The sequence below is a fragment of the Anser brachyrhynchus genome, assembly GCF_964034855.1.
Source record: "Anser brachyrhynchus genome assembly, chromosome: 2".
NCBI lineage: Eukaryota > Metazoa > Chordata > Aves > Anseriformes > Anatidae > Anser > Anser brachyrhynchus.
In genome coordinates, this window is record NC_137695.1 from 131,459,799 (window position 1) to 131,673,986 (window position 214,188).

The 214,188-nt window shown below is 41.4% G+C and overlaps 3 protein-coding genes and 2 long non-coding RNA genes across 7 annotated transcripts; 3 read left to right on the forward strand and 2 right to left on the reverse strand.

Annotated features, from left to right (window-relative positions):
* Positions 1-18,208: 18,208 nt before the first annotated feature.
* On the reverse strand, positions 18,209-127,209 carry PAG1 (phosphoprotein membrane anchor with glycosphingolipid microdomains 1). Of its 2 annotated transcripts, XM_080578990.1 has the most exons (9): positions 127,128-127,209; positions 101,222-101,281; positions 63,399-63,463; positions 39,061-39,272; positions 36,872-36,923; positions 36,246-36,342; positions 33,534-34,132; positions 28,142-28,201; positions 18,209-26,572 (listed from the first exon to the last, which is right to left on the reverse strand). In XM_080578990.1, the coding sequence occupies exons 4-9, from the start codon at positions 39,183-39,185 to the stop codon at positions 26,222-26,224; spliced, it is 1,284 nt and encodes a 427-aa protein (XP_080435116.1). In that variant the 5' UTR covers positions 39,186-39,272; positions 63,399-63,463; positions 101,222-101,281; positions 127,128-127,209; the 3' UTR covers positions 18,209-26,221. The 2 variants fall into 2 exon arrangements, with proteins under 2 accessions (XP_080435116.1, XP_080435117.1); XM_080578991.1 differs by lacking the exons at positions 63,399-63,463; positions 101,222-101,281; positions 127,128-127,209 and adding an exon at positions 46,698-46,802.
* Positions 127,210-133,632: 6,423 nt separating this feature from the next.
* On the forward strand, positions 133,633-139,211 carry LOC308189247. 2 transcript variants are annotated; one of them, XR_013946200.1, is made up of 5 exons: positions 133,633-133,759; positions 133,865-134,104; positions 134,178-134,330; positions 136,691-136,784; positions 138,803-139,211. It is a non-coding gene; the product is annotated as an uncharacterized lncRNA (long non-coding RNA). The 2 variants fall into 2 exon arrangements; XR_013946201.1 differs by lacking the exons at positions 136,691-136,784; positions 138,803-139,211 and having other exon boundaries at positions 134,178-135,619.
* A 32,558-nt stretch (positions 139,212-171,769) lies between these two features.
* Positions 171,770-174,629, forward strand: MRPL53 (mitochondrial ribosomal protein L53). The gene is made up of 3 exons (XM_080579450.1): positions 171,770-171,962; positions 172,406-172,518; positions 174,176-174,629. The coding sequence occupies exons 1-3, from the start codon at positions 171,874-171,876 to the stop codon at positions 174,298-174,300; spliced, it is 327 nt and encodes a 108-aa protein (XP_080435576.1). The 5' UTR covers positions 171,770-171,873; the 3' UTR covers positions 174,301-174,629.
* Positions 174,630-184,910: 10,281 nt separating this feature from the next.
* LOC308189423 (fatty acid-binding protein 5) lies at positions 184,911-189,971 on the forward strand. Its single transcript, XM_080579449.1, has 4 exons — positions 184,911-185,083; positions 187,685-187,857; positions 188,823-188,927; positions 189,069-189,971. Exons 1-4 carry the CDS (start codon positions 185,008-185,010, stop codon positions 189,117-189,119), a joined length of 405 nt encoding a protein of 134 aa, XP_080435575.1. The 5' UTR covers positions 184,911-185,007; the 3' UTR covers positions 189,120-189,971.
* Positions 189,972-199,894: 9,923 nt separating this feature from the next.
* Positions 199,895-206,490, reverse strand: LOC308190182. The gene is made up of 3 exons (XR_013946978.1): positions 202,195-206,490; positions 200,089-200,303; positions 199,895-199,979 (listed from the first exon to the last, which is right to left on the reverse strand). It is a non-coding gene; the product is annotated as an uncharacterized lncRNA (long non-coding RNA).
* Positions 206,491-214,188: the final 7,698 nt, after the last annotated feature.

Consider the following 214,188-nt stretch of genomic DNA (forward strand, 5'->3'; position numbering starts at 1 on the left):
GGTGGAACTTCCCATGTAAGTTAAATTAAACATATGTTAAAAAATTGCAAGACTGGCATGCCAACTTCCCCTTTCTCAGTGAAGTGTCAAAGAACTCAGCTTGACTCTTAAGAGTCAAGACTGAATTTGCAGAGGTAGCAATTACAAAGAAAATAACTAGCTGTTCCTTTCAAAATGAACAAATTAGATCAAGCACTCGGGAAAACATAAATATAACAGGACCACATAAAACAGTACTTACAGACTCACTTTTTACATGGAAACTCCACCGTAAATGTTGTGGAATCAAGGAAAAGAATTATATAGCTGTCAGTCAATGTCAGCAATAAAAACATTTCATCCAATAAATTAAGCAACGGATACAATTTTATTTTGATCATACTGCTACCTATCTTATGATAGCATAATTTTATTTGCGTAAATTCTCAATCTTGGAAATGAATGCTCTCTGCTTGGAAAACAGCACTCCAGATTTCTGGCTTGCATTACCACGCTGACATTAACCCCAAAGGCTCTTTAAGTAAATTCTATAGTAATTAGAAGTTAAGGGAAACACCAGCTAGCCAGATAACTTGGGGATCACCCAAACCATGAAAATTTTGTGAATTTATTAACTGAAAGCCAGGACACCAGTTTGAGGGTTGGAGCCACGCTCCACGGTGTACGTGTTCCCAATTCGCAGTGGGTACACAGGGCTCATCAAGACCCGTGTTTGCTGTGTGTTTCAGGGAAGTTCCCTGATGGAGGTTTCTCTGGAGGTGCTCCTGGGGAGTCTTCCGAAAACCTGACAGCTTGGACGGCCCGTTTTCCCCGAACTAAAACCAAACCGAAACTAACCCTGGAAAAGCCACCTCTGAGTCGCTTCTTTCCTCCTCCCCCGCCCCCTTTTGGAAACAAGCCGCCCCATTCCCCTAGGGAAATCCGCCCGACCTCTTCCTGCCTCTCCCTCCCTGCTCTCCTCCAGGAAAATAAAATAAATAAATAAAGCCACAAAACACCCCGGAGCTGGACAGGCACAACGCCGTCTCGCTCGGCAGCAGACTTCTCCCCGCCTCTCTCCGTCACACACCCGGGGACGAGCTGAGGCGGGCAGCGGCGCCACCGGTCTCCACAGGCTCCCCGCGCCCACCGGCCCCTCGCTCCAATGCCCCCGGCTGCGTGAGGGCCCGACCGGCTCCCTCGGTCCCGTCCCCGTGCTCCCGGCCGCCATCCCGCTCGGCTTTTCCCTCGGCTTCCTCCTCCCGCCGCCGCCGCCATGCGCGGCCCCCTCAGCCAGCTCCGCCATTCCCGCCCGCCGCGCGCGCGGCCCGTTGGCGGCCGTTGCGCGGCAACGCGGAGGGGCGGAGGGGGGGAAAATGGCGGCCGGCCGGCGCCCCTGGCGCTGAGGGGAGCCCCCGTCCATAAGCCTCCCGTTTGAAATAAGCGGTTTTATAACTCGTAAATAAACATCTCAAAGCCCCCGTTAGCAAATTAGTATTGCGTAAGACTTTCAGCTCCCTTTTAAAAAAAATATCCAAGTAGGGCATTTGTAACCTTCGTCTGTGGTGAAAATAAATAAGATTTGGAAACTTGAAATAAGTAAACAGTCGGCAATCGGCAAATGCATGCAAAGACCAAAACTTTGCTCAGTCGCATCTCATCGTTTTCAAGCTAAAATTTGACCAGCTGGAAACCGCAGTTTATGAGCTGAGTTAGATCGGGACAGTTTGTACTCCCTCAGTTACATATTTTACAGACGTAATACCAATGTAAGCGTGTAACATTAAACAGGCTGTGGGTTTGGGGCAGAATACACTTCCTGAGCTCGCAGTGCAGTCAAGGCTGCGACTTGCAGCTGTGGCGAGCTCAGTTCCTAAACTGCAGCAGCCCTCCCCAGGAAACAGCGAACATTTTTACATTTCACGTCCTAAATCTCATTTATTGCTCTGCCTGGTGGCTGGGGCTTTGGTTTCATTTTGAGAGGGAAGATCTGTTAAAATGAAAAAAAAAATAATAATAATTTTGAAGTATTTTAAGTATTTTCTTGCTATTGCTTTTTCAAGAGTAATGTTCTGGCTGGAATTATTATCTTTTAATTATTTTTTGTTGTTGTTTATAATTGGCTGAATTTTGTTTAGAGCCACCAGAGTGATTCTCTTTTGCTGGCTCCCTTTGGTAGCGGTGTGTTATATCTTAATCAGCGATTTGTGTGAGCAAGAAGGAAACCTTGCGGGTACAGAAAGTGTTATTAGATACAAAGGGTTCTTTTTCGGTTGTGTACAGAACAAACTTATTTGTGTATAAACATTTTTTTATATATTTTTTTTAGAATATGAATGAGCTGCTACTCCAGGCTTTGTTGTGGGAGGAACAGAGCAGCGGGGTGGGAGGTCGGGGCGGAAGGAAGAGGAGAGCCCAGGGAGAAGCCACCCGAGTAACCCTGGAGGCTTCCCTCCTCTTGGTGTTAAAGCTGCTTGGTCAGAACGTGCTAAAACAATGCAAGGCTGGTGTAGATGGCAAAATAATGAGTTTTGCTTGAGCTACAATTTATTGAAGCATCTACTGCCTTGGCTGAGTTAGTCATTTGGAAGGTGTTACTTAGATAAACAGTCTCAAAGCAGAAAACAAAGGCAGGGCGAAGCGGCTCAATAAAACAACATAGAGAAGGAGCAACACAAAATAGCAGAGGACGGCTGTAGGCACAGAGGAAGGACAGCGAAAGAGGAGTGAGGGGCAGGCGGGGTCAAGTAGTAGGAATGAAGGAGTAGCCCCAGGGCATGGAATGAAAGCAGAGATGATGAAACTGATAATTTTGTTTCTAATATTTATTCCTTCATATAACTTTCCCTGGAACACAACTCTTTTTCACAGGGAGTTTACTGGGATAAAGAAGTAGGTGATCAAATGAACATTACACACCTCTAAAAGCGGCTTGTGATAATTACCCATGACACATGTAAGTGTCCTGAAGATGTCTGATGCAGCTTCTGATAACAACTTGGATCACTTTCTTTCTGTGTCTCTATGTCTGTGGTCACGTTGCCCCTTCTGCCTTCAGAAGTTCAGTTGGCTGCAAACCCAGACTTAAAAGACGTGGGACCTAGATTACCACTTTCTTACAGGAGCAGGAAGTTCATCTTGCAGAACAACTGACTCTATTTTTAAAGAAGAATTAACCTCTTCTACCACAAAGCATTAGGTGAGCAGCCTGTCACACAAACCATTATTTGAGTATTTTAAGTTTAATAACTAAAGTGTAGCACAGTTATTTCAAAAAGATTAGTTAACCAACACCATCTATCCCTACTAGTTATCTGCAACTAGATTACAGAGAATGATACTCCGTTTGCACATGCATTTTGCAAACTTACTCCTCTGTTGTATTCTTTATTTTGCAAATTGCAGACATTGAGATGAAGGGTCTATAATTTCCTAGCTTGCCTTTCTCTTGGAACACTGGTGCTGCACTGGCACGCATCCACTTTGCTGTAACTTCATTTGAATACAGCAAATTCTTTATTATGATTAACAAAGGGTTGCTCTCTGGTCTGCTTTGAATCTCAGTCTGCTCATGGAGATTAGTAGGTTTTGAGCAATGCCAACTCACTAAATATCTCCGCTTCACTGATCTCGAAGACGTTTGTGACAATGGATTTAGTAGTCGTTTTCATGCATGTTCTTGCCTTTGAATGGATAATACCTTGGTTGTTCTGATTTCCATTGCTGTTTGATTCTCTGTCCCATTCAAAAGGGTTTTAATTCAAAACTCTTTCTTCGTATGTTGCTTCTTTGAAATACATAAACACATTTGTTCATGTTTTTAATCCTTGAATGCAGCCTTCTTTCACCTCTTTGATTTTCTTTTAGGTGAATACATTGCAAATGTCTGTGTATTCCCTACCTCTTCTGGGTAGAAACAAATAAAACTTTCTCTCCCTAGGAGAGACTTACAGAGATTGTTCTTTGACTGAACAGAAAAAGGCAAGTAGTTTTAAAGTAGGGAGATCCCAGTTACATGTCCTGCTGTAGCTCTGTCTCCCGTTTCACTACAAAAATTAGAGAATGGGTTACGGTAAAACCTTAGGAGCTAACAGATCAGCTACCTCCTTTATTTTTTTATATCAATTTCTCCATTAACCTCTTCAGCTTTTGGTAGCCAACATACAGACTTCATTGAGCTCTTCAGTCTGAAGTATTTGCGACAAGTATGCTCTCTCAACTTGGATCATTTCTCTTCAAATCATATTTTCAGTATTGTTTTTTGTAAAGTTTTCTCTCAGTTCCACTGCAACATAAAGTAATCTTCTTCCTGTCCCTGATATGTGGAAGAACATTTTCTGAGTTACTCAGAGAGATACTGGAAGTAGATGGGAATTTATTTATGATGATGTAATCACAAGTACATGCGGAGTACTTTAGGGTACATCCACCATCTTAACTTCTAATTTTTTAATTAAAGTCATGGGCATGAGCCACAGTGTATGTTGCTACTTACAGAGGCTTTCTTTTATACTTCTAGTCCCTAGTCTTCTCCAGGGACTCTGACAACCAAAACATTTGTGTGTTAAAGCCCTTTTGTTCCCAGATTTAAGATTTTTTTTTCTTTCTGAAATGAAGATACTTAATAGGTAAAGTGCTCCTGTGTAGTAAGAACTCAATGGTTCTGGATAGCTTACATGTAAAAATAGACCAATGACCAGCAAATTCATCCCTGTCTTAAAATACTCATCGCAAAGCAGTCATGCATGTAAGGTTTTCTAATGGGTAGTGATGGTATGATATGGTGGTCTAGTTAGGAAAACGTCTTCCATTTGTGTATCTCCCTTCTTCCAGCTGGAGCAGGGCATCACCGTTATTATCCTCTCCTACATCATGAGGATGTGTTCATTTAGAGGATTCCCTCATGGAAACAGGACCTTATGTTGCTTATTTATTTCAGTGAGCAGAACTAGGCAGTAATACAGAAGTAGAACCAGGAGTTGAGCTTTTTTGAAGAGGAAATATTTGCAATTTGAGGTTTATTTTCATTAATGTTAGTAAGAAATACCATGTGATATTTTAAACAATATCTTATATTGAGTTTTATGACATTAATTCTGTCAACTCATTGAACACAACCCTGTGTAATAAAACAGGATCCTGGCATGAAAACCTTTAAATTTTCCCCAGAGAAAGGTCATCAGCCTCCTCCCCTTTCACAAAAAAAAATCATAAGAGAAGGTGCATTATTTTATCTCAAAGTATTAGAGAAAATTTTAAACCCTTCAAAAATACTAAGTTAGATCCCTGGAAACAAGCAGACCTCTGAAGCCTTGGGTTGCTGCCAGGTTGAACTGTTGACTTCTCTTTTAAATGCTGCAGGAGAACAGCAATTAATCTCCAAAGCCTGGTTTGGTTTCAGAAAATGGATGAGCACGGTGAATTCTGTATTAAACTAAAGAAATTTACTAGACTAACTTTCTCAGAAAAATAAAAGCAAAAGAGTTCAGAGCTCTCAGTTCACAGAAAATGGGAAAAGAAAAAAAAAAAACCACCTTCGTGGTGGTTTTCTCTACAGGGAAGTTGTTCCCAGTTCAGGATCTGGCTGTTTTACTCCCAGTTCATTCAGAGCAAAGGATATCGCTTATTCATACTATTTCAGAGTTTTGCTTTTTCGAGGCAAATCTTTGATGATCTGTCCTACTCGATATCTTTACCTGCATTCCAAAGGCCTATGCTGTCTCAGGTACAATTTCCCACTGCTTTACGTAGCAAATCAGTAAGGATGCCTGGTCCTGTACATAACACCCACACTGACATCATCAGCACAAAACCAAAGGAGGTGGTATAAAAACTCTGCAAAAAAACTATGCAGGCAACGTGCTGCTCTCACAGCAATAAGCCACAAAAAATGTGTTTATTGGCTGCAGCCTGCCTGGGAGAATTGCTGTCACTTCTCTCCACTCTGAGAGCCAGATCAGCCTGAGCTGCGAGCCACTGATCACTTCCACCTGGTGCTCATGATTTTGGGCAGGAAAGATATCATAGCCTTGGGTGGTGAAATCTAGGGCCAGGTTTCATTAAAGACAGTGTCTGAATTGCTACCCAGCAATGTGAGGTCTCCCCGGCATCAGTACTTGTCCAGGGATGTACTCAGTCTTGCTCAGTCAGGGATTTATAAACATTTTATTATAAAGTGTTGGGAAACTGGCCTTTGTGTCTGGATTTAAATTCACGTGTGCTTTTCTCCCCAGTTTCCCTGCAGCATAACCCTGGGCTTTGTTACTCAGGTAGCCATCTCCAGCTCTTCCTACCGGACCCAGTGTTTCCACATATTTGTTCTGGGCTGTGCTGCACTGGGATCACATCACCTTACAGACTTATGTAGCTTCCAGTATGAGTCACATTGTACCTAAAACATCTTTGAGTCATTAGCATTTCCAGCTGAGGTAAAAAAAATAAATAAATACACACCTATAATCCTTGAGTTCTGACTTTGTTCCAGCTGCCTTGATGATATTCTGGTATGCTGACCTGACCTAAAAACAGCAGCAATGGCGGGAGATACTATTATTTTGGTGCATTTGTTCCCTCGAAACATAATTAAGCTATAAATTGTGTGTGCAGATGTGCACCAAAAGAGGCTGTGCCTGTTGCAATTTTTCCATCGATCGAACTTGAATTCCATACAGAGTTACAATCAGGCAAGAGGCTTCCAGTGCATGCACAGAACATTTTCCTAAAAACACTGAACTTTAAAACCAGCCCATGAAACTTGGTAGCACTAGATGAAGGCAGAAGGATTATAACTGAATCTGCCCAAAATTCTCAGTGTTGATAAAAAGAGCAAGAAGATTGAATAAAAGATTTTCCAGTTTGCCTGTCAGCAATTAGGAGGAACAGGAGATAATGAGGAAGAAATGAATGGCATTATTTTGGGGCAGACTTAAAAAAAATAGTGCATGGTTCATCACAGGACTAATATTGTATAATGATTGATGATTCTGTAATCAGAGCCCACATGGAGGGAAACAGGCTGTAAATTAAATGATGGAGTATTTCATAAATGGCTTGGAATTGTAATGCAATGATCAGGAGTTTACAGAGAAAGATTTTTATGCCCCTTTCTTAGCAAGCTGCAGCCTTTCTAACAGAAATAATTAGGGTTCTGACAATGTATTCATTTGAATTAAGGATCGAGTTTGACAATAAAAAATAGCCTATAATCTGCATGTCACATGCAGCTTTCTACTGACATACAACCTCATGGTCTAGTGCACCGGCATTCATTGCAAATTAGTTTCAGTTTTACTGCGTTCTTCAACCACACCAAGTGTAAGTACCTGGAGGAATAAAATTCTTTTACTATATCACTGCTAGTTAGGTAGCTCTTACTACTGAAAAACTGGAAAGTGACTCAGTGACAGACTTTCAGAATCAGTGTCTCACTGTGATTAGAAATTTCCCTTTTTTAGACTTAGTAGTAAAGACGGAGGAGGAGGAGGAGGAATCTATTCTCTTTCCCCTTTGAAATCCTCAGGTTGGCAAGCCAATTGGCAAGCCAATGGCTTCCTCGAGCAATTCACCACAGTTCCTTTCTGGAAAGCTTCCTCGTCTCTAGAAGCAAAACGTTCCCTTTATCTTTGCACAGGAGTGGAAAAGTGAATATGGAAAGTAAATTACAGCATGTATTTGGGGAGACAGGTAGGATCCTGGTTAGGAAACTGGACTAATATGAGCAAACATTCACCAAAGAGTCTGAGACGATTTCAACTCAACAAAACACTGGTTTTTCATAGCAGGATTTGGGAAGCATGTAGTAAACAAAGGATGAGGCCACATGCTAAGCAGCAAGGAAAAAGAATAAAATAGTGACTAGCTGCTCATTAAGTGAGTATTGTCCATTCTGTGCACTGGGTGAAACAAAGAGCTAGTGGAAAAAGACAGCACGTTCCAGCACCTTCCAGGACCTATTTGATGTAGAGAAAAATGGCTCTCAAGAGATGGTCCTAGTCAAGGGATGATGGCATGCTGGCAAGTACTAGAGCGGTGGTGGTGGGCAGAGAGCAAGATCATCCAGTAATTTGTGTATCCACTTCAAAAACTCTGCTTGGTCTTATACTCCTCTTTTGAAGCAAGGAGACAAAGTTCTTCAGTGCAGCTCACTGAGTTATTGAGCCCCAACTTCTCTGTGCTTTTGAAGCCCAAACTCTGTCAACACATCAGAGCTAACAATGCAGAATCCAAGTGGCACCTGCAGAACTGCTCTCTAGAGCTGCAGTCGAGGAGCAGCTACAAAACAGCAGCTCAAGATCTACATGAAGCGCTCTGTTCAGCTCCTGGGACCCACCTGTGGGATATTTGGGAGCTCTCCTATCACCAACAGCAACTGGTTTACTGATGTGTGTGCCGTTAGCCCAGGCAAATTATTTTCTTCTGTTCCTGCGTTGTCCCCACTGTTCTGTGGGACTGGGAAACCTTGTAGAAGTGCCACAGTTACATTTTTTTCCCTTTTGGCCTTCAGCCAATGGTTCTCAAAACCTGTTTTCCTTGCAGAAATGGTATCTGATGAAAGGGCACTGTGTAGGACTGGGCTGGTGGAAGTGCCTGATATGTGTGTGGTGGATTGCATAGTTGGGAAAGGCTGCGATGCTGTGCTGTGCCCACTTACTGAGCCATCTCAGAGGATGAGGGAACTGGCAACAAGAGCACTCCCCATCACTTCACTCTTTGCTTGTTTCTTCAGTCAATCCCTGTCCCCATAAGACAATGTATTGCTTCATAATCTCCTAGGAAAGTTCAATAACATAAAGTCAGCAAGCCATTCTCTTATGACCATAGGGCTCTCCCAGGCGTGCGTCAAGGGAGCTTGGTAGGCTGTTTGTAGGGAACATGACAGTAGGATGGAACAAAGCACTTCTCTCCACTGTTAGCTCCCAGATGTGGCCAGCAGGGCATGGCTGCCCCAGAAAGCAACATTTTCAGCTACTGCAATCAAAAAAGTCTCTTCCAGCCCTGAAATCAGCAGTGGCAGAGCAGCTGTGACCACAGTGAGCTCCACAGAGCTGGAGTGAAATATGGGTAACAACCAGAGCCCACCCAACAACCCTGAAATCAGAGAAATCTTTTCAATTACAGATTGACATAAACAAGACAATCCTTTAACGCTGAATCTAAGTCGGTACTGAAGCCTTTGAATCCAACCTGAAACTTGTCACGTTTCATGCTCTCATGATGGTGTTAGAGCTAGAGACAACTTCTGAGGGATGTTGAGCCAACACTTTTCACACATGTTCAGTTTGTTTATGCTGTGGCTTGTTTCTTTCTTTCCTTTTTTTTTTAAACTTTGGCTACAAAATCATGCTTCATGGAAGAAAAGCCTGGCAATGCAAGGAAAATTGTTGTAAACAACTAGAGTGAGCGCTCCAGCCTGTGTACAATAGACATGCTAGAACTCAAAATAGCACCACAGAGGACAAAAAAAAAAAAAAAAGTCTTAACAAACAATAAGAACATTGTTTGTTTTCAAGAAACACTGAGCATTGTTTTCAGTTTCTACATTAAGACCATCTCCAAAAAAAGCCTTTGTTACTGCCCAAACTAAATTCAAGTAGGGAAGCATACTTACTTCACTTATGAATTTACCTCCAAAAACCTAGTGGTGTGAATGCAAGAAGTGAGCATTTGTTCAAGACCAAGAGCCTCATCCTCTCCCTTTCCTTTGTCTCCCTGTTTTGCCAGGTATGAGAATAGCAGCTTTAATGAGCAGCAATAGAAACAAAGTTTCTGAGAGAAACCGAGCTCGAAACTGAGAGCTTTTGGCAGCAGTCCCCTTCCCCCTCTTTTTGAGATCCTTAACGCATGCCAAAGCTTTCCTCTTAACACTTGCCAGGGCTATTGAGTACTGAAGTCAGTGTTCTGAACTTAAAACTCTGAGACGTGTGTGGAGGGTGCTCGCTGCCCGGCATATCTGCCAGAACCCAGCAAGACTGAAATTTTAATCATAGATTCAGCTTTGGAATCCTAGAAATGAGAATGAATCCTGCCCATGTTCTGTCTCCCTTCCACTTCCCTCTCCTCCCAGCTCTTCCATCCCATCAGGCACAAACAACAGTTTCTTGTATCCTGCGGTACCCACCTTCTTCCCATTTGGGACAGGAGCCTTGGCAGTCTTTCTGGATGGCTGTGCTGGTCCAAAATTTTCCCTGGGACTCATGCTTTCTTTTATGCTTGTTGGAGTGAGGAGTACATCGCTTGCAGCACGAATATTGCTTACAATAAAACGGACAGGACCAGATGCTGGTTGTTCACTAGCGTCTTATTTTTAAACACAAAGTTGTACAGATGTGTGCAATATAAACACAAAGTACACTAAAGCTGTCCAAACTGATGGACTCCGGGAATTCCCCTTATTTTATCCTTTTTTTTTTTTTTTTTTTTTTTTTTACAGGAATTGTTCATCAGGTATAAAAATGATTTGGAGGTGTTACTAACAGCATAACAGCAAGCTTTTTATTTTTGTCTCAATTTGGAATACAATTCATGAGTTAAACATTAAGCTACCAACCCAGTGCATGAGGAAGGCTACATGAAGACCCCAAAACCTACCTGACAAGGAGAATACCACCTTCAGGGGTACGTTGAGAAAAAGCATCCTGTGTCCTGAACCCTTCAGAGACCAGTGATGGATTCAGAGATGACCTTGCTACGGGCTTTCAGCTGTCTAGGAATGCTGGAACACAAAGAGAGACTTCTTCTGGAGGACTCTTTGACCGAGAACAAAACACATGACCTGTGATTTAACACAGGATTTAACCAGAAAATGTCCCTCCTTCCCTGAATGTGCCCACTGTGGCTGTTTGTCTTGATGCTGAACTACCTGACATTGAATTGCATTCAGTGAACTCAGAGCATGGCTACTGGATTGGTGCCCTCAGGATAGGATCCGTCTAGTTTCTGGGTTCCAATGGCACCTACCTAATTAAATGAGGCACCTAATTACTTGCATTAGATTACAGCTGGGGATGGTCCAGTTGGCGTGTAAAGCAAGTGCTTTTAGTGGACTTGCAGGCCGTATAGGGGAATATCTAGTGAATTTATGTATTTTTTAGAGCTAACCAAGCAGCTGCTAAACAGCAGTAGGTCTGGAATGCACTTCCAAAATTTGGGTGATTTTTGACATGTGAATCTTTCTTTGGCTGTAGCGCCAAGTCTGATGTGTCCCAAATCTACCAAACTGGAACTCTCAAGCCAAGAACAGGAACTGCTAAGTTAGCAGCCCCACTCAGTGTATGTGCATTAATAAATAAATAAAATCAAGCAGATGTAGGGAAATTCTGGCTGAAGAAAATTCCACTTGCTCATTTACCTGCCTCAAAGTACGCTCTCTGTGAACAGTCCGTACAGAAGTAGCAAGAAGCCCCATGTGGTATGATAGCCTTCTCATTCTTTTTCCTTTGTTGAAAAGGTACTTTACAGAGGAACGGGTGAGTTAATTTCATCATGAATTAACTGCACTTCAGATGGCATTATTTGACTTACCTGGCTTTCAGTGCTACAACTTTCATCTTCCTGCAGTATGAAAATTGCGTACCCATCGCTGGAGACCAGTCCCTCAATGTGCAGTTTCTGTTGTTACTTCTGAAACACTAGTGAGAAATCTGGACTGCACTTAAATCAGTGGGGGATGTCCTGGCATCCAGATCTGTCCAGTTCTTGAGCCAGATCTTTACCTCAAAGGGGTTCAAACGCACCACTAAACAGTTCTGAATGCAGTGTAATGTGTTACACAGCACTTTATGTTTCTCAATATCTTGCAATGGAGATGACACATGCTGTAAAGCATTAGGTTTATGTGGTTTTGCCAAGAGGGCAAGGGTGCGCAGAGGCATTAATGGAAAGGCTGTGTGCTCACCGTATGGGTGTATTCATGGTTGCTTGCTCTCTGGATGAGTTCATCCTTGCCTTCTCCAGAAGAGAGTATGTGCCAAGCATTTCTTCAGGCTAAGTTTTTCACATTACAAATGGTAGTTGGCATTATCTCACCCAACACACAGGTTTCAAGACGCAAGCTGTCAGAACAAACTGGAGTGGTTTGTGTCTGGAAGATGAGCACCAGGAAGTATCTGTCTGTTATGGTTTGGTCCCTGAACACGGCTGACAAACCCTTAATCTCAGCATTCCCTACTGACTGCCTCAAGTGGTTGTTCTCAGTTCATTGCCTGTTTGAAACTCCTCTGAAGGCATCTTTAGTGGTGCTGTTACTGGTATGGAGGACTCGGACTCTTAATTATTATTCTCTGTTAGGCATCTAGGGCTCTAAGATCCTCACTAGTATCCTCCATGCATGTTAAAGCATTTATTCTTGCAAGCAAATGAAAATTTGCTGGGCTCAGGTTCAAAAAAACAAACGAACAAACAAACAAAAAAACAGAATTTGTGTTTTCACTTTTTTTTTTAGTTTAATCTAAAATTACTTAATTTGTTAAGAACGTATCTGTACAGCTCCCTCAGGCACCAGGATAATCACGTATGTTTTAGGTTTGCCATATCTGTGGCTGCGAGGCGCAGGATAACCCCCAGGCCACCTCCCCTCATGAATGGTATTTGCATTGCCGTAGCACCTCATGGCGTTGTTGCCTCCAGCTCACACATTTCCAGTGTGCTTCCAAACTGTCCTCTTCCATGAACCACACTGAACTGACCACAAACTGGGGAGCTTTTGCCCCGTTTTCACACAAACTTACATTTTCTGACAGCTCTCACTGTAGGCCATTGCTTGGACTATTCAAAGTGGAACAGTGTGCAAGAAAAGCTTTGAAAGGGGAAGTTGCATGATATGAAGCCTGCAGTTCTCTGGCTTCTCCCCGCCCCGTTGATTGACACACGCACCCAGACACACACAAATAAAACAAAACCACCTAATTATCTCCTTTATGTGCAGTAACTACCTAGTTTGTGGCCAAACCACAGTGCTGGTGCAGACACACAGTAACTCCTGCTGCACAGGCCTGCTTGGCTCCGAGGAGGCTCATTAGCTGGGGCTTGGTGCTGGCCGTGCAGGGCTGGAGCAGCTCGGGGAGCATTGCACCCTGTGCCAGGGCCAACAGAAAGCTCCGCTAGCATGGGCTGCAAAAACAGCCTGCGGTGGAGCTAGGGGGATCCCCAGACACCAGATCCATTGGAGGACAGCCAGGAGGTCCTAACTGGGATTTGGAAACTGTTGACAAAATAGTATTTCTGTCTAGAATATCATAAGCATCCTATTACAATGAATAACAGAAAATTGACTTTACTCCCACTATTCTCTTCCTGCTCATCTGCCCGATGAGTATTTTAGTTGGAAATTACCAAGGACAGGACCCTTGTCTTCTTCCCTTTCCATTTACTACTCCTTACACTGACCCGTACAGACATGTCACAGGCATGTGGCAATTGCCTTCTTTCAGTCAGGTACCAAACCTTTAAGTGTGATCTAGGTTGCAAAATCTGGAGGGAGAGAAACCTCAGATTTACAGCTACCTTCACATGCTTCATACAGCTTTTGGGCTATTTTTATGCTCATAACTCACTGAGTCACTTTTTATGGGGAAAAAAGAAAAAAGAAAAAAACACCAAAAAACTGATTATGCAATTAAAGACAAAGCCACTGAAAATAAGGTCACAATATTACTTTTCCACAAGAATCCTCTGATTTGGTGAACAAAGTGGCTGAATGGGATCTGCTTGAAAGAGTCCCATGGGATAAGGCCCTGGAGGGAAGAGGGTCCACGGAAGCTGGTTGATATTCAAGGATCACCTCCTCCAAGTTCAAGAGTGATGCATGCCAAGCAGCAAGAAGTCAGGCAAAAATGCCAGAGGCCTACATGGATGGACAAGGAGCTCGTGGCAAATCTCAGAAAAACACGAAAAAAAAAAAAGCCTACAGAAGACAGAAGCATGGCCAGGTAACCTGGGAGGAATACTGAGACACTGTCTGTACATGAAGAGACAAAGTTAGGAAAGCCAAAGCCCGACTGAAATTGAATCTGGTGAAGCAGTCAAGGGCAACAGGAATGGCTTCTCCAAGTTTAATTAGGGAAAATGTGGGCCTGCTGCTGAAGGTGGCAGGGGCCCTGGTGACACAGGACATGGCAAGGGCTGACATGCCGAATGCCTTCTTTGCTCAGTCTTTAACAGTAAGACTGGCCTTCAGAAGTCCAAGGACCTGGAGACAGGCTCTTTTTATTTTGCAGTTTGCTGCTAAAAAAGGCTGCAGGTGAGAGAGGAAAAAGACCTCCAGCTGCTAGTTGAAGTGCTGGCCTTTGAGTATGTACCAGAGAAAAGTTGGTTCTCTGCTGCTCGATTTGAAGTACAAGCTAGAAACTTTAGGTTCAGATATTTTTTTGCAAGCTCCCATCATCTCCCCAAAAAAATAAAGAAGGAAAACAGTGACTTTTAGTATATGGCTTTTGTAGCTCAGCCAAACCCTTACGGAATTTGTGTGACAAATGAAAAATACAATGTTAGCCTTAGGGTTGTGTCCTTGCCAAATTTCAAAGATTAACTACATAAATGTGAAGCATGTATGTGTGGCTCAAAGCAAGTCACACAAGCCTTCACATAATAGAAATAGTCAAGCTGTCTAAATATACAGATTGCTGCCAGATTTTCCTTAATTTTTCCTCGTCTTGTGGCAAACTGTAATCCTTAATAATAATGGTTGTTATAATGGTATTAATTATTTTATCCTAATAGTTCTGAATTACTTTAACTGGTGATGTGATTTACATTCCATGCCAGTCACATCTGTAAATGCACAGCTCCTGACTACTTTGGTCAATGAGCTCTTTAGCAGGGACTATTTCAGAAGTGTTTGCCATGGCTCTAATATTCTTCCTAGCATCACGACAGACACGGGGTTCCCAATTTCTGTCTAAGCTAGCAGCTCTCTGTTCTTGCTTATCAGTCCTTCCACAAAAACTGCACAGAGATTCCAGTTGTGTGAGTTATGTTAAGGGTCAATCTCATTTATGTAATAACCAGCCAAGAAGAAGTAGTGATAAAGTACCTTGTCAGCTAGAGTGCTAGGAAGAACAGCCATTCATGAAAGATCATGTCCCTGCAATTTTTGGCTTTTGAAACGAATCTGTCAGATGTGTTTTATACAAAATAATGTCAAGCCACTCTTTAGCTCTGGCGCTTTCTAGTTCAACACAGTGTTATGCTCCAGGAACACAGGGTGAACTGTGAGTGTTTGAGTGAATACGTACCCAATTAAAAGCAAATTGACAGTCACAGTTCACAGGGAATAATTCTATTTTAAACACCAGGTGTCACTGCAGCATACTCCTGACTGCATACCAAGCTCCTGTTTGGTTAAAGCTTGGCTTTCAAGCACTATCAAAGACGAGAGGAGAACAAAGATGCTCCTACTTTTTTTTCCCCAAGTGCCTGCATGCAGCTACATGGTTAGACAGAATCTGGGCAAATCATTCAATATTTCAACCAGCCACATTTGTAGTTCTACACAGTAGTCTTCAAAGCCGAAGCTAGCCATTGTAATATAACTATTTTATCGCTAAGAGCAACTGTTTGGAATTAATATGTATATATATATATGTGTGTGTGTGTGTGTATCTGTGATACAGTTCTCTTGATGAGAATAATGTATGCGTTTCTTAGAATAGCCTGTATTGGGTAATGTTCAGGAAGTTAGTTCATTAATAAATTGTATCAAGTTATGTATTTTGCAGCTTTTCTGGTTCGTGAACAAATGTTGACTAAAAGGCAATCTATTAAACTACCAGTTACTGAATAATTTTGCATGTTTTCCTTATTTTTACAAGTCTTCTATTTGACATATAAGCATATTTCTTTCAATACTAAAATACCTTTACACAGATTAAAGAGATACTATTTGTCTGCGTGAGTGCAATTTTGCAGGCTCCTAGCTCAGTGTAACTAATCCGTGGCTGCACTGTGAATTTTCCAGGAACCTGTTCATCAGTAATAGCTTGGTATTAAATGGGTAACGCTGCTTTTCCCTCATCTGTATTTAAAGATAATGAGGGGGAAAGGTGCAACTCATGGAGAATGTGAGTCCCAGCAGGCTATGCACCACTTCATCCTCATGCTCTAGCGTACAAAGAAGCCTTGCTCCAGTGAAATGCTTCAAAGATGACATTTCCTTGTGTTATTTAGGTGCAGAATACAGGCTTGTGTTATGTATTCAGCTGTGGTCCTAGTTCAGCTGCCTCTGAAATGTTTCAGTGTGTTCACAAAGGAGAGTCTTGCCACTGACAGAGCAGTGCTGCAAATGGCTGGGGAACGTTACCTGGAGAGCACCTTTAGCAAAGCAAAAGGAAACAAATTCTATGACAATTTCTGAAAATAACCCATAAAGCTAGTAATTTCAGCTTTTTCTTTAAAAATGCCGAAAGCTGCACAACTTTTAAAGGCTCAAGACCAATATTTTTACCTGCATTAAGGAGCACAGTGCCGCTATATTCATAGGAGTTCCAGCTTTAGTCTGCAGTCAATTTAAAATTTGTGCAGTGCATCTTGAATGTTGACAGGATTGTGGCTTTGGGGGGAATAAGGTGCTATATAACATAAAGAAGACTTAAAAGTTCATTTCAGATAATGAAATCAGCACAAAATGCCTGGAACAAATACAATTCTGTCAAATAATGCAGATTTTAGGACATACAAAAGCAAGTGTCTACAAGGACTAAATAAAACATTTGTTAAGAAAAACAAACAAACAGAAAGGAGGCACAAATTGAAAAAAAAGGACAAAGCTTCTTTATTGTGTTTTATTCTTTCTGTCTGGCTACTGAATTTATATAGCATTTTCAATCCACTGAATTTTTGCAGGATTTTTAAATTAAACTAATTTCATTGCAATGTACCATTTCTCATTTGACATCATTTACAAGGATTTCCATTAAATTCAAAAGTTATTTGCAAATATATTAACTGGAGAAAATGGCAAAGCCTATTTCAAAAGCTTTCAGAGAATACAGTACAGAATCTTAGTATTTTTTTCCCCATATAAACAAGTAAATATTAGGATACTACTGTACATAAATAAAAACTGTATTTTATATTATTGACTTATGTTCTTACTTTTAGATAACTGCCTCATACATTTAAGTAACATTTTCTTTTCCTTTTTTTTTTTCTTTTGCCCTGACATATTTACATAAAACTTGTCTACATTTACAGTAAATAACCATAATTACCTACTGTGCTTTCAGCAGCCAAAAGCTGAATTGGCTAGAAACATCAGATGAAGATTCTTAGAATAATGGTATGACTAAATTACATCAACTTGTGTATATTACTACAAAATGTTGAAAGGAATTTCATGGCATTTATCAATTTAAAAAATGCAACTTAGTCTTGGATCTGAGCTGCACTAACTGTAGTATAAGCCCTGCAATTACAGCCAAGCTACAATTTATGGAGCATACATTCTGCAAAACTACAGTATTTTGGTGTCTACAGTGCTGTTAATAAAACCATATTGATTTCAAAAAGGTAGCAAGCCAAATAACCAATCGTGTAGCAAATAAGCCTCAGCAGTGCCAGCTTGGAAGTCTGCATGCACTGACTCCAGGTTTATATATTACAGTCATTTCTCTGAACTGCTCTCGCTACCTACAGATCTTAACTGCACAGTTCTTTTAACTGTATCCGCTCCGAGACAGCCAGAGACAGTTCTAATCCTCTCTTTTCAGAAGATCATGCTGGTTAGAGGATGTTTTGAAGTTCTTCAGTGACCAGAAAATCAAATAGTTGTCCAAAAAACAGAATTTGTTGCTAAAACGTTACTTAGGAGAACATTGCTAGAAAACTGTTTTTACTGATAAACATTTTTTCCATTATAAAACAACGGTTAACATAAATGAAAGTGTCTGTAATTACAAATACTTATCCACTATGTTCTAAGTAGGCAATGTTCCATGCATACAGCAATTTTGTGCTGAAGCTCCTACAGCACCCAATTTAAAGTGAATCCTACTGAGGCAGGAGTTTAATAACAGCTATTGGAGATAATTATCCATATACCAGACTCTGTATTGTTTGTTTTTCCTATGGAAGTCATATCAATCCACTAGCATAAAAGAAAGAAAATTCACTTCACTGAAAATACAAACAAAAATACGTTAGCACCAAACCAAACATGTCCTAAACTTTTAGGGTCTAATCCTGCACTCTTATCTCATGCAAATTATTACTTTTAAATAAAATAACCCAGTTTTGATTTTGATTTTTTTTTTTTTTTTTGCTAAAAAACCTCTGTGGAAGTCCAAATCTGCACGTGAATGATGGTACTTACATTAGCGCACCCACCTTCGCCCATTTGGGGTTTATCATAGAGCAAAAGCATGTACTTATAATTTATTCTCCTTTCATTTACGGTGCTACAGAGGCTTGATAAAAGATCAGGAAACCTACATGACAGTGGGGCAAAGAGGGCTTGACCCTTCCTCTCTGGGCTAAGGGAATACTGAGAAGAGTAAACAGTTCCACCCATCTCTTGTGCAATTCTCTGCTCCTCGTCCCTTGACTGCAATCTCCTCTACAATAAACACCTTTATGACTAGGTAGTCTGTGAGATGGGTGAAGCACAAATGAAACTTAGCTACTTTTCCTCTGACCTCTCTTTTCCTAGTTGCTGCAGTAGGCTGTACCTGGCCTGCCATGACAGTACATGCTCCTCTCTGGGCTGGCAGCTGACTCTTGGCACACCTCAGTCTAGCAACACCAGAGCTCAAGGGGTTGGGACTGGGAAGCCAAGGGCCATTCCTAAGTTGTCGTCGCCACAGAGCTGAGACAGGCCCTGAACGAAGGTGGTCCATGTGGAGCCATGAGTGACCCAGATGCTCATTTCAGGTCTGAAATAGCCGCACAGGTAGGACGTTCGGAGGAGACTGGTTACGTGACCATTCTCAAGCAGCCTCAGAGATAAAGACCAAGTTTAGTATCCTCTTCAATGTGAAAAAGGGGGTTCTTGTGCTCTTAAGCATTTTTTACTAATGTAAAAAACAACATCAACAACAAAAAAACCCCAAACAGTTCATCTCTTACTGTGCATCTTTCCATGTCAGCTGAGTGTTTCCAAGCTATGGAACTTTTTGCCTTGAGAGAAAGTGAAGATCTCCACAGAAGTCTGCAAGACAGGATCTGATTTCCCCCAAATGTGTGACTTCAGAGCACAAGTCCAGGCTTCTAAACCCTGTTCAGAACTCTTAAGTGATGCAGTTTCTGTGCCCGCTGGACAGTGGCCAGGTGCTGTATTTCATCAAGGACAAAAAAGAGAACCAAGACGGTGATGGCTGAGCGTGACAGGGAGGAGCAGTTACATAAATAAGAGGATAGTCCAAATCCAACCTATGCTGAAAGTTAAAACATGAACATCTCTTCATAGACATTAGGAAGTCAAAACACCAGTGGTGCCTTTTTTTTCCTTTTTTTTTTTTTCCCATAAGTAATAAGATTCATAAGGCTTTAAAGCAATACAAGATTAAAATCACAAAGTTGGTAACATTGTCTTGTAGTGAAAGGGAGGCATCTTGAAAGCTAAACCAAAGCATTTTAAAGTCATGTTTTACATACTTTGTAAATCTAAGCAGGTTGTTGCATTATCTTAAATTATGAGAAACAACACAGCTGCCTTCTAAACTGAACAAAGATCTCATTTTATATTTTCAGTAACAAACGTTCTAGTTAAAATTATACAATTGAATTTGCAGAGACAGAAAACTTGCCAGACTGTTATTATAACAATAAAAGAACACAACAAATGAAAGACAAATTTAGAAATGTGTATGGCAAGAGAGTATCACATACAGTAGACAAGTTGCTGTGCAGTAACAGTGAGCATCTTCACCTTTATGGAGACATCTTTACTTTTAGGCACTTTGCTGTCGTGGTTGTAGTGACTGTCCTTCTGTCCAGTTTGAGACAGAAGATGTCCAGAAAACAAACCCCACAGCTCAAAAAATCAGAACTAAGCTTTGTGTTGCCTATAGATTGGGCAGGTCAATGGATACATAATACAAAGATACTCCATGCATTTGCTATGCAAATTGTGGTGCCTGAGTTAGCCGTATGAGCAGGTCCAACCAAGTGTAGAGCATGGAGATGTTCTAGTGATTCTGCCTACAGCATCCCATCATTTAGAGTTAGGTTAAATATATCTACATTGTGTAGACCCTCTCTTGCTGACCTATGACTTACACGTAAAGTAAATTTAATCAACGGGAACCTTATGTCACAATAAGCTTTCAGCTTTCTGTTGTCCATACGAAAAGAACAGTGTCTGCTGTATGTGATGTCCTAATGCACTACTGAAAAATTATTACCTGGGCAACTAATTTGTTTAACACCTTTTGTTGAGGATATATGAATGCTGAGTATGGGATCTTTCATATTGACCCAACCACACAGGGTTCTCCTTCCTTGGAGAAAAGGAACCTAGTGCTTTTATCTCTGTGATGCTTCACCCATAGTACTTGTTCTCAGCATAATCCTCAACACATTGATATCCAGCTAGCTAGCAAGGGATATAAAAATACTCTTTTTTTTTTTTTTTTCTTCTTTTAAGGCTGAGATCTGCTCAGGCAATGTCTTCAGCCATGATCATCCCAAAAGACAGATACAAATGAACTTCAGCACCAGGGTATGAAATCATATTAACAGCAATTATGCTTCCTGCTCCAAGGAAGAGATTTGCCCTTGAGAGTCTTCAGCATGCCACCCCAGGAGCTGCCATCAGGTTGAGCATCTTTTGCGTTCGCCCAGTTCTCAACAGACTACACACACCAAGTTGCTTGTGAGGCACATACAAGCCTTATTCAGGCATGTTCCAACCTAAATAAATAACACTCATCTGAAATAACTGCTAATTAACCAAATATCCTCTTTGGAATTTGGCCCAATTTAAAACGTTTGTTGCAGAAATAGATTTCTTACAGTCATCTTGCGAACAAATGCATATACACAATTGGAGACAGAAGAACGTCCTTGAGGAGCCAAGTGTCTAGCTGCTCTCAAGCCAATGCACTTGGCCTCAATGGCTGCTTCTGAACGCTGTCGCCCAACCCAGGCTTGTTACACGTGATGGCTCCGTTCTGGCTCTTTGTAGGGTGAAGAAGAAACAGGGAAGCCCTGTCAGACTTTTGCAGTCAGAGCATCACAGTTAACGCTCAGTTCTGTGAAGCAGAAAATGCTAGAGAGAACACTTTATGTCACAACTTTACATGTCAGCTTTCAGAAAGCACATTGAAACCATTTATCCAGCATCTTATAAAAGCACCATTGAAAGGTTGAACAGAGAGCACCGTGTACACAGAATTTTGATCAAGACAACCGAGAGGAGCTGTTCAGGGAGCCATGGAGAAGTACACAGCCCAGAAGAATCCCCACAAGATGGATTCCTCGGAGGCACAATACGCGAGGGCTTGGAGAACAAGGCAGCTGACCCTCAGCCAGTCGCTATTGTGGGACAGCCCAGCTTTGGGTGACTGATGCATCTGAATCCCAGCACCCACTCCTCTTTTGCCATTCCCCTCATCCCCCACCCCGTGCAGCCTGCTACGTGTAAGCAAGCCTGTAATTGGTACTAATACAAAGGCTGAAGCTACCAATTGTTCACAGCTGACATGGACACAGACCACCACCTCCCTGAATGCTCACTGTTGAAAAACACAGGTTCTTCAAAAGAAGATTGATCATGCTTATTGCAAAGCTTAGTTATCGTAGCTACAGTACTGGGCTTTCTAGAGGAACTTTGTGAGAGACTATTGCTAAACTGAGGCTAATTGAGGTCCAGTATGTTTGATGTGTCTTTATAAAGCTGCTACCAACTGTTTCCAAAGCTGTTTCCCCCACAGATAAATGGGGGGAACACTCTTTCTAGTTTTGTGTCAAACAAACAGTATGGAAAAAAGAGTATGGAAGTACTAACTACTTAGTAAAAAAGGCACTATAGCTGACCTAACTGTGGTAACTAGGTACATGCCTGTGTACAGACATCCTTAAAATTTATTTTGCTCTGTGACTGAGCAAGAAATTCTGAGCTTGTCATGGTAGAAAGGGACACTACTGGCTTCAAGATGTGGCTAGAAATCCCATGGGAGATGGATTCAGGGAAGTGATGTCCAAACTGCATTTCCTATTTCTACCAGTTCCCAGAAGGGAATCAGAAAAGACCTTTTCAATAGTGTAGTTACAGAGATGTTGCAGCTGTCCTTGGCTTTACTATGGCAATTTGAAGTGCGATCTTCTTATACAGTTGTGCTAACAAATGGAGGTAAAGAAATAAGTCTGTGAAGTTGCCCCAGAAAAGATCATCAGGTAACAAATAATTTATTCTGGATGTTGACATTTTATTTACGGGTGTGGTGAAAGAGAAACAAATAGCAGTGATGAGACAAGTAGAAGAGACTCCCCTTTCTCTATAGCAAAAATAATGTATTTGGAGATTGCTACTGGGAAAATATTTCCAGTGTATTAGTGAAAAGGAAGCATTGGCAACAGTCGTAAAAGAACAGATCTTACTTCTGGAAAGAGGGAACTAAAACAGAAGCTTACTTTTTTTTTTGTCAAGTGATGCTAATTACTCATTTAAGAACCTTGGACTGAATTCTAAAATATTCTTCTATAGCATTAGACTACATAGTGGAGATTGTAGGGGAGTTATCACACTGCCCCCTTCACGTGTCCTTGTTCAGGAGGGCAATTCCTTTTTTTTGGCTCCCACGAGCCCAGCGTCAGGAGGTCTCAGAGGGTGAGGGCAGGTGCTAACATCGCAAGCAGCAATCCGGAATCGGAACGCCTTCCCCACCAGGCTGAGGGTCTGGTGGGCTGGAAGCAGATCCCTGCTGCGATGACTTCAGAGAAGACTGTCACGGTCAAAGCCCCTGAATGTGGCAAGGGACAGAGTGGGGATGGCAGCTTGCACTAAACACTCTGTAATAAATACTGGCTGCATTACTGTGTCATCTGTCAAGAGGTGGAGGTGGAGAGCTTGAGGAGATGCAGATAAAGCACACATCTCCACCTCGTGACTGACAGAGGGGTAGAAGGAAAAGGTTAAGCTCCTGTTTGTAACGTCCGAGATCAATTCACATAAGAAGGAAATAAAACACTGATTTCAGACCCTGTCCACCACTCAAGAATTGTCTTTGCTACAGCAGCTGCTCTGCAGAGGTTGTGAGCAGCCCGAGAGCGGCAGAAATGGGAAGGAACGTGCCAGCACCGTGGCACTGCAGGCTGCACACCAGCGCCCGGTGCCAGGCCGTGTGAGGCAGACTGAGACAGCAACAATAAAAAGACGGGGAGAGGGATTTCACTGTGAAAAAGGGAAGTCTGAGGTCCCAACAGGGATCAGAAAGAAAGAAAGGAGCTGAGTCTGACATCCCTTCCTCCAGTCCAGCACTCCTGGTTCTGCTCCGAAAGACAGCAAAGTGCAACCAGGCAGCCCTTCTTCTTCCTTTGGCTCCCTGATCTTGGCGTCTTTTAGAGTGATGCTTGATTTTCTTCTTTTGCAGCTTAAAATTTTGCAATCTGGAGTTCAATGTTTTTCTTTGCTATCATGAACTGCTATTATTTTTTGATTTTTAAACTGATCTTGAAATTGCATCTGGTGAACCTGACAAACCTCATGTTGCTACTGTTTCTCCATAAGCAGTCATCCATGTAACGAGTAAGACAGCCCTTAAGGGATAACTGCATCCTGAGATGTGTTTGGGAACCTCAGGAGTTGTGTATGTCTCCCACTGAGCTGCAGGAGTCAGACTGAGGACGACATACATAAACAAGTACACCTGAGCACGGAGCAGGCAGCAAGCACACAGTTAAACCTCCAGAAATTCTCCAGACTCAGCACAGAAGATCTTGTGATACGTGAGGCATTTTATCTTTGGCCTTAAACAGCATGAAGTAGAAGGAGAGAACAGTCAAAGGTGAACTTCATGAATTCACATTCGAGGGAACGCTGCAAGGGGAGGAAGACCAAAGTCAGCTATAAAAAGCACTGCAGTGAAGTGGAAGAAAAGTCTTTGCTGCAGCCGTGAAAGCATGGCAGCACGGTCAAGATAGCTGCAGACTGGTCTGTCTGAGCTGCTTTTCCTCGCAGGAAGAGAGCCCCAGCTCAAGTGTGCTCCACGGCCGCGCGAGGTCAGGCTCCACAAAGCTTCGGTCACTCTGTGGGCAGTTTGCAGGCGAGCACTGCTCCTCAGAGCCATGCTCCTTACAGGCTATGCCCATAAACCAGTACACTTCTTTCAGTTGTAGGTATTTCTAACAAATGTGTGTACCCAGGACTGTGTTTGCCCTATACAGTACCAAGTACCGTTGTGTGCTGGCCAGTGATCTGAGAAGGACTCAATCTGATATACCAAACCTCAGCACCAACTGAGCTGAAGCAAACCCATTCTGGGCTGCTACGCAATGAGCCAATCTCAGTTTACGTACTGTTTTTGCATTAACTACTCTTCAAGCACATGCCAGTATTATGTATGTGAATGTTATCTGAATGCTACCAAGTTTGGACCGTAGTTTATCCTTGTTTACAAATCACGTGTATGCGTGTATGCATAGGGACACATGCACAGATGTACACATCAGTGCGTACAAAGGCATATAATGAAATGCCTGTTCTCTACTGTTGGACTGTTCTTGTATTATTGTAGTATTCATCATTGCACTATTCTTGAAGAAAACAAGAGTATCAGTCCAGTACCTGCTTATTTCATCTACGTACTGTACTTTGTTTTCACCAGTAACAGAATAACATGGTATCTTTGGAAAGACAGTGGCTTTCAAACTGCTTGTCGGAGCCCCAGGAAGTTTGTGGTCTCCCTCAGCTATGACTCTCCTGCTTCTTTTGGCAGAGGAACAAGGATGACCAGTGGCAATCCCAGAAGAAATCCACTCTCTCTTCTGCCTCTTTTTTGCCTTTTTCTTTTACACAGACTCCATTATTTTAAGCTTAAAAACAGCAAGGCATGGTCCACATCCCTGTTTAAGAAGATTAAAAAAAAATATAGGAATTGTTCATTTACATACATCTAAAATAGGAAAAAGGTGTAAAGGAAAAACAAATAAAACCCAAGGAAAGAATGGGATTCCTCTGTTTACATAAAGCAGTAAGGTAATCTACAAAAACTTCAAAGATTAAAAATATGTTGTAAAAATGAAAAATATCATCCACTCAACACAATACAGAAGTTTTCCTATATAATACAATAGATAAACATATTAAAATACTTTAAGTCTTTAAAAAGGGCAAAATTCTTTAAAAGATGACTCAACACTATTATGGTTAGACTAAACATTATGCCAACACATTCATTTGTACAACTTCTTGCAACATGACAGTTGTCTACTGTGTGTATGTGTAGGTACATGTGTGCACACAGGAGGAACACAGTGAGACCACTAAGAGTGTCACTTGTCATTTAAAAGCAGTTTTTCACAAATAATTAAATGAAAAACCCTACAAATACCAGTACACATCTCAAAATACTGCAAGTCACATTCTACAGCCCCAACATTAAAAAAAAAAAAAAAAGGAAAGAAAGAAAGAAAGAAAAAAGCCTACAGAATTAATTCAAGTACATTTGGGGTATGTCCCTTGTGAAGTGAAGTAACTGTTATTTGCACTTTAGTTGTAATGACAGTGGAAAGGACACACTGATATCCTGCCTCCATCTCAACCCCACCTGGCTGCAAGGACTCACAGTCCCAGCAGGCTGACTTACAGCACGCTCCCAAAGACACAGAGGTTAGCACACCTTCCCCAGCCCTGCAAAGTCAGTCTGAGGAGAGGCGTGACGGTCTGTGAGTTGCTCCACGAAGTGGATGCCTGAACTCGAATGAAGAACGATTCTTGAAAAATACGTTGAAGAAAATGACATAAAATAATATTCTAAAATGAAAAGCTAGCTTTGTGTAAAGGCAGTCTTTTTGGTATGGGATCCTATCAGGACGACAAACACAGCACTCCTTCCCAAATTCTGGCCATCTTGGAACTAACAATAAAAAGGTAACAATAAAAAATAAGTTTTCCTGTGAGCCTCCATCCACCACCCAGAACAACCCCATGGATATCACACCCAGGCTGAAGCATGCATGGCTTCTTCACAACTTGTATTCTGTACTTAGCTTTGTTCCTCAAAATAAGAAGCGATTCCCTCTTCTTGTCTCGCATGTTCCTTTGAAAACACCAGCAGATAAGATAAAGGCTGAAATCTGGCTGCCAGAGTAGTTAAAGTCTGGTGACATCCCTGTGGTGCTGCAAATCCCCTATGCTCTCATAGTCATTCTCTCCCGAAAGAGCAGTGTGGTTTGTGCTAGGCACAGACAAGGTCCTGTCTTCTTCTTGGCTCACTGCCTGGATAGCTTCATAGTCAGGCTCCAGCTCCCCGTTGGGTCTGTCTGCTGACTGAGGCACAGTGGTAGTACTGAGGGTGTTTTCAAAGTCCTTCACGCTTGCATAGAGGCCACTGCAAACAGACGGGGACCTCTGAGATGCGATTTCTTGAATACAGGTGTAAGGAGAATCCAGTGCCTTGATGGCCTGTCCTGGCTTGCTCACTGAAGAATACATGGCTGAGATCTAGGAAAAGGAGACACCCGCTGAGTGTTTAAGCATGGCATAAAGCTTGGGTGCCAGTTTGTCCCCCTCCCACCACCAGTATACTGAAAGACAGGACCTTCCAATAAATACATATCCTTTCTTACAAAATTGCTTTTCTTGCATGCATTTATAAATTTATTATTTCCTTCAAAAAAGAATGATGACATTTAGAAAAGTAAAAGTTACTTGAATATAAATCCCTGCAGGCAAATCAGATCCAGGACTGGCTTTGTGAGCAGGAGCTCTTGCAAGCTTTGCTATGGTACTGGAGCCAACTTGGGGTGAATGAGACAGGTATCAAAGGGATGATCAGGTTTAGCTGCTGGAATGCAAAAGGATGCTGCCTGACCTTTGCTCTTTCATTTTAATGGTAGCAGCAACCCTCCAGCTTTTACAGACACTGCAATAGGACAGCAGTTATTTGTTGGTTTTATAGGTGCAACCAAGGAGGGACCAAGACGTGAAGAGAACATTAAAAAACAGGAGGAAAATCAGAAAACAGCAAATAGTCAGTGCTGGCCTTGATATGCAAGGTCTGTTCCTTTGGCTAGCCTGTACCTGAGCTGCACCTCAGTCACTGCCTATCAGAACTGAAGACCAGAGATTGGTTGCTGCAAACACAAGAAGGAGCAGGAATTTCTCTCCTTCTGGCTCCACGTGGGGTGGGGTAGAACAGCGAACCCTCAACAATGGTAGAAAAACCTCCCCAAAAGTAAATTTCTAATGGCACAAATCATATAAGCAGTATTCTATAAAAGCACTCAGAGGAGGTGGTATGCCCAAACCACTGCACAAGGGTGGCCCTTCATGAAGAGGTGAAGGAGAAGCCCACGTCCATGTGTCCCTGCTCTCCTGGCTGGTGCCCAGTGCATCCTGACTCCCTCTGTCAGTCCATGTGCATAACTTCCCTCTCGTGGGCCACAAGGCTGAAATTCTTTGCTTTGCTTCTCTGGTACCTACCATCGTAACTGCCATACAGCTCCTCTGCTATGTTTAAAGTCTTTCCCAAGCATGCAAGACCTCCATGGATTTTTATCAAATTGTACAGAAGCACTGGATATGGTCACAAGCAACCTTATTTCTGTTTCACTTTTCTATCTCTGTTTCAATCTCCTCAATTTCTTTGACTAACAAACATTTGAAAGGACAGTTTATGTTCCAGTGTTTTCATTGTGCTTCAGAGACCCGTACACTTCGAATCGGAAAGGCAGGGCACATTTCAAACCTCTTAAGCAGAACTTGGCAACCAAACCAAGGAGCTGCCCTAATGATCAGCTAATTGTGGTCTCTCGTTATTTTTAGACACCTTTTTTAAGCCTATTGGCCTGACAAAGCCATATGCTAGAATACTTCTATTCAGAAATTTATAAATACGTCTATTTCACAAATATGACAGTGCAAACTCTGTACAGAAAAACTTCAGCTTTCATTTTCCCTTCAGACAATTTTCACCTTTCTTAGATCCTGCTTAATCATGCAGAGCTTATGCTAATTTCTGCCTGAAAAAAGGTCTCTAGCTAGTTATTGAATTTCATGCAAGAAACCTACCTCGTCTTCTGTAAGAGATGGATCTTCCTCCCGAGACTTGTAAGACATCGAACTATGCCTCTGTAAAAAAGGAAGAAAGAAAGAAAAAAAAAAGGCTCATTACCAGTCAACAGCATGGAACCTACAATAAAACCCTCACATTACAATCAATACATTGTATTTTATGGTCATTTGCTCACTAGTTCCACTTTATGGAGCTAATATCCAGCGTACATCTCTGGAGATAACAGCCCTGAGGTTAGTAGAGCTTTTTAATGTATCTGCTCTTGTGCTGACCTAAAAGGGGCAAAAATAATGTAATGGTTAAAACAAACTCTGCTGCACTCTATCCCTGCCTTTAAACTTCCAATGAAGTAAAAAAAGTGTCTGCAGAGGCTTTTGAACAATTAAAAGTGAGGTGCTGTGAAACACTAGCCGGCCTTCTGCTTGATCTTCAGATACAATCCTAGATTACAAAAGAACTGCACTGAACTGGAGCCTTCCTTACGATTACTGTCCTTCCTTCAGTGGGCTCTGGAAGCTCTGCAAGGCAGCTACATTCTCCTCCACCACGAAACATAGCAACTACTCAGAGGTGCACTCACAACCTTCAAAGCCACGCATATGGAAATGACCCACTTCAATGCACCCTGAGAGGGGAACCTAAATTGTCAAAGCATTTGTCTGGATCCGGTTCATGTGCCAAAGTTACTAAAGGATGGAGGGCTTGGTTTCATGTCAAGTCTAACGTCAAGCATGCAAAGCATAAGGCAAAGCGTATGGATCATGAAACTTTGGGGAAAACCATTTTACCATTACAAAGAATGTCTTAGGATCAGCAAGTTTGCCAATGACACCAAGCTGTGTGGCATGACTGACATGCTGGAGGGAAGGGATGCCATTCAGAGGGACCTGGGCAGGCTCCAGAGGTGGGCCTGTGCGAACCTCATGAGGTTCAACAAGGCCAAGTGCAAGGTCCTGCATCTGGGCTGGGACAATCCCAAGCACAAATACAGGCTGGGTGGAGAATGGATTGAGAGCAGCCCTGAGGAGAAGGACCTGGGGGTGTTGGTGGATGAGAAGCTCAACATGAGCTGTCAATGTGTGCTTGCAGCCCAGAAAGCCAACTGCATCCTGGGCTGCATCAAAAGCAGCATGGCCAGGAGGGCGAGGGAGGTGACTGTCCTCCTCTGCTCTGCTCTTGTGAGGCCTCACTTGGAGCCCTGCGTTCAGCTCTGGGGCTCCCAGCACAAGAAGGATGTGGGGCTGTTAGAATGAGTCCAGTTGAGGGCCATGAGGATGTTCAGAGGGTGGAGCACCTCTCCTATGAAGACAGGCTGAGGGAGTTGGGGTTGTTCAGCCTGGAGATGAGAAGACTCTGGGCAGACCTTACAGCGGCCTACCAGTGCCTAGAGGGGGCCTGCAGGAAAGCTGGGGAGGGACTCTGTGTCAGGGGCTGTAGTGATAGGACAAGGGGGAATGGCTTTAAACTAGAGATATCAGGAAGAAATCCTTCACTCAGAGGGTGGTGAGGCCCTGGCACAGGCTGCCCAGAAGCTGTGGATGCCCCATCCCTGGAAGTGCTCAAGGCCAGGCTGGATGGGGCTTTGGGCAACCCGGTCTAGTGGTAAGTGTTCCTGCCCATGGCAGTGGGTTTGGAAATAGGTGGTCTTTAAGTTCCCTCCCAACCCAAACCATTCTGTGATTCTGTGACTTTTATGGCAATCAGAACCCTGGCTACCTCACAGCAGATGTGCAAGTCCTCCCCACCAGGGCAAGCAGACTTTACTGAACTCCTGCTCCACATTTTGGAGTTTTCTGCAAATTTTCCATTTAAAATATTTCAGACCTCCTCCAGTACAGACCAAGATGGAGAAGTAGAGCTATTTTTAGCAGAGCCAATTAAATATTGCTTCCAGAAACATATGAGATACACAAGAGACTCGTTACAACAGATTCCTTCCTACTTTCACTTTTCTTGGTGGTTTAATTCTGGAAAATTCCAAAATTCAGGCTCCCCATGCGGCTCTGAGGAAGACTCTGACCCAAAGCACTCTGAAGTCTGCTCCTGGTGGGGCTTCCTTCTGGCCTAACATCTCTCTTACTTCTGTCTCACTGGCTGGAGAATGTACTCTTTAACCTGTGGTTTGCTTACTCACCAAATAAAAAAAAGAAGTTCAAATGCATTTTGGCATAGCCCTTTATTGAATCTGCTATACTACAGGTGCTCAGTTTATTTGTTCTTGTTTGCAGGATACATTTTGTCTTGAGGAGTAAGTTACTAGTGTCAACTTTGGCCATTAAAACAAATATGTGCTAGAAAAAATCTGCAGTGATGTAATTTTCTCTAATCGGTATGTTTGTGAGCACCATGTGTCAGGATCCCTTCTATCGTTTCCCAATCCAGTATTGAGAAACACCCCCGAGTGCTAACAGACCTGTTCTTGTTTCCCTGGTACGGAGCATTCTTCTAAATGTGGAACCTGTGACACATTGATTTTGAAGGATACAGAAGAAAATACTTGCTCCTAAACATCTTGTACTTAGCAATTTTATTAATTACGTTTGAAGCCTCAACACAAACAGAACATGTCCTTATTTTCTTTCCACTTTCCTTTTGTTCCTCAACAGCACTGGAGTTTTTGCTCGTTGGCTTGGCTGTCGCTCCTGACTCAGGCACCAGAACAAGAACACCATTCTCCTCTGGTGCATTTGCAAGAGGTGCTTTGCCCGTCCTCAGGCTGTGCAAGTCTGAAACCAGATGGGCAGCAGCCAAATGTACACACAGAGAGCATTTCTACCAGTGTTCCCGGGTTTGCTCACTCTGGAAAGGCCTGGGTGAAAAAGAGGATCTGTACCACCTTTTCTGCTTAAAAAAGAACTAAAGAAAAAGTATTTTGCCTCTCCAGTTTTATTAGAAGAACTACACCCAAGTTTTTCCAGCTCACAAAGGCCTGTAAGAGGCCTTGTGCTATTAAATTCACCTTTCTTCACCAAAACCTTCCAAAGGCATTTTCTGGGTCACGGTCAATAACCAACTTGGATAACAAATTTGCACCTGTTCGTGACATGTCTGGCCCCTGAAGCAATCCATTATCCCTGCACCAACTGCCTGGCAGTGCTGCAGTGGGGAATGCTGACCAGGCAACGTGCTTCTTCTGCATCCAGCAGGCATTACCCGGGGGCACACCTCTGCTGGTAATGAAACAGTGCCGGGCACAACCAGTGGCACCAGAACTGCTCTTCATGCTGTTAAATTCTGGAGCAGGCTCTGGTTTGGCCAACCTTGCTCCTTCCCAAACATGACAGGAAGCAAGAAGAGATGCCTATGGAGTCTGTTTAAATAAAGAGTTACAAATATAAAATACATTTCCATAAACATCTTGTTCTTGGTTGCCACGTCTGAAAAAACAGGCATTGCTGTGCATTGTGTGAAGAAGCAGAATAGAGGGAAAAATTATCATCACCACAACAGAAAAACAATCCCACAACCACCTCCACGTACAATGCTGACAATAATGACATTTATATATTCAATCAATTACCATTTCCAACTCTGCTGCAGCTGTAGCTCTCAAGGACAGGACAGGCACACGCCTCGATGCATAATGCATGTACCTAGCAGAGGACTTTGGAACGAGCTGATGCTGCCGAGGCTTAACTCAGGATGACTTTAGCTCTGAATAAATTTTAATTAGACAACACCTTTTTTTTTTTCCTGGCACTTAGGGGACTGCATGTGTCATTTCTTGATTAATCCTTCAAAACCTGAACCATTTTAATCAATTCCCAGTCCTTGCAGTCACTGACATTGTATACACGGTGTGCTGGGGAGCTATTGAGCAGCAAACGCATTTCCTTTGTATCAGTGATGGGGAAATACAATGATTTTCTGGAAGTCTTTTCACACCTGGTAGGGAAAATGTCATTAGTACTGAAAGCTGTTTCTCTAAAAGATTAATTAGAAATTACATGTGGCCTGAATTTGGGGGGAGGGAAGGGTTGATGGATTATTATCGACAGACATATCTTAATTTTCTACCTAACAAGCTCATTATTTTTAAGAATGTGCACTGAGGAGCCTGGATAAACAATTTTTAGATTTTGAGTAGCCTTCCCTTTGTTCATATTGATTCTCTAGAGCTTTATAAATTATATGGTTAATCAGTTATTTAACAAGGTATTTTTCTACCCTCTGCCTGGATTACTGAAGTACTTCAAACAAGAGAACAAACAGAAGCAAGTAACAATACCTCAGCTTTCCTATGATTTTTCAGGTAAATATTTACATTAAAATGTTGCAACACACCTGAAGATTTTTGGAAATTTTTGTCAATACATAATATTATTTCACAACTCAGACTCCAAAGTTATATTAACCTGTTAAAATCACAGTCCTTTCCTTCACAATTACAAATTATTTCAACTAGTTCTGAAAAATGTGAACTCAACAATTTGTGACAACTCTGTGCAATGATTCAAAAGTATTCTTGCAATTAATTCTGGTGAAAAACTAAGACTAGTAAAACAGCTTGTTGAAAATGTTATCACTCTGTTTTTCAAGGATTTCACCACTAATTTGTCCTTAGGCTGGGAGAAAGAATAAGCTGTTGAGAAAACATAACTTTTGGCTGTGATTTCACCAGGTAGAAGTTCATTACTCTGTTCATGTGTGACAAACAGAATTCAACAAGTATAAAATCTACAGGTTGATAAAGTCTTTGCAGCTCTTATGGCTGGCTTAATGGAGATATTTAGTTTAGTACTTATTATTTTGTGATCCTTTTTATGTGGGAATTGCTGAATATCAGCTACAAGACCAAAAGCAGATCTTATGTTTTAAAAGTCTACTATTGCAATCCCTCTCCCTCTTTTTCTGTCCCTATTATCTCCTACAGAGGGTGACCAGATAAGGCTTTGAGCAGTTAAGTTGAAGTGGCCCAACAGAAGAGGCACGTCTAAAGCTAAGGCATCTACCAAAAATGTCTCACTCTTTGTTCCACTAATTCAGGTTTTACTAGAAAAAAAACAAGGGCGAGATTTTGAACAATATGTGGTTGTTAACAAAAGCAGTGGATACCTATTGTAATTGCTCCTATGAGTATAATATCATTAAATAAAGAAGCAGAGGCTTCTTATGTAATTTTCGGATAATGTTTGAGAAAAGCTTTAAGAACAGCATGCTGCAAGGATCCTACACATAGGTTCCAACAATATGAATACATGCTTTTACTAAAGAGTAATGCTGTACCATGCATTTTCCTATTTCTATGTTTTACAGTCTTGCAACAATTTGAGTGTTTATTTTTTTTTTCTGTTTCTTGCCATTTTTTTGTTATTCAAAAAATATTCCTCTGCCCTGTGTGTTCTGCAGTGATTATCTGTCTGTTTGACAAGGACAAGTAGTATTTACCTTCTCTGGTTCACTTGCTCCTTCTGTTCCTTCTCCTTCTTCCACTTCTTTTTCTTGCACGTTCTCATTTTCATCAAGAAGTTTCATGGGTACTGGAGGGGGAAGCTCATCTTCTACATCTGGTGTGTTGTCAAGAGGGCTTTCTGAATTAGCGCTTTGGCGACTTTTTTTATTTCGGTCTACAGATGCGTATTCTGCCGATTCAATTCTGCACTCAGGATTCTGATCCTGACCTTCAGATACCATCAGTGAAGCTGCTGACTTTCTGTTGCAGCTTCTTTCCATGTTGGCTGCTGCTCCAACATCTTTGATTTCCTTCACAGTTTCATACAAGCAGTCTTCAACTATGTTCTCTTGAGAGGAGCTGTCTTTTAAGACTTCGTAAGGCCCTTCCATTCCAAGACCTTGATCATTTTCTGCATTCCTAGCTGAGATGATGGTTTCCATGGTATTGTTAGGGGGAATACTGGGTAGTTCCCGGCTCTGGTGACATTTTATGGATTTTCCAAGACTGTCTTGTGGATCTAGCAGATCAGAGACAGATGTTTGTACTTCTTCATAAGGCTGGATACAGGCAGTTGTACTGTCCTCTGAGAGCACTAGAGAAAATTATAAAGAAGTATTTAAAACAACCACATGACTAAGAAAGCTGAATACAATTCGGTATTCTCTACGTTACTCCGTTTCTGTGTCTTATTAAAACGAATAAATGACAGTAATTCCTGGAAATGTCCAGTAGTCATCATGTTTTCAGTTTAGAAAAAGCTTTCTGTTACAGAGCTTTCTGCACTCCACTGTTAAAATGTCATTCTGACAACATCTTAAATGCTTTGTGCACCCCCAAATCACTTTACAGAGCAACAGTATTCACAATAAGAACAGGTTGGGTGGGTAGGTGCAGGCAGGCACTTAGGTTCAGCTGGCTTGTACTCTATTACGTTGAATGCTTACAGACTGTTCAGTAGTTTCAGATGGGGAATGCTGCTGGGAAGCCTCAAACCAATTACATGTGAAATATCTTGTGAGGTTTTCCTCTTTCCACTTCCTTATCCTTTGTAATCAAAAAAGAAGGCTGTCCTGCTTTTTCCCTGCCCAGCCCTCACCTTGTTCAACATGCTGGACAAACTCTCCTCTGAATCACACCTTGCCCAACCTTGTTAAGTCAGCCTCACTGCACGCTGCACCAGGAGGTCCTTACTGGAAGGCTGTGCCGTGCTTCTCCTAGTCTCACACCACATAATGTAGGTTGACAACCTACTAACAAGCCAGCCATATGCACAAAAGAGAAGATTAGACTTCAGAAAGTAGTGTTAGGCAGAACATGTTATTTTAAGTTGCAGAAGTGGACCACGTGTCACTGTCACAAAGAGGGTATCAGGGACTGAAATTTAGGGGACCTTTCATCTTACAGTGCACACGTGTGACATTTACCTGCATTCAGGGATGTGTATGTGGGTACATACAAGCATGTTTCAGTTAGTAAATGATATGTTACTTTATGAGACACCATTTCTTTCAAAAATCACTTCTGGACAGCTTTACAGTACAGTTCCTATGGTATTCTCTTGGAATAATCTACCTATTCTTCCATTTCCTTTAGTGTGTTTGACATCATGACACCAAGTGCTGCTGAAGCAATCCGTGCCACTGATTTGGTGGTTGTCACGTGTATTTCTTTACCCTGGGCACTGGACATGCAGACTCACACAACAGCTCCCCTAGGAGCTGTAACCTGACAGAAAAACACAGGTTGGAATTTCAGGCATGGGATGGTAATCATTGTCTGAATGGGAACGTGAGGAGAAGAAAGGGAAAACATCTTTCTCCATTCGCTTGCCTCCTGCATACACCTGGGGCGGAAAAAGTCACATTCAGGGTGTTCTGTTCACTCCCCAGGATGCCTGCAGACTTCCTGAGGAACATCAGGACCAGCCTGAGAAAGCTGGAACATGTTTTCCCTTTCTGGCCTTGGCCCTCAGGGACTTCTGTGCTCTGCAAAGGGCTTGGCGTAGACAGGCAGCCACCAACAAAACTCTGGCAGGTTGGTCAAAAGAAAAAATAATATGTTTGGTGCTGCTCCCATAGCCCTGCCCCTGCTTGAAAGGCTTGCAGAAGCAGCAAAATAACTATTAACAAAAAGGATATTTAAAGCGTGAAATAAGAAATTAAAGCAAATTGTTTCCTCTTATGTGAAAGGGTTGCTATGCAAATTGTAAGCCGAGTAGTATCTGACAGTCTGAAAACTGTCTGATAGTTGACAGCATGCCTTTCAGTAGCAGCTTCTGACAGCTGAATGTGTGGTGACTGGTGGCAAGCAGCAATGCTTCCCCCTTCCAGGGGGCTTTTCCCTGCGCACTGAGTCACTCGGAGATGTAAGCGTACCCAAACGCAACAAGTCAGTGTACAGGAGCTGCGACAAACTGCAAAAGGAAAGTTTAGAAATTCCTTTGGTTACTTGTCCCTGAGGGGTAAAGATTTAATAGCTTGACCACCAGCTTCACAGTGAGGTTGGAGGGGAGCTGGAAGGAGGGGACGCAGTCCCCAGTGCCACAGCGAGCAGTCGGCTCCCAGCAGCGCTGAACCCAGAGCACGTTTTATTTTTAGGTGCAGCTGAGCAAAATATTTTCCAGTGATACTTGACTTTCAATGTATGTGAATCACTTTGAGTGCTCAGCAGAGCAAAGACTGAGAAAAAAAGGAAGTGTTGCTCACCCTCGCCATTGCTGAGCGCCCCGTTCTGCTCGCTGCTGGGGGGCGGCTCCGTGGCCGAGCTCGTGATGGAGTGGCTGAACACCTCCTTCTCGGAAGGCTGCAACACAAAGCAGTGGGATTTAATCAACACGTGGTCAGAACACACGTTTGCATGAACAGATGCACAATGAATTTCATTCTCATCTCAGGAGAGACTCTGACTCGCATGTATCACTGGCAGGAGGGTAAAATCATGCTGATTATACTCAAACAGTTATTTATGTGTTTACAGACGTTAAAACAAACAAATGCAAGTATGTCCAGGGTGACCTCCCTTCCAGACTTTATGGTAATAGAAATTACCACAGCTTTAACCAGTGAGAAGACAGCAGCTGAAAAATGGGTAAACTGTACTTGTGCTGCAACCCAAATGAAAGAAAAAGCAGGAGATATGGAGTGACAACAAAAAGTGCAAATTATTGAGATCATCAGAAGTTGTCCTCCTCTTCCTATTCTGAAACTTTTAAAATTTCCTGTGTTTAACAATCTCTAAGCTCCTGATCTGTTTTCCAACCTGCAGTATTTTGCAAGGGGCCTTATGCAAACCAACCCCGAGAAGACACAAGCTGCCAGAAATAAACACTTACCACGTTCATCAGATTTTCATGATCTCCATTCTGATGTTTGGACTTCTTTTCCCTTAATGAAGAGGCAACATAAAATGTTACTACAGATTACACTATTCCACAAATGCCAATCATTAATAGCTTTTACACACCCGCAGGGAGCAGAACTGTGATTCACCACAATATTACAAATCCCATAATTGAAAATTATTATGGGGACAGGTAAGGTTTCTGTGTAAGGTCACCAGCAAGATAGGGTGGTGCTGAACATATCTGAAGAGGTACAGCAAACACAGACAACCTTTTTTCTTGTTTAATGTAAGATCACATGAAGAAGCAGAAGACACTCACAAAGTTCATCTTACTTCCACTTAGGATACTAGTTATAATTAACAATAACCATGAGCAGTTCAAGAAGGCCTACAAATTACATAGCAGCTGAGGCTTTTCAAGATGAATGCTGCTTCAATGGTACTTCACAGGACTCCCAGTATGGACTGAATTTCCCATTTGTACCATTTTGGAAATACAGCTCTTATTCTGGCAGGTGTCCTCACTCTCCAGGCAGGTGTCTTCGAGGCAGGACAGACACCTGTATGATCCCACCCTTTGGAGAGGCTGAACTCAGAGTCAGCAGTGTTTGTGACTCAGCCCCTTGCAGGTCCCTTGGTTTTTAGCTCCCTTCTCTCTGTGAAGGCCTGACACATCAGATCTACCACTGTGGGGTGAGTGCAGGCTGCCCAGCTCCCTCTCAGCAAGGCTGAGCTTCAATGTTTTGAAGGGGCCTTGAAATTTGAATGAACAAAGTCAGTAGAAGTGCCCATACTTGTGAAATCTCTTGTGGAGAAGAAGATAAGGATAAGGTGTAAGTACAAGCCATTTATTAATAGCACTGTCTGATTCTTAATCATTTTGGTCTGGATCAATTCCCTGGTCTCCAGGAACAGCCAAAGCAAAGCTGAAATACATAGAAATCATTTTCCTTTCCTTTTCACCTATACTTTTCTGTCCTGTTAGCCCACCTCTTTTTCTTGATTGATAACATGTTACAGAAACTTTTACTTCCAGATCTTTCTGCAGAAATGCCTGTTCTCTCAGAAAGCCTGGCGAGACCAACAGCCCAAATGCTGAGTTAGGCAGTCAGAACTCCACGTGTGTGCTGGAGGGAGGAAGGCATCCCCGGGAGGAGGGCAACCCACAGAAAGACCGAGGGGCTGACAGCAGCTGCTGCTTTACCTGCTCCAGCTCACTGCACCGCACGCTAAACCAGAGGTGTAGGAACACAGCCGATGCCTTTTCCTCAGCAGGGACCAGCACTAACATGCTGCTCCTGTCCTGCAAACCCCTGGGGACGGCTGGATCTTAGCAGAAGACCTCTGCTGGTCTGGCTCTCCCTCCCAGATGACGCCAAGTTGTGCAGCCCTTCCTCTCCCTCTTCCCTGCTCAGAGCAGCTCTCCTTCACGGTTTGCAAAGAAGCGTTGCCACATGTGCAGTTTTTCAGGGAGTGAAAGCAAAATTCTTCTGCTTTTATTTCACTATGAGACATTTCCCACTCCTCCAGCTAGTTATAAAGCATCATTTAATACTAGCGCTGGTGTAAAGAAACTATTCAGAACAGATTATTGTCTTTAAAAATGTTTTTAGCTAGTTTTTGTGTGTGTGTGTCTATGTGTGTGTGATCTACTACTCAGAAGAATGTACAGAGCCAAGCTATGCCAAAGGGATCCAGCAGTGAGGCACAGGATGGATGGTGCTAGAGCAGAGCTGGCACTGCCACGCCGCATGGCATTGCCATCAATGTCCAAGAAAGCACTCAGCAAGCACTACAGCATTATTCCTTCACACCAAAAATAAATTCTGAGATTATTCCTCTACAGCAGAAGAAACAGTATGAACTGTTTAAATTCAGGTTTGCTCTGAAAACAGATGTGCTGTCAGGCCTGAGATCCCAAATAAATTACCCTGAGGGTAAAAAGCTATCGTAAGCCAACCCACAGACACGCCTGTGGATGCAGAAGGCAGGGTAGTGTGAATTAACTTATCCCTCTGAAAACACAGAATGACTACTTTGCATTAACTTACTACAATGTGGTAATTTATTTCTGTGCATAAGTCCTCAGTATTTCTTGCTAACTAGTTACTCGGGAAGCTAATCCACGCAGTACTTGACTTGAGAAGTATTACCGCTTCCTAAGCTCCCAAGCCATACCTGTTGCAGCTGGAGCAGAGGAAGATGAGGAAGGTGAGGAATAGGAGTGTTGTCACAGCTGCCAGGCTTCCCCACAGGATGATGTGGACCCGTCCACTGCTGAAGAAGCCACCGTCTGGTCCCATGATACTAGCAGGAGCTGGTGTCACTTGGGGATGGAGAGGTTACTCCTTGGAGAAGGCTGGCATCTGTGCTGAACGCAGCTTCTGTTTCTGCAGAAAGAAGAACATCTTTGGAAGTTAGCACAGATTTTGAAGATAATGAATCTGACAACTCCAAATCTGACAGGAGAGGTTTTCAAAACCAGATCTTACAAAAAAACAGTTTTGACTGCAAGACAGCCAGCCAAAGATATTTTCAGATACGTTTCTGATGGTGACATAGAACAAACTTTGTCAAGTATTAACACAAGCTGTTATGTATCTACAATCTCAACATGAATAAAATGTAGCACAACATCTCCATACTCATGAGAAAGTTTATAAATCCATTTCAGGGACCAGAGTAGTCTATTTTGCAATGATATTTTTTAATTTCATTGAAAAGCGAGCTTTGAAAAACAACTTCTGCAAAGTTAACAAGGCAGAATTGCAGCAGGACTTTACCTCCTTCCCTTGTCTCCTGCCTGCGTGGGATTTGGTGTTTCAAGCACAATGATAAGTAAGTTAGATAAGATTTTAAAAGGAATACTGCAAAAATCTTTCTCACACTGGATCAGATCTAATCTTTTAATCTATTTCTATGTGAAATACTTTTTTTTCTTAATAGTTGGTCTGAAGAGTAGTAATGTGAGTAGTAATATTGAACTCTTTTTTTTTTTCCTTTTCTCCAACTAAATAGAAGCCTAAGATAACAACTAATGAGAAAAATAGACGTGATGTTTTTTTAGAACTTGAATAAACACAACTTTTGCTACAGCACAGCAGCCCCTGCAGACACTTCGTGGTTAACAGCATTTACGATCCATAAATTTTGTTATTCAATATGTTCTAAACGTTTGTACATATTGTTAATATAACATACTGTCGACATATGGCAAAATTAAAAAAAAAAAAAGAAAAAAGGAATTTTTCATTCTGCACAGCTGAAGATATCTATTTCTCCATAATTTAGAAATAAGTAATACAAGGTCAATTTGCAGACTTTCAGCTTTACTTTGGGATTGATAAACTCTCAGGTAGAATACCTGATGGTCAAGAAAGGAGTAGTTATCTTATGGGAATAAAAAAAGCATCCCAAACTTAAGATTGAATAATGTCTAAGATTGACATGAATTACTTGAAAATTCTCAGTTACATTTCTGATGGTGACATAAAACAAACCTTGTCAAATATTAATAGAAAATATATTTTAGTTGTATGCATATATTTGGTTTATGCAAGTTTACGCATATGAAATACGTATGTACAAATGTATATATATATTTTTTTACAGTGGCAGAATCACACTTTTTAATAACAAGTTCAATTCGGTACCAACATCATATCTGTATCAAAAACCACTATGTTGCCATTTTGTTACTAAAATATTATGAGAAAAAAGTTTAATTTCTAGAAAAATGCCAGTCACATCAAAGGAAATCTGTTGAGTCAGCAGAATAAACAATAACCGAGTTATTTTACTACGTAGAAAGTAATGTTCCTGTTCCTGTGTCAAGTGGGTTCATTAATTTCTACCATGCAGGATCAGACTTCCGGACACCTTCTAAAAGGAGCCAATTCTTACCAATTTATCCATGTTGAAAACAAATTTTAAGTTATTAATGACATTGCAATAGCTTGAAGAGGTGAGAAACAAACACAGAATTTATTACTTTTTCTGAGTCATTCTAGCCATGTCCAATTTACCCTGGTTTACATTTGTTGTGGGGAACAGAGAATATAAAGAATAATGTGAAAAAGACCAAAAGATGAAGTTTATGAAAGAATAAAGAAGTTGCTGGTCCTAGAAAGACAGGCTTCAAAGTGTAGCTGAGTATTTCTAGTTTGGCCAACTAACTGGAAAGTCAGATAATTTGTAACTTTTCAAAACCCATAAACACAAAGGACGGGGAGGGAGCAGCAGGTGTCACATGCGTTGTCCAAGTGCAGGATATGTTTTACTGGTAGTTTTGAGCATCAGTAAGTGCCCAACAGCTGCTACAGCACAGAACTCGGTGAGGGCAACTGCCTTGGACCAGCACCCAGGGTGGATTTTGCTGACATGCTGAGCCATCTGCTTCTGTGGTTATTTTGTTAAGAGCTTGGAAAAGTAAACATTTAAAAACAATGGAAGACTGCTCTAAAAGGTGATACATATTGCAGATGTCAATCTGGTGCAGTCCTACCTCATCCCTCTTCTAAAGCAAAACTCAGGTTATGGCCACACCGAGTCATAGCCACATCACTGACTGCAGAATGGAGAGACATTAAGAGAATCAGGAATCAGATTTCGTTGGGAGAATCTTGGTGTAATGCCCCAAAAGACCTCTCAGGTTAGGTGCACGGGAATGGATTCCTGTAGAGATGATGGGCTGTCCTTACTTAGAAAGTACCACAAAGCATACCGCACCAGATCCCTTAACTGGCTCCAAACCTTTGGTAGGGGTTTTGAAAAGAGAATACTTGCTTTTCAACTTTTTTTTTTTTTTAAATGAATTTTCAAATACTTTTTCAGACTTGTTAAAATATTTTTAAATTATTATAAAACAGTTTTTACTTTCATTTTTTTTTTCATCCTTTTGCCTTTTAAACATACTAATACTCTTTCTTCCTTGGGAAGAAGGACAAAAATGGAAAGGGAAGAAAATAAAAACTGAATAAGAGTTTTTTTTCAGCATTTTTTTTTTTAGTTTTCTCAATAAATAAGTATATAAATATAGAGAACACAAATGAGAAAAAAAATCCTTTTTTTTTTTTCAAATATTAGGCAAAAAAGGTTAATAAGAATAGGGATTTCAAAGCACGTTTCTGAAAACAAACACATGGTTATTTGTTTTTTTGGAGCAGACATAAAGTTGTCTTGAATGATATTTACTCTGAAGAGCAATACTGTTCTCCTCTCAAAAGACTAAGTGATATGCCAAAAGCTAACACAGCAGGAAAAGTTACTCTACATATAAGGCTGCTGGTCTTTAAATACATACAATATTGAGCTAAGGAAAGCTAAGGATGCTTGGTGTAAAGACGCACAGAAAAGTTGCATCCCTTGAAAACTTCAGCCAGTTAGGAAGTTGTGTGATGAGCAGAAGCTTTTTAAGCTGAGCTTAAAAAAGGAGTGAGATCACAGAGAGAGCCAAGGGAGAGAGATGTGTGAGTGCCAAGAAGCGCAAGACTGAAGCCAGAAATGAGAAACCCCACCTGGCAGAAGCCAAATGGAGGAAAGGAAATGACCAAGGACAGAATCTGTGCTTGTTCTGCAGTGAAAGGCCAAGAATGCAGACACCAAAGCTTTGACTGTAAATTGAGAGAAAAAGGTCAGAAATGGTCAAGTGCTGCGGCACTTCTAGTTCCTGGAGGAGTTTGGCATCTGTGCAAAAGGACCTGGAAGCTGCTCAACAGTTCTGCTTTAAGTACAGAACAGCAACAAGTAAATATAAATATAATGTAAACAAAGCATGCCTATATTCACCCTGTGTTGGAGAGAGCACCCTTCTCAGGCGGTGCCATCAGAGGACTCATTCCTACTGTTCAATGCCTCCCAAACTATGAGGATAAAACAGGTCATTTTCATTCAGGCAGGTGCATTTGACACAGGGGCTCTTCTGGAAGCTGGACAAGCACCCACCAGCTACCATGACCAGCCTGGGACAGAAACCTGACAGAGAGGACATTAAAAATACAATGGACTCATCTGCTTCCACTTGGGGAATGCCTGGGAACTAAAAGGTATGGTTAATATAATGGGTTTTGGAGCTGCTTCAGAAGCTAGTTTTAGACAGAAACTTACTTGCAATCATGACTACGGGACAACAAGCAGCTAATGTCAAAAATCTCTTAGACGCCTGAAATGGTTAACTACTGCTTTTACAATAAAAAGTTATATCGTGCTGCCCTCTGGTGAAGCTTTCTGTTAGGGGAAAGGTATTTGTGCCTGCTGTCCTCACGGCTACGGCTCCTGTGATGGTGCTTCAGGGGTGAACAAAACCCTGCTGCTAAGGATGCAGCTTTCACAGAGTCTGTCATCCGCCTGGCTCGAAAAAATATCCTGCTACCACCCTTGAAAGACTGCGAGACTTGAATAGCTTAACCTTGCGGGGAGACACCACTGGGACAGAATAATGGTCAGCTGAACATTTTTTTTTTCAGAATGTGAAGATCTCTGAAGATGAAGATTTCTTTAGCTGCACTCTTTCCAGAAAAAAAGCAAGGGTATCTTTCTTCAGAAATCTCAAGTTACTGTTGACACTAAATTCTATAAAAAGGAATAATAAAGACAGACTTGGGATGCCTGGATAAGAAAAGTTATTTCATCTAGGGCAAAGTGCCAATGATGGCTTGTGCTCAGATTTCAAAATCATTATCAGTTCAGAAAACTAATTCTTACATTATATTGAATAGAATTTCTCCTCCTTGTTGGAACTTTCTCTTGCTTTTTAGACATCAATATTTACCATTAGTGGAATCTATATGACAAATAACACTCATAGCCATTTCTTCAAAATTGCATTTAAATGCACAATTATGTTTGTGGTTTCAGAAAGACAGATATTTCACTACATGACCTACACTTTTACTGTGAATAATGTGTTATTTTTCCTTACAAGTTCTGTAGGGATAAAGCACAGCTCGGGCATTTCAGAGTGAGGACAGAAGGGTACAAGGTGCAAGCAATTTGAGTGTGAGATATACAAAAGAGCGTGGGAAGGCTGCAATTTTTGGGAGTGCGTAGAGTGAGAACTTCAGCTCATGAGGGAGCTGCTGCAAAAGCCTGGATCGAGACCTGAACTCCTTTAAAGCCTGGGGATGGCCAGACCCTGTGCATGCAGACCCGGTGGCCTGGGAGGCACGTCAGGAGATGGCGGCACGTCCCCGTGCCCGCTGCCAGGGCTGAGGCTCTCTATGGGCACTTCTCCCACCAACCATCCCCTCGGTGTCCTATCAGTGCTTCTGGGCTTTACAACCATTTCATTCACGTCCTGTTACAAACCACGTTAGGCCCATGTTTCCATCACTTTCCATGGGGAAATGGGTGGGAAAAGCCGATGGCTCCGCGTTTCTGGTTTCCTTAATGAATTATAGATAGAGCCTAGGCAAGGGAAGAAATTGTTCTGACAACTGAATGACTTTGGATGTGAGAACCCAAACGTGAGAGGACAGGAGAGAAGCCGGGACGGCTCAGGGCTCACAGCTCTCTTTCAGACCAGAGCTGTCAGACCAGGAGCTTCGTGGGTCTGCCCTCTGTGCTGAGCTTCCCTCTCAGGCTGCAAGGCCTCCTCGCACTCTCTTCTCCTGCCTGCTCCTCCCATATCCAGTACCTCCGGTTACTGTGATAGCACTGCTAAACTGTAAAACAGGTTAGTCATATCATCTGGGTTGGAAGATCCCCTCCACCCTACTAGTGCAGACCTGGGAGGGACTGGGGAGAGTGGGGAAGAGGGCCTTGCAGGTGCGAGTAACATCATGGATGTAGCTCCCTTTATCCTTTAGTGCTGTCTGGAAGTGGCTCCTCGGTGTTTCCTTTCTGCAGCTTGCCACAGCTGGTGGACTCCTGATAGCAAAACTTCACACAATGCCCAAATTTTGGGATGCCATCAGGGCTGCATCTGTCCCTGTACGGGCAAAATAATCAGGCCAAACTTTTCACTGGTATCTCCTGCTGCAGATTCTGGCTTGGAGTCTGTCTGCAGAAGGCAGTGAGAGTTGTGCTCAAGATCACATCCACAGTATTAAATTAAACATGCATGGGATAATTGTCAGGCATTGGAGCCAATCAGCATGGCACAGTCTGTGTCCATAAGGTTAAATTTACTTCTTCCCCATAAAATGGTGGTCGTCCACCAACCTGCCCACCAGGAGTGGTCCCTGAGCTAACTCCTGAGCTGTGTTTGGTATCAGTTTGGGAAAGAGCCATTTGACTGCAGGCAAAAGTACACCTCTGGCTGCTCTAACTTGTTAATTACTGATCCTTCCTATCTCAGACCAAGAATCTGAATATAATGGGTCCTTTTGACCTCATGCCCCTGTGATAGAAATCCATCTCTCAGCACTCCTCCACCACAGGATGTGCCCACCTTTCTACCCAGCCCAGCTCTTCTCATTAGCTTCCAGCTCCTGTCTGTCTCCTCAGTATCTACTTCTGTTTGCTGCCTGAGGCAACCACCTCAGTTACAAGTGACAAAAACAATGCTAAGATAGCAATGAACATGCATGGGTACCTAATAAAGTAAGTACAAAGATGTGGAAATGTTATCAAAAAGAGAAAGTTCAGATAACTCACAGGCATTTCTACATTAAAATAGATGACACCACAGAACAGCCTGAATACACAAACATTATCCTTGTTTTAAATTGGTGCTAGGTACTTAAGAGTAATTGCACACTATTAAATGCTTCCAGAGACAACAGGCGACAGGACTGCTGTCTACACTGAGGTCCTGCCTGCAGAAACTCTCCTTACACCACCGTGCTACCAGAATCAAGACTGTGAGGCTTCTGCAAATGCGCTGTAGAAAAGTTGTATGACCGATCTGTGCTAGTTTTTCTGCACCTGTCTTATGGTGTTTCAGCTTCTAGTTGATTATATGTAGAGCCAGTACTGAACTATGCAAACGTTAAGACCAAGATCACGTTTTCCAGTGTCTAACCCATTTCGCTTTTGGGGTTGCTGAACACTAAATCAGAACAAATCCTTCCCTATGACAGATTAACGCTGTCCTAGTGCAGTTGCATTTTGAGCTACTTGGCTTGGCAGCACCCTTGTAACTGAAACAGTTGAAGACAAAAAGACACGTCCTATTGCAAGCAGTCGGGAACTGCTACAGCAGACCAGATGTGCACATAATTAAGGGCTGGTCCTGAAAGCCTGATGCTGGAAAGAATTACTGACATGGACTACAGCGCTGCTGTAGGCTGTCAGACAAGTCTTTCTGAGGCTGTGCATGCCGTAAGCCTTCAAAATAGCTCATGTTTCTGCTCTGTGAAACAGCAGAATGATGAGGTCCTGATTTAATCCCCCACTGTATCTACTTTTAAAGAAATCACTGCTAGCTTATCAAAGATCTCTGTGTACTCTATAACGCAAAAACAGACCCCAGAAAAACCGAGCAGTCCCAAACTACCAGTCACTTTTAACCCCCTTTAAGCATTAACATCCCCTGAAGAGAAACCAAGCCTCTCTGAAACCATCTATCTGTGGCATCACAGAAATCATTTTAAAAGGCCTGTGTCTCAGTAAATGCTGACCTACACTGCCACCTGCACTCAACTCACCCATGCCATGTCAGACCTTGTCACCTCAAGGTCAACATATTCAAAGTTGAACTGACTTCTACATTTTGCTCTCTATTCCTATTAGAATTATAGCAATTCACAAACTCAGAGCCATCACCAAATATCTTTTCTTTCCTTACATATTGCTCTCAATTCCATGACCTCCAGGCACAGACCATCATAAAATCTCCCTTCTGCCACTTCCAATTCTCCATCAGAAACTTGTACCTCTGCCTCAGGTGTATTCCAGCTTGAGCAATATCACGCCGTGCTTCCTCGCTTCCCTCTGCCTGGCCTTCCTTCTTCTGCTCGCTTCTTCACAGCCTGCCTCCCCTCTGAAGCTCCCGTTTCCCAACCCTCCCTATGCTCCCAGTGGTCCTAATTGCACACAAGCCTGCATCGTAGGCATTTCCTCCTCCTCAGAAAGACATTCTGGAAAGCGGGAAAAATCAAGGCAGTTATATGAACAATTAAGCACATGAATTCAAGAGCTTGCTTCAAGTCAGCAGAATAGTTCCTATAAAAATGGTGAAGAAGTTTAGAAAAGAAGAGATTTTATTATTCAGAAAACAAGAACAAGGTTTTCTAGCAGACTGTAAAACTGGATTTTCAAAGGAGGGTGAGCATAATTGCATGTGAACGTGACGATGTCCCAGCAAAGCAGAGCCTGCAACCAGGGGTTAATAAATGTGCATAATTACACACCTAACTTGTCACGTAGCTAGCACTGTTATTTGCCACGTCCACAGGGTCTTTCTGTGTATAAGCCATACGCTCACAAATCTCTGCTGAATGTATCTGACGCTATAAATCAGGTCCTACACAAACGTTATTTCAAACTAACAGCCTAGAGCTCACAAATTCATGCCAGGGTGGGTGACAACATTACCCCTGTGTCACTGATAAGAGAACTACCCGTTACCGGCCCTGCAAACCCCCAGCACAAGCTGGGACAAACCAGCGCTGAGGACAGAGCTTTCAAGCACAGAGCCCTGGCAGCTGCTGGGGAAGAAACTGATAATGAAGCCTCTGTGAAACAGCTCGCAGGAACTCCACTGCATATTTTCTCCAGGCTTTAGCAGCCAAGTAATGACTGCCTTGAATGCTCCAGCAGAAAAGCTTTATCTGATGAGTGACCATGCCAAAGACTACAGCTTAATTGTAGCATATTATTCTCTTTCCCACACCCCCACACTATCCCATATTGCTTTCTGGCTGCAGTGAGGTAATTAGACCACGATTACTGCATACTTTAGAGCATATAGAAATGAAAGCTGTCTTTGTGGAGTTTTTTCCAGCTCTGACACTATTATTCCTGATAGCTTTGCTTTTCCGGGAACTAGATGTTATTTCTTATTAAACACAGCCTGTTTATAATTGCACTTTGCTGGTTATAATTCTACCATGCCAAGTGCCCTTTTAGCCTTTGCAGTGCAACAACATTCTGTGTGAAGTGGTTCAAGCAGCCCTTTTGCAAACTCAGGTAATAATAATGGAAATGGAATTAACTCAGAAAGTAGGCACACACAGAGACTGCCTCTGCGATCTGACCTAAAAGACCTCTAAACTCCATGGCAGTCTTATCCATTTTTCAAACTGATGTCTCAGTCAGGCCCAGGAAACACAATGGGGAGACAGTACTTTTCCAGAGGCTACCTCCAACTTCCAAAAGACCCCGAACTTTTAAAGATATGGAAGCTCGCAAAGTATGCAGTAGCAAAACACAATGCTCTGATTGTCTGTGATGAAATGCTGCTACAGAAGTGGGATGCTTTTTAAAGAAAGACTACTTCATAAGGGTGGATTTCAACTTGTGTGTTTGAATCTCTAAAACCAGGCTTCTGCTCACTCAGACACTATCTAAAGGATCCGAGCTGAGAGGTCTCACCTCTGTACTTATCACAGGAGAACATTAGATGTCTTTCAATGACTAGATACTTAACTTTTACATTGGTAAAAATTTAGTACATATAATGAGATTAATTATACCTAAGCCGAGAAACTTTAAAAATGCCTCGTATCAAAATGTCTGGGTATGAGGGCCTTTTAATGCGTCTTGAGTGAGATCCCCCCAAAATAAAGCACACCAAAATCATTCCAGTTTTGAAAAACCTAAACAAAATATTTTTTAAACTAAAAAGCCCACATTACTGAGTGCCAACACTAGCATATAGTTTAAAACTTGGAAAGAAAGGAGTGTTCCAGGGAAGCCAAGGGGAAGTCCACAGAGGTAAAGCACAAATTCCGTAAGAAGGGCTTGTTATGTTTAAGATTAAATAATCTCAAAGAAAAAGGAATTAGTGAGAATTGAGCTGTGTAATATTCTGCAATATTGGAAGTAGCAGTCAGTCATTTAGCTTAGTGATAGACAAATTTAAAGAAAAAAAGTGTTCACATTGTCGTGCATTTCGTAAAGTTGAAGATCTACTTCAGGTTCGAATTTCTTGTTCTTCACTCCATTCAGTAAAGTGATTTTTCAACTTAGCATTTGCATTTCATTAGAAATGCCAGCTTTTCTCTTAATTATTCAGCGCACATATGCAAGACCTTCTGCATTGCTACAGATCCTGAAGAGCTTATGTTTTATCTAGATAAGGCCAATGCAGCACACTAGAGAATCTTTGTGTGAATAACTTCTTTTTCCTGAAAAAAAGCCCAAGACAGAGAAGGATTAGATGGCTGTTGAAGAGACCTTTGGCAGAGATGAGAACTGATCCCAGATACCTGGTGTCCCCAGCCAGTGCCATATTTACATCATCTTTCTTTCCTCCCTCAGGTTGGAAACACAGGTCTCCTGCTGTTGTACCATTTCATTGCAATTTCTCTCCAAGATGGGCACAGTGATATCATTCTGTTGCTCCAACTGGAAATAGGTAATGGGTGGGGAAAGAACTGGGGCAAATGCAAACAATGACTTGCCTGTGATATTCCAGCATATCCTGTGGCATCCCCTCCACACCAAGGCACACACAGCATCCCATTTGCCAGCCAGAGCAGCGTGGGGTAATGAGATAAAACCAATCAAACTAATTCCTTCCCCAACACTCGCTTGCTGGCATTTTTTTCTCCAGCTTTCCTGCTGTGAAGAGTAAAATATAAAACTCTGGACTTGATCCCAATGGACTGAGGCAATAAAAGCTAATCTGCAATCCTATGGGAATGATCCATGAGCAGGGTTCCCTCCACGCACACCCAAACCCCTCACTCCCTCCACAGCAAATACGATTATAAGATCTAATGAGCTGCAACTAATGCAATTCTGAACGTCTTCAGAGCTAATGAAAAACAGGTCTTCTCCTTTGAGGTTTAATTGAGATGTTTGGTTCATACACTATCGAAAAGAATCACCCCATAAAGCTAGGCATGAATACTGCACTTGTGTATCCAGCAAAGACAGTTTACATTTTTCATCTCTTTCTCCTGATGGCTGGATATTTGATGGAGATCTGTGCAGGAAAATATCTGTGACAGGAAATGGACTTCATGAAAGAAAACTTCTCATGTCATTTCAAGGAAGATCTCTAGTCTGAATGTTATCTATTAACCACCACTTTGCACTATGAACTTGGAATAAACAGAGCATTTCCTCAACAAGAATAACTCATAATCCCTAATAAAAATACACCTCTTGCTTCTGAAGAAAGAATCAGAAGACAGAATTGGGCCTGTACCTTGTAAACTTCAATTTGCTCATTCACAATCAACTGACTAAAAAAAAATATCCTTTTTTTTCCCCCCTTTCCTCTAGTCTGCTCTTTCTGCTGCCTGTTGGCATCAATTTTTCTGCAATTTAAGAATCACTGATGCTGTGAGACTTCCCCTGCCTCTGTGCTTTCCCCTGTTACTATCATTAGCACAACTTTAGCAGGAAGACCTACGATATGTGTAGCACTGCAGAGATAAAGATAAGTACATCAATCCCACTGCACAAAGTTTTACCACTACTTTGAGCGAAGAACTGCCAAAGCATTATGACAGACAAGCAATTGCTGGTAGGCGAGACATGCGGAGCATCACATCACTTCCCACAATCAATAACCGCCTGCCTTTTCTTCTTCCATTTTTCGGTTTTGTGTTGACCCAATCGTTACTTTTTTCCCCCAAAGAAATTGGTCTTGTTAAGGCTTTGAGGGCAAAGAACAATACGGGAATTTGATGAAAACCGAGATCGGATACAGGATAACTGTTCTCCAGGGAGAGGAGAGAAAGTCAAAACAGAGCTGGCAAGAAGAAGAATAGTCTTACTCCGGTGATATACGAGGGGAAAAGCAGCTTGAAAGGTGTGTATGGCTGGCCAGCAGTATCCACCTCTTATTTAGAGCCTTTCAGCTGTGCAGGTGTGACCACGGCACGAACACACACAGGTGCAGCTCTACCTGCATCCACCTGCACACATGCCACAAAGGCAGCCGCTGCCTCTGCTCCCACACAACCAGGAAACGACTTCACCAAGCAGTGTTTCATCTGCTTTATCCTTGTTCTGTGCCATGCTCAGGCCTTCTGTAATGCCCCCCTGAATGTGGCTAATTTTAATGGATAATCTAACACTAATGGTGAACAAACGTCTTTCCATCCTTTTCCATTGCTTAGGGAGAAAATTTTATTGTAAAGTAATCAGATTCTGCAAATGGAAAACAGTTTAATGGGACAGTTTTGAAAAGAAAGCGTTCACCGATCAAGAGGGTGACCGCTAGTTATTGAAAGCTGAAACACTTACAGGTTAACTTGATGGCAGCAACAGTAAATTAATTTTTGCTTTTGTTGAAAGATTTTCTTGACTACGACGAACATCTGGCTAACTGCCTGAAAAGCAGAGGTCGTGCAGCTCTCTATTTTCTTCGATGCAGTATTTAGTTGGTGTGCTACTTTCAGAAAAACAACCGTGACATCCTTTTAGAGAGCCCTTTTTGGATTTTCAGCTGACAAGTAACACATGACCATAGACCTTAGTTTGGAGTAGTTGCTACACTACTTGCCTTTCTATTTCAATGAGTTATTCAACCAACAAGAGAAACACAAGCCTAAGTTTGGCTGAAAGAAAGCAAAAACAACAGAAAGACTCCACTCACTTTATCCCAGTTTCACAAGCCTAAAAATAGCAGAAGGGAGCTAATGGATTTTATGTGGACAAGAATGAGAACCCAGACTGGTGAGGGGGAATTTATTCTTAGAAAAATCCCTCATTCTGGAATCGTTACACACAAGCATGTGCTGACCCAAATAGATCATGGCTCCTATCATTCCCTAGTGCATTCAAACAGATAAAATGCTGATGTGCACCAAAAATGTTTTGGGAAAACAGCAAGCAAAATCTGCATGGAAACTGCCAGAAAAAGAAAAAGCACAGCAGCTGGTACACAAATGCTAACAGGCAAAGACAGCACTGCTGGCAAACACAGGTGAAGTGAAAGCAAGGAAAAGACTAAATGATGATGAAAAATTCAAAGGTCTGCCCGAATGGGTGGAGAAAATAAGCCAGTTACCATGGAATACGTACTGCTGTCTCGGAAAGATAGCCATTTGAGCCGCTTCAGGATGCCCAATTTATTCCAGTATGCTGGTGCTGCCTAGCCTCAGGGACACTGGCTTTCCCCTGATGCAGCTTTCTGGCTTGGCTTGGCAGACACTTTAGTGGAGATGGACAACTTGATGCAGGAACGGCAGGGGATGGTTGCCCTTCTGGCACGGCAGCTGGAAGCCAGGCGACATAGCCTACAGCATTTAAAGCAGCTTTCTGTGCCCTGCCTCTAGGCAGATGAAGCCTGCCTCTCGATACCTGCCTTGGGGTGACCTCCATCGCTCTGCAGCCTCTGCTGACAGCACTGGCTCGTGGCACACGCAGAGGCTTCAGGCGCTACTGAGAACTCCCCGTGACACCCACAGCACCTGGATGCGGCTGGCAGAGATGGCACAGGACCTACAGGGAATGCTCGTGCTTCCCAAATAGTGATTAGAGACATGGAAAAACATCCCAGGGCATCCCAAATGCTTCTGGGTGGGCAGCTGAGGGAGGGCTTGGTCTCTGCTACAGTGAGGCTAGAAGGTGCCTGCAGGCACTTCCCAAAATTTGGGAGTCTTAATTTGCAGTTGAATATCATACCAGTATACGTAAGTGTTAAACAGATACATTTTCCTCTATAATCATTTCTTACAGAAGTGCTGAATACTATTAGCACTAAATCCTTGTTAGAAAGCAATAAGGATTTATGTAGGGATGAAACATTTCAATCCAGTATCAAAAGAACTATTTTCTGCAAGCAGAACAATGCCAGAGCATCACAGTCCTTCCAGCTGGCAAAACCAAAAGGGAATAACCAGATTTTCCAAAATGTTCAGTACCACAGACCCTATAATGTTTAATTATCTGATGATGTTTAGGACTCAGAGTAGAGAAGAGAAGAAGCAAATAAAACCACATGAATCTGGCCATCATCTGAATATTTAAGACCCATCTGCGGAGTATCAATGCGTGTGCCCATACCAACATTATGTTAAACATCCCCATGCAGCTACAGAATACGTGTGTAAGCACAGGACTAACAGCTGTTAAAAGAATTCAGAAACAAAACAAAACAATACAAAGCAAGAACCAAAACACATTCTTTTCCCTTTGTGAACCTTTTAAAATGAAGTATTCATTTCCCTGCAATTTTTCCTCACTAAAATTTTATGTTACTGTAAAGAGATAGGTATGCAGGGAACTTCTGGCCCAATTGTGTTCTCATATAAAAGCTGAAAACAGGAAGTGGTGCCATCTCTGGAAGTAAGTGCAACTGCAGGTTTCTTTTTATTTAAAGCACCATTAACATAAGTATCCACATGCTAAAATATTAAAACTGCAATAGAGGCTATTATTCGCTCAACCAATTTACATCAAAATAAAATAAATAATAAACCTTTTTATTATTCAATTAGAGAGACCAGAAAAAAAAAAACAATGTTACAAGAAAAAGCAGACACCTTAGAAAATAATACAAAAGTATTCCTGCTGCAACTGAGGTCTCAGGAATTTCAAAATTTTAAGTCAAGTCATGGAGTTATTTTGTAGGCTGTTCTGCCTTTGTCTTCATTACCGGTGTGCTACTATGAAAAAAATATCCAGATACCCTGTGGTTAGTGCTAAGCATTAGTTACTATCTTGTGAAAGCAAGTTGAAACTTAAATGTCAGCCTTCAGTGTAAGTCTGCTGAGATTTAGTCTCTTCCCAGAGTAAATCTATTATACCTCAGTAAATAGATAGGATATAAATAAAGTAGGAGCTCGGCAGAGTTTAAAATAGGAATTGCCACTGTATTAACAGGCTTATGGGCAATGTTACTTAGAAGTATTTGTTTTAAAGTCTCAGCAGGCTCGTCCTGATGCCTATGGTGTAAAGCCATCTGCTGAACAGACAGAATCGATCTCTGAGTGTGTCCTGCTTGGTTTGTAAATTTACCTACTGTGACTAAGTACATAACTCATTATTAAAAACAGTCAGACCTGATCTTTCCTGAGGGTAAACTAATGCTTCTCATCATCCTTTTGAAAAAAAAAAGCATGCAGGAGATAAGGAATAGGTAAGGCATTTAAATGAGACATTATTTGAAAGGTTTACTACCATGGCCTGACTCAACATGCAAATGTGGACTCCCAATCAACTTTGCAAGAGAATTATAATTCATAATTGGCATTTCTAAAGCATTTTCACAAAGCTGTGTAAATATTGACTAATTAGCCACACAAGAAGCCTGTGGGGTAGGTGAGTAAGTACACCAACCCTCTTCCGTATCTGAGCAATTTACTGGCCTCTCCTGCAGAGGGGACTGAGCAGGTGGGGAGGTTTCCAACCCCATACCCTTTGCCAGCCCACGTTGCTCTGACTTCTGATGTGTCACCTGCTCCTCTGCTCTGAAGATTGGATGAGATCAGCTCTATTTTAGCAGAGCTCTGAAAATAGTGGGCAAACCTCAGTTCATCATCCAGAAGTCCCATTCAAAAAACACCTTGTTATTCAAATGTCAAAATAAAACCTGAGGACTTGATCTAACTACATACATTATTTACCTGATGATGGTCACCTGTTCTACTTGAGGAATACTCAAACAATGTAGTGCACAATTATGGCCTACTCCCAGAAACAAAGTATGAGTAGGATACTTTTAACTAAATTTTAGAAATAGACCTCTACATGTGTGTACTAAGACACTCCTTTACTTAAAAATCAGTGAACTCTTCCTCAGCAAGGTTCAATAAGACCACATGCAAAGTCCTGCAAATGGGTCGGAGCAGTCCCTAGTACACGTATAGGCTGGGCGGTGAGAGGATTAAGAGCAGTACTGCAGAGAAGTACCTGGGACTACCAGTGGACGAAAGGCTCGACGTGAGCTGTCAATGTGTGCTTGCAGCCTGGAAAGCCAACCGCATCCTGGGCTGCATCAAAAGCAGCATGGCCAGCAGGGCGAGGGAGGGGATTCTCCCCCTCTGCTTCCCTCGTGAGACCCCCACCTGGAGTGCTGCATTCAGTGCTGTGGTCCGCAACATAAAAAAAGACCAGGACCTATTAGAACGGATCCAGAGGAAGGCCACAAAGATGATCAGAGGGCTGGAGCACCTCTCCTATGAAGAAATGCTGAGACCTGTGTTTGTTTAGCCTAGAGAAGGGAAAGGGGCCTACAGGAAAGCTGGAGAGGGGCTCTTTGTCAGCGAGTGTAGTGACAGGACAAGGAGTAATTGCTTTAAAATAAGAGGAAGTAGGTTTAGATTAGATATAAGGACAAAATTCTTTACTGTGAGGGTAGTGAGATAGGTTGCCCAGAGGGGCTGTAGATGTCCCATCCCCGAAGTGTGGCCTTGAGGCCAGGCTGGGACAACCTGGTCTAGTGGGAGGTGTCCTGGCCCATGGCAGGGGTGTTGGAACTAAACTGTCCCTTCCAACCTAAGCTATCCTATGACTCTAACCACCATGTACCCTCAATGAAGAGTGAAGGAAGTGTGGAAGTCCTGTTGGAGCCTCCAAGAGGCCTTACCCTTCATCATGTAATAAAACACTGAAGTCAAAGTTAATGTCATTAGCCTAGAAGAAGGGTCTAAAAACAGACTGAAGATCCTTGGAGGCCACATCATTGAGAAAGCCACTGAAGACTGCTTCCATCAAATCCAGCTCTTCAAATTAATTGCCCCTTAAGAAAGGAATAATTATTCACTAGTGTCTCAAGTTTTCTGGTTTAAAAGATCAAGCGCTAATGATGCCTTTGTTCCAGAGTTTTGTTAATAATTGCCATGTTCAGGGGTGACAAACAGGTATTTTCCAAACAATAGCATTATCACAAGCTTACAATGTATACAACGTACACAATACGACTCATTTTTGTTTGGTGTAATCCTGCTTTGTCTACTGAAGCTATTGGTTATATGTTGTGTCTCATTTCAGCTACAATCTCTTTAGGACAAAGATTGTGACCCTGTGATTTTGTAAAGCCTCATTCACAGTTAAAATAACATATAAATTAAGTAAATAAGAAGAAATCAAACTGCAGGAATTTATTCTCCTTATATCAGGAATTCATAAGTGAGGATGAAAATATTTTTAAATGGATTTTATTATGATAATATCTTCCAGAGATCTGGTTATCTTCTGTTGTTTAGATACTGGGAAATGCCTTTGAATTTAAGTGTGGCAACAATCTAGGTAAAAATAGTAACAGGGAAAAGCAAATTAAGCTGTTGACTGGTTGAGTACTAAATCCAGTGTTATTCCACTCTGAAGCTCATTCTTCAGCCTGGTTCATGTGTAACTGCTGGTAAAATACCAACATGTTAATGCTTTTTAACTGTGGCCTTAGTTATCTACTCTGAGCAAGGCTAGACAAAACAAGCAGTAGAAATAGAGCAGAACTGGATGCCCTAGTGAACAAATTTCTTCAAGAAACCCCCAAGCCAAAGGAGTACAGATTAAGTGACTCAATATGATAAAAGGGCAAAAAGGGCCTCTGTACTCAGAAGGTTTATACTGACAGGAAGAACGGAGAAGCACTGCAATGAAAATTACAAACATTTTCTACAAAGTTTGGCTCCCTTTCTTTTTAAGCCCGAATAACTGGTGGATCATGTCAATGAAAGAAGGCACTCCAGGCCACTTGCCCCTGCTCTCACGCCGCCCCTCAGCTTATGCCACCTGAAAGGTGTGTGAGATGACCTGCCGTGGGCCCGGGCTAACTCCTGAGGGCTGGTGGCTTTGGCACAGACACATTCCCCAAGCCAGGCTGTTCCATGGCTGCTCAGTGGCTTGGGCCACTGTGGGGCCAGGAGCCTGGCTACAGCCGGAAACGTGCCATCAGTAGTAATATGGTAGAGTGATAAGCCAAGGCTTATCTCCGATGACGTTCCATATGACATGCTTTTTTTGTGCACGCATCTTTATGCTCTTCAGGACTTTGAGAGAGAAAAAAAAATAAATCAGTTTTTATCTCTGTATAGAAATACGCTCATGAAAACAAGTGTTCAGCCTGCTCTGAGGCTTTGACGAGTAGCTCAAAGGACCTCAGGAGACTGTCGAGCTCTCGCACCTGCAGCTGGAGAGTAGTGAAAAGACACAGATACTTTGGTCTTTAAGAATAAAGCATGAAGACTAGGTAAGTGCCTCTTTTCATGTACACTAGTGTTCACCTACAGCATGTAAAATGCAGCAATACTGGTAAAATGAGCTGATAAATTACCCTAGGTAGCCTTCTGCCCCTAGAGACCAGCAACTTCACACACCTGTAAGGCTCCCCATGCCCACAGCATGTAATAATGGATTCCCCATCCTTCAAACCAGTAGGCCTAACAGGACACTTCAAACTCATCATTTTTCTCATCATGCCTTTCTTTTTGCTTAACACTAAAACTTGTAAAGGGAACAGCACGTGACATCAACTCTGTGCAATAGGTTGGAAAATTCACCCATTTGCACAGCGTTAATAATGTCCTAAAATGGGCATTCACCCTCGAAAGGCATTAGCATGTAACAGCAGCTGCTCGTCCTCTGAGCACAGATGAATGTTGGAAAGAGGTGCTGAGAGGCTTTGTCCTAGAATTACATGTCACTATTTAAAATGTGATGTGAGGAAATTATTTTAATTGCCTATACCAGTCTGGGACTGAAATGGTCCTGCTCGCTAGCTTGGTAGGAGAGGTGCAAACTTTTTTCTGTAGTCAGAGTGTTGTTTGAGAAGAACACGTACATACCTGAAAGTCTGGAAAGCCTCACCATGAAATATATAGCCCCAATAACACAGCTTTGTAAAATACTGGCTACTAATGATAGTGTTTAACCATGTCTCACATATGAAGATCTGATTTCTTGCAAGCATTAGTAATAAAAGAACACAAACTGTTATTTCTGAGATAAATGTTCCAGTTCAAATGTCACAGAGCACATTAAAGGCATTCACAGTTGATTCTGGGATTTAAAGAGGGGGAAAAGAAAAGACACTGCCATAGGAAGGTTGGTGGTGATCACAGTGCTAATGACCACGAGAGAAAGATGAGATTTTTTTAAGCATCATTATCTAGTGGCCTTGAGTGCTAATCAAAACAAGGACTATAATGCCTACTTTAATGGGGTTTGTATCAGTAATGTTCCTAAATGGAATAAACTACATTAAACCCAGACAAGCTATGAAGAGAGATAAATGGCAAAACAATACACCGAAAAACTAAAGATTCTTTTAATCTGCTATTAACTGAGTTACCATCCATGGCATTCACAGTTAAATGCAGTTTTACAATCCATTTGTTGAATTGGACAACTAAAACAGAAATGTTGCTGTTCTCCTGCTTAGAACAACAGATTAAATAAGGCCCAAATTAACCTCCAGAACTGCTGGTTTGGTGAATACCGTAACATAACAGACTGCGTATCTACCATTTTACTTGTTTAAAATTAAGGAAAACAGCTCGCCTGGAGTTTTTTCCTGAAGTAAATAGAGGGAATTTTCCCTCACCTAGGTAGTCCTACAGATCAGCTGAGCTTCAGCACATGGCAGGGAGGATGCTCCAGCAGATTGAGGACCTCACACACTCCCCTAAAGGCCACTGCCAGCCCCTGCAGCTCCAATGCAGCAAGTATAGACACAAACGGACCTCAGCAGGCTTTGGATCACCCTCTGAATGTTTATGGCAAGGGACACTGAATGCCAGGAACTGATGATGAATGCATCACCATTTACCTCCTCCTTCTCGTGCCTTTGGCCTTGCTCATCTCTCCTCTGCATATGCGGGCCCAACACATAGCCACGCTCACTTTCTTGACCTTGATATCCTGGAAGATGAGTTACATTTGAACCCCTCAATGGGGATTTAATGGGTTTTCTACTGTATCTACTTTGCTGTACCGCTTACACTGAGTTGGGAGGATCCTCAACAGCTGAGAAGGAATGCAGACTATAAGATTTTTATCAGATGTATTCTTGCCAGAAGAGGTGACAATTTACAGGTAAAATGACAGTCAAGGCATAGAGGTGTTGACACTTTTATGTTCATTTAGAGGCAAGACTGAATTGATGCTGAAGGTCCAGTGTTGGGAAGATGGATTAGCTCTTTGTCCATGCTGTACACAAAATATAGGATCATGCACCTTATCTTGATGAAGTTTTCAATAAGGATCTTTAAAAACTGGAGCTGTATCTTAGAAAACATATAATTTATTCTATAATAAATTGGTTCACCCCAGTATTCCAGAGGAAAAAAAAAATCCTATGGTTTGTATTGCTTTTGTAAAATGGTTGCTCTCCTGCACTCAAGGGACTGTGAAAGGTCAGTGGTGTTGAATATACATGATTTATAAAGTACTCTCGGATGAGAGGTGCTGTGTAAATGTAAAATATTATTAGAGCATACTCTGCTTAATTGACATACACTGAAAAGGAATTGGCTGCGCCACAAGAGCAGAGCTAAGAAACTAATTTAGTCTGATGACAGTGGCTTGTCTACAGCTAGTGACAGTCTACGGCAGCTTAAATATAACTTCATCTCACAGACAGACTTACCTAATGCTGAAAGTTATTGCTGTTCACCCGGACCAGGTCATACGCAGATTTAAATTTGAAGACTGTGCTCCATCCAGTCTTTCCATTAGAAATGACTAGGTAGGCAAAGATCAGAGACTACTCCGCACCACAGTGTGGCTTCTGCGGTGTGGCAGCTCCCGTGCGGCCCAGCCACCCTCCCTAGAAATGCCACCTTGCAAAAGCCAGTTCTCAGGTGTATGCCAGAGATGCTTGGGATGCCATGGTCCTCACGTGCCTCAGAAATGTAGCCTCAGATGGCACTTTCAGACTCAAAATACACATCTTATTTATCCCTGGATTTCATGGAGGCTACCAAGTTCCACCTAGAGATTTGATCCTTGAGATTTGTTCACTTACTTCTATATCCAAAAAGGCTTCCTAAAAACACAGTCTCATAACTGAGTGAGAGTGAGCTGGACAGGACTAGCAGTCCCACTGCTCCTCACTCACAGAGTTTCTGGCTTGGAAGAGAAATATAAATTATCCTTTCATGCACTTTTTGGGACTGATTCCAGCTCCTCTCTTTCTTCTGACCACAACAGTCTATCCTTTAACACTGCAATAAATAATTGGTTTGAAGCAGATTTTAAAATGTTTTAACAGCTGACATTATTACTCCATTTTACCATAAATGGAAAAATACCCATTCCCCTTCCCAAACAAAGATGTAGATTGCAGATCATATTCTGAATTTTTTTTAAAACCTAGGCCAAAAGATCTCACCAGCACAATCTGTTCCCCTTCACGTTATTATTTCTCACTCTCTTCTAATCTAATTCCTTTCCTCTCTGAAGTTTACAGTGTCATTCCAAAGATTTTTCAGCTGCATTTCTCCTCCCTCCTCTTAAATTCTCTCCCTCTCATCAACCATCTAAAGTCCTTTTTCAAATAGCACTATTTTCTTTCAGAAGAGCAGTGCTATGAATCCAGTACTACAAACTAATCTGTTATTACCTTTTCCCCCATGCTAAAGCAAGCAGTTTTTTTTCTTTTTTTTTTAATTAAAAAAAGAAAAGAAAAGAAAAACAAGAAAAGCTTGTGAGTTTCCCATTCCTAAAGGGAAAATAGAAGTTCCTTTTTCTGAATGTATCAATGCTTTCCCATGAAAATTGATATATCTGTCTGAGTGGTAAAGAAGATTTGGTTTATCTACATCTGAGAGAATAGTTACATGATGTTATTGCATAAAATGATTGATTTGCAGGCAACAGAAGTTTTATTTAAGAATAATGTCTAAGTTAGTCTCATCTACACAAAACAATTTGCATCTTCACAAAAAAAAAATACTCTATACTCAGAATAATTCCTCTCTTTACTGATGACTTAGACTATTTGGCTTCTTCTGCTCTCTCTGGATAATTTTTACTCTTAATAGATCTGCTCCTTTGGCTACAGCAGCAATGGCAGACGATGCCACTTAGGCTACACTGGTCATGATTTATCTGTGCTCCCACTGTAAGCATTTATCATGGGGGACTACTTTTCCCTTTTGTCTTTTCATTGTGTTTCGATAGTTCCTTCCCTAACAAGGAGAATGACAAAACGCAATATAGGTTTTTAAACTAGGGAATGACATTTTTAGCTGAGATCTATGTGCAAATGTTTGTTTCCAGCTGTTTGAGCAAAGTAGCAGTACATCCAAGATAGATGTATACATATTAACCTTTTTTTGTAATATAAGAAACAAAATCTTAAAAAAATAAATCTCTCAGCTATGAAAAAAAGCCAACAAAAGCTTACTTGCTTGGATGTTTACATAGATCTGTGCCTACAGAAATAATATCTAACTAACTTCTCATAAGCAACGGAGTCTAGTCAAATCCTCTGTCCCATTTCACCCTCTTTTGATATTAACAATCCACAGGCTAGAAGGCACAGCCAAAGATATCACCTCCAGACATTTCTCCTCCTTAGGAATTTGAGGAATGGGTGATGACCAGTAGGGTCTCTACTTCTTCGCATTTACTACATGATAAAGTTGAGTAGTATCTGGAGGATTCTGTGATCTCTGCTATACCACTATTTTTCAGGACCTAACTCAGCACTGGAGGTTAAACCATGTCTGGTTTCTTATCACATAGCAATTGACCATCTTGTCCATGATAAAAATAAAAAGCCACAAGACTGTTTCTTTATATATTCCAGGTCTCCACATTCAAGCAATAGCACCAAGTGTTTATAGTTCATTTTCCAGCATGTCCCTAAATTTCTCAATGGCATGATTTTCAATATCACTTGCAATATTGTCATCTCACAATTGCTCACATCTACTTTTGTGACTCGGACACAAGTGCCATCCTTAAAGCCCTGTCCTCAAGCACTTAAGAAACCAGTGTAGGTAGAGCTAATGAGCAACCTCTCTGAGCTTCCTAACAACTCTGCTTTCCTTTGAATCCACCAACCAAAAAAACTCCACAACAAATGGGTGAATGAAATGAGGTGCTTCTTACTTGTCTATCTATCTTTGTTGCTTCTAATCCTTGGAAACTTCTGCATTAACTCCATTGGCATGGTGAAAATAAGTCATAGCCAGAGGCATGGAGACATGCAGAGCATACTTATGGTTTAAGCTCTCCTCCAGAGTCCTCAGCCTCCCTGTAGCACACATCAGCCCTCCCATGACCTCAGATCCCCATCAATCACAAAAGTCCTTCCTTCTCAAGCTAATGCAGCAGCAACTTCCGATCATCTTGTGTCAGGCACATTTGTGTTTGTAATTCATTTCACACTATGCAATTCATTAAGCACTCTATTTTGATTACCATAATGTGCGAATGCAATTTTGTATCTCCTCTATACAGGGTCACTTTTATGTCAGCTCTTTTTTGACTGTGACAGCCTTTTCCCATACTGAAGGCAAAACAGTGTTTACATTCAGTTAGTTAAAATATTTACATTGCACATTCAAATGATGCGCTTTCCCAGTGACAGGGCTCTCTGTGGTATTTCCTCCTGTACCTACTCTGCAGCGGAAACAGATGATTAAGATAAATATTCTGGGTGTCTCTAAACAAGCAGATTAAGCAGCACAGCTATACTATGCTAACTTGCCTGGCCTTTGCAGTACCCATGCTAGCCGTGTTGTCCGTCTAGCACTGCATGAAAGCCTGTCTTACAGGACGCACATTTAGAAGAGCTACACATTTTCCAGTCATTGCATCTCAAACAGACTCTCCGTTCATTGATCACTCACTTGCTCGCTCGGTGCACAAGGTGGGTTGAAGCGTGACGCGTGTCGGTGCTGGGAGAGGAGGTAAGGACGGGGCTCCGACCATAGGATCGCTTGTAGGAGGCACACAGAGAGGACAGGGGCTGCTGCCGAGTGAGACAGTGAAGACCCACCACCCTCTTGTTTGGTAGCACTAAAGGAAGCCAAATTCTCCCCAAAAGAAGAAGACAATCAATGCTATATGACCCTATGGAACTGAGGAGAGAATCTGGAAAGGAAGTAAATATGGAGTTGAGCAGGAAAACAACACTACAGCTGGCAGGGGAAGGACAAAGTGGTGGCATTCCTAGGAGTCAGGAAACACACCAGACTCTCTTCTTTTAATATAAATGAATAAAATACTGCAACTGATGCATAGAGACCTGCTGCACAAAGAGGTGCACCAAAGGCCTACGTGGCCTTCTCCCCAAAGGGGCTGCTTGAGGCTCGCAGGACAAAAAATAAAAAAAAGGTATGCACGACAGTAAACTTCGGTATCATTTAAGGCACATTATCATATACACAATAAACAGTTAATTTTGATCACATGCTTGTCACTATCAAACACATGCAAATCCTTCTGAAAGCAAAACAGATGCAGAGTGAATTAATTCCTCACATGGAAACTCGGCAGCAATGCAAAATTAGAAAGAAAGATTATAATTCCCGACCCTCGGTGGGTGTGCTCCTTACCTTACAGCAATGCCCACGCGGGTCTGCATACGGGATGTCCCAGGCAGGGAGCGAAAGCTTCTGTGCTGAAAAAAAAGATGATGCTCTGGTTAAGAAGTTACTGCAAAGGCTGTGCCTGTGCTGACGTCCATCACAAACTGCTGCATCTTTTTGTTTACAGAAACATATACAATAGATGAAAGTCGACTATGTAAGGAAAAGCTATCTATTTTAAATTGACCCTGCCTTAGTGTCATGTACTCCAGAGGAAATGGGTTATAAATGCCGCCGTATAAATGAGGCATGCAGCATTCAGCACATGAACTTTAAGCAGGATAGTTTGATGTGTGGGAGACAAATTTGTTTCACTTTTTCCAGCTAATAGAGAATGAGACCATGTAACTGTTTGCCAATCAAAACATAGCAGTGAAATAAACTGTAAAGTAAAGCAACAGGCTCTACACCATCCTAACCCAGTGTATTCACGGTAATAACTGACCAATTCTGATTTAACTGAAAACTGTATTTATCCACGTACATTTTTATTTCCTGACATGAGTGCCTACAGCAAAGCATCTGCTGAATAATGGGTGTGAATTGCAGCCAATTTAACCATTCTGGTTCCATTTCTTGGCTTCTGCAGATGAGCTCCAGTTTGGGATCCCCACCCTTGCTGGTCCCCAAGAAGTCCAAGATCATTCAGCATCTAATCTCAGGCTCCACTCCTCCCTCTCCTGGGGGTAACAACAGACAAATGTGGTTTCCTCCAGACTTCCTCACCTGCTGGCCCACTCAGTTATCCAGCGGTTGCACAGCTGGATAATTTGGCCAGCCACCCAGCCAGTGCCACTGTTTTTGGCAGACGGATGCCCAGGGTGATCGGCACCAGCTGCTGCTGTCACTAGTGGGATGTTTTCCAGAGTTTCTCATTCAAGGCAACGCGTTTGTTGCTTGAAACAGTTGCTCCCTGAAGATTAAGGCCAAGCAGCAGCACAAGAGCCGTGTGTGTCCCCTGGGGCTGGCACATGCCACCAGGCGAACAGGAGGCTCCAGCTACGCCCTTCCAAATCCCAGGCAATCAAAAGAGCCGGCACAGACATGCTGGAAAAAAAGAGCAGAGCCGTGCAGTGTGCAGATGACACTCTCCTCCTCTCTGATCCCCTCTTATAAAAATCTCCCCCCAAAATCCCAGTATCTTTCAAACACTGCTTGTGACAGTGATCACCGCAAACCTGGAGCTGTATCAGCGACCTGCAGTGCTCGTGTTTGTGCCTGCAGGCACATCAGCCGGGGCACACAGCATGAGCAGCAGCTACTGGGTGCTCACCTCTACCACCACGCTTATTATCATCCCCAAACAGCAGTGCAACCTCTCAGGAATATAGTTAACAACTGTAAGGAACAAACAGCAATAAGGACAGCAAGAAAGACCTTGAGAGTTGCTCAGACAAAATATATCTTCATTTTAAAAATAGAAAAATAACAACAACAGCAACAAAAAAGGCACTAAAAATATCATTGAAGTAGTAAGGACACAGGAGAAATAACTGCACACCAGCACAAAATCTGTTTGGCACAGTCTGCCTACTCTTAGTTATTCCAAAGCGGCTGAAAATAATAAATGCATTTTTCTTTCTGCTGAGGTGTGTGGAACAAATGTTAATTTTTTTCCCACTGCACGGAACAGTTTATGCACCCCGCGTACCTGCAGGGGTGAGGAACTGCTAATAGGAAGAAGTATTTACCTTGCCTAATGGCTGTATGTTAATGTATTTCTGTTAGCAAAACCCGTTTAACGTTGCATATGTATAGTAGCTTCTGGCTTAGAAAGTAAGAAAGAAAGCACGAGACAAAACGGTCTTTTCTCTCTCTGACGGGAGCACAGATTTTTCTCGCTGATTGTAATGCAAGCCAAACCCTCACACAGGGATCAGACGAACTCCAAACACCCCCAGCTGCAGCACGACAGCCACGGAGCTGCTCTCCTACAGAGCACCGCCGACTCCAAACTTCTCCTGCGCTGTGTCACATGCGCTTTAATTAATAACCAGACAGCGGCAATCACCGCCGTGCCACCACAGGGATAAAAGCGTTACCTCCGCGTCCAGGCCCCCGTTTCTGCCGTGCGGAGGACACCAGGAGGAGCTGTCAGCAGCCCGGGAAATGCAGCTCCAGGAGCTCCAGCCCTGACCTCCTTCCCTTTGCGGTTCTGCATGCGCGGCCGGACCTCCACCTTGGCGGCTGCCAGCCCGCGGCAGCCCGCGCACAAAGCCGCCTCTGTCCGCCCTGGCAGCGGGCGCTATCGCAAAGACACCCTAATGCACAGCCATGCACTTTTCCTTTCCTTCTTCTCGCTTATTCCGATGACAGGAGATGGGGAAAGGAGCAGTGTAATTTTGATCAGCCAAAGCCTCGCTGCGTGACGAGGAGCTGGTGGCCGGAGGGGAGGTGAAGGCCGTGGCAGCGGCTCCCCGCTTCGCCTGACACGTTTTTTGTCTCAGGGCCGTGGGTGGCTGCGTGAGCAAGCATCCGAAGCAGGGGAGGAGTCACCCCAAGTGCAACTCTCGACTCGAAGCCTTGGCTGCGACGAAGCGGCAGGCTGGTGACACAGCAGGGCCAGCGCTACAAAGGCCACCCACCTGCCCAAACCTCCGCTCGTGGCCGCGGGACGCAGCGGCGATGCTGTGCTGCCACGGGGCTCCGGAGCCACGCACACCCCACAGCTCCTGGCCAGGCTGGCCGGTCACCCCCTCCACGTGACAATGCCATTTTCCTGCTCGAGAAGGCACTGCACTTTCCTCACCGAAAAATTGTGTGACGAGGCAACAGGTCGCCCTCCCAGCAGATGTTTGCAGCTGTCGGTATGCAGAGAGGAAGGTGGCAGCATTTCTAAGAGGCAAACCTTTCACAATTACATGCTTATATATATATTTTTCCCTCTTAAAAGGCAGACTCTCATGTGTGCACTGCATACATTCCACGTAACTCCAAGTTTGTTTTCTTTTCTATCAGAAAATGAGAAGTTATCTCGCCTTGCCTGCAGAGAAGTGAGCGGCGATCCCTGCTGAGACCAACTGGAATTTCACAGTTTAACTCAAATGTTCCCAAGCCAAGCTACACGATACATGGTAGCCGTTCCACATTTCTTCACAGTAATTATAATTCAGACCTTAAAATACTGCAACTGAACACCGCAGTAAGCAATGAACGGTTTTCTTCTAGTGACAAACAGCAAGAGACACGCAGTCCTTGGGTCCAGCGCAACTCTGAACTCATTCCAGGTCCCTGATGAACCATCACAGCATTACAATGATTTCCCACGCAATTAGTATTAATTGTGACTCGCTGGCAGTCCCACAGGGGCCCCCTCTCGCCCTCGTAGCAGTCCTACCAGGTCAGCCTGAGAGCCACCAGCACGCATCACTGGCGCACCAGCTCCAAGGGCTCCTTCTTGCAGTTAAATTTTGGGGAACTGGCCAGGGCTGCCTTCAGTAACCATCACAGATACACCACTTCCAATCACTGCGTGTGAGTTTCCAACATGAGACATTTCTAGATGGAAATTTGTAACTATTTTCTAAAAACAACTTGATTGTTTGAAAGCATTTTGCTGTGGCCAAAACTCCAACATCCTTTTTCAGGAAAACTGAGTGGCGGTGGATACTGTGCATCTCGTACTCAAAATTAAACTAAGAACAGAAAGTTGTAAATGAGCAACCCCCTCTTTGAATTTTACTCTTTAATAACTTCTTTAAAAAAGTTTATTTTCCTTTGATGTACTAATAAGATCAAGATATTTGTTAGCATCTTGCCAAATGGACTAAAGCAAGATCAAGGTTGCTTTGTTCCAGCAGAATCAGATGACTCTGTGGCAATAAACAAAATGAGATGTTCTTTGACTGAACATCGTAAATATCTAAAACGTATTTCAGAGTAGCACATGCATTTAGCTTCCAGGTCAGTATCCCAGCTGATGGATCTCAAACATGATCTCTTTCTGCCCTGTAGAACTCTTTAAGTAATCTCAAAAATCCATATACTTCTATCCTTTAAAACAAAGTGCTGAGGCAGTTTAGGGTCAAAAGGACACCCTAAAACAGAGAACTGCATGGAGGCCAGCTGACAAATGCAATTCAATAAATATTAGAGGATGTAATGTCTAATGCTAAAATACATTAGGAAATGCTTGTTGCTAGCAGCAAGTAGAATTACCCCAACTAAAACAGGTCAGGTGTAATCAAGAACAACGTCCTGTAGGCCAGCTTTATTCCCCCTCCGTTTTCTGTTTCTCCCAACTTTCTAGTCCACATGAATCTGTGCTCCTCAGCATTGTTCTCCCCATGGCATTTTCTTCCTTCACTGTGCGACATTTGGGAACCACCACATAGTGTCACCAGGCTGCCTAATGCCAAGTGTCTACTACACGGTATGCTTTGGCTTGGAGGCAGCCGAGAACATGATGACAGTTACTGCTTTTGGAAAGTCTCGAGTATGGAGCAGAAGAGTGCTACAGACTGCCTGTGCCATCTCATGTCACCTCTACCATTTCAGCTGTCTGCAGCTCTAGACTTTGCTTAAGGGCTCATGTATTTAGTGTGGATAAATCGAGGTATGAAAACAGAAATGCACAGTATTTACATTTGGAAGGAAACATAAGCTACGTATATGTAAATGATAAATCTCTGCCTATGACAGCTTATTGATTTTTTTCCTTGTAGATCCTTCTTTTTCTGGGTCTTTCTGATCCATTTGGTTTTGATTGTTTAAAAGCTTTATTGTCTTCTTTTTCCACATCTATGGCATGCAAAGATAAGGTGATTATTTTTTAGAATCTCATGAAGAATGAGCACTTTCAGACTATTCTCCCTGTTATTTTCAAGTACAGGCAACTTAATTTTCATTGGTGTAAATCCACAGTAATTCTCTTAATTTCCAGTATCTTTGGATATATACCATCCATCTGAGATCAGAATCCTCCTCACCTCTATCTCACACATCCTTAGCTCTCAAAGAGCATAACACAAAGGTATTGCTCAGAGCAGTTTAGGTGACAAAAGAGTTCTGTCATTCAGTGGAGGAATGGATTAAAGAACTACAGAAAGAAAGCTTCAGAGAATATCTTTTCTGTAAAAATGTGCATGCTTTTGCATGAAGATTAGGTGCAGTATGTGTCTTGGAGGTGTGGAATGACTATATTTCTCTGGACACTGTTACTCCAAAAATCTGGTTTGATCACAGGCTTTTGCAACTAAGAGACAGCGGGATACAATATTCAGTTTTCAGGAAACATAAGAGTGGTAATTTACTTCTCCAAGAAAGTATGCCAAGACTCAGTCACTGATATTCTAATACCCTATCAAATTCAATCTTTACAAATACAAAGCAAACATCTTTAAGCAAATTATGAACACATCTATCCATAGAGATGGAAATTGTACAATTTACAATTGTAAATTACTTCTCTAATTGGTGCTACTTAAATCTTCAACTAGTCAAAGAACGATGTGTTCAGCCTGCATCAGGTGCTAATGAAGCCTTAAGTCTAGACAGAGATCATAGTTAAATTAAAGTTAGCTGTTGAAATCCATTTTGGTAACACCGCCTATTCTAGATTTTCGTAAATGACAGATTTTCCAGTCAAACTTTTGACTGCTGCTCCTTCCTGCATTAACTTTTTAAGAGAGTTACTCTCACTGACAGCTGTATCTGGAGCATGGCATGGCACTGGTAGATGCATCTCATCACGTCCTTCCACCGCCTAAGCCCAGTGCTGCACTGCATGCGGTTCTCTCCGTGAGCTGGAAATCCAGGGATTAAACACAGAATTACACTGCAATCAAGCATCTGGGAGTGCATCACCTTTTGCTCTGGCTTGTTGGTCCTGAGAGGTGCTTGTGTATCTCTGACATGTGCTGAAGGCAGGCACGCTCTGGACTGTGTGCTCTCTCTGCTGAAGACGACCGCATTTCACATTGAGCTACCTATCTCACCGAATTACCTTACTTTGACACAGATCATTTGGGTCTACAGTCAAAGGCTCCACTGAAGGCTCCTGACTACCTCAGGTGAAGACATCACCTACACAAATCGCGTAAAAGATTTATGGTTGTTTGGATTTTAACTTGGGATACCTATCATATGTCTCAAGCCCCTTCTTCCAGAAGTCAAGTCAAGGTCCTATGAAGATTAAAGTGTACCAATACAATCTAAGTTCAGTATTTTGTACTACAAGAATGCAAATAATTTTCTTAAATCTTTTTAATGGAAATTGGATTATAGCAATTACAAATTACTGTACATTCGGGGAAGCTTTATTTTTTTTTTAAAGAACACTTTTTTTTTTCTTTTCTTTTTCCTTTTCAAATTTCTTTCTTCTCTGTTGTAATCTCTCAGATTAGCACTGATAATGGAACTGAAACTTTCACCTCACCTGGTTCTAGTAAGGCTGTCTTTATCAAGCTTTTGATCTTGTCTCTTTGGCTTCCATTTGTGGTAACTGGAATTTCCAGCTGTCTTTTCAGCCAACTACTTGATAGAGTTAGGATTGCTTAGTCCAGACAACGTTGAGTTATTCAGTCTGAAACCGGTCAAGGCTAAATACTTCTAAATGGTTTCCTAATGCTGTTCATTAGGACAGGGGTAGCTACAAATGGGCTTCCTTCAGCTTCAGCTTGCCTTCCATTCTTCCTTGCAGCTTGCTCATTTTTATTAAAAATGAAGGGAAAAAAATCACATCACTGGAATTTCATTTTCCACTCCTCATAGTCTTCAAATGTATACTCTCTATTAGGCCCAACAATTCTGCAACAAGACCTCTCTAGACCATTGCATTTAACAGCAGCAATGACCAGGAATTTTCTTTTTCCTTTGTTAATTCTCTGCTGCATCCTCCCACTTTCCCTATTTTCCAGTCCTTAATTAAATTTCAGGTCAAAGCTCCTTCAGACTCATGACATTCAAATGTTTTTATATTTGGTTAAAAATAGTGCAAATGCATTATCTGGTATTGTCATAACTAACCAGGAGAAACTCTCCAAAATTATTTGGATATATGGACAAGATTTGATTATCTAAATCAAATTGCTAAACTACAAGTGCACAAGGGAATCATATATTTATTTTTAAATGTCAAATCTAATTAAAGTGTGCTCAAAATAATTGGCCAGGCTACGGGACATTAGCTGACAGAGGTTTGGGAAATGGAAGTGATACCAAGGTAATTGGCAAAATAGCCACCAGAAAATATAAATCTATATATCAGTCAAGGATTTGGGATTATAAATGTTATAGGGAGATAAAGAATGACATCCTCCTGTCATTTATTGACAAGCTGTGATAGAGCAGCTGAGAAAAAGGATACCTGTGCCATTGCCTCGCCACCAGCCTGGACTGTGCTGCGTCCCACCTCCCAGAGCTGACTTGTATTTCTGATCCTGTCCAACCTGTCTGAACTATGCCAGCGTTGCTTCCAGGAATGGTGGCATCACACTCAGCAAAAGCATAGCTGATAAAACTGTTTGCAGTCAGCAGATTGCGTTATATGAAAACTATTTGTTAAAATGTAAAAATTAAAATCTCTGTAACAAGTAACTATTTCAAGTATTTGCACAAACTATACAAGTCCTTCACCAGACCTACTGCTCTGCAGAAACTTTTGGAAGCTCATTTAAGAACTGAATCTGTGCTAAAAATCTCTAAAATGTGTTTACTCGTTAAAGAATGGATCTACTAAAGAAAAGGAAAGAAAGAGGGGGGAAAGAAAAAGAAACCATCCTTAGAAACTTTGATTTAATCAGAGTGGATTGAGATAGTGTTTAATATAGGAAGACTCATTTCAGAAAAAAAAACAGGATAGGATGCAGACCACCAGCTACTAGTGCTTAGTCTCTTTGATTATCCTTCAGAAGTGAAAATCAGTTTACGAAGCAGGAAAAACAAGATGAACAACCTTAATCCACACCAAAGACACATAAAAGGCTGACTAATTACGCCAAGCACCTCTTTATGCAAGGAAGCTCTCTGTGATGTTCTCCAAAGCACCCACAGGACCAGGCAGAGGGAGCTGCTGCCTGCACACCTGCTCCACGTGGCGCTGGCCTGAAATGTAGGAATACTGCCCAGTGTTTGACCTATGTTATGGGCATGAAAGGAAGAAAAACAAAACAAAAACAAAACAACAGCCTAACAAAGCACCTCAGATTCATGATTCACATAGCTCCCGAAGCAGATGAACAACAGATGAGTAAGAACTGGCGTTTCCAGCTTCTGTCTCTTTATTGTTGTCTTGGGATGTTATACTTTTTTTTTTTTTGGACTGCACAGTACCTGTAAGAAAACAGACCTGTTTGGCTATTTATTGTTGTATTGTCCTTAAGCACTTTGTTCTCCCTTGGACGTGCTCACCACAGATGGATTGGTGCATACATGGAAGCTTCACCCAAACTTGGTTCAAGATGCTGGGTTGAGATAATTTAGAGATTAATAGCAACTAAAAAGGAAACTTAAAAAAGCAAATCTGACAAGTGTCTGATAAAGGCAGGCTTACGCCGGGCTGCTGAAAAACTGTACCCTGTTCTTTAAACTCCACGGAGCCTCTGAAATTAGCACTTGTCAGAGAGAGGACCAGTCAGCCAGAGGTGCCTCTGACCAACAGGACAGCGCTCCGAGAGCTCACTTTTTGGTAAATTGCGTGGAGAAGCTATAAATATACGTAAACTATTTAGTGAAGTTTCAGGTCAGAAGTTTTTTTCATCCACACTTCAGAAAGCTACCAAAGCAGAATATTCCACCCCTTTTCCACCTGCTTCCAGGAGACATCGCCTTGGTCCCAGCGGATGGCTTTGGCATCCTCCTGCTGTTTGTGTGCCCCTGCCTACTGCCGTCAGCTCCTGCGCGTGGGAGCTGGCGGGCAGAGCAGACTGACGGACACACAGAGGGCAGCGTCACTGCTCCGAGCAGCGCTCGGACGAGGAGGACAACCCAAGATGTTTGTACATCTCCCTTTTCAGAAAATCTCCTCTTAAATCACTCCTTCAGTGGGAACAGAACCAAATGTTTAAGGAGTCCTGCAAGGCCAGGTGGATTGCCAGATTTTTTTTTCATCTCTGAATGCAACTTCTGTCAGTTTTACATAAGTTGCTAACACAGCCAAGGGGTTAGCAGGAGCCTGTTCATCTCCTCCAGACTCTGAACTGTTCAAAATACACTGGACAAGAGAGTTAACAGCATTGCCTATGGACTGGGAGACTAATTGGGCTGGGAGAGACACAAGCATAAAATCCTGAAACAGAGATCAGAGATGGGAGTCGCTTAAATGAACAATCTTTGCCAGAATATGTAATGGCACATTACAGAGGATCACGTTAGCCTACCTGCAAAAAAAAACAACACACTTAACCAAATCCTGAAATTCTTGTTCAGTATTTGCATTAAACTCATGGGAATCACATGGGCTTCAGTATGCCTTTTCTCCCACACCAAAGCAGATGGGACAGATAGGGATGCGAGACAAACGCTTTCCGTTAAGCCTGAGGGGAGATGAAGAAGCAAAGAAGCCCCCACGTGCACACACACCCATAGGCAGAGCTCCCGCTCCGCAGGTGTGGAGCAAGCAGTGTCTCCCTCCAGAGATGGACTCAGGGACAGAGGTGGCCCAGTTTCGGAGCTGTTAGCTACTGCAACACTGAAAGTGGCTTTGTATATATAGCTTTCGTGCTACTCAAATTCATCTTCCTGAGCTTGTTGCCCTCCTCACAGTTGTTAACAAATTTCCTTACATTTTTTTTCTCCTTTTTCACACATGCTCCTCCATCCCCGAGGAAGGCGCGGGAGCAGCTGCAGCCAGCTGTGCGCTTTGGCCCAGGGCCTCTACCTGCTGCCCCCGAGAAATCGGCGGCAGCCCTGTGATGATGGAGATGGAGGCTGCCCGACATGAGGCAAGCAGGAGGAATATTTCATTTGCAATTGGTGGGGCTGAGGAAAAAACAGTTATTAAAGTATTCAGTTGTACCCTCCCTGGCTTTACTTTTACTGTCTGAGGAAGGGAAAGATAAAATATTAATTCTCCTTTTCCATCATTTTTAAAATCAGATGTTTAAGGTGGCTGTTAACAGCGTCTCTGTACTAGGGACCTGATGTCATGGTGAGTCAAAGCCTGAATCTTTGCTCACACAAGTCTACGAGGAACACCAGGTTGGAAGGCTTCCCTTGGCCCACCAATTCCTGCTCCCTTAAGTGTGAAGCACCACAGCCTATAATCCTGTTCATACAGCAGTTTTGTTCCATGAAAAATGGTTAATAAAGTTCAGAAAACTGTCTCTCTTATTTTTTTTTTTTAAAAAAAAACTTTCCTGATTTTATAGGACAGCAAGAAGTTAAGTTCAGCTAAGGGTGGGTTATCTTACAAGCGGAGGCCCCTCAAAACTAAAACACAGACATGAAGAATGTGAAATACAGACATAGATCTTCTCCAACAGATCCTATTAGCAAAGAGATACATGTGTACTGGAAGATACTTGCAATAATTACAGGTCTTGTGCAAACTCAGAAATCTCTCTGCCTCTTTTTATGAAGCTTCTATTTTATTCTTTTCTTTTTATTTCTTCCTTTTTTTTTTTAAGTTCAGTCTTTCCATTTATTCTAAATCCTGATAAAACAAACTCATTTTACTTGTGTTTCATGAGCTCATGACCAATAAAAGCTGCAAGCAAAAAAAAAAAAAAAAAAGTGAATATGTTAGGCAGTCATTTAGATATTTGCTCATTTAAACAGGAGGCCATTCTTTACATGAATTTAATGCCAGCAAGCATAGGAGGTGTCAAATGCTTTGGCCTTTATGTTATTTCTCAGTGATATAATTGCCAATAGCTCCTTTTTTTTTTTTTTTTTAAAGAGAAGAATACTTATCGTGCTATTTGTGTTTTTTCTGTGTGCTTTTTTCTTTTTTTTAATAACAATCCTTAACACAGGGGAGGGCATAAAACAATTTGCAGCTAAAGCTACATTTCCAAACAAATAACCCTTTAACTGAAAGCACAAAACCACTCTTAACAGGCAGACAGACAGAGCCGAGTGGGTAAGGTCTGCTGTTAGCAGTGACCCACCACCTCTGTTCCTCCCCACGCCGGCAGCTCCATCCCTTCCCTACCGAAAGCGTTATCCATGTGCATGTGTGCAGCTAAAACCCAAAATTATATCCTGTTCTCAGCATAGTTTTTCTGAATACAGACATACCTTCATAGGAACCGTTTATCTTTTACATTTCTGTTTTTAGATTTATCATTTCCATTCAGTCAAGCTCCCTTGTTTTGTCTTCTTATTTTGGCCCTAACCTTTTGAGAGCTTCACACATGACTCTTTTGACTCAGCACCATCTTGCTGACCTCAACTCTTGCATTAACAAGATGACAAAAACAGACTCCCTACCCCACCACACAACTTTAAGTTCTCACTATTTGTGTCTGGGATGAACACACGAAAATGAAACCAAAGAGAATGGCACACAGGAAACATGAAAGGTGACTTGCACTGCAGAGACCTTGTCTTCTCTGTTTTCCCGACTCTGCAGTAAAGGAGACACACTCCCGAATGCCAAAAACTAGCGAGAAAGTTTGCTTAGAGAACCATTGCCTTAAAAAAAGTCTTGTAATAAACTATTTGGTAGCGTTAAACATTTTGTCTCCCAAACTCAATTCTCTACTGAAAGTAGATAATGTGAGGTGAAGTACTGGAAAGTGTGGTGGCTTAACTTTATACACAGTCAGCTGGGCATTCTCTACAGGACCGGTACATGGACCTGCAAACAGAGTTTCTGGAAGCTGAAATAAGCAGCAGGCGGGACCCCGCACAACAGGTTCCCATTGCAACCCCTCAAATACCATCCTCACAAATCTGGAGCTTTCTGTCCAGCAAACATCCAGACAGTTTAGGAAAAAGTGCACTGAAGGAAGATTTAGCATCTCTCCACTGGAACAAAACTTCAGAAAGCTCAAGATAACCCTGCACCAGTTTCCCTTCTCCAGAGAGACACAGCTTCTGTCTGGTAAGTGCTCAGGAGCTTCACAGGCTGAAAGTTTGGCATTCACTCAAGGAACCTCTGTCGGAAATGTTAAAACAGTGGCATGGTTAGTTCAAATAATCTCATTCATGGCTCTAACTTCTGAAAAGAGCATCGACAGCCTGAGTGTCCTTCTGAAGCACCAGCACCAAAGGGAAAACACCCTTTGACTTTTGCACCAAATGCACTTGGTGGTTTCACACAACCATCCACACTGGTCTGCTGGAAGAAAAGCAGTCTCTCTGGGGCTGCTGCAGCCCTGGGGCTCTGTGGACACGTGGTGGCACTGCCACTGTCCCCAGTGGTGCTTGGGGAGCCAGGCTTGGCAGGCAGTCAGGGCTGACCGGAGGAGACAAGCCAGGAAACCAAGAAAAGTTTGCTCCTCAATTTTCCACTCAAGAACCTCAACTTTTGTGACAAATTCCTTGCTTTTCACTTTTTCACCCCCTATCCTGAGCATGTGTACATTAAGACGTTTCAGTGTGAGCAGAACTGTGCTATATCAGTATTATATCAGTATATATGTGCTATATATGCTATATATGCAGATATGTGCTATATCAGTATTCATCTAGGAGATCCTGGAGAAAGTTTTTTTTTCTTTTTTCTTTTTTCTTTTTCCCAGCATTATTACAGTTAATTGGAAACATCTGCTACAAATATCTGTATGCCAGAAGCATCCCAATATACCAGGCAGTCTCTGCAGAAATACCCACTCTGTCCTTTCTGGATAGGTTTCGCCAACGGCATCTTTATTGTCAAAGAAAAGACACCATAAGACTAATCGGCCAAATGCAGAGTTTAAATTGTCTCTGCTCATATTCACACAAAGTAGTAACATATGCTGTGCTGTCACAGCTGTGAAAGATATTTTCACATCCTCATTCAGATTTTAACTGCTTCTTGCAGTGAAGCAGGTCAAGGAGCTTCGGGAACACTGCTCTCTGATACCCAGTAGCATCCTTAACCTAATACGTGGTTGCAGTGAGAATATTCAAGTACATGCAATTAACATTTTATATTTTAATTTAGATTAGTGTCACTATATTATGTTAACATAAGTACGTTATTTAATGCAATGTGAATGTTAAATATTTATATAAGTATTTATGTAAATAAAGGATAATTATTTGAATGTCCACTGGAAAAAAAGTTCCCGTGGGATAGAATGCAGCTTAAGTATGAAGATTTTTTAAATCTCAATAAATACATTCGGTGAGACAAACTGAAAATCTGGGCTTGAATTTACAAACATAGGATCTTTAAATAGGTTGTCAAAGATGATGAAAAAATTTAGTTCAGACTGGACTTCCTAAATATTATTAGCCCTCTGTCTGACTGTTGTAAAGAAATTTCTTTTTAATAGGCTGAAATATGAGACATGGCCATTTTTAATACAAGGAATCTCCAACAATTGTGACTAATGAAAGAAAATCACCATGTCAAATTATTATTTTTAGGGGGAAAAAAATGAGCTCAGACATTCATAGTAAGGAGTGAAGTGTGATTTTAACCTAATCTTTAATGAAGTCAGTCCAAACCAGATGATGTCTTTACTACAGAGCTTGTTCACAACAGCTGGAGATTTCTCTGTAACTGTAATAGAGAGCATGATGGAAAAACTTGTTAAAAAAGGTAAAGAGTCATAACTTACAACCTCCAAACACATCTTTGCAGCAGATGCTCTTCCCTTAGATGCCAGACTAGGAAACTTCATTCAGAGAAGAAAAAAGAAAAGCTGAGAAATTGAGCCAGATTTTTTTAAAATAGATTATTATGGGTAAAATTTTCATGCAGATGGTCATTATGAATTCTTATCTCAAACAAGGCGATTAGAAACAGATTTCCCTTTTAAATGAAGATCAGCGATCAATTTTCTGTAATGTAATCTTCTTAGATCCTTGCCCCACCCCACGGATAATATCAGGCATATAATATCTGGATATTTGGCAGAATTATGATGTTGATAGTAATAACGTGAAAATAATAAAATAGGTACTCTGACTGAAAGAGCATGTATTTCTTTATTCCCCGAAACAAAAAGAATAGTTTCCATAATATAACTGCAACAATATGTGAATTTTGGGGCAAGTTTTCTTCATCTTGAGTAGTGGGTTTAGGAGGACCATCATGACTTTCATCTCTCATCACTTTCATCTCTTTCATCACTTTCATCTCACACTAGTTTGCTTTTCTTTCTGCTCTTCTTAAGAATATGCAACTACTTTATTCCCTAAGTAGGATACTCATTTTATTTTACCCTTGTGATTATCACTTCTGCTAAATACAAGAGACATTAAGTGAATAAACCCATGAACCTCAGTGTTCAACTTGAAGTTCAATACTGGTTAAGTAGCGCTCTTGAACCCTCACCATAATGCCATACAAAAATTAATACAATTGCTCTACAATTTTAAGGCATCAGTAATCAGAAAATTATACAGTGAAGTGCATAGTTATCGAGCACATACATAGGTCTTTATGCCATGAAAAATGAAACGTCAGATACCTGTCTATGACACTAACTTTTGCTCAACTGATCTGTAAAGCAGATTTATCTTGGGGAAGTGGTGGGCTTGGTTGGCAGTGCCACAGCTTCCTCTGCCCGTTTGGGGAAACCCCTGATCAAACTTTTCCATGTGTACTGTAGAAATGCAGAATCTGTACTCACGCACAGGTGGAAGATGTGCCATTTCCGCTGGTATTAAACAGAACTAGATGAAGGAAAGAGGGAAAAACTGTGCAATCTTGTTTGTGGCATTGAGTCATTCTTGATTCTCAAGTTTGTTGGCTTGCCACACTGTATGTCTGACACAAAAGGCAAACTCGCTCTGAAAGCAGAGTAAATCAGCAAGTAAAATTCTCAGAAAAAAACCCTGAAGTCTGTCCGATACTTTCTTAAAAATGCATATTACACCTGCTTCAGCCATGAAATCTTAATTAATGTGTTTAATATATTTGGAACAAATAGTCACATCGAGCATAAAAAATGTAAGCATGGAAATTGGGTGAGAATAATCTCAAGAGGAAAAAAAAAAGGAGCAGATGCTTTTGCTGCTTATTACACAGGATACAACTCAAGTAATGATAACCATTGTTATGGCTGAACCAAAAAGAAAGCTTTGCATGCTTTAAGTGGAATAAATTGTCATCTCTATTCTTCTCTTTTTTTGCCAGTTAAAGAAACATGAGCTTTAACATATGAATGGACAAAACAAATTGCTGGATTTTCTGTGAAATCTTAATTATATATTTTTTTCAAGGTTAGGGAGAACAGAGATTATGACACATGCTTTCTTCTGAAATCCACAGAGCAGCACGATGCTCAAAGGACTACGCATTGTAATGCAAGATGAGAAGTGATGAGAATGGAAAAGAAAAGGCATCTGAAGGGCCTGATCTCCACTCTGCAAACGTGACCCCCATCTGCTGGTAGGGCTGCAGGGCAACCCTGGGGCTGAGCAAGCAACACGCCATGTCCTCCTTTCACACTCAAGCTCCTTGTGTCACTTGTCTGATATCCTCCCCCAGAATCACTATCAAAACAGCACAAAAGCCATGTTTCACGCAGAGCACTGAGTACACAGCTAAATATGCAGGTGTCCTACTAGGCCTCTGTTGGCAGTGCAGTACTCACCTGCACTGCGACTGGTGCCAAAGATAACTTGTCTGAAGAGCTGAATTAAGAGCTTCTGCCTGTCTTTTGGAAGGCACCATGTCAACATGGGACGTGGCACTCAACTGCACAACAAAAACAGGGCTTGGCTCTCTCTCATCTCCTGCATCTTCTTAGCTACCTAAACCTCACTCCAACTCCAAATCTGATTGTAACTGCCAGGAACCATCCTGTCTAACACCCATCTGTGTGATTTCAATCCAGCTTGCACAGCTGGTGGAATCTTTCTTCTTGAAGACTCTCAAAAGCTGCCTGGACATGGTCCTGGGCAACCTGCTGTTCCTGTTTTAGTAGGGGGGTTGGACCAGATGACCTCCAGAGGTCCCTTCCAGCCTCAACCATATGGTGATTCTGTGAAACTGCTGAAATTTTCCTCACAGCATGGGTGGTCTTCCAAGAAGTAAACCTATCTGCTCCAGGAAGGGTGATTTTCTGCAGGCAGGTCAATATTTAGGCTGTGCTCCTGCACAGTGATCACTCATTATCAAAGAGGAAGAAGAAACTCAGCACATTCCCACAAAACCAAAGCACCTTGAAAAAACAGATGCATCTGACAACTGTCCCATCACGAGTTGTCCAAACCATTGTTCCCATTTTCTGCTTTGTTGCAGCTACATGCCCAAGAACACATCTTCTCCTATGCCGCCCATAGCGTGCAGACACGTTACACCACTGGGGAATGCTCCGAACATGTGGAAGCAGCTAGCAATTTAATTAAAACATTCACACACACAGAGGCACGTGCACATCCTATTTCTCAAGAGAAACACCTTAAATAAACATACTAGCACACAGAATTGCGTGAAGACTCCCATATCCCTTCTATAAATTGAAGAATCACCATCTTAGAGGTGATTTTTATTTTTACCTCTGCTACACCAGGAAAAGGCTGTTCACAAGCCTTGCAGATTATCAGGGACTGTCTTCTATTTCCTGGCCCGGCTTCACCCCTGGATCGTTTGCTTACTCTTATGTCATTTAACCTAAATAGTTCTTTTCCCTCCTTGGTGTTTACTCTCCTCCTGGACATTGACTCTCCTAGAGAGAGCAGCATCTCCGCCCTTGTTTTATTAGTTAAACAAACCAAGCTTTTACTGTGCCTTCTGGTTCAACATGCAATCCATTGTTCCCCAGGCTGTCCTGAGAGCCCTACTGCGAACGTCTTCCAGTTTGAACGTGTCATCTGTCTTTAATGTGCATAGTACATGCTATTCCTACTGTGCTTTGTCAACACTTTAAAATATGTTGTTAATACTTTCCGTTCCCTGCTAGAAATACCTCACCCACTATCCTTTTGTCATACATTTATCTTATTATAAGGAGCAGCATACAGGTAGCTTGATTCTAGACAGGATCCCAGACCTAGAATAAGTCTTAGATCTAGGATCCTAGTCCTAGGTGAGCTAATATAGCTGTGTTTACTTTTTCATGGTTTTCAATTGATGAGCTTCTAGCTCCAAGACTAAATTCAGATGCTTACTCCCCAAAAGCATGACCTTTCACTTTGCACAATTACATTTCATCCCAAGTCTATTACTCCAACTTGGAAGAAAATCTAATCCTCGTATGATGTTATGATTCTGTTCTGAAATGTCAGTGACTCTTACCTTTGAGTCATCTGCTAATCCATAAGCGCACTGCTTTTTATTTGTGCCAATGACAGGAAGATATTCGAAGTGTTTCATTTCCTTTGAGGAACTTAATTAATAGCCTCCCCTTGGCCCAACACTCCCCTTTCAAAACTATTTATTCATTATTTATTCCTTTTTATTCAATTTTCTACCTACTTAAATTTTCTTCTGTAAATCTTCTTCTCTTACCATACTGGTAATTCTCCCAACCAGTACCATATTCAAGTTCTGTATCAAAGTTGAGATGGATTACATCTATCGCCCTTCCTCAGCAACAGAACCGAAGAAGATGAAACAGTTACCCTTGGCACAATATATTTGTTAATGATTTTTTATCTCATTACCCACTTGCTTCCATGACTTTATTATTTTCTTCAAAATTTGCCCTAAAATATTACATACTCTAGAGGCTGGCTTAACAGGCTGTTATTTACCAAATCAACTTCCCCTAGCTCTATCTCATAATTTGAAACATAAATTTTATATTTCAAATTCTCATTGCACATTGCAGAATTTCTAAGAAATATATTGAACAATCTCATATATCAATAAATATCTTTTCAGGCAGGAGCAGAAATGTTTTTAAAGGTAGAATTTGATGACTTCTGAAATATTGCTAGTCTCTGGAAAAGAACTGCTGGATATTATGTTTCTCTATCTTGTCCCTGAAACTGCATTACTGTTCTTAATGTCATACTGCTCTGGCTTTTTTTTTTTTTTTTTTTTAAGCTAAAATAGCAAACATGGTTCCTCTTTAAAAAGGCCTTCCACATGAAACCTAAAATCAGATACCTCCCCATAACTTAATCACAAATGTTAAAAAGGTCAAGATTCTCTTCACCCCCAAAGTAATTGTACAGTTCTCAATAACAAATTTAATTTCTCTCATTTGGAGCAAACATATATAATGCAAATGTTATTCAGAAACTACTACATTTTGGAATTAAACACACTTTTTTGCAGCTGCTGTTTTAAACATCAGTTTGGAAATTAAGCAAAGTCTTGTCTCATTGACATATCCTTGCATAAACATTAACTTCAACAAATGAGTTTAAGTGTTTTCAGCCACCAACTGTGGCACTCAGCTGTATCTTCCACTTTACACTAGCCCACGACCTAATTAGCAGCACTGCAAATAGTCTAGGTATCTACTTATATCATGCACAAAGATGTAATTAGAAGCGTGTGTATACACAGATATGGATGAAGAAAAGAGAGAACAAATATACAGCTCCAACTGGTATCTTTATTAACTCATTCTCAGCAGCAGTATCATACACAGTTAGTATGAGGTTAATGTATACCACACACTGTGACCTTTCTGACTGAATTTAATTGCATCTCTACCAAGGATAAAGAAAAATTATAAGGCACATGCTGATTGATTTTCTTGCTTGTAGACCACAAGAGCTCATTTTAACAAAACCTTGCCATTAGATTTATAATACAACTGAAAAAGTGTTTCAAATAATATACACTGTAATCTAATTTTTGAAACAATTATACCAAAGACTCTCCATCATAAACCACAAAAATCTCCATTTACCTCTTCTGTAAACCCTCTCTATTGCATACAGCATTATTCTTCAATTGTTACCATGCTTAAAATGTGTGCAACACTGTCAGAGTCTTGCTGCCAAGCATTAAAGAACACTTTTAGGCATTCTACTCCTGTAATCTTCAGGGACTACAAGTCAGGGGAAAAGCAAAGTAAAAAGAAAAGACAGGTCATCATGAATCTAAATGCAAAGTAATCTCACAATAGACACTTCCACTATACATGCACAACATACTCAGTTTCCACAAGAATTTTGCTGTCCTTAATGTAGTAAATCTGAGACCACTGTCTTCATGAACATACCACTGCACTGTGAGCTGTTGTGAAATTGTAAATTTTACCAGAATATCTTATACAGTGCAATTGCTGTATAAAGTATGATATGCCTCTTTATAGGGGCTTTATTCTAAGCTTAGTTTCTTTTCTTTTAGGCCAACTTAGATTTTTTTTGCTCATTTTTCATTATTATTTTAAATACATTTTTTGTGCTATTTTCAGATATTGACTAGTGACACCATACTCTACACTAAAAATACCCATGGGGATCTTTGAGATAAGTGTTTGTTTAAAGCAGATCCCGCTCGCAAAGGATGAAAGTAACAGCCAACCAACCATGCTGGGGTTTCACATTTTTTTTTAAAGGAAACACATTTTGTCATTAATGTATAGGTTTTTTATCTATTGCACTCATCATCGTTGCCAGAATGACTCATCTCCATTAATGCACTGAGCAGCACTGTGCACAGCTGAACAATCAGTTGGATCAGTTGTGTTTAGAGGAATGGAAATTTGGATGACTCCCAAATTATGGTAGACCTAAGGTCCCATTTGCCATCAAATCATTTGTATCAGAAATGACTTTAAATGACAACATTAAAATTAAATTTGTCCCATGTTTAACATGCCCATTAAAAAGAAATCCTTAAATGCCATTCATTGAAGCTCAGATGTGGATAGTCAAAATGACAATGTGGTTGGCCACAGCCCACCTCAGCAATATCCCTGACTTGTACAATCTGCAACATCTGTGACATCAAGGCTGAACCTACCCACTCAAGAAAGGAGAAAACCACTTTTACAGCTACCCCATTTCCACAAGTCTCTGATGCAAAGGTACTGGGAGTGTCATCAGGACGCCCAGAAAAAAAAAACTCAGCAGCAACAGCAGGCTGGGATGAACCTGGAGTTGGAGGGTTTTCACAGACTTTTGAGCAAGCAGTCAACTTTAACAAAGCAATCTCTTAAGAGCCACTGTAAACCCAAATTCACAATTTCTCATTTAATTCATCAGAATGCAAGCTCACTGAACAACTCCATTAAGGCAAAGACAGAATTAGCCTCATCACACATGCAGCAACATATGTCTCTTTCAACATGCACTGCAAAACAGATATGGAATGGAAAACAGATGACTTAGCTTCCTATTCTGTCTACTGGTAAAGAAAACATTCACAAAACCTGCATATCTTCATGTAAATTACTCTGCTGCAAAGATAAATATCAAAGGTATGTGAAATGATAGATAAGTATCAAAAACATCTTAAAAGAATGGAGCGGAACTAAAAACACCTACCAAATCTCCAAAGAGAAAAAAATAAACAACAGTTTATTTGTGTTCCCAGAAAAGCCTCAAGCCAAACATTAGCATTTTCTTTTGGAGGCAACTTTCTGCATATTGAGAGCAAGCTTAAATAAACTGCTGCCTTTTCTTCTTAGAATATTCGGGCAGTCTGCACATTTTTTCCTTAAGAAAATAAACATGAAAACCAATGCAGGAAGAACTTCACACAGAAGTACAAAAGAAATTCAAATACTTCATTATAATTATAAATGAGATCTTGGCCAAGATGACAGACATGTGAAGCGCTGCCAGGTGGGAGTGTTGGCTAGCCATCCTTCAGGAGTACCAGTCACAGAAATTCGCCCTTGTCACCTTGTTCTGGAGATCTCCTTTCTGCACCCTTCATGAATTTTGCTTTGCTATTTTTTTTATTTTTTTTTTTACTCTTCTTTCTCAGTGCTGTCTTAGCCTGTCCCCTGCTACATTCCAGGGCTCTTCTTCTGTATCTCTAAAACCTCAGATGAGGGCTTGTTGGTATAGAACATAAGAGGTTCTGGGGCTCCAGTTTGCTTCCAGCTGCAGTAATTCTTTCTAGTTAGTAAAGCCAGGATGAAAAGCACTGCTGCCTTCTTGCTAGATAGTAAACATTCCTCTTCCACTGGGCACACAAATTATCTTCTGTTATTTGTGAAGACAGCTGACTAATGTTCTTGTTTACTTCTATGAACATATTTATACCATTCCTCGACTAGCCCAGGGAACTGTGCTGAAGGTGCTGCAGCTAACATATGGCAAACAGGAGGAAAAGCCTGAACATTGGAGAGTAGCACACTGCCTTTTACCTTGAGAAACACAGAAATAGTCACTCTGAAGTCTAAATTTGGGCAAAGAAGGCAGCAGCAAAATAGGTATCAGACAATAACTATCTTCGGTGAACATCATTCATCAACTCAGAGGAAACGTGGTTTTCCGCCTCCAGGGACGGGTGCAACATGTACTCATTAATGGCTGTTTATACAGATCAACACTACTGCTGTATTAATTTTTCCCCCCCTTAGATGAGGTATTTCATGATCAAAGTATAGAAATCAACACTGCCAAAGCAGCATTATTTGAGCAGTCAAGTTAAGCACATGCACGTTTGAAGGATCAGATCTTAATGAGGTTTTTTGGTTGTTTTTTGGCATGAATACAGCAAACACTTCAACACAAATATAACTCTGCCCATGCAAAGTGAAGGGCTCTGCTCATGTAATTAGCATCTACAAGCACAAGTATGTTTATAATAAATTAAAAAATCATTAAAAATTTATTAGATTATTTCATAAATAGACTAATTAGTTCTGAATTTCTTAGCTGCTGTCTTAAACCACATGACCAATATATAATCTGTTACCCTTCACTTAACAGTTTTCATTGCAATGAATCCTGTGAATACGACACAACCTCATTAAAACCAACAGATTGTTGGTCAAACCTTTGCACATGGTGCATGAAATTCAGTTCATCCAAGTGAAAACCTCTGTATTGCCATTCCAGCCAATAAGGCTGTAGACGTATCTTTAACTTGGTCATCATAATCTAACTCACATCACAACCTCAATGGACATCAACATACACCTCAGAAAAAAAGGCAGCCTGCTAACTCATAGGGTCCCTCTGAAAATGAGAACACGTCCTGTGATCACCAAGGTTATTTTAAGTTACAAAAGTTGGGTTTAAATTTATCAAATTTGGTTTGAAAGTAGTGAAAATTTCAAAGTCTTCAAGTACAATTTCAAGTACATCACTTTCTGAGAAAGTTGGTGTTAGAAATATTTTCCAGAGGTAGCTTAAGATTTCCAGATGAATAGAGAAAGCAGGAGAAAGTGAGAGACCTGTTCCTGACCAAAAGCTGCTCATTGCCCATATTAAACACCATTTATCCAGGACATGCCAGATGAAACTGGATATTGGGTTCTTGGTGCTACAGGAAAATGCCTGAACAAAATACATTTGTCTGCTCTAGAAGAATTTTTCTCTCTATTGTTTTATGAATGTTTTCAAAAGGCCCAGTTTCACTTTTGTATGAAAAAAAAAAAAAAGCAATTTTCAAATCTAGCATTCTGGAAAAAAAAAACAACAACAAAAAACTTTTTTATTTTTTGACCAGTCATAGACAAAAACAACCAGGCTTCCAGGGCATACACAACAGAAAACCTAATATGAAGTTTTCAAAATATCTACGTAAATGCTTACCTAGGTATCTACTTCAAACCCCTATTACTGTCTGTCCATTTCTCAGATTTGTTCTTACTTTTTCTGTGCATTTTCTACATTCAGAACCATTAAACTTACTTAAGGCATCAATAAGCTATATGAGGAACAAGGCAACTGACATGGCAAAACCAAGCTGAATACAAAAGATCTCTAATACATACTGTAATATTGTCGGAAACCAACAGAGACCACAGAAGCATCACAGAGGTAATAAAGGCAATAAATTGAAGCTATATGAATATCTATTTTTATTTTCAGGACACTTCCTGAAATTACGAGACCAATTTAGCTTTGTTTTTCACACATCACTTATACATCTTGTCAGAAGGCAGCGCACAAACACTGAAATCGATGTTCTCTTGCTAGCCAGGACTAACAGATTTAAGCTAATTGTAACCATCTACATAAAAATGCTCCTTAGTATTCTTCCACAGAACTTTACTGAGGATGAAGTTGTGAACAGAAGAATAAAAACACTTTAAAAAATAAATATACTAATATATTTATTAGTATAATACAAATAAATAAAAATAAATAAATAAATATAAAAGCTTATAGCACACTTTAAGCTTATCATAAAGATGTCTGACTACTTCTAGCAGATTTGATCCTGCTGTCATGCAACAGCTCCTCATTCAAACAAGAGACCTCAGCAGAACTGAGAGGGAATGGGGATCACTCAGTTCATAAACAGTCTCTCACGTTTTTCATACTCTACTTTCAGACCAGACTGTGTGAAATACCAAGTCTCTGCAGCTCCGGCTAATGGGATGAGAATTATCAAGTGTCCACACTTCTCAGCTGAGGGCAGGATGTTGGAATACCAGCTCCTGATGAAACCCTGCTGATGCTGGTGGGGAAATACTCAACTTCATCTTCGTTCCCCAAGGAATGCCCAACAGTGACATAACAGAAAGACAACTGGTCAGTGTACTGCCTCCAGACAAGGACAAAACTATGAGAAGAGAAAGCTTTAGACAATGCTTGTTCTTTTTCTGTTGTTTGCCATTTCTTTCAACAGAAGGCACTAAGGCCTCTGCAAGCATCAAGTGATGAGCAAGTTGCTTGTCCTGACTTCATGCTTAGCTAAACTAACAAGAAACTAACAAGAAAAGAAAAAAACATATGACACCTGTTTCAATATTTTTTGATATTTGACATTTTTCAATATGTGGCAACCTTTTCAGTGTCGTTACATTTGGCTTTGAAGCAGAATTACATTGTTTCAGCTCTACATATCAATAAGATCCTCATTATCTGAATTTCATCAAGACCTTTATACTTTTAGTGTGCATAGAGAGGATGACATTACTGAAGAAGGACTGTCTGAAACAATATTCAGTTCTGTCACTCCCACACAGACCCACACATTGCTGCTGAGGTTAACTGTTCAAACCACAGTGCCGTGACTTAGCCAGCTCAGTACAGCATGGAGACCAACAACTAACGTGAAGATGACTCCTGTTGACAACGACAGCAGTATGTAGTTAAAGTGCACCAATGCAAAGTTCAAGGACGGAGTACAGAGAACGAACCTGGTAATAATCACAAGCACACCTGCAAACCAGAAATCATTTTCTGATGTGTGGATATGTGCGAAGAGTTCAAGTTAATTTAGCGCACAGAATGCAAGACCCCATATTCTCCCTTGCATAACTTGCCTTATGAGGTTATAATGATTTATTTTATTTCTATTGAATCTATGAATTTGCTTTCCTTCACCTCCCCTTCTCCATTTACGTTTGGTTAATATGCAAAGGTAATGCATTTTATTGAAGAAATAAGGAAGGTCTGCATTAAGTCACGTCTGCTTCAGAACTCAGTTGACTCCCCACCAGCTGGAATCTATTATTTGATTAAAAATGTTGTGCCAGCTGCCATGCAGCACGTTTCACTACCCTGATTCCTGGTGGAATTATATCCATATTAAAAATGTAGTCTAGCATGAATCAGCCTCTTGTCAATATTAATGCATACTTGGAAAATGAAAGCATTTAAAAAAGCAATCCAACCCTCCTAGAACTGGCCAACTCAACCTCTAATGCAGAAGGTGCTCAGTGGGGAAGAACTTCAAATTTCACATATCGCAAGGTAGTAGTGTCATAAGGAAATGTCCTAATTATACCCCCAGGTTTGTTTTTCATAGTGATTTCTCTTACCATAAAAACAAACCAAACTTTTCTTCCAACAGAACCAGTCCTGTAATAAAGATGGTTGTTGAGTTTTAAGAATTAAAAGCAAAAGATCTTGTATTTCACTCACATGGTGAAGTATTTATTAGTGGAGGGTAATTATTAGGGAATTTGCCCAGAGCAAAAAAAAATAATTTATAGTTCAAGCCTGCTACTGCTAATTTAGTTAGAACGAGAGACTATGTCAGGCAAAAAGCCCATTTTATTCAAGGGGGATTTCTGCCTGGTGTGGACTGCGGGAATATGTGCCAAGAATATATGCTGTGAATAAGTACTGAAAATGTTGCTCAGTTTCTTGCAGTGCAAGAATATCAAAAGCTTTAAGGCAATCACTTTCAAAGGCATGCTTAAAGAGCCTCTAAATAGGAAACACAGTGATGGCATATTGATAGGACTGATTTTTCTCCATCATCTTTTCCAGCTACCTCAAAGCAAGTTGCAGACTACAGTTTCACTATCTCTAAAAAAAGAGTCCATCAGCAGCTCTGAAGAAAGTTTATATTCAATGCTAGGTTTGCAGTTTGCTTTGTTCAATGGACGTACAATAAAAAGTTCTGATAGCTTCAGATAGCTATAGTCTTTTAATACACAAGAGACAGTCTCGTAACACACAATGTAAGAACATGCAGAGATAAGGCTGAAAGCCCAAGCCCACATCATTTCCTGGTCATGTCGGGTAAGCAGTGCTAAATACTTTCCTTAGAAAAACTGAAGAAGTAATACATGGATATTAAACTGATTAACATTAGTCAATCTAAACTCCCAAGTAGCAGTTAAGTTATACAGTGTACAAAATAACTGGAAGAGAATATAGGAAGTTTTAATCACAGAACTGAGCATAATGGGATGGTCAAGTCACAACGGAGACAGCTAGTACAACCACATGGTTGCTTAAACCGAACTGACGGTCTGAGCCCAGCTGAGAGTCACTCAGCAACCACACCATGGAAAATGTCATCGTAATGGGCAACTTTGCTGACAGTGTCTGCAGACAGGCAAGTCCCCAACAGTGGAGTCCCACCAGCACTGAACTCCTCTTCAACTATACACAAGGATCTACAAATGTCGACACACATGGCAGTTCAGACTCTCTGAGAAGAAGACAAGAAGAAATTAACTTTGCTACATCTTAGAGATCTCCCTCTCAAATACATTTGAATTCAGTTTTGAAGAGCCTGAACTATGACTTCAGATTTTATGGTGTTAAATGATTTGTGTTTCCACAGCCACTTTATGACTTCCTCAATAAGCGAGAAATATATTACTTCATGTATTTTTAGAGCTTTGTACATTTTGACTTTTCCCCCAATTACCTCTTTCACGCCAGTAAAAAGTGCTGTACTGTAGCCCTATCTGTGTTTCTTCAAGTGCCAATTAGAAATGCATTACACACACAGAGATGAAGATCCTGCACATACAGACATGCAACGTGACAAATAGCAGACATGTTAAGTAATGTTTATGCACTTTTCCTGTTCACTAACTTTCCTGGTAGCATAAGCCAGCAACCCCAGTTCACCCTCTTCCAATAACTTAACCTGCCAAGGTTACATTCTCTATTTCTGCTGCAAAAAATGGAGACATTTTCCATGTCAAAGATGTACCCCGACTTAGAACAGCACCTGCTTTGCAGAGAGAAAGCATCAGCTTGTCTAAAGACATCATGAAGACAAAACACCACTGAAAAGGAAGTTTAACATTTCTCCTTGCTATACACTACTTGTCTCAAAAGTGTCACAGACAGTGACATTTAAAATAATGAAGTTCAAGTCCACCAGAAAAGCCATACCTTTAGAGACAGTGTGATTTCAGAAAGGGAACACCATAAAATTTTGTGTAATAAGAGTACAACACCCCGATTTGCCAGCAGAGACATTAAAAAATAGGTTCAACGCCAATTACAGTATTCCTACCCTAAATGGTAACTAAAACTGTATCCCCCCCCCGCAACCTTTACTGGGATGTATTGTGTGTAGGCCCTACATTTCAATAAAAGGAAGCAAATGCATTTAACAGCACACTAGAGAGTTTTTATAAGATATGCGATCTACAGGAAACCTATTGTCCCTCAATAAACATTTGTTGACTAAATGTGTTATTACCATTAATATAACAGTTATTGAAATGATAAAAGATAATGAAGTTTAACTTACATTTTAATAAAACTACTGAGTAGCAACAGTAGTGAGGTATTTTATATTAAAAAAATCATTCATATTTTTGTATTATTATTATTGTTATCTGAAACCTCCCATTTCTGGTGTTCCCAAGTGCCACCACCCATCCACCTCCTGTGTCTCAGCCCTGCTCACAAATGGAAGAAAGGAAGCAAAGGAGGGTCCCTACTCAGCCCACCATCCACCGTGCACCTGCAGAGACCTGCAGTCTTCAGTCCCCAGCCTGCCCACCTCACCCCCCTAGCTCATGTTGCCTTTGTTCCATAATCTGGAAGGCATAAAACGAACGTGGCAGGAGACCTGAGATTGAAGAAGGGAAGGGTTATGACTGAACTCATGACACAGGTTCAGTGCCTCCTTCTGTCACAGAGCTCCTCTGGATGCTTGCAAAAACACCAGGCAAACATCCCATCTACACTCAACCCTCCCATTTCCCAAGCCCCTGACCTGCAGCAGTCTTGAGCATGCACCTGCAAATGGAAGTGCTGGGAGATCTGCCTTGGGAGAGCTGATACGGAATAAAGAAAAATGCCACTAGCCCTTAAAAAAAAGATAGTCTGTATTTCAGCTCAGACATTCAAAATTAATAGAAATATTTTTGGAACATTTCTTATTAAAGGCACGTCTTCATTTTTCATGTTTGCTATATGATAATAGCAGTCCTTTTCCTCACACAGTGCTGTGAAAAAGCCTCTGGAAGTAGCAAAGCACTGAGCCATCACAGTTATTTTCTCTTGGATACGTTACAGTACTATCTAGGAGTCACAGGACAGGATACAGGCACACTGTAGGCTGTACTGAGAGAGAACAAAAAGATGGTTCTTGTCTCTGTGGGTCACATTCAAACATAAAACAAAGGATAATAAATGGATATAGATGGTTCACAAGGAAGCAGGAGGAAACAAAGATGCAGCATCAGTGAACACAAGAGGCAGTGGCTGTAACTCATCACTAACCTATTTTTTTTTTCCTAGGGATTATGGCAGAGGAGATATTAAGAAGGGATTTAAAAGGAGAAAATTAGGTTAAGTGTGTTGATGTCTGCTCAGAGCTCATCCTTAACTTAGTAACAGAAAAGAATAAAGCACGCAGATGCTGGTTTGAACACATGGTAAGTCAGTGATGAAGCTGGTATCACAAGTGAACTGGAGGGACTTATGGATAGATGTGCCAGAAGGGCTCTGGATATGAAATCAGGATGCTTCTTCCTATTATTATTGTAAGAGAGAGTGATGAATTTTACTGAAATACTCACAAGAAAATGAAAACTACATCACATTTGAGTAAAGTAAGAGCTAAACAGGCTTTATGGGGACCATACTTGGCAGTGGACAGAGAAGTGGCATTGTTTCATGATCATGGGCATCCCTATGAAACATGAAAGAAACATGACTTATAGTTCACAATTGTTTTTCAAAACCCAGGATACCATTAGCTAAGTTGTTTGTTTTCATGAGTTACTATCTTCTATTGACTCCTAAAATACCTGTTTGCAAGAGCCAGAAACTTCTGTGCTCCACGACTGTTTTGGTCTTTTAGACATTTATTTATTTACATATGTTCTACCTGCTATTTAATTCTGTTGGAAAATATTTCAAATAATATTTTTTCCGTTTTCGCCTTAGCTCAGCCATTTTGCAAAGTTAAGAAACCAGTGGAATCTGGGGGCAGTCTGAGCTCAGTAACAAATCTGGGTCTTAAAACAAGTTTGACTTTCAGGAGATAAAAATCTCAACAGTAATGTTGCCTTTTATCTAATTAACCTGTGAAATCAGACCAGTGTCTGATGACCTCCCAAAACATCTGTTGTTTTGTTTGAGGCAAGGTATTTCAACAAAAACATGTTGATATTTGGTAAATTATTGTTCAGAGAAAAAAAGGTAAAAGTAGAAAAATGCAGAAGACATCTTCTTTCCATCTACAAAGTTTTTAATGGTAGTTTCCAGATCAATTACTTGACATTTAAAGTTCCAACAAAACATCAGAAGAAAGCAATTTCAGGAACACTTCACAAAAATGAGCAAAGCCTTTTCACTGTACTGTAATTAGATAAACCTTACCAACAAAATATGGATCACCTCTAGTTATTTTGCTTAGTACTCTTCCACAAGGAAAGCTGGTAGGTAACAAACTAGCTTGCCACCATGCTGTTGTCCTGTACACTGGAAGTGCGCACTGAGGACCAGCATGCTGAGAACAAGAAAACTGCACCCAGTCCAGCCTGGTCAGTCTTCTGAGGTGGGCAATCCAGCAGAGCAGCCAGCAGCAAATAGCTCAGGCATTGAGAGAGGCATTGCTTTACATCTCCACTGACTTGTATGGAGATGCTGCACTCCCATGAGGACCTGGCAGCTCATAAATAACTAAATGTGCATGTTTCAGCCCGGCCGGCGTTGAATTCCTCCCTGCAACTGGGTACCCAAGCTTCCCTCCGACTACAGCGCCTTGGAAGGCTCCTATAGGATGAAGCTTATCATACAAGCTTCCCAGCTAGGTTAAATGGACCATGTCCTAAAAGTAGCTACTTCTCTCTGCCGACTACAGGGAGACCTCGGGTGACCAGCTTCGCCGCAGACATCCTCCATCTGAGTGTCCTGAAGAGCACTCCAGGCTGGTGAGGCAGAAAATGTATGTATTCATGTTGTAGTTCTGGGGCTGTGTATTCGTCTGCTCTCAAAAGCAAAAAGTTATGCTCCTGACAGCTGTAACGACAGAACTAAATTAAGAAAATAGAGTTCAGAGAGGCAGAGAGATGTGGTTGAGCTTTGGATGAACAAACTTTATTAACTGACCAGCTATCATCTATCTAAGCAGATTAAAAGAATTATTATTACAGCTCTAGTTTAACGGTTTGGAAAACTGACATTTAAAGTTGCAGCCTAACATTCAGATATTCTTAATGCTGTGCAGTAAATTTGGTTTTTGAAACCTGCTTGTAAATACATGGTAACTCTTGCAAACTAATGGCAGCATTCAAAAGTATTGGCAAGAGCAAATCAAAATGTATGCCTTTTTCAGAAACAAATTATTTTTGTGACTTCATGTTTTTATCAGATAGCAACCATAAAAAATGTGCCCATTGCAACAAGAGCCCAGAAGAAAGTCATTTCTATTACAATTTCTTCAGATCAGGTCAAATGAAATAAGATTTCCAAATCCACAAAATACAGTCATATGAAAACACTGTAGCATCTCTTCATACGCCAAAACACTGCATGTGAAAGTTCAGATATTTGATTTCCTAGAAGATACCACTAAAGTATCATATATTTTCATTCTTTTTAAGGCCATACCACTTCCTGGAAAAAATAAAAATAAAAAAAGAAAGCGTGCATGCTTCAGGCAGTCCTACATATTCTAGCTGGACAGAGATTACACTGTCCCAGTTGAGTGATTTAAAATTTCATTTATTGTGATGTTTTGTGATTGAAGAGGTCAAAACCTCCCCAGGGGAAAACTATAAGGTGGTCTGCAAACCAATTTAAGGAACACACATTAATTTCTTAGCTTCAGGAGGTTAATATGTGCCCCGGTTTCACTTTAAATAATGCCACCCTTGTATTAACCAAGGGAAAGACAGTAACTTTCAAGTCTATAGAGCGGAAAGGTTTTTTGTTGTTATTGTTTCTGCTTTTTATATTTCCCCTCCCCTCTCAAAATATGCAAAACAAATTTCAGAACTCCCAAACCTATATATCAAAGTACCTTCAGGTTCAATGCCAAATACTAGAGTCAAGAAATGCCAGAACAAATTTAGTTCAGCTCCCTTGAGCTTACACATTAAGATGAAATATTTAATTACATGATGACGTGCAATTTTTTCATTACCTGTGTTCTAAATAAAAACAAACAAATTCTGTAATGACCTGATTTGACAAGATATTCAGATCTCTATCTCATTTCAAATATATGACCTCAGTAATTAAAATTACACAAGCATTTACCTTGCAGAGAGACATATACAGTCAGGTAAGAATTTTCTTAAGAATTCGCATGAGTTTGATCTTTTCTTTTTCAGTGGGCAAAACATTTTTGGAAATAAAATGCATCTTCCACCAGCAAATACTGCTTGACACTATGCTGCAATCTAATTCTGAATGAACAAAATCAGCAGAAATTTCCTTTTGCCTTATTTTTTTTCAAACAGGTCTATCACAACAATCAGCTTATAAAAATATTTCAACTCCCATTCTAAAAATACCATCTATTTATTATTTTAATCTGCTGTACAGACATCAGTCTAATACTCAATTAGAATAAGTGGTTCTGAATCACGCGGATTTTGGGAATTTCTGACTCTCTGAACAATGCTGGGGTTTTAAATATTTATTGATAAAAATATTGTATTTCTAACAGAAATCTACATACAAACTAGCAAATTAGGAGAGTGGCAATCCTGCTTTATGACTTAAAGGTGTCTGGGCTTGGATATCTGCCTTCTCTGCCTACTTCCACCTTGGCTCGGATAATTGGAATAAAGATGAATGAAAATTTAGGCCTGCAGTTTTAATAGTAACTATTTGTTATTTAAATTTCCTTTTCTGCACTGAACGATTGCAAGAATGTGTGCTCAGAATTAAAAGGCTGCTCTTTAGCATCAGCACATTGATTTCTTGGGGTCCTTGCAAAGCTTTTCACATTGTTTCTGGACTAGAGATATACACCCCTCTAACTGCCTGTCAGACATCATTTCTGCTTTATGAATAAATAATACGATGCCCAAGGGAAGCGTTGGTCTAAGACAAAAAATCAATATGTGTCTAGCATGTGTTAGGCCGTTGTACAGCTGAAGTCTGTCTCAAATATGTGGAGTAATTTTAATAACAAAACAAATGCTCTCTAAACTGAGCTTAAAAGAGGGTTATTAAGAAAGCACTGCCACTATTTCGCTGTGTATCCTATTTGAAGGATAATAATATTGCCCTCTTAAAATGCAAATAGATATTCATATTGCAAAGTATTTGGCAACTACTTATCCACAAATTTCTAATATTCATGTTACAGAAGTATGGCAGCAACTGATTTTTAACTTTGTTCTTCTTGGAGCAGTTTTGGTATGCATCTGTGTAATAAAGCCGTCTGCTACCACAACTGCCTTAATTTATATTTTAAAAATATCGTCTTCCAGAAATGCTTTCTATTTTTATGGAGGGCCTGGGATCAAAAGTGAAACAAAAGCAGGGTAACAGGGTAAATTAATCATTCATGCAGCTCCCTAATCGCCTTAGTCATTCCTGCAGTGTAAGCCTATTTCCACACCCAGCACTGGTTGCAGCTCCAGCATATCCACCACCACAGTCACAGTGATGCAAACCCATCGCAGGAACATCTGAACCACTCCACCTTTTCAGTATGGGTCAAAATAAGACAACGTTGCCTACTGTCACAAGGGAGGTCTTTAATTCATTTATATTACAGCTGAGAAGAGCTGCAGTCTCACAGCTCCTCATCTCCCCAAAACGTCTCCTTCCTGCTCTGTTTCTTACCAACGCCAGCCTCAAGCATGAAGCCTGTGAGGAAATGGCTGGGGTGTTTTGTAAAAAGGGTACAAACCTCTGGTGCTTTTTCTGAGCAGCTTTGAGGTTCAGCAACTCAGCAACCCAAACAGCACCGGAGGAAGAAAAGGAAGAGGCAAAAGCAAGACAGCGAGCTGTTATCAGACGCATGAACAATCTCTGAGACCACTGACTCCAAGCCAACAGTGTCTAGCCCAGGGACATTGCCCTCAAAAGTCTTTTTCCCGTCCGCCGCTGTGCAGACCTTTCAGTGCAGATCCTCCCCCTGGGAGCATGCTGACAAGGCAGCTCCTCCTGCCACATTCACATAATGAAAAGCACAAACTTCATGTATTTATGACCTTTTCAGGTTGAGGAGCTGCAGCTGAGCGCCCTGGCCTGGGGGTGGTTAGTGCTGCAGGAGAGCTGGCCATCTGGAAGTGCAATCTAAAGAAAGCAGAGGGAAAACCTGATGTCTCGGGGAAAGAAACCTATAGACATGCAGAAGCTACAGCTGAGGTGTTCTGAGGCTCACACTGAAGGACAACATAGCGGAGCCCACCAGCGTCAGCACACATACAAAACACTTCTTTTACCAAATCAAAGAAAGTGAAATGCTAAAGACATGGAGAGGTGGCTTTCCAGAAAAAAAATATAAAAGAAAAATCAAGGAAAAAGGAGAAAGCTCAGGCTGAAGCTCGAGTGTATTTTTATTGATGTTCAATACGTGTAAACCCCAAACCACTGGTAGTGCTGGTGGACTGTTTGTGTTTAAACGTTATCAGGGAAGTAAGCGGGAAGAGAACTGAGAGCTGAGCAGTTATTCCCAAATTATTTCAAACACAGGAAGGCTCCAAATTCTGAGCACCAAACCAGCCCATGCTGTGCACTGAAGGGGCTCTGAGGGGCCTGTGTGTCCTGCCTCTCTAACGGTGGGCAGAGCTGGGATCCCCCCGTCCTGATGAACAATGCCATGTTAGCAAGCCCTCTCTGACCTGCAACCAGCCAGCACCCTGTCCTTCAGAAACACACCTCTGGCACCCATCACACCAAGGCTGGACCTGAAAACCCAATGCAGAGACACAGGAACGTGGCATACCACAGTGAAACCTGTGCACTGCCACCACGCGCCTCAAAGCAGGCCTTCGCCTCCTGCCCCCCACACATGATCCTGTGATTCTGTACGTGCAGGCATGGTGCTGAGGGACATGATTTAGTGATGGGACTTGGTAGGTCAAGTTGACGGTTGGACTTGATGATCTTGAAGGTCTTTTCCATGATTCTGTGATTCTGGATTTCCACCAGCCCCTGGCTGACAGGACCACGTGGCTTAGGACACTCGACCAAGGCACTCTTGACTCGTACTTCCTTATGCATGGGGAAGCCCCTTCCCTGCTGGCAGAAAGCAGTGTGATTTTGGTGATGGTTGCACCAAAACTATCCCAGACTCGTGAGGGCTGTAGAGCAGATTTTTTCACTCGGGTCGCCGCTGATCGCAGTGAAGAATAACGGGGTTATGCAAAGCAAGCACACTTCAGCAGAGCAGAAGCAGGCAGTGACGTACACCCCATGCCACCAACACGTGTGTCACATAGCATGAAATCACACCAACACGTGGTATGGGAAAAGGACACCAAAACAAGGAAGGGTTTTAAGCTGCAGGACACAGCTGAGGAGGAAGCTGTCACCTGAACTGTGAAATTCGTTTAGGCAATTTCTGATGAAAAAAAAATACATTTCCTCTTAAAGTATAAAACCTATGATTAGTACAATTATTTACCTTTAACTATGCCTGGGAAAAAGAATTAAATGCATCTTCTTACAAATAAGAACACAGATTTTCAAGTAATGTTCTGAGCATTTTTCCAGAAATAATAAGAAAACTTGTTTTCTAGGTCAGCAAATTAAGCAGTATTGTGAGCTAGTTCAAAGGGCAGCCCAGTGAGTACCCAGAAGACTATTTCAAGATCCTGCAAGGGATCTCCTAGTCTGGAGGCAGGAGATTTTGGTAACATCAAGGAAAACCTGAATTAAAGACGAGGCCCAGTTTTGCAGCAGTCCTCTTGTGTACAATATGCAGTATGTGAAAACTACTGCCAGATGCCCACCTTCTTTTCCCTTCTGTTTTGGAAGTCATGTTCAGAAGATGGCATAATTAGACTATCAAATACAGAATGAGCAGCAAGTTTGAAGCTGTGATATTTGATTATATATGTAGACATAAAAACATTGTATGACTCATATTGTCAAAAAATACTTTAATGCTATTTTAAATGATCAGTTATGCTTCCTGGAAGTGACACTGGCTGTAACCTCTCTACCTCAGTGTTGTAGAGCCATACCCACCCAAGGGGAGGAACCCCTCAGCGAAATAACCAGACCCTTCTGTGCAGGCATTGCAGCATCCTGGGGTGTGGTTTCACACTGAGAAACCCTCAGCAGTGTAACGGGTTGAAAGAAGTCTTCAATCTACACACCTCCCTTATTGCTAGCCACACATGCCTTCCTGACCTCAATCTGAACACACTTCCTTCAGCCACTCTCTAAACTACACTCGCCAGTTGACCCAGGGCTGGTTGGTTGTTTTTTAACACAGCCAAAAATCCCACACTGCCAGGGTGCAGTTTGATGCTATTTCTCCAGCAATAAAGCTGGCTGAAAAGATCCTGTCTTTACCACTCAGCCTCACTTAAGGCAAAACAGCTGCTTCTGGGTTGTACTACAAATGGGAGCAGAGAAGTAAATCCAGATTTTTAAAAGACCCTGAAACCCCACCAAAATAAATCTTTTTTTTTTTTTTTTTTTTTTTTTCCAGCTCCAAGATTCTCAACTTTTTTGACCCAGCAGGAAAAACCGCTGGACCTACAGCTGTACTCAGATGATGTAGTCTGGCTGTTTAATGCTGATGGAGTATTACACAGCATGATAACCTGTTCACAATTTCTGATTTCCTGTGCAAGAGCTCAACATATCCAGGTCCTTTAGAAATGCAGCAGAGTCATCTACACAGCCTTATTGCAAACAGAATTTCCAAAATGATGAGTGATTCGACAGGAAAGAGAAAGACCCCCTCACCTTGCAGAGGTGTTTCATTTCAAGATCACAGAGAACAGGAGTTTGGAACTAAAACACTTCATCTCTGACAGATTAAAGACAGCTATCACAATGCTCTGGCTTCCAGAGGTATTAGAAGCATGCGTAGTATTAAATTGATTTTATATGGATTTTACCTTTAAGGTGTCTGGCCAGGTTTGTTGATTTCTATGTTCATTTTAAAGGCAATTACTACCAAGAAGCAATATTTCCATCAATTATACACCAATTATATTTATGTATTTCATGTGGGCACAAGATCTGGGACTGAAGCATCTCTGCACTATGTGTGGATAATAAAAAGAGACTCAGAGAGGGGCTTGGAGTATATTCACACAAACTCATTCACTGTAGCTTAGGAGATACCAAGTAAAACAAGTTGTGTAACCCAGTATGCTACCACAGGTGTGCTCTCAGCTTTTGCTTCACAAAATCAGTTAAACCATTAAGCTTGTCTCAGTTAATGAACTTTCCTTTAGGAGAAGCTAGGAACATGCACAAGGTCAGTCAGCATGTTGTGGTTACCTTGAAAGTTTTTCACTTGTGGTCTTATCAACATGCTGAAAGTGAGGAATACCAGCTTGGTATGCCCTAAAATAGCATTAATTCCCTGGAAAGTTTCAAGGCTATCTTTGTGCTAAGAAAGGGACTTGCAGTGTCCACAGTATTTCTCAACTGAACCACAAAGTGAGTGCATTGCATACTACAAAATGAACTGTACAGGTTAACACCTTATATTCAGAAAGAACTGAACACCCCATTCATCACTGGTCTGCCCTAATACAACTGCTTGAGAAAAATCTCTCAAACTACAAATACGGGTGATCACTCAGCTGACTGGCTGATAAAGTCGAAATAGCTAACACTAGGATTCGAAAACACACTTCAACACTTCACTAGCTTAAAAAACAACAACAACAACCCACCATCACCAAGAAAATCTAATTCTATGTAAAGAAGGTAGCTCCTAGTCTAGTGATAAGCCTGCAGGTCACTAAGCAGCCGTCTGTCCTTCTCCTACCAAAATAAAAGATTTCTTCTTTTCCTGAATTCAGTTTGGTTCCAAAAAAAAAAAAAAAATAGTGAAAGTGCAAATGACTGCCAAAGCTTTGGAAAACAGCTCATTCTCTCAAGATCTATTTGTTACCTTGCCATTTTGAATAACCAGAAGCAGAGGTTTAGCCCTACCGCCACTAGATTCATCTTTTGGTCCAGTGCCACATTATCACTTACTAGAAACAACCACACAACAAAGTTTGGGATACTTTTTCAAAAAATGCAGTTTTTGAAAAATCAACACCTGCTAGATGTTGGGAGATCTTAATTATTTAAATGGCAATGAAGTATAAAATTGATTTTGTTCAAATCTCATCAGAGCTTCAGAAATGAATAAAAGCAGCACCCTATATACTGAAGACTTGATCTCGCTGGTCTCCATGCAGTGGTACCAGATACAATGGCAGATCGCATGCCCAGGCTAACTTCTTAACTACTGTAATCTCTGTACCTTCTGACATCCTGCTTTGTAACTTGACTGTGAAATACAAACTCCCAGCTGTCTATTCTGTTATTTATTTTCTGTCCATACACATGGAGACCTCATTAGCTATGCTTTCAGAAGAGGCTTTGAAACAACCAAATGCAATGTATAGATCTGTGGCATCTACAGCAAACACAGCAGCAGCAGCTTTTAAGAACTTGGCAAAGTGAGCAAAGATGACAATTTCTGATAGGCACCTGTTGGTTTCCTTAATCAAAACAGACCTACCGAGCAAACCTCCCAGCACCAGAGGCAGATAATGAGGTAAGGAAAGGTTTTCTAAATAAGCATGAAAATAAACATATCCAGCTGATTTCACCTTTTTCAGCTGGGGCTGGAAGTACTGCTTCTGAAGACATGGAAAGAACTGCATTTTCAGAATGTATCATATCTTTATTTTACATACACACGCTTACATCTTACCCAGCAAATTATGGGTCATGAAGCTGTAAGCAACAGCTTCCGTAAAAGCTATTTGTAGTATCACTGCTACCCAGTGTGATTGCTTAGCACCCGCATGCTCATAAATTGCAGGTGTCTTCATAAAGTTGAACTAAAGCCAAGCTGACCACCACAGGAAACAAAAAGCAGACGCATAAATAATTACCTTGGAGTCTGTGTAGGGCTTGATGTTCTGGCGATATACGGTATTGACAAACGTTTCCTCCTAGGCAAAAAAAGGAAAGAAAATTTCACAGCTCTGAACATGAGCTCAATTATGCCACACTATGAGAAAATAACAGAGAATATACATTACCTCCCGTTTCTTCAAATTTAAAATCATATTCAGAGAAAAATACTTTTAGAAAGAGTTTTCCTTCCTGTACTTAAAATGCCCCAGTATAACTAATATAGCTTTTAAACTCATTATTTTTGTTTGTTTAATATCTTCTGACTTTCAAAGATCTTATGAAGAATTTAGGTTGAGAATTTTGAATTTTTTATTCTCTCATCTATATATTGTTTCCAGTAGTACGGATTTCATGGACCAGATCAGAATGAAAGGCTCATATACATAAAATTAGGGTAGTTTATACCCACGCAGTGACAGTACCCTTAGAGAAGCTTCTGGAAAAAACAAACAAACAAAAAAAACCAACACACACCACAACCTAGCTTGGTTTGTAAATTGATATGGAAGAAAATACCTTCTTTTCCCTGGATGCTTATTCCAAATGTAAGGGGTCTTACACTTTTAACTTTGTAGGGAACTGGTTCGCTGTAGTACTGAAAGACTAGTTTAAACCAAAGTTGGAGCACATCTTCAGCAGTTGGCTGCTATAACTCATTTGAACAACTTTCCAAACTAGATTAGTTAAAGCAATGGTCCAACTTCTCAAATAAATAAAGCTATACAGTGCTAACCAGTAGGATTAGGAATTCTAATTACTGCCAAAGTAAGTGGAAGTAGATTTAAAACAGGCTAGGTCTGAAGGAATATGCCATTTCTTCTACACCACTAATTTTCAGAAGAGACTCATGTTTCTAAAGCAGCTTAAGAAATCAGGGATCCTGTCAGGCTATCTGCCTGCCCAGACCACAGAAGGATATGCTGATTCAATTACTTTCTTTTGACATAAGCCCAAATTACAATTAGTGTAAGCACATATTACAACTCAAACCCTTTGCACAAAGAAATAATTTTTTTTTTTTTTTTGCAAGCATTAACCAGCTGTTTTGCTAGTTCAGGCCTCCCCATTACTGGCGTAGTCTACTAAAAATAATGCAGTGCAAGCTACTACAGAACTGTTGCTTGGTTACATTCTCAATTATCACAATGCTGGCCTTACTCACTCAGTGTCAAGGTCAAAGCAATTGTTTCTTTGCTTTAATGATGAAGTATCCTGTTTATAAAAATCTTATCTGCTTCCTACTTGGTAAAATATTGCACATTTCAGTCAATCATTGGTGCCTAGTCCTGCAGAGAGACAAAGTGTGAGAAAATGACCTGCAGCATTAATTTTTGCCCTTAACACAGATTTTTTCTCCAACTCCACCCAAAACGCCAACTGCCTCGCAATGACACAGGCATCAATGTTACCAACATTTCTTTCCTTCTTTGCCAGGTAAATGTGGCAGAAATGCATTAACTGTGTATGTATTCTAATTCTTGCCCCATCCAATCACAAGATAAGCAAAGTGGCAATTTTTAATTAGCATGCATCTCTAGCCAGTGCTGTAGGGAAAGCTAAAGCAAGCAGGAATTTCCACATCGGTTTTAAATGTGCAAAGTTTTTGGTCCTTCTTTGCCTCTGAGGGTAGGTGTCTGGCTGCAAGGACTGCGATGCTCCACAGGCTACTCCACGCTGCTGAATATTTCATAGCCCCTGAGAAACACAGCTGTAATCAACGTGCCAATAATGAAATGGGCGACGATAATACAGCAGAGGTAAAGTGCGCCATTAGAAAGCATCATTGCTTTGGCTGTTACTGCAGGATAGCTGTAACAATTTATCATATTATTTGATAAAATAATAATGCTATCAGCTATGAAATCAAAATTAATGTTATGCCAAAAAAAATCAGAAAGCGTCTCAGGGGGCCAACGTGAATAGCAAAGAGAAAAAATCAGGATGAGTGCCAAAGCAAACGCATTCAAGACAGAAACTCCATTAAATATATTAATCACCAATGCCAACTACATACAGGCACATCAGGAGTACTAATAGAAAACTAAGTTTAATGAATTTAAAAGGAAAGGCTTTATAAATAGTGACACAGAACAAGCAAACAAAAAAGTTAAAAAGTAGTAAACATTTTTATTTTAATTAAAGTTTGTAGAATAACCAGCTGATGTCCCTACTTCTTTGTAACCTCAGATGTTTACAGAATCAGGTCTGTATTGCTTGGTGCTGGTCAGTAGTGAGAGACAGTGAAAGAAAGACCAACGTCAAGACGACTGTAGTGGCATTTCCTGGAGATAATTCCATGAGCTACGATTAAGGATCTAACATTGAAAAGCATGATGGCCCAAGAGGTGTAACAAAGTGGGTGGATATCAGAATGTACCCAGGAATTGTGCAGGGAATCTTCACAGAGAGTAATTCTTCCTCTCACTTAAGAAAATCCCCCCAAAACCTGACTGTTCCTAACACATAAGCCACCCTAGGTTTCTGAGGAAGGAAGCTCAGACTGCCTTTAGAAATGTAAACTAATGTCACAGATAAGGCTATAGGAGGTAGCTGGTGAAAGGGGGAAGGTCATCCATCAAGAGCCACGTGGGTGGACAGCGAGGAGTACTCCATAAGCATCCCTGTCCCCAAAGACGACCTATACACATCTTTATTAATTTGGATTGACGTATGGCTCAGACCACTAATTCTCTACCCCAAACTACAATGATGAGCATGGGTAAGCTGAAAAAGGCACAGTCTGGCTGTAGGAAACAACTTTCTCCCAGCCTCCTCCAGAGCAAGGGGAGTAGTGACTGAGGACAATGTGGGCAGAAGAGGGTTGAGGCTGTCTTCCCCAGCACACATTTCCCCAAACATCAGAGGAAACCCCTGCTGAACCACGGCCCCCATGGCTGCATAGTCTTTTCACATTCCCCTGCCAAACAGTCACTGACACCCACAGCTCCTTTCTGACATTTAAATGGCCTGCAATTAAGTGAAGGCTGATGTTGGCTCCCTTAGTTACTTGCTCATGCTCACAAGACTAAGCTGAATGTTATTCCCTGAAATTAAAGAAAGGTTTGGATGCGAGACTGCTGGTAGGTTCACTTGCAACACTGTGTGTTGCAAGGAGAAATCTTGACAGACGTGAGAAAGTGCTCAATGGGATGCTGCAGACATGACTGAAAAGAGAAAGCTAACAATAGTGGGGGGAAAAATGCTACACTATTTGAGAAAGAACCTCTATGTTAAGGAAATGTCAGCCTAATCATCTTTTATGTGTTCTAAAATGTATTTCATAGAAAATTCAAGAACCTGAACACTTTTGTAAAAGAAACATATACTGCTATATATTAATGAAGATATTCTCTTCCTTCAGTCCCTTTGTACTCAGTATGTTCTCTATATGCATGCTCTGTATTTTCATTTCTTTCCTCGCCAGCAACAGACAGGCAAGGTGGACAGGTTTAATACTGCCAAAAGAAAATCTGGCATACACATGTTCAGTGCAGCAGGGGGAAATCAGCTTTCTCTAACATCCCAGAAACATCACCTGTCACTCTGAAAGAAAGGGGTGTCTCAGGGTGATACTGCACTGGAGTCATTCCCATGCTTTGATAATCAAAGGACTCCTCCTAGTGTTATATTCCATCTGCCAGAGAAGAGATCACACAGATAGACCTTCCAGCCAGATGGAGTCACCAGAAATTCTATTCATCTATCCGAAAGCTCAGACACAACTGAGATGCTTTCATTCATATTTTCTTGCTCCCTCTCCTGCAAATACTCAAAGATAAGTTGCTCAGACAAACTCAGAGTTGGACTTCAAATGTCACAGACAAATCTTATGCAGCTCATTTTTTCTTGAATTTTTTTCCCCAGCATAAAATAATTATTTTTATTAACTCACCAAGGATCACGCCTTCCTTTTAGTATCTAGGCGAAAGTACAATGTGACAGACAGACCCTGGACAATATAAGGCTGGTGGAACTGTTCTCTTAATTGCCTCATTAAACATCCAGAAATCTATTTCAGCAGTTGCAAATTTTGTGCAGTATTGACAGCTGTCTTCTGGATGTCAGTGTCCCAATCTGACCCTTCTATAAAATAGGATGGCCATGGTGATACAGGCTCCTGTAATTTGTGAGATGCCTTTGATTTACATATATAGAAATATATATATGTATGTATATAGAACTAATTCTGACGGAAGGATTATACATATATAGATATACATGTGCAGTCCTAACATCAAGGGTTTCCCAAATAACGCTCAACTCCAAAGTGGGGATCTCATTTCCAAACTGACTCTTCTGAGACGCCAAGGCAGGCAGCAGTTCACTGCTCACCCAGCTCTTTCTCCTTGGATAACTGACTCTGCTGGGAGCCTTGCAAAATTTGCAGCATCATATTAAATCTTCCAAGCCTACGTATTTGCCAACATGTTGAGAAAAAGGACTTGGAAGACGGTAACAGCATTTCCTGATGATAAGTAACAGAGGTGAGGCTGGCAGCAGCACTGCTTACTAAAGCTGTCTGGCACTTCTCTCTTTCAGAGCCATTTTCAACTGTTTAAAAAATGCAGCCTCATGCTAAATTTTCATTAAAACAATGCTTGTGTTTGTGAAAATAAAGCCAAAGAAAAATGTCTTTCCTTGCCCAAGTTAAAAGGTCTTGGCATCCTTTTCCTTTGAGAAGCTCCAGTATCTCTGCTTTTTGAAGTAGGGACTTGACATGAACCAAGAAAAAGCTTTTTGTCAGAGAGATGCTTTTTATTGCACTCTGAAATGGGAGAGGCGTAATACTGTGAAAACAGGAACAGTAAAGAAACAGAAAAGTAAGGAAAAGAGGGGAAAATCAGGACTAAGAGATGTGAGGGGAAGATAATGGATGAGCAAGGAAATTTGGCTGCAGGGGCAGGGAGAAAAGCAGGGCAAAAGAGGGCAAGAAAATATGGAGGAAGGAGGGTGAGAGAGTCAGTCAGTCCAGGCAAAAGCTAAGGAGAAAAAAAAATGTGTGAAAAGGGAGATTGGGAACCATTTGGATGAGAACAGGGTGAACTGAGATTCATCCAACTGGTACAAGGGGAATCTGGCAGTGCCTTAGCAGAGGCAGGAGGACACAGGGCAAAGGAGGCAGCAACTGAGACCTGAGAGGCTGGTGGCAACAAAGAGTCAAGAGAAAGCCAGGAAAGTAATGTAAGTCCATTTGGGGAAAAAAAGAAAACATACAGATTGATAAAATAGGAAGAGTGGCTGCAGAGGGAAGTACACTCGGGAGAGTTGTAAGAGTGAGATGAGGCAAGAATAAGGCTGAGGAAAAGAAGAGCAACACAGGAGTGGAAAGAAACACGTGTCTAGTCAAAATGAGGTCAAAAAAGATCATCTTTTGTCAGAAATATCAAGAAGAGCCTGTACCACTAAAGCATATTCACCTTCACAGCCAAGTCCATGAAGGAGTGCAGGTATGCAGCCATAGGACATTTTGGGAACAGCTGGTCTAGAGCATTTCTTCTGCTTTACCTCATCTCTCAGCATTGCTGGCACCAATAGCAGAAAACAGTAGAATAATATGTGATACGAATGATATGATATCGTAGTACAGTTCTTCACAACTATGAAATGCTAATGCTTTGTTCCTGTTAATAACGCTATACTAATTGACATTAGCTGTGGATTTTGTTCAAACTGTCTTTTTTAGACATGCCAGAGGCTTGAGGTTCTGCCATAGAGCATCCTTCCTGCCCAGGGAAAACCAGGCAGGCCTCGTCTCTAGGTGCTGTCCCTACACAAACCACACTGCATTGGGGCGAGAGGGAAAAGAAAAGGGCGGGGACACATTTCCCAGTCTCATCCTGATGGGTCACAGATATGGCATCCCCAGCTCTGAGTGCTCCTGGGTCCACTGGTGTAAGTGTGCCCTTAATTATTGCCATGGTAACTGGTAAGTACACAACCACCCGCCCTCACGCTGTATTCTTTTTGTGCATTTTAATTCATGGAACTGGCGCACAGAGCCCAGGAAAAATCACTGTGAGGTTTATTTATTTACTGAAGAAGCGAAAGCAGTGGTGCTGCTGATGGCTGCTGCTAGAGTTATAGATGCATCAGTGTAAAATACTGCTCTGAAAACCTTTCCCATGACCCAGCACTGAAGTAGTTTTTAAAGCAACTCAGCAATACACTTAGATGTCAACAGCAGCCTCTTCAGCTACTGGAAAAAATGACGGGGGGGAAAGGGGAAGAGATCTCACCACTGTCTGATGCAGTAGTTTCAATAAAGTCTAATTTCATATAATAAAGCTTAATTTCATGTAATTGGCTAGAGCAAATTCAAGGGGAGATCCTGGAGGGTGGGGGGAAAGACAGGAAAGGCCAGAGAATAAGCAGCAGCCTTCCAGTCTGCCAGAAACATAAAAGCTGATTTCCTTGTGTTCCACCTCCTCCCTTCATTACCCATTAATGAGGTTTCTGTGGCCAAATCAAAGCTTCAGGCACCATCTTTCAGTCCTCACCCTGGCTAGAGAAATCCAACTGTTACAGACACTGAAACTCATCATACAAATAAGTGCCTGGCAAGAGTTTACTCTATGCACCTTGGAAAAAGCACAGGAGAACGTTGAGTCTCACTGCTTACTCAGAGCACAGACCAGCCTGAAACAGATACTTTTAATAGCAGCATCTCATTTTTTCTGTTTTCAGAATAAATCAAACAGAATAAGCTCACAAAGGACTCGCCCTGCATCCTGCAGAGTGTTCTCCAACAGTGTGTGATCTGGTTCACGTCTCTGGAGTCGAACAACCAAGTGGTGTTATGGTCTCATCTCCAAAGGCCTTCCTGCAGCAGCACCACAGCAAACTCATGCCACTCATTGCCTTGGGGCTGCATCACTTACTTCTGAAACAGAGAAGCCCATTTCAAAAGCTTTGGTGAATTTAAGAGTGTTTTATATCAACTAGGGATTAGATGATTTCCTGCAGACTCAGGAATATTGTTGCTGCAGCTTCTACCACTTCTTTTTTTCCTTCATCTAACGGCTGACTCGCTACCCTCAACTGCTCATTTGCCTACACAGTCCCAATGTGATGGAAATAAGGATGAAAGACTAAAGCTCTCTGTGTCCCTCTGAGTAAATCTCCCATACCCAATGTATTTCAGAAGAAAATATATACTGGAAAGAACTCCCTCCAACAGGGGGGAGTTTTGGGGCTGCCAATTGTTCCTCTAAAAATAAGATACAGCAAGGTGTAACTAATGAAATGGCTAGTGGCACAATAGCCAACGTGCTCCCTTGCCCATTATTCAAGACCTAACTGCGAGGCACCAAGGGTACATGGTATATTTAAGGATATTATCCAACCACCCTTCTCTTTACCTTCCTCTTAATGGCATAAGTTGTCTGCGGAATACAAGCACAGCAGATGATCATCGCATGCTACGATCTCAGCAGACATGCCTTTAATCAAGCAGCACAGCTTGAAAAGGCATCTCACTAAGAAAGTACCCTGCACCTCAGCCACAGAGAGCTTGCTCCAGGAAATCTGCAGATGAAGCTGAAAAATGTAGCAATTTAAGAGGAGCAAAATTGGACAGCAAGAACATTCACCTTTTATCTGAAAATGATTCACGAGACACCCCTACAAAGTGTCAGACAACAGCAAAGCAGTTCATCCACTATTGATAACCCAGCATTCCCAAGCCATCAATAGCCATTTGAGTACTCTTAAAGTAGATTTAGCTTCATCTTCATTATTTTCTGTATTGAAAGACCAGGGACATATTCATGGATGTTTACGAAACGGCAAGCGAGCAAAGTATTGTATGTTTTATTACACTACCAAAGAAAAATCTCGTTCAGACACAGCTAGTGTATAATTTCTGTCTCTCTAAAAGCTGGAAGGCAATCATTAGCATGCTGGATCTGGCAAGTTCATATTATCTATCTGGTAATTACAGAAAGATGGAGAAGCCTTCAAAATATACCCTCAAATTTCTGCATTTACTACACACCTGATCAAAATACTACCGCCATTACCTAAATTAGCACATCTTTCCCATAAACCATTACTCAGAACGCATTAACATTAATATAAAATGCATCAAATAATTATGATGGGCTGTACCCACCACATTTTATCTACCCTTCTGACTTCAAAAATAAAAGCTGTACAATGACAACCTGAATGCAGGAAAATACTTTATTGACAGTGATGACAAGCTAGGTTTCACGGTAATTTGCTGGCCATTACTAGCCCAAATGAACACTACAATACAGCTCCAGTTTTTCAAAAACATATACCATCAGTCAATGCTATTCACACCGCAGCAGTGTCAACATGCTAGAAACACACCAAAAGATAATCCCGTCCTCCAGAGATTGCTGTATAAAAGGATAGAAAGATGAGAGACAAGGGAGACGTTAGGACATACATATGCATACATATACAATGTAATTGGGATGACTGGCCTGTGTCTCATTATCTCATTTATTCATGCTTCAGGTAAAGCACAGACAACGAGGTTAGGGGAAGATCACAGAAGCTGGGGTAAGATGGCTATCCAAGGAGCTGGAAGAACAGAAAGAAAGCAAACTGAACAAGGATAGAGAGACCATGAATGAAGAGGTTCAGACAAAAACAGTACTTAGGGGTTAAAAAATAAAACAAAACAAAAAAAGCATAAAACCAACACTCAAAGCTGTACAAATGCAGAGCTAAAACCAGTGGGATCAGGGTCATATTATTCAGTTTCTGGATTACCCAGACTCAGAGTTTGGTTACACCGGGGCAGCACAACACAAACACAGGGCCATCTCCAGCCCAGTGAGTGCAGCAGCTTCGCAGAGAGCCACCTGCATTATTATGGGGAGAGTGACACACGGACCAGGATCCGCCCTAGTGCCAGGCCCAGCCCCGACGTTCCCTGGCCGACAGCAGGCCGCAGGAGCACCTTGACTTGCTGGGACAGATCAAGTAAAGCTGGAGTTGAACCGAACCCGCGCCAAACTACCAGGGGGTTGTCACACTGGGTTCCCCTGAAAACCCTCGGCTCTCTTCTGGTCAGCCTCTTCCCCCGTTACCTGAGCAGCGGAGAACCCAAGTCCTGCGGTTTCCCACAGCAAAGACTCAATGAGTTTGTGCCCAAGGTTAGAGAGAAGCTTCTAACCGAAACCAGGAAAAAACAACGGAGTCAATCCCAGGTGAAGAGCACTTCTGAGCTGTTGATCAAGGCAGTCCCCAAGCTTGCTGTCAGAACAAGATTTGTCCGCTGCCTAGTTACATGTACCGCAGCTTTCCTCATCACAGCTCCTGCTCAGGACTTCTACCACCAGTTTCATTTTTGAAGAGCGTTACACCTAAAATCTATGGCCTCCAAGGCAGTCTGAAAAAGAATTCGGCTCAGGCTCACTACATCGTTGAATGGTGCCTTTTCTCCTAGGGACTAAACGCAGCTTACAGTGCACTCCTTCTACTGAAGGGCACCATGTCGCTGCCTGGACGACAGGGACCCTTATCTCCCCGGCTTACACACCATTTTAATTGCACGGGAGCCAGCTGCCTGGTCAGGGCCACTGAAGATAAGGTGAGGAGCATCCCTGAAGCCATTTGGGCAGGAGCCGGAGGCAGCCTCATTGGGGACCCCTTCCCGACCCTCGCCCAGTGCTTTATTTAAGTGAAGCCTTAGGATAAGACAAGGATACAAAGACTACAGCAAAAGCACCTAAGTGCATGCATCCTGCTCAGTGCTAATTCTTGAAACTACAGCAACAAACAAATAGATTCAATTACCGAGGTAGACGCTGACCCAATTCAAGAGGATTGGTACATATGTTATAACAAGATGCTGGAGCCTCAGCCTGATCACATTTACATGAAGAAATCATTTTATGCAAATCTCCTATCCTGCATGGCCTTCACTTGTGGATAAGAGAAACAGTGGTGTGCAGAGATTCACGATGCATGTCGGATGGGCAATTTAAGGTAAATCATACCATTCAGTTATATAAGACACATAACCTGGGGAGAAAGTGTGTAGCTTCAAAGTCATACATTATTTATAAATAATACAGCCATCTCATGAAATATCCAAAAGGCTAACCATGCATTTTTTCCATTATTTTTCTCCAGTTTCACAAATCAGGGGAGAAGCTAAAGATGAGCATTTACCAAGAGCTAGCTTTTGGAAAGGATGGACTTGCACAGTGATGTTAGTTACAGGCTGCACGAGCTGACCACAGCAGGATGGCTGTGCCCACCTGTGTGAGAGAAAAGGAGAAGGCAAAGACAGCCAGCTGGAGTGTGCCAAGGAGAGAAACTGCTCCCCAGGGAGATCTCAGCCTCCCAGGACCATCACTGCTCTTCAAAATCACTTCTTCCTTTTTGCCATTTTTTAAAATTTATTTATTTTTTTGTAATGTGAAATCCAAGAAGGGCAGCGCAGATTCACAAATCCCAGCTGCAGCATCCTGGCACGTGGCATGCTTTCTGTCAGCAATGCTGCCTCTTCAGAGCACGGGCTATGCTCTGTGCAACACAGGGAAACATCTCCACGCCCAGCTTGCCAGTTTCTTCCAGCACTTCTGTTTCTATATGTCAGCAAGATGACACCTTCTCATCCTTGTCACTCAGCATAACACCTGCCCAAATTCCCCTGTGATGAACAATTAAACCATCTTTTCATTCTTCTCATGTCCTCTCAGCAGCACAGTGATCCTGCATGCCCACCAGTGCTCTTACAGCTACCCACCTTCTGATATCTATGCAGTTTATCATTTACTTTTATGTTGCAGACTCTCTGCTCTTCAAAGTCCTTTTTAGATCTCGGTGTTCAGCTTGTATTTGACTCAACACAGCCTGGCTGCTTTCTGTTGGATTCGTTAGGGGCAGATACCCATATGCTCAAGAATAGCTTTGTAGTCTGAACAACTCCTAACATTTGTGCTTTCAGCAGACCACTGTTTCTGCTTGCTTGTATTCAGATGCAGATGCCTTATGTGACTTTTACAACGTGTTCAAGCAGCCTCCCACGCTGACTCTGAGGGTCTGAGGAAATGAATTTTCTCCCTCCTGACTTTAATCCTATTTTTAACTGGTCTCCTGTTATTTGTGTATGGGAAAGGTACCTCAGTGCCTAAAAAGCCCTAAAAGTTAAAAGATAGATATGCACACACTGTAACTTGGACCATTTCTGAAACTCTTTGAAGACTTGGTGTGCATTTTCATTGTGTAGCGAATGGCAAATTTTCCTAAAGGATACATGAGCATAATTCGAGTTCACTGCTCATACCACACATGCAGGAATGAGGCAAATCAAACATATAACAGAAAAAAAAAAAATCTGATAAAATTTCTTATTAGCTTCAGATATTAGCTCTTATCAATTCAGAGTATACTTCTTATCAATTTGCTGCAATAGAAAGAGGAAAATATCAGAATACTTCTCAGTGTTAGGAACATACCATTTCTACATGAATGAAACTAAAAATAAATATACCTCATATAATAAAGAGCAAATGTAGCACCAAGTGTCATTTTATACATGCAACCACCTCTCTGCACAGAGGAGTTTGTATGCATAATCCCTTTGAAACCATAATAGGGTATCAACATACAATTTACCATGTTTTTAAAATCCACATATTCTTCAGTTGCCAAGGACATCTCCTCAACAGCTATTGTTCAAGTACATTTGGCCTGACAACTTTTGCAGCCTTTTCTTTTAACAACGTGATTTGTTTTTTAACCATTCTAAACATGTGAAAATGACTTCAAATGCCGTATGAATTCCAATCCTGCCAAGTGTTTTTTCTTCCCACACCACAGGCTACGGGTACCAAAACCAAAAAATGAAATCTGTTTTCTGCAGGAAGAAATATCTGTTCCTCCTTTGGTTAAACTTGTTCCTACCAAAGTTTGCATCCACTTCTCAGTTCAAATCTTGAAAAAAAAAAATAAAAAAATTCACCCATTATGCATCTCACGAAGGTCTTAGCCACAGTATCACATATGCAGTCATTTCTCTTTGGAAGTTTCTGATATTGCAGGTACATACAGAATTTAAATGGCTCTCGTGCATGCCTGTAACTTGGGGGGGGACTTAGTAAAGGCTTAGATTTCATCCTTTTCTAAAATGGCAGCTCTCCTTCTCCTTTAGGAAAATCAAACAACTTATGTTAAGACTGCTCCTCTTCCACCTCAAACAACTTCATCCCTGACCTGGAAAGTCTCCCAGTCACCAAGGATCACACTTGAGCAATACTATTTACACTGAGAAGGCAGCACCAATATATATACGAACAGTCTCTTTGCCAACTTTGAAAATCCCAAATAAGAAACAAATTAGTATGAAAAATGCTTCAGTCTTTATTCTTCAAATAGAGAGTCAGGGGATAAAAACAAATTGGACATCAATAGTCAAAGGGTAACTCCACTGCCATTGCCCTATTGACAAAGACGAAAGCTGTGCCTGCAATTAATATAAAATTAGCTTGCAAAACAAAATGAGAAAACTAAGGTCACTGATAACGTCTCTGTTTCTTCCACTTGCATAAAAAGCTGCACATTTTGTGTGTTCTGTTTGCAAGCTGCTGTTAGCTCTGTCAGAAGGAAGAAACAAACTCAGTGGCACACCTTTGTGTTTCACAACAAAAACACTCTTTGTAGGTCTGTGTTGATAAAAGTCTCCCGCCTTGCATCTTGGCTATGATACTGCTTACGGGCTATCAGCACGACAGCCAAGCTCACCACCTAGTTTGTTATTCCATGGAGACAAATGTGACACAATGCTGGCTACAAATGATGCACAAACACAGCTAGTAAAAAATGGGCTTTTAAGAAAAAGCAATACTTAGAAAAAGCCATACAAGGGACTTGCACAATAAACATTTACAGACTCAAGTCACCGCTAAGAATGAGGTTTCTGCCTATTTTTCACATACATGGTCACAACAGGGATGAAAAACCTGCTCTTTTGTATACATCCTGCAGGAACAGAAGAAAATGACAACCTGCTTCCCTGCTGAACAACCAACCCAATGCACACGCATGAGATTTTCTGTTTTGAAAACCAAGGGAGAAAAAATAGGAATGAACTGAGAAGCAGACAAGAGGTAGAAACAATATATTAGTATCCTTTTCTGGGTGAGAGTGGAGAATCATTTCAAAGTTTTTAAACAACAAACTAGGGAACTGTTATTTAAGAACAGGCGCTCTAAAAAAAGTCTGTCTGCACAGAAGATGGCCCAGAGGTGGTCCTACCACTCATCCAGCACAGCTGCTTATGAGAGGAGTTGGTACGGCCACACAATCACGGGATGCCTGAGGTTGGAAGGAACCTCTGGAGACCATCTGCTCCCAGCCCTCTGTTCAAGCAGGGACACCTGGAGTGAGTGGGTTGCCCTGGACCATGCCCATGCAGCTTCTGATGATCTGCAGGGAGATGTACACAAATTCTTCACAACCCACCCTGGGCAGCCTGTGCTCAGTCACCCGTACAGTACAGAACTGCCTCCTGATGTTCAGAGGGAACCTCCTGTGTTCCAGTTTGTGCTCATTGCCTCTTGTCCTGTCACTGGGATCCACTGAAAAGAGCTTGGCTCTGACCTCTACTCACCCTTCCTTCAGGTATTTATAGACCTCGATGAGATTTCCCTGGGCCTCCTCTTCTCCAGGCTGAACAGTCCCTGCTCTCTCTGCTTCTCCTCATATCCGAGGTGCTCCTTCCCTTTATCATCTTCGTGGCCCTTCGCTGGGCTCTCTCCAGTATGCCCATGTGTTTCCTGTACTGGGGAGCTGGACCCCGCACTCCAGGTGTGGCCTCACCACAGCTGAGCATAGAGAGGGGAAGGATCTCCTCACTCAACCTGCTGGCAATGCTTTGCCTAATGCAGCCAGGACACCAATTCATTGCCACAAGTGCACACTGCTGACTTGCACTCAACATGCTGCCCACCAGGACCACCAGGTCCTTTTCTGCAGAGCTGCTTCCCAGCTGTGTGGCCCCCAACACATCTGGGTGCCTGCAGTTGTTCCTCCCCAGGTACAGGACTTGGCACTTCCCCTTGTTCCCAGTCATTCCCATGTTTAAATTTTGGATGTGGGACAGCTCGTGGCTACTGTCTGTAATGCAGCTGAAGCTGACATCCCCTGGACACAGCACTGACCAGCCAGGGCCAGCCATGGGCTCAAGTGGCTCACCAGAAGCCAGGCACCTCTGTCAGAATATAAACTACCTCTAGTCCTAAATCCCATGTTAGCTACGTCCACCTCCAAGAACTGCCTGCAGCATCAGCATCCCCTAATTGAGTTTGGTACACACCAAATTGCCAGGCTACACTTTTGGAAGTTAACCCCTTGCTGTATCAAACCCCCAGCACTGCCAGAGCTGAGGGACAAAAGTCCATTAGAGAGGATGATGTAGAAGGGTAAGGAAAAAGCAAGTTTGCAGCGTGTGCCTTCATCACCCTTCTGCTTTTCGACTGAACCACCAGCTGCAGGGAGAGGAAGCAGTACTGCACTTCTCCCCGCCACAGAAACCTCACTCTTTAAAGAACAGTTGACTTAAAATAAATGAATTTTTTGCAAGAGCTCGCTCCTACCTGCATAAAATGATCCTGATACAGACACACACCACAGGTGCTGGAGTACTAACAAAACCAGGTGGCTAGGTGTTTAAAAGGCATTAATCTCTCAGTTCTGGTCATTTACCCACAACTATCTTCACACTTATTTTTTTCTGAATTCAGTCTTTCTAAGTGTCAGTTACTGATGAACTGCAGGGTGTATGATTTTTATTAAATGATGAAAACTAACATTTCAGAGTTACACCTCAGAAAACTGATTATTATCTATTGACAGATAGCTTAAACACAAATTAGTTTTTGTTGTTGTTGTTTTTAAATTTATTTCTATTAGTCTAGACTTCAGTGAAAGGAAGTCTTTCCTGTTTAAGCTGTTACTGTTTCTTAATCATCAGTGTAATTAAATATACAAGCTCAAAATTAATATAGAAAAGACTACTGCTCCGCGGAGCAGAGGATGCATCTTTCTGCATGGAACACAGCAGCTGCAAAGCCTTGGAAATTCTTGTTCCTATGGAATCACAGCACTGCAAATATAATTTCTGCCCTGTTCAGAAAACCAAATGAAAACAAGTTTTCAGAAAATGTTAGTACCTGTATATCCCGAATAAAATATTCTTGGTTGCTGATTAAAACTGACAACTCCTGGTAATTTTACCACTGTCCAATGTCAGTAATTCCCACAGCTGGTGGAATCAAAGTGACAAAAATCAACCAAGTGTTTCCAGGTTCCTGGACAGCCAAGCATGAGATCCACGTCTGCAGGGCTGTGGTTCCCCAGGGTGACTCTACCCAGCTCCTCGGGCCACCTCACTCCTGCATCGAGCCACATCTTGCACTGCTGGACGGCTCCAGCACTTCCCGGCCCTGTGCTCCGTGTATGGCAATGAAACCCCAAGTCAGCTCCCCAGGACCTGCCCTACCCTGCCAGCATCTCTGACACTGCTGGAAACCAGGTGGCCAGGCAGGTGAGGCCTCCCTCCTTTGTTGGTTGCCCAGACAAGAGTTTGGGGGTCCCATCACACGTTTCACAGCCTGGGCCTCTCCTGTCAGCCCACCCCAGCTGTCTCTGGAGGCTGCTGACTGAACCTGCTGATGTTAACGTGCCTGTCAAGAACAAACTGCACCACGTTACATGCACACACTATGCCTGAACGCTGAAGATATGGTAAACACATAAATGCTGAATTATTGGCTGCCTGCTTTGCTGAGTAAATAATTTAGCTAATTTCCTTATAACTATCTCTTTTTTTTTTGGGGGGGAGGGGGGGTGGAAATCAATCCTCTGCTTCTAGGCTGGTTTGCTTTCTCCAGCACTTCTCTGTTTGTAAACAAAACTGCTCAGGAAAATGCTAACAGAGTCACCTGGAAACCAACATCCATCAGTTCATACTGGTTACAGCCTGCACCATAATTTACTCACGTAACCAGATACAGACATCACTTTTTTCCACACAACTTATTTGACTGTTAACGCTAATCAACTTCTGGAGTGTGTGCTGCTCAGAAACGAGATGGACTTGTTAAATAAAATTAGAGGAGTCACAAGTGAGGAAGGGCTGCAGGGTTCCCTCACACATTAAAATACACAGCTGATGCTGAAATGTAAATCAAGAGTATGAAGTGATATCTTAGGAATGGAAAGAAAAATTAATTCTTGCTTTCACTTCAGCCAATAAAATTGACTGGAGCCACAATTTAAAAGATTTGACAGATTGCCAACCAAGACACCCTGGAAAACTGAACTGCTGTACCATACCTCTACATAATTAGCACAAAAATGCTTTCCAATACATTGGCAAATTTCATGTCATTAATTGACAGAATATTTTCTTCCAAATCGTCTACACTGGCAACACTAAGAGGTGCTTATATAAACGCATCGCATTTGACTACCAAGGACATAGCTAAAAGAAGAGATAAAACAAGAAGGAATGAAAATCACATCAAAAAGTCAAACTGCATGAATAGATAACACTTTAAGTACAGACTCATTATAGGAGTACTATAGGCAACCATTTACCTAAGGTCCATATGCATAATGTCACATGCCAGTACTCCCTTGTGTGATGAATTAATCCCCGCAGAAAAGCTCTGTGACAAGTCACATCACAAGAGTCATGAAATGGAGGTCACTGTACCAGCCAACAAATGACACATTAAAAAAAGGAAAGTAAAAAAAAAAGCAGAAAATGTTCTTTTTACTTTCCACTTAACTATCAACATGAGGGATTTATTTTACTAATCCGTGGCTGGCAGTGTCAGGGCTACTTGGAGCTGCAGAGGCAGAGAGAAATATCCAATTTTCAACCCCCCTCTAGCTACATCAAGGTAAGAAAGAAGAGCACTTCTGTCACTTCTGAGCTGATTACGGCAACACAACCTACATTAGGCCAATACTACACAGGCTTCCTCCTGTAACTAGGACAGCCAATTAAGATGGCCAAGATAGTACTAACCATACCTTTCTGTGGCATGCTTGTTTGTAGTTTATTTTGCCTGTCCCATTACAAAGTTACATCCCTACGTGAGCAGCATGACGGGGAGGGCCTGCCCACATCTGGGCATATTCAGACTGTTTAAGCACTAGGTCGCTGTTCTGGGGAAGTGTTCTTTCTTACAGAAAGATGATAAAAATGAGGCAACAGTTTGACAGTACCTCAAAGTGTGAGGCAGAATACACAGATCCAGTTTGGCCTTTATCTATTTTCCTCTTCTTTTTCCTTAGGCAAGCAGATCTATAAAGCCTCTCATCTAATGCATTAGATTAATAAATGATGAAGCTACAAACAGCAATGCCCCAACCTTCCATGATGTGGGCTCAATTATTTTGCATTTAACAAGAATAAAGGAAAATGAAATTAAATTAATCTCTGTAATTGCCAAAATAAATGACACAATCTTGCCTATTATAACAGATAAAAACAATACATCTACATTTACCAAATCACTGTAAGAAACGTAATTTTTACTCTGAACAGTTTTTTTTGTGTGTGTGTGTGTGTGATGTATTAATTACCATCCTTGGAAATGTACCTGCCAAATGCTGCAGCAGAAGTCATGGGGACTTTTGTCCAGAACTAGGCTCTGGATCAGAGCTACTTTTAAACTAAGCTCAATGACAGCATTTCAAAGGAAAGAAAAATTATGTTTAGGAATGTGCTTGATGAATATTCCTGATTAAAGCAGTGTGGAACTACGGGTTTTCTTATGGTAGGCATGCTCTAATAGTCTGAACACTGGTCCACACACTCTACTAGAAGGAAAAGCAGCAATTATTTATTAAGAAGAAACTTTTACAGGCTGTGTAATTTGCTAGGATGCCACCCTCAAAACTGAGCAAGTTCCTCCCGCCTCTCCCTTATTCTCCGGTCTCTTAAAACAATATCCCTGGGTGACAGGGAGCAGCAGCACGGTGCAGGCACCAGTGCTCCTACACAGCCCTCATTCCCAAATCTGTGCCACTCTCCATGTCTCTTCCCAAATCCTGGATGTCTGACCTCCTCAAACCAGGGTCCTTAATTCACATTAATTCTCCCCACCATGGTACAATCCACAGGACTTCAGATCACCTTTCTCTGCGTACCCTTTCTGCTTTGTGAGTTACTGGAGGTGAGTAACAAGGATGCTCAGCATCATCCCAGGTAAGGTTTCTGCACAGCCCTGCCCCGTGTCCTTTCATACATGTCTTGAAATAGCCTGTCTGAAGCAACCTAGGACTTGCTTTGCCAATTTTGGCGGCCTTACCCTGGTGGTGGCTCACAGCCATGTGACAACAAGCATATCCAGGTCTTTCTCTCCTTCAGTCACTTCCAAATGATGAGCCTCTAATCCCTTTGGCTTCAGCTGTAAAATTCCCATTGACTGATAATGGATTTTCCACTGATGTAGAATCAGGCACGTTGACTACACCACTACGAATTAACAGAAGAGAGCCCTGTTAATCCTTTATAAGCAAGCTTAATCTTTTGGTTTATAGAAGAAGGAGTGAAGGCCTCCTTTTCTCCAGTATCAGGCAGAACGTGACTATTTCAGATTTTTTTTCTTGTTTTATTTGATTGAAACCAGTATTGTTTTTGGAAGACACAAATTCAGATAACACCACAGATGCACATTTCTGCCAGGCGAAAATGGAAGTGTTTGAGCTATGACTCCTGCCTGAAGCTGAAAGCTGGAATCAGCACTCTGGGAGTTGTGTTTACTCCATGGAACGTGCTGTCATACTGAAACAGCAGACTGACAAAGCCTTTACAGTGTTCACCTTTCAATTAAACAAGACTAATATCTGAAACCTCACATTAAAATAGCTGTAAGATTTGTTAGGGTTCTCTTAATTATGTGATTTGAACATTTCCTGTACATTAGCACTAGTTAGGGCTATTAAACTGCAAGCAAATATTAGCACCATTAAAGACTGCTACAGACCTTGGCTAATAACTCTAAAGCAATCAAGTCATCAGAAAGATGAACTTATCTTACATTAAGACACTTTTTCCATTAAAACAAGATTTTGTTAGATCGAATCAAATACACTTTATTAGATCTGTGGGTAGCAGAAAGGCTTTCATTTTTCACAAGAAAGGAAATTCATCATTATGCTTCAACGTCTGGTAAACAAGAGTTCAATCATGCAAACCCTTACTCCACTGAGAAACCACTGCTCACAAAGCAAAGACTTGCTCCACTGCAGTCAACAGTCTGAGCAAGGATACTTAACAGCAGTAAAATCTTGAAAGATCAAGCCCAAATATCACAGTTATAATTGGTACTGCACATCAAATAGCCCTTAATTTGATGTCCTATCCTGCAGGGCACTAGATGCAAACATTTCATTGATTTGGTAATTCATCATAAGCACTGCTCCTATGATAGGATGAAAAGAAGTCTTAAATACAACAGCTAAGTGGTTCTTCTAAAACACTGAAATGCCACATTTCTCCACAGGACAATAAAATGTTTATCTGTTGTCATGCTTTTCATTTCCCCTGTTTAGGTGGGTGACCTTTTGAAAGGAGCACTTGAGGCTGACGTACACCTTCATTAAAGCAGTGCCTCTTTCTTCCCCTGCGTCTACAAGAACAATGAGCGCAGGAGGGACGAGGTGAGCAATCCAAGGAGTAATGAAGAGATTTTGTTTCAGAGGGTTATCAATTATTTATGAGTAAATCCCCAGATGAACACATCCAAAGCTGAACAGTTTTTAATACGTTTCACTTCTGTACATATGACACAACGCAACCAGACACGGGCTAAATTGGATGTCTGACTATTCGTGGTGTCAAATGGTGAGCTGAATCTGGACATCAGTAAATCACTGATATGTTTTTAAAGTACAAGAATCTGCTAGATTTAAAGCTATTTCACAACATTCCTCCAACTCAGAAAAATCATTCTTTATATTACCTCCTACTCATCAACATCTCAGCAAAGAAAAAGGTCATCCTGAACAATTTCTATAATTATGCTAACATAGTTGTCTAAACAGTCTAATTTTCAAAATCTTATAAACATCACCCAGCTTTGAATGGAATTTTATTCCAGAGTTGAATGAAATGGAGCTGAATTTTTCCTGTTCAGAAAGAAAACACCAAGCTATGGTCTTTTTCTCCCAAACAGGGTTTATCCTTTTCAAAACAAAGCATTTTCCTTTACATATTTTAAATTGCACTTTTTATACAGAAGCTCCAAAGATTCATTTTGTGATATGGAATATACAAACATTACGTGGTGGTCTTCCTCATGAAGCAAGGACAATGGAACCAAATGTTTATATTTGCCTAGCATGCTTTCCACAGTAAGCTGATAATCTATTTTAAAATGATGTGATTGAAAACAGTCATCCTGGAAGTCTAGAAATGAAAATCAAACCCTCTGTCACACCTTCAGATTGTTCTTGAACTGTTCTTTCAAAACCCCTTTCCCGCAATTTCCAACCAACATGGTACTGCCAATGTCACCAACACTGCCACTGTCATACCTCAGTGGGTGTCACCATGGGTGTCAAGGTGGCCCTGAGGCCACCTTTAGTGAGCTATTGAGAGCAGCTCAGAGGAGAAGGACCTGGGGGTGTTGGTTGACAAGAAACTCAGCATGAGCTGGCAATGTGCACTTGCAGCCCAGAAAGCCAACTGCATCATGGGCTGCATTAAAAGCAGCATGGCCAGCAGGGTGAGGGAGGGGATTCTGCCCCTCTGCTCCACTCTCATGACACCCCACCTCGAGTGCTGTGCTCAGCTCCGGGGCCCCCAGCACAAGAAGGACATGGACCTATTACAGCAAGTCCAGAGCAGGGCCATGAGGATGATCAGAGGGTGGAGCACCTCTTCTATGAAGACAGGCTGATGGAGTTGGGGTTGTTCAGCCTGGAGAAGAGAAAGCTCTGGAGAGACCTTACAGCGGCCTTCCAGTGCCTAAAGGGGGCCTGCAGGAAAGCTGGGGAGGGACTCTTTGTCAGGGGGTGCAGTGATAGGACAAGGGGGAGTGGCTTTAAACTAAAAGAGGGGAGATTTAGATTTAGATATAAGGAAGAAATTCTTCACTCAGAGGGTGGTGAGGCACGGGCACAGGTTGCCCGCAGAAGCTGTGGATGCCCCATCCCTGGAAGTGTCCAGGGCCAGGCTGGATGGGGCTTTGGGCAACCTGGTCTGGTGGGAGGTGTCCCTGCCCATGGCAGGGGGTTGGAATCAAAAGATCTTAAAGGTCCCTTCCAACCCATATGATACTGTGATTCAGCTAATTCATGAAGCAAGGCTTCAGGCACAGCCAGGACATGCCCTGCAGAACGAGCCTCCCCAGCACGTTAGCGTAACTCCAAGCCACCGCTTGCCACCTGCAGCTGCCTCGCAGGAGGCCGCGCAGACGGCATGTTGAGGGGACGGATGACAGTTGTTCCCTGAGGGGACATTGCCCTGTGGTGCAGCTGGGCGGCTGCTGAGGGGGAGACATGTAGGAACTCTGCTGGTTCCTCCAGCTAGCGAAGGGTCATCTGCAAACTGCCTTCCAAAGGGATGAGTCTGGGGACAGGCTCATCAAAAAAAAACACATTTTAGAATAAGCATTTTCTGCCTTTTTCATAGAACTGCAGGAGAAGAGCTGGGTCTCCCACATGCTCTCAGCCCCCTCCCATTTAGGCCAGCACTCCCCTCAGCACCTCCACGACTCCAGGAATAAATTATACTCCTGTCTTACCTTGGCTAGACTAAACTGCTCCAGTATCACAAAGAAAGCCACTTAGAAATCCATTTTAGATTTGTTTGCAGTACTTTAAGGGGTTTGTTATGTATTTGGATGAAAGGAGCACATTAAGTACATCTATATTTACCTCATTACAGTGTGGCTCTTTAAGTTAGATGAAAAGATTTACCCTGGCCAAGCTAGTTTGTTTATCGACATCAGCTAAGATATATTTTCAAAGGCTCACCCTCATCATGTTTACATGAAAGCAGACAGATTTTTTAAAGCATACCGCATTCTGAGAACTGGAAAATGACAAAAAAATAACCAAAAAAACAAAAACAAAAAAAACCAACAACAACAACAAAAAACACCTTTTGCAAGAACTACAAAATCAATGATCAGCACAGGAACAATTCCTACCATTTCCAATTACTTAGAGGAAAAAAACAACAACAGCAAAAAAACTTTCCCATCTGAACAATTCCTTCTTACCCTGCAGACTTATCAACAGCCACAAACTGTAAGTGGATGATCAATCACCATGCACTTAGCTCAGATAATGGTGACTTGCATGCGTCTTTCCCTGCAACACCGAAAGTTAGAAGTTAACCACATCTGAAGCACAAGACTTTAAGCAAATGTAGTCTCCCAAGTATCTAAATTTTAAATCTGTATTTAAACAAGGACAATTAAAGGTTTTTCACAGGTTGCACTGAAGAAGAGCTCTTGGTTACTGCCAGCAAAGCATTCGGAAACACAGCACAACCAATACACTACCCACTGACCAAGCCCAGCTGTACAAGTCCTGGTTATCTCCAACAGGACCTGAAACATGACTTTGTACTCACATGCCTTTAATATTGAAATTTTTTCCTTGAGTTATGTAAATATTTAAATGGCATTTATGGACAGTATCTTTCCTCATGAGTTGATACTTTCCCACGGAAGACTTCCAGAGCAATTAACAATGCTGATCTTTATCCTCCACACTGACTGTTCATTCATCCTTTCTAAAACGAATACTGCTTACATACGACCCAAGAGGGCTGTAACAAGGCAGTATTTATCTGCCCTAATAATCTACCATCACTGTTTTAATTAAACCTTGGTTATACCACACACACGAAGTGAGGAAACGCCTCCTGTCATTCATTTTCACCTGACAACCTGGCTGCTTAGTGCCCTTTTGCAGAAACTCCCCCCCCACCTTCTCCGATGCACCCAGCATCCCCAAACTGCGGCGCTGAATCGGGCTCCTTCCCATGGAGGGGTATGTTGCTTGTCAGATTTGACTGATGCTGCTGGCTCCGGTGCCACAGTTTGCCCAAGTAACTGTGGAGACAGTGCTGTAAAATAAAATGCTTTCCCACTGAAGACAAGCAGGGTGAAACTACAGAGGGGCTTTCTGCTTCTGCCCTCGAGTAAGTTGCTGAACAGCTGGGGGTTCCTGCTGACCCTGCTCCATGAGCAGTTTGCACAACACAGCGCTGCCTGCCCGGCACACAGGGCTTCCTCACCAAGGGACCAGGCAAGCAGTACGTGGCACGTGCCCTGAGAGACCTGCAGGGAAGCCCTGAAGCACACCAATTCAGAGCATGAGAGATACCAGGATGGAGATGGGGGAACAGCAACTAAGTGGGTCTCAAATCCCTTCAGTAAATTTGCACCTGAACCTTCAGACTTAAGCCTTCAGGCTTAAGCTTCCTGCCGCATGCAGCAGGTTTCTACAGGGCCTCCACAAGTCCTCACGAACACGCAGTGGATTCAAAGTCTAGAGTTTACTACCAGCAGTACTACAGAAATGAGTGTGTGCTGCTTGCCCTTTCCATGTTTTAGTCAGCGTAAGCCATATCTGATGATACGAACGCTTAGAAACGTGCGTTTTGCCTGAGGAAGAAGCCGTCCCAAACCTCCTTCCTCACCAGAACAGACGTTTGTGGCATTGTTATATACAATATACAGGCTGCAATGGATAGCACTAAGACAGCTCCTGTATCCTTAGATTGCAAACACCCCAATTTGCAAGGGGGTTATCCCAGCAGAGCCGCAGCTGGGCAGAGGGGTCCTGGGGCCGAGCTACCGGTACCGCAGCAAACTGCTCCCACCCGGGTCACAACACCTGCTGGGTTCAAAACACCCGGAAGCAGCGGCATTGCTGCAGCATCATGCTGTTTTGAATGATTTATTGTTTCAATTAAACGTTAAACAATGTCTTCCAGTCTACTTGGTCCATTACTCTTATTCTTGCATTGTATTTTGCAGTTACAAATGATACAGCGCTGGAACTACTGTGAAAAAGCCTCTGCGTTTTCCACCTCTATCTCCACTGGAAGGAGAAGGACTATGTGTGTCCTGTTGTGGCCACTGAACTCTCCAGCACTTCACCATCAGCATTAATGAGCTGATAAATGGATTTAACTCCTTTGTCTGTCAATGAAGTCAGCACTGCCCCAGGAAAGTGTTCGTTAACTAAATGCCACTGCACAGCCAGAAAGGAAAACTCAATGCATTTCTTGTGAATTCCTCAGCATAGTGCTTCTTAAAATATAAATTACTTCTAGATTATCAACCATTTCTTATTTAGGACTTGAAGTCCAGTTGCTGTTTTCTGATCAATATAACTTTAATAGTAGGATAGGTTTAGAGAGTAAGTTATCTAGTAGTAGTAGTCATTTGCATACAATACATGATCTAAAGGCAGATTCAAGTGCCTGGCAATGAGGTTTTTGAGGAGTGCTGTGCCTTAAAATGCAATAGATTACCTCCTTTGTTCCTCATTAAGTGACATTTCATAAAAGGAACTTAATAAGAGATAGATGAGCTCATTGAGTGTCACATCCCACAACCTCCACTCATATAAGCAACGTGCTGCCTTCAGATCAGCTTCTCATTCAAAAGTTGCAGATCCTCATTGCTGACCTGAATATTGATTTTATGTTAATAAAATTCTGTGTTGAAATACCGGTTAAAGATAGAACTGCTCTTGTACTTCAGGCCTGCAAGATGCCATGCATATTGTACTTGCTTTTTTTTTTTTTTTTTTTTTTGACAAGAGCAAAAACCTCTGACCCCTCACATGAGATGCGCTACAGGCTGCAGAATTTGGCCCTTGTTAAATAAGCTCACAGCTGAATAAATCACTTTTCCAGTAAGGGGAGGCACTTTTGCTATAACGAAGCTGTACCCCTCACACACAGGAATGTTTATCAGGGTAACATTTTTAAAGATGTAAAATCTGAAACCCTGCAGTTTCTGCTTCTGTATCATCTAAAGGAAACAAACACAATAACAAAGTACTTCCATTTACATACTAGGTATCTTAAGCAGAGCTTGTTTTTGCAAATTCTCTTAATAGACGTGACTCCAATCATGATTTACCTGCAACACAGACTTTCAACAGGACGAAGTAAGACTTGCTTCTGGTTTCACACAGCACGCTTATTTTTTGAAGTTTCATTTAATAAAATGAGAACTCTGGATAAAAGTTAATCGAGCCTGTCTGGCAGGAAGGGGAAAAATCTCTTCTGCCAGAATTTTCTCTCTGCTCTCTCTCACTGTCACTCTTTCCCTGCGTTTGTTGCCTAATGGCTTGGTATTATTTCAAAGCCCGCTCCTTTTACAAACGCAATCAACTCAAGCATTCAGCACCACAGATGATATATGACTCTGCTTAAACCCAAATCTCGGCGGGGCAGATTAGAAGGAAAGGTTAAGGAGCTCCATCACTCGGAGCGTTATAGTTCGGGCACCTCGGAATCACTGCGGCGCTCTGTTCAGCTAATTGGGGCCATTAGCGCATGGCGCACCGGGGCAGCCCAACTTTCGGCAGCGAGCTCCTTTTGCCCCTAGCACCTCCAAAAGCGGCCCCAGCTTTACCCCGGGCGCCTCCTCCTGTGTTTCCAGAGTTCCCAAGCGGAGGAGCGGAGCCGGAGGGCTCTGTCACCCGACCCAAAACCCAGCCGAGCGAAGCCCGCAAGCGCCGCGCATCCCGGCGGCCGGGCACCCGCACAACGCCGTGCCCGCAGCCGCGGGGCCGCATCCTGCGGGAACTCGCCCCCAAATGGCCGCCGAGCCCGGACAGGGGAGGGGGGCAGCCTCCCCGAGCCCCCCGCACCTCCCCGAGCCCCTCGCAGCCCCGACTCACCGGGAGGCGCCGGCCCCGCGGATGCCGCCTGCAGCCCGCGGAGCGCTGCCCGCAGGGGCCGGGCAGCGGCGACGGAGGAGGAGCAGCGGCAAGTTGCGGCGCGGTGCTCTCCCCTCCCTCCTCCTCCTCCTCCTCCTCCTCCTCCTCCTCCTCCTCCTCCGCCCGCCGGGAGGGTCGGGGGGGGCCGGAGCGCGGCCCGCGGAGAGTGCGCATGTCCCCGCGGTGGGTAGCCTGGAAGGGAGGGAGAGGAGGAATTGTGTTCTTATTTATTATTATTATTATTATATTTTTTATTATGATGACGATTATTTTGCTTTTCCGCTCCGCGAGCGTGGCTGGTAAGGACAGGTGTTAGGACAAAAAGGACCTCCGGGTATGTCCTGGGGGGGGGGGGGTTAGTGTTGGAAGCAGGTATTGAAGTGGAAGGGATCGCCGCGTTTTTCACCGTGCAGAGAAGTGCAAGGACCGAGTGCAGGGCGCTCTGAGAGCAACGGCAGGAAAGGCTGCAAAGGCAGAATACTTTAACTTAGATCTCGGGGGAATTTTTAGGGAAATTGCACAATTACTATACGTTTCCACCCACATGCGGGACTGACCTAACACCCAGCGAGTTTCTTACTTCCCGAGAACAAGTTCAAATCCCCTATTCCATTCTGCAGTAATATGTATGTGACATGCAGCTGGCTCAAGGTCTGAGCCTGCATCTGCATTTGATGCTTGCCAAACAAGGACTTACCTGTGAAGGAAGGTGGTTTCTGTTTGGTGGGTTTGGTTTGCTCTTTTTGAAAAAACAACAACAACAAAAAAAAACAACAATATAAATACAGCATGGCCATCAGCATCTAAATTGCTTTTTCTTTTTTTTTTGTTTTCTTTTTTCTTTTTTTTTTTCCTGAGCCTCCTTTATGCTGTTTGTCCAACAACTCCTGTCCTCACAAGACAACATCATCCATGCTTGAAGAGCACAGCCCAGTTTATCCATGTGGCCCCCGCCACAAAATGCATACTATTCTATCACATAGTCTGTCAGCTCATGTAATATCCAGCTGGTTATTGTCATTTTATCAATCTGGTGTTGTTTTTCTTCTCTGTTCCTCACATGCCACTGTACTACCCAACACGTTGTAGCTGACCTAATGATGGTTTTCTTTGACGTTGTTGCCTGATTTCCGTTGCCTGTCCTTTTCGCACAGAGTTCCCATCAAATCTGTTGGTAACAAGCACGCTTTGTGACACCCCTCGCATCTGCATCCACTTCCCACGCGGTGACTCTGCAATGAACCCAGCTATCAGAATGACTTTAACTCTTTCCTAGCCAATTGTGTTGGTTTCTTGTCATCCTAGTCAATGAAAATTTGCACATCTGGAGTCAGCCACTTCATCAAATCCATTTTTCTACCTCTGTCCTCCCTCATTCTGCACCAGTGGTTCCCCAACTCTACACAAGGATCACGGGTGTCCCATAAAGTCCTGGTAGGTCATCATTGACACTTAGTGCCTTCACAGTGTTTTCAGTTCAAAGTGTGAAATCGCATTGTGATTTGTAGGAAATGTTGGAGACTAGTGTATAGGTCCAGAAAGACTGGGAACCAATGTTCTAGCAGCTGCCCCCCTTCAGCTACATCTTTTGGCCCAGTTTGATGTCATCAGCAGAAAGCAATTTCCCTCAAGCATTCACAAGGGATACACAAAACATGCCGGTACACTGAAACCAGTAGAAACATTACAACTCTCTTAACCTGATGTGGATATTGCCAGTCCTCCAGATACTTCTTTTGTTTAAATGTAATTAGTTCCTTCTAAAATATAAGCTAACCTTTATAAGCTAAACATAAGCTAAATCAAAACCATATACTAGCTGTTGGACAAGAGTCACTACGTACAGTATAAAAAGGGGTATTACCATAATCATTTTTATTCTCGTCTTAACCTATGCTCCTGTTCAAATGCAAACAAAGCAGATGATGGTTCCTAAGGAAAATAGAATAGGATAGGATAGGATAGGATAGGATAGGATAGGATAGAATAGAATAGAATAGAATAGAATAGAATAGAATAGAATAGAATAGAATAGAATAGCTCAGTTGGAAGGGACCTACAAAGATCATCAAGTCCAAGGGCAGCTCTCCTTTGCCTCTGCCTTTCTTCTCGCCCACCTCCTCTCTCCCCTTTGTCCTTCAAATCCAAATTTGGTTTAATTTATCTTTCCCTGTATTTAGGAATAAAACAGTTATTATATGCTTCTCTTTCAAACAATAATTCAGGAAAGTGGAGTTTGCTCATTAACTAACCTTTATTTGCAACCCTATTCAGCACACAGGAAAAGATCAGCAAGGAAAGGAGAGATGCAGAGAATGAAGGAAAGGAGGTAACCTGTGGTCTCTTGACAAATGGGAAAGACCAGCTGTGGAGTCAAAACAGAATGAGTGTCCCCATGTGTGTGAAGGCAATGGCTGGCTGGCAGAGATGGGGGAAAAGGGACTGCACAGGCAAGAGGAAAAGATGAAGTCCTTCAAAAAGGCTGGCAAAAATCAAGCACTCTTAGACACGATTAATTCTACACTCCACGAGAGTGAAACTATTCCCTCTTGTCATTTCTGTGACAGGCGTTCCCAAAGGCCCCGATCACTGTTAGAGCTCCATTATGTGAGGCCTTGTGCTGATACGTAAATGACGTGGTCCCCGCCACAAGGGCCTTACAGTTTAGCTTAAGACAAAATGCAACAAAGGAATGTGAAAAATAGCATAAGGGAGCAGGAGAGGAAGGGCAGCTGAAAGCTTGCATTGCAACCTATGTTACACTACTTCACAATTATATCTGAATAATATGTGAATAATGTACATGCATATCAGTGACCCACTCTTCTCAATCACTTCTGTTGATTTTTTGCACATTTAAAATACCAGAAAAATCGAGTACCCAATTTAAACTTTAGCCCAAAAGGCTACAGTTGGTAGTAGTCAGCTATGAAGGGCTGCAGGTTAACGCAATAAGCAAAGGTGTGGGAGCTGATGGAGGTCACAGCCCTTGGCTTGTAACATTTTGACAGAGAGCAGCAGCAAGGTGCAGCTGGACTTGCGCTGCCCTCACCACCTTCCTGGGCTGGAGCAGCCCGTTCAGTCCCTTGCTCAGCTCTCCACTGACCCATGTTGCGCCAGTGCAACTCTTTGTAAGTGAGATGGATGGAGAAGTTATTTCCAGCCGGATCAGTTCGGTTTCAGTTTCATGGGATGGAGCACACTAAGCCAGCAGTGCACCTCTGCCAGGACAAGGAGGCCCTGTTCCCAGCCATACAATCCCATCATTTCTCTTTTTTCGGCTCTGATGTCTGAATTCCTTCACTTAATGCCATTCACTAACCAAGTGGAAACGTGACCCAGGAAGAAACAGGTGCACAGTTTTCTGCTGGGTCTGTGCATTGAATCAGCTCACAGGCAAGTCAAACAAGCTCCAGAGCCACTGCAACCAAGGAGGTCGGGTCTCTGTGGCTGGGAGGAGGTCTGGCTTAGAGGAGAAGGAAAAGGAGAAGGAACAAAACTTTCCCACTATGGCAAGAGCAAGCCTTCAGATGTGCTTAGGTGCTCATAAGTGCAGCATTAGAGGGCAATTTACATGTTAACCCAAAAATGTGCAAACTCTGCCAGAGCAGGCAGCTCTGCAGTTGGCTGCAGTCCCTAAATTAATTTCTATTTTATGTAATATATAGCATAGTCTTAATTCCACATCTCTTATTCATGTAGAAATACTCATTAAAGGAGTTTTAATAAGTAATTGGGGAAAACTGAGTTCTCAGCCTGCAGGGTTTTGTGGTTTGGGGAAAGTGAAATATCTTTTGAAGACGCATTGAGATATCCCCTAATTACCATTTGTATATAGTATAAGCAAACCCATTATAACAAGGATGCAACACCAAACTACACAAATGTAAACTTCCTCTGGGTGACTAATGAAGAGAAGTGCTGTTAAAATGAGCCCTTCTAGTATCCCTCACCCAAGCCACTTTGTGTGATATAGCATGAACTATATGCTTTGAGACTGGGGAGAGGCTCATCCTCCACACTCTCCTTCCACATTGACAACCATGTTGAATGGGCTGATGTGTGTTTTTTTCTTCATCCCCATCCTGCCTCACTTCCAGCCTCTCATCCACCCACTCCATCTAACGTGGGCTTTGTCATTACTTAACAGAGCGTATTATGTGATTGCCCTGACCTGCCCCCAAAGATAACAACTACCCCTCTGTCTGTACTTTGCTGGCTTGGTTTTCAAAAGGTCTGAGCAGTTCTAGTTCTTTAAGGGGCAAAAGGACCTGAGGATACAAGCACCTCTGGAAACCGAGACACTGTGGATAGGAAGAGGACTCTAAAGAGGTATGGGGGTTGGTAGGAAAGCATTGCTTCCATTCAAGGAGCACATCAGTAAGAAACTGCCACTGGCAAGAGGACATTAAATAATCTAATAGAAGTTTCTTACAGTCCAAAAAACCCTGTGAGAGCCTGAGTGACTACTGCATCTCTGAAATCAATGACAAATCACATTATGGTTGAGGCGTGTAAAATAGCTCTGTCAAAGAAACGGCCCCTGGCGTGGCCGATTTATCTGAGACGATCATTGTTAGTTCTGCATCCTGGTTAATGCTGGGTCCTTGTGGGCAAGCGAGCAATTTTCTTACAAAAGCACTGGGCCAAGGTTTTCTCCAAAGGAGAGGAATTCATTAAACTGACAAAGTAATTCCTCATGACGCCAGCAATGGGGAAGCCCACTTCCACATGCAGTTTGCTTCTCTTCAGTGGTTACACAAGGAGAAGAACAAAGTAGCTGCTGTCTCTAGCCCCATAGCACCTGGACCCGAGATCAGACTTAGCAAACGATCAGCCTGCCCACTGCAGGTGAGCTCCGAAAGCCTGGCTGTGAATATGGACCCACTTTGCTGAGCTTTGAGTGCCTCGCTGCCCTGACTCCACTGTAATTACTCTTCAGCAGCACAACTACAAGAGATCAGAGCGAGGTCCACTGCACATATGCCCAGCAGTTTTCCACAAACAGGTTTCCACCCAGGAATCCTATTGTCATGAGACATTAGAGTTTTGGGCTCATCAATTCTGGTGACACAATCCAGCAGTTTATTTTCAGAGGGAGTGAGCAGGTGTCCGTGACAGCATTTCAGCTGACAGTGCTTCGGTATTGCTACTCAGGAGCAATTCGTTACTCTTCTTATCCTGATTCATTACTGGAAAATATTGTTGGTTTTATGGCTTTATTTTTTTTTAGCATTGGGGATAGCCTGTCTGGGACAAAGGAAAATGTTTGCTCCCTTAACCTGACTTCTGTGTATCAGACATTCAGTATGATGATAGAGGACTGGAAAAGTTACATTAATGATACATCTCCAACATCGATTGTAGATGATGGTTGGGAAAGAGAACAAAACTAACAAATTAAAACTAATGGCTGTAACTGACTGAGAAAATATTTTGGTTTAGAAAATTTCATCAATACCATTTTTTTTCCATAAGTATTAGAAATCTGTATATAAATTATTCAGTCAGAAAACTCATTGTTAATATTAAAAATGGCAATCTATATATACAAACTACACAAACTACTTTCCTTTTTTTTTTTTAATACCTACCTTAAATAAAATCTTGAAGACTGATGTGATATAATGCTCCATGAATATTTTTTAAACTACCACTCAAGAACACTCATAGTGTTCATTTTCTATGAGAAGCAGTATAGCAAGTGAGCTTGACCAAACCCCATCTGAATCTAATTACTAGGAAGGCAGGCGGACTTCTAATGGCAGTTACAAGCATCGTGCTTGAATCTACAAATTGCTTAGTCTATCTGAGCTCCCTGTCTCTGTACTGAAAATGTGATAACTACACAATTGCAGTTTGCTGCAGCAAAGTTCAAGACATATTGCTGGCTTTTGAGAATCAAGGAGCAACATGAACAAAGTTGCACTGCGTCAAGTGTAAAGAAGCTGAAGTAACCATTAAAAACACACTGAAAAAAGAAACATCAAGAAATCCAAGCCATTACCATAGCAGAGCCCATTACAAATGTCTAGCCAGAACGAAGAGAGAGCATTTGGAAACAAATCAAAACCTGCCTGAGGAATTGAGTAAAAAAAGATTTTCTGAATTCACTAGTGCACATTTCAATTAATAGCCCACCTGCCAAGTGTAATGAACCTGAACACATTGTGGCCATTAATGCTCAAAAGTAGCTTTTTTTTGCCAAAAAAAAAAAAAAAGAGAGAGAGAGAGAGAGAGAGAAAGACTATTGAAAGGAAAAATAGTACTATTGCCATTCTGTCACACATTTAGGTAGAAAGTTGAATCTTGTGAAGGCTAGAAAAATTTCTTTGCCTTAGGCTAAGAGTGATTAATTATTACTCACAAAACACCAGAAAAATGCAGAGAGCAGGAAAGCTCTGCCTGGAAAGTGCTAAAGTCATGGTCCAGGGAAGCAGCTGTGGTGATGCAGGAGGTGAATTACATTTCTCAAGGTGCAAATTATCCTGCGCTAGGATCAGCATATAGCGGATGAGACACTGCTGCCCGTTCCCACCCCCAGCAGAAATACGGGTCCTGCCTCCCCAGCCTTGGGTGGATTTGTGGTCTGGGTGACGGTCTCCAGCCTGGCAGGGCTCAGGTCCAGGGGTGGAAGGATCCGGGCTGAATGCTCAGTTTGAATAACAAATGCTCCACGTTGCAAATTCTTTTCACAGCTGGCTGCATTGAGGAAGAGGTTTGAAGGATTACAGCCTAAAGCAGTTGACCTTTCTAACCTCCTTCACCAGCAAGCTGGAGGTCAAATTAAAGGATCAGAGTAAAAGGGCATGCTAAATGCAGCAGCTGAAGGACGGGCTTGTGGCTTTCTGTGCAGTGAGAAGTGCTATCACGAGGGTTACAGGTGGCACAAATGACCACAGGGCCCCAGCATCTTCAAAGGAGCAGCCCACGGGTGGGTAGGTGACCCCATCCTGGTGTACCTGGAGGTCCAGCCCCCACATGGACTTCTAACTTTTACTTCTGTAATAGTTTTTGTTTCAGGCTTCTACCATGGTATTTGGGTTGTCACGCAATCAGAAGAGAAGCCTGGAAGACCTGAAAGCAAATTAATAAATCTATTTTCAACCTTGAGAATGATTTATACAGCTATGTATCTCTCCCCTCTCTGTTGGTATCTTACAAGTAAGAAAAAAGGATTTTACAAATAACCTTGAAGTTCAGTTTTAATACAGCCATCATAATTAATTAAAACTGCAGAAATTAATTTTGAGCTAAATGTGTACTTCAGGTGCCCCAAGACAGGGATGTGTTTAAAATGAGGGGCAAACAAAATCCATTACACAGAGAAAAATTACAGACAGAATAAAATTAAAGCAAGACATTACCTGAAATGCAAAAATGTAATACGTGTGTTTTAAACTAAGTTAGATGAAAGATTTTTCCACTTTCTTTTCCCACCTTTTCAAATCTTATGGAAAGAAACATGCCTCAGGCAAACTCAGGAAATATTTCCTTTTTGATAAAAAGGCCTTTCTGTTTCAAAAGATATCTGCTTAGTTATATAGCTAGACCTATTTCAAATTCAGAGGGAATAAAGCTTTTGATTTAGTACAGTGTTAATGTTAGGAAAGACATTTAATCCTCAATTTTCTGAAGGCTCTTTAAACTCCTGGCAGCCACTACCCTATATCACTCTGCAACATTCACTCACAGAAGTGTCTGTTCCTTTTTTTTTTTTTTTTTAACAAGACAAGTATAAAAGAAAACAAGCCAAATTAATGTCTTCATTGCAAGCGCTAGCTCACTTCCAAGGGACCTGTTACAGGGGTCAGTTGTCCCGCTGGACACAAACCTTCTGTTTCCTGGGATACAAACTCTTTTTTGACATTTTCAGATGCTTTTCTTCCAGTTGTTACAAACTTCAGGCTGCCTAGTTGGCTCCTGCTTTTGCAACCTTGATGCCTCCACTTGCGTTGTCCCCTTTGGCACTTCTGCATTATGTCAGGTGGGTTTTTCAGCACCAGTGAGAGCTGGTCTCCCTGTCTCCAATGTACATGGCAGGGTAGCAGAGGGAAAATTCTCGCTGCTCATAAAACCAGGTGAACTGGTTAGCATCTGCTGTGGTTGTTCATTTGTCTCATCTGCCTAGCACCACTCCTCTGGTGGACACACTCCGTCAGCCTGCACTGTGCTGTGCACATCACTTTTTGAACTATCATAATGTTTATATTAGTTATCCTCCAGCATTTCTTATAAAAACACAGACTACTTTAAATATTGCTATCAGTTCCTTGACCTGGTGACCAGTTCTGAAAGAGACTATATGCAATATTGTTCTGAAGAAAAAAAGTTCTGAAGAAACAATATGCAATATACCACATATCCTTCAGCAGAACAGTTAATTTGCTGACTTTGTCCTTTTTTCTTTCACCAGTTCCTTTTTCTTGCCTTCCCCTCTGGCTATACAGTATAACCCCACCACAGAAATACCAGTGTAATTACTGGGCAAGACAAATCAATGTGGATTTCGAGATGCCTGGGAGTGATGTACATGCCCTCTTTTCTAGGGCAGCCTTGTACAGCTGGGGCTGGAAAGCAGAAACATGCTCTCTAATAACCCCGCCAGATCCTCAAAAGGGCTAAAGCAGTGCAGCAGATCGTTTTACCATTGTAGTGCTAGTGATACAGCAGATAGAGCATCAGCCAGAGCTCCTGCTATAAAATAACATACTTCAGGAGTTTGTAATGTCACTACCAAAATTGTTGTTCCACTTTACACTGGGGCTGATACTGTCAAATCAGAAGCAAATCTTTAAAGAACCTAGGATAATAACCTGGTAGGTTTTAATTTATGAGAAGTCTTACTTGTGTTTAAGATAGTGATTAAGGATTTGCTCCCTGTAAGCTCAAGCTTTTCTGTCTGCTGTTATCACGTGGCCATCCTTTCATCTTTTTTTTCAGGATGCCAATGTTGTGTGTCCATACCACACTGGGCAGCTTTAATTTACCATGTGTCCCACTCCAGATATACGAGTGCAAACAGCAGCAGAAGGAGCAGGACACACCAGTCCTGGGCTCTCACCACCTCACTCCCAGGCTGGTCAATATTCCTAGAGATTTTATGCAGAGACAGCGCTAGTGGTGTGTGAGGACTGTGGAGAAAGCTGGTGTTATCTCAGCATCAAGAATTACTGAGATAGACAGTGCTGGGTAGTGTGCAGCTGGCACAATTCTACATAAACATAAGCCTGTTTTTAGTAACGCTACTATTTTGTTTGAATTAAAAATAAGGGTGAAATAAAAGCTAGAAGAAAATCTACTGGTAACTTTCTTACAAAAAAGAGAAGAGCAGAAGAACAAAGGCATCAAAGATGATGAGATCTCCGGGGACAGAGCCTGCCCTTGGAGACAAATTCCTGAAGGGCATTTTAGTAGGGGCTCACTGTTTGTGTGCTCCTGTTACAGAAACGAGAATTGTTTTCCCAACGGTAAGATTCCAAATTCAGCTGTGTGACTTACCTTTGTATTATTTGCTGTTTCAGAAAGATGCTCTATTCCAGCAAAACATCACAATTTTATGGCGCTGAAATGCCAGAAGGATTTGGAGTGACTTTCACCAAGCCACCTGAAAAGTAGGTCAGTGGCTATACATTTTAAAGGAACTGCAGTACTACAACAGACACTGAGTTAATCCTGATGTATATGATGAATGTACCCCCTAACCCCCTAACCTCACTGCAGGGGACAGTCTGAACATAAATCTATCTTCACTAATCTTTTCGCAGCTGATTATTTCCAAAGGGAAAGGCCTCGTGGCATTTTCTTATTCATTAAATACCATGGAGAAAAATTAGTTGAGTTTGTTTGTTCAGAGACATCTAAATCCGGACTTAGCCTGTAAACTCTCAGGAAGGGAGAGTAAGAGTTCATGGAAACAGAAGGATACATATTAAAACTAGTTTGAATTCATTTAATTCTGGAATTACTCTTCACAATGTAAATCTGCAATTAGCTACATTCACATGAAAGACAGACCTCTCGCAGTGATGGTTCAGCTAATGTGTAGGTTTAGGTCTCTGCAGCTACATGCAGTCGCCATTAAAACCCTGCAGGAAAGCCCTGGCGTATTCTAACTTACTGAGTTTCCCCAGAACAGCTCTTCCCTGCTGTATTTCATTTCAGCCTTGGTTTGTTGCTTTTAAATAGCTATTTTTAAAATTCTGAAATCTCCTTTTAGCTGGCAGGCAGAAAACGTAGGCTGCAGACAGAAGGATGTGTAGCGAAAGGGAGGAAAGGAGGTAAAGCAAATCTGAAGTACGTCAGAACAAATTTGAACATCACTTTTAAAAACAATATTAAAACACTTCTGTACAGAGCAGACACCAGGGGACAGAGCAGGCATAAACACGCTAAATAAACTTACACATATTGCATGGAGGAGCTCTCAGAACAATTCCTATTGGAGTATAAACCCTTGGATTAACATGATAAAAAAAAAAAAAGACAAATTATCTTTCAGTAAAGAAAAATAAAAATAGAAACATCTGAGTGACTGTGGCTTGCCTAAGATGGGGACTGATGGGGAGATCAGGGATTGTGCAAAGGATTTAGGTGGCCTCCTAGGTGATGGGTGACCATGAGCTCCCTGTGGGACATGTTGGGTCAGAGGACTGATGGGAGGCTTGGAGAAGCAGGAAATCACCAAGAAGAAATATTGCAGTGTCAGACCCATTACTTGAATAGCATCCAGATTTGGAGGCTGCACTTCAGAAAGGCTATGGAAAATGGAAGCAGCAACCAATGCTGGTACTGGTGCTGGTTGGGCAATCATCAGAACAGCCAGGGGAGAGGGCAGCGATGGTCTGATGGCCCTCGAGACATTTTGTCCTGATGAGGAGGGGACTGTGCTGGTGAGGAGCAGCTTCAGTGCAAATCAGGAGACTCTGCTATGAAGTAGAGGCACAAGCATGAGGACAAAAGCTGTTCTCCAGGGTTTTTCTTTTGGTGAGAAAGATAAAAACATCTGCAGAAAAATTTAATTAGCCTGTAAATGAGGAGATTCTGAAGCGGTCTGTCACAGTCTGTAAATGACATGGTTCAGAAAACTAAGTCCTAAAGATCCAGTGGGTAGAAGCTGGGGCTGGGTACGTTCAAGCTAAAAATAAAATCTAGACCTCAACCAGTGCAACAGCTTATGAGAGGATGTGGTTAGCTTCTCTCTTGCATTAAATCTTTGAACCAGTATTGTAATTCCTCTAAAAATGCTTTCATTCAGTCAACAGATAGGCGTTCAGTGGAAATTCCCAGGGTAAAGGGTAAAATTGAAGGGAGTTATGCAGACGCCTGCAATGATGCACCCTGGATTTAAAATCTGTGACTCTACAATAACCACCCTTGAGCAATATGTGATTAGAAGGGTTGAAAATGTGTTAATTAATACAGAAAAGTTAATCAAAGTGGGCTGGTAAATCAGACAACCATAAAGGACAAAACATAGAAAAAAGTTAATTTTCAGTGCTAGGAAAATAGGTAGGAAAAAAAAGTGCTTCCAGAAAGCAAAATTTCTCCTTCAGAACAGCCTTGTGTAGAATGATTAATTCATTGTAAGCTTTTTGTGGTTAATGCATTTTTAAATGTCCCTCACTTGTGCACAGGTGTATCAGGGAAAAAAGGTCCACATAGCACAGGACTGCACAGGAATAGACTGGCCACGAGGCTGTGTATTTTGAGCACAAAGGGTTTCACACTGAGAGCAGAGACAAGACTTGGGTCCTCCTCCTGCGCAGAAAGATGATTTCTCTGAACGGTGGATGTCTGCGTCCGTGAGACACAGCTGAGCAGCTCCAGCTTTGCCCAGCTGAGAAAGGCTACAGACGAACTTGCTGTAGGAAAGTAAACCTCAGCATCATGAAGATGCTTGTGAAATCCTTTTGGGATTTCACCCGCAGTGTCTTAACACGTCTGGTTAATTGTCAAGTGCCAAGTCTACATTCATCAATTAAATGAGAATCATTACAAACTGTCTCACCCATTGTCACAGAGGCAAAGGTTCCTTTCAACTCTAATAAATTAAATTAAATTGGCTCAAACCCTGCAACCACAGACAGATTGGCTTTGTGTTGAGAGGCATTACTTTGATTGACACCTGTCTGGCTGACCAGGAATGGTTACCGGAATGAATGGCATCAGACAAAGGGGTTTTGTGTGTTACAGGGGGGATTTTGCATGTACAGTCACACCATCAGCTGTCAGATGCAGAGCCTGGGAGAAGCAGCAACCAGTCACACGGCATTACTGGCTTTAGGTTAGAACAGAGGAGTCTGCTCCCAGATACATATGCAGCTAGATGTGTGTAAATATTATTGCTGTTGTTGTTTCATTCATCTCTATTTGAGGTATTGGGCAGGAATCAATACATATCTGCATATAACTGCAACTCTTTAAGAAAATGTATCTCACATACCAGATTTTCTCCACATTTCTTCCCGGTTAGCAAACATCCCAGTCAGTGACCTCAAAAAACTACAGTTTGCCTTTGTTGCCAGGAAGCTGATCTAGCTGATCTTTACCTTGTCTGTGTGTTTTTAAAAGCATGGGCTTTTTTTCTTTTCACAGTTGTCTGCTCACCAGTACAGACGTGACACCCAAACTTCCCATTTTTTAATGGTTTCATCAGATCTCTGTGTGCAAATGCAAGCCATTGCGCGCTATCACTGGTAATTCACTTTGGTTAAACCTTGTCTACATTGAATATATTCTGAGAAACTGCTGCAAACTTGTATTCAGTATGAGGAAGCTGTATTGCCACACTGACTGTCACAGTCAGAAAGAAAGCAGGCGCTTGCATGTGAAATAAGTGTTCGGCTGACAGTAGCTCAGGATAGGCACCCACAATTTTGCTTCCCAGCCGGTGTAAATTGAGGTGGTTTTCCTCCCACCTGAGGATTTGGCACATGGGGTTTCTACGAAGAATGGGAAAAGCTTGGAAGATGATGTACCAATATTTTTTTTAATTTACTGATCTATTTTAGAGGTGCCCTTTTCTAACACGTTGCGTATTTGAATTACACAGCTGCAGCTCCTTCAAAATGCGGTTAAACAGGCTGCAATTTTGCAAACATTTAAAATTGAGAATAAATAGCAAGGGAACTAAATAGCTATGTTTATATGCAAATCAATATCCTAGCTGTACAAGAAAGGCTTAATATTCTGACTTGCTCTTATGAATTTAGGTACAAAAGAATTTAAAGTGGTAATACCAAAAATGGATTGCTGAGGAGGAATATAACAATAATTTCTTCATGCAAATGTAACTGATTGTCAGCTAAATACATTTGGTTCTGAGACTTATGGGCTAGGTCTTGTTGGATGCCTCCTTTTGAGAAATGTTCAGTTGAGTTTAATTGCAGCATTGTTTTCTGATCTCTGTTACTCGAATCCTCAGTCTAGAAGGAGCAGCGTCACCTCTGTCTTCCTTCCTCTTGGTGCTTTTGGTATGATTCGCACAGCAGAAACACAGGTGGGTGTAACCACAAACAAACTTATCCAGTGAGGCAACAGAAGTAGTGTCTGCACAGGCACTTTCATCAAGGTTGGTGGCAGGCGGAGGGTGACAGCTGATAATCTTGCACTTCAGAACACGGTGCTTGTGGTTTTTCTCAGCACTCAGAAGATAAGGGCTCTTTCTAATCCATTTTCCTTTCTCCTCTCAGTCATTTGAGCACAGCAGATTCTTGTCATTTGCTGCTGACCTGTCCATGTGCTATAGGCTGTTTATATTAGCCAGTCACATCCAACAGTGAAGGGATTTGTATAGCAAAGCAGTTGGTGATGAAGATCCAGCACCCGTACCCTCTGAGGAAGCTGTAGTTTTACAAGGTTTGCAATACAGTTATGTAATGGCATCAGAAGTTTGCATCTTTCAGTGAGTGTTTCTGGACCAGTTCTAATCTGGTCCTACGGTTTGAAAGCCTGTTTCTGTTTGAAGTATATCAGGTTTCTCCTGTTTTTGTTACATCCAAAAGGACTTCATCTCATGCCCTCCAAGACCACTCTACGATGAAAATGAAACCATGGCTGGTAAAGTATGATCAGGAGACTCACTTCAAAAGCAGAGTTGTGATCTGAACTGAAATGCTAATGTAGACGTGTAGACACCGCCATTTCTGAAATGCAGATCTTGCTAGTAGAACTGTGGGGAGGGTTGTTTCTAAAAGACTGAAAAAAGTTTTAGTCTAAAAAGTTTAGTTTGGGTCTAAAAAAAAATAAAGTTATGGAGATGAAGAAGGTACAGTAGTTGATCTATGAATGAAAATGGAGAGGTAAATCTAGCAAGTGTAATACCACAGTCCATAGTTCTTTCTCACAGGATGGGCCTTCCCAGGAACCAGGCTCCCTCTTGCTTATAAAAGGAGAGCAGCCAAAAAGCAGTTCCTGTTTTTTCTAGAATTGGGATATAATCCAGTGAGCCAAAAGTAACTAAACTGCAGTACCAAAACCTTCTCACAGCGATGGAAGCAGAAGAACGCTGTGATCCCAGCCTGGGCCTGGGTCTGTAAGATACTGTCACCCCATGAGGTGTGCTCAAAGCCCTCAGCTGCCGCTGCTCGTTGTTTATAGGGAATTCAAGCTGATGGCACTGCTTGGCCTCTGGGGGAGATTGCACTAGAGGTCAAAAAAGTGAATTCATCGAACCTCTTCTAAAGAACAGAATCAGTGGACGCATCAAAAATCTAAAATGTTAACAGTAAACATTGCTTTTGGGAAGGTCTCCAAGATGTACCAGAGTGTGATGAGTCAACAAATGTGAACAGCTCATACTATTGACATATTCTACATAGACTTTAATAAGCTATTTAAATGACTCTTTCACCAAAAGCTCCTAAAAACAAATCTATTATGGTATCTAAAAGGTTGGTTCTCATCTGGATAAATTCCTGTTTGAAAGTTAACAAATGAAGGGTATGAACAAAAGGTCTTTATTCACAGAAGGGAAGGTCACCCCAGGGAGACAGAGCCCTGAAAAGAACCCACGAGAGCTTGTTCTGTTCAACATATTCATAACTGAACTGAGGGCAAGGTAGCACTGTGAGATGAACCTAAGTTATTCATGTAGGAAAAGAAAAGGCCAAGTCTGAATAGATACAGACAGATTCATGAAACTGAGTGAGCCAGGTAACAAAACAGAAGATGAAATTCAATGTAGGTAAATGCAAAGTGATGAACACAGGAAAAACCAGCTCTGACTTTATATATGCAATGATGGCTTCTGACTGAGTAGAACCACAAAGGAATGAGATTTTAAAATAAATAATTCTCTGAAAATATCAGCTCAACACATAGTACTGATAAAAAACAAGTTTAATGTTAGATATTGCACAGGGAAATGAATAAATAACAAGTTGGAAATTATTAGTACACGGAATATTAATTCACAGTTTGAATGCTGTATGCAGTTTTGATCTCCCTATCCCAAGAAGTAGAAGGTAGAACTGAAATAGGTGTACAGAGGGAGAAAAGGAAGATAAAGAAAAGAAAGTAAGAAACATCTGAGGGGAAACAGTGGAATCTACAGATTCATGAGTTACACAGAGAAAGTGAATAGAGAATGATTGTTCTCTGTCTCTCTGAATATAAGAAGTAAGAGGCAAAAAAATGCAACTAACAGGCAGCAAATTTAAGGCTAATCAGATAAAATATTTTTCACACAGGGTCCAGTTTAAGCTATGAAATGCCTTGCCACAGGGTACGTTGGATGCTAAAAATTTCCATGGATTAAAAAAGCAACTCAGATAAACTAATGGAAGAATAATCTATTGAGTGCTATTAAATACATGCTACATATTAAGTACCTACCATAGAGTGCATTTAATAGGCTATTAAATACCACCTCCAGCTAAGGAAGTCCCTGAGCCACAACTCACTGGAAGCTGGGAGAGACTATCAGAGAAATAGCACTACGTGCTTGTCCTTTTCTCATGCCCTTCCTTTGCCATTTGCTACTGGTCTCAGCTAGAGAGAAGAAACTGGGTTAGATAGACAGACCTTTGATCGGACTCAGCTTGGTTACTCTTAGGTCCTGAGTGATGTCTGGAAGATGCTACATTCAATTTTTCCTCTCCAGGCTGAAAGATGGAAAACCCAGCAAAGATAGAAGTGTCCTGGGTCCGACATGCACCTCACCAAGAAGAAGCCATGCTCTAGAGTTTGGTAAGCTTTTGGACCTGTATACTCTGACAAGAGCACGTATTTTGGCATCTCTGAGTTATGAAGCTTTTCTTTTTTCTTTTTATTTTCTTTTCAGGGGTAGTTCACTGCCATTTTCACCTTCACAGACTACACCATAGATAGAAATACTGAAAGATACGCTTTTCTAATTATATTAGCAAAGGTATGGCTGTCCCACAGATGAAATTGTGTACTGACATAGTAATTAATTTCTCACATATTCAGTCTGAGCCTTCAAGGATGAAAGAACAGCTCCTGAAAGTGCCACCACCTATACGCAAAGGGATGATCAAATTTTTTTTTTTTTTTTTTTTTGATTTTCAGTATCTAGCATGCTCAGCACATTGCCATTCAATTCTATGTTCCAGCTGTCATTCATAAATTACTTCAGCTACATTCCCTTCTTTAATGATAGGAGCACACTCCTTAACAAAGCTGGCTGTCAAAACAGTGTATTCCATTTTGAATCAATTAATTTTATGTGTACATCTAGACCCACTATAAAATATATATGGAATAATTGTCTACTGGAGTAGAGTTTATGCTTAACACCCAAAGTAATTAAAACTACATGAGGACAATTTTAACAGTGTACTTTATCATTGGGACTTATTTTCCCATCATACCCTCCAGAGGGCAATTTGATGACCATGCAAACAATTAATCATGTATGAATGAACAATGAAAGCATTTTCAGCAGTCCAGAGATTTCATTTCCTTAGCAAACACATTGGTACATAGCAACAGCAGCGTTAGTACCAGTGCCACCCATGTGGTGTAGGAGGCTCCGGTTGGTGGAGGAGCAGAGGAATTCTGTTCCTTTTGCTCTCCAGAGAGCCCCAGCCCACTCTGATCTGGCCATCTGAACCAAGGACCAGAAGTGGTGAGTTGTGCCATGCAACAAGGGTTGCTACCAGACACCCACGTTATGAAGATTAATGGACACAAGTCAGGACAACGATGTGCTGTGGATGGGAGTTTTGTTGCACGTCCGGTGACACAGCTGCAGTATCGTGTGGTGTCGGTGGAGGTATTTCAGCATGCCATAAATCTGCCAGAGGTGTAAAGCTGTATGCAGGAACCTGATCCTCCACAGAATTCGGATGACTGTGTAGCAGTCCTCCCAGTGTGATAAGGGAAGTCTGTACTTGTACTGCAGCCAGAGCACAGAGGCTTTGGTCCTGGGTTGTCTAACCTCGACCAAAACCTGTCCTGGCTTTGGGGTAGCAAATCCCAGTACCCTCATTCAGGTTTCTCCCATTCCTGTCATTGTTACAGAAGCATTGCAGGGAGGAAAAGAGGGAACAGGTCCCTAGAGAGCCTGGGATAAACACAGCCATAATAACAGGGAAAAAGTCCTTGGAGAGAGTTGTGCACAAATTCACACATTTTATCCCTGAAGGTGGATACTGGAAACTGTTGAGTATTATGAGAAGAAAGAGGAAGATTGGTGACCATTGTTGAATTTCAAGACAAAATGAGCACAGATATACAGAAATACAATCTTTGTCATGGGAATGTAATTACCCAATATAATTATCTTTTCAATAGCAGAAGTTCACAAAGTTATAATGGGCAACTGTTTATTAAAAAGTAGATGCCTGAATTCATGCATCTAAATACATGACTTGTTCCTAGAATTCCTGGGTGCACAACTCTTCAGACAGCCAGACCATGGACCTTCACTTTTAAAAGTTTTGTCTAACTGTACTCCAGATAATTAAAAAAGAAAAAAAAAAAAAAAAGCAGAGCAATGCACAAATCTGCTGAAGCAGCATTTCTAACAGGGCTTTTTGCTGCTACAGCAGCAGCTAGCAGGAGTTGAGTGAGCTTAACCCAGTCTGGCAGTGCTTCCCTGAACAGTGACTGCAATGCAGGCATATTCAGAAGGAACAGGAGAGGAAGGAGCGGCTGTGCATCATGAAGAGAAGTTAGGGTCTATCCCATGTGCCAGAGATTTGCTGTGGTGCTAGGCATTTGCTTAAAAAGCAGTATTTTCTGAGCTGTCTCCCAAATAAGTTCCTCAATTTAAGTGCTGCAGGCAGATGGGTTTTCTGTCCCTTTATGAGCTGGGAAGCAGCAGAGGGGCTCTGGCTGGGTAGAGCTCGTACCCACCAGCTACACCTGATTCAGCCTGGAGAGGGGCCAAGCTGAAGTGATAACTGAGGGCGAGGGAGATGGGGAAGACAGAGTGCCATGCGCTGAGACAGCAGATTTGTGCGTCTGGCCAGATCTCTGCAGGTTTCACTGCTGGTTTTTAATTGGCTGTGCAAAGGAGTGCCCCTTTTGGAAAGGCCTGAAGGAGGCCTAGGGTGGTCTTAGTCTGCCCTTAAGATATTCAACAAGTTTAAAGTGCCTGCCTTGTAAACCAGCATAAATGAGCAAAACAGAACAGGGAACCTAAGCCCTTCCTCACCATCCCTGCTGATGAGAGCACAGAGGTCAAAAACCCAACTGCCTTGTCTCCGAAAAAGAACTGGACAAGACAGAGAATTCTATGGGTTTTTGTAAGTATGAAAAAAACAACCCCAGGCTGATTTATATTGTTAAAATTTTAATGTGCACAAATATAAGATCAGGGTGCTTTCTAGTTGTGAAGACTTCTTGTGTTTTTTAGGTCAAAACCCCCACAGATTTGTTTGGAATAACGAAACAGAAAAGCAAAGATCTGGAAGTTAATTATTTCTTTATGAGTTCTTGTTAATTAATTCTTAATTAAAATGCAGCACAAAAAGAGTTTGCTCTGTACTCACATCATTTATTTACTGAAGGCTGTTTGACTAGTTGAACATGGTAGAGCAAAAAACCATTTATATAGTCACAGTTTTGTAACTCCTTATGTTCGACATGCCTTGGTAAGATCACTGTACCTTATCCAAACAATATGAAACCAGTTGTTCACTGTCTTTTGGAAGACGGAGTTTCCTTTTCTTTAAAGAGAACAATTCAGAGCAGCATTGTAATTTATATATAAAAGCCAGATATTTTCTGCATGGATCATTGTATTTAGATGCAAATGTAGCCTTTGGATCTTGCTTCATTACAAACATGTACAGTGTAGTGCTTCTGAAAGGATATTGCTGATTTCTGCAATATTCAATTGATATAATATGAATTAAAAAGACAACTCTACAACACTTCAGCTAGTATTGTGGTATTATGGGCATTTAAACCCATTGCTAGATGTCTTCTTTTGAATTCAGCTTGTATGCACCACCGAGTCCCTAGATTGGACAAATCCACAAAACGTGTCTTTATCAGAGGCGTACTATTCACTTTGTGTAGATGTCTTTGATTCATAGCAGAAATTGATTTCTGAGTTATTCAGAATAGTAAAGCTCAGTCTCTTTGCCAGTTAATTGCTACACTAGCTTATGCTTCACACCATACGGAAACACTCTTTTAAATATGCAAAGAAAAAAAGCTAAAAATAAATCACAGCTGCTGTTAGATAGGGGTCTAAAGATACAGCCAAGGCAGAAAAAAAAAAAAAAAAAACTGTCTTGGTTTAAATACAGCTAAACCGCTTTTAATATTGAGAAGTTCTTTTTCTGTTCTCCAATCAATATTCATTAATAGTGTCCAGAACAGAGAACTTTGAATATAAAGCACTGAGATAACAGCAGTAATTACAACATACAGTTTCATAGCTGTAATATTTTCCTCCTCCTGGTTACATTAATGACTGCAGTAATAATTTGTATTTGGCTTATAAGGATCAATTTATATCAGCTCGTTTCTTATTGATATGTTCAATTTAAATTCAAACCAATATCTTAATTTACAACAACATAAAGCTTCTGAAGGTGGAAATGACTTTTATCTTTGCAGCAGTAATTGCTCCTGACCAGTAATGATAGCTTGACCTCATCCATACATGAAGATCAAGTGTGTATATCAAGCCCTGACATGCTATCACTGATTTCCTACAACCAACAAAGTACAAATCTGAGAAACACTTTACTGTATTGTATGTGTCCAGATCAGATCTATGATGAAAATCTCATTTATTGCACAGTCTCAGTTACTCTGCAAAACACCTACCTCACCAAAAAAAAAGCAATTTTTTCTTGTTCCTGACTTTCTTTCAGTGGGTACACACAGCACAGATGTGTCAGTGAGCAAGGGGAGAGTAAAGAGGGGCAGCAGCAAGTTTCAGGCTATAGAAAAATGCATGCAACTTTATTGCTGGTTCAGCCTGGTAATAATAGTACAGACTCTCATGTAATACCTGCTCTGGCTCTTCCCTAAATTGATAACAAAACTTAGATTAGCAGTAGCCTCTATCCAGTGAAATTACATGGCTGAATGCAATCAATAGAAACTTCTAAACCTCCAGTTTTACACAAGTTCAAGATTTTTGCGTGTTTGGAGAGGTCTTCAAAGTAAAATTGCCTGCTTCTGTCAGAAAGAAGTGAGAAAAAGGACAACCCAACACTGGAGACAAGCCTTAGCATGCTAGGCCTAGCTAGCCAAGTAGCTGGGTTACAGACTCAAAGGACTCACGTACAAAAAAATGGCAGGTGTGTCACAGAAATGATAAAAGATTGCTGGTTGTTGAAGTCCTACAGGGTGCACATCTGATTGTCAAAGGAGGAAGCTGAAGCAGAAGTGCATGAAAAACTCTGCTGTCCTCAGCATCGGGCTCGCCTCGCGCTGAGGAGCAGGAAGAGGTGCTTGGCTGGTGGTGTCTCCCCTGTGAGCAGGCACCCGTGACCAAAGCCGGCTGCCTCAAAACCTTTCATGCTTTCAGCCAGACTGCAGGGAGTGAAATGCCAGGCTAGCCTCTGTCCTGTGTTCCTCCTTACTTAGAAAGTACTTCCCCGGTTCTAAGCCCAGGATTTGTCCCTCAGAAAAAAGAGGCAAAGCACCGCACGTGGGACAGCTGAACTCTTGATGTTCATTTGGGGTTGCACCTGCTGGGGCCCGAACATGGACTGAGCCTGTTGCTGTCACCGGCTATGCCCTGCTGTCCTTGCTGGGCGCAGGGCCAGTGTCTCATCGGTGTGGCACTGCCTGCCATTCCCTCTGTCACCACGGGCCCAGCTCCCCAGCAGTGTCCTCCCCCCTTTCTCAGCAGGGCCGCGCAGGCCTCCATGCTCCACAAAGGCTGGTGTTGCCACCCATTTCAGACAGTTTCAATAAACACAACACTGATACTATCGCTAGAGCTCCTCGCATCCTTCCCAGCCAGAACTGGCATCAGCTGCCAACTGCGATGGTTGCTCATTTAAGATCCGTACTAGTACCAGAAAATGAATGATAAAAGTCTTGCTCTGGCAGACATCAAGCAGAGCTAGAAAGCATATGTGCAGTTTGTTCCAGAGACTCCTCCACAACTAGAGCAAATGGTTTTATTCTGTCTTTGAGATTTTTTTTTTCATTCAAGGCACTGTGCAAACCATGACAAATGAGCCACTCCTTAACAAACAATTTGTATCAATTAATGATACTTCACTTCATACTGACAAGCCTCAGGGCTTCACTGGTTATATGATGTTTTTCACTTATGCCTCTGGACATATTCAGTCTTTTCCGATGGGGAGAGATGACCACTGAGACAGATGTTTTTTCCCATTTGCAGTCTCCTCACTCCTGTCCCTTTCTACCACTAGCAGACCTGACTTCAGTAATCAAGGGCAGCAAATTAAAAAATTTCTCCTCAATTACACAAATACAGATGCAAATGAGGGATATGAAAGCTGGAAGAAGATCCCTAGAGGATAGCAGCAGCTGGGGCAGGCCATGACGTGGAGACCATCCAGAGGGAGTGTGGAGACAGCTGATGCAGGCAGCAGCCTCTCTGGACACTCCATGCTCCCAGCTCTCGGGGACTGGGACATACATAAGCCCAGACAGCTGTTTCTTCCCTGTAGGACAAAAGGGCTGCACTGGATATATGGATTGCCAGGCCCTGGTCCCTGCCCTCACAAGCAATCACTTCTTACAATTCTTTTTCTGAACTTAATGAGCACTGCCTGAAAATCTCTTCATTTATGCTGTCCTTGAACAGCTGTTCCAGAGAGCACAACTGTAGAAAAAGGGGGCACTTTCCTAGCCTAAACGTATTTATATGTAGCATGCAAAACCTTGGATTGTGCCAACACTGTCCTTTCTCTGAAGCGTTCCTACACCACTGCCATGGTACAATTATAAGTAAAAAGTGTATCCCCCATTTACTCCTCCCCACTTGTTTGAGCAAGTGAAGGGCTGCCAGCCCTCTCTCATAACACAGACTGCCCCTTCCCCACCCTCTGCTACCTGTTGCGCTCACTCTTATGATGAACGACCAGCCCAGTAGGCAGGGCTCTTCATAAGGTCTCATCACTGCAAATACTTCCTAGAATCTCATTTGCTTTTCATATGATTGCCTCCAAAGGTGGTTCATAGTCATTCTTTGGTTAGTTGGCAAAGACATGCCTCTCTCTCTGTCAACAACAAGGTCCTTGTTTTCATGTGTTTGACTTTTGTTTTCCTCAAATATATAGTTTTTGGTTTTATTGAAATTCATTCCATCTCCACTGCTGTGGTGCTGAAGTTCATCTGGTAATTCGAATAGGATATCCAAGCCTCCTCTCATTTTATGATACTGTTCAGCTTCATGGCATTAGCAAATTTCATCAACATTGCTGCTACTTATTGTGCTAAAATCATGGATGGAAATGTTCAGGAAGACGGGTTGTAAGACTGGAGAATTTCCGCTATTAACATCTCTCTGACTTCATGTTTTGCAGTCATTGCTACTCCCTTGCTCTGCAGACCCCAGATAACAAGTACTGACAGAAGAGCTTGTGCACACAGAGCAGTATCTTCGTGGAGCTGTGCAAAGAAGGCAGCACCAGCACAGGCAGATTACAACTGGGATCCAGCAGGTGGTGACTGTTACAAGCCAGTGTCAAATCATTCTGATGCCAACCAGCAAATCATTGGTATAGAATCACAGAGTGGTTTGGGCTGGACCTTAAAGATCACTTACTTCCAACCCCCCTGCCACGGGCAGGGACACCTCCCTCTAGATCAGCTTGTCCAAAGCCCCATCCAACTTGGCCTTGAACGCCTTCAGGGAGGGGGCATCCATCTCTGGATGCCCCATATAGTGGTGGTGGGAGCTTGTGCCATGATTAACAATGTATTGTGACTGCAAAACAGATGATTTTCTTGTCAGCTCTGAAGTGATACCCAGCTTGAGGAGAGCACAGTTCCAAAGTGTCACTGGTGGCATCCATAAATGTTCCTTTCCCACATACACAGTGGTTGCACCGTAGAGACTCTGTGGACACATCAGTGTGAAAGAAAAATACTGAAATACTGAAGATGGTTTATTTGATGAGGAGGGCAAATTCAGCTGCTCTCATGCTAGCAGAATCGTGCGTGCCCAGCATGCCTACAAGTATCTATTCTAGTAAAACTATTAGACCAATCCGTGAGACTGCGCCTGACCCACCACAGCTAGCAAGCTTCCTGAGTAATTCCTGGGCATGGTTAGAGACCTGTAGGTGGTTTGCATGCAGCAGCCGTGTTTTAGAGGATGAGACAATTTATTAGCATAGATGCAAGCTATTCAATGCCAGTTGGCCTCAGCACCTGGGAGTGCTCCTAGGCACATCTAATTTATTATTGTAGACAGAGCGTTTGTGCATACTGCTGTGGGATACCTTGGCAATGTTCATAGTGCTGTGTGGCCCAAATCAATTTGAATATGAAAGCATCTTTTCTCCTTTCTGAAATATGAGTATGTGCTGTTATTTCAGGAGAGTTCAGTGTGCCCTCTACCAGCCTGGCTGATGAGGCCATCTCCTGCTATGCGAGCACCTGGCAGGAGATGGCTCAGTTGTGCACTGAACCGCTGCATAATGGAAGCAGGACCAGTTTTAGGCAAACTGAAAGCAAAATGGCACTGTCTGCAACCCAGCTGAGGGGCCAGGCAGCCTGGTGTTCTTCAAAGTCATGGGGCAGGAGGTAAATGGCACAACAATTACACAGATAATGCAAAGAGCTTTTGCCGGCGTGGGCTCAGGACACCATCAGTTCGCAGGTCTGGCACAGGCAGCTAAAAACCTCATCTGTCATCATTGGGAGCGGTCCAAAAGAGGCAGGCATGGAAAGGGCTTTGTGCGCCCGGAGCTTTGTGTGGCAAGCGGCGGTGCGCGGGGAAACAGGGTGAGGAAATGCAGCGCCGTTGCTTTGTCGTGTCGATGCCAACTGGCAACTGCCTCATGTCATTTTGAAATCCATTAAAAGTTTGGATGAGCCTTTCTGTTCTTTGTGTTTCCTTCAGTGTTTATCCACCAGTGAGCTGTGGAACTAAGGTCTTTATTGCAGCAGGTAATGGATGTTTAAAAAATAACAAAAATAGCTTTGGTAAGAACAAAGCAGCGAGTAAATAAGGATTGTGAATGGCAGCAAAATGCGTGCCATGCTGTACGTGGAGAGGACCCCATCCCCACACTGTATCACTTCCCCAGTGACAGGGTTACATGGTACTGGTATTTCTGCCTTTCTCCCCAGGCAGAGGAGGAATGGACCCAAACCTGTGCCAGCACTGATGTCCTGACTGACCTGTCCACCACAGTGTTTCCTGACTCCAGCAGTGCAGAAATGGTGCTAGAGCTGGGGCTATGGAGAGATCAGCTGCCCCATCTCCCCTGCCCCTGCACCCTCACTGTCCAGCTTCGCTTGTGGCACTCTAGTATCTCCTTACCTTCTCTGGCCATCACCAACCTGTCCCTGTCTCCTCTAGCTCCTTGCTCATGGAGGTGGCCAAGCTCACACTCAGCCTGCACACTGCACATCCTTGCAGTTTCTTTTTCTTCCTCCTTTCCCCTGCTGGGTGAAGTTCCTTTCTCCAAAGCTTTCAGTGGCTGCTGAAGTCCAGAAAAAAAGTGCAAGTCCCGACACACAATGAGTGAAATACAATATTTTCTCTGTCCAAGGAAAGTAATGAAAGAAAATACCTTTTCATGTTCTTTCCCATAGCAAGGTCACAGTTAGATACCTCTGACAGTTCACTAAGCCTTTGTTTCTTCTTTCAATGTGCATCTACGAGAAGCGTTTGCCTCCTAGGTTATTAGCTTGCAGAAAAAATAGCAATGGCTTGAGATTTCAGTTATTGTTATAAAAATCAAGGAAATAATTTTTAGCTTGGCAGACAGCCAGGGCAAAATTCAAACATGACCTTTTTTACCAGTTATGGTCTTTATACCATAGTCTATCTATGTTAATTTACTGCAGCTGCTAAATTGGAGCAGGCACTATTTTCTCAGGTCTCAGACAAAACTGTTTCTGTTCTAAGAAGCCTTTTGTCACTTGGTGATGGAGCAACAAGTCAATGGCTGAAGAAGGACTGCAAGTTACAGGAGGGAGTAAGAACTGCAGTGACTCCTTTGAGTTCAAAATCACCAGGCTTCAACAACCAAGACTGAAAAAAATGTAGGCAAAAGTCAGGATGCTGAGCTGTAATACAGAAGCCTGTTCATCACAGATCTGTCTTCCCGTTTCATGCCCTGCTCAGGGAGAGACCAGGTAACGCTCCAGTGGCTTTTCAAGTCAACACAACCAACTGAGTTCGTAGCAGAGACCTTCAGACACTGCCTGGATGCTAGTACCAGTGTTAAAGTGTCCTAAGCTCAGCTTGAATACTTACAAAGCAGTATTCAGTTAAAGGCTAGTAGAAAAAGTTCCTAGCTGCAGGCTTTGATTTTTGCTTTCCTTCCACTAGGATCCCATGTTAGTGATGACGGAGAAACACCTAGCTTCTTCCCTTGACTGAGACAAAAGCAATCCTACAGCAAGTAGTATCAATCAAAATAGTGTCAATCAGCTGTCATGAGATTGCATGGAATATTTCTCCGGGCAGCATCAGCTTGGATGAAGCTGTGACTCCAGTGCTGATGATGCTCCCTCTCTGGTTTTGTTCTTAAGGTTTTCCCAAATGTTCCTGCAGATGCTTGTTTCTGTGCCTGCTTCCAGGATCTGCCCCAGGGCGGGGGTCTGATCCTGCTTCCTCTGCTTTCAGAATTTTCTCCAAGGCTGCTGCCAGTTTTATAGGGTTCTAAAAATCCATCCGGTAAGCTATAATAGCCATCAAATACAGCCGTGGAGCTCATGTTTGTCAAATTTGTATTAAGAAAACAGAAGAGAGAAAGAAGAAAATCATTGGTGCCTTAGCTTGCAGCCAGTGTCCAAAACACTGATCTGGAACAAAGTTTATGTTTATGAACACTTGCTGCAGTGCAGTGTGGGCAAAAGGCAAACAGAGGCTTGTGTTATCACTATCGATAATCCAGCATTAACAGAGATGTTTAAATCACAACACTTTAACCAGGATTTTAGGTCTATTTTCCTATATAGCAACCCTCTGTTTTGCAGCCCTTCTTGCCCTACCACATCCTTGCAGTAAGGTGTGGTGCTTTGGGGAAGGTTTATATTGTGTGGAGTGGAAGACATCTGCAGAGCTCTTTACATCATGTACGTGCACAATTCCCATTGCCCAGCAGGCTGTTTCTGCCATGGGCAGAAGGGAACAAGGTCCCTACTTAGGCTTCCATACAAGTATCACGAAATCACGGGGCCTCTTTCTCAATGGGACATTAGGAGTGCTCCACAACACTGAACATTAGTTTTAGGAATACTGATATGAATTTATGGTAGGATACACGATCAAGCTGATGACGCCCTGTGCAGCATGTTTTGTGCTTCCATGCCCAAGAGAGCAAGGTCAGCCTTGTAGGGCCATAGTAACACGCCCAGGTTTTATGAGCTTTTGTTAAAATAAGCGGGAACTTAACTGCAAATATGTGTACCGTGTGGGTCTGGTTCTCCTCTCCCTAGCTAAAACGGGATTGTGCTGGTAGGTGTGAGAGCTTAAGAATCGTTTATGGGGAGGGAGTTGTCTGTGGTAGTATGGTGGTATAGTCTGTGATGGCTGTGAGCTGGTGTATGAGCACAGGCCATACTGGCATTTCAGTCATGAGGACAGGTATGTTTCTTGTGTACAGCTGAACAAGCTTCATACCAGCACTTCCCAATTTGCCTAGGAGAACTTCTACATTTCCATTTTGACCAGTATGTATCATTACAATGCTGTGAGGACATTGACATGGCTCTGTGTGACTTACCATTCCACAGCAAAACTGGTTTTATTTCTGTGCAGTGAATGTATTTTGTGGATCGGTTTACGCTTAAGCATGGAAAATCATGCTCTTCCTCGAGGCGTTCTTCAAACGCCTTCTCTGATTTTAGCTTATGGACTGGGAGGAATGGTTTTACTGCCATTGAACCATAAGGGGAAGAGGAAAAGTAAAGAACAGCTGGGTTTAATGAGTTGGAACAGATGCAGGTATTAAAGCAGTGTGTACACTTGTCATTCAAAGAGCTCCTACATGTGTATAAATGACGAGCAATTTAAATCAAGACTTTTGTTACAGAGGTTACAACAGGCATACTGCTTTTAAAAGGTTCAGAACTTGGTGTCTTAAATTACTTTATTTTCTTTGCTACAGACAAGTCCAAAGCAATGTAATTTATGGAGGTGTGAACTATTAATATGTATTTTAATATACAACGGACCTTTCATTCTGGACTATGTCACTGGTTTCCTATTACAGCCATCCTTTCCTCTTGTTTCACATTGCATGTCAGCCTATATGAATGTTTCCAAGGCAAATTCCTGTAACGCTGGCTGAGTATTTTTTCTTTTGAAGGCTATTCCAGAGGTGATGCATCAATAGCTTCAAATCTTTGTGCAGTGCTTGAGCATTGCTGGAAAGGAAAAAAAAAAAACTTAAATCCATTGAAATGTGATCATTTTGTAATTTCAGTGAAAGCATTAAAAATAAATCACTTGTTAAGAGGATCTCCAGACTTCAACACCAACACAATCTTAAATGACAGGATCTGGTATTGGGAGTATGGAATTTTCTCTGTGGGATTAAAGATGCCAATTTATCCTTATGCAGATAAATTCAACTGCTTAATTTTAGACTGAGATTAACTATTTTTCATGGTGGTAGCTTGACAGTCTTCAGTATCTAAGTGAGACTGGGATGAAATTGTTATGGAAAAACTTTTCATCAGTAATTTATTCTTTAAATCAATGCTAATAGTTAGTCCTAGGGCTAGAAATTTAATAAAAATATAATGATTATTAAAGATGGCTTAGAGGAAATTAAATGCCCCCAAAAGGTGTTGCTTTTACAATAATGACAGTATCTGTGCTTAAAATTCAAATCAGCTTTTCCTAATTACCCGTGAAAAATTACTATTTCACTTTCATGGATTTAATCCATAAAAGTCTTCCTCTACCTTGAAACAGCTACCTGGAGATACGTGGTCAGCAAGTATAACTACAGCCGTCCCCAGGTCTACGAATCCTTGTGTCTCTGGAGGGGATTCAGCCTGCAAGAAGTTGGATGGTCCACTTCGTCAAGGGGCTGGTGCTTGGCAGCCTTTTGCAACGGGTCCCCTGCCAAGAGCTCTTTCCAGCAGATGGTAACAGCTGGGTTATGACCGACTTCGAAAAAGTGCAGAAGGAGGCCTTATGAAGGGCCCATTGTACCATCCCAATGATTTTTTCTTGCGAGTGGGCCTTTGTTGTACCGTGGCATAAATTACTCGGGCAGTTGGGGAGGACGTGCGTTAAGGCAGCTGGCTTGTCACTAGGCTGGCTCCTGCATTACAGAGGTCCTAGGGACTTGAATGGGATCTAACCTTTGTGTATGTGAAATGCAGGCCTTAAAGTAACAGAGGCTCTTCTTACAGCTGGTGTTGGAAATACTTGTGGTACTGAATGTTTTTAATTCCTACAGGGGTGGCCATTCAGACACTGTAAAGGCAATCTAGGAAAAAGCAGAAGAGTGCCTGTATCTCTCTGGTAGTCTTTTTATTAATGGGTGGATCCATGCCACATTACACTCTGCACAACAGATGACTATGCAAATCACTTGTCTCACTCCAAATGTATATTATAAATACTCAGTTTGTGTCAAAATCATACAAAAATGTGTTTTGATTAGGTGTATCAATAAATCTTTTATCACTGTTCCGTTGTTCTAGCAATAGTTTTATTTTGTTCATATTATGCTGTCAGATCATTCTTTAGGCTGCTCTGGAGTAACCAGCAGCCTAATTAGCAGGCCTGTAATTTCAGCAAGCTGTATTTTCCAATTCTGGTTGACATCCAATACTCAAATTCCAAATTTCATTCAAAGATATTTTTTTTTCCTGATTGTACCTCCAGCACATGTCAAAGCTCTAACACATGCCAGTTTCCGCACAGTTTAAGTAATGCCAGTAAGAGAGGTTGACTGCAGCTTTCCCTCTTTATTCAGATATAAATTACTGCACACTAAATCTCTGTTGCTTAAAGCAGATAAGGAATGGGAGGGTTCTGCAGGCAAAAAGCTGGAACTCAGGGAGTGTCTGGACTGTGGTTAGATCTTGAACTTTTAGGGTAGTTCTTGTGCTGACATACAACTGCCAAAACGCAGCTCTCATTTGGCAACATTTTCAACTTGTCTTCATTTAGAAACAGGGTTCTGGTGCTCCTGTTGTCTTCATCAGGGGTCTGGCTGTCTGTAATCCCCCATGTTTTCATTTTGAATACATAGAATTGCAGAATCATTTAGGTTGGAAAAGACCTTTAAGATCAAGTCCAACCATCACCCAACACTACCAAGCCCACCACATAACCAAGTCCCTAAGTGCCACATCCACACATCCCTTAAATGCCTCCAGGGATTGCGACTCCACTACTTCTCTGGGCAGCCTATTCCAATGAAAAAAAAAACACCCTTTCTGTGAAGATATCCAGTCTAAACATTCCCTGTGCCCACTGTCCAGCTGGAAGCACATTTGACAGGAAGATCGTGGTTTAAATCTGCACAAGTTACATGGAGATAGATAGGAAGCTGGATGGAAGGTACAAACTGTTCTTAACCTTACTATGGGAATGACTTGAACATGGAGACTGTAACTATTGCTAAATTAGTGAGTCTACACACAGGAGAAGTATTGTGCCTCAGTGCAGAACATACTTGGATACAAAAAATTCACTGATCCAACCTGCCTGTGACTAAGACAAATTCTCTGTATTGCTTGGTGCTTGTGCCAATGGCAGTTAAAGCACCTGGCAAAGATCTCTCTCTAAAACCAAAACCTTCAAGTGTCACCCTGGGACCTGATTTTCACCATTCATCCTGAGAACAACATTGTTACATCTCACAAGTGGATAGGTTTTCTTCAGCAGTAAACCACTTGCTCAAAATCTCAAATAATAGCCCAAAATGCATTAGGTAACTGGAAAAAGATAGGTGTGGGTTTTACAGTAATCCATACTACTGTAAATCAGGAGGAACTCCTTTCACACGCACAGGATTAAGCTAGATTTACAGCAGTGTAGCCAAAAGAATACAGCCTCGAGGTCCTGAAGTACCCTGACACAGTGATTTATTCAGTTGTGGGCATCTTCTTCAGATAATTGTACAGTAGAAGGGCTGGGGCTGCACAGAGGAATAACATAATCATCTTTATTTTATTACTGTTCCTCTAATGCTAACATCTGCCAATTAGTGGTGTCCTATTGTCCAGATCACAAGTGGGCTCTGCCCATTGCAGCCCCTGTGGTCCCAGCAGAGCCCTAATTCAGCCGTGCCCATGCAGCTGTGCCGAGAAGCTCCCGCACCACAAGATACTGTGCATGTGGTGAGAGCATGGCACAGAGGCTGCGGCCCTCCAAATCACATTTTTGAGTTGTTTTTATTCCCCGTTGTTTATGTCCTTGCATGCTGTCCTTGGCTGTGTGCAGAAGAAAATATAAGGAAATATAAGGCAACAACAAATACTGAGGGACCCCTCTCCTGATCTCCTGCTTTCTTGGAGTTGGAGACTCAGGGAGCTGAGCTGCGGCAGAGCTGCTGTACTTAACAGCGTATGATAAAACTATTCTTTATGATTTTTTCTAATCCTGTTTTTTTTTTTTTAATGCATTTATACCTTTAAGACTACTTTTATGTTTTCTTCCTGTGAGACTTTCAACAAAGCCCCAACAACATCTATCAGGCTGGCAGTGAGGTTCAGAGAGAGTGTTTCAAAGCTGTTGGGACAAGCATGTATGTAAGTGAAATTTTGCAGTCATATGTAGTCATCTGGCCAGAGAATGCCTTAGGACAAATCTGATCAATTACAACAAAATCTTACCACTTACATTTCAACTGTTCAGCACTAAAATCTTTGTCACATAAATTTAAGGAATTTTGTACACTCTGTGAGCAGAAAACAACAGCCAACTGCATTCAGCCAAAGTCACTTGGGTTTCTGTAGATGTCTTCCACCTAAATATTGATCAGTGTTAACATTTTTATTACGTGAGCTGGAAAGATTAAAATCATGTATTTTACCTCTGTCTAGAGGAACTTCTCTTTTCAATCCCCCACCCCCCCCAGGCAGTACTTATACAACCAATGTCACTCTAATTTAAAACACTGACAAGGAACCAATAAAAACTATTCCTGTTCTGTGTGCCCCTTGCAGCATGGCTTTCTATTTCATATAATCTGAGGTCCTCCAGATTTGTTTCAATGTTTAACCTTTACCTTTATGTTGAAGCTTACCTAGAAGCTAGCTAGTGTACAAGAAATGGTAAATAACAATAGTTGCAAGGGGAAAATACCTTTCTTTGTGTTTTGGGGAAGGAAAGCAAAGCTGATGTTATTTTTCTTTCTCTATGAGGCTGCTGTGCACTGCTTCCAAACAGCTGAAGTAGTCATTGGAGTGATCCAAATTTAAGTACTGTGGGAGTAATCCCTGTAATTATCTAAGGAACATTCATTTGAGCATATTAAAGGAAAACTTAAAAATTCCCAAGCAAAAATTATTATTATTCCTGCAGTGCACTGTACAGTGGGAAAGCCATAATTTTTCTGCCTTGAGTGCTTCATCGAATTATCTGATTGTTCAACTCAATCCAAAGAGCACAAAAGCCCTTTGTTATAACAACAAAAACCCGCTAGATAATAGCTGAATGAAGAAGGCTGTAAACAGTGAAGTTGCAAATGTGGCCACATATTTTAGGAGTGGAATTTTTCCACTCCAATTAAAAGCTGCCATCCCAGGGCAGGGCTGCACTTCCCAGACACATGAGAACATTTCTGCACCTTTGACCCAAAACGATGGCTTTTTTTTGGACAACCAACAACACCAAAATCTTGCTGGGGAGAGTCCAAAGGCCAATGATGGGATACTTCTCTCTGTGCTCCTCAAATCTGATCACTACTACCACTGCAATAAGCAACTTCAGAACTGTTTTGTTCCTAGACCTGAAAGACTGAAGGAATTCATCTGAAATGTGCTTCTTATGATGGCCTAGTTGCCTCCCATTGCTTTCCCTGCTTAAGAGATTTTGGATCCATATCATGATTTCCTCTTTCCTAACAACCATGGTTTATATATGTATATATATCTACCAATGCCATATAATAAAGAAACTTCATGAAGTTGATGTTCTCCTCTGAAAAAAAAAAAAAAAATCATGATTTTAAATGTTTATAGCTTTTACTCAGCCAATCAAAACCATACCTGGTACAGTACAGCCCTGTAGTAACTCTGGGCAATGCACTTTTTCTAAAGGGAAGCCTTTACCTGGGAGTTTGTAACCTCTTGCAGGGGAACCCCAATCCTTCAGAGCTGCCCAGATTTGTTACCTGAGGGAGTTGTTTGGGCACAGCAATGGCCAGACTGCTCAACTGTGCTGGCTCATGGGCAAAAAAAAGACAGGTTAAAGGTAGGTTGTTGCTGGTTGTGCTTAGGATCTGGAAACTTCTTCCTTTCTCATAACTGCATGTGAAACTCACCCAGGCAGGCAAAAAGAAGCCTATATCCAATGGGGAAAGCATGGCAGGCAAGCTATGTGGGAAGCTGAGGTCACTTGCTGGCACAGCTGACATGGTGTTCAGCCATCCTGACCTCATCTCGCAGCTAGGTTCAGGTGAAGGAAGCTAAAACAGTTAGGTCAACTTGTCAATAACTCTCGTCATTAACATCTCACTCGCAGGCTGCTGCCTTTTGTTTACTTTCTTTATGCTTGGCAGGTTGGGGCAGAAGGAAGAAAATTGTATTCCCAGAAAATCCTCCAAAGCTAGCTGCATTCTTGACTTGAAATTATTTATCACTGACCTTTTCTTCTCCTATCTAAGAGAACAAGCAAACTATCAGTTCTTTTCTGACTTGTCGTAACAATAATAACACTCATATATATTCTCCTCCCCTTTATTTTTTATCATTGAGTATGCTGATCTCTACTCATAACCAACCACACGCTCCAAAGAAAGGTGGAAAAACACACACACACAAACATAGAAATATCCTTTCATTTCCTCTTTGTGGATCTTGGCAGACAGAATTGTAATGAGACTGAATCCTGTTTGGCTTCCTCATACCAGAATCTTATGTTGTAAAAACCTTACTGATGGGAGTTGCAATTTCTGTGAGATCAGTCCAAATTTATTCTCACCTCCAAAGAATCAAATTACAATATTTGCTATTCTTACAGAATCTAGTGCTGTAAGTACACTTCCTAAGACATCCTTTGGAGGTACTTTGGGATATCCAAGTCATCTACATGGGCTGGCAGACACAACATGGGAAGATTCTTATGGGAAGATCTGCACCTTTCTGTAAGATAGATGGTTGGAGGCCAGGCAGGATGCACACAGTGTCTAAAAAATACTAAGCACCCATGTACAGACAGCTGAATCCTGTCCAGGAGTGGAACACGCTGCCACTTCTATTTTTTCTCTTGGATCCTTTTGAATCCCTGCATGAATTAAGTAGAAGGAGAGACAAACCTTCCTTAAAAATGAAGGGTAGAGTGGGGGAAGTTGCTGTGGCCAACAGGTGTTATCCTGTGATAGTTCTTCATCTTCTACCAAAAAAATTTCAAGCCAGCATGTTTAGGACAATAAAAAAATATATCAGGATAGCACAAGTCTTACAAACAGGATGATAATGCAGAAAAAAGGAAGAAAAAAAAAACAACAAACAAACAAAAAACAAAACAACAACAACAAAAAAAAACACAAAAACCAACAGACACTTGGATGGACAGGACCAATTAGGCAATCTTTACCTGCCAGGGAAGAAATAGCTTTGTAACAGCTAAGAAAAGCACACAAAAGACTGATTCTTTCTTCTTCAAATGCAAATAAGACTTGGAGTACATTGTGGCATGTGGCACACATGTCAGGGAAATGAAAGGCATCTGATATTTGCTTAGCTTCCAACAAGAGAGTAGCATTTTGGCACAGCTTAAGTGGCAAAGAAAAGCAGGTGTGAGGTATGAATTTCACATTACCTGCTTCTATTGCCAACATTACATGCTCTGCTACTTCAGCTGGAATCTCACATTTAGGGGGCAAAAAAATGCCATTGTGAAACATCCAAGAAAAAAAAAAAAAAAAAAACCACACGTACAAGCTCTTGTTGTTCAGCTGCAGTTTGAGAAAATGCTTTTTGGGAAAACCCATTAAAGAAAATCTGATCTGACTTGTCTAGCTGCAAAATATAAGCAAGCTCCACATAATGTTGGCACAATTAGACACAGTCATCATTTATTTGGCACATAGCATTTTTTAAAAGAATTTGTACTAACTTGGTACTAGTTAGAAGGCTATTCTCGCATTAAAGAGTGTTTATTTAGTTGTATTCAGAAATTTCAACAAGAGGTTGGAACCAATGTCACCTGGATAAATGTAATGTCAACTAATCATTGATGCTAAATGAGCAAAGGCATTGCAGTTGAGCAGTGCTGTCCCTTACATGAGCATACAGTGACAGATTAACATGCCTCAGCACATGCAATATGCAGTGAAGGTTCTGGGTGAATCTTTCCTCCCATGTTTGCACACAAAAGCACAAGAAAGAGCAGAAGCACAAGAGCACAAGAAAGTAGAAGAGGAGAAGCAGAAGGTGAATGGACCCAAGTACGCTTGCTGAACAAAATTCTCACCCTATGAAACCCCATGGACACAAGGATGCTCACCTAGGGAGTCACTGCCCTGGATGACCTCAGGAAGGACTGCATTTTGTCACAGAACTCCTCAATCAGTTTACATCAGCCTAAGCCTTGATCCCTGCTGCAGTGAAATAGCAGTGGGAAACATCATCTCCTTCTGCACGAAGCCTGGCGAAATGTACAGGTAGGTGCCCATGGCAACCTGATGCATTTTCAAGGAACCATCAGCCTGATGTATTTCTAAGTTATCTTTCATTATGAAACTGCTGAAAATCATGTAACAAGGCATTGGGTGATTATTTTAGGGGGCTTTTTTGGTTCGCAATCTATCATTTTTGGTTTCCTGACTTCAACAGTTTCTAGATCACAACTCAGTAATGAAGTTGGCAGTTTCTCCCGTTTTTTTTTTTTTTTTTTTGTGTGTGTGCCAGTATTACACTTTACCATTAATCAGCAGTTTCCAAGCAACTTGCTTCTTCACTTTGATGCTGTAATTGATACAATACTTAAAGGCTTTAAAGTGTTCCTATTTAATTGAGACATTTCTTTACTGTCTGTCATCTGGAAAAAAAAATAAAAAATATTTCAGCTCAGTACCTCTGGTGTTTCTTTGGAACACTTACGCTCTGTGAAGGTAAAACAAGGCAAAATAAGCATCAGCTTTTCCAGCTGAGGTTTCAAGGAGTGGCTGAGCAGTGCTGCATGGATCACATCAGGCTCCCAAAGGGGCAGAGCAATCTCTTTAATGTATCGATAGTGAATAATGGGATTGATATCACTGTGGTATTTCATCTAAATGTGATGTATTTTTGTGCGTATGATTGTGCTGGGTGAATCCTAAGGAAAATTGCGCATACAAAGGCAAGCTAAAACTGCTTCACATTTGACTACTTTTCCTAATGGAAACATAAACTACTTTGCCATTCCCATGGCACTTCTCTTCAGAGAGCTTCCTCATTTTTGCTCCTACAATTTGATCATTCTCAGGCAATGTGGAGCCAGTTACGCATAGATTTAAATCTCAAGTTGATAGAAAGAGCTATTTTATGGCCTGCAAGAGCTTGCAATGTCACTCAAAAATTAGCAGTTTTAAGTTGTTGGTGGCTTCAGCAAGCTTCTGATAAGGAATCAGAACCCTGCTCAGCTATTTCTTTCTGTAAAATGAAATTTTAGCAACACAGAGAATGGAAAATGGTTTAGGGTAGCATTTATTGGAGTACAGCTTCTTTCTGGACCAATCCATCTTTGTGAAATTCCTTTCAGCATGGTTTCCTCCTTTAGCTTGCCCTCCCCACATTTCTAGGACGAGAAGGCAGCCGCCTCATTTCCTTAGATGTAGGGAATGACAAATATTTGTAACTAATAGCTGAGAGAACTTACAGCAACTCTGGAAACTGCTGGCTGCTGTTAGATGGTGGGTGGCAGCCTTGGGGCTCCTCAGCCACACGCAGCTCCCAAGGTGTTCAAGTGTGCTTTGTTGTGCTGGGTCTGCAACCGAGAGCAGAGCGAGGCCGTGCTAGCATGGGGCCCGTGGCTTGGATGAGCACCTAGTGGCAGGAGATGCTGGAGAGACTGCTGACACCAACACTGCTGACTCACAAAGGAGCACTGGGATGCCCCGGCAGCCGGCTCTCATCTAATAGTCGCATGCCCACAAACCCCCATCACTTTGAAGTATGTGGGCTCTTGGAAGTATTGTAGTGTTAGGAAGCTGAGTAGCTGCTCCTTCACTTGTATTTTTTTGTTTTATGACCCCTTTAAGCCCTTTGGAGGTGCTCTAAGAGGGAGAAAGAGGATGAGTCATAACCCAGTTTTGTGAAACCTAGGCAACACGACACAGTCAGAACCACAGGTACGATAAGTGGAAAAAAATGACTAAAAATTACTAAAAAAAAACTATGACATTCCTGGAGATAAATGGTCTTTACTGAGGAACTGCATCATTAAAGAGGAAAAAATTGCATTATTGACGTAACTATGGTGAAAAAATATGGTAGAGAAGCAATATCTAAAAGCAATAAAAGAATTTCCCCAGAAGTTGATCTTCCAGAAGAAAGGTTTTACTTGAGCTATTGCAGTGAGAGTATAAACAGCTGAGAATACATTGATATCAGATAAGGAAAGTACATAACATAAAGTATAAATCCCCCAGTATGTCAGGTGACATTCGTGATTGCACTCCCCAGGGGCACCCAATGTATCGGTGAGACAACACCGATATTAAAGGTCAGAAACTGTGAACACAAATCACAAGAGGGAATAAAGAAATCTCCACTCACGAAGCACTTTAATGAGATGAAACTTCCTGTCACAGCTGTAGAGTTTATAGGTATTGACTACGTCCCAAAAGCCCCAGGAGAGGGAGAGGCAGAAAAAGCTTATTTAGACAATGAGCAGCACAGAGAATTTAAAACTTAAATATGTCACTACCAAATAGCCCAAATCAATAACTGAAATAGATTATATATATTTGTATGGGGCTGGGAGATGCAATTATTCCTCTGAGTTGATCACCTCTGCTTAATTATATTTACCTGAATGCCAAATGAAAGGCAGCACAGGGCAGGGTGGTGGAGACCTCTGGCTCATCACAGAAGATGTCTGATGCCATAAATGTATTTTGTGAGACCCCACAGGCAGTTTCCTCTTTGCCGTGCACTACTGCTGTTCTCCAGTGGCGTGCTCACCTTCGATCAGGCAAGGCAGGAGCACCATTCCTATTAGTCTGGACAGTTATTAACTTATTAGCTTGCATCTGCATAGACAAACCTGCCTTGTGCTTGTAGCATGGGAGTGGGCTGTGAATGAACAGTAATTCTGATATTGCCAACAAACCCAATAATCATGGTGTGAGGGATTTTGTAAACATATGCGAGGACAGCTTGTGCCTCCTTCTCTGCCTTTATTTTGAAGTGGTCATCCTTTGAATATTTGCTTGAATGGCTCACACATTCCCTCTTTAATTTGCATGTACTTCACACTAGAAGGTGAAAAAAGGTAACAACGGAATTGGTTATCCTAAGGGCCCTGAGAGGTTTAACTTAGATAATGCAGCTAAAGGGGGATGAATTGTGCGTGCGCTGTCAGAAATCCAGACTGAGTGAAGTTACAATGATTTCTTCTGTTTTGGGTGATACAGAGAAGAATCTTGGATATTTTTAAAACATTAAAAATCCCTGTCTGAAAAAAAATGATCATTTGGAAGTAGCCTAGTAACCAACGCTCTGCTATCTCATACCATCAGAGTTGAACGGTGACAACTTACACAATGGTGATTAATCTTTTTTTGACCTGTGGATCCTCACAATTTTCAAGTGGAGATGGAGAGTCCTTGATCCTGACTGCAAGCCTACCAACTACTAGAATTTTCCTTTTAAAATAATTTTTCACAAAAAAAAAATTTGTTTCCACAACAAATAGTTCATAGATCACTAAAGGTCCACAGGTTGAAAACCACCACTTCAAGAAATTATAATTCCTACATCCCTTTTTTTAACTAGCAAAATATGCTTAAATAAAATTCACTGGTTTTGCTGGTTATATGGCATTCCATATTCCTAATTTCATTTCTTTAGTATAATTTCCCTGGGAATACCTATCTAAATTGTCAGCTGCTGCCTATTGTTTATATAATGTAGTTTCTGTATCTATAACAACTCCTGCATTATCCTATTTGTTCTCTTCTATCTTCTGACGTGCTTACTTCAATTAGTACAGAATAATGTAATTATTACACTATTATTATAATCACATAAGGAGATACCTGACAAATACTTTGAAATGGCTCAGATCTGTATTCTACTAATTGCTGCAGTGTCTGTGCATATCATTGACTGCGCTGCATCTGAAATTCTTGCATGAAGCCAACTGAATCATATTCTTCCTGTGCTATGCAGGTTTGTAACCACACATACATGTCTGTTATTCTAATACAATGCCAGACCAACATATTCATGATCCAATTGCTAGGGGGTTTGTTTTATTTTCTTCATAAGAGAGCATAAAACTGCAAACAAAACGAGAGTTCCATTCAGAAAACTGGCATATTTAGATTTACAACACAGAATATTTTTAACATGGCCTCTCAAAAATGCAAAGTAGCTTTATATTGGAGTTACAGTACTAAATTTAGTACCGTATCACTATGATGTTGATATGTTTTCAAGTTCAAAGAAATATGGTCTTCTAGTCGTATAGGTGAAAAGAATTCTCTAGAGTGACTCTCCTGAGATTCCTTATGCTAATTAATAGATAATGAAATGAAACTAGTTACAGAAAATGGTTAGATAAAAATCCTCTATTTTGATACTGTGTTCCTTTATGTCTGCTAACGAGGCACTTAATGTTTCAACTTCTGTGTTAGGGAGGTATTCTATACTGTAATCTATGGTTTACTTGTGGGTAATGTCTAGATACCTTCCTGCAGTCTATCAAGAGAGGTAAGAACTGATGCATAAATAAGCTTATAGAATATCAGGTGAAAGTTCCTGCCACAGAAAGTATTAAAGTGCATAGAGAGACTACCTTGGCTAGTTACCATGTTCATTTGAGCAATATTGGTATAGTTTGCTGACAATACAAATACCCTAGGACATCAATCTACAAGCATGGCTATTCTTAGCAGAAGACAGTGAAAACAAACTGCTTTGCTTACAATATTCACAACACTGAAGCATACCCTTAATAGAGTAGTGCAAATGTCAATATGCTGCTGAGCTCCTCAGAATTTGTAACAAGTTATCCCAAGCACAGACAAACCTTCAGGAAGCCTTTGAAAACATAGATCGAAATTCAATGCAACTGCTTTCTCCAAATCATGCTGTTAGGGTGGTTCTGGAAATGTATTCCCTCTTAAATTATGACAAAGTTTCTGTTAAAGTTAGGACTGTCAAACAGGAAGGTACCTGCGGGTCACTGTGTGAAAGGACCTTTACAGTCCAAATGTACATATTTAATCTACCTGGAGCTTCATGCAGGGATTCCAGACCTTAAGGTGCTAACCTTGGGTGGCTGCCACTCATTTCAGCTCATCTTTGTGCCTTGTGCTATTATGATAATGAGCTTTACTCGCTGGAAGCAAATGCATATTTTAAATCCGCATAAAAATCCAAATGATAGCTGCATGTATTCAATGTGGTATTTATTACGCAGAGAAGAAAAACAGATGAAGTGAAGCTTTTGTTCTACCTCACGTGAAGATGTAGCTATTATCCTCAAGAAATCATCAAGTTACAAAAGCCAGGGACTGGCACAGTGTGTTCTTAGCCAGTTAAATACTGCATATTATTTTAGCAAACATTTCTGCTGGCAATTGGCAACCTCAGGCAACAGAAGTACATGTTTGCAGAGGAGTAAAGAGCAACCAGGGAATCTGTTTATTCACTCCCGTAAAAGCTTTTCTTAACTGATATGCAGTTACTATTTCAGAATGAACTGTAAACCAAGCTCGTTTTAGGCAGCACTTTTGTTGGTTGAGTTTAATTTTATTTCTGAAAACCACATTAACAGCATTCAACTGTTAGTTGGTTTATTAATGGTACACAAATTCAGTAGTACTATTAACATAAAACTATGTTTAACTTTGACAATTTTAAGGGGCATAAAGGATCTTTATGAACTCTTCTTTGGGGAAATATTTAAAAAAAAATCAGTAACTGACATATGGTGTAAGAATATCCAGTTCAAAGGAAGAAACAAAGCAAGACAAAAACACAGACTGGTTTATATTTTTATAACTCAGTACAATAAGCAGTGCTGTTCCAGTACAGTAGAGGATTCATCCCAGCATGTCCTTCAGCATGGCACTAGTATCTTATAACGACTTCCTACAAGCCCTCTGTGATCTTGACCTTCTCTGTCCATAGCTCTTACAAGGATATGCCTCATGACTTCACTCCCGTCGGAATGTTTTTCTTTTTCTGGAAAAAACTCTTTCTTTCTGTCAGGCACAGTGCATTGTCTTCCTTCAAGAGCCTCTTCTGGGTGGCCACCTGGGAGCATCACCTCAGCGCAAAACAGGCAGGCTGCTGGACTTCTGTTGCCTCTCTTCTTCTTAGCAGTGGCTACCTCCCCGAAGGAAGCATTACATTTTATTCCTAGACTACACAATGTTACAGCTGGATGTGTGGACATGAAATTTTGATTGCTAAATGCTGCACCTATCAATATTTGTGACGAGATTCAGACAAAAGAAAAAAAGGATGAACATGCAGAGTAAGGAATCAGCTGAGGACAAGCACAGATAATGAACTGCAGAACCAAGTAAGTGCATGGAGGTACAATACCATACCTGAAAAGAAGCCTCGAGAGCCCTCTGTCATGCAGTGTTTTGGAAGAAGAAACTGAAAGATCATCACATTTAAAGGGAAGAAATGAATTTCAGTTCATTCAGAGCAATCAAAAGCCTTAGCCAAGATGCTAAAACCAGACATGTCCAAACTATGAAGACATCAGACTCCAAGACCTCTGAAATGTGGGCCTTTCTATAGTCATAAAACATTACAGAACAGGAATATGATAAGTAAAGAAAAGAATCCTCCCTGGATCTAGGAGAACCGTGAGGATTAATGAGAAAAGATGAAAATTGACTGACTATAATTAATATGATGGTCTTTTTCTGCCCTTCTTCATAATTAAAGTGTAAAAGGTGGCTGCATTTTTCCCTTGCTATGTATGGTGCCTAGATATAAATCATCTACAGGCTCATGACTACACTTCAGTGAAACTAACGACATGAAAATCTGTAGACTTGGGATGAGGCAACGTTTATAATAAAAAAGATCAGCCTAGTGAAAGGAATGTTAAAATTATTTCTATTATAATATTGTATCTGTTGTGCCTCTTCATGTTACTATGCTTTGGGAATGTGTATCATTATCACCAGGTATAAGAATCATGAATCATTCAGTTTCCAAAGGATATCCCTGGAGAACAGTCTCAAATGCAGATGTTTGACTGTTCCCAGATTACTTGCTTGAGTTGGAGGGACTGATTCAAGGTTCCTCATGGACAAATCATCAGTTTTTCTGAAAAGGCATTTAAATGTTATGCTTCAGAGGTCAGTTGGAATTACTCTGGTATAAATTGAGAGTAGTTGAACATACTGGGGCTAACTGCCGCCTGGGCTTAAAGGCAGATGAAGAAATGCTGTTCTTTTTAATAGCTGTGTCACCTTGCTGGCTGTCTAATTTATTTACTGTAAAAGTTATCACACTTCCACCAGAATTATCATAAGCTAAAATTATTGCATCTAGAGTGTGTGTAGAGAAAAACTTGCTTGTCAACATGTAAGGAAGGATACACAGTCCGTTGGTTTCCATTCACAGACACATTATATTCTTTGAAAATAGCATAGAACCTTTCTGCTCACATATACCTGTTTTTTCATGTTACTGCAAATCTCTCAGTCTTCAAAAAAAAAAAAAAAGTTTAAAAAGGCAGAAGTGGTTTTCAGTTATCCTAAACAGATAGCTTAATAAGAAAGATGTATTTTTCACTGCTGACAATAAATTTCTGGTAAGGAAAAAACATTTTTTTCTTCATTTAACTGTGCAGCATATGTTAAACATTCTACATTAAATTACTATCAAAATACAATAGGAGGAAATATAAAATATTTTTGCCGTGCTATTTTGAAGTCATTAAGTGTCATAGTACCAACAGCACGTAGAGTAGATCCCTTAGAAAAATCAGTGATCATTATTTCTTCTCAGTCCTTTACTGATGCTATTCCTTCAGTGCTGTCACAGAAGCTGATGGAAATTTTGCTACAGATTTTAAATAGATTAGATTAAGCTCTTTGTGTCATGATAAAGAAAGATATATTGACATTTTGTAAGTTACTTTTAACTCCTAAGTATAAAGTATTCCATTTACCTGGTCCTGGATCTGTTCCTTTATATCTTACTCAGGAAAAGTTTCTATTAACATCAGACATATATTGGTTATAGAGGATTCTTTCAAAAGACATTTCAAAGAAATGTATTGTTTTCCCATAATGGAAAGACTACGATTAAAAATGAGAAAGACAGAGAATAAAAACATTAAAACTATATTGACTCCTCTGAGTTTAGTTTTACTATTTAATTTCTATTGGCTAAGTCTCAGTGAAGAGAATGATTTTTCTTAATAACTGTGTAATTTAAAAAGAGCACAGGGGACTTCCAATAAACAAAGATAAGCTTCTAAGAATAGGTTACCCTTTACAAAGGATGCTAGATATTCAATGCATTTCCTGTAGATTGGAAACATAGGTCTGTATTGAATATTAAAATAAAAATTCACAACGTGTTCAAACGCCATTACTACTAGGTTTATTCCACCCTACCCCTAATCCTTAATAAGATCTCAATAGCATAGAGCAGAACAAAGTAATGAGACCATTGCAACAATTTATCAAGGAGGTTTCTGCCATCTAGTGGAAAACATACAGCTTACACCAACCACACGAATATTTAAAACCTTTGTTTAAAGACTGAGTATCTAACCTATCAGAAAAAAATGTATTCACTTCCAATACAACAAGCATCCCTTCTGGTTGATATATTCCAAAATATTTCCTCTAATTTATCCTTGGTCATATTGCCTACACGTTATATTTATCCTCATTGATGTCCTCATTTACTCAATCATATTGAATAAACTACAGTACTTGTGAATGACATTAAAATCTGTCGCTTAATAGGGATAGAAGTAAAATTAAAATAAATAAATAAATACAGACTTCCAAAGCAACCTTACTTCTTAAGTTTATGGATAAAATACGATAGCTTCCCCATAAGTTTTATTCCATAACCTCTTTTTATGGTATGCAATTTTAGTGGTACTGGCGCCCTGAGCAGATCCTTTATGTCAATTTTACGTTAAAAGCTTGCCTTTTTTCTCTAACTTTATCTACTGGACTAACAAAAATATTACCTCTTTCCATATACTTTTTTCCCCTCTTTTTAGTATCATTGGAGGATCACAGTTACGCCTATAATATATTAAGAGAACTACTCCAATTAAGAAGTTCCTAACATGGAACATCATCAGAACAAGTGCAAAACATATTCAAGGTGTTATTCCTAAGCGTTAGGGCAGACAGCTGCTGTTGGCACATCTAAAATCAAACACTATTTAGGAGCAGGTCAGTACAAAGCCTTGAGGCAATAGTGACTGCAATGGTTTCTGCTCGAGCAGACCTTCACACCCGAGGAGGTGTTTATGCTGTTTAGGTTTGGGTACTTAAATCCATGCCTAAACAGGCATTTAGGGCACTACACAGTCGAAGGAAGAGTCGGTTGGCCTCTCTCCTTTAACTATACACAAGCACAGCTTGGAGCGCCCCAGATCATTAAATTAGGCTTGTAGGGACACCCGAGTAGGAAGCCGCCTCAGAGCCGCCCCGCGGACTACATTTCCCAGGCGGCTCTGGGGCAGACGGCCCGCCCGCCCACTGCTCGCCTCTGCGAGGGGGCTGCTGGGAGTTGTAGTAGAGGGGGCAGCGAGAAGATGGCGGGCAGGATCAACGTAGTGCTGCGGCCGGTGAAGAGCATCGTGGTCCGCTTCTGCCCCTTCGAGTCCAACGTGGAGAGCACCAGGTGAGGGGTTCCGGGGGGCTGCAGCGGCCCCGGCCCCCCGGCAGCGTTGGTGTGCCCTGGGCCTCGGGCCTGCGCCCGGCGGGGCGGCCTGGGCCTGCGCTGAGGAGCTGGGGGGCGGGGGGGGGCACGGTGACCTTGGGGTTATTTCAATTAACCCCAAGTTAATTTAAATAACTTATTATTAACCCAGCTGGGAGAAATGCACTGAAGTTTTGCAAAATTCCTTCTACGTGTTAGTATATACGGAACATCCATCTGGATTTTTACAAGTGATTACCTCATAAAAAGTACGTCTGAAACTATCAAATACAAATTCCATTATGTTTATACTTTTGTCACCCCGCCATGTCAAGCTGTTCAAATCAGATTTTGAAATATCTTCCAGATGTTTACTGTAATTTCTACCGACCGTGTACTCAATATATCTTTAAATACATTTTCAGAAAATTTCTTGAATGTATAAGCCGTAAAAAAATACAAGCCACTAACAGGAACTGCGAAGTGACTGCAGATGTGAGACACGACGGGTCTGAACCACTTGTAGATGTTATGTTTGGTAAGAAATTCTTTTTTAATCTTTACAAAAAAACCTTCCAAGTTTGTGTTTTTACAGTGTTTTCGTCTCCTTTATGATACTTTTTGCTGTGGTTACTTTTTTTGGTTCTGGTCCACACCTAAATGTTGTGCCGCAGGAGGAAAAAAGGAAGAGGTAGTCACTGACAGTTTGATATATATAGAAACATGTATGTTTGTCTTTGCGCTAGTTAGATCTGGTGGGGTTGAGTCTGCTTTTGCAGTAACGTACTTGTGGGACCACACAATCAAACAGAGTTCCTGGGAAGGAAGTGTAGCGTTGTTTTGATGTAAGAATCTGTTCACTTTGTAAATTTTTGTTATCTGTGGTGGAGGTATCTTGGTCTTGAGAACAGAAAAGTTTAATACTTTCAGCTGCTTATACAATTGAGTAACTTGCTATGTAGCTTGAAGGAACTGCTCGTATAGGACCATACGTGTGCAGGTGGCCTTGCAAAGTGAGGTCAACTGGAGTACAATGAATTTCTCAGTTTGCTTTGAGAGTACAGTGAGGAGGAAGGGATGATGGTGGAAATTTCCTCAGTTCTGGAAGCAGCCCAGATTCAAGGCTATGAACAGATGGCTGTAATCTGCTTTTGTCCTTTTCTCTGGCTGCATCTTCTTTCCTACTGTGCTGTAATGGCCCAATATGGCATGTAGCCCATTAAAGTTTTCATTATTATTTTTTCCTGTTACCCACTTTTCTTTAAGCTTTTATATATTTAGTGAATCACAAGAAATGCCAAAAGTGCTGAATGTACTTAACTTTGCTGAGGAAAGCCAAATTATTTTAGTGTTGACAATGGTTGTTTCTCCCTCCCCCACGCCTCTGCCTTTCACATCCACGACTCTAACTGTGATGTATTAAGACTTAAGCGGTAAAGCTTAATGTTTTCTAGTGTAAAACAAAAACAATTTATTTCACTAATGCCAAGAGCTCTGAACTCTTCACTTTCTAAGAGCCGATTTTTTTCCAAGTGAAGTTTTCAGCCCTTGCAGTTGGCAACTGTTACTGGAACTTGGATGCCCTGCATGGTATTGCATTATATAGGTTTGGATACATCTTTTATATTTGCAAATCTTGTAAAATTAAAAATTAACTTAGGTACTGCCCTTAGTTTCTAATGCTCCCTCCCTGTTTTAAAGTGGTATGTTCTTTTGTTTGTTCTCAGAATTTTAGAAATCCTAGTGCTCTCTACTTTTTGTTGTTACAACTAGCAGATTGTGTAAAACAGTTCACTGTTTGGGCTAAAGAAGTAAGTGAAATGGACCATATACAACATGCTGCTAAACTGCTGAGCCATGTGTGGAAATTATGCCTAACACTACCTTCTGCTAGATAATTTTGAGGGTATAATGTGAGGCACTCTTATGAAATATATGTTCTTACCATAGATACATCTAGAGAAAATGTTTATTTTTGAATAATGCAGTACAGAAATAAAGATTACATGCTCATTCAGTGCAGTTTAATATATTTGTTTGTTGTGTAATAAGATTGTGTGGTAAGTGGACTACCTTCTAATCAGACAAGATGAACAGGGTATTTGGATTTATGTATACAAAACAAAACTGCACGCTGAAGTAATTGTGGCTTAGACTTTAAGTTCTTGAAATTTCTCTCCTTCTTTCCTTTACAGCTGATGGAGACCGATTGATAATGAAAGGAGCCAACCTAACGACAGTAGAAATGTTAACAGCACTGGGGTCCAGATGTAATACAAAAGAGCTTAAGGCAGAACAGAAAAGCAAGAAGAATCCCTGAAGAACAGAACGACAGCTGTGTTTGCATTTACATGTGTTAAAACAGGAAACTGTACAGAAGGATTTCTCCGATGCAACAAATTCTAAGAGAGATGGCTGAAACACTGACCAAGTTAACGTAGAGCAGAATGAACTATTTAAATGTTCTCCTGCCTTCCACGAAATGAAGGCATAATGCATCGACAATTCATCAGTGGATCAGAGTGACTCAAGATGCGTGAATGCATCTTTCTAAGCACCTGCCTCTGTCATCTGCATGTTGGACTAATATCACATATATTTGCATATAACTACGAATACTGCACATTAGTTAATAAATACTAAACTGAAGACAGGTCTCTCTAGATGTTATTTCCAACAATTTTTCTATGTGTCGGAACACAAAATATTACAGCAGTTGTCATTTGTGAAAATTATTAAATATAAATATTTGAAGAAGACTTCAAAAGTATTCATCATTGGCATAGCTGAGGAACTGCAAGCTGCAAATACAGAGTAGATTTTCTGATACCCAGTTTATATTACCTCTGTTGCTAAGTCCCTGCCATTTTCTTCTTCTGTTTTTCAAGAAAGTGTGAGATTTGCTATATGTAAATTTAGCTCAGCAATTAAAGTAACAAGGTAATGGGACTGTGAACACACTGTAGAGCTACTCATCCTGCATAAAAGTAGCAAAGTCTAGCTCAAAGGGAAGCATAAGTTAGTGTTTTTGATAATTGGAGAAAAGGTCTATCTTTGAAGTTCAGTTTTGTAAGATTTTTGTCACTCAGTTGTGGGAGATTTCATTAAATATTTTACAAAGATCAAAGGGAGAGCTTTATTTGGTGTTTATAGCCCAGTGTCCAACCCTATTATTTATTAACGTAAGTGCTTAGGTGTCTCATCTGTGTTGCAGAGCTCTGTGGGTTTGGAAGGGCTGATTTGTCCTCAGGCTGTGCAGGTGAAGGTGTCAACAGCACATGCATTTCATGTGCATCAGTGTTGTTCTAGTTCAGTTCTTAAGGAAAATGTGATCAAAGCTCCAGTTTCAAGAACTGCAGGTGCAGTCCTATTGAGGCATTAGTTCTACCTGTTGTTAATCAGATGCTCGACTTTCTATAAAATTTTAGTATGTACATTTAGTCGTACATTTAATATGACATTAATTTGACGGCAGACTTAGGGCATGAATCTTTTATCTAAAACTAATCTGAACTTATTTTTGCCAAGATTTGTAAATGGACAGTGTCCTTTCTGAAAGCAACATTGTTTTATCTAGCAGCAGTTTTAAGGTCTGTCTTCACAACTTCTTCACCAGGTTGTTGAAGTCAAGGTGATCTCTATCACCTTGCAGATGAAGGCTCAGAGCTGTGCTAAACACACACCTGTGATGTTTTGTGATGGCCTCTTCTGCATGTTTGCAAGAAATAGAAGAGGGTGAGATAAAATGATTGGGGCAGATAGGTCAGTGAAATTCAGACACAGGAACAACACGTGTGAACTACTTTGTCTGGGATGAATACCTTCTCTGCAGTCTGTTATCCTTTATTATTATTATTATTCATTTATTTATTTATTTATTTATTTTTAGTTAGGCCACCAACTCTTTGAGGTGGTTTCAGAATGCTGAGCTCCTGAACCTACTACTGAGCTCCCTTCTGGTGAAGGAGTTATGAAAACATCTGAAATTCCGTGAAAGGACTGCAAGTCCTGTGAAGCTAAAAGAGTATTTTAGAAAGTGAACAAAATAGGAAAAGAAGTTGTTCAAAGGACAGTTTGAGTTCCTTTTTTTTTTTTTTTTTTTTCAGTTTAGAGGAATATTTTGTGGCAAGATGTTACCTGAATTAGTCTTAGAGAGAAAGTGAGAAGTGGGAAAACACTGAAGAATTATTTTAGTCCCCAGTTAATCATGTATTTGTATGCTCGAAAGGTGATTTTTGTGATCTTTTAATTTTTTAACAGTTTGTGCAACGATTAAGTAAATTATGCAAAGGTTGTCTGCAAATGTGAAGCACTTGTATCCATCATAAACAATTAGCCATATATATGCCCTTAGAGAATAAAACAGGGGTTAAGTAATATTAAGGTTCTAGAGTGTTTATATTGGTCCAAGATAGAGGTTTATATATGTGACAGGGAGAGAGAGAAAAATGAAGGTCCCAGTTCAGCTTTCTACAGCCAAAATAAATCTCCCCTGTTGAAGAAAGATTTTTTTTTTCTTTAGCCTAATGGAGAGGCATCCAACTCTCTATAGACAAAATCTTTTCAGGTATTTTAACCCAGAGGTGCCCAGCTTTGTTGCTTAGATCAGGCAAAAGGCCGATAACACAGTTATTGAGAAATGACTGACAACTCAGTGGACAAAGTGTAGGCTGATGCTGCCTTTGCTGTGTGTGCTATTAGCTACAATTTGCAATGGTAAAAGTACAGTATGTTTTGTGCATGAAAAAAAGTAATTTTCTAGGATTCAAATATGTAACATAAAGGAAAATGTACAGGATAGAAAAACAAAGCTAAGAACGTGCATTCTCAAGACTACAAGATAGTGAAATTATACAAGCAATAGGGGCAAGAGGGTACTCTGATTATTATGTTGCTATGTAGAAAATTATTCTCCTTGTACTCTGCAGATAAGGGTGCAAATTCATTTTTAAAGTATATTGAAGATAATCTTTAATGAATTTATTCTTTAAGCATTCAGATAATTTTGCTGTGAGCTCTTCATGCAGTATCAGTTTCTGCTCCTGTGTGACAATGAAACAAAGCAGAGTGACCGGCTGCTCAGACATTTTATCGACATCCACAGGCTAGGGGTGTGGATATAGAGGGTATTAAGGTCAGTCATGCAGAACAAGGCAGGGCTGGATGAGCATTGACTTTGCATGTTATTATTGTCTGACCCACAAATGTTGATGATAATACCTCGCCAAAATGTAGCCACCTGCCTAAATATAAAAGGAGCTGGAACAGGTCCTTCAAACACTGATTAACTAAATACAAACAGCACACCATGTTGGGTAAGTAGGATGTCTGATAGCACGTGATGACTTTAAAATGTTTTTAGGCATCATGTACTCATCTCTGAAAATCATCTGCCCTATTGGATGTGAAAGAATGCATTAATTATGGTTTGTCCTAGTTTTTCACCTGTACTCTAAATCTTGAATGAGCAACGAATGAATATGGTATAATGAAGTGAAAATTGAAAAAAAAAAAAAAAGAAAGAAAAAATAGATTTTTTTTTTTTAATTTTGCTCCCAAAACATATCTTCCACATGCGTATACACGTGCACAGGGAGGGTACATCCCTTGTAATTGAGGAATTGCTGGCTTGCTGCCCACCTCATCAGCTGAATGCACAACCCTGGATGCCAGGCCCGGCTTCTCCACGGGGTGGTTAGGAGTCACCTCCAGGCCAAGAGCTTGCCTACTGACAGTGCCTCTCTCAACTGTGCTTTCATCCCTTCCTTTCTTCTCCTGGCTTAAGAGCCTTTTTCCTTCCTGCAACTATTTGATCTCATCCGCTCTTGTCTTTTCCCTCTGGGAGGCCTGAGTCAATCTTCTGAGCCCTTTTTGCTGTCCGCCAGGAGCTTGCAGTAGCTTTGAACAATTGCGAAGCTTTGCTTCTGGTAGACTCTTGCTTGTTCTCTTCTTCTCCCTCAACCTTGTTGGCTCTGTACACTGAGGAATGTTGGGACACAGCAGCACTTTGCGGAGCCACTTTGCTCTCTGATTGTCTTTTACCTAAGAGCAAATAATCTTTACCTTGAGCTGGCCTTCTCAAGGTTTTACAAAATTAAGGCTGTGCTCAGGGATAGATATTAAGAGGTATGAAGGTGAATGAGTTCCCATGTTGATCTGTCTTGATCATGTCTTGTTTTAAGTTTCAGAGTGGTATTTGAAAGCAGGGTTAACGTGAACTTAGAGGCTCTGCTTGGCTGAAACACTTCCCTGCGTACTGGCAGTGCTGCAGACAGGTTAATGGCATATCAAATGGGGGGCTGTGTTGTGCTTCGTGAGGGAAGGTGGGTGTGCTTACGTATGAAAAGAGCATTTAAGACAAAATAGCTAGAAGAACAGAGTGGTAGACCTGCTTGTGAAAATGCTTGGTCAATAGGAACAAAGCCTGGGAAAGGCTGAGTCCTTCGTGGACAAGTTTTCGTACCTCAGTCTGATGATCTTTGCAGGAAGTTAAGAGGACAGGCAGGAGACAAAGCAGCACGTTCCTTCTTGTTCCTTCTTTACCCAGTTAATACTTCTCTGTTTCTTTTGACTCCTACACGCTTTTTCAGCAGGGGATGAAAGACCAACCCGACTTTAAAAATAGCATGGTCTGCAAGAAAAACCAGCAAATTTGTCATGTGAAACACAGTTCTTCCTCAAACTGTCTTTTCATTACTAGTAAGTCTGAGTGGTTCAAAGCACTTGCATGAATAAAAGAAACGTTATTTTCATTGAGTTTTTAAAGTTTCTTTTTCTAGGTGGGACTTTAGAGAACTTCTCTTCAAAATCTGCTTCTCAGACAAATCCCACAGTATTTACTAGAAATGGAAAATTAATGAATTGTATGGCTATTTCTGCCTTTCCTTCATATAGCTCAGCACCAAGTTAGACTGCTCCCTAGTATATGCACATATAGGGAAGGGTACCAGAAACAGTATTTTATGGCAGAAACATAGAAGAAAAAAAAAAAAAACTAGGGAACTAAGGTATTTCTTATTAAGGTTACCTTAATTAATAAATTAAGGTATTACTTACCTCCTCACAGATTTTCTGTGGCCTAGGTTTTAGAAACGTAAGCTCATATTGCAAGAAGGAATCAAGGACTTAAACCCAAATACAGTGAGGCTTTTCAGGTCTAGAAGAGCAAACTGGAAAATACCTGCCTATCCTGCACGGTTGCCTGGGATGCCAGAGGCAAGAATTTTCTTAGAAGAAGATCTTTTGAATACAAGTCACGTACTTAACACACTTGGCAAACTTGGCATGTTGGCAATGGGAGCGGGACGGGACAGCAGTATAAACTAGCTTTAGCTTCCAATTTTTTTTTCTAGGTTCCTTCGACAGTCTGTGAAAGAGAAAGGGCTTTCCTGCAAGGTGGGTCAGAACTGGAAGCTGGAATGACACCCCCAAGAGTCCATTCCTGCCCATGGTGTGCAACCATGAGTAGACTGCTTTTTGGCAAAAGTTAGCTTTCCTGGGCGGTGACCTGGGGATCTATTTCACACTTAAGCCCTTGATGCCCCAGGACAACGTCCTTTGAGAGACCCAATCCATTAAACAGGCTACGCATAATCCTAACAATTTATGATGAGGGTTTTGCTCAATGCAGAGAGCAGCAGTCATGGTCCCCCTCACTCCAAAGCTCCTGAGAATGGAGTTGTCACCTACATCACCCCTAAGAGGTGAGGAAGGGGGGTTGGGGCACCTTCTGAGGCTGTGGCAACATTACACCCAGCACTCTCCTCATCTCGGTGGAGCCATATTCCCATTTCGGCAGTAATGGCCAAGGTAAAACACGTCAGGGATGGCACAGCTCTTCCACAGCCCCTCGTGTGACTGATGTGCCTCTGTGCAGGGTGGCGAGTTGTGGACCTGGGCAGAGCCTGGCAGAGGAAAAGCTCGGTCCTCTTGAGAGGCGAAGACCCTGCCTCTGTGAAGGGCAAGTGGCTGGGCCTGTGATGCTCTCCTTGGTGAAACCCTGAGAATGAAAAGCAGTGCAATTATTAAAACTTTAAACAAAACTTTTTCCTGAGGTTACCTTTAGAATGATCAATTAATATCCTTGGTAATGAAACTTTCCTTAGAATACGTAACTGAAAATGAATCCTAAAACTTTATACGTCCCTTCTAAAATCCAGTGGGCAGGCCTGCAATTTGTGATTCTAAATTTCATATGCTAATTATTCATTGTTTGTAGAAATATTTCTTTCATCGTTATTTACTGCAAATAATTTTGCCATTTTTTGTCCTTACCATAACTCTATGTCCTTATTGTTTGAGAACACAGAAAGGACAAAGTAGGTTATTTTTATTTGGTTTTATAACCAAATAGAGTTTGGGGCTAATGTTTTGTACATCTGAGTTTTCTAAAAAGCCCTGCAGATTGTTACCTTTCTGAAAGTCTCATCTGTGAGCAGGTGTCCCCTGCTAATAAGCTATGGATAATGGACAGCCTTGGACAATTTGTAATCATCCCAATTGTTTTTAACATTGCAATGACTATTCTGACTATGAATTTCTGAAGTGAAATAAAAATGTGTTTATACTAATGTGTGGATGTTTGCTCTTCAGAGTAGATATTGCTGCTAAATAAAGAGGATTTTTCAAACCTTCCAAAGTCAGACTCAAGCTCGTATATCTGAAGTCACCGTGAGGTGAGCTGGAACTGAGATCAGTCCATTTTTGTCTGAAATGAGGAAAATGAAGCCTGGAGTTGCTCTCCATGGTCACTTGGGTCTCTGATGCTCTCCCTGTCATTCAGCTAAGGCACCGCCGATGAGCTGTCACAACATCAGAGCAGGAAACTTTCCCCTCGATGTAAGCATTTCCCTTTAAATTTGCTTTGAACACGCTGATGACGGCGCAGGGGCCACGCGCTGAGGCTGACAGTGTGCTAATTGCATTACGTTAATTCTCCGAGGCATCAGCAGCGCCCGGGGCACCCGTTGGCTGGCACTGCAGCCGGCCACGCATGAACCAGCCCGTCCCTGACAGCCAGCCACCGAGCGCCTATGTGGCAGCCTCCACGTCCAGAGGGAGGGCTCCTTGGAGGAAGAGGAGCTGGAGAGTAAACTGGCTTTGTTTTGACGTGAAAGCCGAGACGCGTTGCGCAAAGCCCATTGATAAAACACGGGCCGTGCCAAGCCCGGTTAGCTCAGGGTGATGCAATGTCTACACTCCAGAAGAACTTAAATATATTGACATACAGATGAAAACATGCAGGTTCGTGTGTTGCTTCATAATCCCTGGTCTGGAATTGCCCAAGTTCAGAGCTCCTCACATGGAGGAAAGCTTACCTACGCCAGCCATGCAACTGCAGCACGTGTTTCATCATGTCTATCCATGATGACATGGCGGGGAAGGGAAAACCACACTTGTACAACCAGGAAACAGAAACAAAGCTGTGCCACCTATTTTTCCCATCCATGCCTTGGGGGGTGAGTAACTATTATTCATGGACTGTTTGAATTTATTTTACAGCTAGATGTAGGATGAAGAGTAGAATTTGGGCTGTGCTGTCCAATTTTCCTGGCAAACTCTTAAGACTTTCTTAAGAGGTAGTCTTGTCTAGAAGAAGCATACTGCTTAGGAAAGGTACTATATATGTGTGTGATATGTCTGCACACTGGAAGGAAGGTAAGATCCTCCCTTTTACACAGTCGGGCAAAACACTGTGCTATCAGATTGGGTTCCTTCCAAGTTAAACATATGGGCATTTTAATGAGTAAAGGTCTAGGGAAAAAGTTGCATCTCCCATACAACCTAATCAGCGATACGTTGCAGACAAGCGAGGTGGTGCTCTGCCCTGCCCAAGGAGCAGGTATTACGACTCTGAAAGACAAAATATGGCTTGGCTTACATGGAATGGGCAAAGCTATGGCTACGTGAAGAGAAACCTCAAACACTGCTGGTCACGGCTTCCCAGCTCTCATGTCAGCTGAAGCGTCACTGCGCGACGTGCAGTAGCCCAGAGGAGTAGGACAAAGGTCTCTCTGCACTCTTTTCCTTTGGTCCTTTTCTTCGCAATTGGTAATAAAGGACTGCAATATCCTCCCCTCCTACAAGATGCAAGGGCTTGGCTGCCTTGGAAAAACATCCACTCTGGCAGGCCCAAACTGCCAGACCGGTGGTTGCTGCCGACTGGCTACGTGCTGTCCGTGCAACTAAACTTCCATGGAAAATTTTACACTTCTCAGTGTTGCTTCAGTTCTTCTTCTCTTGGACCACGTATAGTCTAACGTGGAGAAGAGGACAACTTCCCTCACAGAACTTAAGCTGTCTGCACTGAAACAGTAATATGTGGCACGGGAATTGAACACTTTCAGGTTTGAACATATGTATTTGCTGCTTCTCTTGGGATATGTGTAGGGAGGAGAGGAGGCTAAACACAAAACATACCAGACAATGATGTTAGCATCAAATTAGGCAGGAACTGGGATTTACACAAAGAGATCCCCATGGCCCAAGCATCCCTGAATATCTGACCATTTCATTTTGGCTCTCAAAGGAAGTAACTGCATTCCATCACCTTTCAAACGTTTGGCCAATATATGTACAATATTGCTGTAGTAGCAAATCAAGTATTTTTGGTAGTCCAGTCCATTTGTACCTTACCCAAAAGGACACATCTTTGGTCCTTATAGTTAATTTGTTTGATACAAGACATACAATGAATTTCGGCATTCTCCTGTTTCAAAGAACTTTTGAGATGTGGCATTGACAGAATCACAGCCAGTAATCTATATAACTGGATTAATTTGCAAAATGCTAGATTTCTGTAAAAATTGAGAGATTTTCACCATATCCTAACAGTCTACTTTTCAGAAAAGAGATACAAGACTCTTCTTTCATGTTCTATCTTTTATGAACATGCCTAGACTTGAACAGTTCGTAAGGAGAGTAAATCAAAACAAAGGACTTGTGGGAGGGTTCAAAACACAGCAGCATTCTGCACAGGTACATAGGTGGATCTCCCCATCCTTCAGATCCAGGAATACCGTCTCACCACTAGATGGAAATAGTGGATTTTACATCTTCTGTCGCACTATCAGCATTACCTGCATAATGTTTGTATATCATAAGCCATCTGCAGGCAGTGCTGCAGGAAGGTGGATCACAAATTCTTTGCTAGCATAGGTGGATGAAAGCCAAGACTTCTATTTCTAGAAATCGTCCCCATTTTACAAGACTGAAGACTTCCTAATTCCTGAAAGATGATTCTGTTTGATCCCTGATCTAATTGCTTTTAATTTAGCCTTTCTGTAAACAACCAGAAGGGAACTGCAGGACAGGCAGCATTTTGGTTCCGCTAACGTGAATTGGGCAGTAAACTTCAGCCTAATTAAAGAAAAAAAAAAAAAGGAAGAAGATAAAAGTGGAAGGAAGCTGAAAGTCTTGTGTTTCAATATTCCTGTTTAATGACAAAAAAAAAGCAATGTGGCTTGTTGCCTTATGACCAGACGCTATAGCTTTGTTTGCATATTAAAAGAAAACATACAGTCAGAGAAGTGGAAGGTAATTAAAGGCAGTTCAGTAGGGAAGGTTACATAGAAGTACTTAAAAAAAAATCACAGCTGAAAAATGAGCTGATTATTTAGTGTATGATAAATCTGACCTTTTCTAGAAAGTATTAAACCTTTGAACTGATGCAGTTTTGCTCTATGACACTGCATCACTGCAAGACGTAAACAGAAGCACCAAAACATCCAGATTCAGGGCACCCCTCCATCTTGTGATGTTCTAGAACGGGCACAGAGACCTTGCTGTCTCCTCCGGTTTTGACACCCCGGTTTCAAATTCCTTCACGAAAACACTGGCAAAGAAGCACATAGCCACTGCTACTATACCAAAAAAAGCTCCAGGCACTGGGCATATCTTCAGATTTTTATTTTTCTGGCTGGGAGATGCTGGCTCTGGGTTTCACCCAGATTGATGCAAGGCCAAAAGAGACGCTGATCGGCATAATCCCGATGATGGGAACAAATCTTTGGGGTACATTGGAATCAGGGTTTCTGTTGCAACTCAGAAATAGAAGCTTTCTTCCAAAATATGACAATAAGTCTCTCTGTGCACCTGGTGGAATTTGAGAGATGATTGGCCCAAACTTCACAGGGCCCAGTAAATATGGAAATTTTGCGATGGTGTTGGTTAGCAGCAATGGTAACTGCAGTGCTTTTCTTTAAGAAGTGGGGATTAGGGTACTGTGGGTCATGACGCACTCAGATCGGGGTACTAAATCTGCATTTTCCCTGTGCTAAAGCATGAGGTTTCATGAAGGCTTTGTTTTTTAATGTGTACCTGCATGTTTCCTGTACTGATCGATGGTGCTTGCTGTCACTGCATGTCTATAACAGGTCTTCTGGGTCTGCAGCACGCTGCAGATTGCTGGATTTAGTGACATGGGATGTACCAATGGGATTTGGGGGGATAGTGGGAAGACCTGCAAAGGAATCCCATGCAGTTTGGGGATGCTGACTCTTTATTGCCCTCTCTCCGCACCACATGACGCCCCATGCTCGTTTCTGCCTGATTTATCACAAAAATACCATTGTTACTATGATGTGATTCTGTGATCCCTAACAAGCAGCGCAGTTTGGGATTCATCACCCCAGACTGCAAAAACCTCCTTGGGGCCCAAATCCCGGCGACCAGCTTCGTACCAGAGCGCACTCCCCCGCCGGGCCCTTTCCACAGGCGGGGGAAGAAGAAGAAGAAGAGGAGGAGGAGGAGGAGGAAGGAGAGGAGGAGGAGGAGGAAGAGGAGGCCGGGCAACACCGCGGCGTGCCCGCTCTTGTCACGGCCGCCGCGGGCGGGTCTCGCCGGGCGGGGGCTCGGCGGGGAAGGGGCTGGGGCGCGGCGGGCGCCCCATTGGCTGCGCCCGGCCCCACACGGCCGCGGCCCGGCCATAAAGCCGCCCGCGGGGCCGCTGCCGCCCGTCCGCCGCCCGCCGCGCCGCCGCAGCCCCGCCGCCAGCCCCGCCGGAGCCGCCGCCGGAGCCGCCGCCGCCATGGCCATCGATGCGTTTTTAGGCAAATGGTGCCTCGTCTCCAGCGAGGGCTTCGAGGAGTACATGAAGGAGCTGGGTAAGGGCGCGGGGGCTCGCCGCACGCCGGCAGGGCTCTGTCCAAGGTCCGCGGACGGGGGTGGGGAGGCGGCGGCGCTATCTTCATTTTATTCATTTTATTTTTATTTATTTTATTTTGTTTTATGCCATTTTACTCCATTCCGTTTTATTTTACTCCATTCCGTTTTATTTTACTCCATTCCATTTTATTTTACTCCATTCCATTTTGCTCCATCCCATTCCATTCCATTTTATTTTTATTTATTTATTTATTTATTTATTTTTTGCACCGTAATGGCTCGGGGGCAGCTGCACATCCCCGCCAGCCTGCGCTCCCCCTGCCCCTCGCCGCACCCACCTGCCACCCGCAGCCCTGCTGCGTCCCCAGGGAGTCACCGCGGGTGTCTCCGAGAGACCCCCAGCGGATCGGCTGCCCGCGGGTACCCTGAGCATTGCCACCGGCTGCTTGTATCCTTCTGTGTCTCACGGGGATGTCCCTGGCTTGCCATCCCCAGCTCCAGGTTGCTGTACGTTTTGCAACACCGCGTTTCTAAATCAAGAGCAGGGCTGACACCGGGAGCCTCCTCTGTGAGCACTGAATTCCTGCTCCCCTGTGAGCATCATGGCCAACAGGTGGTAGAAACACTGCGGTGTCCGTGTAGCCCAGAAGCTGTTCTTTTCTGCAGTCTGTTCCCTGCTGAAAGCTAGGATGCTTTCTCAGGAGGTGGGAGATTTTGCCTTGGAACATCTTTGGAGGGAGGATGGGAAGGAATTTAGGTCGCGCACTCTTCGTGTAAAATGCAAAAGGCATCGTTGCATTTATGCCCTGCAGAAAGCAGGGGCTGTAAGTGCACTTTGTGAGAGACCTGTCAATGTGTGATAGGCATGATCCGAGGTAACCCTCTGGATTAAGCCCTTTGGGAGACTTTGGTGGAGGAAATTCAAGAATGTTAAGCTCCGCTCAGTTCGTCGGGATGCTGCGGTGCTCGCGTCTGACGGCCAGGGCCAGGCATGTGCTCAAACTGCAACTTCAAAGTAGAAATTAAGTGCTGCAACTACAGAGCACCTCCCATGTGTAGGCAGCAAGTGAGTTTGTTTGTGTTCAGATGGCAATCTTAAACCAGTCACTTTTCTGTTTTACAGTTGCAATTTAGGCAAGTAAGCTTACTCCAAGTCACACTTTAGGAACCAGTCCTTTATTGGAACTCACCCTTGCTGACTACTTAGGAAACTGCCTTTGATCCTATTGAGACACACTATAAATGGGATTCTGCAGATTCTGCTCACTCTGTGTAAAAGAATGTTCAAGGATAAAGGAGTGTGAATTTCACTGCTTGCCATACGGAGAAAATTACTTGGCTCATCTCTGTTTAGTTGGATTTCAAGGTGTAGCTGGTCAAATAACTCACTGATTGCTCTGGACTGGACAACAGCAAAGGGATGGGTGGGGGACACCACACCAGTAACTTCCAGTTCCATGCACAAAACCCGGACTGAGGAGGACTGGTTTTTGCTCTGCAGGCTGACGCTTACATCATTATTCATTCCTTGAATCTGAGCTGATTCTGGAGAAGCAGTGTCTGGGAATTTCTTTCTGATTTTCACCTCCCAAGGAAACTGTAATCTTTGCTTTGTGGACTCAGACCTCACCCAAGTATGCTGCACACTCCAGCGGAGTGCTGCGCTGTATCTGACAGCATTCCTAACCACACCAATTGCAGAGCACAGATGCTCACTGACTTGGTAGCACTTTCTGCTCTGTTTGGTTGCTTATCAATTCTTGGTTCAGATCTGCACTTTCCAGTTTAATGGAGTCTAGTTTGTTGCCTGAACAACCTCTTATTGATGTCTTCACCCTTCAGATCAAAAAGACTCAAGCAAAGCACTTGAACAGGGCACACAGGCTGAGGGAGGATGAATCTTTTTTTTTTTTGCTGAAGGGTTTTGAGGAAGACTGTCTACAAATGATACCCTGAATGTGCTGAATTTTCAGTCATTTGCAAAGGTCATTTCTCTCAAGGTCCTTTTTTTCCCCTCCTTGTGTAATTTGCCTGCAAGCAGGATTTCACATGATGGGAGTATTCTAATTCAGAAGCCTATGTTTTGGAGACAGGATGTAGAGGATGAAATTTTATTAAAAATTGCATGCTTGCAATTGTGTACAGCGTGATTGAAGAGTGTATCTTGAGTAAGTTGAAATAAATACGCGGGTGGATTCGCCAGTCAATTAATTCTGCAGAATTTTTAAAACATTCAGAACTGAAAGGAAACACTTTTATGTTACTTTATACTTTTGTCTTTGTTTTCCTGTTTATTGCGTATTTCTGTTTGTAAAAAATTAATGCTGAGTTCTGGGACATCAGGCAGTCTTCGATAAGGCAAAATAGATTTAACCTTATCTCTTTGAGGAAGCAGAGGAATAACCATGCATATACTTTTTTTTTTCCTTCTCCATTAATGGGTAATTTAAAACATCCTTTTTCTTTGTGACTCTTGAGCTTTGATTCTCAAGTGTACTTAAGTGACTAATTAAATGGGAATTAGGTGTTTGAACTTTTGCGTGGTCCGAAGCCTTAGGGTTTAACTGACTTTGTGACACTTGGTACCTCTTGCCTTGCAGGTGTGGGTATGGCCATGAGAAAAATGGGAAGCATGGCCAAACCAGATGTTTACATTATTAAGGATGGAGATACAATCACCGTAAAAACAGAAAGCACCTTCAAAACTTCACAGTTCAGCTTCAAGCTTGGTGAGAAGTTTGAGGAAAGTACATTAGATGGCAGAAAAACTCAGGTCAGTATACTAGATTTTCTATTGAATAAACACAGTTCTTTGGGTGTTTCACAGATGAAGATACTGTTTAAAAGTCAGCTTTCACATCCATACTAACAATGCTTTATTTGATGAATAGCTGTCACCGTAAGTCTCATTGAAATCAATTAATGTTTTTCTGGATTAAGCAATTTCCAAAGAGGGAAAATGCTGAAGCTAGTCATGTCTTCTGTATTTTGTTGTTTTCAATTTGTTGGGCAAGCACTGTGTTAGTAAAACCAATAGACATTTAAATCCATGTTAAAGCCAAATGGCACTTTATTTGAAGCCTATGGAAAAAAATCCCATTGATGTTTAATCAGAGGCAATTCAGCCCTACAGTTAACCTGACCGCTCAGTCTCTGCTATTTGCATAACAACAGCCTGGTTCAGTGTGCAGGGGTTACACACCAGGCATAAATGTGAATCACAGTTCCTAATCACCGTTTTGGAAGGCAAAAAGGGTTCTCTCTGCACTGAGTGGGGAGAATAATCATCCAAAAGGAGGTTAAAAACAAAGAAGCCCTCAAGTATGTCTCTTACCTTCTTGTGTGAGTGCTGTCTATGTACCATTTTCCCCCACCTTCAACGCCGTGCTGGCAATGCATCTGTTTTTGCAAGATCAGATAAATGTTACACAAAAGCTCAAAGCCCACGGACAAAGCGATGAACAGAGAACATCGTCTGCTCTTGTTAATTGAAAATGTGCATGCTGTCTAAGGTCTCTCGCATGCAGGAATGTGTCAGAGCAGTGAATGAACAGTGAGCTAATGTAAGAAGAGGATCAATAAAAAAAAGATAATAGCCCAGCTTTGTAGAAGACAGTGACAAAATTACTATTGAGTGAGCTGGGGTGGGAATTTTTCCTTTGGAATAAAGTGTTAGAAAACATCAGCCTTCATCAAATGCCATGGGTAAAATATTAAATCTTGGGTTCTTTATTTCAGACGCTTATCAACCTAAAAGATGATGGGTCATTGATCCAGGAACAGGAGTGGGATGGCAAGAAGACCATAATAACACGGAAACTTGTGGATGGACAGTTGGTGGTGGTGAGTTCAGTCCCGCTTTCTCATCCTTGAGTGCTGTTGGCTGGTAGACTGAGAAGTAACTCTAAAAGATTTTTAGCTGCAGCCTTTTTCCTTGCATTCTGTACCAAGGCAAATTAATCAATTAATTTCTTTATCTTCTAGGAATGTGACATGAATGGTGTCAAGTGTATTAGAGTCTACCAGAAGGCGTGAGGACGTCTTCATATTCAGTAGGAACTTGCTACAAACAACTCAGTTCAGTGGACAGAGCTCCTTTACACTCCATAATTTCCTTTTCCCCGTTTTCTAGTATTTCAATGGACTGAGTAGCTGAGTGCAATCCTTTTTAAAAGCCGTGATGTAACTATTATGTAACTATTCTGAACTTATGAGGCTATTAAAGAAAATTTTCAAATATATGAAGTGGAAATGTTGTTACTATAGTAGAATTTTAAAGTGAGGTTTTATAAAAACTCAGTTTGGTTTTAGGCTTTGCTACAAACTGTCTTCAGTTCAAGATAATGCAAAGTTTGATGACAAACAGATAATAGCAAACTGAATTTTAACCAGCCTTTTCATCTTTAATTGCTATGGTATTAAAATCTAAAATAGAAAAAAGCATTTTGAATTCAGGCTCTACAGTTGTTTCTATCTTGCATGTTACAAAGTAAATAGAATTTGGTGGGTATACACAAGAGATAAGCCTTGCTGGTGTTTAAATAGAGGAATGTATTTTCAGGGGTTGGTTTCTTTTTTCACGTTTCAAACCCATACATTTCTTATCTGAAGAAATATACATACTGGTGAGCCAATAGACATGATAAACTTAAGTAAACACGTAAGTGCTTTGCTTCAAGGAAGCCTTATTTTGAGAACACTTTGTTTTCCCAGCAAAATTCCCATTTCCTGTCTAGTATCATTCTACAAACTCTTAAACAAAATCTACTGAAATACTGCCTAAAACTTAAAGCCTCATTTTATTATTATTATTTTTAACTGGCTTGAAACATCTAGAAATGGAGTTTATATGCTTTAAAGTGCCACAATAAATACTCAGAAATATCAGTGTCTTGAGTATTACTTTTACACTGGTTGGGAAATAGTGCCTGTGATGGAAGTAGTTTTCCAAGGAGCTGTCAGATAGGGCTAAGTTAAAAAGTGATGTTCTGTCACACCAGACAAACATGCCCTAATAGTGAAACTGTTTATCAGCAGGTGATGAGAAGATTTCTAATGACTGGATTCAGAAGTCTGGGGGATCATGCAATTGTACACTTCTAGTTTGCAGCATCTGTCATTGCAGAATCTATTGCTACTTCAACTCGACTAGTATTTTAGCTGCTTACTGTATACATTGTATTACTGAGCTCTCTGTAACAGCAGAAAAATCTGTCTTGTATGTTCATCCTGCACATCAGGGAAGATTGCTTTTCCCATAACTTTAAACTATTGACCGTTTTCATAATTTGCTGAGTATCTGTGAATCATCCCTTCTACCTACCTTGTCTGAAAGAAGTTAGAGATGGAGCACACTTCTTGCATTTTTTGTTTTTCATGATCTGTAAAAATACACTAAATAAGAGTGGGAGAATGGGTGCAGCTACCATGGCATGACATGAAAATTCTGCCTCCCTCGCAGAAGAAGAAGAGCATTGCTGCTTTAACTGAGGGCATCACGCCTTCCTTGGGGTCACTGGTCTATCGCTTACTGCTACTTGCTTACACTTCTGATACTGCTTACACTTCTGATACTGAGTAGTGTTAACTGTTTATCTTTCATTAGAATGGAAAAAAAAACTTCCAATGTCTTTTATAGGACATCCGTTTTGATTACGGTGAGATCATTTCTTGTAAAACAAAAGGCAGAAGAGTATCTTTTTAGAGTTATTTCCTATGGAAACAAGGCTAGTAAAGTCTGTGTAAGTGTATGTGTATTTCCCTGCCCTCTGATTTCAGCCACGTGAAGTAGAGGCTAGAGGTCCCAAAGATAATTAATCTTCTCCAAATGTCATGAAAATAGGAGGCCTGATGAAGGAGACAGACCATTAAAGTGCCTTGATGATGGAAAGACTGCACAATGGAAGTCACACTTTGACATTGAATGGAAGAAAAACATTATAAGCACTCTTGGCAAACAGAAGATGTTATTTTAGATATGAAAGCTGACCAGCTGTAATACATATCAACAGGAAACCAGGATTCTTTAGAACTAATTCTCCACAACTACTTAGGCTGACATATTTGTTTGCTTTATTTTGAAGTTAGCTTCAGCCTATGTTGCTGTTGACTTCAACGTAAGCATACTGTGGCCCGGAACTACCATATATACAACCCATTTGTGTTAAACGAGATCACGTAGATAAAACAACAATCATTTTATAGTACTGCCAGTCAAGATTTATGCTGTTCAATTCTTGAAAATGTAATTTATTTCCAAGTTTTTTTCTATTTGTTATTACACAAGCCAATAGTTTCACTCTTTATGTAATTTGTAAACACAATGTGCTCATCAGTGTAAAATAACCAATTGTCCTGAGATTTGCATAACTCTCTGTAGGTCACTATATCATATACGACGGCCAAAAATAAGACTTCCAAGAACAAATGAAAGAGAAGAAATTATGCATTATCCAGCCAGCACTGCTTTATAATCCCACAGAATTAAAAGAAAAGGACACAAGTTTTGGCTAGATATTTTAGTGCATGTTTTTGAAATTATTTTGTAGATACAAAAGAAATCGCTTCAGCAAACTGAAGCTGCAAGTAAAACTTGCTCAAAGAGAAGGAAGCTTCCATATCAACTCCAACACATGTTCGTTTAAAGTAATGAGCAGTGTCCAATCTATATCTTTATGCCTCATTTTCTTCTCAAATTAGGGTAGTTGTGCTGTTTTCATAGAATGTTTTTGTTCATTTGTTTGTTTGTTTGTTTAGTTGGTTGTTTTTTGGGGTGATGGTGGTGAAAGTGGGTAAAATTAATTTTTTTAGCAATTTAGATCTGATATTCTACCTCATAAGGGAAATCTCATGTCTGAGCTTTCCAGGAACTCTAATGAAATGGCCCCATGTTTTGGAAAGAGCGTACTGGCTCTATACAATGCTCAGACTATCAAAGATTTTCCTGTTATGGTTTGGTTATATGATTTATTTCAAATTTGTTATCCTATTCTGCCTGCACTCTTTACAATTAATACTGGCCTTTCCTCTTCCTTTCCCCTCCCTACCACACACATGCACTCCAGATCAAAGTTTTTTTTTAAAAAAAACAGTGATGGGAAATCTCTAAGTTTTCTGAGGTTGTAGTCCCACATGTTAGCTGTCAGCTGTCCAAAAAAAGGGCAATGATTATTTCTTCAAGTGTGGAAGTCAAGTGTAGGAAGATAGTTTTGCTCTGCCAATGACTACTTGGGTGATATTAACTACGGAACTCAAACATTCAAAAAGAAAATGAATCATTGAATAGGTACTCTATTTTTTCGGGTTATACCCTAATATCTAGTCAATTCTGTTGAGTATAAACAACAAACCATCTTATCTGTTTCTGTATAATATTATGTCCATTGTATTTTGTTGTTCATAAAGTGGTCCATTCAGAGTAACTCTTATTGAAGTCAGATGCTGAAAGCAAGTGCTCCATTTCAGCTCAGGCTGGGGAGTCACTCCATGATGGCACTAGCTGTAAGATGGTCAGTCTCCAGCTCTACAGGGCATACCTGCAGATTTTACACAAGAAAAATCATGCAATCATGCATTAAACTTTTTTTTTTTTTTTAAACAAAGGAACTGCTTTATAAAGGGCTTGTATTCTACCTGAAATTGTTTTAGAAAAATAAAAGCAGGAATGCAGGCCGACTCTAATCAAACCTTTGTTGTTGACTCCTTCCCTGTCTGAGTACGTGCTAACAAAATGAATGGATTGGAAAACCTTTCCACTGTGTTGATTACTCATGCTTGCAGGGAAAAAAAATCCCACACTGTGATAGTGGGTGGGAGCAAGTTATCATATATTAATTGTTCTTTGATGCCTTATTTCAGTCCCATTGTTCAGCCCTGGGAGAATTTAGCACTATTTTCATAGATTTTGGAGACATTCCAGCATCTGTATAAACAAATTTTGTCACATGATTCTCCTTTTCTAGCTTTGGCTTTTCAGCCCTTATACATCAAATTAAGATTTTGTTGACACTTCCCAGAATGGCTTTACTTTATACTATTATTTCAGAGGAAAAGGAAACACTATTAGAGACCACACTCCCAAGAGCAAATTTAGCTTCCTTTCCAACAAAAATGTTTCCAAAATCAATTCCCTCTACCAGATGGTCTTGATTATATTCTGGACATATTTGTAGGTGAAGCCCACTGTAATTTCAGAAGAAACATAAAGTTTCAGCAATAAATGTTAAAAGTGCAATCAGTTTTAGATACTGTCCTGCAGTATCTACTGCAAAAAAAAAAAAAAAAAGATAAATCTACTGAATCCCAAATATTGAGACTTAAAAATAATATATTTGCCATTAATCACAGATGTACACTCTCAAATTCAACACCAGAAGAGAAATAGTCCAGTCTGAGGATCACGCGTACTACGTATCTAGGACTGTGTCCCAGATGCATAGCACCTGTTTCCTTCCAAAACTCGTCCTTGGAATCAATGAGTATACCTTCAGAAAAGACATCAGCTTGTGTCACTAAGGGTGCAGCTCACAATATTATGCAAAGTGCCAAAGAGAAAATCATGGCTTTGGGCACAGTTTACAGGCTGGGCTCATGGTGCATGGTGGTGTGGGGAGAGAGCTTGCTGCAGCACACCCCAGGGGCATTCTCACCCTGTGGTTTGATGTCTTCTGGGGATATGCAGTAAGGTTATGTACGGTGAGCAGCAGATTTGAAATCATAAAGAAGAGGTCGGCCTATAACTCTTGACTTCAACAGCAACCTTGAACTAAGAGCAGAGTCCATGACAGGGAGCTGCTAGAAACACATGGAGTATACGGGCTCTTTAGATACATGGAAAGTTAAGTTGAAGGCACATCGTGTTGGCCCCTCATTCTAGAAATGATGGCCACGCCTTGTTATGGCTTTGCAATTTAATTTTATGAATAACCCAGTGAAATAAAAGAGTAGGATCTATTTCTATTGTATTGCAGATTGAAATTAAGTTAAAATATCATTAATGCTCTCCCTCTCCAAAATGTGTAAAGCGGTAATTAATACTGGGATTTGCTCTCAGTACGTTCATTGTCTCACCTCTACTCATTCTCCTAAATCACCTCTACTCGTTCTCCTAAATCACGTTGCTTTGTACCGACTTAATTGCATATAAATAACACTCAGAAAATGGGATGTTTCTATTCTTTCACATTTATTTTTTCTCTTGGTGAGATTCAGAATAAAAATGCAAGCTGTGTATCTTTAGTGGCAGCACTATCTGAATAATCATTTTCTTTTTGCATAATTCATGGAATATGGTCCCTCTGTTTAACCAGCTTAACTGGTGGTTGCTTTTCTGAAACTGACAGAAGAGTAGAAGCCAAGTGATTATAAACAGAAATCACAGATGCTTTAGCCCTCTTTCCCTTTGTCATGTATTTCCACAACACAGTTCATGCTTATCTGAGCCTACACATTATCCCTCTGGATGTTTGCTTTCTTCATGAAGATTCTTCCTTTTTCCTATTAAATATAAGATTAACAGGTCTTTTGGATTTAGATTCTGAACATCCAGTTGGCAAGATTATTAGAACAAGGATTAAGAAAGATAATAATAAATGTAGCTGCATCTTGCTCAGTCTCTCTCTGCCTCTCTCCCTCTCTCTCTCTCTCTCTCTCTTTTTTTTCCGTGTGTGTGTGTGCAGAGGAGCTTTGTTTTACTCTTTCTTTCTTTTATTTTTTTTTCCAGCACTGAGGGAATGAAGAAAACTAAGCGTAGAACCTTTCCCTCTGACTACGTGCAATGATATCCAAGGCAGACTTTCTGAAAATCTGATTTTAAAGCAGCGTATGGCTGAGCAATATCAGCCCCAGATTTAGATGACTGAAAGGCTTAACTGTTCTGCTGTTCTCAGCTGATTCCTGGGAGAAATATGCAGACCTCTGTATGGAAAGGTAATGACGTGCTGCCACAGCACATAGACCACGTGTACTTTGCCTTATGCTTGTTCTGAAATGATTTTAAGAAGAATTTCCTCCAATACTTAGTCTTGCTAGGAAATGAGGTAAAAATGTAATTTCCCCAAAATTGCTTTTCTACTGAAGTGTTATTTTTGTTTTGTTTTGTTAGTTTTTGTTTTAATAGTGACAGTGATATTTTCTGATTGTGATTTATGATAATCAAATGACGTAAACAATCTGAAAATTGGAGAGACATGGATTTGATGGATGGACCACGCAGGCTGGATGGTTGCACTCAAAGTGTTGTGGTCAATGTCCAGGTGGAGATGAGTGGTCCCGAGAGATGTCCCTCGGGGGAGAATATTGAGAATGGTGCTGTTTAACATCTTTGTTGGTGACATGGACAGTGAAGTTGAGTGTACCATCAGTAAGTTTGTAGATGACACCAAGATGTGCGGTGCAGTCAGCATGCTGGAGGGAAGGGATGCCATTCAGAGGGACCTGGACAGGCTCCAGAGGTGGGCCTGTGCAAACCTCATGAGGTTCAACAAGGCCAAGTGCAAGGTTCTGCATCTGGGCTGGGGCAATCCCAAGCACAAATACAGGCTGGATGAGAAATGGATTGAGAGCAACAGCCCTGAAGAGAAGGACCTGGGGGTGTTGGCTGATGAGAAGCTTGACATGAGCCAGCAATGTGTGCTTGCAGCCCAGAAAGCCAACCGCATCCTGGGCTGCATCAAAAGCAGCGTGGCCAGCAGGGTGAGGGAGGGGATTCTCCCCCTGTTCTGCTCTTGTGAGACCCCATCCGGAGTGCTGCATTCAGCTGTGGGGCCCCCAGCACAGGAAGGACATGGACCTGTTAGAACAAGTTCAGAGGAAGGCCACAAGGATGTTCAGAGGGCTGGAGCAGCTCTCCTGTGAAGACAGGCTGAGGGAGTTGGGGTTGTTCGGCCTGGGAAGCCAGAGAAGGCTCTGAGGAGACCTTACAGCGGTCTTCCAGTGCCTGCAGGAAAGCTGGGGAGGGACTCTGTGTCAGGGGGTGTAGTGATAGGACAAGGGGGAATGGTTTTAAACTAAACTAGGGTAGGTTTATATTAGATATAAGGAAGAAGTTCTTTGCTTTGAGGGTGGCGAGGCACGGGCACAGGTTGCGGGGAGAAGCTGTGGATGCCCCATCCCTGGAAGTGTCCAGGGCCAGGCTGGATGGGGCTTTGGGCAACCTGGTCTGCTAAGAGGTGTCCCTGCCCATGGCAGGGGGATTGGAACTAGATGATCTTAAAGTCCCTTCCAACCCAAACCGTTCTGTGATTTTATGATTCTATAAAAAGACTTGGTTCCTTTATTAACCTGCCAGCTAGAGCTTTACAGACCTGGAAAAAGTTTGATCATATACTAGAACTTGAAAATGTGTAGCACAAATTCAGTTGGGTTTTGTCTTAATTTACATGATTCTGAGATTTTTCCTCATAATTTAGATCTTTCCCCAGTACATTATTTTCATCTTTCATATACACACTGCTTTGGGAAGTTACGCAGTGATATCCTTCTTCTGCGATCAGTGTTTAAGACTTAGTCCATAGGAGGTTCTTAAACTCTTTTGTCCTCACTGGGTCTGTGGAGGAGAGGAGAGAAAGGAAAAAATGAGTTTAAAGATTCTTTAATACATTATATGCAAAACAAAAAAGTCTCAGAAGAAAGGTTTCCTCAGAGGTTTTTCTCTGTTAAAGAAAGCACAAACCTGAACAATTACCTATCCTTGGAAAAGAACATGTGCAAAGCCCTTTGGAAAATTTAAAAAATCTTGAATAAAGCTCTACAAACGCAGATTGTCAGCCATAGCTTCCATTCATGTAAACACAGACTGATTTGGGACTGGCTGGACACTGGACTGGCTTCGTCACCTGTGTTTTTGTTCCACTTCCGTGATCAACTATCTTCTTAAATCTAAATTTTTGCCTCATTTGGAGAGATTTCTCTGCTCTTGTTACACTCTGCTTTACATCTGAGGAGAATATTAACACTTTCCCTTAACTTATTCTACACATTTTACTGAAGATCTAATTGCTGCTTTGAGGCTGAAGCATACTTAGCTGGATTTCTGAGCTGGATTCCTGCAAAGATCAAGAGCTAAGCATGTTTATTATAGAAGCACTGATGCTATCTTATGAAGTGACAACCTTCTATATTAACAGAAAGCCTTGCATTGATTCAAGAAGATTGGATTACGCTTTAGTAACTGAAAGCTCATACAAGAGATCAAGAATGAATGATTAATTTTAAGACGTTATTTACTCTTTAAAAACATCCTTCTTGATTTTTGTAATTTGGATGATGACAATAGAATTCATTGGGAACACAATTTGCGCAGCAAATAAATTTGGATAGATTCATGTATTTAATCATTTATTCTGATAGGTTGATGGGGCTGAGAAATGAGAAATCATCATTGCTAGTATGGTTTTATTATGCTGTCACTGTATTATTCTTGGAAAAAAAAAATAAGAGCACTGTGTGGAAATGCAGTAGAGACCAAAATATATTGTATTCACTTGGTGTTCTTCTTATTTAATTGCAACATCACAGAGAAAACATTTCCCTTACATTGTTTATTGGCCTTGAATAGTATCAACAGATATCAGTAGGAAGGATATTAAGTTGCATCTTACAATAACATTTCACTGATAACTTCAGTAATGTTATGATGACATATAAACAAGGAAAAAGTATTTAGGATATGTCTCTCTCTCTCTCTTTTTTTTCTTTTTTTTTTAGTTTAATGTTTTTTGTGACATCTTCTGAGGAAAACACCAATAAAATATGTTGTACAATATTGTCGATCATGTCTACAGTTACCTCATACAGCTGAATGGAAGGCTGGAATTTATTTTAGACTACCCTATACAATGTGGTGTTGCCCTTTTAAGATTTAAATTAATATCACAAAATAAAATACCAAATGCTTACTGAGCAGATCAACTTTCTCTGCATACTAAGTTGTAACATCAGAGAGAAAAAAAAATGTGATGCTGTAGAATACTCTGGAATAGCCAGATTCTTTTTAACATCTCTCACATTACCAGCAAAATTATGAGTTTTTTTATGAGATAACTCTCATGACTTCACCTGTTGCTTTCAAAAGTTGTGCTTGGATGTAATTTGATGTGATTTCAGATATCGTTTGAGAATAATAGGTCACATAAATAAGAATGTGGTTTTATTAACACAATTGCTCTTAATGCCCAAGCCAAGAAGCCATGCAGGTTTTCCTCAGGTAATTTGCATTTATGATTCTATGATTTAATAGGCACATTTCAGAGGCACAATTATTGTAGGACAGAGAAGCATAACCTCTATTTTCATAAACTTGCCTTTCTACCAAATAAAATTGTGTTCATTGAGAGTTCTTGTGGACCTGATAAAAATAACTTGTGTAATGACCAGTGTCTGATTTGTCCAACCAAACATTACTCATTCAGACACAGACTCAAAAATACTTAAGGCTCCCTGGAAGTATAAAAAACAAACAAACAAACAAAGAACAACAACAAACACCAAAACAACATGCAATGTTTAAAGCTTTTACTTCGGAGTAATTGTCAAGAACTGCTAAGCAGTTTGTGCATGCTTCTCTGTCCCCTTTGTATCCACTGGTGAGGTTAGCATTTCACTTAGGGAAAAGACTCTTCAAAAAGAAAGTTTGAACATTTTACTGTTTTTGCTCATGTTCTTCCTAGTAGGTTTTAAAGGTCTTCTATATATTTCCTTTGTGTGACAAGATGAATTCAGTAGAACACATTCAACTTTCCTTTTATATTAGTCCTTTAGTAAATATTATTCCCACTTAAGTAAAAGGGGAATTTATATAGAATTTTGTGGATGTTTCCTGTCCTAGTTCTGCATGTTAAATTTATTCTAGATATTCAAATGCCAGTTCAAAGCTGAATGGACTCAGTGCTTAGCTCAGGTATAACAGAGAAAATGAAGTTTGATTATACTCAAGCCAAATAAGTAATTTAACTTTTCTGGGATGATCCTGAACAAACCATTTTCCTACTTTTTAATTTTTTTTTGTATGCTTTGTAATAACGAGCTCCCTTTCCCATTCTTTCTTTCTTTTTCTTTTTCTTTTTCTTTTTCTTTTTCTTTTTCTTTTTCTTTTTCTTTTTCTTTTTCTTTTTCTTTTTCTTTTTCTTTTTCTTTTTCTTTTTCTTTTTCTTTTTCTTTTTCTTTTTCTTTTTCTTTTTCTTTTTCTTTTTCTTTTTCTTTCTTTTTCCTTCCTTCCTTCCTTCCTTCCTTCCTTCCTTCCTTCCTTCCTTCCTTCCTTCCTTCCTTCCTTCCTTCCTTCCTTCCTTCCTTCCTTCCTTCCTTCCTTCCTTCCTTCCTTCCTTCCTTCCTTTCCTTCCTTCCTTTCCTTCCTTTCATTTCCCCCTTCCCTTCCCTTCCCTTCCCTTCCCTTCCCTTCCCTTCCCTTCCCTTCCCTTCCCTTCCCTTCCCTTCCCTTCCCTTCCCTTCCCTTCCCTTCCCTTCCCTTCCCTTCCCTTCCCTTCCCTTCCCTTCCCTTCCCTTCCCTTCCCTTCCCTTCCCTTCCCTTCCCTTCCCTTCCCTTCCCTTCCCTTCCCTTCCCTTCCCTTCCCTTCCCTTCCCTTCCCTTCCCTTCCCTTCCCTTCCCTTCCCTTCCCTTCCCTTCCCTTCCCTTCCCTTCCCTTCCCTTCCCTTCCCTTCCCTTCCCTTCCCTTCCCTTCCCTTCCCTTCCCTCCAATGCATATTTCAGATTGCAAGGGAAAGACAATGGTGTGACAGTAAGCACTGTTCTTCATTATTAATCCATTTATATCTCAAAGAAGTTTATCATAGAAAAATGACACAAAGAGGAACAGTGAGGGTCTTTCATGGATCCTTTATTCCCTTCTTCTATCCCAAAGCTGTATCAATGATCCTGTGTTGTCCCAGCCTGTCTTGTCCCTGAAAAACAGCAATTGAGCTAGTTTAACAACATTTTGTCTAATGGAGATTCCACGTCCTTCCTTCATGATGTTTTTCATATATTGAAGAAAAATGATAGGTTCCTTACTTTGTTGCAAAGTTTGTCCCTGGCATCTATCTTATAAACTGATATGGGTGCCAACATCTGGATTAAGGTTGTCTTCTTGCCATTCCTGACAAGTGGACAGTTACTTTGGTGGCAACTCCATCTCTTGAAGAGTTTCTCCTTCCATGGCTTTGCTTCCACCTTTCCTACAGGCTCTGTCCATGCACACAAGACATCTCCATCTGGCCATCTGCCATCTGCATTGTTAACAAGAAGCAGGGACTGTTAAAGTCTTACCATCAACCTGATTGTTTCTCCAGGTTCTGTGTACTCTATGTTTATACGAGGCAGGGTCTAGTTGGACTTGGGTTGTAGCACAACAGCGTGATGAGGCCGCCCCGGTCACTGGTGGTGCTGTGCCCTACAAAGTGACTGTGCTTGTCTGCTGACCCAACAGGTCATAATTTCTTGGCTTCCCTGGAAGCCTGAGTGTTCACATGGGAAAATGAGAATATGGTACTGCGTGGAATGAATCAATCCAGTTTCCATTTTTAACTGCACTTACACTGTTTAGGGTCGGGATCAAGAAACAGAACTTGTTCTTCAGCAAATCCTGAATAGTTTTACTCCCACCACCAGATATATTACTTTTCCATATGACAAGTATTTACTCCTATCTCTGATGGCATACTGCTTACACCTTGGTTACCAAGGGAGATCAGTTTTCTTCCTGCCATTGTACTAGCAGCAGTCTCACAAAATATTTCTCTTACAACCTTCTACAAATGGACACCTAACAATGGTCCCTCAGACAAGCAACTAGAGATAAGCAGTCCAAGTAAAATGACCATTTGGAAAGTCTGAGAGTAGCTTTGGGAGTGACATAGGGTGTCTTCCTCTCATTCTTCCTCTAGAGACTTATATCTTGCAGTTAATGTACCTCAGACTTTATCCTTTCATTGTAGAAACCTAGCTATAGCCCAGCCTAGCTATAGACAGGAGTTATATCATCTGTGGCACACCATGGGGGCTGATCCATCTCACCTAAACTAACGTGAAGCACCCAGCTGAGTTGCTGTGCTCCTGCACAAGCAGTGGAGAAGGGCAGACGTGACCTGGAAATGCCAGCTAGCAGATTTTGTGGATTAAACTGCCAGCTGCCAAGCCCACTGCAAACACATTTTGTTGTCTTCCATAGACTCACAGTGGTGCAGTGTAACACCAGAAGCCATGATACAGTAGGACGTACACGTCATACCCATCACCCAACAAATCTCACAGAAGCTGTGTGAATCACACCACGTACTCTAATTCATGAGTCACACTAAGTATGTACAAGCCATGCATATATATATCTGTATTTAATAGGTCTGTTACCTAGCTGTGTGAACTTGTTTAGTTATGAAATAAATGGGTTTTGTTTTATGATATCCCTTTTTAAATATCTTCTGATGGCATTTTGTGTTAAGGGACAAATGCATAGAAATAGGTACTGTAATTAATTTACCTGTCTCTGAGAGAGTTTTGTACTATGTTGGATTCCATTGTTTCAATTTCTTTTAGAGATTGCTAAAAGCCATTGCATGTGGTTATCTCCAACATCAAAAGCAGTTTTCTCCCAAGAGCCTCCAACACAGGAGGGGCTTGACATTTTGCATGCTTGAGTCACTAGCCTGGGTGACTGATGAATCGCAGAGTCACAGAAAGATTTGGGTTGGAAGGGAACTTAAAGTTCGTCTAGTTCCAACACCCTGCCATGGGCAGGGACACCTCCCACTACACCAGGTTGCTCCAAGCCCCGTCCAACCTGGTCTTGAACACCTCCAGGGATGGGGCAACCACAGCTTCTCTGGCTAAAATGTGCCAGTGCCTCACCACCCCCTGAGTGAAGAATTTCCTCCTAACATCTAATGTAAACCTACCCTCTTTTACTTTAAAACCATTATTCTTTGTCCTATCATTATCTGCCCAAGTAAAAAGTTGCTTTATTTTATTTATTTATTTATTTATTTTTTAGTAAGCCCCCTCTAAGTACTGAAAGGCTGAAAGGCAAGAGCCATGCTTTGTAGCAGCAAGCAGGTTGTGACTTTAAAGGTGCGGGCTCCCAGGCAGTCAGCCAGCATAGCTTATGCTATCATTGCATCTTACCATGACTCCCAATTGTCTTGATAAGTATGAGGCAGGTGTCTTGTCTTGATCTGCTCTTTCTACTAAGCTCGCACAATGCAAGGGATCTTGCTAGGCTATTAAAACAGGCTTCTTCACAGAGCAGTTCAGTTGGTTCTATGGTTTAGGAAACATCCACATTTTTCTGTTGAATATAGGGGAAGTCTTGGGTGGCACGATATTGTTGAAATGACACATTTCAAGGATGACTATGTTAAGAGCCAATAATAAACCAATCTTTTTTTTTTTTTTTTTTTTTTTTTTTCCCCCCAAGATACAGGATTGCCTCAATCAACAGAATTGACCCAAACCAGGTATGCCTTTAAGTTGTTCTTGTCATGCCAGGTTGATGCCATCACCCACAGCTCCTGTGCTCACCTCCTTTGTCACAAACAGGCCTGAGCACCTTACCCCAACACCTATAACCACCCAGTCCCACCTCACCTCAGAAGTTTTTAATACAGCTGAACTTCTACATCGCTTATGTTATGGGGTATGAAGGGCAAATGCCTCACACGGACATGCCACATCCCCAGGGAAAGAATTTGCTCAGCAGCACCTATTTTTCTGGCTATTGTAGTAACTATCTTCCAGCAGGTAATACTGAATCCCTCCTTCCTTTCCCCGACCCACCCCCTACTTCCTCTTCCTCTAAAATATTTGCATTTTTCTGCCAGAACCACTAGGTGTCACAAGTACTCACATCTAAACTGTAAAATAATATTATTCCAGAGATCTTGACATTATTCTTATAGAGGGGGCCAAGAACTGGGTCATAGACTTGCTGTAAATGTGGGTGCTCCTGGATGTAATAAAAAAGCCAAACATATATCAAGCTGGTTCTTATAGAAAAGATCCATAGTGCTTTGTGGCAAACCATTTAGTATACAAGGGAAATATGTCTGTCATTGAAGTGCCTTAATTCAGCAAAGCATAGAAAACTAATGACTTGTTTGTGACATGAAAGCTCAACAAAGTATATCTAACAGGAGGAAATAGGCTGGTGAAACAGGGTGTGCGAAAGTAGAGTACAGAAAGAGCTCCACACTGAAAAACTCATGGTTAAGGAACAGAACAATCCTCAGGTTAAATTTAGATGATTTTCAAACCTAAACTGAGTAATTCATGGCACTAATGAGACATATCTTCCTGTTCTTCCCACCCTTGTTCCCATCTGTCTGTTTATAAACTGATCAATCATTCCTGCCTAGCAGTATGAGTTTTACACTAGCTGGGAAGATATATTCTCAGCTTCCCAGCGGGACTCACGATACACCACTAGTTGAGTCTTTGGGAGCCTGAGACACTGATCTTTCCTGAAGATGACATTTCATTTTTTCAAATGTTAGGAAATAGATTAGTTTTCTTTTCCTTAACCCTGTAAAACCTCTCCCCCATCCCTGTAGGCCCCTTCTCATCTATTTTAAAAAATCTTTGTGAACTGTGTGCCAATGACTCTGTATCCCAGGGTCTCCCAGATAAATGGCTTCATTTCTTTTATCATTTTAATCAATTTGAGAACACAAAGAAAGATGTGTGGGACACACATTTGCTGAAGGAATCATGGAGTCATAGAATATCCTGGGTTGGGAGGGACCCACAAGGATCACTGAGTCCATCTGGCTCCGCACAGGACCACCCAAACACCAAACCATGCCTGTGAGAGCATTGCCCAGACCCTTCTTGAATCCCTTCCCTTGACAGTCTGGCAACGCTGGGCTTGATGCACCCCAGGGTACGATTGGCCCTTCTGGCTACCAGGGCACACTGGTCTTTTCTTAGTGTACTCACAAATAGGGTTTCCATCTTTTTATTTTATCATTTTCCTGAAAATTAGCACTGTTTTGTACACTGAAATCTAAAATATTACATGCAGTTAGGGACTTGATCAAATATGGTATTACTGCATGGCATTCAAACAGACAGTCAGTGTTATAAATCTGGAACGGCCAATTATATTGTCATTTTTAGCTGGCAATATGAGAGCATAATGGCTTTAGGCTATTCCAGATGGTGAATTTAGGCACTGAAAGGTACTGCACTGCTCCTAGAATAGAATACATAACACTGGAAGAAGCAAAGACCATTCACTCCTTCTGTAAAACAGTGTTTCAAAAATAAGGATTAACATCACCGCAGAGCTGTGAGTTATTGCTTAATAAAACTGCATAATTCTTATTAGTCACACTGTGCAGTGCACTATCAGTCAAATGAATCACTCATGCGAGACAGCTAATTTGGTCCCAAATGCACTATTTAGAATGAATGCTGAATGTTCCTAACTATTATTAAGTAGCCACCTGCTGCACATTTATGACATTATATTTTGTATATTGTTGCAATAATCTAAACTGCACTTAAAGGTAGAGTCCAATTCCAGATAATGTTTTGTTAATAACCTCCCATGTAAACAAGCACAATCAATTATGGCCAGAGGTAATTACAGTTGAATCATTTTCTTACAACAATATTTAAATTAAAAAAAAATAATCAGATTGATTCAGAAAGATTTCAGACTTCACTTGTATTTAGATGAAGGTGTGTCCTGAACCATAATAGGTGCAATTACAGAGATAAGATTAAGGAGGTGCCAGCTTTCTTATGCTTTTATACATGTTTTTGGAGTGTCTTTGTAACAAGGAAAAAATTTTGTATGCTGTCTGTGCAGAACAGACATTTCCCAGGCAGGCTCAACAGAAATCTCTTCATCTCCCTTTATGGAGCCTTGACTTTTTAGAGATATTTCCTCTATTTACCGACCAGAAACAATAACAGGGGGTGGGGATAAAAAGAAAAAAAGAAAAAAGAAAAAAAAAAAGGAAAAAAAAAAGAATGTTGCATTTTGTTACCACTGGGGTGTGCCACTTAAAAGGATTATGTTTTCTGGCCAGTAATTCCTTCTCCTATGGCTTTATGCTGGACCAGCGCCCTTTCCATCCATCTGGCACTTTTCATACATGAAATCAAAACACTTAGCAAAATGCTCCTATCAGTCATTGCTCTCTCCTTCTAAAAGAGAGGAAAAGAAGGGTGAAGAGGTGTTGTTTCTTGTCCAATGCCACATAAGCATAGCAGTCAAAGACCATAGGACACAGTCCATGTCCCCTCCAGCAAGATTCATTGCACCTGAAGTTTGCCATCTGAAAGCCTGTCCTCTGCTTTAAGCTGAGCAGTTAGACTCTTTTTCTTGTCAGTAGGAAATCTTTGATATTTACAGAGGCCAGTTCATCCTACTTCCCTTGCACATGTATTTTATGGAGAATTTTCCCCAAGAATATGCTGCTCTTTCTATCCACTGATGAGGTTGCCCTAGGCAACGAGCCTCTCGGAGATACCCAAGTTGTAGAAGATGACATTTAAGTGAGCTGAGTATCCCCTTTAGTGCACTTCCCAACCCCCTAGACCATGTGCAGCCTAGAGAAGAGAAGCTTTAGGTGCAGCCTTACAATACCCAAGAGGAGATTACCAAGAAAAGAGAGCCAGGCTTCATAGTGATGTGCGTAGCGGGATAATGAGATGCAATGGTCAGAAACTGAAACAGAAGAGTGTCTGACTGATTTTAGAGAAAAATGATTTCTCCCCGAGGACAGCCAGACAGTGTAAGAGATTGCCAAGAGAACCACGTGTTCTCTGAACCTGGAGATTTTGATGGCTTGACTTGATGAAGCCCTGAGCTACTCGGTCTCAACACAGACCTGCCCCTGCTTTGAGCAGGAGGTCGGACTGTTGTCTCCCAAAGTCTCTTCAAGCCTAAATGATTGGTGATTCCATGTTGCCTTTCATGCTGGGATATCACACGTGGGATGTCACATCCACACATCAGAGGCATTCTGTGAAGGAAATGTTGATATGGACATTAATGCAGGGGCTAGAAAAGGTTTAACACTGAGGACTATATCGGATGTTAATGAGGCATCAAGGGTCAAGTTTAGGTTCAACTGGCATCTCCAATAACTGAATATCCAGATGCATTTCTGCTTTTTTAAGAACTTGTCACCCACAACAAAGTTGTGGTGCCTTTTGCATAGGAAAAATATAAGAAGTAAAATCCATTTCAGAATATGACTGAGAGTGAAATAAAGAAGATGGCACAGAAAAAAAAAAAAAGTTAGTATCGATAGGTATAAGGAAACATAGGAAACATAGATAAAGGAGACTCAGATTGTCTGACTGATGAATCGATAGATTTGAATAGACGGACTACATTTTCTTAGCTTTAAAATTTAACATTTCCTCTAAAGACAGTTGTTGAATGAGATTTTTTTTTTTCTGAAAGCACTTGATTTGAAGAAAAAAGTAAATCTATATTACGTCCTAGAATGACAATTTAATGGTATTTTAGGTAGAAAACTAAAAGATATTTTAGTAACAAAGGCCAGTCAGGGAAACGTCAGATAAGCAAATCCCTGAGCCTGCTGGAAATAGGTAATGTAAACTGGTATAAAGACAATTTAAATGATGGATCACTTAAATTCTGTGCAATAGGAGAAATATTTAGACTGTGCCCTAAATTCTGCAGAGAGTTTCAATCTGGAATCCTCTTGACTTTTTGCCTTGAGGAATGATGCTGTGTAAAGTTTGTGCACAAGTTTCTGATTGGCTTTTAGAACAGAAGCATGCATTGAAAAAGAGCCATGTTACTGCCAGATATTGATTTCTCAATGCGTTGCTAACGTATTTCCTATTGCAAGTAACTTGCACAAAAATAAAAAATGACTATAAATAGAACAACTCAGTGCACAAGAGCAACATTACATTCCATACCCAGTGATGCTGATGCTTTCAGCTGACTAAGTCTTGTACAGAGGAAATTACTTTCCTTATTAAACAACACATTTATGTCAACTCATTTTCTTTATCTACTGGATAATAGAAAAGAAAACCATCATGCTAGATTTTTCACAACAGGTTTATTATTCTCCCTCTTTCATTTAGAAATCAGACATATTTCAGATAGCTCCAAATAAAGCAAAGAGGACTACAGTACATGACTGTGACCGGACTAAATTATTATTAATATCTTAACAGACAAATGAGGAAATGCTTTCAACTACAGAAGGTGACCTAATTACCTCCATTTGTTGAGCAATAAATAACAGAGAAGAAGGATATTAGAGTGGTTAGTGAGCAAGACTACAAGACACTGACACTAGCATTCTGTATTGCTTTGAGCAAGTACAATTACTTATGCATAGATCTTCAAAGCCATGTGCTTATGTGTCTTTTAACATCTGGCTGTAACCTCTGTGCTTTTCTTTCTCATCTGAAAGATGCTAAGATAACAGTTCTCTACCTCACAGGTGCCTTTTGGAGTATTCAATGCACTGAATAAATGGGGTCACGGAAGCAGTTGAGAAAAGAGGCTAAGAGAAGGGGAGAAACTCACTAACGTGTTTTAAAAACTATGCTAATCTCTTCCTCCCACTAATCTGGATTAAAATTAAGCAAATAAACCCACACCTTTCATCATTCCTGCTTAAATAATATTCTTTGCCCCTACACTCCCTAAAATATTAATGTGGCACGTGTAGAAATACTCTGCTCTTTTGTCCTTCAGATCCTAAAAACAAGGGAATTTTTATCTTTACAGTTTTTGCCTTCAGCTTTTCTGGTAGACTCTGTCACTTCTCAGGTACTGCTGATGCAACACCTTGTAGCAGCACCCTCACTGGATGAGGCCCTTTGGACCCCCAAACTGCTCAACATGAAAAGTTTTCTAACTTTACCATTCTTTCTTTTCAGTCCTGATCAGTCTGTTGCCACTGTTATCACTCCAGAGCAAACAAATATGTGCAAATAATCAAAACATAATGCAGTTATTACAATTTTTACACACTTTAAAAGATTTTTCATCCAATGAAGTAAAGGAGGCTACAATCTACGCTAAGTAATTATTTTGCTCTTCTTTGAAAGTTTTGTGCTTACAAGATACTGGAAGATCCTCCTCCAGGCTTTAAACTCTGTCAGCAGCTCCTGTGATAACACAGCCCTCTGTTTTCAGGTCAGGCCAGTGACTGAAGCTAATTGCATCCTCTTTGCATGGGAGGGATCATAGTGACTTGTTGATGTTCCATTTACCTATTTTGAAATCAAAAGCTCTCTGCAATCCATGGAATTGATAGACAGGCTACAGAAGCATGATGTGCAATGGTATGTGTCATCCAAGCCTTGGACAAACCGATGGGATAGCACCAACTTCATTAAATACGGAGTTCTTGGTTCAGTTACAAAATCAAATTCAAGTTACAAAAGCAATTCAAATGCTCACTGGGTATGCTCTGAATGTATAAGACTTACACACATTTCATAACTTCACACAAGTGTTGGCTGGGATACACTTCTGGAGGTCATTTAGTCAAAACTACTGCTTAAAGCAGGACTATCCCCAGTACTGCATCAGGTCAGCTGTAGCTTTGTTCCTAGCTAGGTCTTGAAAAGTCCAAGATCATGACTCCATTTGCATACATCTAGATTTGATTTGTTGTTATCCTGGGCAGCAGCAGGTAGGACACTTAAAGAATCTTCTGCAATTGCATTGGCCAGGCAGGGACCAAACCCAGAAGTAACAGCTTTTCACTGTTTTACCAGGATGAGGTGGAGGTTTTGTAGTTGGGAATAATCATGGTGGAATCATGGATATCATAGATATGTCATGAGAGCTTATCAAGTACAGTCTGCTCAGTGCTCCTCTAGGCATAATAGAACTCAATAGTATTTTGTATTCAGGGTCTGCAGAAGAGGCACAACTGTCCCCAGAAAACCTTCACATCTCAGCTACCGCTCTCTGGTAAACACTGGTAAAGACTCCATACATTTATGATTATCACTGCCCCTGAAGCTGTATTAATTGCCATGAAGTAGGCTCAGAAGGAAACAGCTTACTATTATCATCCAGGCAGCCCACTAGGAACTTCACTGTTCCCAGTTTCTGAGAGTGTGCACTTTTGGATGAATGGAACAAGCAGTGCTGGCTTCTAATGCATTATGATGGAGGGGGCTGAATTACTGAATTGTGTGTTCCTCTGTGAAGGAAAAATGTCATTTACAATGTAGGTTTGTCACGTGTAAAACTTTCAGTAGGTTTCTTCAAAGTCCAGTTTTTGCTTCTCTGAATACTTCTCTTGTTCCTAACAACTTTCATCTTCCTTCACAAATTCCATGAAAGTTGGGCAGGAGAGATTTGTTCCAGTCTGAAAGCTGCACATTCATATTCTAACGCATTGCTTTCTATATCAAAGAGAAATTTCACTCAAAGGTGCCATAGAAAAATGATACTCTTGCAGCAGTGGGTCCTTTATCTGCAGAGAGCAGGTAAAACTACCTGTACTGTTTTCCAAGCCTCTGTGGTTTGACTGGGAGCTGCAAAGGCAACTTCTCAAACTCGTCCTCCATACCTGAAGTCTTCAGGTTGGCACTGTTTTTCTGAACTGGTACAAAATGCAGTGGTAATTTTTGTGATTTCATTCCTGATTTAAAATGGGAGCAAAACTAACAATGCCAACTTAGGGATGAAAGAAGAGTTGCTATCATATATCAATAACCTTTCCCCACAACAGGCTTGTGTTTCATTTGAAGCACTATACCCAGGCTGTAAGGCTGTAAGCAGTTTGTTGTCCTTTGTGTTATACAGTAACTGGCCTTGGTTATTTTTTTGAGTTTTCAGAATGGCTTCATCCAGGTGTTTCTGGTCTCATCATATTAGCAAAATTTGTAATATTCACCCAATTTTCCCTTGATACTCCTTCCTCTGTTTATTATTCATTTGACCTATTGATTCCAAGTAACTATTCATTTTTAGTTGGCCTGTGAATATTAGGAAAGGAGGAATTTCAAGGAATGGAAATGAGGTTTACCTTTTCTTCACAAAAACACTTTTAAAACTCAGATATTAATCCCTCAGATTTTTTCATTAATATTGCATTTTGCAGCATAAGCAGCTAAAACTTCAATGAGACTGTGATTCTGCCTCCAAGCAATATAAATAGCATTAAATTTGCACTTGTTTTCTACTGGCAAATTTACAAAGTATTACCTGTGATCATGACCAAAATAAAGCTACCCAGGATTATTCATTCTCTTTTTTAAAATTAGAATTTACGGTAATACCAGAACATCAGTCTTTATTCAAAAAAAAAAGAAAAAAGAAAAAAAAAAAGCAACTACCATCGAAAAAGGAACATTTTGTCTCTCTGGAGATGCACTTTTGTTGAACTTATTCAAACTAAGATTTGTCCTTGAAAAAGGCTATTTGAGTTTAGCTCCTTTCTTTTCTGGCAATACAAGTTTTTCTTTTACTCAGATTTTTCAACCTTGTTCTCCTGCTGTACAAATTAAATACAATTTAAATATGAATAACTGAAGTGGTCGGTACCTAGTTATGCAGTTTAAGGCCTGGCATCTGAGGCAACAAAAGGCAAGCAGGTTTTTTTCTTGCCCCTGTGCCACGTTTAGGATATGTGACCCTGCATGGGACAAGTGTTGAGACATTGCTGTGAAGCAGTTTGTCCCCAGGGTCACACTGGGCATGCTGGTGCCAAAGTCTATGCGCGACAGAAGACGTGGTGAAGCTGCTGAACAGGAGACAGAGTTTCCATTATCGCGTCCCTTCCAGCAAAGCCATCGCTTGTCTGGGAACGGAACTGACTGGGAACTGACTTTTCTTGGTGCCAGTCTTGCACACGGGGATATTGCTGCGTGAGGAGGGACTGCCAGTCCTGCAGACGGAGATAGCTGTGCCTGAAGCAGCCATGAGCGGGGCTGGACGTGGCCGCTGGACCTCAGCCTGAGAGGAGCCCGTGGGAAAGCAGCAGGGCCTGGGCCGGTGCCAGTGCTGAGGGACTGCATTGAGACAGAGCATCCAAAAATCCTGCTAGGGCACTTTCAGGGCTCTGTTTTTTTCTTGACAGAGGGCTGGAGCAGCATGACAGCCCAGAGCCCCCTGTCCGCTGCTGGACAGCCTCCAGGCCTGCAGCAAGAGCTGCTGCTGCTCAAGTTCAAGCGGTGGCCATTGAGGCCTCATGCTGGGGTGTTAGAAATACCCAGCGCTGTCCTGGCAGCCCCAGGAAATGCTCTGTTAGTTTTTTTTCCCATTTTTTTCAAAAAGATTACAGGTCTTAGTGGCTATTTTTGAATGAGCTCCAACCTTGTCAGGCCTGAGGAAACATGGTACCATGGGTTTGCAGGCACTGGGGGCCTGGCAGCACCCAAGGCACCAGCTCCAGGCACTGGAGCTGAATCAAGGCCTGTGTGCTCACTGCTTCCCCCAGAGAAATTAGGCCCTGGCTGCAGGACCGTTGGGCATCCAGCCTTCCTCACATGTCCAGAGCTCCGCGGAGGCTGACATTGCCTCTCCCTCTCAGTGAAGCAGAGCTTTCTTCTCGGAGCCCAAAACAACTGCAATTTGAACCAATATCATTTTCGTTTGACAAAGCTATTTTTTTTTCCTAAAAAACCCTAACCAAAACAAAAAGAAAAAACACTTGCAATTCCACAACTAATTATGAGAAGTCTTTTTTTTTATTTTATTCTCTAGTCTCTCTCTCTCTCTCTAAATATCTTTCCAAGCTGCTGCTGTCTTCCATTTTAGCACATGGATTACTTAGTCATATCTTTCAATTTAATCTTTTGGTTAACTCTTACGTAAGAAGAAACTCTGCTTTGATAAGGAGCATGTTTCTCTATAGCTAGCTATCTGCAACCGCACATTAACTCTCTGATCATGAAAGTGAGGATGACTGATCAGACACTTCTCAGGACTCCGACACAGGCTAAAAGCTGTTTGGTGCCAATTAAAATAAATTACAGTTTTAAATGGATTTCATTGTAAACTGATCCAGGTGACTTTTTTTTATGTGTTTTAAAAGCACCTCTTACTATTCCACTGAATATCAAGCTAGCAAATGAAAACAGCATCTTATCTTTCATAACCTGCTGTGATATAGGCAGTAGCTTAAAAATATTTACTTTGTGGTATTTTCAAGGAAAGGCTCAGGAGATACCAATTTGTAGCAAGCAATGATGGAACATTCAAATGCATTTAAAATGCATTAAAAATTATGGGGAATTTTTGGGAAGACTGCTGGATTGGGACTTTATACTGAAGTGTCCAGGTGTAGATTGTCCCTGGTTCCTGCCACGTGTACTCTTCAAACACAGAAGGCAGAGTCTTTCTGTGCCTTTTTTCTTCAATTTCTCTAGACAAACTGGTGGTAAATAAAATATTCATGCAGAAGTACCTTGTGCTGTTACACGCTTACATAGGTTATCATTGTATGAAGCACATTATAGAAAAAAGCACACAAATAAACGTACGAGTTTCACCAACACAGAAATCCTTTATTAAAAATGAGAGTAAAAAAGGGTGAAAAAGCAGAAAGGATGGACTAAGAACTGGTATGCAGTGGAAATGAAGGCAAACGACATGAATGAGAAAAGATAAATGGTTGTATATATAGGCCATTTAGCTGAAACAAGTTCATGTGAGTTAGAAATGCTGTGGACTAGCACTATGGGCAAGAAGCATTCATGATTCTATGAGTACTTCAAAGTCAGACTATTGCTTTAAATGTCCCTAGCAGAATCTAGCTAAATGGGATATAGTGATAAAGATGGGAGGGAAGAAATGGTTTCCCTTCCATTTTGTGCCAAAATAAAAGATTTCTTTTTTCCTTTTTTTTTTTTTTTGCCGATTCCACCAGGTTTTTGTTGCTCTTTTTAATCTTTTACCTACCCCCCTTCCTAAAAAAAAAATAAAATAAATAAAAAAAATGTGTCATCCCCATGGGGCAGGGAGATGCCACCTGGCACCTACTGAAGCCCTGAGGCCTGCTGGAAGGTGCGGGAGGCCAGGTGGGTATGCAAAGTACCTTTGGTGGCACTGGATGCCAATATTTAGGCAGATGAATTGAGCCCCAAGTCAAGCCAGGCAGTACAACCTGGTGGTCCATCTCATCCTACAGTTGATACCTATTCACTGGTCAGCTCAGCAGCTCTCTGGGAGCCACCAACAGTGCTAGCTAGATATCTGCTGAATGCAAAGGCATTTAAACACCTAGAGCATGGGTAAACACCCACTACAAAACTGTGTGTCTTACTTTTATATCTAAGGTTAAATATTTTTGATTTATTTTTTCTGCACAAATGAATTGGATAAATTTAATTTTAATGGATGTAAATGAATTGCTGAAGGCAACTCACATTTTGATTTTAAGTTACAAAATGGCAGATTTTTACCTCCATTAATAGAAAATCTTTCTTTTTTTTTGCCCTTTATTTCAGTAATTTAATTTTAATTCAAATATTTTTTTTTTCTCAGCCCTTTCCTTCATATCCAAATGAGCTGGAGACATAGCTCTGAGGCATTGGCATACTATCTGAGATATCTTACTTCCAAAACAGCCCTGCCAATGAGTAGCTTGCACATGTATGGAGAAATTGTACATGTTCTTAGAAAGAATGTCAGAGCTGATGGATGAGCTGACAGCTTGGAGAACTGGGTGTCTTCCAGTAGGAAGATCAACAAACATGCATGTAGCATGCATGTACTTGTGGATAAAGAACTTTTTTTTTTTTTCTCAAGAAAGTTGATTTTTTGGGAGGAGGAAAACAGGGTATGTGACTCTGCATGGGTGTGGAGCATGCTTGCTGTGGATGAGAAAGAAATCTACTGTATATTTATTCTATAGTCACTGTATATTTATTTATTCTATAATCACTTTTTCCTTTGTTATTCATATGTGTTACTAAGGCAGCCACAGAACTACCATTGAAATGACTTTTAAAGAAGAATACATACTCGATTGCAGCTTTATTATACAAGTGTGGACACAAGCAAATCTGTCTAGCTTTATTGTAACATACTGGTTGTGTGGCTTACATATTTCTATTGCAGACCCCTGCATGCTTCTTTCAATTCATACATTCAAAAAACTTTATTTCATATTTCTAATCACAAGTGCCTTGAATTTATACTGGAGA

Excerpts from the sequence above, each read along its gene's own strand:
- MRPL53 (XM_080579450.1), top strand. The coding sequence starts at position 171,874 with ATGGCGGGCAGGATCAACGTAGTGCTGCGGCCGGTGAAGAGCATCGTG. Across the intron at positions 171,963-172,405 it reads TCCAACGTGGAGAGCACCAG|AAAATTTCTTGAATGTATAA; the intron begins GTGAGGGGTTCC and ends ATACATTTTCAG. Across the intron at positions 172,519-174,175 it reads ACTTGTAGATGTTATGTTTG|CTGATGGAGACCGATTGATA; the intron begins GTAAGAAATTCT and ends TTTCCTTTACAG.
- PAG1 (XM_080578990.1), bottom strand. The coding sequence starts at position 39,185 with ATGGGACCAGACGGTGGCTTCTTCAGCAGTGGACGGGTCCACATCATC. Across the intron at positions 28,202-33,533 it reads GAGCAAGTGAACCAGAGAAG|AGGCATAGTTCGATGTCTTA; the intron begins GTAAATACTACT and ends CCTTTTTTACAG. Across the intron at positions 26,573-28,141 it reads CATCTCTTACAGAAGACGAG|ATCTCAGCCATGTATTCTTC; the intron begins GTAGGTTTCTTG and ends TCCTTTTCCTAG.
- LOC308189423 (XM_080579449.1), top strand. The coding sequence starts at position 185,008 with ATGGCCATCGATGCGTTTTTAGGCAAATGGTGCCTCGTCTCCAGCGAG. Across the intron at positions 187,858-188,822 it reads TAGATGGCAGAAAAACTCAG|ACGCTTATCAACCTAAAAGA; the intron begins GTCAGTATACTA and ends TCTTTATTTCAG. Across the intron at positions 188,928-189,068 it reads TGGATGGACAGTTGGTGGTG|GAATGTGACATGAATGGTGT; the intron begins GTGAGTTCAGTC and ends TTTATCTTCTAG.